Genomic DNA, 288,358 nt, shown 5'->3' on the forward strand with positions numbered 1-288,358 from the left:
AGTTCAGAAAGCACAGAATGTTGGTTTAAATAGCTTAGTAGGGATTTCTGTTGGTCCACGATTGTGTACAGATGACTGAAGGTGCCAAGGCTGAGAGAAAGGGAGGATAGCTGAAACTGCACTAGTAGGCCGTTCCAGTGGGTTCTTTCAGATAAGCAACAACAGAGTTAGTTTTCTGCTAGCAGACCGAAACATATGAAGTTTAATTGCCAGGTGCACGCAGTAACATTGCCAATAACACACTAGCAGAGTATATCGACAGCTCCCTAAGCGGTGGAAGCAATTCAATGCACGCACGAAGAACACATTAATAGGTTGGACGCATTAAAGCTAAACAGTCTCCTACACTAGCCTCACACTACAATAAATAGATTATACATGTCATGACCCAATTAGATCAAACACCTGTAGGTAGCAGAATGTATCAGAGGGAGTATGGACAAGCTGTCCATGGTTGAGCACATTTTCTGGAATGTTGGGTCCCGCCATGGGGCGATGAGATGGGAGCAAGCTTGATAGTTCTGTGGCCAGGGAAATGTTTTGATCTCTCCTTTCCCACCAGAAGTTCTTTAGACTGTTGTGGATGAATATAAAACCCAAGGCCACATCAGTAACAGTCACCAGTATTTTAACATTGTCAGAAAGTTACGAAGGCAACCAATCAGAGCATGGTCCGATGATTTCTGGAACATGGCGTCTTGCATTATGGTCACTGGGCGGACTCAACGATAATGATGATCCAATTGAACGAAGAAATTTACATAACAATGTATATGATTCTATTGCTCAAACACCTCAGAGAGACTAGAGGTAATCTTTAAATGGATCACTTTAGAACAGCCCTCTCAAAATAGTAATACTAACAATATAGTTTGTTCAAAGGTTTACTTGGTTCCCCACCCCCATTCGTGTCTGGTACATTTGTATGTATCTATTTCCATTATATTACAACATACACTTACACTTTAATATCAAAAAATATCAATTTATTTCTTATTTCACATATCTTATAGTTCAGCATAATTCTTAAAAGCACTTTATAATTTCTACAAAGTCGTGCAGCACATCAAAATTGTTTGTCTGGTACTCCAATTCATCGGTTAATATTTAGTGCATAGAATAAACTTTCATTAAAGATATATTGTGTAACTCCATTTATAATCATGGTATATTACACAAGTCTCTACACCTTTCTCACACTTCGTGCATTCGTCACTCATTCACTCATCGCATTCAACATTCACAATACACCCAACATGTTTATTTCCTTATATTTTTGTACAGTTACATAGGTAATTCATCAGGGGTGAGTACCACACCAATTTATAATGTGCACACTATTCTTGTCTTTTCAACTTCATAAGGGGATGGTCAACTATACCACAACCCTTTCTTCTTTCCTCTAGGCAAAAACACTGAGTGGGTATCTGTGGGAAGTAAGTGTTAGAGAAGATGGTTTTATTATTAGACCACTCCCTGTTGTAATCTTATTAGTACAACATGCTATGTATCACGTCACAGTGGAAGGGAACTATTAACTTAACAACTCCTTCCTGTCAATATACATTAGACTCATTTCTCATGGGAAGAACATTCTAGTTATGAATTTAACACCATATCAAGCACATATCTCTGAATCTTAGCCACAATATTGGGGCTACTATGCATTAGTCTACGTTAACATGTCTTTGTCGTCCCACTACTTCTCTGGGACAAAGGGATATGCAACCTATTGTTAGGAGGTACATATACTGATGGATTACCTTAGTTTAAGCATACAAGCTCGTAAGCCGTTCATAGGTACTCATTTTCTTATGTCTGTGTATGAGTCCACCAGTGTTGGATAGCGATGTCCCTTCATCTAATCAACCAGGTCTCACAGTCTAAACAGCTGCTGGATATGTATAATTAGTATGGCTATTTAATTATCAATTGTAACATATCATAACAGCAACAAAGCTCCTTACCCCATTGTTTATAGCTGATACTCAGGCCAGCCAGAGCCTATGAGTTCTAAATATCTCAGTTTCTCTGTTGATTAGATGACCACAGCAGGTGTTCGGTCTGTCTCATGGCCTTGAGAACCACTTGATGAGGTTTCTTAGATGTGCTACAACTGCGAATAATATAAAGACAAAATTAATAGTCTAGCTCTAGTGGCAACTGCCCTCAATAAAAAAACATGGATCCGCTTCAACGCTTCTACAACTGAGAATAGTATCAGGGCACATTAATGGTCTGGCTCGAGTGGCAACTGCCATCTAAAAAACATGGAATAACTTTTCTTGCTCTACAACTGATAGTAATTTAAGAACTCATTCACGGTCTAGCTCAACTGGCAGCTGCCAACAAAAGCATGGAATTGCTTTTGGCATTTGTTGCACTGTTCTGACCTAACAACTAGTGCTGCTCCATTCACTTACCTGAGCGCTCCGTTGTTGAAGAATCCTTCTAACTCTTTGCTGCCATAATCTCTGCCTTCAAACAGATTCCTGTGGTGGCGAATGCCGTCCACTCTATCCGTGTGTCGACTAGCTTCTGCAGTCTGTTTGGATGGCCCTCCTTTAAAGGCGACTTTTCATTGCATTCCATGTGACTTGATCGCGTATTCCCTTACTCTAAGGTGATTCGGATCCGATTCATCATTAGCTACAACAAGAATGTTGCAAAGTGGGCATACACGATCACTGCTATGGACTACACTTACTAAAGGTACACTACACTATGACCCGTGAGTAACTCAATTTTTGCGTATTGCATGTTATTTTCTTTTTTTGCTTTTTTCATCCGTGGCGTGCCATGCCATGTGTTGAGTGTTGGAGTGGTACTTCAATCTTTCACCTATGGTGGACTGAGTGATGCAAATTACGCATAAAACAACGTTATGCTACCCAACACCATCTAGCAAATTTCAAATGTGGTATCCCAGTTTTCCCTCACTTGAATTCCATTATATTAATATACCAATTAAATTCTTGGCACAATACATTACTGCACATCTCAAAGTTATACTGGGAGCATTGTTTGAACTTGTCTGGGTTATTGTACCTTTTCTGTCATTATCACGGATGGCCTTTTCATGATCCCAACTATCCAAAGTTATACAAAGGATAGTTAGTATAGAAATCATGATTTTGTACAATCACATATCTGGTAAACCATTGAGTTAATTGGCATCAGTTACGTTCTAGGTCTTATTCCTCCCTAGGGTTTGTTATGTGAAGTCATTATCCCGCCATCCATTGAGTTAGATCTCTTCCTGTCTGCAAGATGATATGAGTGGTATTCATTTTGTCCAATTAGGTCTCTGGTATCGCAGACAATCTGGCAGGCATATAGCTAATTCTGTTTAGTCAAGAATATCAGTTCTTTTTCTTTTAGCATCAGTCTTTTCCTGTCCAAATTGGTATCATTACTGGTTTCGACCTGATAGACAATGGACCACCTAAGGCCCTCTGCTTTGTGTATTCGTTCTATAAAGTGTCCTTTTAAGGGAGCTGAATGCACTCTATTCTTTATGCAACTTTTGTGTTCCGTGATCGGAATGACTCTATTGCACCAGCCAATGGCAGTTTGTAAATTAATATGATGATGTAATATATTGAGTTTATAACCCCTGTGGTACCAAGTAATTGAGAACATCCTTGGACCTTCTACCAGCTGAATGTATCTATAAAACAGGTTTCTTGATGCACCTTGGTTTGCTCCCTTATTACTTAAGGACCATTATTCTTTTTCAGGATTGTTTTTATTCCTGTTGATCTAAAACAGCTCTGTTTGCTTCATGTGAATATTTGTACTCATGAGTCAGATTATCAGAGTGAAGGGTAAGTTATGGACCTTCATTTTCCTTTAGAGTGTTACAAAATGTGGCTTAAATTTCAAATGTTAATAACAGAGGCATTTGTATAATCTGGTTTCAGGCCAAAATAATAATGGGCTTGTTAAGGACATAAGCCTTTCTTGAAAATTCAGGTTAATAGGGTAACCAAGTGGATTGTGATTTCTGAGAGCATTCTTGCACACTTCTGTGCCATCGATGTGGGGAATGTTAGTGTAGAGTGATTCCACATCGTCCATGGTTGCTAGCAATGTACCATTGTGGAGGTGGCCAAAAGCATCCAGTATGTTTGGAATGCATTTTAACCCACATTTCTTTACATTTAGTATTGATATTTATCTGCATTTGATGGGGATGGCCGTCAGCACTCAGATGGTGCCACAGTACACCAATCTATTCATGGCACAACTAGAACATTATTTCCATGCTACCTGGGACCCTAGGTGTTCGACCAATGCCATTCCAGCCTGCAGCTGTCCAAGTTCTACTCTGAGGCCAACCAAATCGCTATCTCCTGCATTCTGTTCCCCTTAGGCCTCCGAATTTAACAAGAAGCAATTCAATGTGCTAAGATGGCAGCTCTGCAACAATGCATTTATCTCTTAGCACTGTACCACCTTCTCCATGCTGCTGTTTGGGCCACACCTTCTGTGGGCTGCTTGCAGATTCACTGCTGCATCTGTGGGTTGGGAAAACACTCCATCATGGCATCTATCCTTTCTACCTTCAAGCTTGTTGGGTCATAGCTCTCCCTATTGGGTTTTCTACTGTGATGCATCAACCATTGCCTTTCCAGTCAGTTGGCGCCTCATCTATTGTCTTCATCCTGCTCCCTTGACTCTCCAGCTCCAGCAACAGGCTGCTAGGCCTGCTATGATGGTGTCTCAGCTCCACTGGCCCTAGCCTTTGCAGCTATACAACCTGATCCAGTGACACCAACGGAGGGCAGGGTAGCACCTACGTAGGAATGACTGCAGATTGGCATTATGTCTATGGAGCAAAACCTTGTGATCCCAAGTAGACTGGAATTAGTGGAGACTTGCGTGGGAGGCTTGGAAAAGGGGTGTTGTCAAAAGAAAGTGCTTGTTTCACTTTGCAGAGCTCACCCTCCACTACACTCTTCCTGGTAACCCTATGTCTCTTAGGCAGCTACTGTGAGTGCCAAACTTACAACCCTGTCATTAAGATGTGTTATTGTCTTTACATTACTTTCTCACTTTCCCACCCCCTTATATTTCTTCATTTCCCTCGTCATACTTTCTTGGTATTCTTTCTCTCCAGCCACCTGATCTTTACACCCCGTAAGCCCTTCTCAGGTACTTTCCCCTCTGTTCTGCTTCTTCCCATCACACTTTATTCCATTTGCACCTCCCTGCAAGCTCCACCTCTTGACTACTCTGGCACAGCACTTTCTGGCTTCTATTTACCCTCTCCTCATGCCCTTACTTCTTCTCATATCCTGGTGGGTCTAGGTGTTGTCTTTCCTGCCTTGGCCATCCCATATTCTACTCTGTCCTTCCAGTTTTAACAGAATTGCCAATTTCACTGTTCTCTCTCTCCCTATGCAGCAGTGCCCTCTTCTCTTATTTTAAAGCTCAGGCTCCACCTACAGGAAGGACGCAGGCTACATCTTTCTTGATAGGCCAGCAGACCATACTGACAATGGCCTCCTTCCTCTTCACTATTCTCTGTAGATATCTATTAGAGACATTTTTCTTTCAATTCCTCCTTTGTTTGTGCTTCTATTACATGTTTTAATTCCTAGTCCTTTGTCCTTGTGCCCTCACTCCTCTCCACTGACACCTCCTGCTGTCAGTCCTTTTGACACTCTCTTGGGGCCTACTCCACATTCAGGCCCCTCTGCTTTGTTTTTGCTCTTTCCTCGCCTCCTGTGTAATAACCCCTCCTTGTGCCGCTAGGGCAGTGGTCTTCAAACTTTTTTGGTCTGGGCCCCCCCTGAGTAAAGTTTGGGCAGGCCGGGCCCCCCAAAACTGCCAGATGGACAGTATGTAGAAATCAATATGAACTTTTGTGTGCCGTCACCGCACCCTATTCCCAGTACAGACCCAGGGCTCTCCCCACCCCACTCCCACCACTATCCCAGTGCTGCCGCCCATCCTGCTCCCACCACAGTCCCAGAACACAAGCATACACACATCCATACACATTTAAATAAAAAATAAATCGCCATAAATGTACCTTCTGCAGGGGCCTGCGTGTGGTTGGTAAAATACCCCGCTCCAGGTTGCTCTGCCCGTATGTGTGAGAAGGCGCAGGAGCACCCCCTCGCACATACATACATGCAGTGCCCCAGTCAGCATTTCCAGCAAAACTCCCCTAGCGTTGCATGGCTCAGTGATCATGTGCGGCTGGGGAACTGAACTGTCAAAGCCAAACAGTGGGCCTCATTACCAGGTGGGCGGTAAGGGATTACGGGCACCGGTAAGGGCCCAGGTGCCGGTAATCCCTTACCACCCTACTACAAGTTCCCTTTGCGGGTCCTTCCTTAACGCCTGGTTTTTGCAGGCATTAAGGACGGGACCCGCAAAGGGATACCGGGGTCAATACGATACCGCAATTTGCGGTACCATTATTGCCGCCTTCCTCCTTCCCATTGAGCCCTATGGGGGCTCAAATGGGAATGGGGAATGGCCCCGGTGAATGGGGAATTACCGGTCCCTCCGACCTCGGAATGGACCGGTAATTGCTCCATTCACCAGGCCGGAGTTGGAATGAGTTTGGAGGCAGCCATGCCGCAAATAGCGGCAAGGTTACCTCCAAACTCGTAATGAGGCCCAGTGTTTCCCTTTGACAGTTCAGCCAGCCTAGGAGCACTCCCTCAGCTGGAAAAAGCAGCTGAGGGAGTGCTCAGTGTTTCACTGGGCTGGCTCCTCCATAATGGGTGAGGCGGTCAGTGGGTGGACGCCACCTCACCCATTATGGATGAGCCGGCAGGCTTGGACTGGCCTGTAGGGCAATAGGGCGATGACCGTACCAAAAATGCAAAATGCTAGTGTAGGCCAGTCAAAATGGGCCACTTTTTGGACAATGTGGGCCAGTTTGAGGAGTTACTTCACTATGCAGCTAGTAATTTTGACCATTGTTGCTAAATAAATATTCTTTAAATATCACAATTTGTTTACATTTCAACAAAAAACAACCCCTTGGGTACTATTCAAACAGTCTGTGACTGACTAAAGGACTGAATATCCATTTGCAACTGCTGGCCATTTTTTCATTGGTGCCCAAGACCGTTTTATGGTCCAGTCTGACCATGTGAGCTGACCCCTCCCATTTCCTCCAATCTAAAAAAAACAACAAAAAAAATATTTTATTTAATTTTTTTTACATTTCTTACTGGGCTCTGGCGCCCCTCCTAGAAGGCGCCGCGTCCCGGTGGGGGGGGTTGGGGGGGGGTGGGCCCCGGGGGGGTGGGCCCCGGGGGGGTGGGCCCCACAGTTTGAAGACCTCTGCCCTAGGGTCTCTCTCACCTGAGGTTCATGTCACTTTATCTGGTCCATCTCTTGGTTGCTGCACCATCTGTTTGCATTTCCCCAACTGGTAATAAATCTACTGAGCTCACACCTTTATGTGTTCTGCTACTCTGCCTTTAAACTGTGTGAGAAACACCACCTACTCCACCGGAATCCTCTAGTCAGGTGGCCAGCGGAGGGCCATCGCTTTTGGATCCCAACCCTTGGGATGTACAAACAAGGGAGGATCAATTGAGTGGAGGGTCAAGGGGGATTGGGAGGAGAACATTCGAGGGTGAGACATGGTATTCCCCCTCTTTCCATTCCACCTCAAAACTTTTTCCCTTAGCTTTCATGGGGTATTTCCAACCCCATTCCATCACCCCTCTCAATTTCCAACAAATACTGGGACGAGGAAGAGGCAACATGGAGTACTGAAGATTTCCCATAGGAATAACATGGAGAGTGAAGGGAAACCGGCTGTGGTAAGAAGTTGTCCAATTAATAGAGACAGGCAGAGTCAGGCATTTTCTAATTATCACTCACACCAGACTCCACTTGACTGTTTTTCCAACTATAAAAGATGTGGCTCTACAAAGGTGAGAGAGCAATCTGGGGAGTTTGTTTGGACCAGAGAAGCCAAGGAGCAGAGAGTAGCAGGATTGATGGCCCAGAGTAAAACGGCATGCCGAGACGCTGGCTCTGTGTTTGTGAGGGGCTGCAGCATGGCTAGAGTGCTGTGTCTCAGAGAGCCTGAGCAACGCACCCTGCCGGCTGCTATTGGTGGTCGGAATATTGCTTGTTCCCTTGGGACCTGTGCCGGCCCGAAGGGTATCTGAGGGGCAGGTGGTGAGACCCTGACCCCAGGCCTGCACAACCAGACGGGAACGCTTGTCACCGCGCTGCTGCCCCGGTGAGTTTTGTGAAAGTAAGAACAAGAAAGAGAGAGACTCGGGAGCATGTGGCTGACTGAAGCAGAAAGGCCGAAAGGAATGCATAAAGCGTCACAGAATGGAAAAGAGGAATGAAATTAAAAGAAACTTGTAAAGTAATACAGAATGAAAGAAGAGTGACAAGATTAAGAGAGAGTAAAAGAAAGCAAGAAAAGCAGAGTGTGCAAGCGTTGCGAAGTGAAAGAATTGTAATAAAGAGGGAGTGGGCGAACCAAAACGAGAGAGGTATAAGCAACCTGGCAAAATAAAAAGTGTGCAAGTGTGCGTGGGAAGGCTGGTGAAGGTGCCAATGGGTACCAAAAGTTAAAGAGAGTGCAAGTGTGCACGAGAAACCTGGAAGAGGTGCCAGTGGGCACAAGGAGGAGAGGAAGGTGCAAGATAAGAAAAGGAAGGTGCCAGTGGGAATGAGAAAGAAGTCGAGAAAACAGAGGAGAACAAGAAGGGGCGCAGAAAGCCCCTGAAGGCAGAGTTAAGAGCAGGAAATAAAAGAGAGGGGTTAAAACTTAGAGTGGTCACGCTTAGAAGGAGCAAAGATCCTGGTGTTTTTTTTTCTTCGAAAGTCTCTGATGCTACCCCTTGAAAGAACTGTAGATTAAAGAAAGGTACATCCTGAAAAACAAAACAAATGTTTTGGAATGCAAGACGGGCCTGAGCTTCGGGAATGGAACCCTGAGAGGCCTAAGAGCTGAACTTGTATTTGAACTTCGAAGAGGCCTAAACTAGGGGAAAGGAACCCTAAGAGGCCTATTAAAGTGGGATCTTGATTATTTGGTGTTACTGAAGGAATTAAAGTTTGTGGAAGGGAACCCCGAAAGCTATAAGAACATTAACATTGTTTGAACTATGACGGTCCTATAAACAGTCCCTTTTTGATTGAGCTTACTCTTTTGAAGTTGACCAACCTACAGCTAGTGAGAAAACCACCTGAAACCAATCCTAGTTTCCTATTTTTGTTTAACCACCACCTTTTGCTTTAATAAAACTTCATAACACATTTTGTCAAAGAGTGAGCGAAGCATAGGTTTAGACAAACACAGATTTTTATTTTGGACTTCCAAACTTCAACAGCCTTTAGAAACATCAGTTGCGGGAACCATCACTTTAGTGTTAGGTCCAGTTAAGCATTACAACAACACAGGAACTTTGAAGCAATTATCTTTGAGTCTGTGTCTCTCTTGACACCATGCCTGTCTCACAACGGACTATGTAAATGTTTTCTTCCTCTGAAACCATCACACTTACATATAGGAGCTGGGCCTAGGGCTCATCAAATGCAACCGGTCTGTTTTATATCAGATGTGCATGAGGTCTTGGAAACAACTTGTTTTTATTGTTTGCACTTTGAACTGCAATCTGTACTGTGCTACACAACACTTCCACCTCAGGGCAGATTTAATTGATGAGTCTCCTATTGTCCTGCATTACACCTTTGTCTTTATGTCTGATATTATTCTGTACACATCAGTGTCCAACTAGTTGACTCTGCTACCATATTCACCCTATCCCTGAATTACCTTATGATCATGCAATTTGGTTGTGTATACTGAGCTACACCAGCTATGCCACAATTGTAAACGCAAAGTGTTGGAAAGTCTACAGTTAAAATACTTTCTTTGTGACTTCCTGACACCTTTTGAGTTTCCCGGTACACTGAATTAGTCTTTATTCTCCATTACCTACAAAGTTTAACCGTAGGCACTTGCTCTTGTAATGTTGTTGCTTACCTTGATTACCCCCTTGTTTCTTCCTCCCTGTCTGTGTTTCTTTTTATGTTGCTTACCAGGGACATCACAGCCTGCCCCATATGTAAGCTTTCTTTCTGTAACCTCTCCCCAGTGATATTGTCACGAAAAGATCATGAAAGAAGATTATAAAAAAAGACTCAGACGAAATCTTCAAACTCCCATCCCTGAAAATATGAATGTGTTCTCCACAGAGCATCTCTGATGTCCTACTACGCAATCATAACATTATGGTGTGGCAGTATGTCATTTGCACAATATTCGTCATTCTTATCTCGACTTCTATGACTTCTATGAATGGAGGAATAAAATGGAACACAGACTATCGTCCTCACCACAGCATTACATTTGTCTTCTATGACAATGGTACTATTATGGTACAAGTTAACCAAAGATGACTCCACACATTAGCCCACATCCCACATCCTTGTACCAGTACTTAATTGGGAAGGACCTGCCCTTCCCAGCATCCATCTCAACCTCCCTTTAAGCAATCAATTAATGCTCCCTCCTTCCCTACCTGATGAAGGGTGTGTCTTCCTTCCAAAATCCTGTTATTTTTTGCTACTTCTTAGTAGCAATTCCAGGGTCCTGGTTGGCTAGTGAAGGCATGCCCCTGCACACTCATACCAGAGAAAACACAGCCCAGTAGGGAAAAAGGCCCAGGACACTCTTGCAAGCATAATACACATTTATTTCTACAAAAATAGGTATGCATCAGCAAAGAACTCTGCTGCTGCGGAACGTTCTCAGGTCCATATTAGGGTCTACCCCCATCGTCTCCAGGACCAACCACATATAATGCCAGGAGACCATACCGAAACCCTTTTGGGCATCCAACGTAACCTCCACAGCATCTGAGTTCTGGTCAATTCTAGATATAACATTAAAATGTCATCTTATATTACGGAAGTCTATCTCCTGGGTACGAAGCCACCCTGATCATCATGCACCAGATGTGTCATAGTTGGAAGAAATCAGTTTGCTATTATCTTTGTGAATATCTGGGTGTCAATATTCATGAGTGAGAGGGGCCTGTACGAGCCCCATTCTTTGTCAGGTTTATCAGGCTTGAGTAATACCGTTATGACTGCTTCGCGCAAGGAGGAGGGTAGGATGGACTTTTGAAGTGATTCAGTCCAAACCTCTAACAATTTGGGGGCAGGTATTGCTACATGCTCTTGGTAGAATTCGGGGGTGAGTCCATCTGGCCCGGGGGCCTTATCCTTCGGGAGGTCTCTGATGGCCTTAACGATTTCATCCAATGTGATCGGGGAGTCCAGCTGGTCCTTGGTTGCTTGGGAAATGCATGTCATAGGGATCTCATCAAGAAGGTCTTGTATGTGTTGTACACTATGTTCTTGGGGTGACGCATAAAGGTTAGCATAAAACTCAGTAAAGACCTCCAGAATCTGCTGGTCCGACCAATGTGGGACACCCTGCGTATCCTTGATGCACTCGATCTGGGCTTGATCCTATTCTCCCCTAACCAGTCTAGCTAGTGTTCTCCCCGGCCTCCCACCTTCCCCATATTTCCTAGCAGCCTGTGGGCGACTGAAATAGAAAATCTCCCACAATGCGTCTGGTTCAAAGACCTCAAGTTCTTCCCTTATCTGTGCAAGTTTGGCAGGGTTGGCTGCTGTCACGCATTCTAGTTCCAACACCCGCAGCTTGGACTCAGAGCGGTGTAGGTCATTTCATATTACTTTTAGTATACCACCTCCCTTGAGATGGACATTCCCCTAATATATACTTTGAAGGCTTCCCAACGGACCGCGGCTGATGTGGCAAGATGTGTGTTACATTCAAAGAAGGTCTCGATATCTGCCAGAATATTGGCTTTGAACACTATATCCAGAAGGGCAGCTGATTTAAAGTGCCATGAGCTACATGCAGGTGGAGATAATCCTAACTCCATGGACACAGTAACTGGTGCGTGGTCAGACAGTGTGCGGGCATCTTCAACCTTGCCTTCCAAGCCTCGTTCTGGGTCCGCCGGCGCTCGGAGACGAAACGGCTTGTGTTCCAGGCCTCGCAAGTGCCGGCAGCCCATAAGAGGAACCGCGAGCAGTAGCAAATCGCGTCTCAACGTGGTTGCTACGGTCGTGTTGCTCGCTCCTGCTTCTTATGGTTCCTGTTCCCTGTGCCTGGTCTTGCTTCAGCTCCAGCCTTCTCTTTGGTCTCCCTGCCTTGCTGGTCCCCAGCCTGCCTGGTTCCCAGTCTCCTGTTACCTGCTTGGGTTCTCCTTGGCTCCTGTCTGTTCCACGAGCCTCCCTGGGGTCCAGTTCCCAGTCCCCTTCTTTTCCCTGGGGACCCCTGCTCCTTGTCCTGTGTTCTCCCTGGGTCTTTCTGGGCTTAGCCTCTCCTCCAGCTTTCCTGGGCCCCTCGTTCACTGTCCTTGGATTTACCTTAGGGATCCCAACCCGTGGTGGTCTCCCCACCCAATCTGGTTCCCTCTTCCTGTCTGGACCTGCCTGGTGCCTCATCCTTTGGACCTACTGTACCTCGAGCAGATCAGTCATTCCAGACCAGTTACGTGAAGCTGCTTAAACTTGTCTCCCTGTGGACTGGGGGCCTTACCTTGTATTCATCTGAGAGGTTCCTGGACTATCTTGCTTCATCACCGGATCACGTACCTTTGGAATAAACTCTTTTGGACTTCACCCGTATCCAGTAACTTTCCATCAGACTGTGGCCTCTCCTGTCTGAGCTTGCACAGTCCCTTCGTCACGTTAATCAGGAGAGTGCTTTCCGTGACGCTGGGTGTTGGTCCATTCACCACCCTGTGTCATTAGGGTGGTGGAGAGGCTGGTTCCCCGAGTCACATGCTCGTCATTTCACTGGATGCAGCCTGGCGGTCCCAACTAGATCCACTGTCAAGAAAACAGGTACACAGTTCTCACGCACTTCTCTGCTTGACAGCCAGAAACCAAAAATAGGTTGATCCTGGAAGAGCTGTCATGTACCGATGAGTAATACATGTATTCCCGTTGCTGGGGGTTAAGGATCCTCCAAACATCTCTGATACCAAGTGCTGTACTTTGCATGTGTAATGTTGGGTGTCCTGACCCACGTTTGGACTATTAGGCTGCAACATTTGGTGCTGTGGGCTTAGGAAATCCAAGATGTCGGAAAAGCCCACATTTGCCATGAGTGGAATGCGTGCCAAAGGAAAAACAGCAGTGCCTGTTAGCTCAAAAAGTGCTTTGAAATCACCTTTGTTTCTCTGAAATGCAAGCTAAAAATGCCTATTTTAAACATCGCAAGATATTCAAAAATCTCAATGAACACCAGCAGACATTTGGCAGAAGGTGGACTTGTGTGCATACAAAATCTGGGAAAAGAAAGAGCCTAAAATAATGTTCATAATGAAACTGGCTGAGCTGTGGATGTCAGTAGCCTAAGTTAAATTGGACTGGAAAGACACTAAAATCTAAATGTTTAAAATAAATGAGTGACCTACTGTTGAGTGTCACATAGTTTGCAACTGTTAAATGTCCTAGTTTTGAACTTAGAATCAGCACTCTAGCTGCATGTGTACAAATTGTAAGTTTGATTTGGATGAAGAAAAACTGGGAACAAAAGTCACATTTGGCTGAAGCCTAGCTTGAAGAGAGTGAATTCTGCCCGGCACTACCCCCGACAGGAGTTGAAACTTGCTCAGCCACTCTTCCCAGGCCTGGCTGCATTCTGCTGCCCCCACCAAAAGGAGATGACACCTCGCGGATTGAATCAGGGGAGGAGCAGCTGGGGACTGCAGGAAACTGAACAATGAGCCTTCCTTGGCTCAGGCAAATGTTAAATTAGGGGGGGTCGTAAATGGCTTCATCTTGAGAGAAACGGGAAGGGGCAGTGCCTCTGTGAGCAACTTGAGTTGGAGGAAGTGGACAAACAGAAATTCCACCATGTGCTTTGCGAAACCACACCCCTCTTGGCCAGAGCATAATTTTAAAAAGATGGATAATTCATAGTACGGACTAATTATATAATTAATATCATTATTCTTGTGATTTTTCTGTGCACATTTTAAGGGGTGTTAGGACTCTGTGGTATGTTCTTGGGGATAGTAGTGGAAAATAAGGTATTACTCCAAATGTCTGTATGTTAAAAATCTGACACTTTATCATCTGATGCCCATATTCCTTGTGCATGTTTGTGTAAATTCTGGAAAAGTGTAGAGGTTGAGTTCTTGATGAAAAGGGCAGAATTCTGTCATAAGTGGACACGACATCTTACAAAGACAGGGATCGGATGGTTTGGTGCTACAGAAAATATGTTAACTGGACATATAATATTAGAAAAATTGTACGTAGATGAATATGTATTTGGATCAAGAATAGATTTGTGTGCAAATTGACCAGGGGTGGATCCTCTGACCCATAAACTACCTCATCACGATGACACTCCATTTCCTTCCCCCAATCAAGGCAGACAGGAAAACTTCGCCAATGATAAGTTGCGAGGGGCAGGCTTAGCTATGCCAACACACACCCATTTTCTAAAGACATAAAAAGAGCCACTGGAAGCCAGACAGGGACATTCATTTTCCAACCTTCAACTGAATTCCTGCACAGCACGCTGACGGAGAACTCCAGAATCCAGAACTCCAGAGATCCAGACTAACTCCAGAACAAAAACTCCAAAGAGCTGAACACTTCAGCAGGCCTCACAATCTTTTGCAAACTATTCAACCGCCGGGCTGTGCGGTTTGCTGCTTGCTAAGAGTCCTGTGTATCGAGAACCGCAGACCAGACCCAGACCGCTGTGATCAAAACCGGTGCCTGATTGACCCGCCGAGCAGAGAGAACCGCAGCTAAACTTGTTGACCAGATCCGTGACAAGGCCATTCCTTTCAAATTTATAGTGTGAGTACCCAGCTAGAACTGTGCAGAACCCATCTCTTAGCTTAAAATAATCTGATTCAAAACATCCTTATAGTTCCTCCGTAATTGCGCTCGACACACGCGACTAAATTGCTGCGATTTGACATTTTGCTTCATTTCGCCACGTGTAAAAATATTTGTCTTTTGCTTCCATTACGGAATTCCGTTTTCAACTTGATAACCATCCCTGAATCATTGATAGGGCTGGCCTGAACTGATTTAAAGTATCTCTCGCTCACCCTGAACCTCTAGAGGGAATTAAAAGCATTTTTAACATATTTTTCACTTCATTGCCACCACATTAAAGTATTTTGGGCCTGTGTTTAAAAATCATGCCTGGTGCTATCAGCTTGCTGGGGGGACTTGGAACTTTGTATTGCATTTGTGTTGGTATTCTTGAAGACTGTGTGCTCTCCTTCCATTTCCTTATATTGCATAAAGGGGGGGAGTGAATTGTCAAAAGAAAAAGTGATCACATTATCTCTTGTTGAAATCATATCAAATTATTTCTGTGTTGCATTCTGTTACACCTTGCATTTCCTCGAACCATATAAAGCATTCTCTGCTACCTTAGTCCTCTGTTCTTATTCATAAGTAACCAAGAACTGCGCTACTGTAGGATTACCTATTTCTGATTACTGCTCATACTCACAAGTGTGCTATCAATTATCAGTTTATTTATAAAAGTGTGATATAGATCTATTGTTTAATTTTTCATTTTAATTTGCAAAACAAACCTACTTCTTGGCTCAGTGGGGTCAGGGGGATTCCAAGAGAGGGGCGTTATGCAAGGGTTCATCATCCAGATTATAACTTGTCATAAAAATATATAAATAAGGGTTTCCATCAGCATCCCAGACTAGGCATTGACTTAGCTGTAGTGTTGAATTGAAGCCGTTAACAGTAATCTATGTGTTGCTCGTGATAGGGTCCTGGGTGCAGCCCCTGTTCTATCCATCCCAGTATCTAGTATTAAGTTCATGTCTCCCCCCCAGATGATCTGGACCCCATCATAGCCCATGAGAATGGAGGTAACCATGTCAAAGAAGTCTGGGGTGTCCACATTGGGTCCATACGTATTTACTATGAGGTACTCCATGTTTGCAACTGCGCAATATAGGATGACATATCTGCCCTCTAGGTCAACGTAGCTTCTTTTTAGTATGAATTTAATCAATTAATGAATTAGTGTCAGGACCCCAATGGCCTGTGTGGAGTAGGTTGTGTAGAATCTGTTTGGCCCGCAGGACGGTGCGATACCCATTTCTTATCAACCTCAGGCATGTGTTTCTTGTAACATGAGTATCTTAACCCCATGCCTTTGGGCGTAGGCTGTGACTCTGCAGGCTTTTGTGAAATTACTAAACCCTTGAACATTCCAAGACATTATCTTTATGGCCATCTCTTTACCTCAGGGGACATCCCAGCAAGTATGACCTCGTATGAGTAAATCTTTATCAGAGTTAACACTGTGTCGCTCATCCGTCATGTGTAGTGCCTTCCCGCCTCTGCCATTTTTTGTGCAACTTTCCCCAACAAGGGGGTGTGGCTAACCGCCATGTGAAGAGGACGCGTCTTGGGTGAGCTCCGTGCGATGTGTCCACAATAAGCTGCATTTTATGTACCACAGAAGCCCTAGAAGCCTGTGAGCTACCATACTCGTCGCAGACAACATCAGGAAGCTGCGTGCAGAGTTTTGTGACTGAGATTGCCCTGCAGGGATCAGGACACCTTGCGAAGCGGCATCACGGAACCGTGCCCAAAATGGCGGCTCCCATGCACTAGCCCGCGTAACATTGCGAGTGCCGAAACAGTGCTGTGGCTCCAGCCCATTACCTGCTGAGCGGACAGAGACCGAGGAGAGGGTGTGCACGGCCCTGATCTGGGAGCGGGAGCGGTACACCCATAGATCCGGACCGGCAGAGGATCCTGGCGGAAGAGGCAATATCCCAGGAGCGTGGTGAGGTGTAGGAGCGAAGGCGGCGCGGTGCCCCATCTGCTGTGAGTTGGGCCTGCAGAGCCGCCGCTGGGGACCCGCTCCCAAAAAGGGACGGATAAGGTGCCAGAGAGCCAAGGCTAGCGAGAAACAGAAGAGGTGAGCGGTGGGGGAGAGAGCCTTGTGCACTAACCTCGCACCGGAGGCCTGCTAGGTGCCACCTGACCACCCCAACGCTGAGCGCACACACTGAGCCCGGCAACGTGGAACAACTTTGAGGAGGGGCGCAGCACTAATGTATGCTGACAGCCGAACGGCCTGCCCGGGACGCCGGTATGCCGTATGCCATTTGAACAGGCCCCCTGGCTCCTGGGACTCAGCGTAGGCCCCAGTGAAGATAGGAGCTACTCTGCGTGCACTGGACCCCCGAAATGGCATTAGCAAGGCAGGCAACATTAAAAGAGCACAGAAGGTCCGCAGGGCCCACACAACAGGACCTTGCCACCACCTCCAGAAGGAGCACACTTATAAGACACACCACATAGCGCTGCCATAGCGGGAGCAACAGCAGTGTGTAGAGCCCGCATTACCCCGCAACAACACTAACCTTACTGTCAACGCAAGCCTACACCTGGGACAACTAGAATCTCTGTAGTCTAGCTGTGATGTCCTTGAAAGGGGCAAGGGATAAACAGCGCCAACCCACCATGGACACCTATGCTGCCGGAGGGGCTACAGGACCTGAAACCACAAATAAGACAACCGCAGAGGTGCTGCCTGATCCCTCTGAAGGGACAGCCGAACCAAGCAACACTCAGATCTTGGAGGGCATCAAAATGTTCCAAACAACAATGGAAAATAAAATCGACGCAGTGGCCATAGATCTGGGCCTACTGCGACAGGACGTTCGCTCCTTGGCCTGCAGGACCGAAACACTGGATGTCCAGGTCAGAGAAAACACTGAGGCTAAAATGCAGCTCCTAAAAGATGTGGACGTGCTGCAGCAAAGCGTGAAGAACCTGGAGGATAGGGCTGAGGAGGCTGAAGGGCGGCACGCCAGAATAACATCTGACTTTTGTGTTTGCCGGAGGGCATCGAAGGATCCGACCCCACGAATTACGTGGAGAACCTCTTGCTACAGGAGATAGGTGCTGAGAAACTCTTGCAAGGCTTTACAATCGAAAGAGCCCACCGATCTCTCACCAAAAAACCACCCCTTGGTACCCCGCCTAGACCGATGTTAGCAAAAGTGCTTAACTACAGGGACCGAGAGACTATTCTGGCCTACTCCAGATCGGGTGGCCAAATACAGAGAGACTCTGCGAAAATAGCTATCTACCCGGACTACACCTTCCAGGTCCAAATGAAGAAGGCACAATTCATTTACACCAAAGCCAGACTGAAAAAGGCCGGACTGCAGTTTAAGCTCTTATACCCAGCAAGACTAAAGGTGATACATAACAACAGGGCACTTTTGTCTGACACCCCGGCAGAGACCTGAGAATGGATGGATGGGGAGCAGATCTCAGACGCTGAGGAGAAAAGGCGAAAGCCGCGGTGAGTCGCAGTACAAAAGGCCGCACGCAGGACCTTTAACCCATTATAGCACACAAACAAAATGGCCGAAGTTAAGCGCAGCTGGAATGATTCCTTATCGAGCGACACCGAAGACGAACATCCCTCTACCCCCAGAAGTTATTGGGGTATACATACCCACCCATAGGGCACCAGGAGACCATGTGCGGTCAAACGGAGCAGAAACGGGATAGTCATAACGAGCAAAACCTCGCTGGACCTGTTCTTAGTTTGGGGTGTTTAAAGTTATTGGGGGGAGGGAAAGTGGGAGTTGGCACTACAGTTGGGGACCTGAATGGGGAAACACCAAGACCACACAGAGCTTTCATAAACAGTATCTCGAAAGAACAGCCTCAGGAGATGCCTCGCTCAAATGTCCAATCATCCGGCACCCATGGCTGACAAAATTAAAATTATGACATGGAACGTCAGAGGCATGAATAGCTTTGTTAAGCAACGCCGCATTCACGCATATCTAAAAAGGTGCAAGGTTGGGATCGCCATGCTCCAAGAGACCCACCTAAATGCTCAAAAACTTGAAGCAATAGCCAAGACCTGGCAGGGAAGCTCAATAGGATCCTCTTTCTCCTCCTACGCTAGAGCGGTCCTGATCTGGATCAATCCGACCATCCCCCTCAAGTTTATAGGCACTAAAACAGACGACGAGGGCAGGATGGCATTAGCACACGGCACCATAGAGGGAAAAGAGGTATGTCTAATAAGCACCTATGCACCTAACCATGACGCAACAGTCTTCTTTCACTCACTATACTCACGGCTTAGCTCTTATAGAGAGAGCACCATGATATGGGGGGAGACCACAACTGCCCTCTTGACCCCCGAAAGGACAGATCAGATGACAAGCACACCCGCCCATCCCCTCCTGCCAAAATATTAGCTACACTAGCGCATCAGCTCCTACTCCAAGACCTGTGGAGGGAACAGCACCCGGAACAATGGGAATACTCCTTCTACTCCCCGCCGCAAGCAGTCCACACCAGGTTAGATTACATATTTGTGAGCCAAGAGCAATAAGCCACGTTTGGGGACTCACACTATCTGCCCAGGGTGCTATCTGACCATTCTCAGTTGGCAATTACCTGGGAAGTGTTCCCACCCAGGCCTCTGATACCCACTTGGAGGCTCAGAAGGGAGGCTCTCCTCGACACAGCCTTCCGTGAGCATATAAGAGAAAGCACAGAGGAATATTGGCAGTCAAACCACAACAGTGTGAGGCACATAGGTCCGGTATAGGAGGCATACAAGGTGGTCATGAGGGGAGAAATGATTGCAACTGTGGGCGGTGCCCAGAGATCCATCATAGCCTCATTAGAACGTAAAGAAAGAGAGCTCGGAGATTTGGAGGGGAGGGCCGACTCAACCCCAGATCATTTGCAGAGGGAGATTGAACTTAGACAAACCTGCCTAACACAGTGGGAGACCCTGGGGAAATTAAGTCACGCCAAACACATCGAGAGAACCCATGCCCTAGGGGATAAACCTGGGAAACTATTAGCATGGCTTTATAAGAGGGAAACCCCCCGGACACCTATCTGTCACATTCACAAACCAGACGGCATTACTGCACACGCAGAGATAGAAATAAGCTCAGTCTTCTCTGAGTTTTACCAAGACCTCTACACCAGCTCCACATCCCCTACGGACATCGAAATAGACTATGTCTTGGACATTATTAAGCTACCCAAACTAGACAGGCAGATGGCAGAAGCCCTGGATGAGCCCATCACCCCTGATGAGGTGCTGGCAACCATTAGATCCCTGCCGTCTGGGAAATCCCCAGGCACGGATGGCCTCCGGGGAGAGTTCTACAAGGCATATGAGGAGACCCAGGCCACATTACTGGCTCAAGTGTTCAATGAGGCTTACGAAAATGGCGTCCTTCCAGAAACCATGAGGGAAGCTGTTATCATTCCCCTACTAAAACCCGGGAAGGACGGTGCGGAGTGCGGCTCGTACTGGCCCCGCTCCATGTTAAACGTAGATGACAAGATCCTAACGGCCTTGCTGGCGAAGAGATTGCGTAGAGTAGTCCTCCTACTGATCCACCAGGACCAAACGGGCTATGTGCCTGGGCGCTCCATCACAGAGAACCTGCGCAGGTTGCACCACGTCATATACAGCACCGAAAACAGGCCTCAGAAATACGCAGTGGCATCCCTAGATGCTACCAAAGCCTTCGATTCTGTACGGTGGAAATGGCTGTATGCCACCATGATAAAAATGGGGATAGAGCCTGCCTTCTTGAAATTGACCCATCTAGTATACACTAACCCCACTGCCAGGTTACGCACGAATAAAAAATACTCCAACAGATGAGCCCTCCACAAGGGCACGCAACAAGGATGCCTGTTATCCCCCATGTTATATATCATGGCCATTGAACTCGTAGCAGCTTACGGGGATGGGGGCATAGAGATAGACGGGCAGGAATACGGGGATGGGGGCATAGAGATAAACGGCGTGACCCACCTCATCTCAATGTACGCCGACGGCACGCTTCTATATCTACACAACCCTGAACACCTACTACCATATATCCTAGAGACTTTAGACAGATTCGACAGATATACGGGGATCCAGATTAACAAGGACAAGTCTTGCCTCTACCCCCTCTCTCCACTATGCGGCAACAAATACTGATCCCACGCCCCCCATAGCCCTTCACTGGAAGACAACCTCCTTCAGATACTTGGGAATCACTATACACCGAACCCCCAAAACTGAACACATCCTCAACACGGCTAGAGACAAGGACGCCCTGGAGAAATCAATGGACTTCTGGGGGAAACTGCCGCTCTCTGTGGCAGGGAGGGCTGGCCTCCTCAAAATGGTGGCGCTACCCCAGCTACTACATAATTTCACCAATGTCCCATTCAATATACCCCCCTCTATTCTTCAGAGAAATAAACTTTGCAGACTGTTCCTATGGCAGGGAGGCAGACACAGAGTGGCGCTGGAGACACTACAGAGACCCTACGAAAGGGCAGGCATGAAAATCCCCAACTTTGAACTATACTACTTGGCAAGTCAACTGAAGCATGTAGTGAAGTGGATGGCGGATGAAACCACAACAGACACCCGACTCTTACAACCGGAGCTATCTCAGCTGCTACTTAGGGACATACTCTGGGTCCCGACTGGCGCACTGCAAAACAGCCCATACCTGGTTAAACTGGGGACCCAGCTTTGGAGACGTGCCTGTAGGACAGTGAGGGTAGAAGACCCGTACTCTCCACAAATCCCCATAGCAGCAATCATGGCAAACAGACCCTGGGGGCAAATGGAAATGCGTAGCCAATGGGAACCCCACGGTGTGGTGACACTGGGGGACCTGATACATGAACAAGAGATCCTAACGTTCGCTGAACTCAACAAAGCCACGGGACTGCCGACAGTGCAGTTTTTGCTCCATAGAGCTGTGGTGCGGAGAATGGTGGACAGATGGCCAGAAGTTACAAACCTGGTAACAGAGCACGAGGTCATTGAAACCATGCTAAACACGGCTCAATGGGGTCATGAAACCTCACGACTTTATGAGGCACTAATGGAGGGCACGACCAGAAACAAACTCAAATGCAGGGCGAAGTGGGAGAAGAAACTGGGCCTAGAATTTGATGACAAGGAATGGGAGAAAATAACCCACTATCACAAAAAGATCTGCAGAAATGCCCGCTTGCAACTCATACAGTTCTACATAACCAATAGAGCATATCTCATGCAAGAAGCCATCTCGAGGTTCGGAGGGGCAAGAATCCAAGTATGCCCCAAATGTAACGAATTTAGGGTGGGAATGTCTCAGGTGTTCTGGGGATGTCCAGTGATACAAGACTTTTGGACGCAAGCTGTGGCAAAAGTGGCAGGAGCAGGCATCGACGTGGAGGTGCAAACACCGGCGGCTTGCATCTTGGCCAGATACAAACGAAGCAGGAAAAATAAGCCTTTAAATAAGCTCAAGGACTTAATATACATAACAGCGAAAAGACGCAAAGCCATGGGATGGACGAGCCCGAAAAACCCAAACGTGGCAAAGTGGTGGGAGGATCTCGTGAGGTGGGTGACAGCCAAAACCAGAGCATGGGAGACTACGCTACAAGAACAGAGACTGGACACCAGCAGAGACCTGCACCGGTGGGTAGCGCTGACGGTGCTTCATCCCAGCGCGGTGGACACTACCTCAGACGACGCAGGCAGCCCAGGCTCGAAAGCTGGCACAGCGAGGACTGGTGAACAAACTGTGGTCTTGGGGGGGAGGCGCAGGAGGGAGGGGAGAGGATTCAAAGATGAGCGAATTATGAATGTTGCATTGATAATGTTGTAAGTTTGGTTATATTGTTAAAACTAATAAAGAAATTTAAAAAAAAAAAACTTTCCCCAACAAGTCCTCCCCCCTCCCTCACCACCCTATCCCCATTGGCAGTGTACCATCCCTCCCCTTTCATATAAATACCAGCGGGCCTTCCCTAACTTGACCCAATCGTACGGCAGGCCCAAAAGGTGCATGCAAGTTCCACAATCTCCAGAACAACCATTAAAGCTGCAGTGAAGTGCGCTGCTGCCGTGTAGCCAACTGTATAGTAGCAGTGGCTTGCACCATTCTGCAAAGCAGATATCGTACGGTGTAAAGTACCACTTCGTGTTAACAACCCTAGAGGATAAGAATAACAGGGAATCACAGTAGAATCTTCGAATAATCCCCCCTACGATATTGACCATCTCACCCTGCCACAAAGCATAGTAATCAGGTGACGTAAACATGTGGCCAGACCTCAGTTCCTGTGTGTACGCAGGACAATCTATCATTACATTGGATTGGCAGCATTATTATTAGTGCAAACACAGAGTGTCTCATATGGTGGAGAGATGTTGATGCTGTATTCCGCTATCAACCCATGAGCTGCAGGTTGACGATGCCCAGAGGTACAGCGGATATGGATGTCAGCAGCTTTCATGTCAGTCATTTTCCATAAGGTCATCCGCAGGATTATTCGATGGAATGTGCACTTCGATGAATTTCCACGCCTCGTCGGGAACCGTGGAAAAGTAAAGCTTCTCCCTGAAGGTGAACTGAGGAGTGCAGGAAACAGTATCAGATAGGAGATGTTTAGTTCCTTGAACATTTTCTTGACCCCAGTAAATTGGCATCTCTCCTGCTGCACCCCCATAGAGAAGTCAGTTAAGATTCTGATGACCTGAGAGCCAGGCCGGAGCTCCCCTTTCTCCCGTGCAAGGCGGGGGACCTGATCTCTGTCTCTGCCACTTAAGATTTTAGCAATGAACGGCTGGGGTAAGTCACCAGGTCTAGGTCGTGGAGCTAGAGCTCGGTGGGCTCATTCGACAGTGAAGAAGGGAGACAGATCAGGGTTGCCCAGTAGTTCCTTGAGTAGGTTTTAAATCGCTATCTCCATTCGACCTTTGAGGGCATTATCAGGCACCCCTATGATTCGGATGTAGTTCCTGCGCGACCTGGACCCCAAGTCATCTCACTTCGCCTTCACAAGCTTCATCTCACTGGAAAGGGAGTCCACTGTGTCCTGAAGGGTATGTATTCCATCTTCATTTACCCCAATTCTGGATTCAGCTTCTGTAGTTCTCGTGCCTACGTGATCCAGTTGGGACCTGAGTGATGCCACATTTTCCAGCTTTTCGTGGGAAGGACGCAAAGTTTTTGCCCATCATAGCTGTGAGGTCGGGGGTGGTCACGTCCACCGGTGCAGCCATATCCTACTGACTGGTCGAGGACTGGCCCGGTTCCAACGTGGATGCTGCTTTGTTAAATTTACCCAATGGCGCCAATCTTGTTGGTGTTCCGGGATCTGTTTGACATCGTCCGCTTGGACACACTGTTCCCCTGAGCTCTAAGTGCTGCAGTCCAATGGAGAGGCCCAAGGTTTGAACCGCGGGTGAGAGGCCCAGGGCAATGGTATATTATTGGTGGTGGAAAGGATCTCCCCAGACTGCTGAAGGACAGAAGAGGACCTCTATGTGGTAGCTAGCTGTGCCCCTGCGTATCTGCACCAGTATGACACCAGCAGTTGTGTCCCCGAGCCGGCAGCCAGGGGGCAATGTGTGTACAGGGCAGTGCAGCCCAGTGATGTGGGGAGATGATGCCGCCGTCGGGCACAGAGGTTTACGTGGGTGCAGTGCCGGGAGCGGGCCCAAGATGGGGCTGAGCTCTTACTTGCGACTGTTGACGTTGGCGGTTCCAGTCTCAAGGAGTCAGATGAAGGTCGGCTGCCCGGCCACGCGCATCAGAAGGGCCAAGTCACAGGCTGCGTCCCGCTTGGTACCCAGAAGCAGACCGGTGCCTGCAGGGATCAGGGTCCACAATGCCGGTACACCGCAACCAGCCCACGGCAGCTTTAATGTTGCGGCGAGTGGTCGGAGCAGGAGAGATGCAGCTTGCGCCATCCATGGCACATGGGCAGCGCAGCGACCAGGCCGTCCCCCAGGCAAGTTTTGCCATCCGGTATGTCCCCACACGCAGGGGGGCCGGCTAGACACCACCCGCAGTAGCAGCCGCACTCCACAGTCCCTCTCGTGTTGGACTGACGTCACCAGTACAGTCCCAGGGGTGGGCCTCTCTCGCCCGCAAATGCCTTCCAATGGTCCAGGCCAGCCCTGCACCCCGGCCGTACCGGGGCAGTGGACCAGATCTTGGCCCCCGTACATCAGATTGTCTCAGGAACTGGGCCAGATGTGCACCCCGTCCCCACCAGCATTCAGTGGCATACACAGGTGTAGAGGAGTCAGAAAACCGCTGTTGTACACGGATTGCAGTTGGTGACACACGGAGCTCCTCAGCTAGGCAGCCATTTTCAGGCTGCTCAACAGCGCCGCCCAACATGATGAGCTGACTTAACCATTAATTGGCTACTCTGACACACAGTGTTATTCTTCTGATTGTAATAATGCACCTGGCAAATACCGGGTTGGGCTCGGGGGAGAGCCGAGGTAATCCTAACTCATACACACTTCACTCGCTCTCAGACAGATCAGCAACTCCAAAGGTCCTCCACCTTAGTTTTAGGCTATAATTCTGATGTCACCCTGAACCTTGCTGCACAAATCACATGACCCAATTCGGAAGGCGCAATAGCCTTGCCTTCTGATCTTAGTGATCGATTGAGGTGTGCATATGTTTTATGGTCAGTGGTCTGGGTTTGGATGGTGCTGTGGCATGAGGGTCATGAGATGAAAGTATGACAAAGCTGTATTTGTCATGTAGGGATCGTTGGGGGCAGGAGGGTCTTGCTATCTTCTCTGGCGGATGGTACTGCCAAGCGGCGCTCAGCTCCCTTCATATGACCATGCAGGGTGCATTCTTCCCAGGGCACAAGGACCTGTAACTTTCTGAACAATGGAGGAAGTTGTGGATCTCTCAGACTTTGCCAGGGTGGGGGTGGTGTTCTTGTTCATGCAAGGGGCCTAATACTAACACACAAAATACTGTTTGCCGCGTTTGGGCCTAACTTCTAAAATGGATGCAGCTTGCCAAGATGGTCTTCACACCCTCATCTACCTTATAGCTTATATTGCATGCACTAAGGTGATCGCGCACCCCCCCTATATGTGCACCCACTTGCTCCCTGGATGTGCTCTATTAGCATCTAGTTCTTGTTCAGTATCGCCTAGGGGGGTGGGAAGACCCTCTCTCCTTCCCAAAATACCCCCCTTTCATTAATTGTAAATTAACAAACTCACCCGCAGTGTCACTGGCAACTACATTCCAATATATGTTTTCCTCCCCTCTTCACACCCTCTCTAACATTTCAGCTTCCAGAAATGGGGACAACATGTCCTTTGGAACCCATGCTCTACAAACATCTCATAAACTTTCTCCAGGCTGGGCATATTCTTCTGGGGTACACGTTATAAAAACAACCCCTATCTCCTGCTAAATCCACCTCCACCCAGGGCTCTGCATGATTCTTGGGGTAGGGTGTGGGTGTCATTATGGTGCCATGGGACGGGGTTGCAAATTTCTACCATGCAGGTTTGTTGGGGTTATCTGTCTGGGTACTGTTCTCTGTGGTACTGCGAGGTGTTTTGGGCCCCCCCCCAATCGAGACCATCATCATTGCGCTACTGGGAAATGCTTTGGCACAACATCAAAGTCCCATTTGGCATGTGCAAAAAATTACCAGAATAAAGACGACGACTTGTACCAGCAACTTCACAATTGCACTAAGCCAGGATGGAGCCAGGATGGAGCCCAAGAAAAAGACAGCTCAAACCAATCCTTATTTTGTATTCCAGCTTCTTTCTTCATGCGCAAGTTGTGCACAGCTTTGATTATGTGTGACAGGAAGCCATTCTCAGCATCTTCGGGAGGCACGACTGTGCACTATGAGTCACATTTTTTTTGCACATGCCCACATATCGAGGACATAACTGTTCTGCATCATCATTATCATCCTCAAGGCACAGAGTCAGTGGAGTAACTTTCCTGAAAATGTTGGGGGGACATGACATCTGAAGAAAAGATGCCCCAGTCAAATGAATGGGGACAAAATTGTGTGCCATGAAAGTTGGGGGGACAAACACCCCTGTACCCCCCTAAAATTACGCCCATGCACAGAGCTCCACCTTTATGATGTTGAACCCTTGCTTGGTGACGTTAACCAGCTGTATAAATTCCCAGATGACAATCTGCAGCCATTTAGCGTTGGCCGCAGCTTGCACACCAGGCAGTAACAATGAGGCAAACATAGTCTCTGCTTTGGTGAAGAGACAGTATTCATCTGGTATTTCCTCAAGCAAGTTTGATGAGTCCTTGGACAGATAGCTCATTCTTTTACTTCTTCGCAAGGTTATAACTTTTTCTTTCCCAGTGAGGGTGTGGGACTCTGGTGCTGGCAATGGGTTTCTTGTTTCTTTTTCAGGGGTTGTAAGTAGGTAAAAGCAAAAGTTTCCGTTGGACCCCCTTGCAAATGTACTTCTGGGATTACAAGTAGAGGAGAGTGCAGTGTGGCCAGCGAACAATAGCCCCTCCATGATGGTGGGAGGTGCAAGTACGCTTGTTGGCCACACAGCCAGCCGTAATCCTTCACTGCTGCCTTGCCTTTCTTGAGATTAGGAATGAGCAGAGTCTTATTGCAATGTTCATTGGATCCTGCAGGTATTGTTCCAGCACTGTTAAAGCAAAGTTCATATGTTTCTTCTCTGTGCACTTTTCCTGTTTTCTCCATTGCTTCAATTCAGGTTAGTTTTGTTATATCTTCAGTCAAGAATGGTGCACATGCAGCCTCCACCCTTGCCAGAACCCCTTCTTTGTACCCTATGAAGCACTCTGCCATGCAGCTCACTGTTGTTTCTTGCCATTTGTTTTCATATATTGTAGTCCTTGTATCAGCAGATAGGGCCTCTTTAGGCATTGGTTGCTTTTTGGATTGTTGTTGCATTTCAGATTGATCTGGGTCTACAACTTTGAGTCTTACATTGTGTACCCGGAAAGTGCTTCTCAGCCTACATAGCACAAGATGTACTAAGCACTGTTCCTCTAGAATTGGTACTTCATGTGGCACTAGGACCTTGGGTGTCCCTGATGCATAAGGTATCTACAAAGACACATAGCAGCTGCCATTCACTTTATTTCTCCCCACTGAGCTCATGTCCGTATACCAACTGTTGGACATTTCTGAGTGGCGCACATCTTCTATGGCGTCAAGACCAAGCCCATGATAAGCATCATATTTTGCCCTCCATGAGAGTTGTGCTGTAAAAGGAAGTGTGAAGTTTGGGAAACAATAGGGCCCCAGCAATACATTTTAACAATCTAGTGTGAGGGGGGTGAATTCTTTTTGCGTTCAGAATTGAGCTATTGATATATAAAGTTTGGCCTTGTGAACAATACATATTCTGTTCCATTTAGGTGGTGTTCAGTTTTGCTTAAGTGAACATGTGACCCATTATTTACAGTAAAATTAAAATGTCCTCCTCTACCCCCAAACTCCCTCTTTTATCTGACCCTTTAATATGAAAGACACCTCTAAATAAATCGCTAAACCAATGATCGAAATAGTAAATATACCCATACACATATAAGTATACGAAAATCTAGACACAATACTATACCTATACTCTTTTCTAACGTATAATGAGTGATGTGATGGCGCTGGTTCCATCTTCAAAACCACCTGAAAGCTAAAATGTATGCACACAAAAAGGGAGAGAAAAAGAATAAAGAAGGGAGAGAGAAGAAGAGAGAAAGAGAGAGAGAGATGTGAAAAGCACCTGATTAGTAACTGTACGCTTTTCTTGTTTAGCAGCAGTGCAAGTGTAAGGGTTTGGGGTGGATGAGACAATAGGGTATTTTGAAGGGAAGTGAGGTAGATGTACACTACCAGTCTTTTAAAGCGCTAGTGCAATGGTCAGAGGCGTCTTCCAAATATCTGACAGGTGGATCCAGTAACGTAGCGCCCTAACTTTGACCGCCACAGGAGTGTGATGAACTACCTCAAACAGTCCATTGAATCTGGGACTGTTTCACCTATAGACAAAAAATCATATTTAGACAGAATCTCCTAGCCATAGCGGTTGAGTGATCAGGGAATAAGTCGTAGAGTCAGGTCTGGAGCCTGGGACGTCTTCTGATCGTCGTGGTGCAATCTGTATGGAAATACATACGAGAGCTTGTGTTAGTGTTGGCAAATAGTCTTTAAACCTGTCTCCTAAAACAGCTGCTGCTCTATGTGTGTCTGATGCTCTTCTAATGGGGATAGTGGTGTGTGAATGTGACAACCAGTTAACATCTTATGGGATGATAAACGGTGATCCTTACTGGGCTGTGTTCACAAACTAAACAGGGCTGGCCAAGGGTAAGCAATGCACCCATTTTTTCTTCAACGTGGTGCAAAGCTTGGATAGTTTACTTTTGAGGACCCCATTGATCCTCTCCAGAACCCTGTTGGCCTGGGGGTTATTACTCATGCACATCCAGTGTGTAATGCCAAGCAGTGCTGCAATCTCCGAAAACAACTAATTGAAAAAGTGTGTGCCATTATTTGACCTTAACACATCACACACATCCCATCAGGGGAACACTTCACGGACCAGAAATCTGTCCGCACATTTGGCATTCAGATGTGCACAAGGACCAGCCTCCACCCAGCGTGAGAAGGGGCAGACTACGATCAGATACTGTGACCCACTGTGCCTCTCGCCCATATCCGCGTAGTCGATGTGCAACTCACGGAATGGCCCAATGGGGCAGGGCAGAGTGCCTCTCAGTGTGCGCAATGTCATGCCTGTGCTGAAGCTCTGACACATGGTGCATCTAATCACTAAACTTGTCAAGTGTTCCTGGATGTTTGGAATTAATCAATCCTCTTGAATATCAGCACCAATGTGGTGCTTGGAGCTGTGGGATGGGTGATGGAGCTGATCAAATGCTATTACCAACAGTTTGTGTGGTATTACCGCATTTACTGTACATTCCTGACTCCATAACAAGTCAGTGGCGGATTGTGTGCTTCCCATTTTGATCCACAATTGTTTTTTCTCCTCTAGGGCCCTTCCTTGTAACTCAATAATCTGTGCTATGGGCAGGGCAGGGCATTATATGAGATAGGTGGCTGTTCAGGTGTGGGGATCGTGATGACATACTCTGCCACATTTGGTACTGGAAGATATGCTGCTTTTCTGGCTGCAGGGTTCTGGCAGTGTTCCCAAGTGAAAATAAGCTTGTCTAATAATGCTGCATGTTGCACTGCAGACCGATCTGCCCTCCTGAAGCCCCTCCTTTTCCATCGGGACAGGCCAGCATGCACTGTGGTAGTGACATATGGCAAGTCCGAATAAATGGTCACATGGCACCTTTGTGATGCTTGCAGCGCCTCAATGAGTACGTTGGGTTTTGCCGCTTGTGCGGGTAATGAATAGGTAACCTTTTCAAAGTTAGTATCTCATATTCACCGTCCACTAAGCTCATCAGTATGCCTGAGACCTGTGCCCTGGTCAATTATCACTGACCTATCAACGAAGAGGACCTCCCCCTTTCAAGTGGTCTGTCTTTTGCTTTGGTAATGTCATCCTTCTCCCCCTTTTTATGTCACACAATCATGTCTGGCCAAGTAGTGCAAATTTCTGTTATGTCTATGACAGGTTTTACTCTTTTACATCGTACAATGTGAATATTTAGGCTGGAGAGAATGATCTTGTATGCAGATGCTCTTTGAGTAGTTAGGATAGATTTATACCTTTCTACGATGGCAAAGACAGCATGTTACACGTAAAGCGTAATTGAACAGCCCATGACAATTGTGGAGGTCTTCTCAATCGCATTGGCTGCAGCTCCAAGTACCTGTTCACAAGCGAAGTGCCCTTGTTTCACAGAGTATAACCTGCCACTGTAGTAGGCCAAAGGCTTGTGGCCCATTGTGCATTTTTGTGTCCACATGGCAGTCATATCCAGGCCGTTGGAGTGTAAAAACAAGTACAATTCTTGTTTATAGTCCAGGGTGGCTAACACAGGTGCAGTTGAAATCACCTCTATGATTTTGACAAAATTCTGTAACATCTCTTCAGTCCATGCAATTTTATTGTCAGTTTTCTCTGCCTCTTTGAGGCCCTGTAATGCTGCCTAATCAAGGATCCATGCCCTGCAGTATATGCACAACCCTAGAAACGTCTGCATTTTTTCATTGTCGTGGGCTGAAGGTGGCACGCACAGAGGCAGATCAGTCATGTAGTATTCTTTTGTCATGTGCTGATCTTAACTGCCCTAAGTATAAAACCTCTTGGAGACAGTATTGCAATTTTGCTTAGTCAACCTTGTACCACTTGTGGGCCAGAAGCTGTAGGAGTGTGATTGAGTAATTTCTGCACTGTTGTTCAGAGTCGTCTATGTATCAGGTGATCATGCTGCACACTTGAATGTTCCCTAAACCTGCACGGAGTATTCTGTTAAAGATACTGGGGCTCTCACAGTACCTCTGAGGTAATCTTGCATTTTCGAATCTCATCCCTCCATGAGTAAAGGCAGTGAGGTGCTGTGAGTCTCGGTGCAATGTTATGGAAAAGAAGGCATTCTTGAGGTCAACTACTGAAAAATGTGTTGTCTCATTGGGGATGCTACACAAATGTGTAGCAGGGTTAGGAACCATGGGAAATTTTTGCTGCACAACATCATTTAGGGGGCACAAATCCTGAATCATCCTCCAATTGCCTCATTGCCTTTTTATGGGGTATATGGCGGTGTTGCATGGGGAGGTAGACAGTACAATTAACCCTTGGCAGTTATGTTAATGTTAATGTAAATGTTAAAGTTAAAGGATGTTCCTGGAAATTGGGTACTGTTTTACTCTTGGTAACACTGCTCCTGGTTTCAATTTTATGTGTACAGCGGTCACTCCGTGTAGTAACCCTACATCATGGGGGTCAGTCATCCACAGTCTCTCGGGCACCTGCTCTAAATTTGCATCAGCAAACTGGTGTGGGGCTGCAAGGACCATTATGGGATCCTGAGCTTTTCTTTGATATACAATTATTTCACATGGCATACATATTGCTAGTACAATCTCTCTATCATCTGGCCTGTCTTCGAACAATTCTGTGTCAGTTACTTCCTTCAAAGGTATCGTAGGGTCAATGCAAAGTACTATGCACCACTCGCACCCACCCTTGTCAATCCCTATCACTACAATCCTCTTTACTGAAACCACCAGTCCTTGCAAATCAAGCGACAGTATTGTGACTGCGGCCATTTCAGGGGAAACAACAGGGCAAAAAATAAAGTCTATGGGAACATGCCAATACCTTTTTCCAATCTGAGGCACCATCTCCATAAGCACTGAGATTCCATACACAAACATGTCCGGAGTATGGGAATACCAAGAACCACCACCTCACCCCCTTGCATGATTAATCAACCTTGCTCTGATGGGGTACATTCCTGGTGTTGCATAAACTATGCCACTGTCTGTTAATGTTATTGTCATATTGGGCTTGCTGAGCAGATCCTTGCCCAACAAGTTCACAGGAAAACTTTCTGAATATAGTAGGGGGTCGCTCGCCCCCTTTCCCTCTATTTTGGATGTCAACCTCGTTAGTGTATGCAGCCCCAGAGAAGCCCTGCATGTCAAGAGTGTGGCCTGATAGTGGGAATGCTCCCTCACTGATGCATGATTTTGTGGCACCCGTGATGACCATAATAATGAAGTGTGTTTTACCTATCTCTGCACCGACCAAGGGTTCCTCATCGGGGTGAACTGTCATAGATAGTACTGGGCATGCAAGCACTCTGTGTGGGCTGTCCTAGTCTGGGTACGTGTTTGAACTGGGGAATGTGAAAGGGTTTTTGCCTACTACGCTCACCCTTAAGTAAGGCACTATGGTGACACTGGCCACTTCGCTGTGTGTGTGCATGTTTCCATTTCCTTGCTGGGGCATCACTTGTTGTGGGTACTGCTTTGGTGGGGGCTGCTGCTGTGGTTACTGTTGTTGTGGTTGCTGATGTTGATGGTATGCTTCTGGGGGCTGGGGTGGGAGCTGGGTATACGCTTGGTGTATTTCATAGGGTATGTAGGTCATTCTCAGCAGTGGTAGTTGTGCATTCTGCAGTGGGGGGTGGTAATTGTTCTATGGATTGTACCCAAGAACTGGTCTACTTCTGCATTCTCTTGAAAAGTGTCCCCACTTTCTGCAGTTCCAACACTGCGAAGAACCCATACCTGTCCCTCTCTGACCTGTTCCTCCAAAGCCCCCTCTGAACCCTCTTAACCCTCCCATCCCGTGCTGCTGACTTCCTTGCTGCCACTGCTGGGGGGCGGGCACTACTGTCCTCCTCCCCACGGCCCTTGTCCTCCTTCTGGCCAAAATGCTGCTATTCATACATCCGCAGTCCCTAGCGCACTCCCTGTTGCCTCTGTCTGTGGAGGTGGGGACACCGCCCCGTCTACAACTATTTTAGCCAACTTCCTCTGTACCAGTTTTGTCTCATTTACCAGTAATTGCTGTGCTGTCTCCTTCTCATGTTCCCTTATTTGCTTGCAGTGGTGTACTATTGTACTCTGAATTTCTGGCCACCCCTTTGCTTCAATGCCTACAATTTTGTCTAGCGCCTTCTGCACTTCATGTGGTAAGCCCCTTTTGATAACAAATAGAAAAGAGGAACTGATCGGTCCCAATGGTCCCCCGTCTCTGCTCTCCACAGCTCCTGAACCTTAATAATGTACTGTGCAGGGTCTTCTTCATTGCCCAAAACATATTGCATTATCGACTGTATTTCTGACATGTCTGGGTAGGTGTGCCGAAGCCACACCTGTGCTCTAATGTTGTTGAACGGTGCGCTATTGTGCGCATCGTCGTCTAACCTCACTCCTGGGTACCCTGTTTTAATCCACAAATCTCCTGCTTGGACCCCCACTATCGCCACTAGTAAACGTTTCATATCACCCACAGCAAGGAGCACACCCGCAGTATGATTTTCAAATGCATATATCCATTTTCCCTGCCTCGCTGTTAACTGCGGGAGTGCCTTGATCAAATTGTTCTTATACATACTGTGCTCTACCCACACCCTTGTGCATCAGTGGCATTTGTAACCCTACTTTCTTCTCTTCCCTTCTCTTTGCACTTCCCTTTTTTCTTGCTACTGCCATCAAACCAAACCTCCTTAACCTGTCATCCCATAAACTATCCACCCGGGGTGCCCACTCCGGTGCCTGCTGTGCTTTCTCCTCACCGTCATCCTCAAATTGATCCACTGTACGCCATCCCTCTTCACCTGGGTCTCCAACTAAGTCTCTGTCTGGTCTGACCTTATTATTTCATATCCTGTACTGGCTACTTGTCTGTTCTCCTCTTTCTCTACATGAATATCTTTTATTGATGTTCTAGCTAGTCTGAACAAAATGTCCCTAGCTCTCCATTCATCTAGGCAGCTCCCTTTTGATTATCTCTGTGCTGTTCACAGTCGCTCTAGCTCTGCTCGTGCTGACTCTAGCACCTCTTTCAATTCCCTTTGACCTGTACACGCTTGCGGTGGAGCGGTTGCCGGAGTGGGTACACATGGGGGCAGCGGGACTGTTGCAATTGTGGACACATAGGTCAGTTACTGTACCCCATCACTGGGAGCGCTGCCAATGGATATAATCCTTTTCGCTCTGTCTTTGTCCCACCCACCTCTGCTTGCTTTCCCCCTTCATGGGTGTTCCGTGCCCCTCCCTCATCAGAGTCTTCCACATCCTCAATTATCTTCCATAAGTCTAGAATGCCCTTCCTGTTCTGCAACTGTGTACTCCTATATTTCGCTGCTAGGAATGTGGTCATGTGTTCCAGTACTCCTTTATTATGGGTCCCTTGCTCTGGCCAGGAGTGTGACAGCCCACCTTGTGTTTCTGTCACACACTGCTTGTGATACTTCTCGATCTTCCCCCGGTACTAGTGCAATGTCTTGTACATGTACTCTAAAGGGGACTCCCCACCTTTTGCAGCGATATATGAACTGTAAGGTGTCCCTACACTTCTACTTGTGCGCTGCACACGCTGCAAAAATCACAACCAAAAATCTATTTGTTTTTCCCTCCTCCCCTCAGCCCTCGTTACTTCCCCTCACACGCATCCCCTCCCCATCACATACACCCACTCTCGCACTCCACCCACCCAAAATACACTCCTGTAAACACAATGCCCCTCCTTGGGCCTCCACCCTGCATGATAAAAAGACAAAACAATAAGCTAAAATAACAAACTAAAATAACAACCACTACTGTTCCCAAGCCCACTAATTATGCGGGGCTCCTATTTATTTATTTTTTCTTCCGTTACACAATAAAGTGGTACCACCATCTCACCTCACTTGGGGAGGCTCCAAGTTTCTCCTGTTTCCTGTTCTGTAATATACTTAAAAATCCAATAATAATAAAAAACACACTCACGCTATAAAACCAACCTCAATCTCCACTTGCTCGCAACTCACACTCTTCCCCAAATACCCTTCCCCTACTTGTTATCCTTTGCAAGGGTATACTGATATGAGCATGTTCACCCAAACTGCTCTGTCACAGGGTTCCAACACCGGCCTGCACTCTCTCCGAAGCCACGTCCTGCTGCAAAGAGGAGACAGGAATTCTGCAATGATGGCTCCTGCAAACCTCTGGGATTAACGCATTTTGGGACTGGTAGCTGCAGGTGGGTGTCCCTCCCTCAGAGAAGCATCTTGGACACCTCCATCAGTGTGGGTTCACTGGGATCACATCAGGGTCATCAAATGAATGCACGCCACTGCACGCTCGCACCAGACAAAATACAGCCCGCCAGGGAAAAAGGCCCAGAACACTCTTGCATGGATAACAAGTATTTATTTCTACAAAAAATAGGAATGCATCAGCAAAGAACGCTGCTTCTGCCGAACGTTCTGTGGTCCGTTGGCATGTGCAACACATTATAAGCATGAACAGTGTCACTAGTGACGTCATCGCATATAGTACAATTCTACTATATGGATTGGCAGAGGCCTATAGAAGTAAGACCTGCTCCATATGGGACGCCAGGCCATTGGTCCATCTTCATCTGTCCATCTTTGTTCACGTGGGTGCTGCTGGGCTCGTCATCTGCAGTGAGCTGACTTAAAAATGAATTTGCTACTCTGACACACAGTATTATTATTCTTAATGTAAGAATGCACCTGGAAGATCCGGGATGGACCTGGGGGAGAGCTGAGATCACACTAACTCATCGCTCCTATACAGATAAGCAACCCCCAAGGTCCTGCACCTTGGTTTTAGGCTATAATTCTGATGCCACCATGCACCTCACTGCACAAATCACGTACCCATTCCTGAAGGCGCGATAGCCTTACCTTCTGATCTTACTGATCGATCGAGGGCTGCACAAGTTTTCTGGTCGGTGGTCTGGGTTTGGATGGTGCTGTGGCATGTGGTGGTCATGGGATCAAATTATGGCAAAGCTGTATTTCTCATGTGGGGATCGTTGGGGCAGGAGGCACTTGCTATCTTCTCAGTGGGACGGTACTGCCAAGCGGCACTCGGCTCCCTCCTCAAGACCATGCAGGGCACATTATTCCCAGGGAACAATGACCTTTAACTTTCTGAGCAATGGAGAAGTTTGTGGATCTCTCAGACCTGGCCAGGGTGGGAGTGGTGTTCGCGCTCATGCAAGGGGCATAATACTAACGCACAAAATACTGTTCGCCCCATTTGAGCCTAACCTCTAAGATGGCTTCCACTTGCCAACACCTCAACCCTAGTGTATGTGCACCCCCCTTCTCCCTAGTCCCTGGATGTGCTCTATTAGAGTCTACTTCTTGTTCGGTATTGCCTAGGGGGGTGGGAAGTCCCTCTCTCCTTCCCAACCCTAGTCCTGGACTTCTAGTTTCAGGGTGGGCCACCACGTCGGAAAGCAGATATGTTATGTTAGGGCCCAAAATGCTCTCCTGGTTACGCCCCCACGGAGGAAGCTGAGTATGAGCCGGACGGTGCCTTATGTATTTCATTGAGCTGCAGGCTTGCTTCTGCAATTTCAATCCCCAGGCACAGGTAATCTGTAAACACAAGGGTAAGTGGCATGTGGAGGAATCCTCCTCATCCTCTGGGACTCTACCCCAAGGAAGAAATTAAGGGGGACCTATCTAAGGAGGAGGCAAGACTGCTGAAATGAATCAAAGAGCCCTATGAGAGAAGCAGGCCAAAACTAAGAAAACTAATGCCAAAATGGTGGTAGTATCACCTTCATCCTCTGCCTGCTCATCTTCTTTGACCCTGTTCTCACAAGATGTTGTGTGCAACAGCTTGAGAAAGAAGCAGAGCGAGTTTTCCCATAATAACAGCTATCATGAAAATGGTGTCCCAAGACGGGAAGGGCACTGGAAGGCTATTGGTGGCCAGATTTATGAATAAATGAAATCCCCTATCTGAGGGGCAAAGCTCCCTGTAACAGGGGAGAGTGACTATCTTCTACCTAATTTGACTCTGAGACCATCTATGTTGGCAGAATAAGTGGCATTCAGGGACGCAGATGACTACAAAATAGATTCATCCATCAACAAAACTTTTGCATGGACACATTTATCACTAAGAATGTACACATATGCCTCTTGCACAGCTATGTCCCTGCTGGAATACTTTCAAAGATGTTATTATGCCATAGAAGCAGCACCATTGATTGTTCCATTTTGATTGAAAACATCAGCTACAGTCCTATTTGCTGTCCCATCTGGTGTATGACTCAGTCAGGGTAGCAGCACTGATGATGAGAACTATAGTGGCAGCACATAGGCATATACACATGACACATGAAGAACTGGAAGATGGATAATGTCCAGAAGATGATAGCTCTTCATCTTACTTTTCAGGGGGGGAATCTATTTGGAGATGAATTGGGAAAGAAGGTACACCATGTACATATGCAGGTCAAACACGCAGGGAACCCAGGAAACACCATGGATGCATCCACACAGAACTTCTCAATAATATACATCTATGCTCCAACAGAGCAATGTGAGGGGGTGGCAAGCCGATGTCAAAGGAAAAATGTAGCGGACCTCCAGTTACTAGATGTTGGGCCTCTCCCATAAAACTGTTGTATTGCTCATGACCATGCCTTTGTACCTCAGGTGGGTGCCAGGATTGAGCAGTTCTCTCAGTTGTGGAAGTCAAAGACATTCAATCTGTGGATCTTGAGCATTGCCCAACAGGGATTCCAGTTGCAATTCAAAATGATCTGGTAATGGGGAAGCCCTATGCCCAGAGAACCAGGTGTTGATATGCAAGGGTGCAATCTCGGAAGTCCATGAAGAGCAGCAGGGGAGCAGATGCTATTTGATTGTCTTCCAAGGGTTACTGACTGAAAAAGTACATATTTCGATTCAGAAGATCAAGTTCATGATAGACACTCTTCAGAGGATCACACCTGGTTGATCCAGCAGGTTGGCTATCATCCCTTGTCCTTTTGGATGCATATATTCATGTCCCCATTCACCCCTCTGATTTCAGGTATCTGAGGTGTACTGTGAGCCGAGAATACTCCCAGTTCTAAATACTGTCCCTCTGTGTACCCTCCACCATACTACAAGAGTATTTACAAAGGTCCTGGCCCCTCTGGTGGGTTTGTTGCAACAGGAAGAGATTTGACTACATTCTTATCTCACCAACTTGCTCATCCAGTGGTTATCCTGTCTAGACGTCGAGGCAGGGGTGAAGAGGACATTCAAGGTACTGACAGATTTTTGCTTCTTAGTCAAGCTAAAGAAGCCAAAATCATTGCAGACTCAGAAACTCCAGTTCATCTGAACTTTTTTCCTCACAGACATAGAATTGTTTGCTCATGGAGGATCAAGCTGCCTGCCTTCAGGACTCCCTGAGGCTTCTCTACCAGAATCTACAGGAATCTGCTCAGAGGCTACTGAGGGTGCAGGGTTTGATGGGATCAACTGTCTTTGTGACTGCCTGGGCACGTCTGTACCTCCCACCTCTCTTGTCTCAACTGCATCATTGTGGTTATTAGAAAAGCTGCAATGGTGGTTTGAACACACAAACCTGCAAGTGTTCCTGTTGGACTCTCCTCTTCCCCTCACAACAGATTGCACCAAGAAAGGGCAGGGATTGTTGTTAGGCCTGAATACTGCTCTGGTACTCTGGTCCAGTAAAGTGCAGGTGATGTCCGCAAATTACACAGAGCTGAGGGTGATCCAGTAGGCATTATTCTGGTTCGGTGATCTCCGGGTCTTGTGTATGTCAGTCATCAGGGGGGAACCGGGTAGGAAGAGTTGCTTGTGATATAGGTCTGTGGGCAGAAACCAACATCCTGGAATTAAGGGTGGTCCACATTCAGGGGACTGAGAATTCCCAAGTGCACTTGTAGGATGGTGCCTGTCCGGTACAGCGTTAAGGTAGCTCAAGTGGGGACTAAGTACTCCCCAGGTACAAATATTTGCCTCTCCCCTGAAATACTGGCTTCCCTATTTTTGCTCTCAGGTATCCACTCCAAGGGAGTGGAGGTGGGTGCCTTGTCAATCCCATGGCCACCTACTTTATTCTATGTCGTTCCACCAATCACACTTCTCGTCAGTGATTCACAAAATATAGAAGGAAAAGGTGTTGGTTATTTTGGTGACCCCTGTGTTGGCCCACATGAGCCTGGTTTCCCCATTTGGTCCAGTTGTCTTTGGATCCCTAGGTGGTCCTTCCCCAGTTTCCTCCACCAGTAAAGTAAAGGGGGTTGTCCAATGCACATCAGTTGGGATTTGAGGGCATGACTCTTGAAAGGGAGGGGTTGAGACTTTAGAGTCTGACTGCACAAGATGGCAGCCTCATCACTGCAGGCCTCTAGAAAGGCATCTATATTGAAATTGTAAATCCACCACTGTGAGTCCTTCTGTAGGTGGTGCAGGAAATGCAATCTCCTGCTGTTAGAATATGGTTTGTAACCAGGGGGTCGTTTCCACAAGAGTGTAGGTCCCATTGAGACTGGAAACTTGTTCCTGAGCTCAGGTGGCCGCTAGGGTAGTGCAGTGAGGCCTCCTGATTGGAGTTGCATGGGCTGATTGGCATAAGGAGTGCTGCCGGTGCCTGGATGTCTACAGATAGACAAGGCAGGTATGTCAAGAGGGCAAACGAAAATAACAGGGTGCAAGGGGGGAAAGGATTTGGGAGGATGGTAACCGCACGGGTTAGAGAGAGATTATTGCAAATTCGAGGCGAAGGTTGGGTTGCTCTCATTAGGCTCTCATCAGTTCTACGTGCTGTGAAACAGAAGGAAGTGTTATACAAGCCTGGGGCATGGCAGGGAATCATGGATAAAGCATGGCTTGCCTTACCTTAATTTGCGACTGATGTAGCTTCCCATTTAGCCGCAGGCATGCTGAGCATCTGCAGGGTGCTTGGTGAGGAGCTGGCACAGGTCGGGGTGAGTGGAAAGGATACAGCATGCTTGGGATGAGCCGGTATACCTTTCCCCTCCCATGTAGGTTTCCCTAAAGAAGCCTCACCGACCAGGGAACCACGTTCATGAGTCGGCCTATGGCAGAAGTAAAAGAAGTTCTACAGATGAAAACTCTCAGAACTTCTGTCTACCATCCCCAAACTGATGGGTTAGTAGAAATATTCAATACAACTTTAAAGAGTATTCTGAGGCAATTGGCAGAAGTGGATGGGAAGAATTGGGAAATGATATTGTCATGGGCCCTGATTACTGTTCGTACAACTCCGCGGGCTTTCCTAGGTCTCTCCCCTTTTGAATTGCCTTAGGGTGAGAATCCCTGAGATATTCTTGATATGCTAAAATAAACTTGGGAAGAGAGAGAAGAAGCCATATTACTTCTAACTCAGACCGCACAATGTCTAAAAGAACATTTGGCCATAGTTCATATCATTGTAAACTATTTGGCCATAGTTCATATCATTGTAAACTCTCACCTTAGCAAATCTCAAGATCTTGCACGATCCGAAATGTCACAACGCCTAGTAGAGTAGGACTGTTATTGTTGTTTTCCTCTGTCCCCCTCCACTTTGTCTTGTGGTGCCTGGAAACATTTTATGCTGTACAGGAACCATAAAAATGATCAATAAATAAATAAAATAACTAAACACCAGAAAGCCAATTATGATCGGAAAGCTGTTGTTCGCTCCTACCCGATCAGTCAGAAAGTGTTGGTGCTCCTTCCCACCTCAGAAAATATGATGTTGTCCCACTGGCATGGTCCCTATGAAGTTGTTGATCAGATTGGACCATATAATTATCGGGTCTCACAACCAGATAGACAGCTGAAGACTCAAATTTGGCATATCAACCTTTTGAAGGAGTGGAGAGAAGATCCTGTTGAATCCAGTTCAGTAATAATGGCCAGTCTCCTAGTTGAAGACAAAGAAAGACGATCTCAACATATTTCTGAATGATCTCCCACCCCCTCCCCCTGAGAAAACAGGATATTCAGGATTTGTTAGAGAAATTTCCTGATGTCTTCAACAGCCAGCCGGCAAGAGTGAAGAGGTCATATCATTACAATCCCACCCCTCCAGATAAGGTTGTTCATTTAAGACCCTATTGAATCCTTGAAGCCCACAATGAGATAGTCCATCAGGAGGTGGGTAAGATGTCAGCCTCAGATATTATTCAACCTTCACAGAGCCCCTGGCCCTACCCAATAGTCCTGGTGGCTAAACCTGATCAATCGTGGAGGCTTTGTATTGATTTCCAAAAGGTCAACAAACTATCCCAGTTGGATAATTATCCCATGCCTAGGATAGATGACCTGATAGATCAACTGGGATCAGCAGTATTTCTCTTCATGATTCATTTAACCATAGGCTATTGGCAGGTACCAGTGAACCCAGAGGATAAAGAAAGAAATGCCTTCTCCACCCCGGTTGGACTATTTCAGTTCAAGGTATTGCCATTCTGCCTACACAGAGCCCCAGCCATCTTTCAGAGATTAATGAACCTGGTCCTAGGCCCATTTTCCACAGGGTTCATAGATGACATTGTTATCTATTGTAAAACTTGTGAGGAAAACTTGTTTCATCTCTATCAGGTCACAAAAGCACTGAGAAAAGCCAGGCTTGTTGCCAGCCCAAAAAAGTCCAATCTCGCCCAATCCACTGTTAAATATGTAGTCTTTTTTGATAGGAAATGGGTTAGTTCAACCACAGGTAGAGAAGGTCTGAGCGGTACAATAAAACCCAATACCAAGTCTAAATGAGAGCTACAAGCTTTGCTTGGTCTAGTCAGATATTATTGACGGTTTATACCAAAGTGTTCATCTATTACCTCCTACCTTACAGATAAATAAGAAATACAGAACCCCAAACAACCAATTGCCACAAAGAAGATCAGGCCAGTTTTGACACTCTGAAACATATCCTTTGCAGTGAGCCAGTATTGAAAGTACCAGATGTTGCGAAATAATTCATTCTCCAAACAGACACCTCAAATGTCAGCCTAGGGGCTGTTTCATCACAAGACTATAATGGGCTAGAACATCCTAAATTGTACATCAGTAGGAAGCTATTTTGCCAAGAGAAAAACAATGCTACAGTAGAACTGGAGCCTTTTGCCATAAACGGGTCTGTGGGATATCTAAAATACTGTTTAACTGTCCAGAAACTTCGACTAATTACTGATCACACACTCCTTACATGGATGATCCTCCACAAAGATACCAACCCCAGAATTATGCACTGGTTTGTCGATCTTCAACCTTGTAGTGGGGAGACCACCGGCTGGCCCATAGAGCCACGGTTTGCTCCGGAGTACTTTAAGACGAGATAGCTGCACCTTTGAGATGGATGGGGTGCAGGTTTATTACTCCAACACCAATCAATAAGGACAACTCAGTGGTTTGGCAAAGGGAGTATGTTTAATGACAAGTACAAAAAACGGGGAGTCATGGAAATCAACAGTGATGCAATAGTCCTTCTTGCTTCAACTCCAATGAACTTCATACAAACAGTAATATTTATACTCAAAACTCATCATAATTGACGTGTAACACTCAAAGGTTAATATGCATTTCTATTGGTTAGGAAAAGGTAACTTTAATATAGGTACTATATCTGTATATGGTAACGGAGTGAGGGGATTGGATAAACACTATCAGGTGGGCGTCTAAGCCCTTCCTTCAAACATTACTATTTTAGACGTCACCAAGAGTACAACGTCCCATTGGCTCTGCTATCTATAGGACCCTAGATTATTTGGTCCATTGTGATTGTGTTGGCTTCAACCCCATGCATACATTTCCACTTTACTTAGCAGCACGCAGAATGGTCAGCCAGGTGCAGGGTGCCCCACGATTCATCCGGCCTTCCTTCAATCCATTATTACTTTTGTGGCTATGTGTCAATTAGTTAGCTGTGGTTGGCCTCGAAACTGAATCTTCTTGTCAGGAAAAGTTATGATATCTCTGTCTGGGCGGCTACCAAGCGTAGGTGTGAACCCGTGCTCCTTCTCGCTCGGGTGGTCACGTGCTGCTAACACCGTGAATTTGCCGAGTTTCCACGCAATTTTTTCGTTTAATTCTTATTCGGCTTGCCACCTGCCTACGCCTCCTTGTCCATGGTTTCCTGGGTATTGGTACTTCAACAGGTGTGGTTCTTCTCATAGGCACTGGGCAGAGCCCTACTGCAGCTCTCTGCTGGTTTATTTGTTCATCATATGTCATATATTTTGGTGTGAACGTTCCTGGTACTTCAAAATTGGCGATGGGAGTGCAGGCTTTATTTGGGACCTCCTCTACAACCTTACTGTTTTTCGGTAGAACATTCGAAAGGCAAAGAACAAGGTAAAGTGGATTTACTATCATACTTTCCCATGGAAGATGGAGAAACCAGCAGCATAAGGTGAAAGGTATATGACAAATCTTTGGATGTCATCCCTTCTTCCCTATGATGAGCCCGTTCTCATGGGGCCAGTGGGAGTGCATCCACAGTAAAATAGTACCCCTGGAGGTGGTGCACCTGGGTGGAACACATGGGAGAATGATTCCCTTATGGGATTAGGGACAAGTATCCCCAGAGAATGCGGTATACTGTATAGGTGTCCACCACTCCTGCTCCGACAGAAGCAGAGCCCTTAGATACACTGCCAGGCATGACACACATGTACTTTTGTGAAGTCAATCCAGCTAATACAATCTATACCAGAAAGCCAACGAGAAATCAGACTCTACAGGTTTATACCTTTAACTCAGTTACTGGGAAGAAGAAGAGGATAAGGAGTATGAAGATCATTCAGCGAAACTGGTGAGCGGTCTAGTCCTCTGCAGTATCTCATTGGTGCAACAAGATACAAAATAGCAGAGGGAAACCAAAGGTGTGCAAGAGGTCATCCAGGCCAAAGCTGTCGGGGAAGCCGACCTGGCAACCGTGTAGCAGAGAGCAGAGATGCTGTCTACCAAGCAGGAAGAACCGGGCACTAGGAGACTCACTTCCTGGGTAGACACCAGGGCATCCCATGGTGTCCTCAGCAACGCCAATCTGAGAGGAGACCGTAAAAAGAACACAGAACGCAGCTGACAGGTGACCGACTCGAAGACGAACCTGAACGCTACTGGAGCCTTGAGAATTAATCCTGTGACCCAGAAGACACAAACCAAAAGCAAAAGTACACAGGCCAGTGGGAAGGGACAGGAAGTCTGGAGAAGCCATGAGAAGGGTGACGAGAGGTGAATGAGAGGGTTGGGAATCCTGGAAGTCAGAGAGTACCATGGTTGATACCCAGAGAGAAATATGGACAGAAAGAGGGTCAGATATATACCCTTGTTAACAGTGAAACAATGGCAAGAGAAAGATTAGCTTGGCAGGAGAGTGAACCAAGCTACCCAAGAGGAGAATTGTGAGTCTAAGACTCACACCCACACATAAAACAGAATAAGAGGGTTGCAGACTCAAAAAGGAAGGGACAGAAATACAGGAGAAACACATCATTGGCAGGAGAGTGAACCGGGCTGTCAAAGCACCATTTTGAAAGTATGGGACTCACATCCACATTTAAACCTGAGAACAAGAGGGTCGGAGACCCTAGTAGAGAAAGAAAGAAATGCAGGAGAAACATTGCATTGTCATGAGAGTAAACTCAGCTATCAAAATACTGTATTGCGAGTCTGGGAATCGCACACACATTTGAATGAGAGGGACCCTGAGAGACACAGAAGGAAATACAAAGAAGGGCCATACTTGGCAGCAGAGGAAACCAAGCTGGTTGCAACCAATACCCTGAGTCTGGGACTTGCACCAATATTAGAAACCAGAAGTAAAGTGAACTTTGTTGTTTCTCATTAGTCAACTTATGGGCTTGTGAAGTGGAACAAGCCAACAGCCAGGGGAAAGGAGTCATTTCCTGACATTGGAACACCTCTTCCTTGAAAGAGGACAATTCTAAATATCATCACTGACATTTAGAATGTTTCCTTTGATGGAGGAGTTTCATCAGCACCTTTTTGACAACAAAGTATCCTTGCACTTTAGATTTATGTTGGTAGTGTTAGGGTCAGAAGTAGGATTTTGGGACACGATGGTGACTGACGTTTTATGTTAACATCCTGACAGTTTCACAAGTTTCCTTTGAAGTAGGGAATCCCCTCTTAGTACTTAGGGCCAGGGAGGCATTTTTCCAAATCCTGAATTTACTTTAATAAAAGTTTGTAACAACAACCATGTCACCACTGTGTCAGACCCTTCCTTCTGCACCCTTACAATACCTAACATTTGAGGCTATGATAGGCTACTTTCACAGTAACTGGCCATCATGCACTGACTGGATGTGAGACCACTGCCCTCGGCCTACCTTAGCTACGCTAGTTGTGATGCAGGCCTATCATGACTGCTCTCTTTGCATATCAAAGCAGCATCCTACTTCAAGATATTTCTAGTTAATGAAGTAGCATTGTGTCTTCTTTTGGATATATTTTACGCCTATTGAATGTGTTAAATGTTTGCATGTATTCAATTGTACCACCCAAAGGGCAGACCTACCCACAAATAGTTATGAGAGACCACAGACACAATTACTAATACACAACTAAATGCAGTGAGACACTGTGGGCTCGTATAGAGACCAGCCAACTAGAGACAGAAAGCAAATCTTGTTGTCCCTATTCACAGCTTCCACTTTTCTTAGGGGCTGGTGGTTTGCTGCCTATCTATGAGTGGGCAGAACAAGAGGAGAGGCACCACACTGTACTGGCAGGGGTCCACACAAACTAACCAATTAAATCTATATTTTCTGGGGCATTTATGACAATCTTACACACAAGCGGGCCAACATCATTCAATCCTATTTAAATGGTGTTGTTATGGCAGGCATCCTCCATTTTATTCCTCCTGGAAAACTGCTCACTGAAATCAAGGAGTCTGGGATTCGCTGCTCTCCAGAGTGTTTCTCCGACTATCTGTCGACCGGTTGCAATGGCCTCAACCTATGATGGCCATCTTCATCAGGATATCCGTTGTGTTCTTTATCACAGACTGAGCCGTGTGCATAGCTTTGGCAACAATACAGCTATATCCCACGTCTACAATCAGTGGAACAGCTGTTTTGGACTACAGTGAATCTTAGCTGGCCGCCAAGTACTCATCCACTCATCCCCACCAGTTGCACACCTGCACTGCCTCCCTGGCAACCCCTGCACCTGGGGACTGTTTTCTGTATCCCTACAGTCCCCCTACCAGCACTTATGTCTGCACTTACCTTGCACTTGCCACCAGCTGGCTGCTTTTTATTTATCTTATTTATTCTACTATCCCATGTACTGTACTTCCCCTCTCCCTTCCCCCACACACTTTTCCCTTTCCCCTTCTCTTGCACTGCTGGCCTAGTAAGATAGTTGTCTGTCTTCCCTTTGTTCCCCCCACCCTTGCCTCGTCGCGCCTTGAAAAACTTGTGTATGGGCGCTTTATAAATATCATATCATATCATACCATATCATTCCGCTGGCAGCCTTTGCATAAGCGATGCATGGTAGTGATGTATCTTACGTAAGCTATATCACTGCTGTGCAGCGCTTACGCGCAGGCTGCCGGCGGACTGGGCGAGTACTTGGCGACCATCTGTGTCAAAGGCCATGTGAGGTCACTTCTGGTGATGTCAGCTGGTGTGTGATGTTTTTTCTGCTACCGCTGGCATTTTGAAGAATCAATTGTCCTTGGCTGGAGAAGGAACACTTTCTGTCAGAAGCAATGGCACATTTTTTAAAACTCCAAACAGACATTCTAAGGTAATCCCTGTTCCATCTTTCTCGGGGTCTTTGTGAGAACGTAGACCCCGGTTTTGAACAAATAGAATTCGCGTTTTAGTTTTGGTTTCTAGCTATGATACCTTTCATAATGAGCGGTGTGTATTGTGGTGCTGCTCTGCCTTTGCAGGGGGGGGGTGTCAGGGCGTTTAACAAAGTGTGCCTACCTATCAAACACGGTTTGCTGACATCACAGTACTTTGTAGTCAAGTGCCGACCGTTCCTTTTGCCGTTGCCCCTGTGGGTTATGTTTGTGTTTTATTGTTGTGGTGGTCTTTTTTCATTGTGCATCTTCCTTCTTGCTATCTGCGTCGATTTTAAAACTAAGTGTTCGGTTTACTGTGTTGTGTTGAATTGTGTGTCTTTCTGAGTGTACCCATGAATGATAATTGAGATGTGTTTACTATTAGATGACATGGTTGTTGGCTACACCAAATGTAGAATGAATTGCTATTGTTATGTTTTTGTCTGTTTTCTGGAGTGAAGCTGTTAGTTCCCCATGGTGTGTATTCTTTGTTGCCTTTTGAATCTTTCATTGTTTCCGTCCTCTTCATTTCTGTGTTTACAGTACTTATATAGGAATTAATGTGGGTTGTTATGTTATAACATTTATATGGCGCCAAAGCCCTAGGGCGTCCAGGTTCTATTACAAGACTCAAGTCATTATGGTGCATTTGCAATGCGCCATATATAAGTGGTTTGAGTTCATGCCTTATGTTAGTGTGCTAATGGCATTTATAGTAAGCATGCCTCTGAAGTTTGAGCAGATTTGTTGCCATAATGCCCCCCATTGTGTGACGTTTCATTTGGAAATAATGATCTTGCAATTGTGATTGTGAAAATGGCCGTATATTTAATTTTTTGCGTGCTCTGACCGCCTAGTGTTATTATGGTTCTAATGCAGCGAGCTACTGTAATTGCAAAACTGGCGAGGGATTGTATGTTGTTAGTCAATGCACACTTTTCTAATGAGCTACTGTTGTGAAAATGCAACACTAGCGCACAGCGTCTGGCATGTTCTGCCTCGCAGCTCAGTCACTGTTAGTCTAAGTTCAGTCCATTTTAAAAGCAGTCGATGAACATTGATAGCCACGCCCAGCCCTGTCTGCAGTTCACACATTCAGCTGCTGAGCTTTTCATCTCCGAAGTGTTGGTGACGTAATTGTGCTTCATTAAGGGGCAGATGGATTTCAGGAAGCGCGTGCATGAATTATCTCCTCTGCAGGCCACCCCAGGAATATGACTAAAGCTTCTTAAACCAGTGACTGACATTTATCTGCAGCTCCATGAAATGGCTGCGGGGCCTTCCAAGTCTGGCGACTGTAGATTTTACTAATCCCCCTACGGTCCCCGAGATTAAGTGGGTGCATATTGTGTTGTGTTCTCGTGTTCACAACTCAGCCCCCTGCCTTTCCATCGCCTCAATTGGACGTCAAGCCACATGCAAATCATCACTGCAGATTCCAGCTTTTATCGTTTGATGCCCACTGTGCAGAGTTAAAAGCGAACTGCACATGTACTAATGAAGGCTCCATTGTGATATGAAGTGAGCTTTTGATTATTCATGTTTTATTAATGTTCTCATTGGACTGAAGCCACGGAGTGCAGGAGGGGAGGAGTAGGGAATCCACTGTAGGAGGGGGACAGAAAAACTGCTTTTGTGGAAGCCATCGACACCCCCCCCCCCAAGGGTACACTGTGCGCGTGAGAAGCCTAGAAGATCAAGAAGTAAGGGTCTCAGTATGAGGATGGTGGTAAAGGTAAAACGTGTGTTGTTTTATATTTCTCCATTTTAGCCTAGCGCCACCTATAATCCCAAACTATTTCATAGAGTACAGATTGGGAGAAATGTCATATGAGGATGGGCACAAAGCTTGTAGGTGTTGTTTCTGTTGCATTTAGATGAATTGCTGGGGGTAGCCAATGTGTTGCATTTAGATGAATGCATGAGGGTAGCCAAGGTGTTGCATTTAGATGATTTTATGAGGGTATCGATGGCACTATTCTAAGACACATTGCACAGTATCCCTTCCTTTAGAATGCAGCTGTCCCCATTATAAAATTCTGTCTAGCTGTACACATAATGGATCTCATCCTGTGTCGGACTGCGGGGTACATTTAAAAGCACAAAACAGAAGTCCCCTTCACATGAATAGCAAGATGTTAAACACTGAAATAAAAACCGCATGGCATTTGTTTTTTGATTGTTTTTCAAGTAAAATTAAAGGGGCCATGTGGAAAGGGGCATACCTAGCATTACCACTGTGAAGAGGAAGTGCCAGGTGTCATCCGCACTCCAGCCACCCCCTTTGAAGTGCCAGGTATGTTCACGCCAAAATATGTGACGTATGGAGAACAGATAAACCAGCAGAGAGCCGCAGTTGTGCTCTGCCCAGTGCCTATCAGAATAACAGCACTTATTGAAGTACCAACACCTAAGAAAACCTGGACAGTAAGGTACCCATTGAGAAAACCATATCTTCAGGCAAGACATAATGATGGTTGTCAGAATGTAATACCTGAAGAAGCCAAGAAGATACTAAAGGAAGACGAATGGTGACGTCATGAGAAATTGGATGGATGCACATATAGAAGATTATGACCTGAGAATACTGACAAAGAGACGAGATACCATGGATAAGTGACATCTTGAGCATAACATGAAGAAATTGATATCAAGATGCAGAAACTTATGCAATATGCACGATGAAGATGTTAAGTTAGTTTAAACATGTACCGATGCAAGAAACTGCAAGAAGCAAAGAAATTGTGAAGCTTGCTTATGCTTAGTAGTAAAAGAGATTGCGGCAAGCGCCAACTATACATATATACCTCAAAAGCACTTTATAGATGAGTGTAAATCCACTACGCACATGAGCAGAATTGAACAAAGGTTACTAAAGCTCTCAAGAGAAGAGTGCTGAAGCAAACAAATCGAGAATTAAGACGGAGAGAAACCCTGCTGAAGGTAACCATGCTAAGAAGCCAAGGTCATATCGGGCTGGAATAGGCCAACAGTTGATACAATTAAAGATAAAAAGAACAGAGTATCCTGGTCAGAAAGGTCAAGATAAGCCACAGATGGTAGAAGACTAGCAGAATTAAATCAAATACACGAAAATGCATGAAGAAGAAGCCGATTTCACGGTGTCTGAATCACGTGAAAAGGCAGGCAGGAAGGGATGAGACTTTCACACCTACGCATGGACCCCTGCCATACCCATATTCCTCAATTTTCTCAGAGAAAGAGCGGACTTGAGGCCAAACTACAAAGAAATGATTGATAAATGACCACTGAGGTTATGAATGATTGTAACATAATTGGAGGGAAGCTGAGGTGCAGAATAACTCCCTGCACCTGGCTGGCTATTCTGCATGCTGCTGAGCGCAAGTGAAAAGTATGAGTGGGGTTGATGCCAACCCAATCATAGTGGACCGTGTAATCTAGGGTCTTATAGTGAGTAGAACCAATGAGATGTCGTGCTTTTAGAGACGTTTATAGTGGGCATTTTGAAGGAAGGGCTTAGTTGCCCCACCTGACATTGATTATCCAATCCCCTCTCCCCATTACCACATACAGTTATAGTACCTATCTTAACGTTACCTTCGTATAACCAATCACGTTGCATGATAGGTTTTTGAAATTGCGCATCAGTGATGATGAGTTTTTGATATAAATGTTGTGTTTTTTCTAAAATTAAGTGGAGTTTAAGCGAGAAGGAAGATTGAGTGGTTGCTGATGTTCATTGAACTCCATGTTTTTTACACTTGTCATTAAATGGACTCCCTTTGCCAAACTATTGAGTTGTCATTATTATTTGGTGCAAGAGTACGAATCGGCATCTCCATCTATCTCAAGGAGGCTGCTGCTCATCTTAAAGGGCTGTTTGGAGACCGCCAGTCTTATGGGCCAGATGCAGTCCATCCAGTTCACTTGGTAGCAGAGATTAGATAGTTAAGAATAGATAAGACCGTCGACATAAGTAACTTCGGGTCCTCAGCAATATCACAAGTCCTTTGCCATCCAGCTGAAAGAACGAGAAGCTCTCCGTAGATAGTGGTTAGTTTAATTGGAAAACCCAGCAGGTTAGGTGTCAAGGGACCTTTGCTTTCCCCCCAAGAACCCCTTCTCACGTCTAAAAACACCGGATCGGACGAGCAGCACGGAAAGGTGGTAACGAAGGCGGTGATCCAGAGAGTCCAGAGAGAGAAAAATATGCGAACGGTGAGTGAAAAAGACTGAATGCTTTGGCAAAAAAGTTGCATGCCTTAAAACAAGTAAAGGGAAGGTAATTGAGGGAGGTGGGACAAAAATAACTTCAGAGTAAGAGTATAATGTATTTATAAGGGGAAAATATTGACTCAAGGGTGGCCTAGTAATAGAGAGAGATACGGGGAGTGACCGAGATAAGATTATACGCCAAGTTCCTAGTCTTTAAAGAGCACTAGTAGAAGCCTTCATTTAAAATCCTGGATTGATGGGATGACGTAGACGACCAGATCGATTAAAGACGATCTGAAAGAAATGGGCTTGAATTCGCACAGAACGAATGGATGGGAGGTCAGATTTTATTGAAACTCGATGGTAAAGGCATTGAGGATATGAGACAAAAAGGAGAACGGGATAAATTAGAAGGGAAGGAAAATGAAAACTGATCAAGAGACGAAGGGGCTAAGAAAAAGGATAGACAGAAACGAGAGCAGTTATATCGTGATGAGCAAGTCCGAAAACAGGAAAAGGCAGAAGAACAAAGGAAACCCGATCATAAGCAGAGAACAGCTGATGATAAAGATAGAATAGAACAAAGGAGAATAGAAGAAGAAGATCAAAAGAAACTGGAGAAGAGAATAAAAAGACGAAGAGATGCGAGGAAACAAGAAGAAGATAGGGTCAGCGAGGAAGCGTAGAGAGTTTTATGACGACATAGAAGGTAAGCGAAGCCAGAGAGCACGGGATCTCGAATATCTAGAAAGAGAGGTGAAAAACCCAGATCCAGTAGTAGACTGGGAAGAAATAGAAGAATTCTTCCTTGAGTACGATTCAGGACCAGGCACGTCTAGGCAAATATCGAAGATGACTTTGACACCAGAAGCATCAGAGAGACGATCGATAGAATATATGGTGAGATGGGTCTAGAAAAGGTACCGCGAGGGAAATGAGAGGACGAGTGTCTTGAGAGCACTCAGTTGTACGATACTGAGGATGCCTACCAAAGTAGCAGCAATAGAGAGCTGTCATTAGATAGGCTGACTCTAAACAGAAATGAGGAGAATGAGAGAAGTTGCACGAGTTGGGCCCAGACAATATTGGATGCAGAAAGTGAAGAATGTCAAGAAAGAGAAGACGAAAGAAGACGCGAAGAACGCTCCTCTAGGGGAAATGGAATAAGATGGTCAGATTCTAGTGTATTTGTATTTGTTTTATTTGTATAGTGTATCCGGAGTCGCATCTGGGTACATAATGTAGATGAAATGGTTACATACATTGCAAGAATAAACAGTTCTTAGAGGAGCATATATACAGAGACAACGCAGTTTAAATATAGGTATATACAGTTATATAGTTACCCTTTACGGAAGTGCAAAATATACATACGATATATACGGAAGTACAGATACACATTTTACAACAAAGGCATAGCTATGTTAATGTAGTAGGACATGCAGCAAGGGAGTTATCCTTGTCAATGAGCCATTTCTTGACTTTATGCTTAAAGGAGTGTAAGGAGGGCACAACTCTCAGTGTAGTAGGGAGGGTGTTACATAATTTTGCTGCCAGGACTGGGAAACTGCCCTCCCTGCTTTTTGCCACTTAAATCTGGGTATGCACAGAGAATGGATTTGGGTTGATCTCAAAGGTTGTGTGGATGTGTGAGCCAAGAAGCGGTTTGATAAGTATTCAGGTGTGCAGTTTGCTTGGCACTTATGAATCAAGGTGAGTGTTTACAATGCTATTTTTTGGTCAATAGGGAGCCAGCGGAAGTTCTGTCTGGTATCAGATACATGAGATTTCCTAGGGATGTTGAGGGCAGCCCTGATGGCGTTGTTTTGGGTTGCCTGTAATTTATTGATGTTCCTGATGCTAGTGCCAAGTTAAAGAGCATTGCGATAGTCTATATTGGACATTATGAGGGTTCTGGCCAGGGTGATGCAATAAGATGCAGAGAGAAAAGGTCTGCAAGCTGTTATGAGTTTGCATGTATAAGCTGCTGCTGAGGCCACATCATTGGTTTGTCTGTTGAGGGATAAGGTGGAATCAAGATAGATACCAAGGGTTTTGGTATCATTGGACACACATAATAGTGTTCCCATCAATACTGAATGCTTTAAAGGCTGGGTTTAATTTCTTCAGTCTAAGGCAGGAGCCTAGAATAAGTAGCTCAGTTTTTTCGTCGATCAAACAAAGCCCATGGTGGGCCAATCAAGCCTGGATAATCGCATAAACCTTTTTGAGTGTTTTTGAGTCAGATACATGGTCACCCGTGATAGGGATGAGTATCTGGGTGTCATCCGCATAATTTGTGTAGGTGACACCCAGATAGTCAAGGATATCAAAGAGTGGCTTAGTAAATACGTTGTAGAGTGTGGGGGAGACTCAAGACCCTTGCAGAACCCCACATAATAGAGGTAATGGTTCTGCACACGCGGTGGGTGAGAAAACCCTCATGGTTCTGTTGGCCAAGAAGAATTTAATCTAGGAGGTGGCTTCCTTTGAAAAATGATCAACAGTTTTGAGGTGGTGGCACAGGATTTGATGGTCTACCAAATCAAAAGCTGCTGATAAGTCAAGCAGGAGTAGTAGGACCAGTTTGCCATTGTCTTTTAGATCCTCGATTTGTGTTTTTAAATCTAGTAGAGCAGTTGGATGGTTTGATCTTTCTGATGATGTTTTCCCAGGTTTAAAGTGGGGAGAAGTTAAAAGGTTTGTTTGAGGGTGTGTGAGTGGTGGGGTTGTTGAATAAGGGGTTGTAGAGTTGGTCTATGGAAAGGCTGCATTTTTTAGTGTTGATTTTAGTTTGGAAGGTAGAGATTTTCTCAAGGAGTGCTTTTGGGATTTTAGAGCACCATGTGGTGTCAGTAATGCAATTGTCTATCAGGGCTAATTGAGATTCAAGTTCTTTGAGGAATCTTGACGAGCTCTTTGGTGTTAGATTCAGCCTGAACAATGCACTTATTGTATTGTCTTTTTTAGCTAGGAATATAGCAAATTTGTAAGCAGTTGATGCCGTATTTAAGGTGTTTTTGTTGGTTTCTGTGGAGTGTCCTTTCCAGTGTTCCTCTGCATTTCTCTTAGCTTTGTGTAAATCTCTTAGTTGAGGTGTAAACAAGAGTTAAGATGGGCATGAGGTTTAGATTTCCTTAATTTGAGAGGGGTGATAGAATCTAATACCTTCACTATGGTTTGTAGGATTAGAATCAGTCACGGAAGCTTTGTTAAGAAGGGGAAGGATTAGGGTGAGGAGTTTCGCATTGGAGATGTCCTTATTTCTAGTGTGGACAGGAGGTGCAGGATTAGGTTTGTGACTGTGAGAGTTACATTTGATGGTGAAAGTTATTTTATAATGATCAGACCAAGTACATGGTGTGACAGAACCAAGATTGATGGAGCAATTCAGATCGAGGAGCCAATCTAGTGTTCTTCCTTTGCTGTGTACATGGATATGTTTGGTGAATCCTGAGTGTGCTAATGAGTTGGCTAGGTCATGAGTTGCCGAATCATTAAGACCTTGAAAACCTAGATTATGGTTGCCAAGATAGATGATTTGGGAGTTAGGCTTGGTATTAGCTGTGAGGAGGGCTGATATGTCTTCTGCAAAGGTTGTGATTGGGCCTGGTGGCCTGCAGATAAGGTGCATTGTGGCTGTTTGATTAGGAGATAGCTGCAGTTTGACTGTTAATAGCTCAGCAGAGCTAATGTGTGTGTTTGCGATTTGTCTGAGATTAAGAGCTCTTTTGAAGATAAATGCTACTCCTCCACCTTTGGAAAGGGGGGAGTCTCTGTCACATCTAATGAAGGCATAATTATGTGGCACTGCAAGAGGTAGGGTGGGGCCAGATGCTGCATGTAGCCATGTTTCCTTTACGGCTTGGAAATCCAAGGCTTCAGTTTCAATTAAGTCTGCAATGTCTAACGCATGAGCTGGGATAGATCTAGCATTAACAAGGGCACATTTGATCAAGGTGTCTTTTGCATGGTGCAGAGTATTGTTGAGAGTCACAGGTTTTTTAAATGAGACAGGGGGAGTAGATGCACTTGAGTAATGGCAAGGTTTTGAGGTGGATGACAAAGGTCTATGGATGAGTCTAGAGCTTAGTCTTAGGTTCCTTTAGTTAGTGGAGCAGGGTTGATTAGGTGTTGGTTTGGTTGTGAAGTGTTTGTTCCATAAAGCTGGGTTATTCAGGTATTGATGAGATCCTGTCATATTCATATCAGAATCCATAGTGGGAGGGTGTGTTGCACAGGGCCAGTTAAGTTTAGTGCCTAATGTGTAGCATGTGAGTATAGTGATAAGGCACAGTAATAGGAGTAGTCCAAAGGTCTGATGTGCACGGTACATAGTGTACTGTGGGTAGGCAGGTGGCCAATATTATCAAGTTGGGTACTGGGTCTAGTGAATTTGGGTACTAGTTGGTGCTGTGTAGCAAGGATAGGTCCTCGCTAGTATATTGTAATATAGTATAGTAGGTAAGATGTGGAGACAAGTCCCAAAATGCAACAATAAATCTACAAGTAATGAACAAGATACAGGTACTAGCTGAATCATTTGTGGGGTGTGCAGATCTATTAGTATGGCCTGTTACATTCGGTGAGATAACAGTAATGCAGTGTCAAACCCGCATAGCAGTATACTAGGTAAGAATTAGAGTTCTAGTGATAGGAGGCAATGCGAATGCTAGCAACCATATAGTGTTATGGCTAAGCTGACATACAATACAGTCATACAATGGTAGTTAGGTACCTCAGCTAATCCTCAAATAGTGACGCCAATGCCTAGCCACAAAGTATACTACCTATTGTACTAGAATCAGCTATAATGGGCCTAAAGTTAAGGTCAAGCAGTCAAGATAAATCAATCAAACAGAAATCATAGGGCATGTTTAGCAGGGATTAGCGAGACAGTTATGGAATAAAAAAAAGAGGCACTTTAGTACAAATGTCTATTGCTAAGCAGGGTTTAGTACAATGCGTAATATCAGTAAGCTGATTTAGACTAGACAATACAGTAAATACGGTGGCTAGTGCTACACAGATGGTGAAGCGAGCTCAGTCTTATTCTGGTGTTGCATTACTACAGTACACAATGGATGTAACATAACGTGTTGGATCAATATAGCGGGGCAACAACAATACATTCAGTCTGATGTCATCAAAGACACAATGTTTAGTTCATCACAGCAGGTTGAGATGCTAGTACAGTAGAAAAGGCATGTGGCCGGGCGACGCAAATATGTTATGCACGTCTGCTCCAGACTTGACTGGAACAGGCACATGCATTTCACATATATATCTATACTGCATCTTTAGCAGACTGAGGCTAAGCCATGGTCTGAAATACAATTGACCATTGTGCACTATTGCAGATTCCTGCAAGAGCAGAACCTCAAAAAGGATGCTACACGAAAAGGTGAAGAGGCTAAATTAGTGCAGAAAAAATTATCTAAGTATGTTATTGAGGGGGCAATGATAACTAACACAGAAAGCTCTAATACACAGCAGATCAATAATCAAAGGCAGTTTGATCAAAGCAATAACGGGATTTACCCAAGGGGAAGAGGTTTTCGAGGAAGAGGATGGCAGAGTAATCAGGGAGGTTATCAAAACAATCAAGGATGTTTTCAAAGTATCCTAAGTGGAAATCCGGATATGCAAAATGGGCAAATAATCATACCACCGCCAACATGTTGGACGTCTGGGATGACAGGGCATCTACCAAGCACGTGCAGAAGTCAAGGAATGGTGCAAAATGACCAATTCACAAGAGGAGGGATGGTGAATCCATCTGCGTTCTCACAGCAGGGTGTAAAAGGAGATGCACAAAATCACACAGTGCAGCAGGAAGCGCCGGGAGTACAGCAAAGTTTGAAAACACAAAATGTTACACATTTTCCACAGGGACAGTCTCAAAAGGCGCCAATGCAACTGTCACAAACAACAGGTACAGGGCAGATACTGAATTCTAGAATAAGAGATTTCCTCAAGTGACGGGGAAATCTGTTCACTCAGAATGGGACAAGATTATATGTAGAATAGGGCAGCTCACTGGGAGACCTGATATGTTCTATCCTATCAGTGACACCGAACCCTCATGAGGAACCAAGGATAGATGTCTCTATAGGGGATAAAGAATATTCTTTCTTAGTTGACACGGGTGCAACACGCTTGTGTATACGTGAAGACAAGTTTCCTTTGTCCGGTGATGCCATAAATACTCAGGGCTTTACAGGAACAACATGTTGTGTTCCTTTTATGAAAGAACTTCCAGTTTCCATAGGAGGATGTGACATGAACATGCCACTGCTATATTCAAGGCAGACACCAATGAATATATTGGGACGAGACCTAATGACAAAGTTAAACATCACAATCTCATTCACAGGAAAGGGCATAGTATGTTCAACTTTAGGAATGCATTATTTGAACGTGTGCAAAATGATTAGAGCATAAGCAGGACAAATGGTTATGAGAGCTATTCCATTGGAACCAGAAATAGTCGCATATGGAGTGCATATATTAATGTCATGGCTACCAGGGATTGCAAATAAATCAATGAGAACCCCAGTTGAGTTTCTGTTCAGGCCAAAAATACCTATGCATGAGGAAAAGGGGCAAGTGTTTCCCTTGACAATACAAGCAGCTATAGTGTGAGGAGAAATGGCTTTGCTTGATGGGTGTGATGATTAAGGCAGACAATGGTGTGCAGTAATCACCATTGGGGAAGGGTACAGATTTACTTAAGTCACTGATCACATAGGTGAAGATGAGATGACAGTTGAGGTTAATCTCATTTAATGGGTGAAAATGATCAAAAGAGAGGTACCTCAGTGAATGATGCTGGCACAAAAACATCCTGCATATTTTAATGATGACATGGCAAAGGTGCCTGTCTCAGTACGTAGGATTACTGAAAGGAGTCAGAGAAGTGAAGATTAAATTGAAACCAGGAGCAATTTTACCAAAAGCACGACAGTATCCCATGTCTAGGGAAGCAGATGTTTTTTTTTAAGACAATTTCTGCTATAATGGAGCAGGGCATATTAGTGAAGTCAGAGTTGTCATCCAATACTTCGGTTTATCCGATTAAAAAATGAAAGGGAGGGTTTTGGCGTTTAATCCAAGAATTACAACCAATAAACCAGATAATCGAGGTCGAGTTCCCTCTAGTCCAGAACCCGTCCACGATCCTATGTAATATACCCGTTGAGGCAAGGTATTTCACAGTGATTGACTTGAAAAATGTTTTTTTCTCAATCCTATTGCACAAAGACTCACAAGATTTGACATTGTTTATGTTCAGGCAAGTTCTTCTGAAAAACACAAGGCTGCCTCAAGGGTACTGTGAGTCTCCTTCGATTTTCAACAGAGTCCTACAGATGGACTAAAGCAATATTGCAGTAGAGAGTGTTGTCTTGCAATACGTGGATGACATTTTAATTTGCAGCACAGCAGAGGAAAAGTGCAGACACAATTCTGTTCAGTTGTTAACTACACTGGCTGAGAATGGATATAAGGTTGACAAGGAGAAGTTTCAGTATTGTCAACAAGAAGTGCTGTAGATAGGCCAGCTGATCTCACATGAGGGGAAAACAGTTACCCCTGAAAGAGCTGAAGCCATTTCAAAAGCAGTCAAGCCACACACGATAAAACAATTGCAGAGTTTTCTAGGATTATGTAATTATGTCAGGGCTTGGGTCTTTGACTACAGCTCCTATACCAGGCCCTTGTTATAAGCCTTAAAGAAAGCACAGGCAACGAAGGAAAGCATTGTGTGCACCGAGACCATGGAAGAAGGGTTTGTTGAACTAAAAAAGGCCATTTGCACAGCACCAATTTTAAGGATTCCCAATTATGCAGAGGAATTCTACCTGTTTTCACACACGAATGGCAGTGTTATAACAGCAGTACTCACACAGAAAACCATGTTGGGGTACAAGCCTCTTGCATACTACAGTGGGAATTTAGACCCAGTGATGAGGGGTCACTTCCCTTGCGAACACAGTTTAGCTGCTGCAGCGTTCACCATAGAAAAGGCTACAACCATTGTGATGTAATGCCCAATGACATTGTTCGTTGAGCATGCATTATTTGCCATTTTAGAGAAACAAAAAGGCACATTGACATCTCAGAGAGCTTCTGCTTATGAAGTGGTCATATCAAATCTGTAAGAGGATTCAATTCAACACTACAGCTAAGTCAACGCCTAGTCTATAATACTGAATGAAAACCCTTATTGATAAATCTTTATGTCCAGTTCATGCGTTCTGGATGACTACCCCTATATAACACCCCTCTCTCAGAATCCCCCCTACCCTACTGAGCCAAGAAGTAGTTCTGTTTTGCAAGTTAAAAGGTTTATTTGAGAAGTAAAGCAATATATATCTATCACACTTTTTAATAATTAATAATTGAATATCACACTTAATCTGATATGCTAAAGATTAACAACGGAGAATCTGGCACTAGCACACTTCTTTATAATCACTAAGGAGTTGACATGAAATGGATAAGGTAGCAACAATACTTTTATGGTTTCAAATGGATGCAATGTGGAATGAAATGCAGTAAAGAAAATAACTTGATAGGATTTCAGCAAAGACAATGTAATCACTTTCTTGTACAATTCACCCCCCCTTTATGCAGTGCAAGGAAATGGAAGGAAGGCACGCAGTTCTCAGAAATGCAATCAAATGTAATTCAGTTCACCCCAGCAACTTAGACTACAGAAGTTGAAAACACAGGCCCAAATGCTTTTAAATGTGCTGGCAATGAAGAAAAAAAATATACTAAAATGCTTTTAATTCCCTCTAGGAGGTTCAGGGTGAGTGAAATCAAGTTAATATTAGTCCAGGCTCACTTTAGCAAGGATCTAGGAGTAATTGGTAGGTTAAACAAATTTTTGGCAAATGAAAGCAAGAAGCTTCTGTTTTCACACGTGGAGAAATTTGCAAATCGTGGCAAAATTCGCGAGTGCGTTTTTCACGATTGCGGCAAAATTATAGGGAATCGGAATGCGGTTCTAGGTTCGTTGAAAAGCTGAGATTCTAAGCTTTCAAAGGAAAGTTACTGCAAGTCTCTAGCACAAACGGTCACGGAGATATGAGCGATTAAATAAAGGTCGTTTTTCAGATTTGAAATTTTAAAGTTCAAAAAGACAAGTGCAGCTTGCAACTAGAAAATGACAGGTGACCGCTTTACTCAAGTTAAAATAGCTTGCATTAGATTATTTTAACTAAGAGATTGGGTTCTGCACAGTTTTGCTATGTACTCACAATATATTTAGAAATATGCCTTCCCACGGATCTGGTCAGGTTTTGGACTGGACTCCGGTTCAGCTCTCTCTGGTTTTGCTAACAGGTCAGCTCTACTCTGCTGGTCTGGTCTGGGTCTCTGAAGGTTGATGGAGGTAAAGTATGGATTTTCCAGCAGAGCGTCCCGCAGCAAATGGATTTGAAGGTCCCTATCTGTCCTGTCTCTCTGCTTTTATGTGTTTTGAAATGGGTGTGTGTGCAGCATCACTAGGCTCTACCCCTCTCCACTTATCATTGGCCAAGCTTTCATTTCTCCCCTGATTGGGGGAGCTAAGTTGTGTCAGAGTGATGTCATTTTACAGCCTGCAGAAAGTCCACTCCTCCTGTCAACTTACACACAAATCTAGATTTGAACCAAATACATATTTGCAGAGGTACATATTGTTTTAAAATCATATGCACCCCTCACATATCACAGGAGGTATCCCCTGTTCAAACTCTGCTCTTCCTGGGAGCTTGCATTCAGAAATGGCAATATTTTGCACTTTTTAACTGGTTTGCAATACCGGACATTACCCCAAATTTACACACATGTGCGCAAGGAGTATGGACATTAGTTGATGAAGTGTCAGATTTTTCACATGCACACATTTTGAGTAATATCCTCTTTTCCGCTAAAACCCCCCTGAACATGCCACCGGTTCTAAAAACCTCTTAAAATGTGGGCAGAAAAATCACAAGAATTATGGTGTCATTTAAATAATTTTCACAAGTCCGTACTATGAGTTATTCATCTTTTTAGAGTTATGTTCTGGCCCCAAAGGGGTGTGGTTTCCCCCCAGCACAAGGTTGAATTTCTGTTTTTTCTAGTTCTGCCAAGCCAGCTTGCTCTCACAGGCAGTGCTCCTCCCCTTTACTTCCAGGAGGAAGCTACATTTACGACATCTGCAATAAACCATCTGCCTGGGTCAGGACAGGGCTTTGTTCAGAGCTCCTGTATTCTGTGGGGGCTCCCCTTAATTGAATTATCAGAGAGATGGCATATCCTTAGTGTGGCCAGCAAAAGGCAGATAGGCCTGGGAACACAGCTGTGACTCAAGTTTCACTCCTGATGGGGGGTGGTTGCCAGGCAAAATTGGAATCTCTTTAAGCCAGTTTTTAGCTACATGTCATTTCTGTTCCCCAGTTTAAGTCAAGACATTTTTTTACATATGCAGCTAGGATGCTGATTCTAAGTTTAAAACTATGACATTTAAACAATTGAAACCTATGTGACACACAAAAGTAGGCCACTCATTTCTTTTAAACATTTAGATTTTTTTAGTGTCTTTCAGTCCAAATTTACTTAAACTGCTGAAATCCACAGCTCAGCCAGTCTTGTTATAAACCTTCAAGTCACTTCAGAATATAACTTTACATTGGATCCACCTCTTAAAATGTCTTTCTTTGGCATGTTTTGGGTTCATTTATTCAGTTTTACACAAAAAAAGTAAAATCTGGTGTTGTTTTAAAACGCCGGCTTTTGGATAGTGGTGAGTACTGGTACTGCACCCCTTTTTGGGATTTAAGAAAATGAATTCCCAACAGTTATGGGTTTGCTTTTGGCAATCAGCATTGCCATTCCCAATGGTTTCAGACTACTGTGTGGGTAGTCCAATGGTGGTTTTAGGCAGTGTCCTTCTGTGCCCATAACATCGGCAAAAATGAGTGGCAGCCTATTCTTCATGCATTTCCCTGTGCATTTTCTGGGAAGCTCTGGCCATCATGATGTTTTCCATGTCAGTACTGCACAGTTTTGAGGTAGGGCTTGGATGCGTGGATAAAAACATCCCACAAGCCCCCCCTCTTGCGATGGCCATTCTATTTCACTGATGGGACTCGCAAGACCTGGGATGTTTCCTTATCTTCTTCCAATAGATGGCACAGTTCAGCATCTTTTCCTCCATCCGGTATTGATCGATCGGTTCTCCTCGCCGGTCCTGATGGGAAGATTGGGCGGGACCCCGGGCCCATTGGATCTTCGTTCCCGGTCTCCGGATCGTCCTCCTTGGTCATTCTCCATGGTTTCATCTCTCCTAGGATGATAAAGCAAAAGCGGCAATACCTACTCATAGACGTTTTTCCACCACTGTTGAGATAGTGGGGCAGCATATGCATTTCATCATAACGAAACATTACATTGTTATTTTGAAAAAAAAAAACAGTATAACTAAGAGACAGTTTCATGCGAATCACAATATTTTAGAGACTAGATGTGGTATGTTTTTATGGTTGGAACTGAATTAGTCTGAGACAGTACCCGCTAGGATTCCAGAGGATTCCTCCAGTTGTTGCAGAGTGTGCCTGGGATGGCAACATTTCAACTGGTTTATGTGGACCCACTTGTCTTCCCCCGCTGCCAAAGGACCTTTGGGGATGTGGATTTTGTAGGCCACAGGGGAGATCTTGTCGATGATCTCAAAGGGTCCCTTCCACGTAGGCAAAAATTTCCGCTGTTTTGCCTGGTTTCTTTGGAAGTTGTATAGATAGACCCGGTCCCCCACCTGATATTCCTTCCTGGAAGTTTTCAGGTCATAATGGGTCTTCATGCTATCAGTCGATCTTTCAAGATTCCGCTGAGCATAAGCAAAAGCATGTTGAAGGTGTTTCCTTAAATTCTCCACATACTCATGAGTTGTGGAGGCATTTATCAGTGTCTGCTCTTGGGTCCTGTAGAGCAAATGCTGAGGAAGCACCATCTTGCGCCCAGTCATCAACTCAAATGGTGATATTTTGGTTGCAGATGAAGGGGTAGATCTGATGGCCATTAGGACCAGAGGTAATCGGATATCCCAACTTGGCCCAGAATCTGCCACAAACTTTTTTAAGATGCTCACAATCGTCCGGTTATATCTCTCTACTGCCCCAGAAGAAGCTGGCCTGTAAGCAATATGCAACTTCCTTTTGACCCCCAGTATCTCCCACATCTTTGTCATTACTTCACTGGTGAAGTGGCTACCTCTGTCTGACTCAATCCTTTGAGGTAGACCAAAACGGGAAAAGATATGGTTAATCATCAGGGCAGCTGTGGTTTCTGCCTTGCAATTTGGGGCTGGGAGAAATTCCACCCACTTGGTAAACAAGCATGTCACAGTCAACATGTACTTATTCCCCCTAGCAGAACGAATCACAGGGCCTACAAAGTCGATTTGTAAATCTGACCATGGCAGTGTCATCCCCCGCTTTTGGAGAGGCGCGCGGTGCGTGAGGGATGATGGCTGAAATTGTGCACACACAAGACACCCCTTCAAGTATTGGTCGAGGTCCTGCCCCATGTGTGGCCAGTATGCAACCTCTCTTAAGATTTCCAGTGTTGTGTGAAACCCCCTATGACCGGCGGTGGCCGCATCATGGGCGTGACTTAACATCAGGCTTCGGAATGAGTTAGGAACCACCCACTGATCGTGGCCAGCTTTGGATTTCCTTACCAGCAAACCGTCTTGGATCCGGAACATTTTTGGACATTTCATCAACACTCTTAGGTCCTCTTTCCCAATGTAATCGGTATCCGTCAGGGGAAAGTTCTCAGGGTCCTCAAGGTGCTGGTAAAATTTACCAATTATTGGATCCCCCTTCTGAGCAGTAATCAAATCAGCATCAGGGGTTTCCTTACTCCATTGTGCAATTGAAAGGTCGTTGTGAGCATTTGTCTGGGACTAATTGATAGCAGTGACCTGGATTTCCCCCAATAGGGACTCAATCTCAATTAGATCCCCTTGGATGGCCCCGGTTTTGGCCAGCTGATCAGCTAAGTCATTTCCAGTTTTGTCTGGTCCCTCTACTTTGGAATGACCCTTGATCTTTTTCCAATAGATGGTCATCTCATTCGAGGTGACCAGATCATCAATGTTTTGGATCAACTTCCCATGTTTCAAGGGTTTGTTGTTAGCACATAACATGCCTCTGGTTTTCCAATTAACCAGGTGCTCCACGAACCCATTCCGTACATAATCCGAATCTGTGATTATGACCAGTTCGTGGAGTTGATGCTGGACAGCAGTGAGGATGGCTTGATGCACAGCCATCAATTCTGCCACCTGACTACTTCGGGGACCAATTTTGTATCCAGCAGAGGGTTCTGGGGACTCATTCACCCATGCATTCCCTACGCCGGCCACCAGTTCTTTCTCCCCATCGTTGTCAACATGGTAAGAGCATCCATCCACATAGACAGTGGGCATTCCCTCACACTTGTCTTCTTCAAAGACTTTGTGTGGGGAATTAAGGTATGCCTCCATGTTGTCCTTTATGTTTAGACTTTCGTCCTCGAGACAGTTTTCTCTGGCACAATCATGCAAGTCAGCCAGACCTTGTGCGAGGGGACTCTTCTTGTTTTGGCCATATCGGACCTCCACAGGAAAGCCTTGCATTGACAGAATCCAGGAAGTAATTCGGGAATTACTCACATTTCCGGTCCGGATTCTATCACTTTGGAGATATTGCAGAGGCTGGTGTGGAGTCTCCACTATGATGTGTTCCCCCTGGATAAACGGGCGGTAATTCTTCAATGCCCACACCGTTGCCAGGAGTGCCTTCTCACAATCGTTGAATTTTTCCTCCACAGAGGATAAAGTTTTGCTCGCATAGGAGATTACTTTATTGACCTTGTCATGCTTTTGGTATAATACTGCCGTTAAGCACGTATTAGAGAACCCTGTCTCCAGGAAGAACTCCTTGTTTCTGACAGGGTAAGCTAGGCAAGGCACTTGTGAGAGGCTTCTCTTGAGTTGTCTTACTGCCTCGGCTTGTTCTGGACCCCATTCCCACTTGACCCCCCCCTTCAGGAGATGAATCAGGGGTCTGGTGATCTCTGCGTAGCCCTCAATGAACTTTCGGCTGTAATTGGTCAGTCCAAGGAGGCTCCTTAGTTCCCGCAGAGTTGTGGGGTCTTTCAGTTTATAAAGTGCTTCCACTTTCTTTTCCTGGGGACAGAGGCCCTGAGGAGTAATCTCATGCCCCAAGAAATTAACACAGGTTCTACACCACTGTGCTTTCTGAAAGGAAAGTTTGGCTCCGGCGGCCCTCAACTGCGTCAGAACATAACGGATCTCCGCTATGTGTTCCTCCACAGATGAACTTTTGATGAGGACATCATCTACATAAGCCAGGTTACCCCTCGCATCCAGGTCGGGCATGGCCTTATGTAGAAAAATGTTGAATTCATTGCCGGAGTTGAGGTATCCGAAGGGAGTCCGGGTCCATGTATACTGCTGGCCCCAAAGGTAAAAGCCAGCTTGTATTGGTCCTCCCTACTGACAGGCACGGTCCAGTATCCATTGGTCAGGCCTATTGCTGTGAATACCTGTGACCCCTGGATCTGGGCCAGCCCTTGGTCAATGTATGGCAGAGGCCATCGGGAAGTATGGACCCGTTTGTTGAGCTCCCTAAGGTCAGCACAGAGTCTCCACTGGCCGTTTGGCTTTAATATTCCCAGCACCGGATTATTGAAGGTGCTGTGGACTGGACGGATTATTCCCCTGGACTCAAGGTTCTTAATTATTTCAGTAAGGGACTCCATTGATGCGAGAGGCAAGCGATATTGCTTCACAAACACAGGAGTCATGCCAGGGTCCGTGGGGATTGTTGTGGTGTGGATGTCGGTGCGACCACAGTCATATGAGTCTACCGCAAAGAGATCTTGGAAATCCAAGAAAACTTGTTTCAACTTTTGCTTTTGTTCCAGAGTCACACAGGCATCAGCTAGGTTGACTCTCTCTTCCACCATCTGCCTGAAGCCTGGAAAGACTTCTGGTTTGGCTATCTCCGCGGCCTCCTCCAGCTGGGTGGAGAAGTCCCTGGTCAGAGTGCTGATTTGGACTGGAGGCTTCAGGTGGGAAAGGCAGCCCTCATGGACCTGGAAAATCACCTCATCCCTCCTGAAGTCACAAGTCACATCTTCCTTACCATAATGGCAAGAAGTGTACACCAGGAAGTTCCCCCCATGCCGGGTAAAAATCCTGTCTGGTGTTGTATTGTCCTCACTGTCACTGTCAAAACAGTCCTTGGGGATTGGTCCTAACAGTTCATTTCCAAGATCAATGGAGAAATGTCGGTCATCAACCGCCATTCCAATAATGGTGCCTGCGGCTAGAGTAATACTCTTTAAGTCGCTGTTATCCACCTCTATTAGAATGGTGTCATGTTCTATGTTGACTAATGGAGTTGGGTTTACCCCCAACCCTTGCTGTTGGAGAGAAGCGTTTAGATGTATGTAAGCATCAGGGTTTTGCAAATATTGTCCTCTTTTAACTTTCACTTCCAGGGAGAATTGTCGGGTCCTTTCTAGGATGGTGACTTTCTCTTTAACCTGAATTTCAACTGCATAAGGTAGCAATTGAGCTGACCTAAATGCTTTTTCTGGATCATCAAAGCCCATGGGATTATCCGCTAATCGGGACCAAGCTTTGAAGTTTATTAGGTCCAAACTAATGTCAAAGCGATTGAGAATGTCACTGCCTAAGTAAAAGGCGGCAGGGACGTCTCGCACGACCCAACAATTGTGGACTATGCTCTTGTTGCCAATGGAGATTTTGAGCATACACCTGCTTGGCAGGAGATGTTTGGAATTAGGTGCTTCCAGGTCCATTTCCCATTTGTCTATCAGTTTGAATGTGGGAATGGCTGGATCTTTTGGGAGTTGGCGGAACATGGCTTCGCTGATGAAGCTCTTACCATTGTTCACGCACACTCGAGCGAGAACAGAGTCCTTCCCATCATTTAACTGAACAGGGATGAACAACTGCTCTCCAATTTGCTGAATATCAGCCAGGCTTTGAGCTGATTTCACATCTTTCTGGACTATAGGAGTGGGGGTTTCTGATTGTGGATTAGTATAGAATTTCAGAGTGTTTCCTTCCAGTGTGGAATACCACCTTAAACTGGAAGGAAGGTTGATTTTCAGAAATAGAGAGGACCCCCCATCACCAGTCTGTTGTCCTACTGCTATTACTGTCACGTCTGGAATCTGGTTGTTCTGGAAGTGAAATTCTACTTGGTCAGATTTTTGTTCAACCATGTGGCAGGTGCCGTTTAAACTAACATGGTTGACACTCTGTTTTAATTTTATTGTTAGGCTAGTCTGGGTCCAGAGGACCTTGTTTACGCAATCTATTAGGGGTGACAACCTCCTCAGGAGGTCATTGCCCGGTAAACAAGGGGTGCCCTCTGGAGTCACTACTATGACCGGGTGTTTCACCTTGTGTCGCCCGATCTTAATGTCCAAGTCTGCAGTCCCCTCAACGGGAATTTCCTTCCCGTCAAAGTTCTGCAGTTGTCCAGGAAGAGAGGTGAGAGGAATTTGGTAATTCTCTCCCCTTCCTGCATTCAGTTCATCAAATGCCCTTCTGGACAGAAGGGTGGCTTGAGATCCAGTGTCCACCAGTGCCAAAATTGTACCCTGCCCCTGTACTTGTACCGGGGCATAGTATCTTCCCTCCTTCTCCTCAAGGGGGCACAGATAATGCACATTTTTGGACAACTGGTGGGCTAACTTTCTGGTTTTGGACATCGCTAGCGAAGAGATTTGGGCGGAATTCTGCGGAGAGCCTTGGGAATCTGAAAGAAAAAGTTGGCAACTGGAGATCAGAGCCATTGTGGGTTCCCCTGGCTCCGGTTCTGGGCCGCCCCCCCCTTTTTGGAGGCAGTCACCAGGATGGGTTTGAACCAGGGGATTTTCTTGCTGTTGGTTCTGGGATGAGATGGTGGGCGGCGGTAGCTCAGTCTCCACATCTCCCCAGTCTGGATTTGCATCCCTAGGGACCCATTTTTCTTTGGGAGGAGTTCCCCCCTCTCTGAAGGAGAAGATCCTTTTCCCAGGATCCTCTGAGGATCCCTCTCCCTCAAATTGGAAGATCTGTACCTCCTCCTCAAACTGTGTCTGTTTGGGTCTTTTGTTTCTCCTACCACCCCTCTGCTCCTTAGGAGGCAGACTTTCAGGGGCAGGAGATGTTGTTTCCGGTTCCTGGGTTTCCAGGGGCTGTTTACAAGTGAGGAAGGAAGCTTCCTCCAAGGCTTTACACCCCCCTTCCCTTTGTGCCTCCTCCCTGGGAACCGGTGAGTTATCGGGGTGCTGCCCCCGTCATTGTTCTGGAGCACCAGGTCCAGAGTTGGGTGCGTTCTGCGCCGGCATGCCGATCTGAGGGTTCTGCTGAGCCCTCAGTTTGTGACCCAGATCCCGCGCCATGTTTTGAACCTGGCGCTCTAACTGGGAAACCCGCTCAGGCTGATACGGGGCCCTGTTTTCTCCCCTGGGCTGATCCCGGGAAGGGTAGCTGTCCCTCCTCTGGTAATACCCCGGGTTGGGAAGATTTGGGTACCCCTCCACCCTTGGCCTCCCCTCTCCCGGATTAGGTTGTCTGGGCTCAGGGAATTGGGGAAAGAAGGGTGGAGGATTTTGGGGCTGGAAATTGGGTGGATACCTGGGGAAAAAGTTCTGCCCAGGATTCAGAGAATTTCTGCCCTCCGGTGGGAAGTTAGGAGGAAAGTTCCCTGGGTTAGGTTCTTGGCTGGATCTCCCCCCTTGGGCTGGAGGAGTCCACACATAACCCAGGTTGGGTCTGTTTCCCTTGTAACGGGGGCTTACATAATCAGGAGAGCGAGGGACCCCATTTGTGGGGCTGCCTCCCTGGCTCCCTGTCTGTGACTGGCCCGAGGACCTTCTGGGCCTAGCATTATTAGGTGCAGGTAGGTTTTTAGGCCCCCCCCATCTCCAAATCCAAAACGGGGGTGACCTTTACCTCTGCCACCTTGGCAGCAGCAGGGGTGCTGTTGGCTTTGGGGTTTTTCTGGGCATTACTTTTGCTATCTACCGGTTTCTGCACCTCATAGATCCGGGTAGCCTGTTCAATGACCCAGTCTAAAGATCTTTTCTCGTGAAAATCCCTCACGAGCTGGGTCATTATGTATTTGGGCAAGGCATGAAAAAATGTATTGATGAATTCTCTACTGTCTGTGCGCACCCTTCTGGTGGTCTGCGCAAAAGCACGTTTTCAGTTCCTGCACAAATTCTTGTGGGGCCTGATCCTCCCCACATTGCAAATTGTAGGCTGCCTTGCGAGCCTCTTGAGGATTTCTATGAATGGAAAAATGTTTCAAGATGGCCGCCTTATAGGTGGACCATCTTAAATGATTTTGGTCCTCCAGCCCCGCAAAGAAAGTGGAGTATTCCGGGGAGAAGGTCCACTTTACATATTGAATACAGCTTTGGCTGTCCTTCAAATGGAAAGTCTCCATCATTTGCTCAAACAACTCTAAGTGCTCCCAAACAGAATACTTAGCGTTCTTATGGTAAGGCGTGATGACGCTCCTGATCGCCTTAATCTGCTTTAAGGGGTCCTTAAGCAAGGCCCTTTTTGCCTTATTGGCCTTTTTGGTTCGAGTAACCCTTGTCCATTCATCCTCTGACTCAGAGACACTGCTCCCAGAGGTTCCTGTCTGTTCTTCCAGGTTTTCCCGGATTCTGCGAGCCTGGGAATGGCTGGCAGAATGTGGGGACCTGGTCTCCTGTTTCCTGTGGTGCTCAGAGGAGTCCTCAGATCCCTCCTTGCTGCCAGGATTTGCTGGGTACCCCCCCCACTGACCTAACTGGGCAGAGGTTTTCAGGATGCCCTTAAGGGGCCTACTCTCCTGGGGTTCCCCACTGAACTGTACTGTACTTGGGTGCCCATACCCGGATGCCCACCCCTCCATTCCTGAGTGGTACTGGCCTATGAGCCCCATACTTTTAGCTGGATAGTAATCTGCCATCCCTGTGGCCCTGTGCTCATGTGCGCCAGGGGACATGGGGGTGGCAGAGTCCAGGGACTGAGAGAAATAAAGGCCTCTGGTACTAGGGCTCCTGGGGTTATGCTCAGGAGTTTCTCTTTCCCAGCGAACCTCATCTCTATCCGCCCCTGCTCCCTGTTGCAATGCAAGAGCCTGCGCCTTCAGTTCCTCAGTTAAGGCCTTACTAGACTCTATCAGTCTCTCCTGCATCGCTACCTGTTGTTGGAGCCTATCATTGTGCTGGCAGAGAGCCTCATTCTCTCTCTGCGTTTCCTGATTGGTCCTGGAGCACTGGGCCAGTCTTTGCTGCAGGAGGTTTACCTCCTGAGTCCCATCCCTACTGGCCTGCTCCTTTCTTGCCAGAGCATCTTCCACCCTTCTGGTGTGCTCTACCAAGTTCTGGTTTTCTTTTTGGAGGTCACCCAGCCCCTGGAGGGCCAGGTGATTTTCTTCAATTTCCTTTTTTAAGTGGCAGATTTCCTGGCCTAAAGTGTCTCTTTCCTGACTGAGATCCTGCATCTGTGCTGCCAGGTCGTCCCTCTGTCGTTGAAAGGCACCAGCTTTTTGGCGCTCCTCATCAAACTCTGCCTGGGTATCCAGGTCTTTCAGAATCAGTTTATTGCTCTCCTCTTTCTCTCTATCTAGCTGGCTTTGCAGGGTGACTACCTGCTCCGCGCATGCCCTGTTGAAATTGATCTGTTGCTCCAACTTTTTCTGGTTCTGCAGTAAGGAGTCCAAACTGTCTTGGTGCTCCTTCTGCAGGGCCAGAAATCTGGTATCCTGGTCTGTCTTTTCCTGTTGTAGGATGCCCATATCCTCTTTTATTTTAATGATATATTGCCTACTATCATTTTCTGACTCCTGGCTCCTGAGCAGCCTCTGCTCAGAAGAGTCCAGCTCAGATTGGGCCTTCTGTAATGCCAGCAGTTGCCTACTCGCCAGATCTTGGCCTTCAGCACATTTGTCCTGCATGGCTCCCATATGTAAATATAAATATGCCGCTACCCTGGCAATCTTATTGTGTTCATCTTTGGCTTTAGGAGCCATATATAGTTCACTCAGGGCCACATGTAATGGACCCTGATCTCTCCATAGGTCTGACCCTGTTTCAGTGACCTGTTGCGTGATGGCCTGCAACCAGGCATCCTGGCCCTGTTCAGTCCATTCACCTCTCACAAATAGTTTATGTAAGAGGTGCTCTCTGGCTATTTTCATGTCTACTAAGGTCGTCATTCTAGAGATTGGTCTCTGTCCTGACTTACAGAAATTAGTATTTTATTTTTGCAAAACAGACCTTTTCCTGAGAGCGTTCCTTTGAGGAGTGCTTTACAGCGTAACACAGCGTGGTGATCCAACCGGATATGTGTATCTGGTCAGCTGGCACGCTGTATTAATCTGCACAAATGGTAGATCTAACCAAAACGTCCGGCACGAGCCCCCAATTTGTAAGAGGATTCAATTCAACACTACAGCTAAGTCAACGCCTAGTCTATAATACTGAATGAAAACCCTTATTGATATATCTTTATGTCCAGTTCATGCGTTCTGGATGACTACCCCTATATAACACCCCTCTCTCAGAATCCCCCCGACCCTACTGAGCCAAGAAGTAGTTCTGTTTTGCAAGTTAAAAGGTTTATTTGAGAAGTAAAGCAATATATATCTATCACACTTTTTAATAATTAATAATTGAATATCACACTTAATCTGATATGCTAAAGATTAACAACGGAGAATCTGGCACTAGCACACTTCTTTATAATCACTAAGGAGTTGACATGAAATGGATAAGGTAGCAACAATACTTTTATGGTTTCAAATGGATGCAATGTGGAATGAAATGCAGTAAAGAAAATAACTTGATAGGATTTCAGCAAAGACAATGTAATCACTTTCTTGTACAATTCACCCCCCTTTATGCAATGCAAGGAAATGGAAGGAAGGCACGCAGTTCTCAGAAATGCAATCAAATGTAATTCAGTTCACCCCAGCAACTTAGACTACAGAAGTTGAAAACACAGGCCCAAATGCTTTTAAATGTGCTGGCAATGAAGAAAAAAAATATACTAAAATGCCTTTAATTCCCTCTAGGAGGTTCAGGGTGAGTGAAATCAAGTTAATATTAGTCCAGGCTCACTTTAGCAAGGATCTAGGAGTAATTGGTAGGTTAAACGAATTTTTGGCAAATGAAAGCAAGAAGCTTCTGTTTTCACACGTGGAGAAATTTGCAAATCGCGGCAAAATTCGCGAGTGCGTTTTTCACAATTGCGGCAAAACTATAGGGAATGCGGTTCGAGGTTCGTTGAAAAGCTGAGATTCTAAGCTTTCAAAGGAAAGTTACTGCAAGTCTCTAGCACAAACGGTCACGGAGATATGAGCGATTAAATAAAGGTCGTTTTTCAGATTTGAAATTTTAAAGTTCAAAAAGACAAGTGCAGCTTGCAACTAGAAAATGACACGTGACCGCTTTACTCAAGTTAAAATAGCTTGCATTAGATTATTTTAACTAAGAGATTGGGTTCTGCACAGTTTTGCTATGTACTCACAATATATTTAGAAATATGCCTTCCCACGGATCTGGTCAGGTTTTGGACTGGACTCCGGTTCAGCTCTCTCTGGTTTTGCTAACAGGTCAGCTCTACTCTGCTGGTCTGGTCTGGGTCTCTGAAGGTTGATGGAGGTAAAGTATGGATTTTCCAGCAGAGCGTCCCCCAGCAAATGGATTTGAAGTTCCCTATCTGTCCTGTCTCTCTGCTTTTATGTGTTTTGAAATGGGTGTGTGTGCAGCATCACTAGGCTCTACCCCTCTCCACTTATCATTGGCCAAGCTTTCATTTCTCCCCTGATTGGGGGAGCTAAGTTGTGTTAGAGTGATGTCATTTTACAGCCTGCAGAAAGTCCACTCCTCCTGTCAACTTACACACAAATCTAGATTTGAACCAAATACATATTTGCAGAGGTACATATTGTTTTAAAATCATATGCACCCCTCACATTTCACAGGAGGTATCCCCTGTTCAAACTCTGCTCTTCCTGGGAGCTTGCATTCAGAAATGGCAATATTTTGCACTTTTTAACTGGTTTGCAATACCGGACATTACCCCAAATTTACACACATGTGCGCAAGGAGTATGGACATTAGTTGATGAAGTGTCAGATTTTTCACATGCACACATTTTGAGTAATATCCTCTTTTCCGCTAAAACCCCCCTGAACATGCCACCGGTTCTAAAAACCTCTTAAAATGTGGGCAGAAAAATCACAAGAATTATGGTGTCATTTAGATAATTTTCACAAGTCCGTACTATGAGTTATTCATCTTTTTAGAGTTATGTTCTGGCCCCAAAGGGGTGTGGTTTCCCCCCAGCACAAGGTTGAATTTCTGGTTTTTCCAGTTCTGCCAAGCCAGCTTTCTCTCACAGGCAGTGCTCCTCCCCTTTACTTCCAGGAGGAAGCTACATTTACGACATCTGCAATAAACCATCTGCCTGGGTCAGGACAGGGCTTTGTTCAGAGCTCCTGTATTCTGTGGGGGCTCCCCTTAATTGAATTATCAGAGAGATGGCATATCCTTAGTGTGGCCAGCAAAAGGCAGATAGGCCTGGGAACCCAGCTGTGACTCAAGTTTCACTCCTGATGGGGGGTAGTTGCCAGGCAAAATTGGAATCTCTTTAAGCCAGTTTTTAGCTACATGTCATTTCTGTTCCCCAGTTTAAGTCAAGACATTTTTTTACATATGCAACTAGGATGCTGATTCTAAGTTTAAAACTATGACATTTAAACAATTGAAACCTATGTGACACACAAAAGTAGGTCACTCATTTCTTTTAAACATTTAGATTTTTTTAGTGTCTTTCAGTCCAAATTTACTTAAACTGCTGAAATCCACAGCTCAGCCAGTCTTGTTATAAACCTTCAAGTCACTTCAGAATATAACTTTACATTGGATCCACCTCTTAAAATGTCTTTCTTTGGCATGTTTTGGGTTCATTTATTCAGTTTTACACAAAAAAAAGTAAAATCTGGTGTTGTTTTAAAACGCCGGCTTTTGGATAGTGGTGAGTACTGGTACTGCACCCCTTTTTGGGATTTAAGAAAATGAATTCCCAACAGTTATGGGTTTTCTTTTGGCAATCAGCATTGCCATTCCCAATGGTTTCAGACTACTGTGTGGGTAGTCCAATGGTGGTTTTAGGCAGTGTCCTTCTGTGCCCATAACATCGGCAAAAATGAGTGGCAGCCTATTCTTCATGCATTTCCCTGTGCATTTTCTGGGAAGCTCTGGCCATCATGATGTTTTCCATGTCAGTACTGCACAGTTTTGAGGTAGGGCTTGGATGCGTGGATAAAAACATCCCACAAATCCAACGATTAAAATAGTTTGATGCAAAATAGTGAACACACCTATGTTTATAGCAGAGCCAGTCACTGAAGGAAAGCCAATACATGATTGTACGAACTATGAATAATTCTATTATGAGATTCCCAGAGTGAAAGAAAATGCATTAGCTGAAGGTGAAATCGTCTTCGTTGATGGTTCTTCAAGAATCGATCAAAATGATGGATAGAGTTATACAGGGGCGGTTGTGATGAAACACATGGCAAATTGAGAATTTCGAGTACTCATCAGTGCAAGATTACCCTCACATTATTCAGCACAAGCTGCAGAATTATTGACGTTGAATCTTGCAATCGAGAATCACGCAGACCAGGAAGTAACTGTGTACAGTGACTCTGCCTATGTGACGCTGACAGTGCACACAGGCCTAGCGTGCTGGAAAAGGAGGGGATACCTCTGAGCGGATGGCATGGAAGTGCATCACGCCACCTTATTGGACAGGCTCATTAAGGCACTACAACTCCCAGTGGCATAGCGGTCGTGAAATGCGCCGCCCACACAGAAGGGCCAGATTTGATCTCATGTGGAAATCAAGCAGCAGACACTGAAGCCAAGCGTGTGGCAACCAAAGACGAAATGATATAGAGTGTGGAAATAATTGATGTACATGAGAGAATGATTGTTTTACGAAGCGAGCCGGAAGGCTATAGCAATATGGCAAAAACTCAGTTAATGGAGCTCCAAGGAGAAACACCACAGGAAGAGAAGAACCTATGGAAGCATTGAGGATGTTCTTTAAACCCCTCCGAGAGCTTGTGGCGACAAGACAGCACTGGTAAACTGGTGATGCCTATAGCCTTATTAAAAATAGCACTGGAACAGTTACACTATCCCGCGTACATGACAAAGGAGAATCTACCAGCAACTATTGCTGAAGACTGGTTCATACCGAACTTGGCAGAACACGTTGCATTTTTTATGGTAAACTGCATAATCTGTCAGAAGTTCACAGCTGGGCATACACTACGGGGGATTAGAGGAGTTATCCCAAGGCCTAATGGGCCTTTTCAGCACTTGCATATCGATTGTGTCGATATGATTCAAGTATGTAACGGGTACAGGTATCTAATTGTTGTGGTGTGTCCATTCTCTCGATGGATAGAAACAGGTCCATGTACACACCAAGAGTCTACCTGTGCGGCAAATTCTTGGTGAGGGAGGTTTTTCCCAGATGGGGAGTGTTTGAAGTCATGAGGTCAGACAGTGGTCCTCACTTTGTTAATGCAGTATTTGAACAGATCAGCTTGTTGCTTGGTATAAAGCACAAGTTTTCTTCGGCGTATCATCCTCAAGGGAATGGCGTATGCGAGAAGCTCAACGGTTTGTTAAAGTAAAGGATAGCCAAGTTGAAGCTTACTGTGAAGAAGGGATGGCTGCACTGTCTTCCACTGGCACTGTATGCAATCAGAAACCAGCCTGGTTCTTACCATCATCTCACGCTGCACGAAATTGTGACGGGCAGAAGGATGCACACGCCATTAACGCCTCTAAATAGAGCTAGATGTGATGCTCAGCCAACAGGAGAACTGTTAGGATCGGAAATGCAAAATTACTTGAATTGCATGACATCTTGTCTTACTGTAATTTCAGGATAGCTGCAGCGACGACAAGAAGGGTGTAGGGCAGTACAAAACACAGACGGAGATGCTGCAACAGTCCAAGTTCCAGAATTACGTGTTCCTCGAATATTCCCTGTCGACACAGTCCTGGTGAGAAACCACACAAGGAAAGTGTGGGACGAGCCAAGGTTCAACAGCCCCTTTAGAGTGGACGACGTTACACCCTCTGAAGTTAAGCTACAGGGAAGAAGAGCTAGGATCTTTCTGCGTGACATCAAGCCATACATCGGAGAAGACCCTCTGCCTGCACCCCAATGCGAAGAGACTACAGACAAGGGGGAAGAACCACAGCACAGGCAGACGAGATACATGACGAGGAAGAAGGACCATGACAAGTAAAACAGAGACAAAGAATATTTTGTGAAAGTTGTGGCTTAGTTTTGGACACTTCCTTTGAGCAAAATAAAGGAAAAAAGGACATAAAAACATGGACACTCTGTGCATTCTAGTTGCAGGGTGAAGAAAGCAGAATTGTGCGTGTAAGCCACAAAATAGCTTGTTGACTTTGAACTTTAGACTGAGGTACACTGAAGCCTTGATAAGAAAACAGATGCCAAATTTTGATCGAGGATACATCAATTAGAAGAGAATACAGTATCCTAATTCCTTCGATACAGAATCCCTGTTTGGACTTACTTATGGTGTCACGCAATAGTGACCTCACCAATGACATTCTGATCTATTTCGAGCTAGTATTGAGGTCATACCCATCATTGGTGGGAAGAATCACAAGCATAACAGGGTTTCTTCAAGATCCTGAAAACGAAAGGACAATAAAGAGGCTGCTCATAGTGATTGCCGAGCAGTTTCTTTTGCTCCTGGAGTACAGCAAGGACAAGACAAATGTCCCTGTCACCAGAGAATAGCAGACTAGCAAGTAACATATTTTTTCGCTTAATTGAAGACTGTCCAGAACTTGTGGGGAGACATGCCAATGTTGACGTCCTCACTTTCATCAGAGACCCAGCGAACACTACACATCTGAGTATACTCCTGCATGGAATCGCGATGCAGGTCAAACTTTCTAGTCAGAATCAGAATCACAGGAAAAGAGTGTAAACTTTTCTTCGAGGGACAGATCGTGAAGGTGTTGCCAAGGACTTCACTTTTGTTTATGCTGACAAAAAGCCAACATGTCGTCTGGAGTGAAACAGATTAGAGGCAATGATTGGGAATTGGTTTACATGGAACATGCAAATTAGCATTTGCTGAACTTATTACCTCATTTGGAACTTTCGTTTACAGAAAAATAGCTGTTTCCAGAGACAAGAGACAGTCTAGTATGTAGACAAAGAGGATAATTAGGCCAGAATTTGTGACCTGCAAGCAGAGACAGCAGAATCCAGACAAAGTGGCAATATTTAGCATGTACTAAAGAGTTAGTTTGACTTCTGTAGATGATTGAAATGGGAAACCAGAACAGTAACGTTGTCCTCACTCATGAGGAGAGACATTCATATTGGCCAAGGAACAAATGCTGTAAACTAACCTATAAATGTATTATTTACAATGCATAGTATTCATTATCATACTACTGTCATTAACGATTAGAACTGCATTTTTCATTGGTGCACAAAGCGTTCAGGTTCCCGTGCACCCACCTAATGATGTACGCATAAAACCTACAAAGGTACCCAGACCTCACATATTCATTCCAGTTCCTTGAAAGGATGATAGAGTGACTGAACTTGAGATGGATGTGATAAATAATGATATACGCATGAAACATGGGGTAACAAATGAATTGCAATGCCAGAGGCAGGGTCGGCAAAGTAAACCCGAGAAGGGGTTGATGAAAGGTACACGTACATAAATAATGAGTACATACACCCCTGGTCTAGTGTCAATAAGTTCAGAATCACATTCCAGAGAATGGGGGAAGTTTGGACAACAAACAATGAGAAGTTCCACACCAAGAGAAGTTGAGAAACAAATGGAGAGACAAATGGAGAAAGCTGAACATTTAAAGAGCCAAAAGGCTTTAGAGAATATGCAAACGGAGACAACACCTACAAGCACACCTGATCCTGCGTGACAGGAGATCAGGGCAGTGCCTGGAGGGAAGACACAAGCAGAAATTATAAGAGACATTTTCATGCCTGGTTGGTATATTGAAAGGATGAAGCAAATTGCGCAAACTCCTCCAAAAATAAGCCAACATAAGGACATGCCTGGATCATTGATGGAGATACCTGAGAATCCTCCACCAAGAAGAAGACAATAATGAATTGAACGATTATCTGGAGGCACAGCACACTTGGGAAACAACATACGGTACCAACATATGAAGGAAGTTGGAACTTCAGAAGAAGAATACTTTGTGTGTGCAATCCTACCGTACAGCACGGGAAGTCAAAAATCTTTGTAGCTGTTGAAATAGATTTGCAGACAGAACACTGTCTGTCACATATAGCAATGTGCACAACCAGAGGCCAGTTCATGGGAATTGATGCTTCACTAAAGTGGGCAACTGAAGCAACTGACCCAGATGAAGATGATTATGTCCAAGACATAAGGACGAGACACAATGGTGAAACAAAGAACATTGTGATCCTATATGAGAAGCCTGGAGTTAAAGGAGTGGAGATCAGAAGAGAAACAATCAAAAAGTTGAACGTCAAAGGGAAATCTCCAGAAGAAGCTCGAAGATGGAAGAACAGAGGTCATATGCGAATCTGGGGATCGGTGCTTTCACCAGACAGATGGGAGAAAGGAGTAGTAATCTACAGAGCATGGATGATCATTGGTTACTATAAGGAAATGATTGAAAATGCACAGATGATATGCAAACCATTATGGCTAAGACTTGCAAGACTGCTGACATGGGTCGAAGATAGAGGAGGACCCCTATAGATTCTGCCATTGGAGAATTCCAAACTGTGCTTCAGAAACGATGCCACAGGAATGGTACATGGTACTGCAGTGATCATGGATCATTGTTGGGCATGTGGATCAAAAGCATATATCAGATTGCCAAAGAATTGGGGAGGTATATGTACCCGTGGGACGCCAAGCAGACCAGACGGCAGAGTGTCAGATTGTGGGAGAGGCAGTGCCCGAGGGCTTCAGCGGATCAGCAGAGTGTATTTGGTGCTTCTACATCTGATTCCTTTGGCGGAAGGTGCACCCCAGAAGAGCCGTGGACGAGCCCTCTTAGTGAATCCCCTGCACACATTGAAGGAGCCAGCAGACATTGAGTTGGTATAATCAAGACTGTTGTCTCTGATTAATGAAGCGAACTGCATTCCATCCAGACTATATAGCCCCTGAATTGAGGGGATCCTTTCTTTCCTGTGGCCTAGCCTAGGAGGAGCTGATACTTTTCTATTTTGAAGTGATGAATCGGATAAAGAAGGAACGCAAGGATTACACACAAACACAGAAGAGGAATCAGGCTATGGAAGGACTTATGGATTAATTTCGAGTCACTTATCCACTAACCAGTTGTATCCATTGTTGTTCCTATACTGTATAACCATTTCTGTCCTGTCCTGAGGAAGTCGACAGTCAAGTCTTCTCTCTCCCCTTCCCAAGGAGACAGATGACTTAGACACCTGCTTTTTTCTGTAGTCATCGAAACTACCTACTCTTGGGATACCAATGTGGCACACGAGAACGGTGATAGTCACACTAGGTACCGGTGGTTGACTTTTGTCGTCGAAATGGTGACAAGTGTCGTAGGCTGTTTTTTTCAACAGTTTTCGCATTACAACCTTGTCTGTTTAACAAAGAACAAAGCAGCGTCAGTGAAATTCACACAGCAGTTAAATTGGGCAAACAGATACAAGACTGGTCTGTGTTGAAGCCAAGGTTGCAAGTCGCAACATTGTATGGCGAGCGAGGAACAAACATTGTTAAAACCTGTGTGATTAGAGACACAAGTAAGGTTGAACTGCTGATGAGTGACTGAAGTTTAAAAGCAAGATACAATACCTTTGACAGAGTGGTCCGGCACTGCGTGGGTGCTCAGTCGAAAGGTCTCTGTAAGGTATCAGGCTGAGAAGTGACACAAGTGAAAGTGAGAAAAAGCTGTATGTCGAGAGGAGAATGAGTAATTGTGAATCAAATTGGCACTGCGACGGGTCAACTAAAATCCTGCGCACAGTCAAAACTCTTCAATTTTGAATAGAGAAATTTGGTCCAACCCCGGCAGAGGGAGACCAATTGAAGGTTTTGTGTTAAAGTGGGTCTGAGTCCGGTGGAGGGGGACCCAGGGAGAACAGTAAATCACCTGAGAAGTTGTATATGTGAAATCCTAAGAAGAAATGAACTTGTTTGTCGTGTTGCATCAGGCCCTTCAAGATAAGAGACTTTTATTGGCAAAGAGACTTTGGAACAGAAGGCCCTGATGCTGAAGTTTTGAACTGAATCTTCCTGCTAGAGAAGCCAGAGAGTGTGCTAAGCTCCAGAGTGACGCTTTGTCCCATGCTGAAAACGTGTGGAAGGGAAGCCAACAGCTTGAATATCCTGACATATCATTTCTTGAACACTTTCTTTTGCATAAGATCGTTTACCACACTATTTGCATTTAGAACTAAGGATTGGCAATATGTTTATTAGTATAAGCCCTTTTATTTTGACAGACTCATCTAGGACTGCGTTATTATTATTTGGTCATAGCTTGCTCCCATCTTTAGTTTTAGGATTAGATAGGTGTTTTTCAAACCCAATTGAAGTTCAATAAACCCCCTTGCCCTTTGTCTGTCTTACTGTGTTATACCATACCTTCCTTACACTTGCTGCAGACACATTTTTTAAAGTTGTGACTCATCTCAGTAGAACAGTTATTTCCTAAATTGTTAGTATTTTGTAGTTGGTATACTTTACAGGTTGCCATCCTTGCAGATTAATAGAATGTAAATGAGTAAAATACAACTCACCGAACAGCAAACAGTCAAACTGCTGAAACTGCTAGTGCACTCAAAGCAGTCTGTATGCTCCGCATAGGTAGGAGATTTTAGCAGATGACACACCTCCAATTGTTAAAAAACACTGTCAAAAGACTGGAAACTGGATCTCAGTGTGGCAAAGGAGCGTCTCCTGCTGAAACTGCTAGTCCACTCAGAGCACTCCCTATCCTTGCTTATTCTCTTGCCTTTCCTCAGTGGTAGGTTTTGTGCAGCGTTCTTCTATTTAGTTATTTTGCAGATGGTGTGTTTTATTAAAGTATATCTATTTTTATAGAACCTTGATTGGACATTCCCTTTATTTTGGACTGTAATGCTTTGCTGTTTGGTTCAATACTGAATCACATTCACACCCTTCTTGTGAGCATAGCCTTACCTCTGCCCACTTTACGACAAAAGGTGAAGAAATGAGGTATATCTCTTAACTCTGTGTGGTTTACCTTTGTTATTGTATTGGCTCTTGGTTTGTAGCAGTGTGAGGGTTGAGTAGGCATGTTAGCCTCTACTCATCCTTGTACTCATACAGGGCAGATTCCAATTAGTCATGATCACATATCAGGTAAGTAAGACATTGGGCCTCTAAGGTATCGATTGGGTATATTATATAAGAAAGTCCTTGAAGTTGCTTGACAAGGAAACAAGTATGATGTGCCTGGTGTTGTGTGATATATGCACTTGTCCTATTCTCAAGAGAAAATGTATTTTTTATCTTATCCACACTCTGCAGCCTTGGCAGTCAAGTTGAATTGCTTGCTATAGACCCCACACTAACCTGGAAGATACAAAATGAGCCAAGAAAGGGAACATCGTCTGGACAAGATAGAGTTGGTTAAAGTAGGCATTGATCTCAGTTAAAACTTGAGACAACAATAAAACATCATTGTTCGCTAACAAAAAGCATGTGCTTATTTGATGTGACAGAATTGTATGCATGTCCCATTTCAATAGGTCAAAGGGCAAAGACCTTCGGAATAAAAATGGGAACTCTTTTTATAATGCTTTCGTTGAATAAAGTTTAAACTGATTGGTGAAAATCTAATAGTTGACATCTGGGAAGCATAAGTATGCATGGTAACTCAGACACAGGCACATGCACAATATTGTTTGTTCTCTATTGAGTTAGACATAGTGCCTCATTCTGAGTTTGGCATAAACTCTGCAGTTATTCTGCTAAATTACTGACAGAATCAGTTATACTTACTGCAACTCCATCTGGAAGAAATGGCACCGGATAACGAGTTGTGGCAAGGCAGTGCAACACTCCATGGGATTTCATTTTTCATTGCAACCAATAGGATGTCTAACACTGAAAAGAAATTGCCTCCTAGGAGTCGGCAGGCGATCCTGGCCCCCTTCAAATGGCTGACGTTTAAGGCCTCTTCCAAAGACCCCTGTCTGGCTCTGTGTTGATGTCATTCTTGCACAGGAGTGGCATCCAGGTCACATTTATGTGGGATATATACCCCAGGTAAGCCCTGCTGGGCTTCATTTCATACAAGGTGAACCCTTTTTAAAATGGCTGATGTGATTCCATCGACAAGCTCTGCCCGTGCCTTCTCTACCGAATGCCTGCCTTCCCATGCAGCTGAATGCAGCTGATAGGCTGCCTGAGACTGAAAAGAATTTGCATCCTAGGAGCCGGCAGGCGACACCTGCCCGCTTTAAATGACGACTTTTAAGGCCTCGTCCAAAGACCCCTGTCTAGCCCTGGACAGCCATGGAAGCCCATAGGAAGGCACCCCATACAAGTTACATTTTAAAATGTTATTCCGGCCCATTTGTGAATCTTCCTGTTCTGCTGATATTGCCGCTGCGTAATATGATCCCTCCCTCCACATTTCTACTGCCCTGTCAGTTCAAACTAATCCCTATTTTCATGCACTACTGCCCTCCTTCTCCATCTTCGCCCATGCAGATACCTGCACCATACCTGCTTACCGGCATGCAATGCGCTATGTCTACGTCGCTCTTTGCCATCCGGGTTCCTTACTTGGAGTAGCACAGCACTAGCCCCCCCTGCCACTAATGATCCCATCTGGAAATGATGTCCAGTGCGACTGAAAGGCTCCCTGCTAGCAGTTCTGCACCTAGCTACATACCTGTAACCATACAGCCAATCAATACTGATATACTCTCTAGCTGTCTACCTCGTTGCACACCACGAATCCTCAGAGGACTCCACCACTACTGCGGTGAGTAGCCACACTATCCTCCTTCCTCGTCACTTTAAATCTAAATCATGTAAGCCGAACAGCAAACCTACCACACTTCCTCTAAAGGCCACTTGAATCAATGCTAGGTCTATCTCCACCCAAACACTTAACAATGAAGACCTCATTATGACCAATTACCTTGACCGTTTCACCATATCAGAAACATGGCTTTATGCTGTCTCTGGCCCATATTTATCCCTTGCCATTCCACCTCAATGTTCCATTCATTGCAAAGACAGATTGGATTCCAGAGGCAGTGGGTTGCACTCATAGCTAGAGAATCATTACCACTTAGATAAATATGCAGTACTCTCTTCTCTGCAGGAGAACTCTTGACTACAAAACTGAGTCTCTCTCAGACCTCCAAAGTAGCAAAACATGCAGTCTATCATGCTTCTGGCACTCTCCTCCCCTTTGAAGAGGCTATTTTGCCCCCCTCTCCAATGCCAAACCCACATCCAAGACCATACACCTACGTGACCTCAACCGGGGCCTCAACGATGAGACAGATTTAAATGTATTATCGCTAGCTAACTCTCTTAATGTGCTGGGCTTTGCCCAGCGTGTTCTCAGTGCCATGCACTCCAAAGGGCAAATCCTAGATTGGCTTGCCAACCTTAACTGCAACATTGCCATTCCAACCAATCAGCATTGCCCCTGGACTGATCGCAAAATTATCCTATTCACTGTACCAGTGTCCAGTCCCCACCCTCCCTTCTGTGGCTCCTCTCCTCCCCAGCACTGCCACTCGGAGCAACAGTAATATTACCAAATCCCACATTTTGCTGCTGCTGGATGAGTTACATCACCCGCAGACTCCAGTCAACGACCCTGCTGCACTGGTAGACCTGTTCAAACTAACACTCACGCAGGCCATCAACTCTGTGTCTCCTCTCACCTTGTGGAAAGCCAAAGCTGTTGCACACTGCAACACCTGGTTTTCTCCTGAAGTCAAAGTCCTCCACCTACTCAAACGCGAGGCAGAAACGCAGTGGAATAAAAACACCACTAAGCCCAACAAAGTTTGCTTTCTCCATGCAGCAAAGGAATACAAAAAGTCCATTATCCTAGAAAAGAGCTCCAACTACAATACTCAAACTGGGCAGTTGAACTCCAGTGCTAGAGAGCTCTTCGCTATACTGTGTGAGCTTAAAGCCCTGGAGGCCCCTCCCGAATAAACTGCACACAGTATAGTCCCTGATGCGCTAAAGTACAAAATAACTTACTACTTAAAATGACACACTCCAAAAAAGATAATCGCTAAAAAAATACAACCCCCTTTGACTTTAAACCTGTTACCAAATATGAGGTCATTCAGATCATCACAGCACTGAAACCCTCTTGCTGTCAAGGAGACATCTGGTCAGCAGTAGTCATCAAGGACTGTGCCGAATCACTCGCACCCTTCATGGCCACCCTCATCAACACTTCCTTTTCCTCATGCTCTGTGCCTAATAGACTCAAGGATGCATGGTTCCTTCCACTTCTAAAAAAAACCTACTCATCACCCTGACCTCACCACAAACTATCCCATAACCACTTCCCTTTCTTTTTAAAGTCCTGGATTGTGCTTCATACCTACAGATCCAGCATCACTTTGAATCCAACAACCTCCTGTGCCTGCACCATTCATGATTCTGACTTTGTTTTGGCATGGAATTCGCATTGTTAGATCTAAAGAATCAATTGGACGAGATCAAAGACAGCGGCAAAACGGCTTTACTCGTGTTACTAGACCTGTCGCTGCCTTTGACTTGGTGGACCACCAAACCTTGTGTCGTCACCTGGCGTCAGCAGCACACTTCTCACCTGGGGCCATCTCTTGGATTGCCTCCTTCCTCTCTGACGGGTCCATGAGAGTGTTCTCAACTAACGTGGCAGACCTGCCAGCCCCTGTCATGTGCAGTGTCCCGCAAGGCTCTTTTTCTCCCCAACACTTTACAATATTTTCACAAAACCCCTAGTTCACCTGCTTGACGACAAAGGAATCTCCTACACCAACTAACGGGTGGCATGCAGATCCTGCTTCCCCTAACCGGTGACTGCGCTAAAGATGCCAACAAATTACACACAATCTACCACACCATTAAGGCATGCCTGGCTTCCCACCTTCTGTGCCTTAATGACAATAATATGGAACCCCTGTTGGTTGGCTCCCAAACTACACTCAGTATGCTCGACCAATCCTAGAAATCATTCATTATAGAGGGTAACATCATCTTGGTGTCCAGCAATGTCTTGATGCTGGGTGTTTACCTTAATGCCACCTCATCCTTAAGTAGGCAGGTCAATATGATTGCCTCATCAGCGGCACACACATCTAAACTAATCAATGCATGCAGACATTTTCTTACCCCTGACAACTGCATCACCATTGCTAAAGCGCTTATTGAATCTAGATTGGATTATTGAAATGCCCTATTTGCAGGTACTTTCTCATACAACAAATAACAAACTCCAAAACATTCAAAATAATGCCCTCAGAGCCACACCCAACATCCCAAAGTGGGGAACACATCTCAGTAGCAAGAAGTTTGCACTGGTTACCAATCTGTGAGTGATTATTTTCAACACTTTTTGACACTGAAAACGGTAGAATCCTACTGGGTTTTCTGGAAACAACTAAAGACTCTTCTCTTCTCGAGGAGCGTGCCTCTTGTCTGATTTCAACTACACGTCCTGTACCTGTTCTTAATCATATGTATTCTACTGTATGTAAGCAGTTCCTTGATGCCTCTGGGTTTAGAGCGCTTAACAAATGCAAACATAAATAAATAAATAAATACATATTCCAACGATGTAAATCTACTGATTGTTGGCCTTAAATTGGAGGATTTGCCTCCAGCACCAATGCTGTAAATGTGGCAGCACTTTTGATACCACACAAAAAGGGGCAGTAACCGAATTACTGCCACTTTATTTTTACTGCGCTGCTGAACTTCCTGCAATGAGCTCCATTGTCTAATTAGTGCGTCCAAATGTGCGACCGCTTACTTGCAGTGCCTAGAAACTCAAGCTAACTCGCACTGGGAATGCCAGTAACACCAAAACGTATTTGTAGTTCATGTTATCAAATGCATAAGGGATGTGACCCAGAGATTTTATTTTTGACTTTGCTTCTCAAATAACGGAGTCTTTCTGGTAACAGGCCCCGCCTGGCTTCCAACAACTCTAGTATTATTACAGACCCAATGACAGGTAGCTGTGGGAAAAGCGAAATGGACATATTTTTGATTCAAAATTCACCATGCTGTCTAATTCTAATTGTCAAACATATGCGCAGTTTCAAAAAGTCAAAAACAAAGGAATTTGTGTAGAAAAAAAAATCTATTTTGTTTCTAAAAACTATTCAAAAACAAATCAAAGGTTTAATAAAAAATGAAAATCAATTTAAAAAGCAATGTTCATGTCACAATCACTAACTGATTTGCTAAAAAACAAGAGATGTATTTATCTCATTCGCCATAAAACGTTTTTCTCCCGGATTAACAATTCCTAAGGAAAATAGCTTTTGGCAACACCTAATAACAGCCCTATTTTTTCTGTGTGGTTTATTACCAACAACTACATAATAACTAGGATGTTTCCTAATAGTAATTATAGAAATAAACTTGTGTTGTGTATGTTGGAATGCCTCCAAAATAAAAATAATGATAACATGATTCTTTTACACTAACCAACCTTACGTTGCTAGGATCTGTAATAATAGCTATTGCTGTTGCTTAGCTACACCAATTTAATCAACTTCAGAAGCATGGCAGGCTGAGTCAACACTGCAGGATTCAAAATGTAGATCCTCAAGTTACACAGGTCTCTGCAGTTGTCACATTAACTCTATGACCTGCAGAGAGCAGTGGGAGTTAGCTCTCACAGGCCAGGAATTTTTTTGCATCTATTACACATATTTCAGGCCACTGTGCTGCCTAGTGAGATAGAACACTTCACTCAGGAATTCAATGGTTTCGCCAGCTGTTTTACCCATGGAGTTTCATATCAACACAACTGCTACAGAGATACGTTCCTATGCATTTTCATTGATACAAGGTAGTTAAACTAATTTCTCACCTGTACTATTGCTGGTTGGCTATTGCAGTGAATATGTTATATCTTCTATCAACGGTTCCATGTCATTTCATCGTGGGATGTTTTTTCGCTGGGTTTTTCCCCTCGACTTTTTTTGTTGAAAAACCCATCGCATTTTTTTTTGTGGGGGGGGTTCCACCCAATCCCCTCATTTTCTAAAAAATTGGATGCGTTTTTTAAAAAAATAAATTGCGGTAAAAAACCCCACAAAAAAAATCCCATGACGAAAGGACGTCGTACCCTATTAACACGTCCGGTAGAGCTGCCGGCCCCGTTAACCCCCAACCGCCTCATTACGATGTCTCCTCACGGTACCCGCTAAGGACGCCTGGTTTTACCAGGCGTCCATAGCGGGTCCTGTGTGCAGACCAGCATGCTAACAACGGGCCAGTCATTAACGGACCTGCTGCTAGCCTGCTCCCTATTCCCATTGAGCCCTATGGGGGCTCGAATGGGAATGAGGATGGGTTCCTGGAATGGGTAAATACCGGGCCCTCCAAGGTCGGAATGGCCCGGTATTTCCCCATTCCAGGAACCCGGACCCCATACCCAGAATGGGGGTAGCCATGCCGCAAATAGCAGCATGGCTACCTCCAGGGTCGTAATGACCCCCATTGTGTTATTTTGTTCATTCATTTTTGTGTAGGAAATAGGGATATATATTATTTACACAATATGCATTGATTTGAGGGGTTTTTAACACAGTCCATTGCCCATTACCATCCGATAAAAGCTCCACACTAAGGCAAATGTTCCTACTACCACTCCAGGCATTCGAGCTGGAGTTGTATGGTACAGAGTAAAAATATCTTTTTAATTGGAGTGAAATAAAAAAAAAGATTGAAATAGAAATATCGCTCGGAAACCGCTCCAAGCGGTCATTCCAAATCGAAATGTTACTCGCCTGGAAGTACACAATTGCATGCAGAAGCTGACAGGCATGGCCGGGGCGGAAGAGGGAAGTCATGGGCATTGTAGGTAAGTTTTTGTGTATGTGTGTGTCTTTATGTGTGTATGTCTATGTCGGTTGGGGAATGTTTATGGTGGGCAAAGGCAGGGTGGTGGAGGAGTGGGCAAATGTGAATGTATTTGTGTGCTTGTGTGTCTGTGGTGGGGGTTGTGGGGCATGCTTTGGACAAGGAAGGGAAGTGGCAAGAAAGGAAAGAGGGGCTTGGGTCTGTAATACCCTCCAATTTCTATGAAACCCCAAAAGCGCATGGGAGGGTGGGATTGAGGGCATGGGAGTGGGGGGGTAGGATGCCTGGGCGTTTGGGCGGGTGCAACTGAGATGTGATATTTCCACATGTGAAGGCAGCACAAATCGGCCAAAGAAAATCTATCTTTTTTGTATGCTGCCTTCAAAATGCAGAAATGTCACATAGAACCAACCTTTTGGCTTGTCATGAGGCAAACCCTATGTCACTGCAAATAATTGCTTGTGATTCTCTGGATTTTTTGCAGAGGGGTTCCCGTTGGTGTAAGCCAGCCTGACAAAGCTTATGGGATTGTGCATACAACCAGGAATAATATGGATATGTGTCCAGGATGGGCAAAAGAAAAAACGGTGTGTAATTGTAGGTGTGCACACTGACACATGAGCATTCCACATCCATTGCTAAGCCTTTCAAGCATGGGGGTTTGAAGTTGCTTCCCAAGTCCCAGGTAAATACCACTTGCAAATCTGACTGGACTGCATTCTCATGAGAAAGCAGCACACCCCAATTTCCCCCAGGTTGGGATTGGTTTGTGGTTGTCCTAAGAGATCAATAGTGGTTCCTGAGGCACGCAGTCCGTGACAGATCATGACTATGGGGGAATTTTGATTTCGGTGCAATCACAATCCAGTGCAACAGGTAAAACACCCTTCCAAAAAAGAAAGAGGAACCACACCTTTCTTGATTAATAAAAGGACTAGATATCTGCAAACACAGTGAATACATCTGTGTTGCAGATGGTGCTTAGGGATTGACCCGCCCTACCGGCATCCATACAAGGCTACCTTTGATGAAATACTTTTGCAATGAGATACAGGAACTGCATATTGGTTCAATTTGAAAAGGGAAATAGACAGCACTGTTTGATGGCTCTACTGTTTTTCAATTCTTACACAATAGATGTGCGAAGGTTATCTTTATGGAACTGGATGATACTCCAAAGATGTATGGACAAGTGATTCCAGATGTCTTGGTTGCAATTGATGTGTAGATGCTGGCTGGTTCAGTCCTTCTCTTTGGATGAGGGAGAAATGCTCAATAGAGATACAACCTTTCATTATCTTGCCATCAGATTCTCTCCCACAGAGCATAAGTCCAACATCTATGAAGGCAGCAACCTCCCATCATCCATCAAGGAGATCACATGTGGAAAGGCACCCAGCTAGCTTTTCTACAACATCAATACCTCGCTTGCTCAAGGTATTTACAATGATACACTAAATATCGGCCAAGTCCTTCCAAAACCATAGAACCCTTCACTGACTCAGATAACTTGGCAAACTACCAGCCCATCATTCTCCTTAACACCAACAGAAAGATTGTAGAGGAAGCAGTCACCCTTCAGCTGCACAAGAAGATCAAAGAACACAACCTGTACAGAAATGTATTAGGACCCATCGTTCCTGCACCTCTAGATGTTCTTCAAGGCATACCTTCTTGCCCACTGACCCTAAATAGATCCTCTCCTCTGTTCTCTCCACTTTGTCTCCTTTGCTCGCCCTGTTCATCTCAATATCTCACTCTGTATTCACTCCCTTTTTTTGTGAAACCTAGCTAGTTTCCTCTTCATAAATCCCATAAATAGACATAAATTGGTGCACCCAAGAATATAATACAACAATATAACTTGTAAGCAGTTCCCTGAGTCCATGGTATTCTACCATAATCGAATATTGGTTGTCATGTTCTACAGGGTTAAAACCTGGAAAATCTGTACATCCACCTAGTTAATTAGAGCAGATAATTAATTTGTGTGCCTACCTCAGTGGTTTCCCAAATAAATATCTGCTACCGTCAAGAAGGCTGAGATTGGCAAAAGGGAGCAGACTTGAGGAGGGACACATGAAACTCTGCACTCTGTAATCTTCCTGCTTCCACCAGTTTACTTATGGCCTCTCTGTGGCCAGGGTCTATGACTCCTTGTATCAGATTCAGTGGTTCCTTGTATTACATTCTGTGGTTGTAGGCTCCCCATCAGTCACTGCTCTCCAAATGGTAGGGAGCTTTGCCTCATGCTCCTGGCATCCCTCAGCTCTCTCCATGTCCTTAAATTTCATAGTTTCACTAATGTAGGTCTCTTCCGGACCTTGGGTTTCCAGACATAGCTTCTGAAATGGCCTTTTCTCAGATCTTGGGTTTCACAGTGTCGTGCAAAAGTGACCACTGACAATGCTGGTAGATTGGTGAACAATTTATTAGTAAAAGGCAATCAACAGGGAAAAAAACAACGACAGTATGAAATTTCAGTGGAAGTGAGAACCTCCCTCTGAGCACTGTTCACTTATACCAAAAGTAACACATGCATTTTAATGGGAGGGTGGTCGAGACAGAGCATGGAATCATACTGAAACAATTTTGCAAGCAGAGAACAAAGCCCCATTATACTAGTATTTTGCACCAGCTGTGTTCTTACATGTTATACAGTGTTATCAGGGAGGACAGCATACAATGATACATTTAGTGAAATTGAATATACTCCTTAAAGATTCACACATGCACGGTGAGAATGCTTACAGTATGGCGACTTTGTGTACTACTGCTGATTTCCTAAGAAAGCAGGAGCCTAAAACATACTTACATATGCCAAAAGGGAAACACGTCAGAAGCCAGAGATGTAAAGACGAGCATAGTTACATTTTAGGTGAAGAGCCTTCATCGCAGACACATGGGCAGTACATTGTAAAGACTTGCCTCACACAAGCACAAAACAGTGTTTAAACATGGCAGTTTGCAGTATCTGCTCATTATTGTAATGCAGTAATGAGCAAGGGGAGTACATAAAATGTTCAAATCCAAACTTTACCCCACAACAGCTTTACTTCTATTTGGTCTCTCCCAGGCCTTGGCTGAAATGGGTAATGTCTTCCCCCATAATTCCGGGTATTGCTAAGGCAAGATATCTCAGAACCTCTCCTACTGTGGGTCACCAAGGCCTTGCGTTTTCTCAGAGGTACTGGTACGGGAGCTTCCTCGATCCAAATGCTCAGTGGAAGCCAATGGGACTGGAAGAGAGGTGAAGAGTAATGAATATACCGACTTTTCCAGGTCCTCCCCATTGTCTAGGTGCTCAGGCTCTCTTACCGACTAAGCATGTCACCAAGGTCAATGGTCTGGCGGGGTAGCCAACACTGTTTGATTAACTCTGATGACAAGGAGCAGGACATGACAGATGCCATTGAAGTACTCAGCAGGAACGAGGCACAAAGACTGGAATGGAAGATTTGTTTTTTTCATAGAGATCATGGCAGCCGACGAGACACCATTGACAAATGAAATTGTGAGGTCAAGGGTGTGGGCATGGAGTCAGCTTTTGTGTACAGCGATTTACACCGGTGGGCTGCATCTTCTGATGAGAGTGGGACATGTGTAGAGAATTTTCAAAAAAGGTTAACATTGTAGTGCTCCTGTAGAGTTTGTGGTCTGCTGGAAAATGACGATTCCTGACAGTGGCCCTAAGCACTCTCTAATAGAGTTACTTTCAGAAGAAACATTGTTTGGGCCTCTTCCACTACTGGGTTATGATAATGATTGGAAGTATTAGACTTCTGCATGCATGTTTCTGCCTTAGCCAACTTCCCATATGAGATTTTAAGGTGAGCTTATTGAGACCCATTTTGATATTTGCTGCCTTTTCAACTGTGACAGAGGCCTTGGCATTCCTCATGTGCAGGACCGACCAGGAGGCTGGGATTTCAGTATCAGAATGTGTATATAGAGTTTGTGCATAATTTACATGTGCCCTTTTTTCAGCTGGTTAGTCTAGGTTTTGAAATTATTACAATGGTAGAATGTAGCTTCAAATTGATGTAATTATGTTATGTAAATATATTTATTGTAATCGTTTTATATTTTTATCAGCTCGATGGGCTCACAATAAAGGATGTTGTTTGATTCAAAATCTTCTGAGTGCATTTGGAACCACTTCTGTGCACTCTCCACACAACACATCCCTGGACGATTGGCGAATCATAAAGGGGAGCTCAGGCATTTGGTTTCGGTGCACAAAAAGGAAGCACGTGTCAAAGGAGATGGAACCATCCTTCTAAGGATCATATAGCTATGGGAGGGAAGAAGAAGGCAGTCTGTGCTCTAGATCTTGGTGACATAGAGCATCTTGGAAGACAGGAGGTGAGAGCTGGAACATCATCCACGGGAAGTGCATAACAAAATGGAAAACATAATTGTAACTTAAAAAAACATGTTTTGAACTGTGCACATGATCACATGATATGTAAAGAGCTATGTACCTGTCAAAAATATATAAATAAAAATAAACCAAAAGCAGCCCCATTCATGTCAAATGTTCATGTGCCATACATGTACAGTGTTTGAGCTCCATCATTAGACCATCATTGTTTTTTAATGATCTAACAAGCAATATCCATGACTCACCTACTCTCAAGTTTCCCCATACAAGGGGCATCTTCTGTCTTGTACTTTAACCCCCCTTTTAACCCCACTTTAACCTTAAACCTCCTGTTCACGTACCTCTTCCCCTTCTAATTCATATTTATTCCTTCCAAAAAATCTCCCTTATTCCTTCCCCATTCTGCCTTCTCCCGGTCTCTACACCTTCCTCTCATCCGGCCCTTTGCTCACCCACTAATCGTGCTCTACCTTACCTGCCTTCTCATCGCGCCATGAAGGTGTGCCACTTAAGAGTAGGCCTGGATAAACTCCCCAAAGACAGACCCATGATAATGGATGAGTGTTTTTGTTGAGACAGGTGTTTGGTATTGACGAATCAGAGATGAACTCTGGGTGGGTTTTCAGTTCTCATTCAAAGGTTCTTCATCCAAGCAAGAGTTGCGAATCTCATTACAAATAACAGGATTATTTCTCTGGTTTGTCTAGTCAATCACAGCATTCTCGGGTGATTCATTTAGTTCGTTCACCCAATCAGGCCCAGATCACCTCCTGTTCCATTGAGGGTTTTTATATGCTGTGAGGGTGGTGTTCACAGGGCAGGCTCACACTTGGAGTATCTTTAGAGGGATTTTGGAGCAATGTGTTAAGGTGTTTGTAGAAGCGTTACTTATTTGGTGCTACTGTTTTTGTGTAGTTTCTTGGTGTCTCGTGCCTTTTAAAAGCCAATTTGCAGTAATGTTTGCTCTTGCTCAGTGTGTGAAAGTTTGTTTTTTTAGTTTTCACATATGAAAAAGAAAAAATACCTTTTCCTCTTTGCATTTCCCATTTTGTGTCATTGTATTTAAAGTTGAAAAATCCCCCAAAGTGTCTTACACCAAATTCTTTCCCTCTGAAACACAACAAATAAAAAGTACTTGTTACTCTCCAAATTCCCCCGGTAAATGTATTGTGCACTGTTTTTTTATAGTAGTGTATTAGTATACTATTGTATAGAGTAGTGTTTTAGTTTTCGTACTAGGATTGCTTGTACACTTTATTGTTCACTTGTTTGTTCACTTGAGGTTATGCTATGTTTTTCTCTGCTTCTCTCAGGGATCCTTTAGATAAGCACTTTTGGGATCTTAGGATATGGACAAATCTTTCTGTGTTGCCATTTGCAGAATTGTCATGGTGTACTGGGTTGCTGGGAGGCAAGGGGGAATAGGGCTGGGGACTAGGAGGAGAAGGAGCTGTATTTCTTCTCACAGAAGGAGGAGGTTTTCACCATGATGGATGAGCGGGGGTACTGTGTGTTCTTTTTGGGCTCCAGTTTGTGGGACTATGATACACAGCATTGTCAATCCTCCTAGTAGTTGCGGGAGACTAAGGTGCTGGGGGCAGCCTCAGCAGAGGACGTGGAGGTAGGGCCATAAAGGAAACCAGGTGGTAACAACCTTCACAGAGATCGAGAATGCAAGGCCTTGTTTGGATGCCCCCTCAATGGCATTGGAAGGAGGGCCTCTTACAGATGCCCAGAGAGATTCAGTGCCAGTGGAGGAGAAATATGGCATGGTATTCATGTGAAAGAAGGGAGCATCTATACCAGGCACCCTGGGAGGGGGCTGATGATGTTCTTGTCTGGGTGGGGCAAAGAGGAGGAAGTAGCCTCAACCCAGCAGGATGACCATCAGAAGGAGGCTCAGGGAGTGGACAAGCCTGTGGAGGTGCTGCAGCAGGTGGTGGGTCTATATAAGGGTGAGGAGAAGGAGCACGCAGTGGTGGAGGTGTTGGAGATGGGGAGGACCCTCTACCTTCCCTGTCATGATAGAGAGTGCAGGCAAAGGAGCCTAATGAAGTGGGGCCCTCACCCTACACTCACACAAAGACCACATGGTCTTCATGGGTGTTGGACTATTTTCTTCTTGCACTGCGGAAGACCATTAGGGGAGGAGACTGAGGTCTTCTGAATGGTGGACAGCAGATTGAGGAGTCTGAGGTGGGACAGAAGGGAAGAGGAAAGAACTGTGCCTTAGAACTGACAGCTGTTAGAATCTACATGCATGGGTGGCATGGGTGGCACAAGAAGTTATACCAGTTGTGCGAGGCCTCTGCTTCCATGAAAGCTTCTAATGGCATTGCAGCCACCCCCACTCCCTCCGGTGTAGAGAGGAGGAAAGGGAGGGTAGCTAGCATATCCGAGGGACAGGTTGAATCATGGCAAAGACATCAATCACAACCTGTCCAAAGATCTTGCACTCGTGGAGCTTGTTGAATCTGTGACAATGGCACCAGCTACCATAGCGAGAGTAGCAGAAGTCTGTGGGAGAGATGGAGAACTTTAGAAAAACAATCTGTGAGAAAGATTGAAAAGTTTAGTGGGTGGTTGTAACCTGTGAAGACCCCAATAATATTGTGCACCCAGTTGTAATACCCAAGAACCTTATTGGGGGCAAAGTCCTATGAAACAATCTGAGGATCTTGGTTGGTGGCTGTGCCCCGGGAAAGACCCACAGACCAATTGGTGGTGGCTGATAGCCTGGGAAAGAGGCTGATAACCCTTGTGGGTGGCTACATTCTTTGGGAAAACTCAATAATCATTTTGGTGTATGTGTTCTTTGAAAGAGCATGAGAACCTTTGAAAAGTGTGTGAGCATGAGGCAATGCAAGCATTTGAAAACATTACTTTCACAGTAGTCAATGGTATGTGTAAAGCAGGTGAGGGCCTCTCATTCAAAGTGACTACTGCAGCTGTGTGTACAAGCACATGCACACCACAAAACAATCCTGATTTGCTTTTTCCATGTCTTGCGTGCACTAGGTAAAAGATGTCATTGTCATCACCAGAGTTGATGTGTTGAGTATTGTTGGATGATGTTGCATAGTCTTCTGCAATGAAGTGACTGTTCTTTCACTTGTTCAGCATGTGACACTGTGACACTGTGACAATGTGAGGGTTCTCCTGTAGGAGTAAACAATAGCTCATATGAGGGGTCAGAAATGAGAGGCAGACACAAAGTTGTAATGTTTTCATTATCAGACATCTTTATTAAAATAAAAGGGTTGGATAAAGGCCTCCCTGTCTGTATCCTAAAGAGAGTTTCCCTACCTAAAGATCAGTCTGTGTCTCGTTGCCAAATTTATATAAACTGTCCTTATGTCCAAAACATACTAATCTGACCCTTACACTGAAAACGAACAACTAAAAGTATGAGGAAGAAGTCTCTGACTTATGTTAGGCAAAAAGTGTTCACACTTAAAGCAAGTAGATACATTCAACAGAAATAGGGGCTCATTACGAGTCCGGAGTTAACCGTGTCGGTACTACTGGCAGGTTGCCTCTGGACCCATAAATATTTACCGGTGCTGGACTTTTACAACCCTGCCGTTCCAGAAAGTCAGGCACCAGTAAAATGTAAGTCCCCGTTTCCGTGGAGTCCCATAGGACTCCATGGGAATGGGGACCATGGAATCACTGGCAGGCAGACTCATAATATGCCGGTCCGGAAACAACGGTGCCGGTAAGCTTAACGGCACTGTTGTTTCAGGACCAGCATACTTAAAATGAACCCCATATTCTTACCCAATGAGAGATCGTTGGATTCAGAGGGTACTTTCCTTCCCCTGGATATCTTAGTAAAATGGCAAAAGTGTCTTTTTCAAACAATAGTTCCTTAACAATGGCAAACGTGTCTCTTTCAAACAACAGTTTATTTGGTTCATTATACCTGGTTCTGGAGGTTTCTGTGCAAACAATATATTCCACACCATTTAGCTCTTTCTAGGGTTCTTTGCACTCAGTTCACAAACCAAAGGGGTTTTATTCACAATGAGAAGGTCCACCTAGTGTTGTCTACACATTCTTTGATATTTTAGCCTGCCTCCTGACGTACACTAAAATCAGAAAGCCTCCTGGGAGCTCTTTAGGTCTTCGATTATACCCTTCTTCCAGGTATTTGGATTTGAACAGGAAAAGGATAGGGCACCACACATCATGGCCTTGTCCTCCCAGTCGAACTACTGAACAAACCATTTTGAACTACTGAACATTAAGTGTCTGCTCTGAAACTGGTACTGTAACTAGCACCTTGATGCCTGTGGGTCTAGCATGCTTAATACATGTAAACAATGAAATAAATAAATAAAAGGTATTTGTTCAATTTCATAACTTCCACTTGCCTGTTTACTTAGAGTCTCTGGTACAATTGTTTTACTATGTGTTTTGCAAAGGAATATATTTCTTTCCATGACTTTAGTGGACTTCCTGGTATACTCCCCTGTCAGGAATCCTTTAGTAGGTTCATCAGATTCCCTGGTATGCTCTCATGCCAGGTATCTTCCCACAATTTTAACATGCTTATTCAACTTCATCTTGCCTGGTGTTTTGAATGCCAGGGCTTCCTTTCATCTGATTCCTAGATCCCCTGGCATTCTTCCCTACCAGGTATATTGCAACAATGTTTTATTCTTCTGCATATTTCAAATATATTGCCTGGTGTACTCCCCTGCCAGGAATGCCCTTGGGGTGTCCTTCAGCTCCCCTGGTATGTACCTCTGCCAGGTATCTTCTCCCCAAATGTTCACTGCCTGGTGTGCTTCTTTCACCAGAACTTCTTCTTTGAGTTCCCTGTCTTTTATTATAGCACAGTTGTATTACTTCACTGTGTCTATACTTCATTGGCTTGCAGTAATACGTTTCCCAATGTTCCCCACATTGATATCTCATATATGGAGACTTGTTTAAGTTCTGTCTTTTAACTTCTTCATTAGTATTCATTTGCTTGTGGTTATATTTGCTCCAACTTCCCCCGCATTGACATCTCATGTATGAGGTTTTGTGCAAGTTCTGCCTTTGTATTTTACTTGGTCAATATTCAAAACAGAGTTTTAATTGGGCATATGCCTGTTGGTTTACCCCAGGGTCCCCAATGGCTCACCAATGTCTGGCAGCATCCCTGACATGTGTCACGTTGCTGCAGTGAAGTTTCTCGCTCTGCAGACCCTCTCCCAGCTCTCTTGCAGCTCTGTGTTCATCCGCCAGTAAGACTGCTGCTTCTCTGTACTCCTGCATTTTAGGTAGCTCTGCTGCTGCTGCTGGCTTTCCGACGGCTCTCCAAAGGTGACTGTTGTGTCTCTTTTGGCCTTGCGCAATGCCGGTAGGTAATGCTTGCGATCTGCAGTTTGGAAGTGCCTGCCTTCTCCAGCATGGTTTGTTCCCGTGCTGCTTTCACCTTCGGTTCTGCTTCATTCTACAATTCTCAAATGTCCTGTGTACCTGGGCTTCATTACAGCAACTAGTCCATATGTTTAGATTGGTATGTCCTTCAATCCACATGAACTCCTTCTACCCCATCTTCGTCTCAGTACTTAAGGCTTTGTGGGAGTCACATTCCATAGGATTTCTGGGACTTCTAAAGTGATATTGTTTAGGATTTTTGTTTAGAACAAAAACATCAGAGACAAGAGATGTTAGGTGTGTGTTATGTGTATACGAGGCATGAATGGTATACTGCTGAGAGATTTTCACAGGAAGGGTTTTGGTGTGTTTTACAAAAGGAAGGATTTGTATAGTGATACTAAGCCATCAGTAATTCAGGAATTATGAAGTCTTCTTCTCTGGGAAGGGAAGAATACAGCATCTCTTCTGATGAGTACACCACCTTCCCCCGACAGTCATCTCCTCCCACATGATCCTCCCTCATAATACCACCCCGAGGGTCAGGATCAGGTAGCAGCTACTGCCCTTTGGTCACATTTGGGGAGATCCTGGTCGGGGAATCAGTGAATCCAGAGGAGTTATCACACCCCAATCACACTAAAACTCTCTCGGACTACACAATAGTGGTGGGTACTGGGGAGAAGGGGTCCGGATTACTGATTTGACAGCAATTCATACTAGTGCCTATGGCCAGATGAGCCACTTGCTGTACCACTGTTGTAATAGATCATCATCCCTTGCCACAGGTTTTTTTTCCACTATATGTGGATAGGCATCAAGCATCTGTGTGACTGATGGTCCACTGTATGCTCCTGTTGATGACCCATCTGAATTCAAGATGCCTGAGTAACAGTGGCGGGTGCCCCACAGATTCTACTCTTGATGTGCTGCACTCACAGGCTCACAAGCGTGAATGATACACTGTCCATTCTGGATGTGAATCATGAGCTTTACTCGTGCAATGTAGTTGGCATAATGTGTACAGATTGGTGTTGTTCCTGCTGTTCTTTCTCCAATGTATGTTACTTGCTCTGCTGCAAAGAATCCCTTTGCATTTCACAGTGTCTCCTCCTTGTGATGCTTGCTGCAAGTCCTCATCCCCTGGGATATGCAGATGAAAAGTGACTACTTTTACTTTGAAACATGGTTCCACAAAGGAAGTCAGCATGTTCTTAATGTTATGCACAAATTCAACTACCCATTGATCACCATGCAATGTTAGAAACTGACCCTTCACATTTTGTGATGTTTCAGCATCACCCCTTCCAAGGCATGGGTCCCTGCCATGTTGATTACGTTTAGCTCATACAGGTACACTAGAGAACTAAACTGAAGCTTAGTGGCTTCCTCAAAAGGTGAAAGCATGGAGAAGACATTGCACAGCATCTACCACTAACACAATGTTAATGAAGGTCCAATCTAGAGCTCTGTTGGGAGTGTTACAGTAATCTGTGAGATTACACTACTCACACAGCCTGTCAAACACGTTCAAGGTAGAGTTGCAACTCTGGTTGAACTCTGGCATCTTCAGGCTGTGCAGTGGCAATTTCTCTTGCACATGTAGTTGGTGCAGTGTGTCTTTGGTAAGCCTGGATAAAATGAGAGCTGATCTTCTGGGCCGACCACCCATTTCTTTCTCAAGCTCACAACATAACTGTTGCTAACGTATATTACCCTGAAGTGAAGGACATGCGCAAAGCAGGGGACGGGCATTGTCTTGCGAAATTGTAAGGATGTGAGGACATGTGACCCATTGTCTGCAGCAACTAATCCCAAATGCAAATTATGATTCCTTAAACCTTAGTCACCATGACTCAACCTCTTCACCTTTCTCCCAGATGTCAACACCCCTGTGTCTTCAGCGTTAAAACACTACCATGTACAACATTGCCTGGTGCCAAAATGCATACACCTGCTTCCCTATTGAAGTGTGCCAGGACCCCTCATGGCTTTTAGAGGAATGAAAGTTTACCAAATGTGCTGTGATGGCCATCTAGTGAATGCTCTGAGCACTGGTCAACTTGTTCACGGTAAAGTGGGCATTGGGCTCGACAGAATGCTGTTGTATACTTCCTATTGTAGCAGTAACTTTGGTGTGCAATTGTGTTACAATTTGGTGGGAGTGAAATATGTCACCTGGGAGCTTCCAGGCAGTGATGTACTTTTCCTATAAGGTGCCAGAATTGAGGTCTTTCCAGAAAAGAGTATGGCGAGAAATATATTGGCAACATTATGCCAAGTTAAGAGAAGATGCACTATTCCCAGTTCCAGTCCCAGTCTTCATTCCAGTGATCATTTTGTAAATTCTCAAACGCTTTCAAAACTCTGCCTTGCAACAGTCAGGGATCACAGCACTAATGAGGTGTTGGTATTTGGGCTTTACATACCATGAACATAGCTAAGAAGCAATTGAGCACATTAAATAGCAGGGATAGAGGTTGGTGTCCCCTTCGCAAGCACTCACACAGCTGTAGTATTTTCAGGGGTAATTACAGGAACTGGTGGATGTTAGCTGTTTCTCTGATGGCATAGATAGAGATGCTTTTTTAGATTGTATGACCTCTTCTGTCTGTATCAGGTGCTGCCACATTTGGACGACATAGAGGCAAGAACCAAGTTGGTCCCTGCCTTCCTTCGGCAAACCATTTTCCGGCAGAGTGTACAAGTGGCTCGATTTGCTTGCTGTTCATTCTTTGTGAAGTACTGACACATGTTTGACTTTTGTAGGGTGCTAGTGTTGTTCTGCTAATACTGACATCTCTGTACTCAGGGTATCAACCATTTCCCCCTCCTCAGTATTGCTGCTTCCAAGCAGCAGTGCTCGATCCCGTCTGGATCATAATTAAGGCTCATCACTTTCGTATTTAAAGATTTTTACACATACATACAGATACAAATCAATCTATTTTCTTTACGTATTAATTTATGAAAATGGAAAACAAAACATAAAACCAAGTCTTTCTTCATGGATCTGCATATTGGCAATCATGAACTGCATGCCAAAGCATTGCAGACAAGCCTCACACGTGTGTCAAAGTGGTGTGAAAAATAGGATCAAAGTTATGTCTAGTTCTCACAGCATATGTCTTAGGTCAGTAATAATCACAGGAGCAGCCATTTGTTGTCAGGCAATAATGGAGCCATATTTAAAGAACTCAGCTAAAATTCAGACCAATACTATATGACATTTTGTATTTTCAGGACAGTATGTATAGATATTGCTAAAACAAACAATGTATATATGGATAGATACAGAGGTGATCTTTATGTAACGATTTAAAGTCAATTAACAAGGCACCTACTTTGGATCACAGGCACTTTGAGTCATCACAAGTGGAAAGGAAGGGTGGGAAAAACTGATCATGCAAGGCTATGGAGCATTTAGAGGAGGTAAGTGCAAGAGCAGGGGAGGGGACAAGTGCAGGGGAACATGCAGGAACCCACTGAATAACAATATACCAAGTGAAAATCGAACATGCAGTTTAAGTAAGTGCAATGTAAGGGAAGGGAGGTAAGCACAGCAAACTTGCTAACTTAAAACTTAAAAGAAGCCAAAGCATGGCGAGAGACAGGTGAGCTTTGACCAAGCATCGGTTCACACAGGGAGGAAAGTGCAGTGGGCAAGGTGCCTAGAAGCAAGTGGTGCCCAGTGAAAGTACAACTATTGCAAGTGATCCAGGAGATCAGGCATCCCTCTAAAGGTCAAAGAGTTATTTGGGATGAAAGAAATTCCATACAATTAAGAACCTTCATCATAATCTTGGTGTTGATCATCATCCATCTCTTCATCATCATTACAGTCTGCCCTATAAGTGGATGGGGATGACAGCGAGAGAGACCTGGTATTTTCAATCTCCTCTTACTGTTCAAGTACTTTGTACACTGTTCTTTGTTGATCTCCTGTAGATATGATTTTCACAACTCCCTCCTCTGCCATTGAAATAGAGGATGGAACTGAAAGTGCAATTTCCTTTGTTGTTGTGGTCCAATACCATAAAATGTTCAGTTGCATGTCATTTCATCGTGGGATGTTTTTCGTGGGTTTTTTTTTTACCACAAATGTTTTAACGAAAAAACCCATTGATTTTTTTTTTACATTCTTTTTGGGGGTCTCCCCAACCCTCCATTCCCTTTCAGTTTTATCTATTCCCAAACACCCACATCCCATATATATAATTTTCTAACCCCCTAAAAAATAATTAGATGGTTTTTTTTTGTTAAAAAATTCACTGTAAAAAACCCTGCGAAAAAACATCCGACGATGAAAGTACACTGTACCAAAATGTTCATGCATGGGGATGTTGAAAGTGAGTTAGCTAATACCTTTAATTGACCATGTGAAATTCTGGCATTCCAAGTTCACGCAGCAGTTGCACATACAATGAGCAGCACATCTCCTACATCTGGTTCATTTGTGTGCTGACATTGTTCCAAGTGTTTTTGATATGTGTTAGTCTCCTATTTGAATCTCTGTTGTTCCTCCTATCAGAAACAGGTGAGCATAACTCTCCCACACGCTACCCTCATGGTTTCCCAGCTCATCCTGCTCTTCCTCCAATATCACCCAGTACTACCTGCCTCATCCACTCCCTTCACAAGATGGGCACTGACTGCTCTGTCACCCACTTCCCAAGATCTCTGCTTCTCCTATGCAGTAAAATCAGGGAAGCACTACTCTCCCAGAAGCTGCCTTCCATGAATCTCCTGTGCCTCTTCACCAGCAAAATCAGATGAGGATGAATCTGCCCAATCTGCCTTCATGGATACCCAGCTCCTCACACTCCTCCCCCCAGGTGTCAACCATTGGCACATGTCTCATCCAGTCCCTTCAAATGACGGGCACTAAATGGTGTGCGAACACTTGCAAGAGTCTCTGCTGCTCCCTCCTTGTAAAATCAGGTGAGCATTTCTCTCTCATAAGTTGCCCTCAGGGATTCCTGCGTCTGTCACCTCATCCTACCCGGTGTCACTCAATGTCACTTGTGTCGTCCACTCCCTCAAAGTGACAGAAACTTACTGGTGTGTCACCTATCTCACAGAATTGTTGCTGCTCTCTCCCAGCAAAATCAGGCACGATTGAGTCTTTCAAAACTGCCATCAGTGATTTCCAGACAGTCCCACTCATTGTCCCTCTCCTCTGAGATCCTCTAAAATGGAAACACATTAAATAGGATGGATTGTCTCGTCCTGCATCTCCTCAACAATAGTCACTTCCTTGGAGAGAACTGAAGGATTCCAGCTGTACTGGTTTTTATTTATTTATTTGTTGGTCATTTGTAAAGCACCCATACACTAAGAACAAGTATTTCAAAGCTCTTCAAAGCAGGAGAACAACAAGGGAAAAATGCAGAATTAAACATTCTTATGGGCTTTGAGTCGTTCATAATAGGCAAGTGCAATGCGCTATAGTGGTACAAACATCTGACATTGTAGAATGCTTAGAGGCAGTTTAACAGAACATACGACAAAACTGTTGTAGAGAACGAGCCAAGTACTTCCACCTCAAACGACCTGCCCCTTTTACCTGTATGCTGGAAACCAGAGTATGAGACATATACAGAACAGCTGAATCGGCAAAGAGCAGAGTATAGACTCAGTCCAGTACCAGTGAAAGGGCCAGTACCTAAGAGAATCTGGGAGCCAAGGTACCCATTGAGAAAACCTTATCTGCATACAAAGTAATATGATGGCCATTTCAATAAAATCCCTAAATAAGCAGAGCCAATAAATGGCAAGGATGAATGGTAGTATCACTAACCATTGTCAAGTATGTGTTCTATGGAGCTGAAGATGAAGTACAGAAAAGGATGCAGTGACCAGAGAATGCAGATATTCTATAAGGCATCAAGAAAGCAAAAAGGATAAGGGACATCTTGGGCTCAAGGTGAAGAAACATATGCCACATAAGCTGATGAAGATATTAAATCATTTTACACGTGTACAGATGCAGAAGAAACGCAAGCAGCAAAGTATTGTGAAGCTAGCTCTAAGCTTATAGGAAAATAGATTGCGGCAAGCGCCAACGTATACATACATGGGAATGAGAGAATTATGGATGTTTTCACCAAACATATTAAAACAGGTTGAACATTAGCAAAATGGCCTCAGTTCAGTGTGTCGCAGTTGAAAAAGCAGACATTGAATTACAGAAGCAGAGCTCCGAAAGGCGAGGTTGGATGAGCCACAAGAAGCCAAGGTCTTATCAAACTGGAGTAGATTGACTTTGGTACAAAATCGTGTGAAATAATAAGCCTCCTGTCCGAAAGGAGTGAACCTAACAAGGAAGACGTTAGAGGTCTAGTGGAATAAAATATTAAATACACGAAAAGGCTTGATTTTATGGTCTCTAGTCACATGAAAGCATGAAGTGGATGAACGAGATGATCACACCTACGCATGAGGCAGGCTTTGCTTCTCACTCCCTAATTTTCTCAGAGCTAAGAACACTCTCAAGGCCTAATTGACAGGAGACCACTGAGGTGATGATGGATTGATATGCTAATTGGTGGGAAGCTAAAGTTAAGGCGACCTTACGAACATCTGAACGGCCAGCCCGCAGGCTGCTCACGTAGGTGGAAAAGTACTGAATATGGAGAGAGTGCCAACCATTTGTAAAGGATCTGCATATTTAGGGGTCCTAAAGTGTGTAAACCAATGGGACGTTGTGTATTTAGTGACGTTCATAGTGGCCATTTTTAGAAGAGGGCTTAGTTGCCCACCGGATGTTAAGTAACCACCCACATAGTTACCCTTTTTTAGACTAGTATGGGTCATATACTTAGATATTCACTTAGAACCAATCATTCCCTCTGTTAGGTTTTTGTAGTCTGCCATGTAGGATGACCTTGGTAACACGTAGGTTAGACGTCAGTGATGACACAATATGATTATAAAAGTAAAGATTTTTCTTAAATGCTTTGAGTTTGAAGATCAAGTGTTTGCGTTGATGTTCGTTATGCTCCATGTTTTAGATAATTGACATTAAAACAATCTTTCTTTTGTCAACTTCCTGAGTCGGCTCTATTATTTGGTGTATGAGTAAAATCTGCATCCCCATCCATCTCATGGGTTATTACTGCTCATCAAAGGCACTGGGAATATCCAGTTCACTGTTGTACATGCCTGGCAGTGGTTCAGATAGTGTAAGAGCATTTGACATAAATGTGGGGAAGAAAGGGAGGGGAAGGGACAGATGAAGAAGATAGAGAAGGAAGACAGAAGATGGCAGAAGGGAAGAGGGTGACTAGGGACCAAGGATCAAATTAGCCAGAGGCAAAGCTGTGCAGAAGATGCAGTATAGCAAACAGCACCATGCCAGGAATGCACGGATGGAAACACATCTGGATTCAAAATTTGCAAGAGCACTAGAAATCAGTACACATGGGGGAAAAAGTCATAGGTAGTAGGGAACGCCTGGGTAAAGAGTCATTGATGATATGTCCGAATGCCTTGCAGGGTGAGGCAAAGTGAAAGAGAAGTTACATTGCAGACGGAGCAGAGCAACCTATGGCCATTGGCCGGATGTGCTTACCAGAAAGTAGATGAAGTGTAGAAATCAACTCAGGAGTGCAAGTTACAGAATGTAGAACGGGGTAGCGTGTGGGGCACCTACCTGCCTGCCTGGGTTGTTGTTCTGGAGCAAGCTCTCGCTGAAGTCAAAATAGGGAAAATCCCAGGTTGAAGTCATTGATGGCAGTCAGTGCAGGTATTGTTGGCAGTGGCCTCTCCTTCTGCTCCTGCTCCCCTGGTGGTGTGCAGCTGTCACTGCTTTCTGTCCATCAGGGTATCCACTGCTCCTTGTAACCTAGATATAGGGGAAGACAACACGAAATGAAAACGAAGGGCAGAGAGAGAAAAATGAAAGGCTTGTACGAAGTGGATGAAATTGAGAGGGACAATAAAAGGGGGAGGGAAAAGTAAAAATGGGGGAAAGAAAGTCTTGTCAGATAAGAAAGAAAGTACAAATAATAGAAATACATTTGTTGGGGATGTCTCTGCTGGCTGAGTGTGCTTTTGGAATGAGGACCGGGACTGGAACTGGGAATACTGCTTCTTCTCTTAATCGAAATGTGCTGGTGGCTCCTCCTGTCTCATCTCCCCTCCTTAATATATCTACAAAGTGTTTAGGGGGCACTTATTTTAAATGATTTATTATTCTTTTTCGCACATATGTATTACTTCAATTTCCTGCATACGTAAACCTGTGGTGAAGGAAATGAAACAAATCATGATGATTAACACATGTTTTATGTAATTCACAATTGGGACTGTGAGTGAGTGCAGCCAGGGAATAGGGAATGGGGATGCACATACCCCACTAGAGACTTCCACAAAGGAGCAGAGAGTGGGATAACACGTACCCCTCTGGAGGTTTGGGTATAGGGGAAGGCATTGGGGAGCCTTCAGTAAAAGTTCAGGGAATGGGGTTACGTATACCCTGCTACCCCCTCTTCAGGGGCTTCAGTCAAAGTTAAGGGGCTGGGAATATAAATACCCCTCTGGATGCTTCAAAATGTGTGAAGGGAACTGGCATACATAGTGCCCCCTGTAGGCTTCAGTAAACGATCAGAGACGAGGGATAGCTATAATCTCTTGGAGGCTTCAGTGAAAGTAAGAGAATGTGGTTACACATAACCCACTAATGGCTTCAGTAAACATGCAGGGAATGGGGATACATTTGCTCCTGGAGGCTTTGGTCAAAGCTCAGGGAATGGGTATGCATATACCCCCCTGGAGGGTTAAGAAAATGGGAAGGGAATGGGCATAAATATAGCCCCCTGTAGGCTTCAGTAAACGATCAGAGACGAGGGATAGCTATAAACTCTTGGAGGCTTCAGTGAAAGTAAGAGAATGTGGTTACACATAACCCACTAATGGCTTCAGTAAACATGCAGGGAATGGGGATACATTTGCTCCTGGAGGCTTTGGTCAAAGCTCAGGGAATGGGTATGCATATACCCCCCTGGAGGGTTAAGAAAATGGGAAGGGAATGGGCATAAATATAGCCCCCTGTAGGCTTCAGTAAACGGGCAGAGACTAGGGATAGTTATAACCCCCTGGAGGCTTCAGTAAAAATGAGAGAATGTGGTTACACATAACCCACTAAAGGCTTCAGTAAACATGCAGGGAATGGAGATACATATACTCTATTGAGGCTCCAGTCACAGTTCAGCGAATGGGTATGCATATACCCCCCTGGAGGATTAAGAAAAAGTGAAGGGAATGAGGGTAAATATGCCACCTGGGGGATTCAGTAACATGTTATTTTGTGCAATAATCCCAGATAATTTATTTGAAGGGACTTCTTGACCTGGGATGGCACTCATGGTTAGGTTATCTTCCCATTACACAGTTGTTCGAAAGGTTCACACAGTATCTGTTGAAAAAGATCTCCCATGATTTCCATTTCCACAAGTAACGTTGCAATCAACATTGACTTTGTTGCTGGCTCCAACCACCCTCACTTGCACTCCCTCCGTCACCCGCCCCCCACTCCTGCACTAATAGCATCATTAAGCCATTCAGCTTTGGAATTTGGGATGGCATCACATTTCTTGTTTTACCCAAGAAGAAGAAGGGGGGTGTACTGAATAGGGGGAAGTGACAATGTCACCCATCCATAGGAAGGTCCTCCTTAATATCTCAGACTTGAGTTTAGTTAACATTTAGTAGCAGTTAACAGAAGTGGGGCTAAACTACATGAACTGATGCTTAAGAATATAGCATACAAGGCATTGTTATCACGCTCGCCTGTGGCATATTCTCGATCCCCTGGTATTTACAGCACAGGACGGCAACTGACATTGTTTGCATAGTCAGTTTTGAATGACAGGGAAGCTCATTTTCTAAATGAGTGTATTTGCCCAAACAGTGACCACTTCCATTTGCACTTACGTGCAAACAGGTCCCCTGTGGTCAATTTTTGCCATTTCTGACTGCAAATGACTGCAAATGGGAAGTTTAACGAGGTATCAGAAAGCTCTTTACACTTCTCTAATCACAATCGATAGTGCAAATAGGGTCATGGCAGGCGGCTTTTATAATTATTTGCTACAGAAACTGAACGCTTTTTTCTGGAAATTCTTGGTTTCACTCCAGTATGAAAATCACCTGCTGGCATGAAACCAAGTTGTTTTTTAAGTCGTTAAATTCAAAAGTTGCCACAAGCACTTCCCACAATTCAACTGGAAATTGGATAAACAATCAATCCCGATAGTGAATGAGACTACATACTTGGGCTTTAGATTAAAGAGATTTCCGAATGTGGTGTCTTTCAAGCTCCTCCTAAATTCTAAAGTGGATCAGCTTATTTATCAAATGAAAAAACGATTGGCAACTTTTTGTAGATTTTCAATTCGTCCACTGACCAAATTCTACAAATTGAAGGTTGTTCCCACTCTGCTTTATGGCATTGAAAACAATTATATGACCAATGGGATTAACTAGGTGAAAATGGAAGGGAAAATCTGGAAAACAACCCTGGGACTTCCAATGAGCGTTCAGATGTTTTGCTTAAGATATGAATTGGGCTTGCCCTCCTTGGAAACCAATGTGGACTGGAAAATCTTATCACTGTTTAGAACAGTGTGGCTGGCTCCCGAGGAATCCATAATAGAACACATCAATAAGGCACTAAATACCAAAGACAGCACATTTCTAAATAAAATTGCGAAAATTCTCGTGAGATTCTAAAGAACAATGAAACCACTGAAGAGGACCTGAAAACGAACCCAACAAGAATCAAAACAATAATGTTGAGAAACTACTGGAAAAATACCAAATTAATGGCTAACAATTCTAAAGTGACACATCCTTTATCCATCTTTGATAAACGTAGGGGTTACCTTGCCAAATACCTGACAAAATCCCCAAGCACAGCGACCATAGTGAATTTTTTAGGATTCCTCCTTAACCTGTTACCTACTGCAGAAGTAAAATCGATCCGAAAATTAAAAGACTCAAATATCATCAAATGTGACCTATGCCAAATGTCCGGGATACAAAACTTGAAACACATTATGAACAACTGCAGTGCCACCGAGGAGATAGGATCAGAACTATTTCGACGATTCTGCCATAGGGAAGAAGATATTCATGGTGACGAGTTCTGGGAAAGACTAATTACAGGACATGAAGCTCTACTCACCAACAAAGTGATAAAACTGCTATATAAATTAGATTTAATAACTTTTAAAAGGAAAACAGTATGAGATGCTGTTCTTCGATGTTGATTTACCATTGATCTGTACCAGTATAATTAAGGAAATGTAACAACTACATTAAGGCAGTAAACCTTCAATGATTGATTCAGCTAAATCATAATAATGAAAATAATAAAAATATAAGATGGAGGGCAAATGAGAGGTGGAACCATAATGCATGTTCCGCCCCCAAGTTCCAGCTTCAATAACAATGAAAATTACCCAGAACGTGAATGGAGGAGTTACGCCTGTCTTTAGCACCTCCATTTACGGTCTGGGGGCTCGAAAATTAGCCCCTCAGTATTTTCTTATTTTGTTTATTCGATGATTGTATCAATAGATTTAAGAGGAATTCTCTTAGGTTGACAACTTTACAGAAACTAAAATATATATTTTTTAATGTTTTTAAGTAGCATATGAGGACAAACATACTAGAGTAAGCGTTGATGTGGCATAAGTCAAATTATACCTTATTTGTACATTTTCAAACAAAAGACCTCCATGACCATCTCTTCCAGGCTGGCCTGCGGGAAGACCAGATATAACTCAGCGAATTCATGGACAGGGGCAGTAGGTGGCAAAGACTCCGCACATGGAGGGCGTACACTGGGGAGAGAGATTGAGCGAAACCTCAGATTCACAAACAGTCAAAGAAGAGTCCACCGGGGACTTTAAGTACTCAGGGGGGATGCTTGCTGTGTGTTCTTGTGCCGAGCACACCACATCCCCCTGGGGCATACACAAGATGTGACTTCCTCCAATGAAGAGATAGTTAATTCGGCAAGCCAACTTGGATGGTCGAATCTGTGGTTCCGCATGAAGCTGTAGCTGGGGAAGGTGTTGCATTGAATTCAGACAGAATAGCTCGAGCATGCGGTTCACAGGTAAGGGCTATAGCGACTTTTTCAACAGTCATTGAACACAAAAACTGAAGGGGGTCTGAAAGTTCTGCTATTAAGTCCTCGGTAAGTGCCCTGGTTGTGAGTGCATTTTCAATCTTAGCCTTATTACACAAGTAGGTAGTAATTTTAGATGCCTCCGAAATATTTTTGGGGAGTTTCAACGTGCGTTGGGGGCAAACCCGCTTTATACAGCAGGTGTTTTTTGCTGGGTAGTCGGAGCATTTCGGGTCCGTTGAGCCCACCGCTTTGCTAGCATCAGGAGAATCCTCTAGATGGTAAGGCGGGATGAAGAGCGCTTCCAAAATGTAGAATAGAAAGTTCAAATCATGGGAAAAACCAGTCCAAAAAAAGGGGGGCGGAATAACCGGATTGAGACACACTCTCTGAAACTTGCCAAACTGCAAAGCTGTAGTCACACTTTCATCCTCACTTCCCCACTCACACAGACATTAACGCTGCCAGCAAGGTTTTAACAGGAAGCAGGAGGGACGGAGCCAAAGCCAGCCAAGCGCCGAGCTCCCATACAGGCCAGAGCAAATGAGTGCAGAACAAAGCAGCAGACCAGCAGGGCACCAGAGTCCCACAGCAAACAGTAGAGCATAGGAGAATTGTCTTCAAAACTCTAGTCACACTTTCACTCTCACGTCCCTACTCGCGCGCACAACAACAGCAGCAAGTAATGCATGACGTCCACTGGAAGCATTGTTTGTAAGGCCATTGTGATGGGCCAGAATGTGAGGCAGACAACTTTCAGATGATTCAAACAATTTTATTAAATCCAAAGTGTCAACCAAACGCCTCACTTGCCTTACTATAGCAGGGATTCCCTGCCGAAATAAACTAAGGGAAACACTATCATAACAGTTCTGGCCCTCACACCTATGCATAAACATAAACAAGAAAATATATAGCAATTCACAATGTCACTATTTGTATTTGCAGGTAATCTAATCGATTTACCCTTCCCCAGGTTTTAAGTCAAAGTCAATTCTGTTGACTAACACAAAACAACAACGTAATCCAGAGTTGAAATGGAGTTCCAACACAGTTCTTGACAAAGTCAGGTTGTTAAAGAAAACTTCTAACACTCCACAGTTCAACACATAAAAGATTCTTCTTCTCAAGGAAATATATAGTACAAAGTTCCTCAAACAGTATAAAAGGATTTTTTTGTCAGGATGATCTCTGTTGTAATTTATATTATTCACAAAACACAAATAGGTTGAAATTGGCTTCTCTTCATGGAGCTTCTCTCTCAGCACCACCAAACACAACAGCTTCTTCTGTTTGTGAAATGCCACAGCATTTATCTCTTAGCACCGTAAACACCAATGGCTCTCTTCACACTGTTCCCTCTTAGCACCATGAAACACAACTTCTTCTCTTTGTTAAATACCACAGTGGTTCTCGCTTAGCACCGTAAACACCACTAGCTCTCTTCACAGTGCTTCCCTCTTAACACCATGAAACACAACAACTTCTGTTTGGGAAATGCCACAGTGTTTCTCTCTTAGCACCATAAACACCAGTAGCTCTCTTTACAGTGCTTCCCTCTTGGCACCATAAAACACAGCAACTTCTTTTGTTTGAGAACAGCTTCACAGTACCGTCAACTTCTAATGGAGTAATTCACACCTGGTTCTCTACTTCCACTCTGTCTGGTCCACTCTACCTCCAGATCTAACTCCTTCAAATACTGCAAAACTCATAACGAGGCCAAAGTCTGTATAAACTGCCACCAGACAACTCTGGTACACAGTTTTGATATTTAAACCAAAGGTGCATTCAGTTAAAAAGCCACCTCTGTCTAATTAAGCTTTTGAACCTGCCCTGTTGCAACTGCCGGAAAGCTGCTGAGGATGTCAGTAAACTCTCTCAGCAAGTTAAATGGTTGCATTATGCTTTTTGGCAGGATGCATTATGGAAGAGAGGTCTGATTAGCAGATATCGCTTTCAGAAACTGAATTACCTGCATCGTTTCCTAATTGAAAATCAAAGGAATCTCCGGCTATCCCATCCCAGCCAAATAGAATTCCAGCACAAGCACAGAGCCAGAAATGGTCGAGCACCACCCTTCTAAGGGTCATGCTCATCAACGAACTCATAACTACTGAGGCCATCTGCACTGAAGTGCTGCAATACACTTGTAAGCTGGGTGCCCATCAGGGGTGTTGCTAGGTCTGGAAAAGACCCGGGGCTACGCTAATGTCGGAACGGTTGGGACTGGGGGCTAGCTAGCTTTTTGGTTGTAGCTCCTGAGATTCTATCCGGGGCTACAGCCAAAAGACCAGGGGCTATAGCCCCCTTAGTCCCCCCATAGCAACGCCTCTGGTGCCCATATTCAGTCCTCGTAAGGATTTGGCCCAGTACAGATGACCATCAATCTGAGGGATATGTGGTCATTTTGGATGGTAAATTAAGACCCAAATGTGTAGGCTTCCAGCATGCATACCACCCACACTACCAGAAAAGCCATTTTGTCACTGATGGCTCGGTTGTGTTCTCTTTTAGTGAGTTGCCTAGTAAGATTTAACCCCTTCTGAGTTTCGTTTTTCTATAACTGCTTCCATTCCAAATTTGCAGGCATAATAAATTCCTGTCTAACAGTGTATGGCATTAAGGTGACTAAGTGGCTTTCATTGCCATCTTTTAAAATGTCAAGTCATTAAAGTGAAGGATGATGACCCCCATACACCATACTGAAAGATCTTTAATACCCAGTGAGGCAGAGGAAGGGTCTCACCTTAGTCAGGGTGATAGGGATCTTGGAAGCCTTCATAGCCAGGCCAGCATTCTGCATGACTTGATGCACTTACTTCAAATGGGAAATATGGTCTTGCCGGGTGTGGCGTATGACTTCAACCACATCCATGTAGGCAATGTTTGAGCTGTCTAGGCTACTGAGGACCTTGTTAACCATCCACTTAAATGTGGCAGGGGAGTTTTAACTCAAAAGGCAAAACAGTGAACTGATAGTGGCATTCTGGTGTAGAAAATGCTGATCTCTCGTTGGCTCTGATAGTCAGACCAACCTGCCAGTACTCTCTGGTGAGGTCAAAGGTATTTGGCAGCACCTTAACTTGTGAATAGGTTCATCTGCAGAAGGTATGGTGTGAGAGTCTTGTTTATCATTGAATTGAGCATCCTCAAGTACACACAAAAACATCCTTCAGTTTTCCCATTGCTCTACATTTTAGGAACAAGCACCACAGCGCAAGGTCATGGTTTATGGGAAGGCTCAATATCCCTGCAGTCCAACAATTTGGAAACATCCTCCTTGATGATGTCCCTGATCTTGTCAAACATCCATTTAACTTTGCTCTTCACTGGATTACTGTCTCCAGTAACTCTCCCAGAAGCCACTGACAGTCTTGCAGTGGTTGTTCTGGCAGATCATAGGAGATGTGCATGTCCACTAAGGACGCATGTGTGTCTTGTTTGTGTAAAATGTCTGGGAGGAGATCTGGTGGGGTAGTTATATTTAACGGTAGCATTGATTACATGCTTTTCCCTTTATTGACTTGCGCTTCAAAGTAAAAGTGACCATTTCTATTCTGCATGTCTCAGGAGAGAAGTACTTGTAGCTAGGGTGCACATGTAAAATGATGCTTTGCTGCAGCATTTGCAACAGCAAGTGCAGAAAGAAGACAGGCAGCCCATATTTGCCAAGTACACCAGTAACATCAAGCCCACGACTGACAGCATCAGTGGGAAGTGCATCACTGACACTGGCTGAACGATTGTTGGTGAGTGCAGGCAGAGCCCAGGGGAGAAGGATCTGTGGTGTGCCCTCATCAATGACTCAGGCATCTTGAATGTGGTGGATCATCAACAGGTACCAAGAGGAGGGCATCTGCTGCACAGATGCTGGATGCCTATGGCCTGGACACGCCATCCATGGTAAGGGATGACACACGTTTACAGTAATGGAGTAATGAGTCTGCCAGCAGCAAGCAGTTCTTTGTATGAGTTACTGTTTAATCGCTAAGCTGCCTTCTTTCTCTCACTATTGTGCTTTCCGGGAGAATTTTGACTGCGGTCAAGGCTTTCCTAAAACATGTGGCTAAAGAACTTTAACATATGTTTCCCAAATTGACATTTGCCACAATTTAGGGTCAGCTGAGCTTCTTCTAGTGCCATGAAGTGTGGCGACATTTCTAGCTGGCAATTTCCCTAACACAAGGATGTCATCACTCTAATGAATGCAGTTAGGATTCTGTCGCATAATTTTGTGCATGTCTTAGAATATTTCAGTGGCAGAGCATGCGGCAAAACTGAGCCGCTTATAGCAATAGAGATTATGTTTTACAGCTGATTATTTGTACAAATTAACAGTTACCTCAATGTGAAAGGCTATGAAATTACATCTACTCACAGTCAACATACCAGCTTGAATGGTGGCGATGACATGTGACCTCATACATGTTAGACACAGAAAAATGGATAGCGTTACTTTAATGGTTTATGTGGTTGGGAATCGGATAGCTGTAGTAGTGATCATGAGAGGCAGTAAAGGGTTCTGTCTTACACACAGTGGTCGAAGTGTTCAAGTGTGTCAATGTTCCTATACTTAAAAAAAAAAAAAGAAATAGTTCCAGAACGCATTCTTTTAAAAATAAGGCTATAGGAAGAAGTCGGGTCTTACTTACTGCTCTACAGTACGCTGTGACGAGCGGTGGGCAGGATCTGTGTGTCTAGCACAGGACTTGGCTTTTTCCCACACGTGCGACGTGCCCTGAGTGGGCGCACGCAACGCCATCTGGTCCCAAAGCACAGCACCTTCTACGAGCTTTGCCCGTGTGGCTGAGGAGTAGTGGGGAACAAGATGCAAATTTCTCACAGAAATAACAGGCAAGTGTATCCGCTCAGTCGCAGCTTGTGATAATATTAAGTAAGCCTGCGTTAGGCTTTTCACGCCACGCCACATGGAGACTCACTGAGGCGGGAGCCTCCTCTTCTCATTCCTAGGTCCTTTCTCACAACTGCTTTTCAGTGGGGTGCACGTCCATTGCTTTAAACTCGTGAACATAATCATATGGAGGTACATCATGCAAATTAGAAATTTTTGGCACACTGTAAACGTTCTTTTCAGCAAAAGTAGAGCTGAGTTGCAAGGAATGTGTGCGTGTGTGCTTGCACGCAGCATAATGCAGCAACTGGCAATTTCCCCTTCCGCTTTTTTCGTGCACTGCTCTTTTATAGGTGCGAGGTACGTCACGGTGTATGCACGGTTGCTGATGCAGATTTTCTACAAGAAAGATGTTCAGAGTTTGTGAGTGTAAAAAAAGAACCGCATTTTGAACTGGTTTGTTTCGTCATTCAGGCAGTTTGCACTGTAACCATGTTACGCAGTTGCTTGCATGGGGCCGATTTCCTGGGATCATGTCAAGCTTCTACTGCTTATAGTTGATTTCATTATTCGGTAAATGCAGGGCGTTCCCCAACACCGGCCTTGGCGTAGAACACCTTCTTTGAACCCCATACCCAGTGTTCTGCATGGATTCCTCACGAGTCCACATCTACAGCATAGCCTATAGTTTACCTGATGTTTCAGACAACAAGCTGTTTTTTATAAAAAATAATAAAAAAAATACATATGTTGCAACTACATCCTTCCGTTCGCTTAGGGCTGGATTAGCACGTCATGATACGACCAAACTATTTTTTATAAGAAGACTGCCATGAATTGTTATTGCTCTTGCTTCTCAGCAGTAAAATATGTTTTATGTTAGGGTGACATGCCCAGATATTACTATCAAGAGATACAAACATGAGTTAAGAAACAAGTAATGCTTTAATATTTGCTGCTGTGCTTATAGATGCAGTCATGCCTGTCCAAAATCATTTCCCAAGGGCTTTTCTCCTTGCATGAGATAATTAGACATTTCCCTTTTATACATTCATGCTTAAAGCTAAATGTGAGTGTGTTATGAACAGACTGGCAGTAACAGGGTAGCAATTTCATTCTGGGAACATAAATCAGAACGATATCTATCTCTATGTCTTTTCTTTCTTTCTATAGTGCACACGCAAATGCACAGGTGTTGGTTAAATTATGTATGGTATAGGGCTTTCACATCACCAATACCTAGAGATGTCATGGGTCATCTGTTGTCTGTGCTGGGCAAAGCGACTCACAGTCTGAATGTGTTGCTGCCACTAGCGCGTGATCTTGTGTGAAAAGGTACTCCGTTGATGATCTTATGCCGAGCAAGGCACAGGTCCATCCACTTCTGGGGTTTCTGCACATATGCTTTCCTGGCAGGTTGTTAAATGGGACCCATGCAATCAGAGCTCTGTTATTTACACAGTAGTAGAGGATGTTAAAATTGTACATTCTGCAACCACTTCTGCTTTCAGTAATGAGTACCCTTTCCAGTTCCCTGTCATGGTGTGCCTTCGGCTACATATCCTTCACCACAAACACACAACTGGCTCCATCATATCAAATATCACCACGTCTCGACACCTGAATAATCCCCTAACAGAGTCTGCAATGATAACCAAATACTTGTTTTACTATTCAATAAACACCCCCCCCCCATTCAAACAATTACCCGGATTTTGTTTAACAGTGAGGTAATTTCTTGTCTGATTGGAGGTTTAATGCCTTAATCTCTAGCTCTCTCCGCAAATGCAGCTTTCACACACACACACATACATACACCTGCTCATGAGTGAGAGAAAGACACATACAGATTGACAGTGGCAGAAAGAAAGTGAGAAATGTCAGCTGTCTACCTAGACCAGTGTAAGGAGTGTGGGGAGGAGACCAGGCTGGTTTTTCCTGGTTAGGCATTTTCATGCTTTGCTCTGACTTCGACTGGTTTATTATTCCTCTATGAATCCATCCATTGCCTTGCTATATGTGGCTTGATAATTTGCACCTCTTGCCACCAGTCTACTTTCTACCTTGTACTGCCGGCTGGGATTTGTTTGCCAGTGCCATTGCAATTTTGCTTATGTATGTCCTGTGTCCAAAGCACGTAGTGCCCTACGTGGCTGGTTCCTATGTGGAAAATGCAGTTTCTATGTCCCTTTTCATTTGAAATGTCGAACATGACTTTTAATTTCCCCACTGTATTCAATGTATTGCACAACTTAATTTTCCAAAGTATTGGGTGACTTTTATTTTTCCTCTGTGCCCCCTGCACTGTTTGAGGGGTGGGGGGCTTGTGGACCCAAGCCATGATCCCTCCAAGAACCAGTTCTTCCAGTTGCTCAGCTGCATCCTGGAATCCCTTTCAACTGTTCCTCTCACTCGCCCCACCCTATAATTTCTATCTCCTCTTTGTCTTGGCATGAAGCCTCTCTGAACCCTGCAAAATGAGTTCCACTTGTTGTGTCCACCATGGGGGGGGGCGGGGGGAGGGGAGCACTGGAAAGCCACTTGTCCCGCATCATGTAATTATCCCAAGCCAATGAGCTAGCCCCTGACCTCTTGCACCCTTTCTGGGAACCTCCTCCGTTGCCCATTCCGGCAATTAATCCCAACTGCCCTGCAGTCCATAATTTTAATGACACAGAATTTAGTTTCCCCATTCTGGAAATGGGTGGGGTGGGCTCTAGAAGTATACTTGTCCTCCAACTTGTAATTACCTGAAAATGTGTGCCCATCTCCCCTCCCGTGAAAACCACACACATGTCCCTGGTAACAACCAAACAAATCAGTTGCCTGGTCTCCCCTTCCCTGGAGACCACACACAAATGTATACCTGGGAACCACATGTGTTCCTGGGTGGGAACAACAGCCTTATATAAGGCCTGTGGAGAGAGAACAGGGCTCTCTTTTTTGGTTGCTGGCAGTCGTGTGCTGACAGGGGTGGCAGAGCTCAGGAGGCCCCTTCTACAGGTACCATTGTCTTAGTCTCCTTCCTTCCGCTCCTTTCCTCCTCAACCAGCTATATTTTTCCGCAAGTGGAGCCCCTGGCCTATCCGCCTCCCCCTGTCTCTCCTTCTAACTGTAGAAAGATTTATTTATCTTGTAATTTTGTATAGCGCACATTGTAGTGTTTTCAAAGTGCTATTGTGTTTTGTCCATCATGAATCTGGCTCATGCTGAGCGCGGAGAGGGAAATGTGTCTGCAGCCGAACACAGTGGAAGCGATGTTTCGATAACAAAGTGTCTATTGGCAGACTGTCAGATATAGCCAGCACAGAGAAACAACTTTTGCTGGCTGCGGAGAAAGAGATAGCATGAGACTGTCTTGATGTGAAGAGACAGGAATGTTGCACAATATGCCTGCTGTTCTTAGAATAGAATGTAAAAGAACATGTCACCGTGTCCTATTACAGTACATGATAACACATTTATGTAGCTATAGTATGCTGGTTGCTATAGAATGCTTTCTACTCATGCAATTGCAAACTGTACATCAAACGCTATTATGTGTAACTATAACCGTGATTTCCAGTTCAGTCTCGCAATCTCACAGTCTCAGAGAGGGGGCTGACTGAGAGCTAGAGATCTGGCTGGGGGGGTAGAGTAGAGCTGGGGTCTGGGGTGCTGTGAGGGTTGGGTTTGCTAAACACACTCATTGCTAGAGAGTGCTGATAGCTTGTTAGTGTACTGCCATGCATAAATAAATATGCATTCTGTTTGAAACATCTAATTTCTGTGTCTTTGTGATCTTCTATTTTGTTTCCATAGCATAGTATATATTTAGTTTCACACTCTTTCTTGGTTGCTGGCAGTCGTGTGCTGATGGGGGCAGCAGAGCTCAGGAAGCCCCTTCTACAGGTACCCTTGTCTTAGTCTCCATCCTTCCCCTCCTTTCCTCCTCAACCAGCTGTATTTTTCCACCAGTAGAGCCCCTGTCCTATCCGCCTCCCCCCTGTCTCTCCTAACTGTGTCTCTGTGCCTGCCTCCCTCTTCCTGTGCCCCTGTCCCTCCCTCTCCCTGTGTCTCTGTGCCTGTCCCCCTCTTCCTGGGTCCATGTGTCTGTATCCCCGTGCCCATGTCTCCCCCCTCCCTGTGTCCCTGTCTCTCTCACTCCATGTGTGTCTCTCTATGTACCTCTCTGCACCTGCCCCTCTCTCTCATTTCCCCCTCACCATCTCTACTAGCCCACATCAACTCCCTCTCCAACCCTTCCCTTTCTCCCTTGGTGTCCCTTCACTCTCTCTGCATACAAGGGCACTCCAAAGTCTCCGGGTTCCATGCCAGTGGGTGTGCCTCGCTAATCCAATGTGTCTAATTTATCCTTATGGCAATGTGTTTACTCCTCTTGCTGTAATAAATCTGTTCCTGGTTTCTACAAAGACTTTGGTGCCTTCATTGTGTTCCCACTTTTCATTGCAGCCTGCCTGTCATTGCCAGAGCGTGGACCCAGTCCATCTGCATACACATTACACCTTCACCGGGTCTGTTGACTCCCTGGTCCAAAAACGGTGCCCCTGACTGGAATCTCCCACACAACCTGCCCCATTTTGGCCTCCTTGCCACTTCCACACCGAGATATCACAACTTTACCTTCTAACATGGTGAGTTGTTTCTATGGACACCAAATAAGACTGAACAATACATTTACCATGATGTTTAAAGCACACATTTCAACATTGTGTTATTGTTCAGCTATTATAGCTTCAGCTTCAAAAGACATTACGTATCGATCTCGCTCTCTGGGCAGCACCAATAATTGGTTTGTTGCCCTACATGCTATTTCTAGAGCAGAACAGTCTTTACCTTCCAAAACCATTCCCTAAAATGCTTAAAAGTTCAATTTTAATTTTTAAAAAATATTCCTTTAATGATAACTTACAGATCCATTACACTAGCAGTATGCAACTGAAAAGTCAACAACAAATCCAGAAAGGCATTTCTGCCTGATCCAGCCACACCCCTTAACACGCCTCCTCCAACACCCTTTTTTCAACAAAATCTGCATTACCACTACTTTCTTTTCCCCCACTTCGCCCACTGCTTACACATGCCATTTCCTAATGTGCAAGTAAGGTTTTTGAATCTTTGTGTTATCTCATGATAATCACACCACTTGTCAAAAATGTCTATGCTCTCTCAGAGGGCCCAGCGACCCAGAGGGCCCAGCCACCCACTAAGGTTTTCAGGTTGTCCTATATGTTGAAGCCACCAGCTAACATTCTTGGATTATCCCATAGATTGCAGCCAACTACTAAGATTCAGTCCTATGACATGGTGCATAATACTATCAAAGTTCTGAGGTTCCACAATAGGGCTCAGCCACTGCTTGAGGATATTGGCTTCTGCCACAGGATGCAGTCACCCCTTAAGGGTCTCCGGTTCTCTCACAGAGCACAGCCACCCACTAAGGTTCTCTGCTTCTCCCACAAGGTGCAGTAACATATTCAGGTTTTCAGGTAGGTTCTAACACAGGATGCAGTCACCCTCTAAGATTCTCTGATTCTTTCACAATGTGCAGCCACCCATTAAAGTGCACACACCGTTTCAAAGGGTGCAACTGTCTACTAAAGCTCTAAGGTTTTTTTACAGGGTGCAGCCACATACTAACATTTTTCACAGGATGCAACTACTCACTATATTTCTGAATTTCCCCCACAGAGCTTTTGCTTAACTTCTCTTGCTCCTACAGACAGTTGAACATCTCACAGTGGCACCTCTGTGTGATGTCATTCTCTCCACAAAGACGACCTCATATCTCCACCCCAGAAACATGCTCTACGAAAGGGAAGGATGGTAGAGCTGTACACAAATACAGATCCCTGGCTACCAATCTGACACAATAAAGGTATAGGTGCCTCTGGGCCTTATTATGTAGTCCTGGAGGTGTTACCCAAAGATAGGCACTACTGGTGATGCATCAACCTGAACAGCTTGTTAGGGCAGTGGTGGCAACAGTGACCTGCTTCTGGCCACACTTGCCAGTGGTACTGCTACCAATTGGATAGGCTGGAATGGTGTGGGGGCTTTAATACTGCCTCCCCAGTGTTGCAGCTATGCTGCTCCCTGGTCTTGGCAAGTACTAGGACCCTCTCCCTCCTCAGGAGGGAGTGGTAATGAAAGCCGGGCTGCTAAAATGATCTGCGTAGTCAGATAACTTTTTTATCTGGAATAATAAGCTGTACCTCCAGCAAACGCTGTTCCTTATTGCTGTCATCCACATTTTATTTATTAATTTATTTCATTTATTGAACATTTGTATGACACCTATACCTCAAGAAGTGTTTCCCGCCACTGCAAGACAAGGGTCGGAGGGGACTGGGAGAAAATAACAGTATCGGTCGTACTAGGTCGTTTGACATTCAGATCGTGCAAGTGCAGTAACAGGAAGTGTAAGTGCAGGGATCAGGGGGGCCCAAGGGCTGGGAAAGTGGTAAGGGAGGCCCAGGAGGCAAGAACTCAGGGACCAAGGATGGGGTAAACTAGTGCGAAGGAAGGATGTGGACCAGACTCAGTAGGCTAACCGGGAAGGGTGCACAAGGGCAAGTGCTGGTCAAATGGGTGAGGGGGAAGACGGTTGAAGAAGGGCCTGGCCCCCTGTAAGGCTCATGAGGGAACAGGTGTGATGCTGGAAATTCATCGAAGGGACAGGGCATCTGTATCCTTGTCCTTTACTGCTTTTTATCGTGTGTTCTGTCGTGTTTTCCACGCAGGAGTTCATGTGGGACTCCTGGCGGTGCAGCTCTCTCTTTTGGTTTTGGTGAACAGACCCATGGGATACCCTTATGGCACCCATGGGTGGGGGTACAACCCTGTGCACCTGTTTGTGGCCCACAGAGCAGGGTATGGGCTGGTGGCAGCTCCGTGCTGAATTGACTGGTTCCCTGAGCATTCTTCAATTTGGGATCCCCAGGCCCTGTCATTGGAATCGGCAGATTCCTGATGGAGACAAGATTGCCCCTGTGGCCTCTTGCCTTCCATCGCCTGTTACCTGATCTTCCCGAAGTCCCGGGAAGCCCTGACTCTGTCCCTTTCCCCTGACTGGCTGTTGGGTGGAAGTTCCATATATGGTAGTGTGGCGAAGTGCCGACCAAACTGGCTGGAGCCTTCCCAACGACTGTATGTTGTGGGTACGCTTGTGGGTGGGACCTGGGTGAATGGAGTGTGTGATGAATATGCGCTTCTTGTTGTGGAAGTCTGGTTTCTGGTGTTTGACACAATGACTGAGACAGCACTGCCCAAAACTGGTATGAATGCAGTGTGGGGTGTTGAATGGCTGGGTACTTATCCCAAAACACATAACCTGTTGTGAGTGTCTGGAGAGAAGTGAATGGCCTGAATGCACTATGGACCTGATTGGCTGCCTACCTGCATGAATGTACTTCTGACCGATTGGTTGCCCGAGTGTGACCCAGCAGAATGAATGGGAGTTCAACTAGTATATCTGGGGGCCTCTTACTGCTAGAATTCGTGTTCAGAAGCTGAAGTCCAAACTACAAAGAGTAATTGGAGTGACACTGAAGCTTGACCTTGAAGCCCTGCTGGAAGAGAAGAATTGCTGTTGCCCGTCTTTATCAGTCTGAAAGCTGCTGTGTCTTCAAGGACTGACCCAGAGAGGACCTGGTAAGGCGCCCTCTCCCCGAGCTACGAGGGACCATCGTGCACCAGCTGATCTTTGTCAAAGCTCCCTGGTAGACAGACCTACGACAGGCTTCACACCGGAGACGGGGACTGCTGCGGAATCCCAAAGAGAAGCGCCCGGACTGTAGTCCACCACTGTTGACGACCGCTTTCGCTGACAGGGGCCGTCATGCTCCCGTTGCCTAAGAACTTTGGATCCAAGGACGCGCTCATCCACACCGCGCCGAGGAGCATCAGCCGGTGGGTTTCCTGCCACCCAAAGACCACAAAGACGTCGACAACTCGACGCCCCTGCTGGGCCACAGTTCTTCAAACTCTTTACGGTCCAGAACTATCGACATCGAGGTGCCCCGCACGCCTCTTCCTTGCAGGACGTTTACCCTTCCCCATCAGTGAGCACCGCTAAGAAAGAAGCTGCCACTTCACTGTCGTAGCTCACCCTGTTCTCCGTTGGAGATTTGATGACCCGTGACTCCTGCCTTATAGGGAGGGCACTCAAGAAGGGCCGTCGATTCCCTGATGAGGAACGCTACAACGCCAGGTACTTTGGGGTTGCAGAACTATTAGAAAGGCTCTTGTGACCAATATATGGACTGGGCTTGTGATATATCTTTATTCTACAGGTTGACCAGGTAGGGGGATCTCCACACCGAACTGTGCTTAGGTAGCGGGCCAGTATTCTGCCTATTGTTCTAACCAACTGCTTTCCTCTTATATCTATTTTTGGTTTCCTTTATGAACTTATTTGTGTGACATTTAACCGTACAGTTGATGCACTTTAATGAGATCTAATAGTAAGAGTTTTACGACGTAGAACTGTATATTTGCCATTGTAGATAACTGAGTACAAAGTGAGTTATCATGATATTGTACATAACCTTGAACATTAATTATTTAAAGAATGTGTTTTAACTAATACAGTGTGTGGACATTCCTTTGTGTGGGCTTTAGGACTACACTGTACTTAAGAACCAGCCTGCATCACCTACTGAGAAGTTAGGCCTTGATTGCTCGACCACGTACCAATAATAGAGAATCTTGGCTGGGGTCCTCTGTGCCTCTCCTCTACCATATAGGGAGCAGAAGTATAGACACACCCCTCCAGTCTTTAAACTGGTGGCAGCGGTGGAATGCTTATGGTTTTAAGAATCAGTGTATAACCGTGCCACTTACAAAATATCTTAACTTTGTTCAATTGAGGTTTAGTTGTGTACAAGATAACTGCATTAAAAGCAATGGAGTCTATTGCAAATGGTAAATTGAGTAGGATGAGTTCAGAGGCTCTCCAGAGTGCTTGTGAAGCCAGGGAGTTAGACTTTGTGGATAAGTCTGGGGCTCAGCTGATAGCTGCCCTGGTGGACTACCAGACTGATGGTGAAACTCTTGAAGGGGGTGTAAAAGCAAAAGGAAATATCAAGGCTGAGTACCCCAAAAGGAAATACACCAAACACGGGCTTATAAAGATTCACTGATCTTTATTCTAAAACTGTACAGTTACAAAGAAACAAAGTATCAGATACAGATAGCTATCTGGACCTCAGTACATCACAGCGAATACCAGCCCTTTCGGTGTGAGAAGTGAGAGGTACTGGACGTCTAAACAGTTGCACATTTTATACATTTCCAATCATAATGTCCAGCCCCTCTACAGGTTAATGATACTCGGTCTAGTGTTTGTGATGAGTTCACTTCCAGTTTGTGCAACTATATACATATGGATCATCATAAATTCACATACAAACAAGTCACAATGGCAACAGTGTATTCACTGGATTAACAATAAGCCTTAACACATGTCCTATACAATGCAGTTCAGCTTGTGTCCACGTTCAGTATTGGTACTACATTGTAGTAGATGTATGTCCGCGGATCGGACTTGTTGGTGCAGACAATCCTCTGTCTACAAGTCAGACATGGGACAAGGTCTCTTTACTCAACCCAAACATTCGGCCAATGGACAGTTTAGACATTAACCCACGTACAAAGTTCAGGACGGCTCAGTTACAAACTAGAAACACTGTCCACCATTTTAGAACACAGAATTACTTTAGAATAGAAATCAAAATGGCGGACGGATCTAAAATGGCAGCTAAGTCGATCTAAAATCGGAACTTTGCAACACGGTTTTCTTCACCGATCGACTGGGCTTAGGCCAATATATACAATAAAGGAGGCATGATATGATATCCCGTTTAACAAACCCTCCTTTTGGCTTAAGCCAAGTGCTAAACTACTTCTAGTCACTTTATGAGTAACTCCACATCTCAATGTCCATACATCCTGAATCACTATCAAAGATATCAATTGCCATAAGGTCAGATACTGAGATTTCCTTCAGCATGAATTCATTAGATATTTTCTCTGCGGCGTACACTTTGTGGCCTAATGTACCTATCGCTTGTGCACAACATCCTCCTAACATCGAACACATACCAGGAAGACATTGTATACAACAACAAAGAAACAACAGAATTCATAAAATAATCAGTAAGACCCAAAGTAGCTTCCATCCTCAGGATCACAAAAAGTCCCAGAAGCAAGCGCTAAGATCCCAGTTTCCCTCAGGAACATGCACTTCCGAACTAAGGACGTGCAGATTTTGTATTGCTTTGAAAATCGTTGTGGAGGAATCTGGCACGAAAACACAGCAAGCGGACCACACTAATTTACATACCCCATCACGCTCAGCCAGGATGACATCTAATGCCATCCGGTTCTGAAGTGCCAGTAACCTTATTGCTTTTTGTTCTAAAGTCATGTTATAGAGTATGTCAGTGGTCCGGTTGATGGTCCTCTCCAGTACTCTCGCTAGTCTTCTAATATCTTCAGAGTTCAGTATTTGCCCCCAAAGTGGCACAACGGATTTAGCTACATCGCCCAGAATTTGTGCTGAAGTACCGCCATTCTCATCCCGCCGTGGACGACCCTTTGACATTTCTACAGTACTAGCAATGAATACCCCGGGTAACAGAATCCCTAAATAACAGGTTCCCTGCCAATCCCTGGGCAACCATGGAAATGCTACATTACCGCAAACAAAGTAGACAGGTTTGCCTACATACAAAGGTATGTCCCCACTAGTCAAATTCGCAACGTTGGCGCAACCCTTGAAATCACCCATTGACTGAGTACCATTCCTCTGTATGCAGAAAGAAACTGAATCAGGGCTTTGGTTAACATGTAAGAAGGTGGTGTGGCATCCCTATTGCCTATAGGAGCCATCTTGAAAGAGATCAAAGATTGAAAAGGACGGGACAGTCTATCAGAAGGCCTAATGGAAGCAACATTAAGCTTGCTCCTATTCACGAAGAGTGAGCATCCCAAGGGCGTTAGGCCTCGTTTCTCAAAATCATTCAAGTTAGTTCCATCAAAGTTCCCCGAGATGCTATCGTTCCATCGGCCAAAGAATAGTGCCCTTAGAGAAGCATAGCATGCAGTTGTCAAAGGTAAAGGATGAATATACCAACTCAGCCCCTTATCCCCGTGTTGCGGTAAATGCGAGCAGACCCAACAATTGGACTTATTGAAAATGTCATGTGTAGCATTCATAATGAGTGATAGAGTATTGTTATGGTAACTCTGTCTGTGCTGAGAGTCTCTAGGAGGTAGAGTGTGCAGATGTACAAAAGGCGTAGAAACAGTGGGTACATTTTCAGTAGGCAACACATTTTCAAGCAGATGTACTTCTTCCAGATAACAGAAACCTAAGGCAGTGACTATTGTAAAACCAGTTAACATCATCACAAGACAACAATACGTTTTCGGGGCCCACACATTTGATTGTTCATTTTCACGGCCGGTCACGCAATCTCTTATCTGTTCCGTACGAGTGGGAGCGGTTGCAGGCATTGTTTCTTCAAACAATTGTACCAAAGTTAATTTGCTGGCCATCTCCAGATCGAGCATCTTCTTAGTCCTTTCACAAACCATAGCCAACAGAATCCCCTTATGTACACAAGATCGGGCCAAAGAGACAAGCCCTTCGATGGTTTTCCTTGATGGCACAGCAGAACCGTGCAGTAAGTCTACTTCCTCGGACGCAGATCGTACCTTGTGATCCCTGGTACTGAATGATCTGTGAACAACGTGTCGTTACTTCCTGATGGAAGCAGTGAGCTCAAAGCAGGATCTGACACAAGATTCGAAACAACTTTTGAAAACGGAACTGTTGGAGAGTGTGGAGATGAATGGGTGTTTCCCCAGACTCCGCGGGCTCAGGGAGGTTCTCCGGCGCACTCTCGATGCTCCTTGATGACAAAAGATCGTTGGTTACAGTATTAGTGAGGGGTTCTGTATCTCTCTTGATGTGGGACGCGTGGATCCAATGCTTCCTGCCCTCCACTCACACTGCCGTCTGTGTGACCAGAAGAACTTGGTGGGGGCCCCGCCAATGAGGTGTGAGGCAAGAAGATCGTTCAAACGACTTGGTCAGGACCCAGTCTCCCGGCCGTATGCTGTGACCTGGGCCCTCGTATTTAACAGGTAAAGCCTCTCGCACCTGGTGATAAATCAAATACAGATTTTTAGTTAACTGTCCACAGTAGTCAGAAAGAAGTACATTTTCAACTTCGCATAGAGAACCCGGCTTCGGTAAATTCCAAATGTTAGCTGGCCTACCCATGACCACCTCAAATGGAGAGAGCCCAGTCTTAGTTTGAGGGGTCGTTCTCATAGATAATAACATGATTGGTAAGGCGTCCGGCCATTTTAGTTTGTTTCCGGCACACATCTTAGCGAGCTTGTGCTTGATGATGTTGTGTTTTTCTACTAAACCAGCGCTCTGAGCGTGCCTAGCCGAATGGAACCGTTTATCAATCTGTAATTCCGCACATATCTGTAGAATTACAGCAGTGATAAAATGTGGACCATTGTCCGACCAGATGACTCTTGGCAAACCAAACCTAGGAAAATATTCCTTCAGCATGGTCTTCGCCGTTGTCATAGCTCTGGCATCTTTGACAGGAAAGGCTTCAACCCATTTACTAAAAGCACAGATAACCACTAGTACGTATTTGTCGTTATTACAATGCTCCATTTCAATGAAATTGAAGTGGATTACCTCGAAGGGGACAGAAGGTGGACCAAAACTACCCCTAGGAGTCGATGTGCCCTTCCCCACATTATGCTGCAGACAAATCATACATCCTTGGACAAAGCATTCGGCCACTTTAGAGATCTTATCATTTACCCACACACTTTGCAACATGTTGGTGACCTTTCATGCACAAATATGGGTGGGATCATGAGCTATAACAACCATCATTGTAACGTATGCATCAGGCAGTAACCATTTCCCTTCTACTATGTCCACATACATTTCTGAAGAGAGATCAGTGGCAGTCTGTTTGGCTATCTGGTCAGCCAAAGCGTTCCCTTTACCTAGATTATCTATGATTTTCTGATGTGCTGCGCATTTCATAATTGCTAGCTGAGTAGGGAGTGCAAGCACTGAGAGTAACCGTACTATGAAGGAGCCATGCTGGATTTTAGTGCCATGTGAGGTGAAGAAACCTCGTTCTGCCGAAAGTCTGCCGAAGTTGCGAACCACCCCAAAGGCATACTGACTGTCAGTATATATATTTATGGTAAGCCCTTCGGAAAGTTCACAAGCTCGGGTCAATGCTATAATCTCAGCGGCATGCGCGGAGTTATGCGTGATTATTTTGGTCTCCACGACCGTGCTCAATGTGGTGATTGCATAAGCAGCTGTGGATGTATCATCCGAGAGTTTGAAACAGGAGCCATCGCAAAACAGCTCCTCTTGTGGATTGTTCAAAGGAGTATCTTTTAGATCGATTCTGCCTTTTGTCTCTTGTTCTGTAGTGTAAAGGCAGTCATGTGACTCTTCGTCACTGCAAGCAGTACCTTGCGGGAAAGGTAAAAGTTCAGCCGGATTCAATACACAACACCTCTTTATTTGAATATGCGGTGCAAACAAGATCAATTCATATCTTGTTAATCGTGCGGAAGTGAGGTGTTGGGTTTGTGTTCTGTTTTAATAGAATATATACAGAGTGAGGTACCATCAGGGTTAAAGCATGCCCTAGGACCATTCCCTCGCTCTGTTTTACAGACGCAGCAGCAGCAGCGACAGCTCTCAAACATCTTAGCAAAGCGCATGCGACAGGATCAAGGGCGGAAGAAAAGTAGCCGCACGGCCTATTCTTCCCTCCATGTTCCTGCGTTAATACAGCCAAAGCACATCCATCACATTCATGCACATACAACACAAAGGCCTTTTCATAGCTTGGTGTGCCCAAAAGTGGTGCTGAGCACAATGCAGTCTTGAGCAGATCAAATGCTTGCTGGTGTTCCAAGTTCCATGGCAGTGGTGAAGAAATGCCCTTCTTCGTCAAAGCCAACATTGGTTTAATCACTAAGGAGAAGTTCGGGATCCACTGCCTACAGTATGAAGCCATTCCTATCAAGGCTCTGACTTCCTTCTGTGTATTTGGGACAGACATGCTAGAAATTATTTTTATCCCTTCAGGCGTCAACGTTCTTCCCTCCTTTGACAGGAGATAGCCTAAATAGGCGACCTCCTGTCGACAATATTGAAACTTTTTAAGTGAAGCTTTGTGTCCATGTCGTGCTAAGTGGATAAGCAACAACACAGTGCCCTCCCTACAGGTGCTCTCTGAGTCAGCAGCTAAGAGTAGATTGTCGACATACTGAAGCAGTGTACAAGTGGTGGGCAACTCGAGTGTGTCGAGATGCTCTTTCAAAGCCCTACTGTAAATGCTAGGACTCTCCGTGTAACCTTGCGGTGCACGGGTAAAGGTAAACGAGCGTCCCCCTAAGGTGAACGCGAACAAGTATCTACTGTCTTTATGTATAGGAATACTAAAGAAGGCGTTCTTTAGATCCACAACACTAAAGTGAGTAGCTGAAGCTGGAATCATAGTTAGTATTGTCGTCACATCGGGCACAATGGGAAATTGTGTAGCAACAATCTTATTAATGGCATGTAAATTAATAATGAAACGGAAAGGAATTGCATTATCACCTTTTTGTACACGGGCAAAATCGGACTATTGCACAAACTACCTGCAATTTCTTCAATCACCCCACGATGCACAAAATCAGAGACTATGCATTTCGAAGCTTGCTCACCATCAACTGAAATCTTATACTGGGGAATACGTGGCAACTTTACTCCATGTTTCAAAATAATCTTAACAGGCTCAATTTGCAAGACACCAACATCATTATCATCAATTGCCCATAAACACTCCGGAACATCACTGAATTCCGGCAGCAAAGGTGTGGTCAAGAACTGAGAGACAGAAAGTTGCTGTGGTGAAATCGTCAAAAGCACTCCATCAGAAGAACAATTAATTACTGCATTTAATTCCTTCAACAGATTCAACCCCAACAAATTCTCTCCGCAATTCGTAGTCAAGAGGAATGGACAGTGGTCCGTAAATGGACCCAAAGTAATCGGTACAGGTGAAGATTCCGGACAGACTACGGGTGTGCCAGAAAACCCTACAGAAACATTTATTTGCCCTGACAGTGGAATGTTTGGAACCTGTGAATGGTCAATGGAACACTTCTGTGCCCCTGTATCTATCAAGAACAGATGTTTCCTATTTCCCACAAACATCTCAATGTAGGGACCTTTCTGATTAATGGGAATAGGCGTTGGTTCCAAACCCTGCTTCGGGCAATCCTAACAAAACAAAATGTGGTCAAAAGGAAGTTCTTCATAGAGGTAAGCAGCAGAAGGATGATCACAAATGTTTCTATTATCCACACTTGGTGCCTGATTATCCTGTGAAAAAGGTTGCTATGAATCCTGCGAAAACTGACTTCTACCAGGACCCCCCGCCCCAGGGCGGCCTCTGGATCATCTACCCATATTACCAAATGCGTTATTTGACCTCGGCTGGAGGATCGGGCATTGTGCACGCCAATGACCCTCTTGTCTGCAATAAGCACACTGGCTTATGTTTACAGGACCCAATGGCACATTTCCCTGTGGAACATACTGTCCTCTAAATTGCGAATTACCCCCTCTAGGGCCTCTAACAATTTGCTGCAATAGAACTTTTGTTTTTAAGTCTCCTTTTCACTTTTCAATTCATTATTTTTCGTTATTGACATGATTCTCATAGTATTGAGCCATATGCAATACTTCTGACTGAGACTTAGCTTGCCAAGCGCTCTCTGAAGACATAATATGCGACTGGATGTCAGGCAGTAATCCACACGCAAATTTGTCCACAAATAGTCGTTTCCCAGACTCTGTAATCAAATCTTGTCCACTGAAATCTGAAAATACTTGTTTGAACCGATTTAAGAACTCAGTAGCACCATCAGGCTTTCCTTGGACACAGGCAGTAAGCTTGTCCCAAATAATCCTTCTTTCAGGAATTATAGTTTTTAATTTCATAACTATTCTATCGGGCAAAGTCAATACTACCTGTGGTGGTTTCTCGCCAGCTGGCCTTTCTCTATCTAGCCTAACCATGTTGTCCCATGTATCTCCTAACCCTGGTACATCGTCTACAGTCCTAATCTGTTTCCACAAATCAATAGGCAGGAGTACGGGAAACAAGAAATCAATATCGCTTAAGGTCAATACTGATGATTGCAAAACAGACTCTATCTCTTTGTAGAATCCTTTCGGATTCTTCCTAATATCGGGAGTAGATTGTTTAAAGGTGTTCACTTCCTGTGTCGAGAACGGGACGTGAACGAACTGCAACACATAATGTGCAGGGATGTCTTGAGCAGCTGCATCCGTTGCAACATTAGCGGGAATCTCAACTTTTGGGACAAATGTCGGAGGAACCTCTCTCATAGGCAACTGAGAAGTAGGCAATTCTGAACGCTTACTAAGCAACAAAGCTAGATCGAGCGCTAAAGCAGCTGAATATGTGTCAAATGAAAAAGCTCTCTTATAAATATTCAATAATTCTGCGGGACAACAAATCTTTCTTCTTATACATTCATCCTGCAGGTACTCTACCATTACCTGTATCACTTTCCTCTGCATTTCTGGCATATACTGACTATACGTGTCATATACTTCAACAGGAGTTATCGACATGTCTGAAATCCACCTATTCGCATCTTTCGTACAAATTTGTGTTTCCTCATTTATCGATTTATGACAAGGAAAGAACTGTTTCTGTCCTAACATAGCGTCCAAACTATCACCATCTACATCTTCATTCCGTAACCTTTCCAACTCCCTTCTATACTCAAAAAACCCTCTCAACGTGCTCATGTACTTTCTCCGCAGTATCTCTAGAAAATGCTAAAATATTCAGATCCCTTAACCCTTGTGGGAGATCTATATCATTTAACCTGTTCCACATTATTCGTAAATGTACTCCCAATCCTTCAATAAAACGTTTTTCTCAGGAAAATTGTCTAATTTCGAGAGTGTGGCAAGCTTGTTCAGTCCTCTCCATGCAATGTCTAGCCCATGCAGTCAATTCATGCTTTCTCTCTGGAGACACAGTATTATGAGTTACAACCCTCGATCCCGCTCCCCGATCAACTACAAGCGGCACAGAACCACCCGGAAGAGAGAGAGTAGGCAGATCTTGTATATTAGGCAAAAAGAGTGCTGTTACTGGTGCAGCAGGCAAACCCACCGGACACTTGACAGCAGGCAAATTTGGAGGAGCAGGTGGAGGAGCAACGACAAGAGGAGGAACAACAGCCGGAGGAAGAGGAACGTTAAGAGGAGCAATAGGAAGAGCAGGAGGAGCTACGGGAGGAGGAATAACAGCAGGAAGAGAAACATACGGAGGTGGCGCAATGGCACCAGGCCTACGTTCATTTAAAAGTTTGTCGATCAGCTCATCAGATACATGAAAGTCTTTTAGACGGATACATTTTCTGGATACCAAGTGAAAAAGCCCTATACATATTCCTAACTGACTCAGACTGTTTATTTTGATCATATAACAACGCTTTTTCGCCGTTCGTCATATGACGGTACGCATGTTTTTCCCTACTCTTAAGTTGCTGCATAGCTTCTTTCTTCCAATTCTGTAAAACATCAAAAGCTGCAGGTCTAGCCTTTTTCTTTAATAATATGGATTCTAAGTATTCAATACGAAGAATTTCAAAACTACCATTGATTGGCCACTGCAGTTCAGAAGCATGTCTAGTTTGTCTGTGCCAAATATCATTAAACACTATGCTACCAATGCCGTGCTTACAGTACATAGTACATGCCGGCGACCCCTCCATTGGCGCCGGTCGGTCAAATTCCAAAGATTGTCTGTCACTATGGAATAACGCCCTGAAGCAGGTAGACAATTTCCCAGGCATATCAGAATACTGGTGTTACGTGGTCAATAATTGTACTCGCGAGTGCAATACACCAAAACTAATTATCAGGATACTTAAGAATCGGGTCACGACTCACCTGATCAAATCCTGAGGAGGTCTGATCGGATTTCAAAGAACTAACAAAGGTCCCACGTGGTTGGTGATTTTTGACAAATCTGCCACCTCGATATATGGATCCTCGTCAAGATGTCGTCTCAGACTGCATGCTCACTGTCCAGGGAACGGGTCGTGCAGCCCTGCTGAGGTATCGCTTCTCATCCAAGAAAGGGGCCCTCTTTTACACCGTCCGATCCCAGTCCGATAGCCGCGTCAACCTTCAACGAGATGGCATCAATCTTGAGGGTCCCTATTCGGGCGCCATCTGTAAAAGCAAAAGGAAATATCGAGGCTGAGTACCCCAAAATGAAATACACCAAACACGGGCTTATACAGATTCACAGATCAAAACATTGTATCAGATACAGATAGCTATCTGGTCCTCAGTACATCACAGCGAATACCAGCCCTTTCAGTGTGAGAAGTGGATGTCTAAACAGTTGCACATCTTATACATTTCCAATCATAATGTCCAGCCCCTCTACAGGTTAATGATATTCGGTCTAAGGTTTGTGCCGAGTTCACTTCTAGTTTGTCCAACTATATGCACATGGATCATCCTAAATTCACACACAAACAAGTCACAATGGCAACAGTGTATTTCAGGATTAACAATAAGCCTTAACACATGTCCTATACACTGCAGTTCAGCTAGTGTCCACGTTCAGTATTGGTACTACTATTGGTACTACATTGTAGTCGATGTATGTCCACGATTCGGACTTGTTGGCACAGACAATCCTCTGTCTACAAGTCAGACATGGGACAAGGTCTCTTTACTCAACCCAAACATTCGGCCAAAGGACAGTTTAGACATTAACTCACGTACAAAGTTCAGGACGGCTCAGTTACAAGCGTTAAACACTGGCCACCATTTTAGAACACAGAATTACTCTAGAATACAAATCAAAATGGCAGACGGACCTAAAATGGTGGCTAAGTCGATCTAAGATCAAAACTTTGCAACGCGGTTTTCTTCGCAGAGCGACTAGGTTTAGGTAATACAATAAATGAGGCACGGTATGATATCCCGTTTAACAGGGGGATGCAACCAATGAGCACTCTACCCCTGGGGTTGTTGCTGAATCTGTTTCTGGGAATGCCCCCATTCCTGCTGCCTCTGTTCCTAACCCCAACAGTGCTCTTCAGGGGGAAGCCCTGAAGCTTGAACTTTTAAAATTGGAGCTACAATGGGAACAGTTAGCCTTTCAATACAAAAAGTTGGCAACAGAAGCTGAGTTGAAGAAAGAGGAGTTGGCACAGCAACTGATACTCAAAGATAGGGATACTGAGCACCAAAGAATCCAGCTAGTGAAAGATAGAGTGGAGACTTCAGCTAAACCAGTTGAGAGTGGCAGGTCTCCAGCCACCAAGTTTGTGAAAGATGTGGTTGGTTTGTGTTATAAAGCTCAGTCCAGGCAGATTTATGGTTACTTCTTAAGTTTACTTCAGTTCTTATGTTACAGTTACAGTTCCAAGATTAAGACATCAGCAATAAGGATAGGGAGACAGAGACACAAAGACACCGGCACCCATCACCCAGGGAGGGAGGGCTCAACTGACACAATATAGAACTCTCATCACAGCATTCTCCCACTCATGCCTCAGCATTCCACAGGCACTCTGGTGACATCATAAACCACATGACAAACCACATCAGACTAACCAAGCACATCACAACAGTTTGTTTGTGGAGGGTTCTGATATCCTCCAGTGTATTGAAGCATTTGAAATGGCTTGTGCAATTCATGATGTTGATAAGAGAGATTGGACTAAGTGTTTGATAAGCAGAAGGCCTCAGATCAGATATGACTGTATTCTGAAACTGAGTGTGGAAGAAAGAGGTCAGTATGAGAGCATGAAGTCTGCTTTAATTGCCAAGTTTGGCAAGACACCTACCCAATACCTTAAAAAGTTCAGGGATTTTAAGAAACGAGAGAATGTGTCTTGGATTGACTGGGTGAATGCTGCACACATGAACTGGATGGGGTGGATTGATGGTTACAAATTAAAAACGTTTGTTGAATTGTCCCACCTGCTGTTTTTTTAACATTTTTCTGAAGCCTGTTCACCAGAGCTGCGTCAGTATGTTGCTGACCAGAACATTTTGGATCCCTTTAAGCTGACTAGGTTGGCTGACGAGTGGGTCTCCCACCGGGTGTCCCCTAAGTACTCCGGTGGGAAGGACAAGGACAAAGAAAAGGGGACCTCTCAGAAAGCTGAGGAGTCCCAGAAGCAATCACCGTCAGGTAAACCAAAACCTTCCTCTCCTAAGACCCCAAAACCTAGTGGGGATAAGTCTGTTGTGGGTGGGAGTAAGAGTAGTGGTCCACCTGATGCAAAGCATGGGTCCCAGTGGTTCCAGTACCGTACCCCGAACTACTGGCACTTGTTGGGATTGTGGGGCTCTGGATCACCAAAGGGGTGACCCCAAGTGTAAGGGTAAGGCACTTGGAGTCCAGGCTGTCAGCCTGACCTACCCCTACTCCGTACTTGAGGTGGAGGCCACTGTCCTCCCCTCCTCTACAGGGATCACCTTTGGTGCTCCTGTAGAGATGTCCTTAGTGTCCCTTGGGGCCTGGGACCAGTACACAGAAGTACTGTTGACTATCCCACAGAACATTCGTAGGTTCTACAGAAGTGTCCTCTTGAATGGCAAGCCTTCTACTGGTTTGATAGACACTGGGGCAAGCATGACTGTGGTGGACAGGACCTTACTAAAGCCAGAGGACTATGTAGGTGCTCCTCTGAGAACTACCAGGTTAGATGGTGGTCCTCCCAAATTATCACTTGTAGCCTTAGTCAACATTACGATTGAAGACAAGACAGCCAAGCTTCGGTCCTGGTTCAGGACAATGTGCCTGCAAACTTATTGTTAGGAAATGATTTGGTTGAGTTGGGGATGATCACGGATGGTCTACCCATGGCTGCTGTGGTGTCACCCGATCGCAGGTCACACAGGGTCCGGCTGCAAGTCCGGTATCCTCGCAGACGGGGAAACCCAAGGCACAAAAGAAACGGAAGAGTAAGAAGGCCACCTTTGTGGAGGGGGCTCCTGCTCTTCCTGCTGTTCCGACATCATCCATTGGGATCCATGCTCCAGACGGGCTGGGTCCAGTGGTGAACCCTGTCTCAACTCCTGTGGGAGAAGAGCCAGAAACTTTCCTGTGGGGGAGGTACTCAACCCGGAGGACCACTCCGACCTTCAATGCATGTTAGCTGAAGGGGGACCCTCCCAGGCGGACTTCTGCAAGGAACAGAGAGAGTGCCACTCTCTCGAGGGTCTGAGGAAGCTGGCCGTACCCCAGGCACAAGGAGAAGTGCCTAGGACATTCCGAATCTATTGGGAGGGTGAGCTCCTTGTAGTGAGCCCACTAAGCCTGAACCTGGTGCCCTCAAGAGGTTGGTGGTACCTCAGGTTTGCAGACCCTTCCTGCTGCAGTTGGCGCATGAGGTGCCCTTAGTTGGTCATCTTGATACCAAGAAGACTAAGCAGAGGCTCTCTGCCCATTTCTACTGGCCCTGGATGGGAGTGGAAGTGGAGTCCCACTGCAGGAACTGCCCAACTTGTCAGTTATCTGGCAAGACTGGTGGCAGTGTTATCGCCCCACTGCAGCCATTGCCAGTGATTGGCACACCGTTTGAGAGGGTGGGCATACACACATTGTCAGTTCCCTTGACCCTCAACTTCAGGTGGACATCGGCTTATCCTAGTCTTGGTTGATCATGCCACCAGGTACCCTGAGGCTATACCCCTTCGGACTGTTACTGCCAACGTGGTTGCCAGGGCTCTCCTGGGCATTTTCACCCATGTTGGATTCCCTAAGGAGGTTGTCTCTAACAGAGGATCCAACTTCATGTCTAGTTACATGAAAACCATGTGGAAAGAGTGTGGGGTAACCTACAAGTTCTTCACCTCTTACCATCTCCAGACCAAAGGTCTGGTTGAGAGATTTAATAAAACTCTCAAGGGCATGCTAGGTGTTTTGGAAGAGTCCCCAAGGAGATAATGGGATCTCCTCCTGCCATGCCTGCTGTTTGCTTACAGAGAGGTACCTCAAGAGGGTGTTGGTTTCAGCCCCTTTGAGTTACTCTATAGACATCCGATGAGGGGGTCCCTTGCCTTGATCAGAGAAGGTTGGGAGGCCAACCCTCCAGGTCCAACCAAGCAAGTGGGGGGCTATGTGTTAGGCCTCAGACGGAGGATGACCCAGATGATGGGTCAGGCAACAGCGAATCTCAAGGCCAGCCAGGAAATGAATAAGTACTGGCATGACCTTAAAGCCTCGCAAGTGGATTGGACTCCGGGACAGGAAATCCTTGTGATAGAACCTACCAAGCCTAGAGCTTTGGCAGACAAGTGGACTGGACCCTTCAGGATAATCTTCAAGATGGGCAAAGTCAAATTTCTGGTTGACATGGGAGTCCCTGGGGTAGCCCCTCAGGTATTCCATGTTAACAGGCTCAAGCCTTTCCACAGGTGAGCAGAAGTCTCGTGTCTCTTGCTAGCTTCAGAGCAAGAAGAGGATGAGAGTGAGTCCCTTCCACTTGCTGCATAGCAACCCTCAGCATGGCTCAGTGGCGGGAGTGCATCTCTCTCCAGATCTGACGACAGAGCAGCAAAGGGCATTCAGGGCTTTGCTCTGGCAGTATGCCTCTCTGTTTGCACTAGCAAAACTAAAGAGGTGATGGCTGGAAGGTTTAGAATGAATCTTAACCTCTGGCATTGCTCTGGGCAACCCTCCAGACCATTGTTCTTCACCTGCCAAGCCATTACAGAAGGGGAAAGACCATATGCAAATCAGGCTTGGCCCCACCCCCAAAGGGGTGGTCCAGCCCAAACTGCTAGGTCACATCCCTTCTGCACGAGACCACAAGCATCCCCAGAAATGTTTCAGCCTTGTTGAGCGTCATCAGTGAGGAGTAGCTTGGGTCTCTAGGCCCAGCAGGCACGGGACCCACGTCTGGGCATACCCGTCCCACTTGGGGTGACAATAACAAAACAAAAGAGGTGATGGCTGGAAGGTTTAGAATGAATCTTAACCTCTGGCATTGCTCTGGGCACCCCTCCAGACCATCGTTCTTCACCTGCCAAGCCATTACAGAAGGGGAAAGACCATATGCAAATCAGGCTTGGCCCCACCACCAAAGGGGTGGACCAGCCCGAACTGCTAGGTCACATCCCTTCTGCACGAGACCACAAGCATCCCCAGACATGTTTCAGCCTTGTTGGGCATCATCAGTGAGGAGTAGCTTGGGTCACTAGGCCCAGCAGGCACGGGACCCACGTCTGGGCATACCCGTCCCACTCGGGGTGACAATACCAAAACAAAAGAGGTGATGGCTGGAAGGTTTAGAATGAATCTTAACCTCTGGCATTGCTCTGGGCAACCCTCCAGACCATCGTTCTTCACCTGCCAAGCCATTACAGAAGGGGAAAGACCATATGCAAATCAGGCTTGGCCCCACCCCCAAAGGGGTGGTCCAGGCCGAACTGCTAGGTCACATCCCTTCTGCACAAGACCACAAGCATCCCCAGACATGTTTCAGCCTTGTTGGGCATCATCAGTGAGGAGTAGCTTGGGTCTCTAGGCCCAGCAGGCACGGGACCCACGTCTGGGCATACCCGTCCCACTCGGGGTGACAATAACAAAACAAAAGAGGTGATGGCTGGAAGGTTTAGAATGAATCTTAACCTCTGGCATTGCTCTGGGCAACCCTCCAGACCATCGTTCTTCACCTGCCAAGCCATTACAGAAGGAGAAAGACCATATGCAAATCAGGCTTGGCCCCACCACCAAAGGGGTCGTCCAGCCCGAACTGCTAGGTCACATCCCTTCTGCACGAGACCACAAGCATCCCCAGACATGTTTCAGCCTTGTTGGGTGTCATCAGTGAGGAGTAGCTTGGGTCTCTAGGCCCAGCAGGCACGGGATCCACGTCTGGGCATACCTGTCCCACTCGGGGTGACAATAGCAAAACAAAAGAGGTGATGGCTGGGAGGTTTAGAATGAATCTTAACCTCTGGCATTGCTCGATGCAACCCTCCAGACCATCGTTCTTCACCTGCCAAGCCATTACAGAAGGGGAAAGACCATATGCAAATAAGGCTTGGCCCCACCCCCAAAGGGGTGGTCCAGCCCGAACTGCTAGGTCACATCCCTTCTGCACGAGACCACAAGCATCCCCAGACATGTTTCAGCCTTGTCGGGCATCATCAGTGAGGAGTAGCTTGGGTCTCTAGGCCCAGCAGGCACAGGACCTACGTCTGGGCATACCCGTCCCACTCGGGGTGACAATAGCAAAACAAAAGAGGTGATGGCTGGAAGGTCTAGAATGAATCTTAACCTCTGGCATTGCTCTCGGCAACCCTCCAGACCATCGTTCTTCACCTGCCAAGCCATTACAGAAGGGGAAAGACCATATGCAAATCAGGCTTGGCCCCACCCCCAAAGGGGTGGTCCAGCCCGAACTACTACATCGCATCCATTCTGCACGAGACTACAAGCATCCCCAGACATGTTTCAGCCTTGTTGGGCGTCATCAGTGAGGAGTAGCTTGGGTCTCTAGACCCAGCAGGCACGGGACCCATGTCTGGACATACCCGTCCCACTCGGGGTGACAATAGCAAAACAAAAGAGGTGATGGCTGGAAGGTTTAGAATGAATCTTAACCTCTGGCATTGCTCTGGGCAACCCTCCAGACCATTGTTCTTCACCTGCCAAGCCATTACAGAAGGGGAAAGGCCATATGCAAATCAGGCTTGGCCCCACCCCCAAAGGGGTGGTCCAGCCCGAACTGCTAGGTCACATCCCTTCTGCACGAGTCCACAAGCATCCCCAGACATGTTTCAGCCTTGTTGGGCGTCATTAGTTAGGAGTAGCTTTGTTTTCACTGACACCAGGCCTTACATCGTGGTGTAGGCACGAAATTGACACTGGTGACAGTGTGCCTGTCAAAAGCAGGTGCTACCATATGTCAGATACCGTTAAGAACCACATCCAGGCTGAGGTCGCCAAGATGTTGGATCTGGGTGTTATTGAACCCTCAACCAGTCTCTGTTCCAGTCCAGTGGTCCTTGTCCCCAAGGCAAGTTCCCAGGCAAGTTCCCAGGCAGGTAGCAAGGATTGGAGGTTCTCTGTGGACTATAGAGGAGTCAATGCCGTCACCAAAACTGACGCGCACCCATTGCCCAGGGCTGATGAGCTTGTGGACACCATAGGTGCTGCCAAATTGGTGAGCACCATCCACCTTACCTCAGGCCATTGGCAAATAGCTGTGACGGACCATGCCAAGGAAAAGATGGTGTTCTCAACACCTGAGGGACCCTACCAGTTTAGGGTCATGCCTTTTGGGTTGAAGAATGCCCCTGCCACCTTCCAGAGATTGGTCAATCATGCGCTCAGTGGGCTGGAGGCCTTTCGTGTTTCTTACTTAGACGCCATTGCCATCTACAGTCCCACCTGGGAAGAGCATTTGACACATCTGGATAAGATGTTGCAGACCTTGAAAAGGGCTAACCTCACTATCAAGGCCACCAAGTGCCAGATAGCTCAGGGGAAATTCACGTATCTTGGTCATGAGGTAGGAGGGGGTCAAATCCAACCCCTCCCCAGTAAAGTACAGGATGTACATGACTGGGAGACTCCCACTACTCAAACCCAGGTGAGGGCCTTTTTGGGCCTCACAGGGTATTATCGCAATTTCATGGTGGACTATGGAACCATAGCTACACCTCTGACAGCTCTGACTTCACCCAAACAGACTAGGAAGGTTAATTGGACTGGGGACTGTCAGAGGGCCTGTGATGGCTTGAAAGAAAGCCTGTGTAGGGCACCTGTGTTATGTGCACCTGATTACAGTAAGCCCTTTATCGTTCAAACTGACGATGCCATACTGGAATTGGAGCTGTCTTGTCCCAGTTAGATGAGAAAGGGAGAGAACATCCTATCATATTCATGAGTAGACAACTCAAGGGTAGAGAACTAAGGTGGGCTACTGTTGAAAAGGAATGTTTTAGCATAGTTTGGAGCCTTAGGCATTTTAGGCCCTACCTTACGGGGTCTACCTTCAAGGTGCAAACTGATCATAAGCCCCTAAAGTGGCTTATGCAGATGAAGTGTGAGAACCTGAAACTGCTCAGGTGGTCCATTAGCCTGCAAGGGCTAGACTTCACCATAGAGCATAGACCAGGGAAGAGTCACGATTCTGCAGATGGCCTTTCCAGAAGGTATGTTGACTGTCTGGATGAGGGTGTCCATCTCGTGGGATGAGGCACCCTAACCTCAGTCTTTGGGGGGCGACTGTGATGCTCGAAATGCATCTGTATCCTTGTCCTTTACTGCTTTTTATTGTGTGTTCTGTTATGTTTTCCATGCAGGAATTCATGTGGGACTCCTGGCGGTGCAGCTCTCTCTTTTGGTTTTGGTGAACAGACCCATGGATACCCTTATGGCACCCAGGGGTGGGGGTACAACCCTGTGCCCCTAGTGTATGTTTTTGGGCACCTGTGTGTGGCCCACAGAGCATGGTATGGGCAGGTGGCAGCTCCATGCTGAATTGACTGGTGCCCTGAGCGTCCTCCATTTTGGGATGCCCAAGCCCTGTCATTGGAATCGGTAGATTCCTGATGGAGACAAGATGGCCCTTGCGGCCCCTTGCCTTCCATCGCTTGTTACCTTGATCTTCCCAAAGTCCCGGGAAGCCCTGACTCTGTCCCTTTCCCCTGACTGGCTGTTGGGTGAAAGTTCCATATATGGTAGTGTGGGGAAGTGCCGACCAGACTGGCTGGAGCCTTCCCAAAGACCGTATGTTGTGGGTACGCCTGTGGGTGGGACCTGGGTGAATGGAGTGTGTAACGAATATGCACTTCTTGTTGTGGATGTCTGGTTTCTGGTGTTTGACAAAATGGGCCTCATTACGAGGTGGGCAGTAAGGGATTACCGACACCGGTAAGGGCACCGGTGCCGGTAATCCCTTATCACCCTACTACGAGTTCCCTTTGCGGGTCCTTCCTTAAAGCCTGTTTTTTTCAGGCATTAAGCACGGGACCCGCAAAGGGACTCTAGAGCTAATAACGGTACCGCAACCGCAATTTGCGGTACCGTTATTAGCACCTTACCCATTCCCATTGAGCCCTATGTGGGCTCAAATGGGAATGGGGAATGGCCCTGGTGAATGGGGTATTACCGGTCCTGCCAACCTTGGAATGGACCGGTAATTGCTCCATTTACCAAGGCGGAGTCGGAACGAGTTTGGAGGAAGCCATGGCGCTCATAGCGCCATGGCTACCTCCAACCTCGTAATGAGGCCTAATGACTGAGACAGCCCTGCCCGAAACTGGTATGAATGCAGTGTGGAGTGTTGAATGGCTGGGTACTTGTCCCAATACACATAACTTGTTGTGAGTGTCTGGAGAGAAGTGAATAACCTGAATACACTATGCACCTGATTGGCTGCCTGCCTGCATCAATGCTCTTCTGATCGATTGGTTGCCTGAGTGTGACCCAGCAGAATGAATGGGAGATCAACTATATCTGGGGTCCTCTCACTGCTAGTTTTCTTGTTCAGAAGCTGAAGTCCAAACTACAAAGAGTAACTGGAGTGAAACTGAAGCTTGACCATGATGCCCTGCTGGAAGAGAAGAATTGCTGTTGCCCTTCTTCATCAGTCTGAAAGCTGCTGTGTCTCCGAGGACTGACCCAGAGAGGACCTGGTAAGGTGCCCTCTTCCTGAGCTACGAGGGACCATCGTGCACCAGCTGGTCTTTGTCAAAGCTCCCTGGTAGACAGACCTATGATAGGCTGCCGACTGCAGACGGGGACTGCCGGGGAAACCCAAAGAGAAGAGCCCGTACTGTTGTCTGCCACTGTCGACGACTGCCGTCGCAGACTGCAGACGCCGTGCTCCCGTTGCTCAAAATCTTTTGATTCACGGACACGCTCGTCTGCACTGCCGCCTGCCTTATCCCGCCAGAGGAGCATCAGCCGGTGGGTTTCCCACTGCCCAAAGACCACAGAGATGCCGAAGACTCGACGCCCTTTCTGGGCCACAGTTCTTCAAACTCTTTGTGGTCCAGAACCTTCGACACCGTGGTGCCCCACACGCCTTTTCCTTGCAGGACATCATAGCTCGCCCTGTTCTCCGTCGGACGTTCGACAACCCGTGACTCCTGCCTTAAAGGGAGGGCACTCAAGAAGGGCCGGCGATTCCCTGACGAGGAACGCTACAATGCCAGGTACTTTGGGGTTGCAGAACTATTGGAAAGGCTCTTGTGACCAATATATGGACTGGGCTTGTGATATATCTTTATTCTACGGGTTAGAACTGTGTCTAGGTAGCGGGCCAGTATTCTGCCTATTGTTCTAACCAACTGCTTTCCTCTTCTATCTATTGTTGATTTCTTTTACGAACTGATTTGTGTGACATTTAACCATACAGTTGATGCACTTTAATGAGATCTAATAGTAAGAGTGGTACCACGTAGAACTGTATATTTGCCATTGTAGATAACCGAGTACAAAGTGAGTTATCATGATATTGTACATAACCTTGAACATTAATTATATAAAGACTGTGTTTTAACTAATACAGTGTGTGGACATTCCTTGGTGGGGGCTTGGGGACTACACTGTACTTAAGAACCAGCCTGCATCACTGCGTGAGAAGCTAGGCCTTGATTTCTCGACCACGTACCAATAATAGAGAATCTTGGCTGGGGTCCTCTGTGCCTCTCCTCTGCCATATTGAACGCAGAAGTACAGACACCCCCCTCCACTCTTTACAAAAGGCAACCAGACATAGAGGCAGGTGAAGCTAGGAGGGGAGGGGAAGAGGGAAGGAAGAGAGAAGAGGAAGGCCTTGAGAAGCTTCTGGAACTTAAGGAGATCTGGCTTGAGACAGAGATGGGCGGGAAGGTTGTTCCGGTGGGAGATTCCTGCCAAAGAAGGAGCTAGGCCCCCCACTCTCTGCTTGGAGAAAAATCTGACCTGCAGAGAGTTAGAACTAGAAGACGGAAGGGCTCTAAATGAAGGTAATTAGGGAGAGAAAGTTGGATGTAGTGTGATCCCAGGCTCCATAAAGCCTTGTGGATGATGAAGAGGGTCTTAAATCTGATTCTTGCAATCACAGGGAACCAGTGGAGAGATTGGAGGGCTGGGGACATGTGGTCCCTGGGCTTGAGGCCAAGGATAAGCCTGGCAATCCTTTTCTGGATTAGTTGAAGAGGGCGAAGGGAGGAAAGAGGCAGATCAAGGAAGAGAATGTTACAGTAGTCCACCCTGGAGAGAACCACAGCTCTGGAAACATTGAGTTTCTGGGGGAAGGTAAAGAAAGGAGAATGCCTCTGAGGAGATGAAGCTTAAAATTAGTTTTCTTGACAAGGTTGGTGATATGAGGTAAGAAGGAGAGAGAGGATTCGAAGATGGCCTTTCCCCTTCTCTTTTGCCATCGCATTATCCCCTTCTCAGAGCCCTCCAATTTGCAGAAGAACTCAGGTTCCTCCCTCCTTATAGTCTTCTATTGTGAAAAACCAATACAGTCCCAAACCCATGGCTATGTAGGCTGTGTAGTGGTGGAGGAGTATCTTCCCTCTTGGGCTCTTCCTGTACCTATGTTGCCCCCTTTAGCAAGGAAGGAGTACAAATAGTCTCCTTCACCACCTCTTTGACTCCCTCATCTACCTGCTTCTGCTTACAGTCAAGTAGGTCCACAACCTTCTTCAACACCTACACTTGCTGTTCCTCCCCCTTAGTTTTCTCCTGAAGGGCCTCCCCCATCATTCTCAGCAGCTTGTTCATCCTGCAGGGTGGGGGACACTTCCTCCCAAATGCCGGAAACTAAACAGGATACAGACCATACGCCCGCCAGGGTGCTTGCTGTGGCTGACCTCTTATACCGCATTAGTAACATGCCCTTAACGCTCTGCATTGGCTCTGTCCCAGTGGGGACATATCCTAAAGCCACTGTTTCCATTGCCTATATAGAGGTTCCCTCAAGAGTCCCTGTGTTAGCACAGAGCTCAATATTCTTTGCCAAAGGGCTTAGTCACGTCTGGGCAGTTGAACCTGTTGTGTAGTGGACGAGTTCTTTCTGCCAATATACCTGTCAGAGGAGTCAAGAAATACCCCCTGACAGATCTGTTAACCAAAAGATGGATGGACGCCACAGGAACCGCCAGCCTGCAAAGGAAGTCACAATTAATACCAGCAAAATTCAATAACAACCACATTTCTGGAGCCAAGAGTAGAAAGCAATACATGAATGACTAGCAGGAAGTTGTTATAAGAATACAAGTACTTGAGATGTCTAACCTAGAAGAGCACCAGAGCAGGTAGACTCTAATAAATGATCTAACTATTTTCCTTAATGAAGACTCAAGATAGAATGCTCTTACCAAATGCAGTATAACTTGTAGGTCCATGAAGAAGATGATTCCAGGATACCACAGGTAAGTCCAGGAGACCGCCTAACAACCACGGCACGAGGACACCTAATAGTCCCAATTCACGGTTCCCATTGATGACAAAGAGTCCAGGGATCCACCTACCAACCGCCGGCACGAGGACGCCGAAGTAACAACACGAAGCGTCTCTAGTTCATACGCCGGGTGGGATGGGCGTACTTGAGTCCACGAAAGGAAGGAACTCGGCTCCGTCTGTCATAAATCACGGATCCAAGGCGTGTTGAGGAAGCGGTCCAGGCCAGCACAATGGAGGTAAGACAGAGATGAAGGGTTTAAGCAGAAGCAGGTAGGGGACGATTCCAAGGGTCAAAAAACAGCGTGAGCAAACAGTATCCAAGTCGCAAAGCAGAGAGAGGTCACTTAACTTTCAGAGGTCGTAAAAATCCAGGACAACAAAAAGACAAGAAGACAAAATGGGCAAACCAAGAGTTCCAAGAAACAGGCCGGGGTCAAGAATTCCAAGGGCCAAGAAAGTTGCAATAAGCACTGGGCTGTAGAATACAAATTCAGAAGCGAAGCGCCAAGTTCAAATGGGGCATAAATACAAGGAATTCCGGTCACGTGATCTGAACAAACGGAGCTCAACGTGAGAAGACACGTGACCTTAGGAACGCAGAGCGTCCATGTTTCCAGGGCAACCCCCAGTGCTGTCAGAAGGAATAGCCACGTACCGAATGATTACGGGTATGATCGCTGTGGGAATGTGTCCAGATTACATGGGGTGAATGAAGGCTTTGTGTTGGAACAGAGGGTGCAAGAAGCACCATTTCTGGACACCAAGCTCTGGATCTAACAGAGTACCTGAGCCCCCTTCGCTTTCTGACACCCTGCATCCCGCCTCTGTTGGGACATAGGCTAAAGTACCTGCTTCTCCTGTCTCTGTGGTGGTATTCAAAAGAGGTCCTGAAATACCCTCTTCAGCTCTACTATCTAGGGACTGCGCTGATGACCATCCTACTCCTGAATACTTCTCCTGAGGGCCCCCCAATGACTCAGCCTTCCCTGCCTGACTCAGAGGATCAGCAATGTTGAATGGTCGGACCTGTGAGCTAACACCAACAAACAACAAAAGCTTCTCCCCTCCTCCTCTATAATGGGGAGAGACACAGCTCCTCCTCTGCGTCCCCTGCAACCTTTCTCTCATCCCTGCATTCATATCATGAGAAAAACACTGGCACTTGGCAAAGTTGAGGATGATGGGAGAGCACACCATGAGAACCCCAACTTTGAAACACCAATCCACCCCCAGAAGCAAAGCACAGCCCCAAACATGATATCATAACAGGCATATTTAAGTCAGCAAGCCAGACTAAGTCAATATGCCTGATTTACCAACTAGAGCTAGGTGGGATGGATTTCTGGCAGGTCATTTAACAGCAGGATTCTGGATGCATAGTTGGGTGAGCAAGGAGGGCTCTCAGAGCTCAATAAAGAAGAGTGGGGAAGTGTAACAGAAAGTGCAGGGACAGGGTAAGGGGGAGAAGTGCAGGGGTGAGGGGGGGCGAGGGGCTTGACAAGTGCTAAGGGAGGCCCAGGAAGGCAAGTAATCAAAGAACAGGGATGGGGTAAACTAGTGCAAAGGAGGGATGTGGACCAGACTCAGTAGGCTAGCCGGTAAGGATGCACAAGGGCAAGTGCTGATAAAATGGGTGAGGGGGAAGACTGGTCGAAGGAGGGCCTGGCCCCAGTAAGGCTCATGAGGAAACAGGAAACCAGACATAAAGGCAGGTGAAGCTAGCAGGGGAAGTAGAGGGGGAAGGAGGAGGATAAAAGGAAGGTCTTGAGAAGCTTCTGGAACTTAAGGATATCTGGCTCGAGACGGAGATGGGCAGGGAGGTCGTTCCAGAAGGAAGCTCATGCCAAAGAAAGAGATCCGCCCCCATTCTCTGCGTGGAGGAACATCGGACCTGCAGAGAGTTAGACCTAGAAGAAGGAAGGGCGCTAAAGGGGGGACTAATGGGGACTAGGAAACATAATGCTGATCTAAATATGTATGGTATTTCCAGTGAATAAGAACATCTCTATCCTTGCACAAAATATAGTGACTTGATAGATTTCAGGATTTCGAAGCAAGAATGTGTTAATTAATAAATGGGATTTCGACAGGCATGTTTCATTACTTGCAGGTGCTGTCAAAGGATATTCCCCATGCATTGTTCAAAGCACTTGAAAATAATAACATATGCACTCGATCCAACATTGCATATGCACATTACACTTGATCCAACAGCACTTTAAGAAACATGATTCAACAAAATAAATGTCTTCACTGTAATCAAAATGAACGAGAAGGATACGCTTATATGAATTCATAAGAAGGATACTGAGCCTACATTTCCAAATACAGAGACAGTTTAGAGATGATGCAAAATTGTGTCGCTTATATGAACTTAGAGGATGGTGGGTTTCAAAATGCATTGTTCTCTTTTTGTCTGGGGGCATATCACTGACTGCATTTGGCAGCATCTGTGGGAGCAGGTGTTAACCCGTGAACCAGATGTGCCTTCTCTTGGAGGGCTTGTGCATGCATTTGATAGTGACAAACGCTTGTATTATAATATTTTGTTTTCTGGGAAGGTACACCCTTTATTTCAATTAAAATAGATGTAGCTACTGCACTATATGTAAGAAATGCAGTGTGAAGTGTTAATTAGACTTAGGTTAGTTTTTCATTGAACAAGCACATCTTCTTTGGCATTGGTGATTTTGAAGAATTGCATCCCCCATATCAGTGGAAGTAAACTTATATAAAACAGGCAGTGTTAAGGGCCTTGAGACTCTTCTTCCTAATGCTGAGGGGGGGGGGGGCAAGGCACTTCTTCCCAACTCTGGGAAGTATACACAGTCCTTCTTCCTAATGTTAAGGGAGCGGCAGTTATAATCTCTCTAAGGCGGAAATAGAGCATCAATACAAGTTTGGAGGAGCAGTAAAAAAGTGGTGGTAATTCCTTCACTGCCACTTTTTTTGGTGGTAATGGAATTACTTCTGTTTTTACTGCTCTGCCAAATCCCGAGTTTGGGGCTGAAGTGGAGGAGCACCCCCAGCACGATGCTGGAGGTTAATCCTCCACTTTAAAACCAAATATCAGCAGAATTACCATAGCAGAGCCACCAAAAACCCCATGGAGTCCTATGGACCCCACAAATGGAAACTAATGCCGCCCTACCACCACTTGTAATGCCTTGATAAAGCCACGGGATCCCGCTATTGAGGCAATTTTACAAGAAATCAGAGCACTAAAGCCCTTTATTAAGACCACCAATCAAAAACCTCAACAACTGGACGACAGATGGAAAGGCTTCGAAGACAGAATGGAGAAGGTGGAGAGAAGGGTAGGTCTTACGGAAGATATGTCCCCTAGTGTTGCATACCTTGAAAAATCTGTCAAATATCTAAACAAACATAATAAGGACTTGGAAAATAGAAGCATGTGCAACAATCTACATATTACAGGCCTGCCTGAAGGTTGTGAAGGCTCAGACCCATTCATTCTTACAGACATTGCTATCTGCCAATCTTCCAATGGAAACTTCATTCAATATTCAGCATGCTCATCGTATAGGTCCACTCAGAAACACTACATCCCCTTGCCATCCTCCCTGAACCCTCATATTCTACTTGCTTGAATACACCCAACTCCATCTGATTATCTCAACAGGTAAGGAAAATAAATCCCTCACTTGGCATGGAAGTAATTTGCATATTTCTCAAGATGTGGCAAGAAGCACAGCTCTTCGTAGGAAATAATGTATATCCTTCTGCCCTGCATTGAAGCAGCTCAGCATTAGATATGGGTTATATCACCCATGTTCCTTCAAAGTCACCCATGAGGGACGTACGGCCATGTTTGACGATCCTGCTGACCTGAAAGCTTGAAGGCTTGAAGACTGCAGGCATGGACACATCATCAACAGGAAATCAGTCTACCTCTTCAGCAACATGAGGTTTTGGTTATCCTGTCCACTTTGGACTTCATCTAATGTTGTTATTAATTTCATTCTATAACATTGGTGAGATGGACACAAGTGATGGCATCCCTCTCCTGCTGTGAGTTGTCTTTTTCCTTTTGACGGCTCTGTAGGTGTCACCTACCCCCCTTAGATATGTGCTCGCCTTTTTCTTCAATTTTTTCTCCCACGTCCTGGTCTGATATCCTTTTTGTTGTAATACCATATATGTTGTTCCTCTTATTTTTCCTGAATCTGAGCTTTTTTCCTCAATTTTTGACTCTGAATTGGCAGACTTTGATCAAACTTCCCCTTCCTATGTTTTTAACCTTATGTGTTGTCAGTTCCTGTGTTATCCCCGTCATGGGAGGTCCCAACCATATCAATACACCACTGATTCACATGGTTCAGGCTTTGCTCATCACACTCAGGCTTGATTGTAATTTAAACTTATTATCGGCTTATATCCAGACTCTACAATTACTTAATTGTTTCAATGGTATAACTTGGAACGTTAAAGGTTGCAACAATCCAATAAAGAGGAGCAAGATTATTTCCTATCTCAATAGACTTAAGCCATCGCTGGCATGCATACAAGAAACTCACCTATCAAATGCGGAAGCAATGACGCTCAAGTCCCTTTGGATGAAAGACTTTATTTCAAATTCGATGGTGGATAAGACAAATGGAGTTGCTATACTCCTCAGCAAGAATGGTAAGAAATGATTATTCAAAATTCAGGACCAAGGTGCCGACACCAATGGGCGATTGGTCTGGGTCAAGCTTTTGATTGGTTCAGTTCATGTTTCTATCCTTAACGTCTATGTACCTACTCTACCTGACCCCGGCTTTTGGGTATCCCTGAAACAAATGATTCTCAAAAATAACTTTACCAATCTTATCATTTGTGGTGATGTTAATCAGGGTCTTGACCTGTTCCTAGATTGAAAATCTAAATGTATGTTTAAAACTTCTAAAACCCACAGAGCCTTTATGAAGTGTCTTGCTGAGACTGGTCTGATCGACTCATGGAGACTTTCCCACCCTACACACTTAGAAAACACATTTCACTCGCCTCAACATGACACACTCTCTCGTCTAGAATACATCTTCTCTTCCAAATCTCTTATGGGCACAATTACTGAGTCCACGATCTCTAATATTATTATCTCTGATCATGCCCTTCTGTGCCCTTCCTTCAATTTTGAAGACATAATAAAGCCAGCATCCAGACGGAAATTTGACAATTATCTATTACAGGATCAGGAGTTTATTCAATCTGTACAACTATTCTGTCTTTGCTGAAAATCTCGATTGTGACACCTCTGTTGTCAACAATTGGGACACGTTCAAGGCCATGCTTAGAGGTCATAATATGGCATACTCTGGGAAAAAAATAAGTTACGTAGAAAACACCTTGATGAGCTATCTAACCAGCTTTCAATTGCAGAGAAACATTACTACCGAGATTCCAGTCCTATGAATCTCCATCTGGTTATGGCCTTACGTTTCCAAATTAATAATTGTCACGGAATTAGCAACTGGAACTTTAATTCAATACAAAATCAAGATTCATCAGACTTCAAATGAGGCTGGGAGGTCACCGGCCTCTATCTTAAAACTAGGAAGGAAAAAAAAATACATATCACACATGAAAGACAAACATGGCACATCCCTTACTCACCCTAACAATGTCCTACACTGTTTTAAACTATTTTATTCAGACTTATACACTCCCGAAACCATGGTTCCCCCTGAAAATATTAACTCCTTTCTTCATAAAATCATTCGACACTCCTATCCCCAAATTGACTTATCACACTTAGAGGGCAACATTTTACTTCCTGAAATCAAACGTGCCATTAGGGGATTGGGTAGAAGAAAGGCCCCCGGCCCAGGTGCTCTTTCTACGGAATTCTATGACAGATTGGCTCATTCCCTTACCCTTAAACTTAAACTGTTGTTTTCCTACTTCATTTTGCAGAAATCCTCTTCAGGATCTTTTTCTGAAGCTCTACTCATCTTACTCCCAAAAACTGATAACGATCCCACATTTCTCTGCAACTATAGACCAATCTCTCTCGTTAATGTTGAATGGAACATTTTTGCTAAAATTCTTGTCAATAGGATTGAATCGTCTCTTACAGCTATGATCAAATCTGACCAAGTCAGGTATGTGGAGGGACGAAACATTTCAGCGAATGCAAGATTATTATTTGATGTCTTTCTTGTAATCTCTAAAGACAAGAAAGATAAACAGGGCTATGCTGCTGTTGCGCTTGATGCAGAAAAAGCTTTCAATCCTGTCAATTGGGACTTTATGTTACAATCACTCCGCTGGCATGGGTGTGGAAAGCAGTTTATCTCCCTGGTACAGCTTCTCTACTCTTGTCCCAAATTATCCATTATCATTAAAGGTCAATCCTCTTCCTTCTTTCCTTTACGAAGAGGCACTCGACAAGGCTGTCCCCTCTGCCCCATCCTTTACATTTTCTCTCTTGAACCCGAACTAGAACTCATTAGATCGAACAGGCACATTCCTGGAATCCCCTGTGGAAATTTGATTACTAAAGTTGCTGCTTATGCAGATGACATTCTTATCCTTATTAAACAAACAAAAAAATCCACCTTCCTCACCTGCTTGATAGACTTCATAAATGTTCCCTTGTGTCAGGCTATAATCTTAATAAAGAAAAATGTGTGATCTTACCTCTCAATTCCTTTTGTGTTAAGCATCACTTAGATGTCTTCGGTTTCAAATGGTCTAAAGAATCAATTAAATATCTAGGTATTCGCGTTGCCTCCTCAACAAATGTTAGTATCAAACTGAACATGCATATATTGTTAGATCGACTTTGTGTATTAACCTCAAGGTGGTCTCCCCTCTACCTTTCCTGGTGGGGCTGTCTTGACACCATTAAAATGATACTATACCCCATTGTCATATATTATCTGCAACTCCTTCCGGTCCCATTACCTTCCTCATTTTTCAAATCCATCTGCTCTATTCTTCTCAACTTCTTATGGGACCCCGGCAAATGTAAAAGGATTGCCATCGCCAACTTTAAAGCCCCATATGAAATGGGTGCGGTCAGATTCCCGGACTTCAAAGCATATCATTCAGCATTTCTTCTCAAACAATCCTCAGCTGGTTCCTCCCCCGCCCCCATCTCCCATGATATTCCCTCCTGGTGTGCTATAGAAAAACACCTAGCACATCCTTATGATGTAGCTGATCTTAGATGTGTATTTACCCACTGTTCTAGAGCCAAGTCTGATCCCACAAATGCTACTATTTCAGCTCTCAGATTATTTATCTTTCCACATACCACGTCCCCTGCCAAGGATCTTTCCCCTATGCTCTGGCACAACAAACATATTACTGTTAATAACAAAATATTATAACGCAAATCCTGGTTAAAAGGTGGCATTAGATTCATTCAACAAATTGTCAATGGCTCCTCTGTTCTCTCCTTTCAACAACTAAGAAATCTATTTCCCATCCCTATTTCGGACTTTAGCTTTTATAATAATCTGGTAAATGCATGCCTAGATGCACTTCATCTTTTCTCAAACACCACCCTTACACCTGATGCCTCCAGACTTTTGCTATTGACCATGGCTTCTGATATAATGGCCTCAAAGGTTTATAAAGTTTTATCCTCTAACAATGTTGTTTGGCCTGCACGCTTGACATGGGAAAATGAAGTGGGCAATGCTTTGAATGACCAAACGTGGTCCCTACTGTACTCCAGGATCAGGGGTGTATCCGCTTCGGCCAACATTGCACAACATCTGTTCTTCTTCATCCACAGAGCATTTATCATTCCTCTGAAATTATCCAAATCCAAGAAAGACACGGACGATAAATGTTGGTTTTACGGTTGTGCTCCTGCATCCTATAAACATTTGTTTTTTGACTACTAATATGCATTTGGGTTCTGGCAGGAAGTATGGAAACTTCTTAAACTCATTTTTACTGTGGATGTCCCACTGTCCTTTTTAAATGTTGTTCTGGGAAGCATGGTGGTCACAAACATTCATCTGCATACCTTTGCCAAGCTATATGATTTGTTCAATGCCAATGCTCTGAAGCGTATCACCAGCAAATGGAAAGACTCCCATAACCTTTCTGTCAAGGGGTGGTGGAATAACATTTGTCACATGCATAGAATTGAGTTATGTATTGCCACGTGTATGGATACTATTCCCAAGTACAACACTGAATTGGCTTTTTCTATCCGCTATCTGGACTGTTTTGCAGCATCATCAAATGGAATTTGAGCACTGGTTCTTGATCCCTCTGTCTGGGTGGACATAGCTGACAACTCTTGCTTGTTCATAAGTTTTTGCCAATGTATTATTCCATAAGAATCTTATTATTTTATTGCTATTGATATCTACCCGCTTAGCCCCCCGCTCCCCCCTGCTCTCGTGTTTGTATTTCGTCTGTCTCCTCGTCTGTCCCCTCAGAGAGTCTCAGGTTTATGAACTTTAACTAAATTGCAGATTTCAATTTTGTTGATCCTCTCTCATTAATGAACCATTCCTGAGGTCTTACTCTTCTACCCACTATGTTTGTTTCTCTTGAGTTCAAATTGTGATTAATGTTTTTCTTCATGAATGACTGCAATGGTTTTAATATGTTCTGTTCTCATTTTTATAATCTCAATAAGAACTACTAAACTTGGAAACCTACGCCCATTCACATCAGACTTGACCCTAGCCTCATGCATGTCAGAAAAGAAATCAAGATCCCTTTTTTTTCAGGGAGCAATTTATTTACACCCCTTAAGATACACCCCCTAGCCCCCACTAGCACTGCTTCCACACCTGATGACCACTATCAAGAGCCCAATTCCCTGTTCATATCCCCTTTCATCACTGATACTTGTTCACCACTAAATGCACATTTTAACTATTTCATAATGCAGTAAATTGCACACCAGAGATAGATACTATGCTGTATGAAATGTTCACACCTGTAACCATCTAACGTATGCCTGTAGCCTCTATGTATGCACAGTGATTCATTGCTTACGGAGTCTAGTTTCAGGCACAATAACTACCCAAAATAACAAAATAATAAAATTCAACCCAACTTTTCTAATTCCATGCAAATCCCAAATATAGGCTGCTCATGAGAATTCAGAAACTTAGCATTGTCTCACTTGAAACATATTGAGGAAACACATTAAATGGGAAGGATCAATTGTGCAAGAACATCATTATTTAGGATATTGTGTTGTTCCTGTATATCAAAAATGTCAATTAATCTTGCATCTCTTGTAGCTCTTTATTTGAACTCACTGGTGCACTAGAAACCTTTTTTTATTGGTCATGAAGTTAAATACAATTATCTTTCGACCACAACAAATACATAATATCAAAAACACCGAAAAGCAAAGAGACAATATAACAAAACTGCACATTTAAATACAATTCTTCATCAAGACCAGAAATTAAAAAACAGCAATAAGAAAGAAGAACAAAGTTATCAATAAGAACAAGTAAATAACAGTATTATTAAAAATCATAAATGTTTCACAGAAAATTCTAGAAATTTCATCCAATTCATTCAGGATTTTGTACCATAAATCTCTAATTTCAAGCTGTCCAGAAATCATACAATGGATACAAACAGCAAAGTGGTGCGGCCTGCAAGACAAGCCTCCCAAAACTCCACATCATCACCACCATAGGGAAGCCTCCAGTCAATATGTTTCTTTAGGAAAACAGTCCTTTTGCCCTGAAGGGCTGAGCATTGTGTGACCAGATAGAAGAGGGATTCAGGAGAGGATCTGTCGCAGCAAAAGCGGCAGAACTGCTCTACACCAGACAGTAGCCCATATTTCCTAAGCACATCTTTTGTTAGAAAGAAGTTCAATTTGAATCTGAAAAATGACCTTCTAATATGTGTGTTTGGGTATCTCGGTAAATACGGGGCAATACTTCCCTGTTTTTTATACTCCATCTTGAGATGACTCGATGACTGGTATGAATGAAATTCCTCTAAAGTTTGTTGCCAATCATTTCTATACAGTGTTTATTTAACGTTTTCCAGATTTTCCAACAGATCTTTATTGGATAATTCCAACTTGCTCAAGATGGTAACACACAACTCAACCAAGACCCTCAGGTAGCCACTTTTTTTTTCAGACATTATCAGGTAGAGATGGCAGAATAGAGAAGCTTTCGCAGGATCAAGTATTTTACGATCAAATCCTAAGAGTATCCAGTGAGCTCTGCTTTCTAAAGTGTCTAGACCTAGTTCATAATGAATTACAGGGGAGTGGAAACTGTCGTGATGCCATATAAAAGACTTGGAATTCATTTCTCTTCATAGAATGTAATCATTGGCAACAATGGGAATTTTCCAAACCTTGAATACAGACATCTCATTTCATTTAACATGGTCAGTGTGCAGGCCTTCACACAGTCCATCGTTCTCACAGCTTGCAGCATAGATAAACCAGTAAAACCTAGAAACATAAGGATTTTGCCTCATTACGACCCTGGGGGTATGGGGTTAATGGTGCCGGTAGAGCTGCCGGTGCCGTTAACCCCTTACCGCCTCATTACGATGTCCGCTCATGGGACCCGCCCAGGACACCTGGTTTTACCAGACGTCCTAAGCGGGTCCCGCGAGCGGCCCAGCATGCTAACAACGGGCCCGTCATTAACGGGCCCGTTGTTAGCATGCTCCCCATTCCCTTTGAGCCCTGTGGGGGCTCAAAGAGAATGGGGATGTACCGGGTCTCGGACGCCTTGAATGGGGAAATACCGGGCCCTCCTAGGGTGGAATGGCCCGGTATTGGCTACTCCCAAACTCGTAATGAGGCCCATTGACTCTCTCTAAAGGCACACCTCTTATTTGCCATGCATATGATGATTATGTTCTCTTTTCAGTAGACTGCATGATCTTTGCCTTTTTCGATTTTATTGCCAAGTAGTTTAAGTGGGCATAACTGTCGAAGGCGTTTAGCAGGTATTGCAAACCTCTCTCTGTACAGTTGAACATCAGGAAATCATCAGCATAGCTGATCCACAGTACTTTTAATTGTGATTGTTTGGGAGAAACTAATGCAGAGATGACTCAATGACTCCCCGATGTCCGACATGTACAAATTCAAAAGGCAAGTAGCCAGGATGCAACCCTGTCTGACGGCTCTATCGACAGAAATCCTATGAGAAAGTAAGCCTCCCACTTTATTGTGGAGAATAAGCATCAGATCTTGATGATGGACTGCCTTGTGTTGGGTGCTAATCAGTATTTAGAGTCAATTGGCCTCATTACAGGTCGGGCTGTCTGGAAATAACAGTGGCGGTAAACCCGCCGCCACTGTTAATTCCGGACCGCCCGATCCTGGCTCCTGCAGGCGGGAGGTGATGTTCCCACCATGTCTGACCTGGCAAGTTTAACACCGCCCGCCTGCAGGCGGACGTGGAAACACCCTCACCATCACGAGATGGTGCCAGTGTTTCCACTTCCCCATTCCCATTGAGTCCTATGGGACTCAATGCAAATGGGGATTAACCGAATTCCGCCTCCGGAATTCCTGGCACACCAGGGTCGTAATGCCCTGGTATTTCCGAGAGTCACAGAGGCGGAACGATAATACTAGTCTGGCGGTAACCAGGTGGTTTTACCGCCTCGGTTACCGCCGGACTCGTAATGAGGCCCAATGTTTTTACTGCCACTTCTTTCTCTCCATTGATTTAGCATTTGCTTCTGTGGAGAATGTTGTATCTAAATAACCCTTTGCATGGCACCTCATTCAGTTCTGTGGCCATTATCAACTCGTATTGCATCCTAATTAGTTTTCTGATTCTCTCTTGAGTTGTAGTCTCCTCATCCACACAATGGAATCCATTGCATGGTTGGCCTCAAAATTGATTACTGCCCCTGATACTGGGGCGAGTGAAATTAACTTCTGGGTTTTGAGTGGTGGTATGGTAATATTAGTCCCCAATCACAGAACTGATAGGACTCCATGGTAAAATTCCCAGAATTTTCATGGGTGCTAATTACACCTACGGTATTGCTTACAGTTTTTGGTGTTAACATGGAGGAATTCCTTTCAGCTTTACATGGCTGAAGGTTATAACACCACTTTAACACCAAAATGATAGTTTGGCGATGCAGTAAAACTGGCGTTAATTCTGTAACTGCCAACGGTGATAATGGACTCACTGGCAGATATATACTGCGTTGCTGAACTTGGAATGGGACCCATTATGTTTTTATCTTGTAAAAGTTATATATAGAAATGTCTGGATTCAAATGTAATTAGCTTCTTCTCATAAAACGAAGAAAATGTACACGGTCAAATTAGCAGAGTCGTTCTTTTGCCATTCCCTACATCAAGGATGTTTTGTCTGGTCTTTTTCTTTGCATACAATATCCTTCTTCTGTGCCTGATTCTTCATGAACTTAATTATTTATAAGCAAAGGTACATAAACATACATGGGAACACTCTCATTAATGTTTCTAATTTGCATTTCACATGTCTGAGGTTAGGCTTTTATTTGTGGCACTACCCAGAACCTCAGACTTCGCAATATAGCACAACACATGAGAAATGGTTCAACCAATCCCAGCAAAATGACAGCAAATCTGGTTCCACGAGAGCATTTTGTGGGTGACAATGTTTGGTAAAAAATACCACATTCCTAATCCTATGCTCCAGCAATATACATTATAAAACTATTCTATTTCGTGAGTTTTATTTGGTCACAGTCTGTAATGTTCATACTTTATATTTCAGATTCCCATCTATAAATATATGGAAAAAAACATGGAGCTGAATATGTACGGTTTAAGAAGTTGTTAATGAAACAATGCTTCCGGCGGTGTTCTCTTGAAGATATGCCCACGGTCTCCAGTGTCATGGTAAACTACAGTAACACGAGTCGACCAGTACTGCACGATCAGCTATGTATATGGCCATTGATGTGGCTCTTCAACCTAATTTGAGCCCCTCTGTTCAAATACATAACTCATTCATTACACATTGCTATTCATCTCTTCTTATAACTCACCACAAATGAACTCTATACAGAGTATAATGTTGTGAGGCCTGAACATATAACATGCCTGTTCATCTTAGTATAATATCAGTTTTTGTTCAGGGAATATGCATAGTGCATGTTTCATTACGGAGGGGTTGTCAAGAGACTTGGGGCAAGTGGCATGGGTCACAGAGGGTGGTCAGTAGACACAGGAGATGTGCCTGTGAGAGAATTACATTTATCAGGGTATCAATCCGCGGTTTTTTCCAGATTTCTGGAGCTCTATTTAATGGGTTCTGTCTGTAATTTAATCCTGCTAAACAGCCTCACTATCATGTGCTCTGTGCCTTAAAATGAGAATAGTTGTGTCTTCCCAGGCAGGACTGAAGGACCATATAATCACTGACATCATCTAAAACAAGACACATATGTATGCTTTCTAGACCACACTGTCGGTCTGATACACCAGCTATTGTTTGGCCAAATGAACACCTTTAAGTTACATATATCAGAGAAGGGTGCACATTGCTTGCTGAAAGCAGCATAAACCTACCTACCAAAGAAACCTACTGGCAATAGTAAAGCAAATTATTTGTATGCAGTTATCAGTTGGCACCCAATCTAATAGTAATACCAAAGATACTATCCAGAGATGGTTTATTTAAGCAATAGGTCCAGAGTAGGGGGGGCATCACCACTTCAGGTAATGCCCCAGGCCCATAGTTAGAGGCTTGGGCAAAGCGAGGGCCTTAACAAAGGTCCCGGGGCATTACCTGAAGTGGTAATGTCCCTCCTGCGAGGGGCCTATTGCTATTAGTACCCCGGCCCCTAAGACCGGGAAACTGAGAGCATTTTTTCTGTTACGAAATGCTCTGGTGTTTCAGAACAGAACAAAAAATGTTAAAATAATGGCTGCAAGGGAAGGGAAAACGAAGTCCATTTTCCCATTCCATGACGGCCATTGAAAATTAATGACAAAAAGTAAACAAACAAAATGGCCGCCCTGGAAAGGGAGAAGGGACTACAAGTAGTCCCTTCTCCCGTTCCAGGGTGGCCATTCAAAATATAGGGAAATATGCAAACAAAAAAATGGCCACCATGGAAAGGAGTGAAGGGACTATATGTAGTCCCTTCTTTCTTTCCATGATGGCCTGTCGCGGATCGGGAGAAGACACGCTGGGAACAAAAGTGTTCCCAGCGTGTCCGCTCAAGAAATGGACAGAAATTCTTTGGATTGGGGGAGGGAATTATTTGGATTGGGTGGAGGGGGAGGAGGGGGAGAATAACACTCACCTCAATCTCTGGCGGGGAAAGATGGCAGCCTCTAGCCATGTGGTGGCTCTGAGCAGGGATTACCCCCTTCCGAGCCTCCACATGGACTGAGTGGCTGCCACACCCCCCTGCTTGGGAAGGAAGGAACGTTGTGGGGAGAGGGACTCCAGATCGGGTAACACCCTGGCGAGGGCCAATGAGGTTGCATGTTAAAATCTCATTGTCCCTCGCCGGGTACTAATGCTCATTCAAATGACTGGTCAAATAAACATGCTTAGCAGAATTAGGTTTATTTAATGGTTTATTTAAAAAATAATTACAATTCCATAGTAAATGCACATTGGCTGATCTTTTTTTCTATCATTTCTAGTGGCAGTGCTTTAACAGCCAAAGTAAAGCAGCTAGTCCTCAATTTTTTTACCTTTTTATTGCAAAAATGATAAACATTCAAGCCTTTTTGCATTTTAACTCTATCTATAAGAGATCAAAGGCATAATGATATGGACTAATATAGTAGAGATGTGTCTTTGTATCTCCAACCCTATTCTTACAAAATTATACAATTGAGGAAAGTGTGAAATTGCTTAATAAAGTCTGCAAACAAATATATTTGCCTGCCAGTAATTTGGTTTCAATTTCAATTTCTGAAACTATATGTGAAATTCCATTGGCATAACTACTGCCTACTCAAACATGATGTTGATGTTGGATTAGCCTACAAATTGTATGTTAGACAAACCTCAATGTGAAGCCATACTTCCCTAAAAGATTATATGATGGTGTGCAGAAAAATAAAGTTAGGATCGATTTAGTTTTTACTGATTTGTAGTTACCAAATCTTCCCATCCCCTTATTGGCTTATCAGATTAAATCGGCATGGCTAGTAGCAACTGGTTCTTGTCCTACCACGGAAACACATTTGTGAGTTCCAAATGTGCCTCAACTGCAAATTTAGCATGTCATCCCAAAGAGGAAGGATTGATTTCCAACAACTGGGCTTTGTTATAACCACTTCAATGGGGACTGTTGGCAGGTGGTAGACTAACTAAGGGAAGATAATTACTGAGACTATTTGTTCTCCAGGAGGTAGAACCTGGGTGGAGATGAGCCATCCAGAGAGTTCTGATTAAGGAACGATTGCTCCTTCATCTTGGCTATACACACGTCATGCTTTGTTATGCTCAAAGTGAGTCCCTATGATTGAAGCCTCAAGGAAATGCAATAAAAGCGGCTTGGTACTTCCTTTAGAAGTCATACTGATTGTATTCTAGCTGAGTGCTGGAAAATGCAGCAATCCCTCTCTAGGATTTTGCTATATATAGGGCCTCATCACGACTTGGGCGGTAACGGTAACGCTATTAGCGCGGGCGGTATTAGCCCTACCGCCGAACTCCCCGGCGCTAATAGCGCCGGATCACGAGTTCGGTGGTAATGTAAGTCCCCATTCCCCACTGAGCCCATTTGGGAATGCCCCATTCCCCATTGGGCTCAATGGGGAATCTTCGCGCTAATACCGCCGGCGGATTTCCCGCCGACGGTAATAGCGCGAATTTTCGGCGAATTTCCCCCCAGCTCAGAGCTGGGGCAAAATCCGCCGAAGCCCTGATTCGGCGGACCCTTAAATCTGGCGGTAATAGCGCTACCGCCGGATTTAAGGGTTACCGCCGAAGTCGTGATGAGGCCCATAGTGTGATAAATCACTACACATTTAAGTCATGTTAGAATTGTTGACAGTCCAACCTTCACTTCTACAGTGGTGAATACATTGACCAGAGGAGGGAGAGAGACTATCTCCTTACTTGTTGATGGGGAACATAGGAACCTCAGCTGGAAGAATTTTAAACTTGCCTACATTCTGAACCATTTGACCTGCACACCTAGGTACCGTGAGTGGAGACACTGTTCCTGTAGGTGACTGTGTACTTCTCTGGCATAGGAAATGCTGTAGAGAGCTCTATCATGGAAGAGTTTTTGTACTGAACCCTAGCACTATTTAACCCCTTAAGTGCTAAGGACGAGTATGTTTGGTATACATTCGCATAAGGAATCATTGTAGGTTCCTCCCACTCCTGCAGTCTGGTGGTGTTACCTGTGGCAATGCTCTTTCATAGCATTCCAAACATGAATTTGAGGCACTTTTAAGACACTTTCAAACTGCTTTGTGATACTAACAATTCATGCACCTGGTGGCCTTCTGCCCTGAGCCCCCACTTCATCTCATTGATCCAGGCAGGACTGCAAAGCCATGGTTCAAAGCCATCTTCCATCAGCAGGGCCTCTTTGAGTTCTCTCCCTGCTGTCACAGTATGCTCTAGGCAGTGGCACAGCACACAGGCTCCCTCAGGGCGAATGTGTGTCTTTTGTAAGTTCACACAACAAACAAAATATCAAACAAGAGTTCTGGTTGGAGGGCCAAGTCGGGCAGAATACTTGACAAGGGAATCCCTATAAAACCTTGCCCAAACACTTAGACCACAACCACAAGGAAATAAAACAAACACAAATGAACTAGTGGAGGTCCCAGGACCCGGAGGACCAGAACAGAGTCCAGGACATGGATGACCATAAAGGAGCTAACCAAAGGACACCATAGAAAAACCTGTAGCAGGCATAGAAGCAAGAATTAGAAAGGTGAAGCATAAATCACAGAAGCAACACAGCTCTTTTATTAAAAGAATGAAGATTTTTGTTTTTTTCTTTCTTTAATTAACATTAAACATAAATAGCTCAGCAGCAAAATGTTAGCAAAGCATCAGTTCCCAGAAAAACAAAACTTTATTAGGTGTGGAAACCCTTGATGAAAATGTTCCAATTCAACGGAAAATGTATCTTGGAGCTTTCCTGAATTCCATTTCCCAGAAGTGCTTGGTAATCTGAATTATGGCAACTAAACTTGTGACCCAAACCAACAAATCCTTGTAAATGGTCCCTTAAACGTCTACAGCCCTTGTTAAAGAAGTTATTTCTTAGCCATAACACCTTGCAGTCAGCCATCCTTGGAAACACAGACACACACCGTGCAAGAAAGATAAATAAAGATGGCTGGCCAGCAGTATTTGTTTAATCAACTGTATTACAAGTGAAAAAATAAACTCTCACTCTTTCTCTATTTACACCATGCCTTGGTAGAATGCCAAGCATTACACATCAGTTCTGAAAATTAACCTTATAATACAATTGATCACATTTCTACAAGCAAAGTGGTTGACATTTTTCATTGGACATTAACCCATCCTGAAACACATGATTCCTTCTTTCTTGCAATTACCTCCTTTATGCTAATAACTCCTTCTAATAAATCACTCATCATAGGTACTACTAATCCACAGCATGCTCATTGCTTGTGCCAAATCCTCCTTGTTTCTGTTTGCAATCTTTAACTGCTAAATACATTCACATTAAACAAGCCTTTGTTTCCTCACCAAACCAATCATTGTCCTTGAATTAATTGCCTCACTTTTTGCAGCTCGTCACTTGCTTACACTCATTGGTCCTTCTTTCTCATTCATGTGTACCTTTTATCTGAGTAAAAACGCTCTGGGTAATCTAAATAATCTGCCCTTTTTCCTTGAAAACCATGCTAATCAGGGTGTGTGCTCCACACTATGTTTTTCTCCAAACTTGCTTAAAATCAAGTTAGTTCCTGCTGTACCAATGTAGAGGTTTGCCGTACTTGATCTGATACCACTTGCTGTTGCTTTAACCTTCTCTGTTGTGTAATTTGAGTCTATAGTTGTAGTTGTATTCTTAGCACATGTCTGGCACCATGTGGGATCTTGGGCATAATATGTCAATGGTTGTGTGTTATGCAGAGGGGCATATGCTGTCTCCCTTTTTTCTATCCTCAGTTACATTTCTGACCAGTGTCCTCACTGTCTGGTTACTTTTAGCATGCTCATGTTCCTTCATTGTAATCTCTATCTGACACTTTCTCTCACATACCTGTTTATTTCTCACCACCATTTCTCTCCCTTGCCTTCCTAAATCTCTTTCTCATTTCTCTCTTCTGACTTACTTCCTTTCCTTCTTATTGTTAGAAATTCTATAAAAATTAACTGTGTACACCTGCTCTCTTTTCATTTTATAATGTACTGGAATTTCCAACAGCCCTTCCAGTTGTTGTGGTCACTTCTGTGCAGTTTAACACAAGGGTGTGAGGCACCTCCATATGCTCATTCATTTTGTGTTTGGGAACCCATTGAGCAGGGCACCTTCCCTTTTTCAAATTACTTTTCAGCAATATACCTAAATTTTTATAAAATTGTTTCCTTTTATTAATCAATGTGTCTTTCTCCCTTTTCTGTGTGTTTTCCCTGTGCATATTTTTATTGTGCCTTTAAACATGCCCCTCTTTACTAATAGGAGTACCTACATTGTTTAAATGGGATTAAATCAAGCTAATCTAATGTCGATGAACAGTTTCGAAAAATAGTATCTGGCATATCCCAGAAAAATCCAAAATAGCTAATGAAACCTTAAAATGGGAAGTGTCTTGTGTAAAAATGACCTAATGGGGCCAATCTGATACATATCTGGGTAATGAAGGGGGCAATATTTAGTGTAAAAAAAGTGTGCTCAAAATATGGTTAATCATGTATAAATGTTGGCCAAAATGAAAATATTCAAAAATATAGACCCCCACAAAATCAGAAAACATGGGTCTATATAATCCACAATCCCATACATATCAATCAAATGTGCCCTGGGGAGGACCATCTCAACATAACATAAAACAAAAATCAAATCCTTTTCTTATTTAAAAACCATCCAATCTCACATTATTTCAACTGGTGTTGCTCTCTCAACCTAAAGATGATATCTCCTAATAAAAAAAACACCATTATTACTGAGATATCTCATAAACAACCTTAAAAAGGATAGCCGGTTCAATGAGTCCTGGCTCTGAAGTACTATTTGAATGAGAGTACTACCGAGCTTCTGCTCACTTAAAACTCTGGATTCAAAATATTTGTTTTCAAAATATAGCATCACAACCATTCTGATTCTCTATCTATTGACAATGTCAGTCCAAAATCACTTTGCTATGATATACAACATATTGCTTCATCATAAAAAACAAATATAACCCTATCTTTATTCAACAATCTATACTAATCTTCTTCATGCACTCACATATATTATCTCTAGCCCTACTCATTCTTGTATATCCTAATCGAAATCTCATATTTTCCCAATCTATTTTTCAAATACACACTATTATGTGCCTCAGATCGCATCACTTAAAAGGAATATGTCTTTCTTAATTAACCTACTTTATAGCCCTTTTTCTTCATATGTTCTAAAGAAATCCTATATACAGATACATGTATGCCAATTACTCCATTTCTCATTTAAAAGGTCCACCAATACTCCTTTTTCAAATTTGTTACCTTATTTTCATATTTAAATTAACACCCAATAACTGCCAGCTAAAGCAGAATATATTTCTCTCACATTAAATTTCAACATTACTCAATGTATATATACTCTGATATTTGCATAGCTCCTTACCTTCTGTGTCAACATGTGACTGTGGGCAATACCTATCAAATACTCCTGCTGATCGTTTAGGCACTAAAAAAACATGCTGCCACTCATATTATTTCAACTGTCTCTAACACTAGCTTTCCAACCAAATTCTTCTACCCTCCAAATACATATTACTGCAACAATGTGAGAAACTCGACAATCAGGGCTTTCACTGATGGAGCTATTCAGCTCAGCTTTTGTTTGTCTCCTACATTTCTTAAGGGATGCAGGTTTCTGTTTCTGCCGTGCACAAGCACAGCAAAGGAATTTTATATCTGCCTCTCTCGCAGACGGCTATACATTTCACAATACAACTGAATCTCAATACTGAGAAAACACTGTAGTTCTTTCAAAACTCTTTTATCTGCAATTTAAGTTTATACAAATACAAAACCCAGATATTTCCTAGATTGTTTATTTAAAACTGTCTTCATTGATCAAAAATATGACCCTGATATTCATTCTATGCCATTCATGAACAAAACTGCATTTCCTTGTTTAAAAATAAAACATGAACTCCCTCTCCTCGAGCTCACCAAAAATGACCCATCACCGAACACACACATTAATACACATAAGTCAGCCATTGCTGACACCATCATGATAACATATATGACAAAACACTTATCAAACACTTAAAGAAAATTTACAGATTTCAAAATAGCATAAATAAAGCCCCCCCAAAAGTGCATATAATTCTATGATTGTCTTCTCCCAGACTCTCTACTGAAGGTAACTCATGTCTCAAATACATGCCCTCTGTGGATTTGAAGTGTGCTCATCTCAGGCATTGCTTCAGGAAATCTATACATAAATAGTCGCATCTTCAAAGAGGATGGCACACCACTTTCCACATTACTTAATATAGGTATCAGAAGTTTAATTTCCTAAAACGAATCCTTTTTTTTACACAAAACCCATACATATTTATTTACACTTGCAATATGATCCCATTCTTTATTTCTGTCTCTTGCACAATGTATATGTCACCATAAATGTATGAGGCTGGCTTTCTTCTTCAAATCCGCCATCTGCGCCGCACTACCAGGCACCAAGACATAGGGCCTTATTCTGGGTCCAGCGGTAATGCTGCTGGGGCTAACAGCGGGTTTGCCGAGGGGCTAAGAATGAATTACTGGTGCCTGACTTCCCGGTGCCACCGGGCTATTCCAAGTCCGGTGGCCAGAAAGTCAGGCCCTGGCAATTTCGTTACTTCCCACCCAGCGGCTCCATCATGCAGACTTGAAGTTTGTAAATTATTTGTGCCTTGCAGCACCGCATATCAAATGATTGTGGGCACTTCATGCTCTAAAGTTTTAAAGCATCTGATTGCAGTCGCCATATGTTAAAAAGGTTAATTCTTAGCCATAATTCCTTGCAGTCAGCCATCCTTGGAAATACACACACACTCCATGCAAGAAAGAGAGAGGGCCTCATTACAAGTTCAGTGGTAGCCTTGTGGGTAAAACCAACAGGTTGCCGCTGAACTTGCGAATTTTACCAGCGCCCGTGAATGGGTAATTATTGGTTCATTACGCCCCTGCCGGACCTGGTAATTGCCCATTCCAGGATGCCGGTAAAAGATGCTCCCCATTTCCATTTGAGCCCCGTAGGGCTCAATGAGAATAGGCAGGCCAGATGCACTGGCACCATTCAGAATGGTGCTGGTGCATCCGACATGCTCTCTTCGCGTGTGCTCGTCCACCCACCAGGTCAGACCTGGCGGGTGGAAAGGCACCCACGATCAGAACTCGTAGTTTGCCAGTCCAGTAACCACGGTACTGGCAAGCTTACCGTTACCATAGTTACCGGACCGGCAAACTTGTAATGATGCCCAGAGAAAGAAAGCCAGCTGGAAACATTTGTTTAATCAACTGTTTTACAAGCTGAAAAAAGAAACTCTGACTCTTTCTATGCTTACTCCATGCCTTTATAGAATGGCAACCATTACCCATCAGTTCTGAAAAGGAAACATATAATACAATTGGTCACATTTCTACAAGCAAATTGTATTGACTTTTTTCATTGGACATAAACGCTTCCTGAAACACATGATTTCTTCTTCCTTGCAATGATCTCATGTATGCTACTCAGAATGGGTGTTTGTTTTCCAAACCTACTGCATTACAGACCGTGGGCCTCATTACGAGTCCGGCAGTAACCGAGGTAGTAAAACCGCCTGGTTACCGCTGGACTCGTATTACCATTCCGCCTCTGTGATTCCCGGAATTACCGGGGCATTACAACCCCGGTGACCCCGGAATTACGGAGGCGGAATGGTGTAAGTCCCCATTAATGGGGACTCAATGGGAACGGGGATCATGGAAACACTGGCACCATCTCGTGATGGTGCCAGTGTTTCCTCGTCCGCCTGCAGGCGGTCAGTGTTAAACCCGCCAGGTCAGACCTGGTGGGATTGACGCCTCCGCCTGCAGGAGTCGTGATCACCCGGTATGGAAACAATGGTGTCGGCTGCTTTACCGCCACAATTGTTTCCATACCGGGTGAGTTGTAATGAGGCCCCATATGTTGCAACTTTAAAAGTGGAAAAAAGCAGTTCTGGGATGAGGCACATTGAGCTGTGAAAAGTGTTGCCGCATAAATATTGGTTACCTCGCCTAGCTTATCTACTTTTGCCTACTGCCACATTTTGTTTATAAAAATCCTTTAGCACCACTCTGCACCATCCTGCACCTTGTCTTCTGTCCAGGCCCTCCCTTTTTTCAATAACCTTGGCTTAAGTTGGCTCTTGTCTGAACTCCAAACAGCCCTATATTTTCTGTGTTTTCAGCATTATTACATTTCCCTAAGGCTTAAGGCCAGTATTTATTTGTAATGCAGGCCTAGCATCCATTTTCAAAGGAATGGATCCCTTTGCTATTAGTATGGGCTTTATTCTGACATGTTTTTCTAATGTCTATTGAGTGTGGGTAATATTTCTTCACATCTAAACACAGTTTAGCCTAATGTCTGTGTAACTTTGCAATAAATACATTTTGTACCTAGTGTCTTATGCAGCTACCTATAACATAGGCAAAATTACATCACTTGCTTTTGTCATCCTTGACTCACACCGTGCGTATCCTCACTGTTGCTGTTTAGAGTATGGATAATACAGTGGTTTAAGTGCATAACTCTTGCAATATTGGTGTCCATGACAAAGCCTCGAAACTCCAGTCATCATGAGGGGACCAAGGCAGACTTCTCCCAGTTGATAAGAAATCCCAGGCTTTGGAGATGTTCTATAGTAGTCTGAGCCTGCTGCATGATTAGGGCCTCACTCTGCGACATGATGATGATGTTGTCCATATATACGATCACTGTTATGCCCTTTTCCCATAAGGAAGCGACCACTGCCCTCATGAGCTTGGTGAAAGCCCAAGGCGCCGGCAAGGGCAGGCTTGTAAACTCCCAGTGAATCTCAAAAACCTCACGTGTTGGAGGCAAATTGGCACTGCTAGATAAGCATCCTTGAGATGCAGACCAGCCAGTATCCGGTCCAGAGTATGTCCCTGAGGATATGAATTCCCTCCATCTTTAAGTGACGGTAGAGAACAAAGTCTTTCGGGGCTTTGAGATTTATTATGGGATGGACCTTCTCCTTCCTTTTGCCTAGGAAGATAAGGCTGAAAACTCTGCCCTGATCTCTGCACCATTGGATCACACCCTTTATCTGTAGGCTGTGCACTTCCACATCTAGCGCTGCTCTGTCCGCGTCCAACATCCCTATGGCGAGGGGTTGGTATGACAGAGTCGATTCTATGAAGAAGTTGATGTAGTTGCCCCTCGCAGTGTCTCAAGCAACTCCTGCTGAGGAGTCCCATAATTGCACAAATCACGCTGTCCTTCCTCCTATCGACACTTGCAGTGTTGGTGCTTTGCAGCTGAGACCCACCTGTGGTTTGCAGTGTTCATTGTCTGCCTTGACCAATTGCGCACCTGGCTCTCCCTCTGGAGGGGAAGACGGTGTCAGATCTGTCCTGTCAATAGGTGGGGGGGGGTCACGTGCTTGATGGGTCCTCTTGTCCAATGAATAATGACTAGAGGAGCAGCCCCTGCCTCTTCCGGCCCAGGATAAAACCTGTGTGGAGAAGACACTCTTGATAGAATATTGGCCCTTTTCTAAGGCAGTGAAGGTGCCAACAAACTTGGCCATTTACTTTACAAAACAGTCTCTAAATAGGATATGATATGATATGGCATTTGTAACGCGCCTATACACAAGTGTTTCAAGGCGCGATGAGGCAGGGAGGGGGGACAAAGGGAAGACAGACAACGATCTTACTAGGCCAGGATGCATTCAGATCACGCAAGTGCATTGGCAGAGGGGAAGGGACAGTGCAAGGGGAAATGGAGAGGGGAAAGTGCAGTACAGGGGTAGTAGAATAACAGGATAAATAATAAGGGCCAGCTGGTGGCAAGTGCAGGGTAAGTGCAGACACGTGCTGGGAAGGGGGGCTGTAGGGATACAGAGACAGTCCCGCAGTGCAGGGGTTGACAAGGGAGGTAGTGCAAGGGGAGAGTGGCTGGGCCAGGGACCGAGAACGGTGAGAGTGGCCCAGTTGCAGATTCAGTGCAGTTTCAGTCAGGAATTTAGCAGGGGAGAGGGGGAGAGAAAGCAGAAGCAAAGAGGAAGGTTTGAGGTGCTTCCGGAACTGGAGATGGTTCTCCTCAAGTTTCAGTGAGGCAGAAAGGCTGTTCCAGAGGGAGGCCCCTGCCGCAAAGGGAGATCTACCCCCAACTCGTTGCTTGGAGAAGCGGCTGACCCTGAAAGAGCTTGAGGCGGATGAGCAAAGAGCTTGAGAAGGAAGATATTTAGGAAGAGAGAGTTGAAGGTATTTTGGCCCCAGGCCCCAGAAGGCCTTGTGGACAATGCAGAGGGCTTTGAACTTAATCCTCGCAGCCACTGGGAGCCAGTGCAGAGATTTCAGTCCTGGAGAGATACGGTCCCTGGGCTTGAGGCCAAGGACTAGTCTCGCAGTCCTGTTCTGGATGAGTTGCAGAGGGCAGAGAGTAGAGGCAGGAAGATTTAGATAGAGGCTGTTACAGTAGTCCAGCTTAAAAAGAACCAGTGCTCTGGAGACAATGAGCTTCTGGGGGAAGAAGATGTCATGATCTCTGCTTCCAAAAGGTCAGGGTTTTCCCAACTCCCTTGGAAGCAGATCCATAACCCAGGTTCCGAGTGCCAACCAGTCCCAATTGGGACCTTTTGGACCCAGTCCTGGCGCCAGTGGCACCAGGCTCATAAATATGCCCAGTCCCAGCGCTGGAAGCGCCGGGCTCATAATGCTTGGGTGGACTTACCTTCAGCAGACCATGCTGCTTACTTGCCTGCCAGTTGAGCCTCTGATCCTCTTCTGTTTGGAACTACTTTTCCTGTTGGGTGGGGCTGGAGCCACTCCCTAGATTCAGAACACTGGAACTCTTCTGGAAGGCAGGAACTCTTTTCTTAGCAGGAACTCTTTTCTTACTTAGGCGTGGCTGTGGAAGGAGACACCTAAGCACTACAGGAGGCTATTTAAACCACACCCGGTGGATGAATCTTGCTTTGCGTTATTCTGCAACCTCTGCAGCAGAACGCTCATCGTGTCTTCTGCATCCGGTCCTGGGCCTAAGGAAAAAGGCTTACCATCCTGAATCCAGTCTTCAGCAACACCTATAAAGACAAGAAAGAACAGGTTAGCATTCCGGCATCTGAAAGGCAAAGGCTTACCATCCTGAATCCAGTCTTCAGCAACACCTATAAAGACAAGAAAGAACAGGTTAGCATTCCGGCATCTGAAAGGCAAAGGCTTACCTACTCTTCGTACGCTCCGGAGGCCTTCGGCGCTGCATCCCGCATCTGAAAGACAAAACAAGGTGCGTTTAAAGACATTGGGGAACTTTAATACTCACGTGCCATTACTCCTTTCCACATCTAATCCAGTGGGTATTCCGGCACCCTGCAGCCGCTCCGAACTCGTACCTGCAAAATAAAAAGACAGTTAGAGCGCATAGTGAAGCAGGCAACAAGCGCTTACTTACGTGCTTCCAGGCGCTTCTATTCATCACACGGGCTCCATCTTCAACTCACTTCAGCCCGTCATCCGCCATCGCCGGAACCCTGCAAAACAAGAGACATCATTACTAAAGACTTTAAAGACATTTGAATGACTCAAAACTTACCGTTCGTGCAGTAAACGACGGACAGCAGTCCTCTGAAGTCAAGAGGCCTGCGCTACCTATCCAGTGAAGAAACTGGTTACAGCACCCTGCCCCGAGGCAGATGGAGAGCTCGGCATTCACTTACCTAAGGTGAGAGCGTTAACCTTTGGGGGTCTACAGGAGAGGAGAAGAGGAAAGAGATAGGGACACCCCAATAACCCCAGTTCATTAACCCCATATTTTCTATCTGCAGACATCTTACTCTACACGTCAGGCATACAGTGCACAGAGGTCCAGCCCAAAGAGCCAACCGGGTGCTACACATCACCTTTGAAGATACAGTAGTCGCCCAGTCAAGACCGGCGCCTTTGCGAGAATCAGGTGAGAGTTACAGAACGCAAAGCCTACCGCAAAACTCTCGCCCAGGCGCTATGGAAACCTCGGATACTGACCCCCTAGCCCGGTTACTTGGGGAACTAAGGGCAGAAGTGCATGCAGCTCGTCAGGAAACGAATGCTCTAAGAAGGGAACTAATTATTTCCAGGGAGAGAACAGACAATCTTGCTAGACAAGTGCTACAGTCACAAGCCGGACAGACCCCGTTACCCGCATCAGGGGCAAATCTTCCTTCAACATCCTCTATGAATCCAGTGTAGATCAACCTACCTGGGAATGTACCTCTGGCTCCGCCCGAACGATTTTCTGGTGACCCAAAGAGGTTTGCAGTATTTATCAATCAGTGCCGGTTGCACTTCTTATGCCGGCCAGCAGCCTTTCCAACTGATCAAGCAAAAGTAGCTTTTGTACTTTCGTACCTTAGTGGCAATGCGGCAGACTGGTCGATCCCTCTAGTTAATCAAGATGATCCGGTTCTCCATGATTTTCAAGCCTTTCAGCTTAGTATGGAAAAACTGTTCGCAAGACATTCACAGGGGCAGGCCTTGGACAATGAGCTTCTTTCGTTGCGACAGGGTAATCAAGACCTTTTGGCTTATATTGCATCTTTCAATAGACTAATAGTGGAAACTCAATGGCCTGAGGACAAAAGGATTACGCTGTTTTATAGAGGTCTACGTGGAGAGCTCAAAGACGTTTTAGCCCAAGTAGTGAATCCCCCACAAGACTGTTCGGATTATATAGACTTGGTCGTTCAAATAGATCACAGGCTGCAGAACAGGAAGGCCGATCGTTCCAAGTTTGATGATCGAGTATTTTCCAAACCGCCAACTCCTTCCAAAGGAGTAGACTCCGGGGAACCCATGCAAATAGGGGGTCTGAAAGGTCCTCTAACACAAAGGGAGCGGGAAAGGAGGAAACAGTTGCAATTATGCCTATATTGCGGAAACTCAGGGCACTTTCTTCGAGACTGTCCGGTGAAACCTGCCAAGAAGGCAGTAGGAGCTGCAATTACCAAAGTTACAAACTCTGAGCAGGGAAACGACCTCGCCCGACAAGAATAGAGGTCCTCTTGCCGAGCGTGAAAACCAGTTCCGTGACCTCGCATTTCGTGATACCTATGGTCCTCATTAGCCCTGATAATCCGGATCGATTACATGCAATTGAAGCTTAAGTCGACAGCGGTGCCATCGGCAATTATGTGGATCATGAAATGGTTTTGAGGATGAATCTAACTCTTTGTCCCAAGGCTGTAAAGGACGTCATTACTACGGTGGATGGTACGGAGATAGCCTCCGGGCCAGTAACGCATACCACTCAAGAGGTGATGCTAGTAAGTCAAGATGGACACCATGAGAAGATCGTGTTCGATGTGATCAAGGCCCCTCAGTTTCAGATTATTCTAGGAATACCTTGGTTAGAGAAACACAATCCTCTGATCGATTGGCGAGCAAGAACGGTCCAGTTTCCAGAATGTGTCTCTACTTGTCACCCTCCACCTGGTGTTGCACTGGCCGCAATTTCTTCAGAGACTCCCCAGTTACCTCCCGAATACCTAGAATACCAAGATGTTTTCCGGAAGGATCAGGCTAACTCTCTACCTCCTCATAGGTCTTATGACTGCCAGATAGACCTGATACCTGGATCTACTCCTCCTTGTAGTAGAATTTATGCCCTCACCGAGCCTGAGAACCTTCACCTTCGACAATACCTGGATCAATACCTGGCAAATGGGTTTATTCGTCCTTCCAAGTCCCCTGCTTCTTCAGCTTTGTTCTTCGTTCCAAAAAAGGAAGGAGACCTTAGAACTTGTATCGATTATCGCTCCCTGAACCAGATCACCGTTAAGAATAGATATCCGTTACCTTTGATCCCTGAACTCCTGGACCAAGTCAGAAAAGCATGCATATATACAAAGCTGGATCTTAGAGGAGCTTACCACTTGGTACGAGTAAAAGAGGGCGATGAATGGAAGACGGCCTTCCGCACCAAGTATGGGCTATTTGAATATCAGGTCATGCCCTTCGGACTTTGCAATGCCCCGGCCGCCTTTCAATATTTTATGAACGATGTCCTCAGAGAGCTCATAGATGTATGTGTTGTTGTTTACATTGACGACATCCTCGTTTATTCTTCATCGGAATCTGAACATCGGAAACACGTGAAAATGGTCCTCGAAAGATTGCGTCAACACAAACTTTTCGCTAAGTTGGAAAAATGTGTTTTCAACGTGACTGAAGTTGAATTCTTGGGATTCATATTATCACCTGGCGGAGTGCGTATGGATTCAAAGAAGGTCGATGCAGTTCTCAAATGGCCATCACCATCCTCCGTAAAAGGTGTGCAAAGCATGTTAGGCTTCGCTAACTTTTACCGCAGGTTTATCCCCGAATTCTCTCGAATAGTCCAGCCCATCACTGCCTTGTTAAAGAAAAACAAACGTTTTGAATGGTCTACCGAGGCGGAACAAGCTTTCCAGGATTTGAAGACTAAATTTATCTCTGCACCAATCTTAAAACACCCTCGCCCCGAACTCCCCTACATCGTGGAAACTGATGCTTCAAGCCTTGCCATGGGGGCAGTTCTATCACAAAAGGACCCGGTAACCAATCAGTTGCATCCCGTGGCATTTTGGTCCCGCAAATTCTCGCCTCCTGAAATCAATTACACGATTACTGACAAGGAACTTCTGGCTATCAAGTCTGCCTTTAAGGCTTGGCGGCATTATCTGCTGGGGGCCCGACACACCGTTACTGTGATTACGGATCACCGAAACCTGCAATATTTGAAGACCGCAAAAGCCCAATCCTCTAGACAACTCCGTTGGGCATTATTCTTTGCCGAGTTTGACTTCATAATTACCTATCGACCTGGTACAAAGAACGGTAAAGCCGATGCCCTTTCTCGGATGGGAGTGGAAGAACACTTGGTCAACCCTAAACCTGTACCAATCATTCCCGAACAAAGAATTCTGGGTGTAATCGCCACAGAATCCATAGAGGAAGTTAAGGATAAAGCCAGGCAACTTGTAACTCCAGCAGACATACAGAATTGGCATCTGCAGGGAAAGGACTTTGCAGCAAAGGACAACTTATTGTATTTCCAAGAACGATTATACCTACCCAGCACAGATTTACAGAAAAAAGTAATCTCTTGTTATCACGACTCTTTAATGGAAGGTCATCCCGGTATAGCCAAGACCTCAGAAAAGATCAAGCGCTACTTCTGGTGGCCATCTTGGAAAAAAGATATCAGAGACTTTATAATGTCCTGTGGAGTATGCGCCCAAAACAAGAGTCAAAAGGAAAGACCAGCAGGCCTCTTACGCCCTATTGACATCCCACCTCGCCCTTGGCATACGCTTTCTATGGACTTCATCACCGATCTACCTCCATGCTCCGGATACAATACGATTTTAGTAATCGTGGACTTATTCTCCAAGATGGCGCATTTCATTCCGCTCAAAGGCTTGCCAACAGCAGCAACTCTGGCCCGAGAATTTCTCGAAAACATCGTCCGACTGCACGGTTTTCCTTCGGTTCTAATTTCGGATCGAGGTAGTCAATTTATTTCTCATTTTTGGCGAAGTTGCTGTCGGTCGGCTCAAATTGATGTGAGACTATCGACCAGTCACCACCCTCAGACCGACGGACAAACCGAGAGGACCAATCAAACTCTGGAACAGTATTTACGCTGCATGCTGCAACAAACTGAAAAAACTTGGAAAGATGTCCTTTGGATAGCCGAGTATGCCTACAATAACTCTGTCCATTCGGGAACTGGGAAAACCCCGTTTTTTCTTTTGTACGGCAGTCACCCTCGAACCTCGGAGTTGGATCCCCTCCAAGATCTTGAAACACCAGCAGTAGACTACCTGCATTCTACAATCACCCAAGCCTTTAAGGAAGCTGTTTCTCACCTTCAAAGGGCTAAAGAACAATACAAGAAAGGAGCAGATCAACATCGGAAGGAAGCCCCTCACTATCAAGTAGGGGATCAAGTCTGGTTATCCACCAAATATCTATCTCTAAAAGGGCCACGCACATTCAACCCAAGATACCTTGGTCCCTATTCCATCACTACCATAGTAAACCCAGTAGCGGTCAAGTTGGACTTGCCCCCACACATGAAGATACATCCGGTCTTCCACGTCTCTCTATTAAAACCCGTGCAACCTCAAACCCGACTAACCAAATCTCCAAAACCTATCCTAGTGGATGGAGAACTCGAGTTTGAAGTCAAAAGCATTCTGGACTCCAAGATCTCCAAATCTAAACTATTCTACCTAATTGACTGGAAAGGCTACGGCCCCCAAGAGAGATCCTGGGAACCTGCTGAATATGTCCACGCTCCTCGCCTAATCAAAATATTTCACCGAACATTTCCTGACAAGCCAAAACCCCCGGAGAAGCCCGGTTTGGGAGGGGCCTTGAGGGGGGGTACTGTCATGATCTCTGCTTCCAAAAGGTCAGGGTTTTCCCAACTCCCTTGGAAGCAGATCCATAACCCAGGTTCCGAGTGCCAACCAGTCCCAATTGGGACCTTTTGGACCCAGTCCTGGCGCCAGTGGCACCAGGCTCATAAATATGCCCAGTCCCAGCGCTGGAAGCGCCGGGCTCATAATGCTTGGGTGGACTTACCTTCAGCAGACCATGCTGCTTACTTGCCTGCCAGTTGAGCCTCTGATCCTCTTCTGTTTGGAACTACTTTTCCTGTTGGGTGGGGCTGGAGCCACTCCCTAGATTCAGAACACTGGAACTCTTCTGGAAGGCAGGAACTCTTTTCTTACCAGGAACTCTTTTCTTACTTAGGCGTGGCTGTGGAAGGAGACATCTAAGCACTACAGGAGGCTATTTAAACCACACCCGGTGGATGAATCTTGCTTTGCGTTATTCTGCAACCTCTGCAGCAGAACGCTCATCGTGTCTTCTGCATCCGGTCCTGGGCCTAAGGAAAAAGGCTTACCATCCTGAATCCAGTCTTCAGCAACACCTATAAAGACAAGAAAGAACAGGTTAGCATTCCGGCATCTGAAAGGCAAAGGCTTACCATCCTGAATCCAGTCTTCAGCAACACCTATAAAGACAAGAAAGAACAGGTTAGCATTCCGGCATCTGAAAGGCAAAGGCTTACCTACTCTTCGTACGCTCCGTAGGCCTTCGGCGCTGCATCCCGCATCTGAAAGACAAAACAAGGTGCGTTTAAAGACATTGGGGAACTTTAATACTCACGTGCCATTACTCCTTTCCACATCTAATCCAGTGGGTATTCCGGCACCCTGCAGCCGCTCCGAACTCGTACCTGCAAAATAAAAAGACAGTTAGAGCGCATAGTGAAGCAGGCAACAAGCGCTTTCTTACGTGCTTCCAGGCGCTTCTATTCATCACACGGGCTCCATCTTCAACTCACTTCAGCCCGTCATCCGCCATCGCCGGAACCCTGCAAAACAAGAGACATCATTACTAAAGACTTTAAAGACATTTGAATGACTCGAAACTTACCGTTCGTGCAGTAAACGACGGACAGCAGTCCTCTGAAGTCAAGAGGCCTGCGCTACCTATCCAGTGAAGAAACTGGTTACAGCACCCTGCCCCGAGGCAGATGGAGAGCTTGGCATTCACTTACCTAAGGTGAGAGCGTTAACCTTTGGGGGTCTACAGGAGAGGAGAAGAGGAAAGAGATAGGGACACCCCAATAACCCCAGTTCATTAACCCCATATTTTCTATCTGCAGACATCTTACTCTACACGTCAGGCATACAGTGCACAGAGGTCCAGCCCAAAGAGCCAACCGGGTGCTACACATCACCTTTGAAGATACGGTAGTCGCCCAGTCAAGACCGGCGCCTCTGCGAGAATCAGGTGAGCGTTACAGAAGAGGAAAGGAAGAATACCTCTGAGGAGGTGCAGCTGGTAGTGTGACTTCTTAGAGATGTCAGATATGTGAGGAGAGAAGGAGAGTGTGGAGTCGAAGATGACCCCGAGGTTTTTTGCCTTGCAGGTAGGAGCAGGAAGAGGGCCAAGAGAGGCCAGCCAGAGAGCTGCAGGGAAGGAGGGAGTGGGTGTGCCGATGAGTAGAATCTCAGTCTTACTGGCATTAAGGCAGAGGTCATTGGCGGCACACCATTCCTGGATAGCAGACAGTCCGAGATGAGGGAAGGAGAGGGGGAGGCCGAGGGTAGCCTGAAAATGACCTAGGTATCATCCGCATAGCACTGAAAGTTGGGGCAGAGAGCAGCGATGCAGTGGGCAAGGAGTGCCACATATTGGTGGAACAGCCAGGGAGAGAGGTTAGATCCCTGGGTGACACCTTAGGTAGAGAAAAAGATGTCAGAGAGGAAGGACCCCAGTTGGACCTGGGAGGGTCGATTGGAGAGGAAAGAGGTCAGCCACGCCAGAGCCTGAACAGAGATACCCAGGTTATCACAGAGATGGTTGAGCAGGATGGCATGGTTGACAGTATCAAAGGCAGAAGAGAGATCGAGCAAAATGAGAACACACAGAGTGTTAGAGTCAAGGTTGGAGAGCAGATCTTCACGGATGTTCAGGAGAGCAGTTTCCTTGCTTCTGGCAGCTCTGAAGCCAGACTGATGGTCATGAAGACAACCAACAGATTCAGCATGGAGATTAAGCTGTGAGATGGCCAGTTTCTCCAGGAGCTTGCCCAGGAAGGGAGTGATGGAGATTGGGTGATAGTTAGCTGGGCAGGAGGGGTCGGAAGAGGGTTTCTTAAGAAGAGAGTGCACAAGGGCGTGCTTAAGGGGGGATGGGAAGACTCCAGAGGTGAAGGAGTGATTGCAGAAGTCAGCCAGGGGAGGAGCCAGGGAGTCGATGTGGTCCTTGATAGTTTTGGAGGAACAGGGGTGAACCTGTTTTGACAAGATTTTCATAGATCGGACTTGTCTGGAAACCTCGTCAGCAGAGAAAAAGGGAAAGGCAGAGAAGAAGGGAGGAGGGGTGGCTGCAGAAGGGCCAGAGGAAGAGCAGGGAATAAAGGGAGGGAGGTGATAGGAGGAGAGTGAGGATCAGTGCCGTGCAGAGGGCCTGGGAGGGGACAGGAGAGGTAGAGACTGCAGCAGGGTTGGCCAGTTCCTTGGAAATTTTAAAGAGTTCAGCCGAGTTGTTAGATGCCGCAGAGATGCAGGCTTGGATAAGGGCTCTCTTTTTGGTGAGAACGGAGAGCCGGTATTGCCTTTGGAGCAGGCGGCAGGCCAGTTTGTCAGTGGATGAACATGAAGCACGCAATTTCCTCTCTGCCACCCTGCACTTGCGTTTTAGGGTGACAAGATCCGAGTCATACCAGGAGTTACATTTGGCTTGCCCCTGGATGGCAGACCCCGATTCCAAAGAAGACAGCTCCCCCAGGTTTGGGTCTATCATCATAAGGATGCCCTTCCCTGTTTCTGCTGTTATAGCACAATTTGCATTAGCGAGAAGGCAAGAACTCTCTGGGCCCATCCCGACAAGGTGAGCAGGTCTATTGGCCTACACATCTCCATGGCCTCCTGTTAAAGGTCTAGAATGTTGGTGAGGGGAACAGTGATGTCCAGATCCTTGTCCTGACAGGATCTCCATTCTCTATACCCCTTTCTTATAGTTCTTGCAGAGAAAGTTAATCATCTTGGTATCCAGCTCTGGGGTGTGCGCCAGTTTCCCATTCGATGTCCGGCCATCATGCGGGTGCTGTGCTTGCTGCATGCCACACTTTCTCCACTGTACCTGTGTGAGTATTTGGCTGCTGAATGCTGGCTTTGTTTCTAAGATGGCAGCACACTGCACGTGTGTCTGCACTCAGAATCGTCCTAGTCTGATCCTGTATCTCAGCCTATGCTCCGGTACACTATGCCGACTCCTCTGCATCACCATCACTAGGGCCGAGAAAGCTAATAGCACTCCTGGAAAGGCGCATCAACATACCCTCATAGTCACGACACCCGACACCCACATTGTTACATTTGGATTCAATCGTCTGCTTCTACTACATAATGAAGCACAAAGAAAACTTGTTTGATGATGTCAAATATTTTTAGTGTCTACGGTAGTTAATGCGTGGGCCTGATGTCCTTCATCAGGCATTCCTAGCTACTCTGAGCCCAGGCCTGCATCATGGACCAAAGAGACGAGGTGGGAACAATATCCTTACCTTCCCAATGTCATTTTAAAGGTTATTCATTTTTGCCTACAATTTACATTTCCCCACTGCAGTATAATTGCCATAATAGAGAAACAGAGAAAGAGAGAGAGACAGAAACACGGAGACAGAGAGTGTCTGCATTTTCTGTTTGTTTTCCCCATAGGGGCGGGTTGTAGAGTGCCTGATATCTTTCTTTCTTTTAGTTAAGTGAATATTTTAAAGAACCTCGCTTGGACATTCCTTTTACTTTTGCATTTGCAGTAACAATGTTGTTTGGAGTCTTCCGTTATTGACTCACACGTCTGCAGTGTTTAGCCTGCCCTTGGGCCATGTGACATTTTCTAACTGTTATACCTTGATGACTGAAACACAGCTGCTCGGATTTATCATATGGGTTCAAGCATAGCGTATAGAATCTCTTGCTCTGTTGTGTACTTTTTCTGACCAGGGTTTGATTCAGTCACAGTGCCATAAGACATAGGCCACTTGGTGGATGTCCAGCGCTTGGCCACAGGGCCGTTTCAGGGGAACTGGGGTAGAGGTGGACGGAGATATGGTGTCCTCTGCCCTGCTTCTCTTCTGTGCTCCTATTTCTGCCTTGCTGGCGGATGGAGGATATATTTTGCCCTTCATCTCCTCAGTACCTCTTTTTGGTTGAACATAGACTCTGATACTCGGTCATGGTTATGAGACTCACTGGACTCAGGCCTAAGGCTTCCATGCCTGCTCCTTTGCTGAGCTATTTTGTTCTCCTTGCTGAGGAGGCAAGGGGACTCTTATGTTCCTGGCCTCCCACTGGTCTATGGGGATGAGCTGGATGCTGCAGTGTGAGTCTTTGTAAAAACCCTTTGATGAGCTTCTGTTTGTGCTATATTGTCAGTGTTGCTTCTATTCTCCAAGCAGTGGTGAACTGGCTTACAGGGGAGTCTGGTGATGTCAAGGTGGGCCTCTTCACCATGGGCATATCTTCTGAGAAAACTCAGAAACCTTTACCTCGGAAAAACGACGTTACACCCGAGAAGAAATACCACACATTTTTGTTTGCATTTTCTATTCAGACTTTAACTGGGAGTAACAAGGTGACACTTCCCAATCATAGCAGCAGAAAATTGTATTGAACTTATTGATTTGCTCTTAGTATGTTGTTAGGACAGGCACGATTCTGTCCCACTTTCGCTGCTATCACCATTTTATGCTTTCCTTCACTTTTGCTTATCATTCTTCTTCCTTTTCTGCATGCCTTCCTTTCTACCCCACACCACCACTTGGATTCAAACCTACATCTCTTGTGACCAATGAACAGGAGTGTATAAGGTGTGTGCTGTTTTTATATTTATTTCTATTTCTATTTGATGTTTTCAATGACTACAATATAACTTTTTGTTTTTACTGCTTTGATTCATAGTATGGATGTTTGTTGCAAAATGTACATGCCTGGGGTGGAAACCACCAGTTAAACAGCGACTTTCAAAATCTGTTTGTGCAACCCAATACGGAATTGGTTTACCTCAATTGAGACTTTTGTTTGCTGTTTGTTTTTTCGTTTTTGGTGTCCCATTTGTTCTGCAAAGAGGATTTGATGTGATATACATTAAGGCATGTATTGCAATAACATTGGGTTGGCAAGGGGAGGTTACGGAATAATACTAACCCCTTTCTGCTTTAAAAACCCATGGCACAGCAATACCCCCCATCCTATGATTTACCACGTTGCATTTTAGAAAAACTAGGACCTCAGTTGAAAAAAGGCTGAAATTGCGGCCTAGTAGAGAAAGACAGCTGACGATGAAGGGAGAATTGAGAAGGTTTTCTGGCCCAGTGTCAAGGGTTGGGGCAGCCAATAAACTTGTTATCTATTCGGGAAGATACAATGAACTTGAGAAGCGAGGCGAGCTCCTGTTAAGGTGCAATGGAAAAAGACTATTGGCCTCATTACAAGTGTGCTGGTGCGGTAACAATGGTGCCGGTAAGCCTACCAGCACTGTTGTTACCTGACGGCACACAACGAGTCTGCAGGCATGTGCCAATCTGCCCGCCATGGTTGTTAACAGTGCCAGTGTTTCTGTGGTCCCCATTCCATATGGGACTCAAATTGGAACGGGCATTAACATTTACCAGCGCCTATTTTCCCGGAAAGCTGGGGTCGTAACCCCCCGGTGTTTCCGGCAAGCCAGGCGCCAGTAAATATTGCAAGTCTGGTGGCAACCTGCCAGTTTTACTGGCACGGTTACCGCCAGTATTGTAATGAGGCCCAATGAGTGCCAAGTTATTCATTTAATAGTATTAAAGGTGAAGAAGGAGCTAAAAACGCAGTCACCTGTCACATGGTCTAGATGAAAAAGCACTTTTGGCTTGCTATATCGAGACTGAAGATAAGGCTCTGCTAACAGTCCCTTGTATTCTCAGGCACAGTGATACTTTGCAAGGCCGAGTTCAAAGACAATTCAAATGGCAGACATCAGGACTGATGATGGATAATGGGCTAATTTGGTGGGGGGCTTGGTCAAGTCCACACACAAACACCTGGGGTACCAGCTTGCATGCTGCTAGCGAGTAGAATATTCCAGAAGGGTACAAGTGTGCCAACCAATTATAGAGAGCCATGTAGTAAAGAGCCCTATAGTTTGCAAGCCAATGCAATGTTGTGCATTTTATGACAATGAAGATGACTTGCACTAGGGGTGGGCATAGTTGTCCACCTGACTAGAAAGACCCAATCACAATCCTATCCCCCATAGAAAGTATACCTAGAAGTTCCCCATAGACCAACTACAATCCAATTTAGGTTTTCTTACTTTGTCATGTAGTGTGACGTCAATGATTACGAGTTTTTACTATAAATGTGTGTTTTTTCATGTAACACATTGAGAGAAATACTGTGAGGCGTCCGCTGATATCCATTGTACTCCCTGCTTTAGACAATTGCAAATAAAACAGCTAAGTTTTGCCAACTTACTGAGTCAGTCTTATTATTAGTGTAAGAGCAACTTCTCCATCCCCATCCATCCCATTTAGTGTTACTTCACTTAAAGTGCCTATGGGTTCACGTGGTAGCAGAGGGAGGATGGTTTGAGAAGACCCATCAACCAGTAGGTTCCCAGCATTTTGGAAGATCGGACACCCTCCACCATCTATCCGGAAGATAGTGAGGTTTCCTGTGGAGAGTGGCCAATATAGTAAATACTTGCAAGAAGATCGATATAGGTGGGATGGGTCCCTCTTTGACCAAATCTCTCCTAGTTTCCACAGGCGCTGAGCGGGCAGAAGGTGATGGTGGTCGACTAGAGGAGGGGAGACAATACCAAAGGCCTTGAGCTAAAGAAGAAATGGTGAGTAGAATAAGGGGAATGGCAAAATAAGGGGATGGGATTGTGGTAACATAAAAAAGTAACAGTGTTTTGTAAAGCCTAGTTTCCTACCTCAAGGCAGGTCTAGAAGGAGTCATTTGAAAACCCCAAGGGGTATAAAAATTGGTGGCACGTAAACAGGTTTATGGTAGGAAATGACTCAAACTCCAATCAGAGTATTTTAGGGGCTAGGTAAAAAGGAGTACCATGGTATACTGTGTAGTATATTATATCAATGAAAAGAGGTGTCGAAGAGCAACAGGAATAAGCTGTGTAAAGTTGAAGTAGAGATAAAAAGTTACTGCTATTTTAGTTCATTGTTGGTGCAGACTGAAAAAGTAGGTTCAGATAATTGAGAAATAGAGGCTTTGAGCAGCGTAGGTTGGAGCACACTCATATTTGTTGTTTTTCTGAAACGTATCTGTGTAGGCAACGGTAAGTATTGACTGTCAATTGAGACTTGTCACAATGGGATATTACTCCACTGATGCACCTGTGTAAAACACTGCCACAGCATATGCCTAAGCCAAAGCTGTATAGTGTGGAGTATGTAAAGGGGACAGAAAACAAAATGTTCATGCCATGGCCACAAGGGGGATCACTGTCAAAGCGATATTGCAACATATGACCATATAATTGCACTCTGCATACACAGGGAAGACATTGTAGAAAAGGTTAGCCATTTTAGGGCTCTGGAAAATGTATCAGGAGGAGCAGGAGGACCCACCGCCTGAGGAGTGGATGCCTACTCAGTGTACGGAGGAAGGTGTTCTGCTCCCCTTTCCTCGCCCGAAGTGAATGATGGTAGTATAGAAGATGTAGGGTTGGACCCTTTAACGGAGCTAAATGCGGCGACAGGATATAGTAATCCAATATATGAACCGCCTGCTTATAGCAGTGACGATAGTCTAGAAGAGACTAGAAGAAAGGAAGAGATCTTTAAGATCTTACAGAACAAGGAGGAGAAAAGCGAATGATCGAATATAACCACAGACATAGAACGAGAGATTAAGAGATGGAAAGGAGAAAAGGAGAAAGCTGACGAGGTAATGCTCGTACAGAACAAATAGATAGGAGGACAGATATTGCTCAAGCTTGATGGTAAAAGTATCGAGGAAGATAGACAAAGGGAAGATCAAGATAAGCAGGACAGAAAAGACAAAGAACGAGAAAAGCGACTGAAAGAGGATGAGCATAAGAGAAAGGGTAGGCAGTGACAAGAACAGAGGTATTAGGAAGAACAGCAAATGAAAGAGGAAAGGGCAGAGGAGCAAAGGAAGCATGACAACATGCAGAGAGAAATCGAAGAACAATATAGGCAAGAAAGGAAGAGAGAAGAGAAGGAAACACAGAAATTGAGGGATAAAAGAATACAAAGACGAAGGGAAGAAGAGAAGTGTATAGCAAACGAAAGAAGAGAAGAGAAAAGACATGAAGAGGAAAGAGTTAGATGGGAAGCGAGAAAGCAAAGAGAATTAGATGAAGACATTGAGTGAAAAAAGAAAGAAACAGAGGAAGCGCAATATTATTTGCATTCAGAAAGAATGTCATGGGGCAATATAGAGGAGTTCATCCCATCACAGGGAGCAATGTCAGGGCCATCTAGGGTAACCCTTGAAGAGAATTTTGACCTAGGGAGTATCGGGGATAGGATTGATAAGGCCTATCAAGACTTAGGGGAAAGCAGTAAATCGGGAGGCAAAGGGAATGGAGATCAATCTACGGTCTTCCACTCACAGACTGGATAGGGAGACCTTTTTAAACTTGAACATAGAGCACTATCTTTAGACAGGCTAACTTTAATATAAGGTGAAGGGGATGAGAGCCTCACTAGCTGGGGCCTAGATATGTCAGAGAAAGAGAGATAAACCTTCCATGGGGAAGAGGGTGGAAGTGCATGCGGTCCTGGGGGATTTCTGCAGGCAGACAAGGAAGTAAGATGGTCTGATCTAGAGCATCCTAAAGGGCGATTGCATAGCGAGAAGGGAAAGTCACCACCATATGTGAGCAGGCTGAGGTCATCGCCAGGTAGAAGGTGATCAGGAACTATTGTCCCCACTATGGATAGGCAGGCAATGGGAGCCAATTGTGGATTTGGGTTCATGCAGTTCCCTTTATTGGAGAAAGGAGGGACCAGACCACAGTATATTCCATGGCCACAATGGATAAGCATAATTTAAGGTGTAAACTTCCCAGTTCAACAGCGGGTGTGGGAAAATGGATCTATGAGCTTGAGAAAAAAAATGACAGGGGGAAATACTTTAGCAATAGGGGACATTAAGGGTCTCCTAGCATCCATTCTTGATGGCTTTTGAACGAGAGCAGGACACTCAAGTGTCATGGCACAGTTCACAGTGCATGATGGAGTGCAATTTAACAATTGTAGAGCAGATGTGTGGAGAGCACTTAGGGTGCAGTATCCTGATACATCAGACATGGGTGCAATTATGGTGCATAAGATGAGAGAAGATAAAGATCCGCTTGCTTATATTCAAGTATTCAGGAATGGTGGACTCTTGAAATGCAGGAACTGTGGGGGAAGGAAGTGGCAGTATTCTACAACATTCTATGTCAAGGATTGTCAGAACAGGTACAGAGACAGCTCAATAAACTAGTGGGAATGGAAGCAAAGCCATGGGCAGAAATAAAGTTGACCATAGTGCATCACTGTCGGTTGTTTCAAGAAAAAAAGAAGAAGGAAGATGCTAGAAAAATTGTGGAAGCCAAGTTAGTACGGAAGAAATTGTCAAAATATGCCATAGAAGGGGCGGTGTTGATGAGCGGAGAAGGATTGGGAATGCAGAAAGCAGTGGGCGCATCACAGGCAAATAGTGAGCACCAAATGTATCAAGGAGGGAATGGGTTTATGCTGCGAAGCAGATGAATGAGCTATAGAGGAAGGGGTGGTTTTCAGAGAAACCAAGGCAGTTTTCAGAATATGCAGAATGGTAATCAGATGTACAAAGAGGATTTAATCAACTGGGACAAATCTGAAGAGCTCCTCCTGTATGTTGGACCTGTGCAATGACAGGACAGCTTATCCTTCAGCATATAGCTCACAGGCTAGGGACGGGTTCGCCCAAGGTCAGACAGTGTATCAAGCACAAGCACCACAAACACAACAGGCATTGCAGCCACAACAAGCACCATTGAATCCACTGCAAGGACAGTCACAATAAGCACCCATGCAAATGCAGCAGAATGCAAACATAGGACAGTTTTTGACACCTATCGTAGGGGTTGTCACTGTGGTGGGAGGAAGTCTTTTTACAGGTACAGGGATATGGATGCGCCCACAATATGACAGCTCACGGGGCAATTTGATGGGTTCAGTGCTATCAGAGACACCAGACCCCCAAGAGGAACCAAGGGTTGATGTGACGATAGGAGGCAAATCATTTTATTTTTTAGTAGACACAGAGGCTACTCATTCATGTATATGAGAGGAAATATACCCAATGTCGGGAAATGCAATGACTGCTCAAGGTTACTCTGGAGCTACGAGTCGAGTTCCTTTTACTGATGAATTACCAGTCTCCATAGGAGAATGTGACATGTCTGTTCCATTATTGTATTCAAGGTAAACACCAGTTAACTTTGTAGAATGAGATTTAATGACAAAGCTTAATATGGTGATTTCTTTTACTGATGAAGACATAGTGTGTTCTACTCCAAAGATACATTATATGAATGTGGGAAAATTTATATTGGCATTTACAGGGCAAATAGCTCTACGAGGAATGCCGCTAGAGACAGAAGTTTTTCTTTATGTGGTACGCATTCTGCTCATATGGCTGCCTGGCTTAGTGGGAAAGATTATGAGAATACCTGATGATTTTTTGTTCAGGCCACAGCTACCTATGGATGAAGAGGTGGGACAGCATATTCCCCTTGAGTTAAATGCAGCCATAGTGCGAGGGGAGATGGCCATGCTCAAAAGAACCGATGACAAGGGCAGGCCATGGAGGACAGTGATTGTCGTTGGGGAAGGGTATAGATTGACTGACATCACTGACGAGGATATATTTAGAGATGATTCATCAGATGATTAAGTAATATTCGAGATGAGAAGTACATATTGGATCAGAATAGATAAAAGAGAGATCCCACAGCGAATGGTGATAGTGCGGCAGCATCCAGCATTTTTCAATGACGACTTGGAAAAGGTACCAACTGCTTTAGGGATACAGGCCCCTATGACGTAGGCCTATTGAAGGGGGTAGGAGAGATTAAGATTAAGCTGAACCCAGGAGCAATTTTACCTCGAGCAAGACAGTACCCCATGCCTCAAGAGGCAGATGAGGGTATTTTTAAGACTATTTCAGCCCTTATGGAACAAGGTATATTAGTGATGTCAGAGTAACCGTGTAATACCGTGGTGTATCCAATAAAAAAATCTAAGGGAGGGTCGTGGACATTTATTCAAGATATGAGACCAATTAACCAGATTGTAGAGGCAGAGTTTCCTTTAGTTCCAAATCCAGTAACAATATTGTGTAGTATCTCAGCAGAAGCATGATATTTTACTATAATGACAATATTGTGTAGCATCTCAGCAGAAGGAAATTGACTTGAAAAATGCATTTTAGACTTAAAAGCACTTGTTTGCCCAAAGGATACTGTAAGTCTTCATCGATCTTTAATAGGGTCCTCTAGATGGACTTAGGCAATATTGATTTGAAAAGCATTGTGATACAGTACGTAGATGATATTTTGGTTTGTAGCACAACAGAAGATGAGTGTAGACAAGACTCGATTGAGTAAATGACTATCCTAGCAGATAAGGGATACAAGATAGAAAAAGAGAAGTTGCAATATTGTCAAGAAGAAGTGTTCCATATAGGCCAGTTGATTTCACATGAGGGGAAGAGGGTCACACCTGAAAGAGCTGAGGCGATTATGAAAACAGCAAAATCGCACACGGTAAAAAACATGCAACAGTTTTTGGGATTATGCAACTATGTTAGAGAATGGGTGTTTGCTTATAGTTCATACACCAGACCCCTTTTGAAGGCTATGAAGAATGCACGAGTGGATAAGGAAAACATAGAATCGACTGAGGAAAGGAGGGAGGGTTTGAAGAATGGAAGAAAGCAATTTGTACAGCTCCAGTTTAAGGAATACCCAATTATGAAAAAGGAGTTCTTTTTTTCATATACGAAGGGAACAGTCAAGACAGCAGTGCTTCCACAGAGGACTATGTTAGAGTATAAACCTCTGGCATATTATAGTGGGATTCTGAATCCAGTTATGAAAGAGCACTTTCCTTGCGAACAGTTGCTGACAGCAGCCGCGTTTGAAATTGAGAAGTCTACCAGTATTGTGATAAACATTGTTTGTTGAGCATGCTTTATTTGCCATTTTGGAAAACCCTAAGGGTACATTGACATCTCAGAGAGCTTCTGCATATCAGGTGGCTATATATCGAATCCAGCAATCAAAATAGTATGGTGTAAAACAGTGAAACCTGCCACATTTGCAGCCAAACCTATGGTAGAGGGTGAGCATGTACATGATTGCGTGAACTATGAGTAATTCTATGATGACATCCTGCGCGTAAAGGAAAATGCGTTAGCATGGGGGAGACTCTCGTTGTTGATGGTTCTTCGAAAAATTGTTCAAACTAGTGGGGAAAGGCATTCTGGTTCAGCTTTGGTGAGACACAGAGCAAAAGGTGAATTTGAGGTGGTAGCAAGTGCAAGACTGCCATCTCACTTTTCAGCGCAAGCAGCAGAATTAGTGATACTTATTGTTGCGCTTGAAAATCATGCTGGGCAGGAAGTGACGATGTACAGTGGCTCTGCCTATGTAACCTCAACCGTGCACGCAAGGCTAGCATGTTGGAAAAGTAAGGGCTACCTCCGAGAGGATGACACTCCAGTGCAGCACGCAGCATTATTGGACATGCTTATTAGGGCAATACAACTTCCAGTAGCCATTGCAATAGTTAAATGCGCAGCACATACTAAACAAACTGACTTTATCATGCACGGGAATGAAGCCGCAGACGAAGAGGACAAAAGGTTTGCATATTCACCAGATATTTCAAGTTTTGATACGCCAGATGTAAAGGAAATCGTAGTCACAATTATGATAATAAATTAAGGGTTTAAACATTTATCAAGAACACAATTGATGGAGGTTCAAGGCAGTGCACCGCAGGAAGAGCAGGAATCGAATGGGGTGTTCAGTATCCCCCTCTGAAGCATTATGGCGACAGGACAGCACTGGAAAACCAGTTATGCTGGTAGCATTGTTTAAAGTTAGCGCTTGAACAGCTGCAGTACCTTGTGGATGTAACTAGGGAAAGCTTTGCAGTAGCTATTGCGGAGGACTGATTTGTACCAAACCTATTAGAACACGTTGCATTTTATGTAGTAAATTGCATCGTATGTCAAAGGTTTACCCCTGGGCATACACTGAAAATGAGCAGAGGAATGATTCCTTGACTGAACGGTCCTTTTCAGCATTTACATGTTGATTATGTTGACATGCTGTAAGTATGTAGTGGGTAGACGTATATGATAGTGGTGGTCTGTCCCTTTCCTAGGCAGATTGAAGCAGGTCCTTGTACACAACTTGATGCCACTTGCGCAGCAACGTCTTTAGTCTGAGAACTCTTTGCCAGATAGGGAGTGTGTGAGGTGTTGAGATCTGACAATGGGTCCCATTTTGTTAATGAGGTATTTGAACAGATTAGCTATTATTAAGTATAAAACACAAGTCTTCTTCTGCTTATCACCCGCAAAGAGAATTGCAAAACTCAAATTGACCCTAAAGAAGGGATGGCTGTACGGCCTGCCCATTGAATTATATGCATCAAGGAATCTTCCTGGGTCAGACAACCACCTCTCACCCCATGAGCTAGTAACAGGGAGGCAAATGTGAATGCCATTGTCTCTTCCATCGAGGAGCAGAAGTGATGCCCAGAACACTGCAGAAATGTTAGGAAATGTGTTACATGCTTATTTGACATGTATGACCGCTGGTATTTCTGTCATTTCAGATCGACTCAAACGCAAGGTGGGCCGGTCTCAGGACACAGATGAATACTATTCAGCAACCAGAGCTGTGGAATTATTACCTGTACCTAGACTTTTTATTGAAGATCCAGTCCTAGTTTGTAATTTCACCAGGAGGCGGCACAAGCCACTCTTTAGTGGCCCATATATTGTGGAAAACATTACTCCCTCAGCAGTAAAAGTCCAAGAGACATGCGCCTGGATCCATTTGAATGACTTAAAGGCATACGCTGGTGAGATCGACGCATCCCTGTCTATCGATTCAGAAGAAAGACAAGGAGAACAATTTCAGCATGTGCAGACCCGATCGATGATGAGGAAGAAGGATGCTAAGGTTAATGACTAAATAAATGCAAGTGGTCACCCCAGGCACTCTTTATAGATACTATAGCAGGAGTGCAAATTCAGTTCTTGAGTCACAGGAATCTTTTGAATTGGACTTTAGAAAGTACTGACGTACTAATAACATTCCATACCTGGAGTTTGAATTTGATGACCGGAAACATGAGCAATTTCCAGACTCGTTCTTCACCAAGTTTCTGTTTTGATAAATCAATGGTCCTGACAGATGGTGATGCCCATAGGCTCCTTTTTGCTGTTTTTGTTTTTATACTTAGAGGTTATCCCGCTCTTGTTGGGTGCAGTACTGACACATGCACTTTACTGCATGATCTGAAAAATGGCCCTGTAATCAGAAGGCTGCTTGTAGCAATAGTTGAACAGATCCTGCAATTACCTGGCCATTTAACAGAGTTGCCTGATTAAAAAGGTGTTATCCTTCCTTAAAGCAGTATACAGGCACAATGAGAACTGTCAAGAATGGTACAGTTCTGGAAAGTGAGCAAACGGAACGATGTGCGGAAAATCGTTGATAGTGGGGATTAATGTATTGGTACATAATATATGCATGCTCAGCATTTATCATTGTTTTCCTGATTTTGATAATCCATACTGTCTACTTTATTCGCCCAAGCAAAGCAGAAGCCCCCTTTAGTCTCCCCACTCCAGTGACTCATGCAGAATTATCTGTTACAGAAAAACCAAGAGGCCTCATTATAACCCTTGCGCTCCCATAATGTAGGGTGCCGGTACGGGACCGCCCCCCTTCATTACGGGAGCGCCGATTACGAGGTTCCCTTTGCGAGACTTGGATCAGATGTCTGGTAAAACCAGACATCTTTTCTGGGTCCCGCGAGGGGAAGAGGGAGGTAATCACGGGCCACTTGAAATGTGCCAGTTATTACCTCCCTCCCCATTCCCATTGAGCCCTATGGGGGCTCAAATGGGAATGGGGAATGGTTCCTGCAAGGAGGAATTACCGGGTCCTCCTATGTCAGAATGACCCGGTAAATCCCCATTGCAGGAACCCAGTAATGGAGCCCGGTTTGGAGGCAGCCATGTTGCTAATAGCACCATGGCTGCCTTCAAACTCGTAATGAGGCCCCAAGACATATTTGTGATTATGCCTACACCAGTGGTGCCTGTGAAGCCACCCATTTCTATGACAAGTGTTCCTATGATCTCCCCGTAGGAAGGACCATTACTGATATACTTCTGTAGTATTATGCTAGCACTCACCTTGCAAGAGGGAGACACAGGAGAAGCACAAGGGAAGATGATTATGAATTAAACAATTATCTAGACAGCACAGCACACTTGGGTAATAACATGTGGTATCAGCACATGAAAAAGTTGGGAGAAAGAGGTCCAAAGAGAGTTGCTATGTTTGTGCTCTCATATCTTATGCCATGGGGAATTCCAAGATGTTCACAGCTATAAAAGTAGCAGTACAGAAAGCTCACTGCCTGACGCACCTTGCACTCTGCCATATGAGAGGTCAGTTCCAGGGTCGAAAAGCACCCTTGGTATGAGTAACAGAGAAGACAGCCTCGGAAGAAGATGACTATTTGCAAGATTTAAAGACAAGAGAGAGACCTGTAACCAGAGATCAAGTGATACGATATGAACAGCCTGGAATAAATGGAGCAGGAATCAAACGGGAAGTCAACAAAAAGCTCAATTGTCAAGGAAAGAATTACGAAGACATACAAAGATGAAAGGAGAGAGGTCAGCTGCAAATCAAGGGAACAGTGCTGACTCCAGAGGGATGGGCGGAAGGCCTGATTATGTGCAAGGCGACAGCACTAACCAGACGACCTGAAGCAATTGTGTGGCATGTAGTGAATGAATGTAAACATCATTGGCAATAGATTGCAAAGTTGCTGACACAGTTTAATGATAAAAGAGGCCCATTACAGATAGTGCTTCTAGCTAGTGCAGAGCTATGCTTCAGAAACAATGGCACAAGAAAGGTTGGAATGAATCAGCAGTGCGGCTGAATTTTCGATGTACCAGGCATGAAGTATGAAACAGTAGTGATAATAGACCACTACTTCGCCTGTGGATCCAGAGAGTATATGAAGTTGTCCAAAGACTGGGGAGGGTTGTGTTCCATAGTACTCATTCATGTTCCAGCATTGATGATTCCGAAGAGTGACTTGAATATTGGAGAGGTTCCGAAAGCTGATGCCCACATGAGGAAGAGGAGATCAGTTGAACTTCTTAATTGAACAAAAAGAGAGAATTACTTTTCAGGCAAGTCCATAGAAGCCTTTGATTCTATTCCATATGAACACAGGTTGTTCATTCAAACTGCTGCAGTATTCATGATGATGTTCATGCCAGCGATCCAGACGATGGTGAATGCAAAGTGGTTACAAATCACTCACTGGGATCTCCTGCAGACGATCAACACTACCATGAAGGGATTCAACGCTATCATGGAAGAATTGAGGGCGATAAGACTGATGGCTCGCCAGAACAGATTTGTCTTGGACATGATCAGAGCAATGGATGGAGATGTTTGTGCCAACATTGGAGAATCATGTTGCACACTCATACCTTCTCACGATGAAGAAAATGGGACCTTGACAGAGGCCATAATGTTGCAAATGAACTTGCACATCAAGTTGGAAGATGAAACTGAAGATATTGCAGATGACAGCTGGTTTGCATCAATCTTCTCATGTGTTCCACAATAGATGGCAAATATTTTCAAGTTTCTCAGAGCACTATTGGTGATGATCATGTTCGGCTTCTGTGTGATCAGAATAATAATCACACAGTGCAAGAAGACAGCAAAGAAAGCAGTAGGAATAAATATTATGATCGATGTTGAGTCTGGGTTTGGACCCAAAGAGTTGACAGATGACGAAATTAGAAAATATATAGAAGCAAGTATTCTAGCACCTGAGGGAACAAAGTTCCTGCATCCAAGAAACCGCAAAAAGTATGTGGGAAGATGGATCTACTTTAGCCCGAATGGACAATGTAGTCACATGACCTGGAGCATTGATGACCGTGTAAAATCAGCAGGATCTCTGAAAGGAGTAGTAAAGATATGGACTCAAAAGAAGCAATTTTTCAGACGAGGATGTCTAGATGTAAAGACTGATGGGAGAGTGGTCGATGAATCAACCAGCGGGGGGAGTGTAGAGGAGGAGCCAAATGCTTCTACCGGAAATCCCACCCCTATTTTGCCTATATGTTGGAAGCCGGAAGTTGCGACATGCACAATACTAATAATGGTACCTATCCCATGAAGAGTTCTCAAAACACTTTATCCATTGAGAAAGCCCTATATAATGTACCCACAGAGAAATTACAGTCTCTTATAGGAGGTTCCTGAAGAAGTGTGAAGCGGTGAAGGCAAGAGACTGGTGACATTGCATGAAGAAGAGGTGACCTGCCAAGCAGAGATGCCAAGGAAGAAAGTATATAAACCTTACAGAATCTGATGAGGAAGTATAGAATCAAGCAACATTTCATATGTGGAATGAAGATTGCAAGTGCAAAGAAGCACTGCAGAAAATGCAAGCCATTTTATAATTGTACAGATGCTGAAACGCAAGTAGACTATGAAGGCTGGATATACGTAGTAAATAGACTGCAGGTGTTGCCACCATTATATATATGTTTATAAAATCTGGAAAGTTCCAAGTCCCATTTTAGCAAAGCTAGGACCTCAGTTTAAAAAAAGCTGAAAGTGTGGCGCAGTAGAAAAAGACAGCTGATGATGAAGTAAGAATCGAGAAGGTTGTCAGGTCCACTGTCAAGGTTTGGGGCAGCCAAAAAACTGGTTATCTATTCGAGAAGATACAATGAGCATGAGAAGTGAGGCAAGCTCCTGTTAAGGTGCAATGGAAAAACACTATGAGTGCCAAGTTATTCATTTAATAGTATTAAATGCGAATAAGGATCAAAAAATACAGTCTCCTGTCACATGATCTAGATGGAAATAGACTTTGTACAAGCGACATTGAGACTGTGCTAACAATACCTTCTATTCTCAGGTGCAGTGATACTTTGCAAGGCCGAGTTCAAAGACAATTTGAATGGCAGACAGCAGGAGTGATGATGGATGATGGGATAATTGGGTAGGGAGGCATGGTCAAGTCCACCCACACATACCTGGGGTCCCAGCTTGCGTGCTGCTATCAAGTGGAATACTCCAGAAGGGTAGAAGCGTGGCAATCAATTATAGAGGGCCACATAGTAAAGAGCCCTATAGTTTGAAAGCCAATGAAATGTGTATTTTATTACAGTGAAGATGACTTGCACTAAGGGTGGGCATAGTTATCCACCTGACTAGAAAGACCCAATCACAATCCTATCCCCCATAAAAGGTATACTTAGATGTTCCCTGTAGACCAACCACAATCCAACTTAGGTTTTCTTGCTTTGCCACGTAGTGTGATGTCAATGATGACAAGTTTTTACTATAAATGTGTGTTTATTCATGTAACACATTGAGAGAAATAATGTGAGACGTAAGTTGATATCCATTGTACTCTCTGCCTTAGACAATTGCAAATAAAACAGCTAGGTTTTGCCACCTTTCTGAGTCGGTCTTATTATTTGTGTAAGAGTAATTTCTGCATCCCCATCCATCCCATTTAGTGTTACCTCTTTTAAAGGACCTATGGGTTCAAAACCTTATAAAAAACGCATTATGACAACTGAAGGCACAAATTGAGGGTACAGACACCCTCCACCCCCACCTCTGTGGTTGTATTTGAGGGCAGGAATCCAAAAACAAAACTGTAGTGTACTCCCTTTATTTTAAATTAATGTTTCAGTGCGTGTTTGGCTGCTACACGCAGTGCCGAAGACGGATTGGAGATGATTGTGAAACATTTCAAATTGGGATTTTGCCCAGCATGTATATTTCTATACAGATTCTGGTGTTTAAAAGGTCCATGGCCCTCATTCCGAGGTTGGTGCTAGTCATGCCGCTATTAGCGCCATGACTAGCACCATTACCGGTACCGCGTCCGCCCTCGTTCAATGGGGACTTACCGGTCTAGTCCGACATCTGCGTGACTGGTAAGTCCCCATTACCATTTGAGCCCCCATAGGGCTCAATGGGAATGGGGAGGGTGCTAATAACGATACCGTAAATTACGGTACCGTTATTAGCTCTGAAGTCCCTTTGCGGATCCTGTCCATAACGCCTGGTAAAAGCAGACATTAAGGACGGGGCCGCAAAGGGACCTCGTAGTAGGGTGCAAAGGGTTTACAGGCACCGATGTCCTTAACGCTGCCCGGTATCCCTTTGCACCCTACTCGGAATGACCCCCCATGTCTTGTCCATGCAATGTATTTAATTAGGAATTATATGATATGATATGATATGATAGGTTGTTTATAACATGCTTAATACCCAGAGGTTTCTAAGTGTGGCCCCGGGATCAAACATGTGTTGCTCTGTGTCTACTTGCTTCCAAGGCGAGCACGTAGCTGCTGAGCTATCCTCCTGTGACAATGGGCAATTAAATTAACTTTAAATATTTCATATTAAGATATGTTGACTTCCAGTGATGTCACTTCCAGTGCATATGTTAATGAGTCTGCCAACTTCATTTTTAGGACGTGTGCCATGGAAATAAAAACCATATGTCATTTTAAGTATATATTATGACATTGAAACCTTGGACGGGTGATTATGAAATATGTACCTAGGAGGGCAAAGAGGAGCAATTGCCCCCTCTTTGCTGCTTTGTCTCCATACAGGTGGCTTGCCCCTGCCCCCTTCCACTGGCAAAGATGCTCCTTTGCACAGTCGTCATTCGCGCCTTTGCTGGCTGTATTTGCTCAGCCTGTGTTCTTTCTTCTGTTCTTCTGGCCTGAAAGCGACACCACGGAATTAATGGGCCATGAATATCAATTTGGTTGGGCTTCCACTGTTAAAAGCAGGCTTCCAACATGCCAGGCACACTATTGTTTTCCAAATGTGCATCTTACACTTGTATAGAAAAAACGAAAACAAAAAAATCCAAACTCAAAATGTTTTCTTAAACTTGCATTCACTCATTTTCTTTCAAATGTGTTTCTTTCTTTTGTCGGAATACCACCCAAATAACCTGTGATTTGTGTGCCCCTTCCTTTGTGTTTTATCACAGGATTACACAGCCACGGTAGTGGCCGTGTAGTTATGGTTAAGTTGCTGTTTCCATAGGAAGAGCACTTTTTAGGCGGCTTATAACTCCGCTCCCCCTGGACGAATCCTCACCAAACTTTGCAAAAAAAGTATATGGCTCACTCTGAATTGTTTTGGTGAGGTTTGGTCCAGGGGGGCAAAGTTATAGGGGGGGTCCCAAACTTCTTTTTTCCCCATAGACTGTACACGGCTACAGAGGAAACAGCTGGACGGATCTTCACCAAATTTGCAGCAGGAGCAGCGGTTTGGTCCCGAAAGCGTGCTTTTGTAAATTTGGTGAAAATGCGTCCAGTAGTTTTCTTAAAAACAATCAAAAAGTAGGTCTCAAATAATTTGTGATATCTAAGTCCGCTCCGCGGAGACACTTCCCTGTTCGCCCCGTGGGCAGGACATCGATTGGCTAAAGGGCTCGCGTCATGTCCGCGGACACGTGACTTGTCCGTCGATTGGCTGGAGTGAGGCGTGATGTGCCTCAGATTGTTCCGATGCATCCGCCATCTTGGATCCGCTGACAGCGCGGCGGCAAACAGAGGTGAAATGCAGTTTTGGGGAGTGTTTTGGTGTGCAAGAGTGATTGGGGAGGTTTACGGAGGAAGAGATGGGTGAAATACTGTATTTGTTTAGGTGGCTGGTGTACTGATGTATTAGCAATGCCCGGGCTGTCCGGGATGTTCGTAATGACTGAAAATGAGGGGAGTTCTAAGGATAGTATTCCCGTCCGTGCTGTGCGCAGGCACGTTGAAACTCTTCTAAGGACACGCGTGGTGTCAGCGGACTTTACAATTGAGTATATGCCGCAGTTAAAGTTTTTCAATCTATGGGTGTCATACTGAGTCATAAGTCACCATGGTTGTGATATGCTGTGGTGGTTGTGGCCAGGGCTAGAGTCTTGGGTGCATGGCCGCAGGCCGTAGGCTGTAGGCCATACACCCAAGACTCCAGGCCCTGGCTACAACCATCTCAGCATATCACACCTATAGATCACACCCATAGAATCAAATATCTATTAGGTGGCTATGGGCAGGGCCTAGAGTCTTGGGTGTAAATTGAGTATATGCCACAGTTAAAATATTTCATTCTATGGGTGTGATAATGAGTTAAAAGCCACCTTGCGTTTGATATGCTGCGGTGGTTGTGGCCAGGGTCTAGAGTCTTGGGTGCATTACGTTTTTCAATCTATGGGTGTCATACTGAGTTATAAGTCACGTAGGCCATATACCCAAGACTCTAGGCCCTGGCCACAACCACCGCAGCATATCACACTCATAGATACACCCATAGAATCGAATATCTATCAGGTATCACAAAGGCCATGCACCCAAGACCAAAGTTATAAGTACTGAAGTTATAAGCCACAATGATTGTGATATGCTGCGTTGGTTGTGGCCAGGACCTAGAGTCTTGGGTGCATGGCCAAAGGCCATAGATCACACCTATGGATTTGAATATCCATCAAATGTTTGAAATTATACTTACTGTTTCATTTGTTGAGATTCAATATATTTTTTACATGAGTTTGGTACCTGGAGGAAATATTCTTTTTCAATTTCTGTGATAAAAGAAAAGAGCATGTTAGTGTATGTTTTCTATTAAGATTTATTACATTGTATAATAGACATTTCAGCATTTTTTTGGACCCTCATATTTGGTTTACAAACCAGTGTACTGTGTATTTTGCTCAGTTTCTGTGTTTGTTTTTCAAATCATTTGGTCGGTGGAAAAAAAAAATCCTTGTTGGATTAAAAAAAAAAACTTTATGTTATGCTACAGTCTATTTGTTTGTTTCCTTTCAGTGTTCACTTGTTGTTTCTGGTTAATGTTCTATCTATTGGATTGTTGCAGATTTCTGAAGCAGTTAGATACCTGTTGGCGTATTCTAATGGTCTATTTTTTGTTACAATTTAGAGACATTCATTTATCTGTTTGGTTGTTGTAGAATCTTGGGCCAGTTAGATACCTGTTGGCGTATTCTAACTGTTTATAGGTTTTTATTTGAATTTTTGTTAATGTTGAAGTGCAGATTAGTTATTAAATTTTGGTTTTAAGAAGATTAAATAAGTGTTTGTAAGATTTGCTGCTAATCTCTGCTTTAGAGTAATGGTACTATCATTACATTCAAACTATCCACATTTCTTTTTAATATATGCAGTGTAGTGACCTGCATTGGTTGTGGCTCCTGTGTGGTAGATTATGCCTATTGTTGTGAAGGTTTTCTTACCAAGTAATACTTGACCATGTGTGAATCCAGTCAGCTTACAGTTGTTTTTTGGTACCATCTGCATTGTAACCTACAAGCATTAGCATTACGTAGTTACTATGTGTTTGTATTAGTAAGGTGGAGCGATTATCTGAATTTCAGGTAGTACATAATCTGCCATGGTTTGTATTTTGTACAAGTTGCTGAAATGGAATGGATTTACAATTAGGTATGGATACATACACAAAGCGCTAATTAGGGATTTGTTCTTGTGTCACATTGTTGCAGAGAGTGCATGTATGTTTCCACATGTATGAAATCTGGAAGATTGCATTTATAGGTATGTTTTTGTTTTCCAGTACTTGTAGTAAGTACATTCGAAATTATTGTGGATCTTCTTGTGAGTTTATAGTGAATTTCACCATTCCAGCACAGTAGTCCAATTCTTGTCTTATTCCGTGAACACTATACGTGTTGTCAAGATTGTTTGTTGCGTTTCTATGAAGGACTTACATTTGCAAACACAATTGATCTGTACTGTGTAAGTAAATGTTGTCAACAATTGGTGGCATTTGAAATAGAATATTCATTGCTACATTTGCGTAACAATTTACACCAGTTACATTTGAAAATTTGAATGGATCAGATAGTTCTCTGTCCAAGTTATTTTTTCGGAGTGTGTGTTCTTCTTTGAAGAAGTACCTGAGTTACTTTGACTAATAGGTTTTTCTTTGGTTATGGTAATTGATGAAGTATTAGCTTCTTTTACTCTCTTTGGAGGATTTGCAGTCAGATTCTGTTGCATTTCAGTTTGAATTAGTTTTCTTTTACAACGTGTTCCTTTTTGTGGAACAGGATATGCTTTTAGGTGGGGGGTGTATAGTGAACATAGTCTATTGTATTCTAGAATGCAAGGAATATCAGCGTTGACTTTACTTGCATCAAAGTTGATTAGAAAAAGACCGTCAAGTGTACGTAAGCGTGATAGTGCTACGTAGGTCATGCCTTCTTTAAAGACTGTGTTACCAATATCTATCAATACTTTGTCTAGGGTAAGACCTTGGGATTTATAAATGGTGACTGAATATGCAAGAGTTATAGAAAATTGTTCTCTGCGTACATACATGTCTTTGAAGAGAAGGAATAAAGCTGTTGAGCGCCCTATGCTTTTTACTTCTGAAAGTTTGTCGAAGAGAATATTGACAAACTGAATGTTGTTGTCACGTGGGTATGTTTGAAAGCCAACAACTGTACCCAGTGCTCCATTAACTATTTCTCGCTCCACGTCAAGGTTACGTTTAAGCATTACTCTACAGTTTAAGGATAATTTTTATATTTTCTCCAACCCAGCTGTGTTGGAGATAGAATTTTCTAAGGTATTTAGTCTTGTTGTGGCTTGTTGACACATTGGTAGTGTCATACCATGTACGTCCAGTTTGTCTGTGGAGCAAATTTCAATTATTGGTTGCATTTCTTTCTTTAACATTGTTTCATTGAATTTGGAACAGCTTGCAAGAGTTGGCATTAAGGATATGCAATTGACATTTTTGTGCGCTAATTGTTTCATAACATCAGTAGCACATGAGTTATCACCATAAAGTGAATGGATGTGCCAGGTTTTTAATATTGTTTGTGCTTCTTGAGATGTACACCAACTCTAATACTTTTTAAAATGTTGTCTGCAGATTGGCACATGTTTTCTGTTGATTCTTTGTTTTGGATATGTTGCCAAACGTTGACATTTCCTATGCTGCCAACAGTTTTACAGCAGAGTTTGTGTCCTAAGGTTTTAAAAATAGGTTCACCTTTCACTGGTGTCAATTGAAGAAGATCTCAGAAAACAAGAATGTGCTTTCCTCCAAAGAGTTCTTCGTAGCTTGTTTTAAGTACTTCTTGCAATCTGAGGTGAATCAAAGCCAACATTAGGTTGGAGACCATGCTCATTTCATCTATTAGTAGCATTTTCATTTGTTTTAATACTCTGTGTAGTTCCATTGCAGCTTCTGTAGAAAGTTTGTAATAGTCTAATTTGTTTTGGTGTTCTACTGGAAGGAGTGGTAATCGGTGTAAAGTGACACCGCCTATGTTGTAGGCAGCTAAACCTGTGGGGGCAGTTACAACAGCTGAAAGTTTGTTGTTTGTCAATTGTTGAAGGAACTTCCTGATGATTTTGATTAAAAATGTTTTGCCTGAACCAGCTTCACCACTGACGTATAGCATTATAGGTTTGTCATTTTGGCAGGTACATTCTTTATTTTCATGTTGTACTTCTTCAAAAATGGTGTGCTGGTCTTTGTTAAGTTTTGATTGTAGTACAGTTAAGTGTTCTGTATCTTCTTCATAGTGACACATGGTGTTTTCTGTCATAGCTAATTCTGCATAATTTGCTATTAGTGGCTGTCCCAGTGGTTGTTGGCTTCCTGTTACAGAAGGTTGACTACTGGCAGAAGTGTCCTTATCTAGTTGGGCCTGGAGTTCTTTTTCGTGTTGCTGTTCATTTTGCAACATTGTTTTGTACTGCATAAAGTTCACATTGGTGATAGTGCTTTCATTTGCTTTGAAAGCATCTTCATAGCAGACATAGTTATCTAGTATCTCTTCTTCTTTTCTGCATGGTTTAAAATGTTGTAGCAAGGACATGTGATATAGTTCTTTCTGTTGAGGAGTTTTTAATGACAATTTGATATGAATAATTAAGCTTCGTTTGGTAAGTTTCACTAAGCTGCCTTCACAATCTGTCACTCTATATCTACCTTTGTTTTCATCGGGTTTTATATTATTTTTGCATGTAAAGTTTTGGGCTATGTGGTATAGACACATGTTTTCCAAAGTGGTACTCCTGTTCAGGTAGTATGTGTCTAGTAAATTGTTTTTCAAAATGTCTTGGTTGTTGGGATCATTTTTGGCTATTGTTTCTATGTCGTCACATGATGTGAGGACTCTTTTTCTAGATTTAGCAGGACCAAGACTTACCCATACTATATTTTCAGATTTCCATAAAAAGCAGTACCGGTTAAACGATCTGCAGCTTCGTAGGCGCCACATTCTCTATGAGAGAGCATTTTTATGCCTAAGCTGTACAATTTCTGAGATAGTGCTTTATCTGATGAACGATCATTCCAGAGGTCTTGAAGCTCTGTTTTTTTCTGCTTTTGTTAAGTAGGCTGTAACATATCGTGCAACTGCAGTGGAATTGTCTACAATGTAGTGCACATCTATGTTTGCATTACATAGGAGGGCAATGATTGCATTGTATTCATTGATATATTTTGATTCTTCTGTTCTTGTTATGTAATACGTGTTCTTAGGTGATTTACCTTTAACACTGTGGGCCTCATTACGACCCAGGCGGTAAGTTACCGCCTGGGCCGTGACTTTACCACCATGGCGTAAACTACGTTTACGCCATGGTGGTTGGCGGACTTACCGCCCCATTCCGAGGTCGGCGGGGCGGTAAGTCCCCAATCCCCATTTACCCTTCCCCATTCCCATTTTTGCCCCATAGGGCATAATGGGAGTGGGGAAGGCGTTAATTACGCCACCGTAAATTACGGTGGCGTAATTAACTCCATGGTCCCTTAGCGCCATGGATTTTAACACCTGCTAAAAGCAGGTGTTAAAAGCGCCATGGCGCTAAGGGACCTCGTAGTTGGCGGTAAGGGGTCGGCGCAGCTAACGCTGGCGTTAACCCCTTACCGCCAGGGTCGTAATGAGGCCCTATGTCTAACTGAAGACATGAAGTTGTTCACTTCACCTGTTTCTGTAACTGGTCTAGGGAAACCAAAGCGGCATTTGGTGTAGTATTTCCCTTTGTTTTTGTATTTGCGGCGACAATATTTGCCACATTTGTGTCTTTGAAATTGTACAATTTGTGCATGAACGTCACTATGTCTCGTTTGTGAAGGGATTTCACAAGTGACATATTTTTGGATGAACTGCAAAACAGTGGCATCACTGTCCTGACCAGATTTAGGAGCATCTTTAATCCATAAAAGCATGTGGATATGTGGTGCTCCTGTGGCTTGGTATTCTTTTCTCCAAAAGAAGTGTTGCACTTCTCTGAGGGGAGGAACAGTTTTATTACAAATAAAGTGTCACATTGCAATGAAACGATGGTGGAAATATCTTGAAACATTAACAGGATCTAGAGAGCAAAGTTCTCCAGGTGTTAGTATATCTATGTTTGTTTTGTTTTTGTTTGATATGCATAGGAAATTATGTAAATCTTCCCATGGATATTCTGCACAACTTAATGTAACAAATCAAGTGGGTGGTCCAAGGTTTCTGATCATGCAACGTACATCTATGTGACGTCGCAACCAGTATTCTTTTGTACCAAGCATGTTTGCAAACAGATTTGTAATGCTTGATTGTAAAACCTCATCTTTTTCTTGCACTTTTTGTATTAATTGCGTAGCTGACATATTTTGAAAGTGGGTTCCCGATTTCAATATGTGTGCAACTCCGTAACATAGAGTTGCTAGTTCACTTTCAAAGAGTGGGTGGAATATTTTTCAACATTTTGTCTAAATCTGGGATCTTCAGAATACATTCGTAATGAGCGGTATTCTGATGCTGTTATCTGAGTGGGTCTATCATCGTACCTTCCTCCTTTGCCAGTAGGAAATAGCAGAGGAAAAGCACGTGCTTCTATACTTTTTTTCCCATATGCTCATTGGTGATCCTTTGGTTTGTCGCATTTGGTACGTTTCTAGGGCATCATCTATGCTGTCTTTAGAGTGCAATGGATGAATTGTATAATGGTCTAAAATATTGGATACTGCAGCAGGATCCAGAAGTTCAAATTGACCAGTTTCTGGTGACTCTTGAATTATTTCAGTTGTTCCCCTTAACTTTTCTTCAATATTTATTTCTTTGTAGTACTCATTATTGTCTTTTAGATATTGCAAGGCTTGTCTAAGTTTATGTAAGTCCACGAGTTGTTGCCAAACTCTTTTGCCTTTTGTTGGTACACCATTTACTACGACAATTAACGATTTCTCTATTGGACGTTGCACTCCTAGAGTGTGTACATTTTCTGTCAGATCTAATGGTGAATAAACAGCTTTGCCATGAATGCCTTTTACCAATTCAGAGGGAGGTCATTTTGCTGTTTTTGGTTGAAGGCGTATTATTGCTTGAAATGGGTGTACTGTTTGAATTATGATGCTCTCATATACATTGAGTTGTTGCAGGTGTTTTGTTAGTGGGAATAATTTGAAGTTATTTGTGATAGCACATGAAGGAGTTTGGTTGTTGTGAAGTTTTGTAATGCAGTAACTGCAAAGTATTAAGGGGTCATTTATTTCATATTTATTTTCTGCTAAAACGTAGAGAGCTAATTCAAACCAATTGTAATCTTCATTGTCTTCTATTTTGTATGTTACGTCTATAGTTTTTGTTTTACTTTTGTAAAAAGTTCTTCGGCAACACACACACACATGGTTTGGTACTTCAGCGGATGTACTTTTAAATTTTAGTATTTCTTTTTTGTATGTGTGTAGTAGAAGGTTGTCATGTGCAGAATCGTTGCTAGTCTGTTCTAAAGCTATTGCATTTGTAAGTGGCTTTCACTTCCAAAATATTTTCTCGGTATACGGTTGATTTCTTCTTGTGGGTCTTTGGGTGTACCATGTAGAAGAGTGTTATTTAAATTAGCTAGTTCTAAAGCAGGACTTTTAACATAGTACAGTTTATAGACTAGATTTCTTACAGCTGAATGATGTGTTGATATCATTTTGATATAATGGAAGGTGCTTTTGCAAATAGGTCCTGAAATGCAGGCTAATGAATGTCCTTGTAGTCCAGTGTATTTGCGCACTGGACAGGTATCCATATTTTGCAGCACTTTCATTTTGATTTTGTCTTTACCTTTCACATACTGATTGAGGAACTGGCATAAAGATTTTAAAGATTGTATACTGGACTTTCTGGTTCAGTCGAATGGAGAGGTAATTCTGAGTTTTCTGGGGATATTTTTGTAAGCAGTGTTTCTTGTTCCATGATGGTATTATACATTTTTTCATAACATCGTCCACTGCTATGGATGGCAATTGTGTTTGTTTGGTTTTGTTTGTATGCTTGTTCAATAAAATATGGTTCTGTGCTTGTGGTTTTACTCCATTCACCTCCACAGATATTTAAGAAGTTATTTTTGTTGACATTGCGTTTATTGAGAATTTTTTTTTAGTTTAGTACTTAGTGTTGTTGGTGGTTTTATCCTGTTTAAAACTAAAATAAATAACTTCCTTTTGAGAAGGATTGCACTATCTACGAGAGCTTCTAGAATTCGTTTTCTACAGTAGGTTTTAAGGGTTGTGCATGATTTTGCTCCTGATTGTATCAGATTCTGAAGGGCTCTGTGGTAGAACATTTTTGCGAAAATACTTTTTTTGGTATGTATGGTTACTTGCCACTTCATCAAGATTTATAGGAGCAGTGTTTGCAGTTGTGGTAGCTGAATTCTTGTTAATCACTTTCTGTTTTGTTTTACATTTTGATAGAGGAGGCAAAGTTTCTGTACTAGAAGCTTCTTTTGTTTCGTTAAATGACTGCATTAGCTGTTTTGTTTGAACGTTTTGTACAAACTCTGGTAGAGATGGATGCTTATTTTGGACACTTTTATTTTCATTTGCTCTATTTCTGCGTTGCTTTCTATGTGTGTGAAAGGGGCCCCTAGGGGTCCCTCGTGCTATGGAAACAAGGCAATAACCATACACGAAAAGATGCGCCAGACACGAGGTTCAAATTCCCAATGCTAGGGTTTATTGCAAGCAAAAATAGTATCAATTGGCCAATTCTGATCTCACGCCCCGCGACGTGAGTTTCCTAGACCTCGAGGGACGCAAGAGAGCGAATTACGTACATCAGTTACATATATACAAAATGCATATCATACAATCAGCAGTGTCATGTTTAAAACCCCTCTTTGTTAAGTTCCTTTGAACTCGGGATGACAATGGACATATCCGACGAGTATGACGATTATGACACTTTCGATGTCTATTCTAGTAACAATGTGCAATTAGAAAGTGCACAGGCATCTTTTAGTTTTTGAACAGAACACAGTGGTTCTGTTCGTGGAAGCAAGCTGCACACGGGGGAAGAGCCACATTCCAAGCTTTGCTATCTATGAGGTACTATTCGTGCCCTGGGAGCCGACACGTTCTAAAGGGCTTTGCGAGGGGGGGCCGTAGGAAGAGCATAATTCAAGCCTTTAGCTGTTTTTATTCTAACATATTCTACCATCGTACGAGACTGGGTGGCAGCTGTGAAGTGATTAAATGCCCTGCAGCTCTCTCCCAAGGCTACAGAGAGGGAGCATGGGCATTCCTCTCTGGGCTACTCATGAGGAGTTTCAGCGAACTCTTCAGTCCCGCGACCTTGTCCTTTCATATTCAGACAACAATGTTAACCGTTGAGCAGACTAAGCAGAATTCACGTGAATTGCAAGCTGCAAAGCAGTTTTAGACAGAAAGCAATGAGCAATGGTTAACAAGCAAAATGGCGATTCTTGCTACGTTTAAAATGGCCGCTCATTGGTCAAGCATAGCAGTCTATATTTCTATAATTTGTTGCATAAGACGGTTGGCCTACGGCCATCAAGTTACGTCTGTCATTCAAATGAAGGGTATTCATTTTTCCAGATTGACAAACCCTCCTTTTGGCCATATGCCAAACATCTTATTCATTCATTGTATCCTCCTCCAATGAGGATAAGTCTGGGGTATCTATGTCTGAACCATCTTCATCATTAATGTCTATCACCATGAATTGTTTTACTGTTTTTGCTTCCTCAGTGTCTCTGTGATTTCGGCCATGCGTTTGTTTTCCTCTCGACACCATGTGCATACATCCCTTAGTACATCCATCAGTTATTTCAGTGCAAACTATTGGTAAGCATTGTATGCAACAGCAACATGCTATGAATATCCCAAGTACCATCATTAGTATCGAAATTAACTTCCATCCCCAAGACCGCAATAATCCCCAAAACCAGGATCCTATCCCCCAACCCCCTTCTTCAGTAGAGAGTGTGGAACTTATGACATGTAATTTCCGGATCGCTTTAAATATCATAGGGGAGTAATCATCTATATACACACAGCATGCAGTTTTTACGAGTTTGCAAACTCCCCCACGATCAACTAATATTATATCGAGAGCCATCCTGTTTTGAAGTGCCGTTAGTCTTATTCCTTTTTCTTCTAACGTCATATTCAATAAAATATCCGTTGTTGAATATATTGTTTTTTGTAATATTCCAGAGAGTTTTCTTATATTGTAAGAATTCTCTATTTGGGACAAGAATGGTATACATGATTTGGCTATATCCATTGCTATCATTCCATCCTCGCTACTCTTTTGAGTTCTACCTTTTGTTCGTCTGGCTACTTCTGCTTTCTCCAAGAGGAACACTCCTGGGAACAGTAGACCTAGGTAGCATGTACCTCCCCAGTTCCTAGGTAACCAAGGATATGCTTTTTCTCCACATATAAAGTAAAAAGGGTCCCCTACGTACACGGGTTCTATTTCGTGTTTTAAAACCACTGTGTTTAGGCAGTTGCTAAACGTTCCTACTTTATAGGAACCCTTTTTCTGTAGACATGGGGGAGCAGTTTTAGGGCTGTGATCCACTGTATAGGCAGGGGGCACAGCATCTTTGTTCCATTCATCCCTCATTCGGAATGTCATTACTGATGTTTTTTCTGCTGGTGGTGTTGGTCTATTTTTCCTATGCAATCTATCTAGTCTTGTTATCTTTTGTGAATTCTTTCTCATGGGTTCTAGTGCAAACACGCAAGCTTTTTGGAATATGGAACAACCCACAGGTCTCATGATCACTTCCTCAAATTCATTCATATTGGTCTCATCTAGCTGACCCGTGGTGGTCAGTGATAATGTCAAATGCAATAATGTCGACAGTCAAAATGTCGAAAAAAAAATGTCGAAAAAAATAATGTCGAAAACCAATAATGTCAAATTGTTTCTACATTTTTTCGAATTTTTAGAAAAAAAAAATATATATAATTAAAATGTGTTGAGTATGAGGGGTGAGAGGGTGGTGGGAGGGGTTGCAGGGGGGTGTTTGGTGAGGGGGGTTGGGGGGACCCCCCTAGTAAATGATACTCTTCTTGTTTATTTATTTATTGAATAAATAAATAAATATATATATAATTAAAATGTGTTGAGTATGAGGGGTGAGAGGGTGGTGGCGGGGTGGAGGGGTGGCAGGGGGGTGTTGGGTGAGGGGGGTTGGGGGGGACTCTTCTTGTTTATGTATGTATTGATAGTGCTAAATGACATTTTTTTCGACATTTTTTTTTTTCTAAAATTGACTCTTTTCATTATATGTATAGGTTTTCGACATTATTGTTTTTGACATTTTTTTTTCGACATTCTTGTAAGTCGACATTTTTTTTTCGACATTATCACTATGAACCCTGACCTGTATTACTCTTGTTCCATTTCCCAAAGAACATTGCACTTAATGTTACCTCACATGAATAAATCAATGGCAACGGTTGTACATACCAACCTATCCCTTTCCCACCGTGCTGTGGTAAATGGGCGCAAACCCAGCAATCTTTTTTCTTTAAAACCGCATGGCTCATGTTCATGATGAGCAACAATGTATTGTTGCCGTATCCTTCTCTATGTCTCTCTTCCATTGGGGGCAAAGTACCAGTGATTACATGAACATGGCTTTCAATAGCTGCTTTTGGCAAAAGTGTTTCTAATGGGTGTACGTACTCCAGGAACCATAGTGTAATAGCTGTTATTGTTGGTACTATCATACTTAAGAAACACAGGACCAATGTCCAAATCAGTACCTTATTCCTTTTACCATGCTTTTTCCCTAAATTTACAGTCTCTAAATCTATTATCTTTTCAGCAGGGGTGCAGGAGGAGGCTGAAACCGGTCTTGACTTGTTCTTCATCGTCCTTCTTCTTGCTGGCAAAGTTCGTCGCAAATATCTCTCGTTGTTGATACCAGAAAAGTTCAACGAAAAATGTCACAGTTCAATTCTGCCAGCCTTTTCACAGCCTAGATCATTTATCCACTCCGAGCAAGATTAGTTGTTCTTTCTCCCCCTGCTCAGATGATTTCTGAGCAGTTCTTTATTGATAGAGTACTATGTGCATCCAGCTTGTCCCGCTCTGGCTTAGGACACATGTACTCTACCAGCCTTAGTACTTATGTGCGTCCAGCTTGTCCTGCTCTGGCTCCTGACACATGTACTTTTATAAGCGCACCGAGGAGCCGTGAGTCTTGAATTGTCCGACTTGCACAATTCTCACACTTTTCTCCTCTACGCACCAAAGATCTGTGGATCACTTTGCCTGTCGAGGCCGCAAATTATACCAATTCACTCCTGGTATTGTATGATCCGTGAATGCCGTTGCATTTCCAGTATCAGGCTCAGTGTCAGCCTGTGGCACAATGATGGGTAGCGATGAGCACCGTGGCAATGATGTAGTTTCTTTCTCTGGCTTTGATGCATTTGCAGAATCTGGTGGGCGCCAAAGGGGTACACGCGTTGTTTCTGCTCGTGTTTACCATGCAGGGTTTGTGTCGCTCGCCAGTGATGGTGTTTCTGTTGAGCACCGTTGGGGCACTTTTCGCCCTCTCCCCTTATTGACAGCCTCCTCAGGCTTTGTTTCGAGTTTCACTTCTCGTTTGCGCTTTGTTTCAACTTTTACTTCTCGCTCAGGCTGATGCTGTGGCATTGGACTGGCACCAGTTTCTTTCGTTTCCGAGACCGTTTCCTTTCTCTGGTCGTCGGAAGTTGTCAGCAGTCCTGGGAATCTTTTTGCATGTGTTGCATGGATCCATGCCTTCCGTCCGTCTACTCGGATGGCCGTTTGCGTCGCCAAAAGTACTTGGTAGGGGCCGCGCCACCTGGGTGCTAATGCTGTCTTCCGTTCAAAGTTTTTAATTAGGACCCAGCTTCCAGGCTCCAGCGAGTGCCCCGGTCCGGTATATCGCACTGGTAACGCCTCCTGCACCTGCTGATGAATCAAACGCAACTTCTGTATTAAAAGCCCACAATACGTGCTTAACATAGGATGCTCGACCTCACATAATCTTTTGGGCTGCGGTGCGCACCATACATTTGCTGGTCTCCCCATTATAATCTCATAGGGGGAGAGCCCAGTCTCGCGCATACACAACAGAGCTAGGGGGAGAGCACAGACGTGCGCATACACAACAGAGCTAGGGGTAATGCATCCACCCAACTCAACTTGCTCCCAGCGCAGATTTTTGCTATCTTTGACTTCAAGATTCCGTTATGTCTCTCCACAAGCCCGGCAGAACTGGGATGCCTGGAACTGTGGAATCTCTTCTCTATCTGCAGACCTGCACAGATCTGTAGCACTACTGCGCCCACAACGTGGGGGCCGTTGTCTGACCACAGGACACGGGGCAACCCAAACCGGGAGAAATACTCTTTTAACATTACTTTTGCTGTGGACATGGCAGTACAGTCTTTTAAAGGATATGCCTCCACCCACTTGCTGAATGCAAAAATTACCACTAACACATATTTGTAGTTCTGGCACCTTTCCATTTCTATGAAATCAAAATGGACCACCTCAAATGGCATAGAGGGTGGCCCGAAGCTACCTGCTGGAGTCACGGTTCCCTTCCCTAAATTGTGTAGCAGGCACGTAATACAATTCTGCACTAGTCTTTCTGCATTCTTTTTTATGTGCTCGTTTTCCCATACTGTGGATAAATGCTGTATCATCTTCTTCGCACAAATGTGTGTAGGGCTATGCGCCATTATAACCATTGCAGTCACGTAACAATTTGGCAACATCCAGTTTTTTGTTTCCTTGTCCACCCAACATCCTTCCAAATCTAACTCAGCAGAGCCCTCAGCTTACCCCTGAATCTCTTCGGTCGTGGCCTCAGCCTGCATTTCTTTGACTGTGGCAACTCCATTCTCTATCATACAAGGTACTTCCTTAGTCTGTACTGTCATCATTTTATTCCCCAAATCTGTGGCTGTTTGCTTCGCAATCCTGTCTGCAAATGCGTTTCCCTCTCCCACTCTACATGTTACTTTCTTATGCGCCTCGCACTTCACTATAGCTAGGCGCTTTGGAAACGTGAGTACAGACAACAATCGCACAATCAAAGGGCCATGCTGAATCCTGGTCCCATGTGATGTCAAGAAACCCCTCTCAGCCCAAAGTCGGCTAAAGTTGTGAACCACGCCAAAGGCGTACTGGCTGTCAGTATAAATATTCACGTTCAAATTCTCAGAGAGTTCACAGGCTCGGGTCAGTGCTATTATTTCTGCGGCTTGCGCTGAATTGTAGGGGATTCTTCTGCTTTCTACAACACTCTTTAGGGTAGTAATTGCATATGTGGCCGTTGATGTGCCATCAGGTAATTTAAAACAAGAGCCATCACAAAATAACTCCCCATCTGGCTCTTTCTGTCGGATATCGCTCAAATCAATCCTTCCCTTTGTTTCTTCTTCAGTGATCATTAAACAATCATGGGGTGGTTGTCACCAATTTCTGCTATGGGCAGTGGCATTAATTCTGCAGGATTCAATGCGCTACACCTCATAATTTGGATGTGGGGTGCAAACAAGATGAGCTCATATCTTGTCAGTCTAGCTGAGGTGAGGTGTTGCGTCTGTGTCCTATTTAATAGAACGTCTATAGCATGTTGTACCATCAGAATTAAAGTGTGCCCCAATACCATTCCTTTCGTTTGCTGCGACAGATCGCAAACATCGTGGTAGTGCGCGCGCTACAGGGTCCAACGCGCAAGAAAAATAGCCGCACGGCCTATTTCTTCCACCTTGTTCCTGTGTCAAAACCGCCAATGCACATCCTTCACTCTCACTCACAAATAGTCTAAAGATCTTTTGATAGTTCGGAGTGCCTAAAACTGGCGCAGCACACAATGCAGCTTTCAATTGTTCAAACGCTTTCTGACATTCCTCATCCCACTGTAAAGGCATACCTGCATCCTTTTTAGTCAACTTTATCATCGGCTTCACAATCAACGCAAAATTACTGATCCACTGCCGACAATAAGAGGCCATGCCTATTACAGCTCTCACTCCTTTTTGAGTTTTTGGAATAGGCATACTAGAAATACTTTCTATGCCTTCTGGTGTTAATCTTCTCCCTTCTTTCGAAAGTAGGTAACCCAAATAAGACACTTCCTTCTGATTATACTGGAATTTCTTCAAACTTGCCTTGTGACCATGGGTCGCTAAGTGTGTCAATAGTAATATAGTACTTTCTTTAAAGATCTCTTTTGTGTCAGCAGCTAGTAACAAGTCATCTATGTACTGCAAGAGTATGCAACCTTTGGGTAATTCTAGCATGTCTAGCTGCTCTTTTAGCGCTCTGCTGTAAATGCTCGGGCTTTCTGTGTATCCTTTTGGAATGCGTGTAAATGTGAATGATCGACCTCCTAGAGTGAACGCGAACAGATATCTACTGCTTTTATCCACTGGAATGCTAAAGAACGCGTTCTTCAGATCAACTACACTAAAGTATTCTGCAGTGGCCGGTATCATTGTCAGTATTGTTGTGACATCTGGGACCAAAGGGAATTGTGGGTCTACCACTTTGTTTAATGCGCGCAGATCAATTATGAAATGACAGGGTACCTCATTGCCTCCTTTCTTGTAAACTGGAAGAATCGGACTGTTGCACGTGCTACCTGCAATTTCCTCAACCACCCCCAATCTCACCAGGTCAGTAACAATGCTTTTCAATCCCTTCTCACCTTCAACAGAAATTTTATACTGGGGAATTCGTGGTAGAGTGACACCTTCTTTCAAAGTTATTTTTGCTGGCTCTATTTTCAAGCATCATACATCGTTATCATGCATTGCCCACAGACAGGTTGGTACTCTACTTAGCTCTTCTGGCAAGTCTTTTGACATAAATTCCGTCACCGGTGCATCGTGAGGCCACATCGTGAGGAACACCCCGTCTGCCGTACAATGTATGACTGCCCCCAATTTTCTCAACAAATTTAATCTGAGCAAGTTCTCTCCACAATTTTCTGTCAAAAGAAATGGACACTGTTCCGTAAATGGTCCTATTGTAATTGGGACAGCTTCGGACATGGGGTTAATTACTGGTGTACCTGCGTACCATACAGAAACATTCTTCTGCCCCGACAGTGGTATCTCCAGAACCAAGTGGTGGTCTATCGAGCACTTCTGTGCCCCTGTATCTACAAGGAAACGGTGCTCTTTATTCCCGACTCTCATTTCTACATAGGGTCCATTCTGATTCACGGGAATAGACACTGGTTCCGACCCCTGCCGTGGGCTGTCCTATCGCGAAAATAACACATCGTCCGATGTGTAGTCACCGCTACTGCTATAATACATGTTTGGTTGTGTATCAAAAATATTCCCATTTTCCCCTTGATGTCCTCCACTCTGATCATTTCTCTGTTGGCCCTGCCCGCCCTGATTTTGGTTCGAAACACTTTGGTTCAATGCCTGGTTCTGTTGCGCTTGGTTTTGACCATGGGATTGGGTTTGAGTACCTCCATTGGTATATCCCTGCTGCTGCTGCATGTTATTTCTGCTTGGGCCGTTTGACCCCTGATGTCCTCTATGAGGCCTTCTCTGACCAAACCCACCTCTATTCTGTAGGTGCGGGCATTGCACTCACCAGTGTCCTTCCTCCTTACAATACGCACATTGATTTAATCCCAATGACACCCCATGCATATTATTCAAATTTCCTCTGCCTTGTGCATTTCCTCTACCTCTATTATATCCAATGACCTGCTCCAGTAACACCCCTACTATCGTTCGCATCGCTTCTTTTCTCATCTCCAATGGGTACCCATTACATATCTCACTTACTTCCTTTACTGACGTTCTTTTGTTCGACATCCATCGCATTGTTTCCCCTACCCATACCTGCAATCTTTGTTTATCACCTATTTGTCCCGGTACCGGCAAACGCTTTGTACCACCTGGAAAAACTCTCGGCCATGATTTTTTCATATTCAACCTTGACGCCTCCTTCCTGCCTTTCTTAATATACTCTTTAGTATACTCAGGTGTAGCAAACATCTCAGCATATCTGTCTTCCATTTCATTTTTTACTTCAATGATTTTGTGACCATGTTTTCTTACATCCTCATTTCTTTGCTCACTGCGTGCTAACTTATTCAAATCTAACAATCGCTGTGGCGGTAAATTCCTGAGTATCTTTTTCCATTCTCCCACCAAAATTTCCCCCATGCATTCCAACACTACCTGTCTCTCGTCGCTTCTTCGGTACCCATACAATGAGGCCAATGCTGCCGTCTCATCATTTCCTTCTATGTATATTTCTGCCTCTTGCCGTAATTCAATCTTTCTTTCTTTGCTGATCGCGCTTCGAGTTACCCGTCCAAATCCTGTTCCTTCAGCCCCACCTCTCACCTCCCCGGTCTCAATTTCGACTTCGGGAGGGGCGGATGGTGCTGAATCTGTCTCTAGAGCGGGAGGTGCGGATGGGACAAGTGACACAGGCGGCATCTGTGAAGGGCCTTCCTGGATGCTGGGAAATTGTGTGTCCACGGTCTGCACTTGTGGGAGTGCTCGCGCTGTGGGTGGGGCTTGGGTTAACGCTTGCGTGAGGGGAAGTGCTTGGGCTACGGGAGGGGGTATGAGAGCTACTGGTTGGGCCTGCGCAGTCACTGCTGGCGTGTTTGGTTTTGATTCTGGTTTTGGGCCTCGACCCGTGTTAGTTATTAAACTTTGTTTTATTACCATTTTCATAATATAACAAACGGGCTGAAAGCTTTACCATAGAGTATACATGTCACAGGCCCAAAAAAGGAAAGAAATAGAACCCCTCCCCCCCTCATCCTCCCAAGAAGACAAACCCTCCCCCCCAATAACTTAGGCCCAGTAGAACCCCCTTTACAGGGAGACGCGTTGCAAGCTTCGTGTGACCGGAGCTCGGGAAAGAGCGAGAATTTCAACTGCATGTTTGGCTGTATATCATCCGCTGTCCCCCGGGCCGTGGGCGCCCCTTTTCCATCCATGTTCCCTCCCAGAGAGTCAGTGGACCTCCCATCCCCAGATCTGCTGCACCCCGTACCAGTTGGTCTGGAAAGAATTCATGTCATTGTTCATCATCGCCGTTAATTTGTCCATCAAAAACATGTTTTAACCTTTAGTAGCCACTCCTCCTTTGCGGGGGTCTCCTTGCTCTTCCATTTCTGGGACAAGGCCACCCTCCCAGCCCTCAGCATTGTTTCCCACATTCTCGGGTATCTGTATACATCCGTGTCCTCTGGGGGAAGGCCCAGCAGCACTGTCAGGGGATTATGGGGAAGCAGTTCCTCCGTGACTTCAGCGATCCAACCCCTTACCCTCTCCCAGTATGCTTGCACTTTCGGGCAGTGCCACCACATGTGGCCCCTCGTGCCTACCTGGTCACATCCCCTCGGGCAGGCGGGGGATATTCCTGTGAACATTTTTGACAGTTTGACGGGGTCTCTGTGCCACCCCTGTAGGATCTTAAAGTTGTGCTCTATGTCCGCTGTGAACAGGTTCCCGTGGAATGCTATTTTAAATATCCTCGACCAGGAATACTCCGAGATTTCTTCCCCAGCCAGTTCGTTCCAAAAAGTGCGGAACCCCCTCCTTCTCCCAAGGTCAACTGTGTTCAAAATTTTATACATTGCAGATACCGCCCCCTTCCTGGAGGTCGCAGTATCGAGTAGTTTCTCAAAGGGGGTCATCTGTCTCTTTAGACTCTGGCCCCATGATTGATCCCTTCAGGCGGAGGTACTCAAATATGGAGATTGACTCCCGTCCGAGGGCTGCCCTCAAATCTTCGTATGGCAGGAATTCTCCCTCTTTAAACATTTGTCCAGCCCATTACATCCCTGAATCTGACCAGGACTGTGCATTACGGAACCCCCTGCTTCCCAGTCTAAGGGGGTGACCCCAAAGGGATGACATTGGGTACAGCCATGATGTCAGATGTGCTGTCTGGGGGCCCTCCCTCCAGATTGCCCAGAGAACTCCCAGTGTTGGGTGGGATTTGAGTCTGTTCGGGATGAATTTGTGTGGGGCCCATAGGAGGTCGCGTATCTTGAGTGGGTGCGCATCCATGTCATCCAGGTACGACCAGTATGTGCCCATCCCTTCCCTCATGTGTTCCAGGAGGACGCGCAATTGGGCGGCGCGGGAGTAAAGGTGGAAGTCAGGCAGCCCGAACCCCCCCTCCTCTCTAGGTAAGGTAAGAATGGCTTTCGCGGTCCTCGGGGTCCTGCCCTGCCATACGAACTCGCGCACCGCGTTCTGAAGAACCCTGAAGGTCTGGTCGGGGACGCTGGTAGGGAGGGCAGTGAAGAGGTATAGTAGGCGCGGAAGTATATTCATCTTCACTGCCGTCATACGGCCGTACCAGGACAGGATCATGGAGCCCCATCTCCTTAAATCGGCGGTGACCTGTGACATAACGGGCTCATAGTTAGCGGGGGCGAGATTGGATAGGTCCCTGGTTAAAAGGATCCCCAGGTATCGAATAGAGGTCTTCCCCACCGCTATTCCCCCCAGACTGTCCCGGGACTCCAGGCCCAGGTCCCGTGTTCTCATGGGGAGGAGGACTGATTTAGATGTATTGATCTTTAGGCCTGAAAAGCGCCCAAATGCGGTCAGCAGGGACAGGAGGGGGGGGGGGTGAGGATCTTGGGTCCACCAGGTAGGCCAGGATACCGTCCGCAAACAGGGAAAGCTTAAATTGTACATCAGCTCTCCTGATCCCCCTGATGTCTGGGTGTGTTCTTATTGCTATTGCCAGGGGCTCCATAGTTAGGACATAGATCAGCGGGGAGAGTGGGCATCCCTGCCTTATTCCCCGTGATAGGGGGAATGGGTCTGACAATCTACCATTCACTTGGACTCTGGCCTTTGGGGCCCTGTATAACGCGGCCACCCAGTCCCTGATGTGTGTCCCGAAGCCCATCTTCTGATGGGTGAGTTCCATGAACCTCCATTCAACCCTGTCGAATGCCTTTTCTGAGTCCAGGGAAAGGACGCTCGCGTCTAGGTCCGACACCTGGGCGTAGTGAAACAGGTCTATAGTTTTACGAATATTATCTGAGCCCTGTCTCCCCCCAACAAACCCCACCTGGTCACCGTGGACCAGCTTTGGCAGGATCCCCTCCACCCGGCTCCCAAGAACCTTGGCCAGGATCTTGACATCAATATTCAGCAGGGAGATCGGGCGGTAGGAGGAGCACTCTGAGGGGTCTCTGCCGTCCTTGGGGAGCACTACAATGATTGCCTCCATCATGGAGTCCAGGAGAGGACCCCCCTCCAGTACCGCATTGAACACCCTGACCAGGTGGGGGGTGAGGGCCGACCGAAACCTTTTGTAAAAGTAGACTGAGTAACCATCTTCGCCCGGGGAAGTGCCCACCTTCATACCACCGATCGCATGTTCCACCTCCTCCTCGGTCACCGGACCCTCCAACCCCTCCGCCATCTCCCTAGTCAGGGCCGGGATCTGTATGGAGTTTAGGAATTCCTCGATCTCCCCCCGTCCCTCTTGTATTCGGACGAGTATAGCCTTTCATAGTATCGGCAGAAGGCCTCTCCAATGTGGGGAGTATCATAACCCAGCTCCCCCACCTCGTTCTTCACTGCCTTCACCATTCTGCTCCTCTGTACCTCCCTCAGTCTCCAAGCTAAGATCCTGTCCGCCCTGTCCCCTTTTTCATAATACTTTTGTTTAACCAGGTGGAGGCTTCTCTCTGTTTTGTGGAGGAGGAGGTCTTTTAGTTGGAGCCTGTAGTCGTCCAGGGCGGCCACCCGGTCACGATTTAGGGGCTCCGTAGGGGGGCCTCCCGGTTGGAGTTGGGCGATTTTTCCCCTCAGATGCCGTTCCTGGGCTTCCCTTTCCCTTTTCCTCTGGGCTCCCAATTTGATCAGGACTCCCCGCAGGGTTGCCTTAAAGGCGTCCCACAGAGTGTGTGTTCGCACCTCACCATTGTCATTGAGTTCAAAGAAATCTGCAATGGCGTCAAGAACCTCCTGGGCTAGGACCTCGTCCCTCAGGAGGGAATCGTTACACTTCCATCTTCCCCTATGTTCGTTTAGACCATCTCTTGCTATGTTGACTCAGACCAAGTCGTAGTCAGACCAGGGCACTGGGTCAACCCTATGGCTAGTGACAAATGGATACAAGGTCTCGTCCACCAGGACATAATCTATCTGGGAAAATGACGTGTGTACGGATGAGTAGTAAGTGAAGAGGGGGGTGTCCGTTCTAGGGGTCGGGACCGTGTCCACCAGGCCCAGCTCCGAGTTGACCCTTTGGAAGCCACGTGCCATGATCTCATCAGGTGCCCTGGGGGCCTGGGGACCGGCTTGTTTTCTGTCCCGGGTTGGGTCCAAGACCATGTTAAAGTCCCCCCCACCACCACTGTCCCGTGGACAAAGCCTTTGAGTTTGTCCCTCACCTCCTCCCAGAACTGAATTTGGCCTTCGTTTGGGCCGTAGACAACGCTAGGGTAAGTGGGGCCCCCTGCAGGGATCCCCGCACCATCAGGTAGCGACCCTCTGGGTCTTTCAGCACGGCCTCTTTCTCGAACCCCACATTCCTCGCCACCAAGATGGCCACCCCTCTCTTCTTGTTTTTGTGGGACGCACTGAAGACCTCCCCAATACCTCCTCCCCGGATTTTGGGCTCCTTCCCCCGTGGCCAGTGAGTTTCCTGCAAAAAAAGGAGGTCGAGGGTGGCCCTTCTAAACTCTCTGCAGACCAGGGATCTCTTTGTGGGGGTGTTTAAACCCCGTACATTAAGGGAGCCCACTCCCAGAGCAGGCAGACTATCATCCATAATCCCAGATTCCCTCCCTCTCGGTCAATGCCCTCATAACTCTTTTCTTCACGTGCCCCTTTGGTTCTACTTTGTGGTCCCCTTTGTTCCCTTCCCCTCCCCCCGGGTGGGCCTAGAACACCCCAAGTGCCCCCGTGCCCCAACCATATCTGAACAACCTCAACTCCCGTAAACACCCCCACCCCCCTCCCCGGCGTCCAGCCAATTAGTTCTGCCATTGCTGGCTTTTGGCCGAACCACCAGCCTGCCCACCTCGGCCAGGCATTTCACACATTAAGCTCATCCCCTCGAACCCCCAATGTTCCCCCCCCGCTGTAAGCCGACCATATGTCCCCTATACTTGCTGTTCGTGGGGACGATAGTGGTGGTAGAATCTCTGAGTCTGCGCATATCCGTCCCGGATTCGGCGGTTCTCAGTCCTCGGGGTCGTTTCGTTCTCCCACTTTTTCTGGGGATGGGGTGTTCATTTTTCGAAATTTCCTTGCACCGGTTCGCCGTCTCCTCTCTCCGGACGGGCCGGGGCTATTTGTTCTGAAGCTCTCTGGTCCCACCGGTCCCCTCCGGGGGTGCGGGTCCACCGTGTACTCTTGGATAGCTCCCCGGATGTCTTCTTCCGTGATCAGGGTTGAGCGTTGGCCCATGTATTCAAAGTTCAGGGAGAAGGGGTAGCCCCATCTATAGCGGACGCCCTTTTCTTTGAATAGTAGCGTAAGGGGTCGGCACATTCTGCGCTTAGCCAGCGTGTAGGAGGAAAGATCCTGATATATTGAGACCTGAGCATTATTGTAAGTGATTTCTCTGGTCTTTCGGGCCTCCTCCAGCACCTTTTTCTTTTCCGAGTAATAGTGGAACCGGACCAAAATTGACCAGGGGGCCCCCGCTCTGCCCCCTACCCTATGCACTCTGTCCAATGTGAGTTCGGTTGTCATCTCCTCTGCGAATAGGAGAGTGATAATGTCCCTCACTATTCGGGTGACGTCCCTCTCCGTTTCCCCCTCCGCTTCAGGTACCCCGAAGATTCTGAGGTTGTTCCGCCTCTCCCTGTTTTCAAAATCGTCCATCTGTCGGGCCCTTTCCTTGTCCCTCTTCTCCAGGGCCTCCAGCCTCATACATAGTTGTATGTCCTGGGCTGCAGTTGAAGATTGGTTGCCCTTCACTTGTAATAGTCTATCTTCGACTTTGTCCACCCTCTGGTCCATTTTTTCAAACTTCTGGGCTATATCAGAACGCATGCCCCTGATTTCCTGCAAGATCGAGGCAAAGCCTCTTTCCATTGCTGCGGATGAGGGAGCCGCATCCTCGGATTGGGCCATAGTTCCTTTGGGGTTCGTACCCTTGTCACCTCTGGGGTTCTCCTGGAAACGGTATCCCTGTAAGGCTTCTTGCCAGTTCATCTGGTGTTTACCTGCACCTCGCCGTGTCGACCCCCGCTCACTCCGGGCCAGTGCTCGATTTCCCTCCCGGGGTGCAGGTGCAAGGGGGGGGAGGCCAAGCGAGGCCGCCCCACTTGCGAAACAGATGATTTTTGGCTGTTTCTTGGGGGTTAATCTTTTCTTGGGGGGGCGGGCACACGCCCCACCTGTCCCTGGGTGGGGGCCTCACACCCCGCTCGAAGTCAGCCGCAGTGGTCCGGGGCGTCTCCTGCCCGCCCCGTGGAAGGGTGTCACGTGTGGCCTGGGCTGGTGGGGGCGGAGGGCACTACGATCCCGGTGCCCTGCCCGAAGGCTCTCGTGGTGTGGGGGGGCGGGCACACGCCCCACCAACAGTGGGTGGGGGCCTCACACCCCGACCACCCCAAGTTCTTGTGGCAGTGCTTACCTGCACCTCGCTGTGTCAACCCCCGCTCACTCCGGGCCAGTGCTCGATTTCCCTCCCGGGGCGCAGGTGCAAGGGGGGAGGCCAAGCAAGGCCGCCCCACTCGCGAAACAGATGATTCTTGGCTGTTTCATGGGGGTTAATCTTTTCTTGGTGGGGGCGGGCACACGCCCCACCTGTCCCTGGGTGGGGGCCTCACACCCCGCTCTAAGTCTGCTGCAGTGGTCCGGGGCTTCTCCTGCCCGCCCCGTGGAAGGGTGTCACGTGTGGCCTGGGCTGGTGGGGGCAGAGGGCACTACGACCCCGGCGCCCTGCCCGAAGGCTCTCGTGGTGTGGGGGGGGCGGGCACACGCCCCACCAACAGTGGGTGGGGGCCTCACACCCCGACCACCCCAAGTTCTTGTGGCGGTGCTTCTGGCCGTGGGGGGTGGCAGGGCGCCCAACACTGGATCCCCCTGGCCGAGGCCGACGTGGTCCGGGGGGCCTCCCCGCACTTAATCAGGGCGTGCGGGGAGGTCTCCCCACCCGCACCAGCGGGGGAGCAGGTCTGGGCCTCCCCGCGTCGCTGCCGCTCACTCTCCTCACCTCCTTCCTCCAGGCCTCCAAGGGCCGCGGCAGCCCCCTCGAGGGACTCCTGATGGGGGGGAGGGCGTCTGCATGCAGATCTGCTTCGCTCAAGCGGATCCAACCGTGAGCACCCCGGGACGGTCTCCCGGGCCGGGGGCGTTGTTCCGTCGCCTCTCTGGTCCGGGTGGCAGGGGGGAGGGGAGTGGGGAGCCCGTCTCCCGAGCCGCCGCCGGGCTCGCAGTGCCTCCGGCCTCTTGTCAAGGCGGGAAGGCTTCGTCCCTCCTCTGGTGTCGGGCCCGTTCAGGCCGCGCCTTCTCCCGCTGGTCCCGTTGGGGGGGCTCAATTCCCTCTAGACGCCTGGCTTCGGGGAGAGCAGTACGTTCAGGCAGCCATTGCCTGCGCGTCCCCTGGTGGCCTCCCGACCGGTGTTAGTTAACAAATGTTCCATTAATTCGTCTGCTATGTGTAGTTCCCGCTGCGGGTATATTCTTTCTATGTTCATCTAGTCACGTCTCCCTTCCCGTCTTAGACTTGCCGTCCACTCCTCCTCTTCCTTTTCTTCTGCTACCTCAAGCTTCGTTTTGTGCCTACGCGCATGCTTCTCTCTACTCCTAAGTCGGAGCATTGCTTTCCTCCTCCAATCTTTGACAGTCTCAAAAGCTGCAGGTTGCGCTTTCTTTCTAATTAGCACCCTTTCTAGGTTATCTATCCTCCCAATCTCAAAACTACCATTAATCGGCCACTGATGGTCGGGTTGCTTTCTAGTTTGCCTATGCCAAATTTCACAAATTATTATCGCACCCACATCATATTTTGCATACATATCATAAGCCGACGTTCCCCCAAGCGGTGCACTTTGGCCATATTCCAAGGACTGTCTACCGCAGCTGAAAAGCCCCGCTAAAGTGGACAGTACTCCAGGCATGATTGTTTAACCTTCCCCTTTGGTTAGCTAATTTTTACCTGGATGTTTGAATTTGCAAAATCAACACTCTACCAAAAATCAGGTTTCTCTTTGAATCGGGGAATGACTCACCTGATAAAACAAGTCACCATCTTTTAGTTGTTGGACAGAACACGGTGGTTCTGTTCTTGGAAGCAAGCTGCACACGGGGGAAGAGCCACATTCCAAGCTTTGCTATCTATGAGGTACTATTCGTGTCCTGGGAGCCGACACGTTCTAAAGGGCTTTGCGAGGGGGGCCGTAGGAGGAGCATAATTCAAGCCTTTAGCTGTTTTTATTCTAACATATTCTACCATCGTACGAGACTGGCTGGCAGCTGTGAAGTGATTAAATGCCCTGCAGCTCTCTCCCAAGGCTACAGAGAGGGAGCGTGGGCATTCCTCTCTGGGCTACTCGTGAGGAGTTTCAGCGAACTCTTCAGTCCCGCGACCTTGTCCTTTCATATTCAGACAACAATGTTAACAGTTGAGAAGACTAAGCAGAATTCACATGAATTGCAAACTGCAAAGCAGTTTTGGACAGAAAGCAATGAGCAATGGTTAACAAGCAAAATGGCGATTCTTGCTACGTTTAAAATGGCCGCTCGTTGGTCAAGCATAGCAGTCTATATTTCTATAATTTGGTGCATAAGACGGTTGGCCTACGGCCATCAAGTTACGTCTGTCATTCAAATGAAGGGTATTCATTTTTCCAGATTGACATATGGACTTGCTTTTTGGTAGGCATTCTTTGGGGTCTGTTGAAAAAAAAGAAGGTATGGGTTGGTTTGTTTTGCAATGTATGTGTGCTGGGTGCATGCGTGTATGCGTTTGATGTGAAAGATGTATGTGGTGGTGTGTGAATTTGCATTGGGCAGTAACAATGAGTTGGGAAGGCTATTGTTCTGTTTGTATGTTACTACACTGCAGTTCAGATGAGAGTAGAAAGTGAGCTAGTGGTGAGCAGAAGCATTAATAGTAACGTAATGGTATACAATTAAAACAGTTCTTTGTTTTATAGTACTCATTTTGTAAGGGTTGAGTATGTTATTTGTGTTACAAAAAAAACGGGGATTTGTGTGCCATTCTGCCTGCTAATCTCTGTTTAATAAATGCAGATTTGTGGGCAGAATGGTTCAGAAATCGATGTTTTTTTTGGTGCGCAAATTACATGAATGAACCACACAGTCTCTTTGAGGAACAGTAAAAATATAAAGGTAGTATTGTACATACTTTTTTTTGTGGAATGAGCAGGTTTCTTCGGATATGTTGCTTGTAGTTTAGATACTGCTGATTTTCAGGAGAGTGGTCTTCACTGCAAAAAGGAAGAAGTTAGTAATTTTGTGTGTTTATAGCACTGATGTTAATATACATGTTGATTTTTATGTTTTTGTTGTAGTATTCTTGTTTGATATTTGAACATAGTGTATGCATGCATTTCATTTGACTATGTTCCATCTTTTTATGTTATTTACAGTATGTTAGTTGAACATGCTTCGCAAATGAGAAGAATTTTAAGTTCATGAAATTCACTTGATTTTTTTACAGCTGTGTTCTAGATAGCAGAGAGGTTTGGAAGTGGTAGGTCATTATAGTAGATGGGAAACATTTCAATAATTTCATATTATAGCTAGACATGCAAACAATCGGGAGCAGCTGAGAGGGAGATTTCACCACAGCAATTGGGAACATTTATTTTTCTCATACGATTGCATTGGGATTAGCATTAATTTAGGTGGGAGACAGTAAATAATTGTGACATTTTTCAATCAAAAATCGAGTCTCGCACGTAAATAGGCAGGGTTGGCATGTATGTATAGGTTTAGCGGGAGACAGTAAAAAATAGTGCAATTTTTCAATGAAAAATCGGGAGTCTCGCGCTTAAATCGGGAGCGTTGGCATGTATGTATTGGCTATGCAGATTTAGTGGCATTACTTTGTTTATATGGAATCATAAGAGTTGTACATTTACTCTGAATAAAATATGCATACCTGTACTTTGTTATCATGCATGTGGATATGTATGGAGCTGTAAGTAGAAACCTTCGAGACTTGTACAGTAGTTTTTGTAGTAGGTGCTTTCCAATGATATGAGACTTGTATTCAGAGTGATCAACAGTACATTTGAAGTGCGGAACTCTGATGATGGAGTTAGATGTAGAGATCTTGGATGTTATTGGTGGATGGTTGTGTGACTGCTTAGCTGTATCCAATGAGGGAATGGAACTGAGAGTGATGTGGAAAGGGTAGAAGGGCTGGCTAAGAGTTAGGTGCCGCGTGGACATCGCGGCTGTCCGTGGGTAGGGCATGCCACATACGGGGTTTTGCAGCAAATCCAGAATGAAAAGGGGACTGTAGGGATCAGCCAATCAGATGTTGACGTTGTTGATTTGTCTAGAAAGAGAGTGTGTGGTGAAGATGGCAGAGGTGGAGAAAGTCAGGGTGTTGGTGCTCAGAGATATGTTTGTCCATGGTTTACAGGAGTATTGTCAATGCAAGCATGCGGCAAACAATTTTGATGTTAGAGGAGTGGAGGTGGCGTGTAGCACTGTGACTGACTGCAATGTAGAGGCAATTCTCCAAGTTTGTAGAGATATGCGTAGGATGAACAGTCCCCAGGTGGCAGTTTTGCACTATGGTGCTTTCCATTTGGGCTACGTGAGTTCCCCTACTTTGTGGGCAGATTTGGAACAGTTGGTTCAAGCAGTAATCAACATCATTCCAAATCCGAAAGTATTTTTTCTGGATTACTTCCTAGAGCAAAATAGGATAACAGGTCTGTTTTTTGTCCTGATCAAAGCATTGCTAGGTTTGCAATCAATCGAGGCAAGCATGCTTTCATGCTAAGAGCTGGTATGTTTTTCTGTAACAACGAGAATATTGTTTCGAGTAATTCTGCGTATTTTGAAGCAGATGGTGTTTCTCTATCTTTTTTGGGAAATGCCATGTTCTTTTGGAATGTAAGGGTTGCTTTGGAACAGGTTATGTGAAGATGTTAGGAGTAAAGTAAGAAGAAACGCCCTCCCCCAAAAAAATACAAAATAACAGGTGTCTGTCGGGCATCTGCAAAAAAAACAAAAAAATGGCTCTTTTCAGAGCCCCCCTTAAAGGGGAAATGGGGAACACTATTTAGATGTACATTCACCACGCTCAGATCTTCTACATCTCCGCGGACATGGTGGTTGTCTGTGGACAGCGCATATTACATACGGGCATTCTGGGGTGGAGAGGCATGCAAATGAGAATGAGCGGAGCTAGGGATTGGTCAGTAAAGTTTAGTGGGTGTGTTGTGTAAGGAGAGATTTAGTGAGGACGTCTTTTTCCTGAGAGAAGAAGAGATAGTTATGGCTGTGTGTTTTAGAAAACAGATTATTTGGATTTTAGAAGACTCATGGATATATTGGTTGGAGGTGCATGCAGAACGTTGTGGTGTATCTGCAGATCTTGGATTCCCTCATGTGGAAGTTCACTGGCATGGAGTGCGTGGAATGAAGTGGCTGGACTTGGTACCTCTCTGTGCTACTTTACAGACAGAGCGTCATCCTGACATAATTATAATTCATTGTGGAGGGAACAGTTTAGGACATGTGTCTGGAATTTCTTTTCAATTTGCAATGAAAGAAGGACTTCATGGAGATGTTTCTAAATTCCCAAATCATTTTTTCTCATATTGCGCAAAGACAAATGTGGCTGCGTCCTTCCTCATTTGGTCCACAAATGGAGGAAGTGAGGCGCAATGTCAATAAGGCTGTTTGTGCCTTTCTAAGAGATGTTGGCATGTCCTCTTTTCACAATGACAATATTATGTTTCGTAGCACATTCATTTTTCGCAGAGATGGAGTCCATCTTACATATGCTGGCAATCAGATTTTTCTGACAAATGTACAAAATGCATTGCGACCTTTTTTGGAATTATAGTCATCTATTTTGCAGTAGATGTTGACGATTCCAAGTTTTTCAAACACACAAAAACACCACCAAAAGGCTCTTTTCAGAGCCACCACTTACTCCCAGAGAAAAGTGCATTGGTTTTGCTAGGGCAGCACCCCAAAACATTTTCTATACTAAGACTGTCCGTGGACTTTTTAAAAATGTGCAGAGACCTGCACTGTTTATTTGAAAGTTCTATTTTTAAACTCAGAAAGGCGGCTCTGAAAAGAGCCTTTTTTGGGGGATTTTTGTTGTTTTATTTTTTTTGGCTTTTTTACACACGACATACTAGGAGAGGAGGGCAAAGGAGGGTAAGGAAAGGGAAACCAACCACGGGGAGTAGAAAGGGCAGGTGGAGAGAGGAAGATGTAGGGTGGGCCTTATTTAGGTAGGTAGCAGGTCTTCTGGTGGTCTGTGACCGTAGTCTCGAAAGCACGTCGAAGACTCTCCCCCCTGCAGAGTACTTTGTCACAGTACATACATAATATTGTGACCCTCGAAAGGTAAGTGTCAACAGCATCGCAAATGGCCTGTGAAGCAGCTGGAGGGATGTGCTCTCCCACAGGAGTGTCTCTTGTGGTGAGAGGAGCGGAAACGGAGGATGCTGTGGAGGAACTCAACCTACTACCTTCATCACAAGATACAACCTTGCGAATGTCCGCACCGTAGAACGACGTTAGGTGTCGCTTCATGGATGTAGTACCAAAGCTGTATGAACCACGTCTCCCACGACTCAGCACTAATTTGCACTGGTTACAGGTGACCGTGTCCGCACATGCTTTTGGTACGTTAGCATAAATGGTAAACAACCGCGTTCCTCCACCTTATTCTCTTCATCCTCTTCATCCTCGTTCTCTACATCCTCACACGTGTTCCCCTCTGCAGGCCCTTGGGGAAGTGGTGGAGGGTTTGGGGGTGGTGCTGAGGCTGATGTAGCAACAGCAGCCATGGGTGCCATTAGGGTTGATGAGGTAATCTCAGCTAAAGCACTAAAGGCAGCAAAAGTCAATCTGCAATAGCCAGAAGCACAATGAAGATCAGCTCTGGGGTGTGGCTTTTTATAGGGGTGGAGTGGGGCGCCTCAAGAAAATACTCAACACTCAAAAGCGTTCAAAAAGTTACAAAAAATATGTGGGAAGCCAGGGCCATTGTCTAGGACATGTTAAATGGTGATTCTTTTACTGTAAAATAATTTGGATTGTCTAAATAAGTTATTTTAAAATGTTGGGCATCCAGACAGAGTTTGCAAATTAGGACACACGCTCAGAGTGGGTGCGGTCACATGATGACGTCGGGAACATGTCCGCAAAGGGAACGTGTGTCCGCAGGACAGCAAATGCTCAGGAGCGGTCGTGCGCATGGGTGTTCAACGGACAGTGTTCAGGTCCTGAAACTAATTAAAAGTGCGACACAAGTGAGACGGACATTTACGGACAGGTGCAATGTTTGCAGGACGTATGGGTATGGTGCGCATGTGCGTAGATGTTCTGCAGACTGTACAGCGAGGTATAGGGCCTCATTACATGGACGGCGGTGGACCAAGGTGCTATTAGCACCTTGGTCCATACCGGTAAAATACCGGCACCGCCTTGGAGGAAAGGGGAATTACTGCCCTATTCCAAGGTTGGTGGGGCGGTAATTCCCCCTTCCCCCATTGCCCTTCCCCATTTTTGCCCCATAGGGCATAATGGGAATGGGGATGGTGCTAATTACCGTAATTAGCTCCCTGGTCCCTTTGGGGGTTGGTTTTTAACGCCTGCAAAAAGCAGGCGTTAAAGTCTCCAACCCGCAAAGGGACCTCATAGTAAGGCGGTAAGGGTTAACGGTCACCGGTACCATTAACGGTGACCGTTAACCCTTACCGCCGTCCGTGTAATGAGGCCCAGGGTGTCCTTAGGACACCTCCATTTTGTTTGTATACGGACATCCCGGACACCACGCCTGTTCTACGGACAGTTCCATCTTAGTTGCGAATGGTACAGACAGGTATAGTGTCCTTAGGACACTTCCATTTTGTTGATTTACGAACATCCCGGACACCACGCCTGTTCTATGAACAGTTCATCTTGGTTGCAAATGGTACGGAGAGGTGCAGTGTCCTTAGGACATCCACATTTTATTAATTACGGACAGGCCAGACAGGCGAGCTGTCTGCCGACATTTTAACTGCTTTTAAAAAAAAAAAAATAAGATACGAAGATTTTCATTACAAGAAATATAACATTTTTTATTTATATACATATACACAAATTATGAAAGAGAGGTGGAAGCAGAAACTGATACAAAAATAGGGTAATTAGGGGTTTGGAGAGGATGGATGGGAGGGGATGAAGGGATGGAAATCTCATCAAAACGTTTATTTTGTTCACGGTTTGGGGATAGTTCACTGGGACATGGAGAGGGGGCACAGGTACAGGTGGGACAATGGTACTTAATTTTTTCTTTGATGTGGTCCTCCACTAACTGTTTCAAACTATTGCAATTTTCTTTAAGAATGTCTACCTTCTGTTCAATGTGTTTGAGAGTCTTTTCCATTGTGTCTTTTGGAGTCACATTTTCAATCTGTGTATGGTCTGTAAACAATAAACATATATGTTAAGTACACATTAGGTAATGATTATTAATATCCTTGTATTGACAAGTGTCTAGCATTATTATCACTCTCTTCAGACATTTCCTCATGTGGAGAATTTTGTTCCAGCCACTCCAAAGTACTGCACATTTCTGTGTGAAACACAAACATATATTAATTATACTGTACCTCACACACAAAGTAGAGCAATATATACAAAAAATGAAGTTTACTTACTAGTTTCTGGAAAGTTGTATTCATTGTGTTGTGTAGGTCTACTGTTGCTTCTAGCTCTTCAGTTTCTGTGAGGTAATTATGTTTGAGGTATATCTTTTTTGTTATGGTATACTCCATTTTATTACATATCATATTTCAATGGCTGGTTGATGTGTTAAATATGTAGGTTTCACTGCTTACTTATTAATATATATAATGTGTATATGTGCTGCTTTTTCAACTTGCATAGTGTTTATATAGTATGATAGAACAATTTCAAATACCTCCTGCTTGTTTGGGTAGTGTTGATGTTGTCTGTGACCGTCTGCGGACATCAAAATCATTAGCGGGGTGTTCGGTATGCTCTAAATTAATTGTATATAAAGTAAGGGAACCCTAGTACACATCTATCAAATTTACACTATGAAAATGTATTATAAAGAGATGTTATGGTTAATTTGCGCTACTAAAAACCTATGAAATTCAGTAAAAAAACTTTGTTAAAGGGACGTTATGGTTAAGTTGCACTACTAAAAACCTATGAAATTCAGTAAAAAAACTTTGTTTAAGGGACGTTATGGTTCCAAGTAAAACCGAAAAACCCCTGAAATTCGCCAGTTATGGGAAGCTAAGCAGCCATAACTCGCGCCACCACTGTGCACTGCTAGACTAACACCCAGGATATCAAAGATGATGTCACAAATGGTTGATGTAGAACCATAAATTTCATAGGTTTTTAGTAGCGCAACATAACCATAACGTCCCTTTAACAACGTTTTTTTACTGAATATATATATATATATATACATAAGTTATATGCTTGTCAAACAGTTTAAACACAAATAAATGCATCTATTGTGCTGACAGCAGTTATCAGGAAATTAAACTGTGGGTTTATGGGTGCCAACTTTTTATTTTTACTGCAGGGGCAGAAATTACCTCACCCTGCCTGGAATATAAGCAAGCAACCAGCCCAACCTATCCACTGGCCAAACACATTTTATAGCACTAGTTTTTTATATAAGGAGTTTAAAAAAGTCATAAGATTATCAGCCAGATTTAAATATTTAACATCTCAGCAAATGTCACTCAACCTGCTGAGCTACCCTGGTAGCCTTCCACTGTAGAGTGTGTCTATGGATCTGTTAATGTACTCAAAATCACTGCATTACCAACAGTTTAGTTCATGTATATGCCTTCAAAGTCAACAGTATTTCATCTCCAGCCCACTGACCCTGTGCATAGATTCGTTGAGGGTCTACCGGTGGCGACTGGTCCTTAATGAGCAAGGGGAGGCAACACACAATCTCCCTCCTGCATTATGGAGGACCTTAGGAGCCAGCTGAGGGAGCGCTCCTGTGCTGGATGGGCTATCAAAGGGAAACACAGTTTCCATTTGACAGCTCTGTTCCCTATCTCTGCATGTCCAATGGGTCATGCAAAGGTAGGGGCGTTTTGCTTCCCCAACCTTGCAAGGCTCTTTGAGGATGTTGGCTGTGGAACTGCATGTTTGTATGTGTGAGGGGGTGCTCCTGTGCCTCCTTGCATATACAAACAGAACAGGCCACTTTGTTGTCAGCATGCCAGCTCTTGCTCCTGGTTCCTGTTTTGTGTTACACGGCAGCTGGAACGCTGGGAGGCATCTTCAGGACCAGTGCAGAAGGTAAGCTGATTTAAATATGGGTGTATGTAATGAGTGAGTGTATGATGATGGGTGTACATGTGAATGAGAGAGTGCATGCTATCTGTGAATGTGTGTGCACATGTTTCTTGTGCTGGGCTGTGTTGCTGATATTGGTGGGAGGGCGTTTATTTCACAACTTCCCTCTTCACCCTGCCAAGATCAGCTACACAGGCAAAGTGCTGGGGGGCCCAGAGGTAGTCATGATATTTCGTTATTGGGCATCTGTGAGAGATGTCTAGTAAAACATACCATGCCTGCCCCTTGTGCCCCCAGCTCCTCACAAACATACGTCATCACAATGTGTGCTTGTAAGCTGCTGGGGGGCTCAGACGGCAGGCATGACATTTTATTTACTGGGCTATGATAAAGGAAGCATTGTAAGTGTTAGTATGTAGCTGTAGCTAGACTGGCATTTTAATGCAGCCAGTCCAGCCATTTCCTATTGTGGCATGACATTTTGTACTGTGCATCTTTGATAATGTAAGCATGGTAAGTGTTATTACATGGCTAGACTAGCATTTTGTTGCAGGCTGTCTAGCCATTTTTTCTGTAGCATGACATTTTGCATTGGGCATATTTGATAAAGCAAGTATGATAAGTGTTAATATGTAACTAGACTGGCATTTTAATGCAGCCAGTCTAGTCATTTCTTACTGTGGCATGACATTTTGTATTGGGCATCTCTGATAAAGGAAGCATGATTAGTGTTATTACATGGCTAGACTGACATTTTGGTGCAGCTATCTAGCTTCTTATTGTGGTATGACATTTTGTGTTGGGCATCTTTGATAAAACAGGCATGGTAAGTGCTATTAGGTGGCTAGACTGGCATTTTGATGCAGCAGTTTGGACATGTTTTCATACTGTGGCATGGCATTTTAATGGTAATGCCAACTAGTGTATGTTCTTATGTGCAGATACTACCACATATTGGCAGAACAAGCATAGACATGCTTTCTTATAGTATCATTATTGGCATTAGGCGCAAAGCAAATTTGGCATGTTCTTATATGGGAATACTGGCTGATATTGGTGCAGCCAGCATGGAAATGTAGCGGCTCTGCCAGCATGTAAATGTTTTTATACTGGCATATATTTTGGGCAAAGGTATCCTGAATATGTGTTCAGGAAATGCTCCTGTGCACTGTGGGTAAATCTCATCTATCAGATTCTTACAAAATCAATTGCAAACTGTTTGGCTTTTTTCCCAATTTGTTTTTTTTTAAGTGCGCTTTAAAATGCGCTATTTTAAGCCATTATTTTAAAAAAAACATTCTGAAGGGTGAACCCCCCAGCGCCTCAATTGGCTGTGGCATATTTGGTGGGGACATATTTGTGCCCCTCCAATTAAAACATTCCCCAAGTCGCCACCTGGGTATACAGACAGAAACTGAAAACTGTAAACAATTCTATGGAGGCAAAGTGAGATTCCTGCAACCATTGCTAACAAATCAAGAGAGCAGTTGCTTCCTTCCACATGCGCCTGTAGGTGATATTTCATCTGTAAAACAGACTATCCTTGACTATCATTTGAAGTGAGATATGAGTTATATATTTTCCGTTAAACTGACTCTTTTTGACTGGATGTGATTTAAAGCTGAACTGTCTCTTCTGATATGAATCACCTGTAACCAGAGGCATTGCTGGGGGGGGGGGGTGGTTGTGGGGGCTATAGACCTGGGTTTTTTGGTTGTAGCCCTGTATAGGACCTCAGGGGCTACAACCAAAAGGCTGGCTAGCTCCAAGTCCCAACAGACCTGACATTAGCTTAGCCCTGGATCTTTTCCAGACATAGGACCGCCCCTGTCTCTAACTGCCCATTACTTCAAGCTCTGCTGGGAGTGATATCTGCTTGAGATAAAACAATGCAGGCTCTTGCTGAGCGCACGCGGCATTTTTGCAACTGTTGAACATGAGCTAACTTTTGAGGATGTATTTTAACTTGATGCAAAACTGTGTCTTTAACCTACTCTGAACATGCTTAATGCCACTTCATTTTTAATCAGATTGGTAACATATAGGTATAGGTAAACCAGTTTGGCCTGTTGACCCATATTTGATATGCACTCACCTCTCCTCTTTTGCCCCGGCCCAATTCTGATTTCTAGGGACGCCGCTGTCCCCAATGAAATAAACATGTTTTACTTGCAGACAAAAAAGCTGACACCAGCCGTGTCACAGACTTTATCAAGCTTTGTAAATATATTTTCCCTTGTCCCTGTCTCTCACACATTATCATTCTCGAACATAGTGTCGTGTACACACAGTCCACAAATATTAACCTGCTGCAAATCTGTCCAAACTAACTGCAGTGTAATGACCATGCATCCTCTGCCTTGTTAGAAACTCTTAGATATGTTAGCATTGTGATTTGTGCCATGTCCACCCCTTAAGAGCACAGTTCTGCCAGGTTTCGAATGTGCATTCAAATACGAAGTTCAAATGCTTTCGAGTAGCTGCATTTACGATGGCTGATACTGGTGTTTAAAAAGTAAAGGTTCTTTCCCAAATTAAATTGAGTCAAAGTCAGGGAGAATGAATAAAAGATGCCTCAGAATATTAGCTTCATAATGAAATGTTGAGCTTCACTGGTGGTTCTTCATGTCGTGTTTGTCCACACGGTTCTTATGCCAGGTACTGTTTTTACTATTACTTAGATGCTGTTTTTAGTTCCCCTTTGGTATTCTAAAAATCGAACTATTTGTACGTAGGTACAGGGAAGTCATTTGGTGGTTACCAGGGGTCGCAGTTGTGACCCCTGAGATCTCCCTTGCTACTCATGTGGTCTCCCTTGCTACCCCTAAAGAAAAACACTTTAAAAAAAAAGTTTCAAGTGTAAGCTCCTGGGCTGTGGCCAGTGCCACGTGGCTCTATGTTTCTCTGGGGTGGCTGGCTTTCTTGTTCAGTCCTCTTAAGAAAGCAGAGGGTTCCATAAGTGTAACACTTTGAGCACTGACCCTAAATAAGAAAGAATTGGATTAACAAATAACTGGTCTTTCTGGAATTCCATACAATAATTGCTAGACTCATTAACGGTTTATTTCTGGCACACTTCAGGGGGTGAGTCACTGATTCAGTCTGTTCTTAAACACCTCAACTCAGGCGTTCATCCTTCTGAGATTGATAAATGAATACCAACACAGCTTGGGTGATATTGTATGTATATGTGTTCTATATAAGCACTATATAATAACTCATCATTATTGTTTGGTCATGGACGTCTGCTTGCATTCACAGTAATTTGGTAATATGGGCCTATTCACACTGATATTAACGATACATATGGTGATCCATTCTTGTATGAAATGTATATCACATTAAAGTGATATCATAACCATATTTTTGGTTGTGTACTTAGGAACAATCATATTATGTCACATTGGGGTGGGGTAAAATGACATCACTTCCTGTGATGTCATCAGAGGTCAAGGGTCGTTTGCTGTCACTTCCACTACCCCTGGCATTTTGATGAAACGATGTCCCTGCATAGCTATAAACATGCCTTTGCTAAAACAGACTAACTTAAATGCTCTTGTAGGGGTGAAGCTTGGTCTGTGCCTTTGGAAGAGAGGTGGGCTGTGGGGGGGCGGGGGGGGGTGTTGGGCAGTGAGTCTGGGATTTTCCAGTGATCAACCTGCTCTATCCAGCTAAATAGTGCATTCTACGGTGCCTTGTTAGCGTTATCAGGGCAAATGAGTGTGAGTTGCTCCGATGGTGCTAACGATTCCCTCTGTAACACGAGGTTGTTCAAAGTGCAACTTATTTTTAAAGCAGGTAAGGTCTCTGGGCAGAGGTCGAAGTGGGCGGGAGCGGTGTTCCCATACTTTTTATTTTTAAGTTTCACTGTTCCTATACTTTTATTTTAAAACGAAACCGTTCTGAATAGTTTTGTTTTAAAATAAAAGTGTAGGAAGAAGTTGAAGCTTGCACTGCACATTCCCATGAATAGCAGGTGTTTGGTTGGGGTTTGGATTATGTGTGGGGGGGAATGCAGGGATGGGGTTTGTGGGGGGCAGGCGCAGGGCAGCAGGGAACATAGTTCCACTACTTATTTTCGTACGCTTCGACCACTGTCTCTGGACCACCATCAGGTGGGTGGGGTCTCACAGAGCCCCCTTCTGCCTGGTGATGCCGAGGACATAACAGCATTTCTGATCAACGTGCGACGGGTCACTTCAGTCATGCAGTACGTTGCATTGAAATAGAGCTACATGCTGCATGACTGACCGAAGAGCGGATCCAAACAGGGAGGCCCAGCTGATCAAAGAAAAACCGACTGGAGTGCAATCCTGGGCGGGATGCCCAACTCCCCAGGCCGCCCTTAAAGCTGAGCTCGTGCATCTAGAGAACACTGAGTTGAGAAACCCACACATGTACAGTTCATAGAGACAATCTTGATTTTGGACCCAATCCAAATAAATCCTCGCTGAATAACAAGTGGGCGAGGCAGAATTATTGCCAGGGTAACTACTAAGAGTATTTGGTTAGTATCGACCAGAAGGAGAACCTCAATTATAATTGGCCTCCAAATGCAGAGAATGGGAATGTTGGGTTTACTGGAAAAAAGAGGCTTTCATGAAAGAAGGCGTTCATCAGCTAGATCTAGTCTGCTCATTTGTGTTTTCACTTCCTAAAGAGTTAGGGCCTCATCACACCATTGGCCTGCTAATTTTAGCACCCACAAGATTACAATCCTGGGTAGATTATAGGCCTTGGGTAGAATATATCAAGGATAATACGGAATTCGAATGTATAAAGCACTCACTGCAGGAAGAGGGTTATACTGAGTAAATGGAAATCTGAGAAGCTATTAGCCAGCATAGATATATGTATTCTGTTTAACAAATTAACTTGTAAGTGGCTTGGCACAAAGGCAAATGAAGAGCTTTACATCAGTAGATACAAATATAACGCATGCAAATAATTAATAAACGCAAGGGATGCAAAGCAGTGAACTATACGAATGATGACTGCACTCTCTTCTTTGGCTGATGGAGGAGCAAAAACAATCTGAGTGGAAATAAAATAATGGTATGTAGATGAATAGAACAAGCAGCACCACAGCCTCAATCACCCTGAAAAAAAGGAAATGTACACCTCCACCTCTCACTACACAAAATATGCTTTTATTGGTTCTATGTGATAAAATCCTGCGGCTGAAAAAGTGCTTTTTATGTGCACTTTTCAATGTATATATATGCAAGGGGAGACCCCCCCAATGCTCCCCATACTATACATTATTACCCTAACCCCCATATATATATATATATATATATTCAGTGAAAAAACTTTGTTAAAGGGACGTTATGGTTAAGTTGCGCTACTAAAAAGCTATGAAATTCAGTGAAAAAACTTAGTTAAAGGGACGTTATGGTTCAAAGTAAAACCGAAAAACCCCTGAAATTCGGCAGTTATGGTAAGATAAGCAACCATAACTCGCGCCACAGTGCACTGCTAACACTAACACCCAGGACATCAAAGATGACATCACAAATGTCATTGATGACATCACTGATGACATCACATGTGTATCTACTTTTCATGAAAACTCTGTACAAGGGATTCTTATAATGCTGACCAAAAACTGTCAAGGATCAATGGGATAAATATTGTGAGCTAATTAGTGCATTAAGCAATGCACTGATATAAATAGCATTCTATTATGAAGTTCTATCCAGTATAGTAAGCTACTCATGCAGAAACATAGGCAGTGTGTGCAGCATACATGATGAAGGTGCAATATTCATAATCTTGCCATGTTGAATAGTGAAAAGATAACTGCTTTCTTATTAGAGTTTTGCGTACTGTGAAGGTACCGTAATTAGCACCGAGGTCCCTTTGCGGGTCCAATCCTTTACGGCTGGTAAAACCAGCCGTTAAGGTGGGAACCCGCAAAGGGACCTTGTAATCAGGCGCTAAGGGATTACCGGTACCGGTACCCTTACCGGTACCGGTAATCCCTTAGCGCCAGGGTCATAATGAGGCCCCTTGACTGTTACTGAGCAAAACCATGTGGCCTAGATATGTCAGTAAAGGAAAAAAAGGGGGAGCCAGACATGTGATGTCATCAGTGATGTCATCAATTACATGTGTGATGTCATCTTTGATGTCCTGGGTGTTAGTGTTAGCAGTGCACGGTGGCGCGAGTTATGGTTGCTTATCTTACCATAACTGCCGAATTTCAGGGGTTTTTCGGTTTTACTTTGAACCATAACGTCCCTTTAACTAAGTTTTTTCACTGAATTTCATAGGATTTTAGTAGCGCAACTTAACCATAACGTCCCTTTAACAATGTTTTTTCACTGAATTTCATAGGTTTTTAGTAGCACAACTTAACCATAATATTCCTGACTTCATATACATGTAACATAGAACATACTAACCCCCTCGTAGTGATTTTCATGTCCGCGGACTACCGCCATGTCCGCGGACATATCGAAAATCTGAGTGTGGTGAATGTAAATTTAAATAGTGTGCCCCATTTCCCCTTTGAAGTTGGCTCTGAAAAGAGCCGTTCTTTTTGTTTTTTTACAGATGCTTGACAGACACCTGTTATTCTGTATTTTTTTTCTTGTTATTTTTTCTTACTTTACTCCTAAAATCTTCACATAACCTTCTCCAAAGCAACCCTTACATTCCAAAATAGAAAGGCATTTCCCGTAAAAGATAAAGAGATGCCATCTTCTTTAAAATTAACAGCATTACTGGCATCAATATTCTCATTATTACAGAAGAACATACCAGCTCTAAGCATGAAGGCACACATGCCTCGGTTGATGACACTAGCAATGTTTTGCTGAGGACAAAAAACTGAACTATTGTCCCATATTGCCCTAGGTAGTAATCCAGAAAAAATTACTTTCGCATTTGGAAGGATCTTCATTACGGCTTGAACCAAGCGTTCCAAATCAGCCAACAAAGTAGGGGCACTGACGTTGCCCAAATGGAAAGCACCATAGTGCAAAACTACCACATACGTACTGTTCATCGTGGCCATATCCTCACAAACTTGTACAATTCCCTGTACATTGCAATCAGGCACAGTGCTCCACACCACCTCCACTCCTTTCACATCAAAGTTCTTTGCAACATGCCTGCATTGAGCGTTCTGTTGTAAACCATGCACAAACATATCTCCAAGCACCAACACCCTGACTTTCTCTACTTCTGCCATCTTCACCACACACAGTCTCTTTCAACACAAACCCACAACCTCGACATCTGATTGGCTGATCCGTACAGTCTTCTTTCCATGTTGGATTTCCTGGAAAAACCCGGATGTAGCACGCCCTGTCCACGAACAGCCGCGGTGTCCGTGGACGGCGTCCACTTTACTCTCTGTGCCATTCCCTCATTGCATACAGCTAAGCAATCACACAATACGAATAATGTCCTCAGAACACCCCCATTTTGTGGATTTTCGAACATTTCAGGACAATTATCATTTCATTATTCAACATATTAACATTACAAATATTATACTTTCATCTTGTACTCTGCACACAATGCTATGTTTCTCCATTAGTAGCTCAGTATACTAGATAGAATCCCATAATACAATGCTATTTATATCAATGCATCGTTCAAAGCACTAATAACGGTATGATATTTATTGCAATATCCTTGACACTTTTTTCGCAACATTATAATAAAAATCCCTAGTACACAAATTCCATGAAAAGTACATACACATGTGATGTCATCAGTGATTTCATCAATGACATTTGCGATGTCATCTTTGATGTCCTGGGTGTCAGTCTTAGCAGTACACGGTGGTGGCGCGAGTTATTTTTCATAGCTTACCATAACTTGCGATTTTCAGGGTTCTTTCGACTGTACTTAGAACCATAACGTCCCTTAAACAAACTTTTTTTAATATCACGCAAACAATATACAAACATTGCGTGCAAAAACCAACTTCTCACAGATGGCTTTACACAGAATGTTGCAAAGTAAGAATTTATGCTCGTTCACAGTGAAGGTCAGCTGCTTCCATTTTTTTCTCGGGCCCTGGAAAGGCTCACGAAGCAGACTATAAGGTTGTATTGTGTTTTCACCTTGACAGACACAGATTGTGATGAAAGACTTCTCTTGAAGGAGTGTTGCTAAAACGTAAGAGAAGATAAGGATGACATTTCTGAAACGAAACCACTTTTATATATTATATCACTATGCGAAAGATCGTTCGCACACGCAGAGTCGTATTTTGGGACTGCACTACTCGTAGACAATGGAAATTGCAATTGTACTGTAAGTAACCCTTTAGATTATTTTATACCAAATATAATTACAATAGCGTAGCATTAAAGACCGCTCAAGTTGAACTTGTTCGTTGAAAGTGGCATAATGTTTTCTACCGTGCACTATCACCGCCGAATTGATCCCCGTCGTTTAGAGGGCTCTGAAAAAGGCAGACGACACAGGGTGGATTAATAGAAATGATTTAACCGGTCTGTAGGCGGTCAAGCACTCTACTCGCTGTGCCACTTCACTGTAGCCTGTCAAGTGGCACAGCAAGTAAAACGCTCGCTTTGACATCCCTGCACAGCTTGCTAACGCAAGTTCGAATCCCGGCAAGGCCAAACTCAGCCTTTCATCCTTCCGTGGTCGATAAATGAGCACCACACACCGTGGGTAATAATAAGCACCGCTTAGATACCTCACGGTTCTTAGCGCTATATGAATGGGAAAATATTATTATTTTATTATTAACATACTCCGTTGCACTATCTTCGATAGCAAATCGTTTCACGCCCTAATAAATAAAATGATGATTTTTAATGAAGATCAGCTGGTGAGACTAATTTATGTTTTTTTGCCTATGTCACGATTTACAGACTCCAGCGGATGGGGTCTTCAACTGCCAGGTGCAGGTCCAAATATGCAACTTCATGACCCTCACCATTTTATGGGACAATCGCCAAGGAGCAATATGCCCTTACGCAGTACTAGCGGCTACAAACAACATACCAACCAATAGGGTGGTTTAATGGCTCGTTGTTGGAGCAACCTTCCGATTATCAGAGCGACCATTTACTGCTTTTATCATAAACCAACAGCCTATCTACCGCAAAGGAACAACGCGTGGCTCAAAATAAACTTTTGCTGATCGACAGCAGAGACAATAGCAAATCGCTGAATATTCACTAAACATTTCATGTGAAATAAATGTACTTTACTGAATGTACAATCCTGCTGTTTACTTTTAAACCACAGTTTCATATTCCGAATTGTGGGGCACTGAGTTGTAAGCTGATCTAACACCCTCTGTACCGCAAGGGAACATCGCGTGCCTCAAAATGAACTTTTGCGGATTGACAGCAAAGACAAATGCAAATTGCTGAATATTCTCTAAACATTTGATGTCAAATAAATGTACTTTTCAAAATTTACAATCTTGCTGTTTGCTTTTAAATCACTGTTTCATATTCCGAATTGTGGCGCGCTGTGTTGTGACATAATATGTGTTGTCTTCCGGGTTCTGTGTAAAGTCACTTAGGACTGGAGAGGACTGGGCGCGTTTGATGACGCACCCTGTAACGTCACGGAGAGAGGCGGGGAATATTTATGCTTTGATAATATCAGGCTAAGGGGCGGGAGATATGATTTAGTGTCGCAAAAGCAATTCAGCCAGGTCAATAGCGCCTGTCATAGGATTATCACATAATGTCGGCCCACACCAGCCGGATTTATCGTTTCTTTAGTGGACAAAAAGTCGGTTGACGCCCATAGGAAATTGTACTATTAGCGGACAAAAGGAGTGGTCTTAAAACACTTTCACCCTGACAACGAACAATACAAACAACGTTCTCAGAACACCCCCATTTTGTGTAATTGCAACCATTTCGGGACACCGCGAGTGTTCTTAGAACACATTCAACTAGACAGATTAAAATACGGACAGCGTCCTGAGGACACCCCCAGTTTGTGTATTTACGAACAATTAAGTACACCGCGAGTGTTGATAGCTCATTTTTACCTTGCTTGCGAACAAAATGACACATACTCCGTCCTCTAAACACTCCACCATTTAGTTTATTTACAAAATTTCAGAACAGCCGTGTTCTCCGCGGACAAATCGAACACAACAAAAACGTCTAGCACATAAAAAAACAAAACATTGAACCTATCCCCACCCTCCCCAAACACTCTTACACACCAACACACGGCACTAAATCCAATTTTTTATCCACGTTTCACCGTGCTGTACGCGGTCGACGGCGAATACAAGATGGCGGGCGCCACAGAAAATCTGATGCGCTCCACGCCCCTCGCCGTCCAATCAGCGAACACATCGCATGTCCGCGGACATGATGCAAGGCCATGGGCCAATCGGGGTGCTGTCCGCGGAGCGAACAGGGAAGTCGGTCCGCGAAGCGAACACAGATATCACTAATTTTTTTGCCTTACGTTTTGGTCATTTTATAAAAAACTACTGGACGGATTTACACCAAATTTGCAAAAGCACGCTTTCGGGAGCAAGCCCCCGCTCCTGCCGCAAATTTGGTGTAAATCCGTCCAGCGGTTTGGCCTATGGCCGTGCGCAAAGTTTTTTCCCATTATGTCTACAGGAAAAAACACAAGTTTTGGGACCCCCCTATAACTTTTCCCCCCCTGGACGAATCCTCACCAAACTTTGCAGAAAAATTCAGAGTGGGCCATTTACTTTCATTGCAGAGTTTGGTGAGGATTCGTCCAGAGGGAGCGAAGTTATAAGCCACCCAAAAAATGCTCTTCCTATGGAAACACCAACTTAACCATAACTACATGGACGCAACATATATATATGTTGAGAAATGAGGGGGAAATGGTTTTTTAGTCTGCAGGATTTTGTAGGCGACTTTATCACTGGATACGCTTTTATTCCCGCCCACTCCCAACCTTCAATGTTTGTAATAGATTACAAGTGTTGCTGGTCAGGACAGGTGCAGGGATTGTTGGCACCCTAGGCAAAATGTAAATTTGCCGCACCCACTCCCAACCCCATGTGTCCTGACTATACAATCCCCCCATCTCAGATTTGTCCTCACCACTTCACATGCATGGCTTGCCCAACATGTTCATAAACTTCAGTTTCTCAGTCACGTTTTAGCCTTTTTCACAACAAGGTAAAATTAAATCACACACAATATATAATATAGAGGCTGGATTAGAAACTATTTCCAGGATTAGCAATACAATTTGCAGAAGCAAAAGAAATCTATGATACCGGTAGAATGGAAAATAATGAACCTTAGGCATCCCCTCCCCCACACACACACGTGTGCCTCTCTGAGGGAGTTGTCTGAGCTATTATGAGCCACTTCACTTTACATACAGTAGATGTCTATTTGAAGGTTGTCAGAAGGAGGCTATTGTTTCTGTCCACCAATCTCGCAGGCTCTCTGTGGGCAACCCCGATTCAGAGGTGGAACTAGCACTGGCTTTGCTTGCCATATTCCTGCCTCTGCCCTTGCTCCACCTGCAACAATTAAATCTCCACTAAAGAGAGTGGCAGAAACCACCTCTCGAGTCACTGCTAGCACTGTTTGGTGGTAGCCCCCTCACATATCAGGGATGGTATACAAATACTCTTAGCTCGACTGCATTCACAGGCAAGTGGAGGGAATTCCTTATGCATCTGAGAGATAGGAGGAGAGGAGTGGGCCATCCCCCAACATACACAAGCAGATGGCAAGCACCATCTGATGTTTTAAGATATCCACCTGGTGAAAATTATTTTGCCAGACTTGTGTCAGGGACCTCTCAGACAGGTAATGACTGGAACATCAACAAGTAATCCAAAAAGGAGCGTATACCAAGCAAGAAGTAACACTGTTTATTACAGCTGGGCAAGGACACATCAAAATAGCACAGTGGCATAGAACTAGTTGGTAGGAGCTGAAAAAACTGCCCTCTGCAGCCAAATCTTGTATACCCTTACACATTATTTGATAGTCAGAAACAGTTGTGAGCATTGTTGCAAAATATTAGACATTCTACAAAGCTGATTGGTGGGGCTGCGTCAGTGCCTTACAGCTGGACATAGGTTAATCAAACAGGTTTGGAGCAAACAATCCTGACCCCTCTGTTTATTTCCACCCATGTGACATCACATACCTTCCTGCTCCTCCCCCAAATGTTACTTTTTATCAGCAATGCCTAACCGTGCTGACCTTCGGAACTTTATTAACCTACTGGTGGTCAGCACACATGAGAAACACGAGACACCCTGAGCTTGTGGGAAGGGAGAAATTCACAAGGCATCTGAGCAATAAGGTGCCTCGCGAACGTCAGTGAGGAGACAAAATGCTGTTGCATCTCCAGGACACCAAATAGTTGCAGCATGGGAAGGAGCAGGTCCAAATTCCTTCAGACGCACACATAAATCACAGTCTAGGTAGCAGTGCTGCAAAGGTTCCAAAAGTACAAGATTTCCTCACAAATACAACACATAGAGTTACTGTATGTAAGCATAGGACCAGTACAGACTACCCTCACAAACAGAACAGGTCCAGGCACAGAATAAGCAGGACTAGCACAGCCTTTCCTCAAACAGGTACAGCATAGACATGTCTACTGCAAGCTTTCCTCAAAATCCATCAGGAACTGCATGGGTAGGGTCAGTGGACGCTTTCCACAAATGGGTGCAGCATGTGATGGGTCACCACAACTTCCTTAATAACCACATATACATATAGCATGGACGTGGATAGGGCAACATTCCAACTTAGTCAAATACAGCATGTTTGCAAGCGTGAACTTCTCTTACAAATGTTCCAGGGAGGTCAAGTGGAGGTTGGCTCACAAAATTCCTAATACAAGCATCTCTAACAAAAATGTACAGGTCTAGAGTGAACAGGCCAGTGCATGTTTCCCTCAAAAGTGGGTACAGGTACAGCATGGACAAGTCGATTGCATGTTTCTCTACCAAATGGGAACATGGACAGGATAGGTAGGGCCAGAGAGGTTTCCCTCACAAACAGACACAGTATGTGCAGAGTTAAAGCAAGCTTCCCTAACAAACAGGTGCAACATATGCTGGATCAGTGTAATGACCATGCATCCTCTGCCTTGTTAGAAACTCTTAGATATGTTAGCATTGTGATTTGCAGTAGGGCACCACCTGATTGCTGGAAGGCATTATGAAACTACTTTAATTCAGAGTGGTCTACATATCTTTTATAATTCATGAAAGCAGAGGGGAAAACCTGCACTTTGGGCCCCCTGCTGAACAGCACCACAGGCAGCTGCCTGGTTTGCCTAGTGCTTGCACCAGCCCTGGTTAAGGTGCTTCTTTACTGTGCATTGGGCGGTTTGTCAATTTCAAAATTAAGTACAAATATGTATTTCAAAAGTATCAGTGATCTTCCTGATAGTCCACAAAGCGTAATTCCCTTGCTTCCACCGTAGACCGAGACCTTTCCCCACTATGCAGGAATGTCGTATCTGGGGATAGCCTTCATCCTTGCACGCTGTATGGTGAGTTGTAGTTTATTGTGAAGACCAGACCTCTTCACGAATTGGCGGGGCACTCGAATCCTAGGTCTGATACACACACATCTATTGTGTGCTGAAACAAAGCCTACAGTGGGACCAGGGCCTCTCCATGAAGGACCCATGAAATCAAGGCTCTTAAGTGTACTGTGAAGATTAACCCCAAATCATATAACCCACTAACCAAAAAAGCTCAAACTCTCTGCATACCTAACTCACCCAAAAAACTCACACAACCACCTCTCGCACCGCAAGCAGCATGTACTTCACCACACCGCAAAAACACATAATCCGCACCAACAGCACACGAGGACTGACACAGATCCGACTCTCGCACCAATGCTCAGCACACGGTGTACACCGAGCCGAAGCTGCCAACAGTACACCACCTCTCTCACTATCCTACTCCCTCTTCGCCTTACTAACCCGTCATACCTTCTCGTTTGCAGGTCTGCCAGAGCGCCTGGGGACCAACTCCGTTAGTGACGGTGCGCGGTACAAATATCTTTAACATTTAACATCAACAAATGTCCCTGTATTTACCGGCTGCTTGCACACGGAATCACAGATATGTTGTCGCTAGGCCTGCTCTTCAACCACAGTTGCACAAGTTGATGAATCACATTATTCATGGAAATGTCAATTCTACTATTACGGGGGGCCTGAGCACCTTGTGAGCCTATCATGCAGCCAAACATTGTATCATATTATCTACCTATCGCTCTTCGAACCTGCCTCGCATAGTCTGCTTTACTCCAAACATGTTTAGAATATGGCTCCTTTCTGCATCCCTGATTCATGGTCCACCTTAACAGATCCAGTCACACCCAAACTATCACAAACATACATTTTGTTATAATTTATTTTTATTTAAGTTTTTTAAAATCTTAAACACTGTCATTTAATAATTTACACATAATAATGTATAAAACATTACACTAAAAATACCTATTACACATTAACAATTAAAAATGTTTACGTTAGTAATTAAAAATACATTGTGATTGGAAATTCATATTGCACAGTTCAGGCAAGTCACTAAAATCAAATTCATGTTCTTAGTTCATTATATCAATTTTTTAAGTAAAATAAGTAGAAATGTATACATAGTGCGAGTATGTCTTAATGACTAATGTTCAGCAAAACAAAAAGGTGATGGCTGGAAGGTTTTGAACTAATCATAACCATGGGCACAGCTCTGGGAAACCCTCCAGACCAACCTTTTTCAGCCTGCCAAGGCTGAAGGGGAAGAACCATTTGCAAATCAGGCTTGGTCCTATCCTAAAAGGGGCGGTCCAGCCCGAACTGCTAGGTTACATCCCTTCTGCAGGAGACCACAAGCATCCCCAGACAAGTTTCAGCCTTGTTGGGCGTCATCAGTGAGGAGTAGCTTGGGTCTCTAGGCCCAGCAGATTAGGGACCCACGTCTCGGCATAAACCATCCCACTCGGGGTAACTTTAGCAAAACAAAAAGGTAATGACTAATGCTCAACAGATTCTCTAATTCAAACCATATATATTAAACAATATAATTCAAGGTCAAACTAGTACCAGAGAATATAAAAGCCCAAGTCTGGTTGCTGTGCAGATTGTTGAGAGGAAAGAGTAAACGGTGATACTCTTTATCTAGGTATGGCCTATCTTTGAGCATTGCGTTAGCAGATGTCTATCAGTTTCCAACTCTAGTTTGCACAACCTACAGATACGGTCATCCCAAGCTTGGTTCTTTCAGGCTCCCACTCCGGATAGAGCAGGGAGTAAACTTAGGCATAAGTTTAGTATAAAGTGCCTTGTTTTTCCATCCCTGATAGTTTGAAGATAACGGAATGGGGCATTAATCGGGAAAGATTGAAATATATTTCTCTTGCAAAGTGTTCTAGTTGAGAGATGTCTAAAATTCTTAACCCATATGATATCACTGCTTTTTCTTTTATTTCTTTAATCACAACTCCAATATTATCGAAAGTCTTTAGATCGCAGCCAATCAAGTCCAGAAACTGAAGTACTTCTTTCACCCAGTTCTTTAGAGCAGTTTTTGGGAAAGGTTCATGCAGTAAGAGGTTAAAATTACTATACATTGTGTTCAGATTGTTTCCTTCTCTAATTTTCATAAATAACACTGCACTGTTGATTTTCTTGAGAGTGCGAAGAGCCATAGTTCCCAATTTGCAGCGGATTGCTTCTAATGGTGTACAATTCAGTACGCTTAGTGATCTTCGACATAGTTTCCCCTCTAGCGGGTCCAGCCACACGGTCTCTTTGTCTGTAAATAGCATCAAGTCCATATCGGATGCTTGCAATAATACTATTCTTATAGACTTTCCGGAGGCCCTCTATAGAGTGGCCTCCTGTAATTCTTATGTTTTGCCTTATCCATTGAATCTTTTGAGAGTTTTGGTGATGACATAGTTGCCTAATTTATCCCTGTTATCTTTTTCAAAGAAGGGGATGCCAAGGTAGATATATGTGTCTACTCTTTCGATCTGTTATTTTTCAATCATCCAATTAAGTATTTTTATGTTTTTATTTCTTTTATGGAAGATAATAATTTTAGTTTTATTATGGGGTTTTTCCGAGACTGTTGGCTTGGTAAAAATTCTGCAAAGCTGATGATGTTCTTTGGAGGCCGATCAGATCTTGATCTAAAATAAAGTGTCATTGGCGTATGAAAGCCAAGAGACCGATTGCTGGGCAACTCGAGGGGGGAAATTATGGCATTTCGCTAGGTTATCTTGAAGGTCTGCGACATGGAGGTTATAGAGAAGGGAGGCCAATGCACAGCCCTCTTTAAGTCCGTGGTTAGTAGGTTTAGACTCACTAAGGAATCCTTCCTGATTAATTCAAACTCTCATAGAAGTATTAGAATACATTTCTCTCACGAGATTCAACAAGGCTGGGTTAAGGTCCCAGTTCTCCAATTTTACCAATTGGCGGGTTCTATCGACCATTTCAAAGGTGGCCTTGTAGTCTGTAAAGCAGGCATACAAGGTCTGCTCTTTGTTTAATTTTTGCCTCATTTATCAAGTAGGTCAAAGTCCATGGATAAGAAAGTGTGCTGAAGCCTCTTCTAAAGCCTGCCTGCTGATTTTTGAGGATTTTCTAATTTTTTTATCCACAGATTTATGTGCTCCATAATGATTTGTGCAAAGAGTTTAAAGCTGGCAGCAACCATGGCTAATAGCCGATAATTGTAAGGGTCTAACCTGTCTCCCTTCTTGGAGGTAGGAATGACAGTGGATTTTTTCCAGCTCTGTGGAACTTTTCCAGTTGTGAATATATTTCTAAAATGTATTTGGAGCACAGTCGCCCATCTTCAGGATCTACTTTAAGTATAATATAATGGATTCCATCTGGTCAAGAGTTCTAGATGGCTTTAGCTTCACAATCAAACCCTTGATGTCCTCATAGGTACACATAAGATCTCTATTTGTCAAATCTGGTACTCAAAGATGATTATGGTCTGTTTTCATTTAAAGAGTTATACAAGGTCTCTATGTGCCCAACCCAGGCAGTTGCTTCAAAATAATTAAGTTATTTTTCACTATAAGTGATTTCCGGCCAAGAATTATAGAGAGACCAAAATCTCAGAGAATAAGAATCTTGTAGAGCTCTAAAAGGATGTTGCCATTGAATTGTATGTATAGAGACTTTATGATCTCTCACCCCATTTGTGTATATAGTTTTGAGTATATTAAGCAGTTCTCTCTCTTTTGTCTCCTCCAATCCAGTGTGTTTAATTTGTTTCTGCTCTTTAAGAAGAGCAATTTTTTTCTCTCTAATGCTTATGTCAAAAGGGTTGCTCGAGCGCACATTCCTATATCTTTTTCCCATAGGATAGCGTAAATGAGTGTGCATCTTTTATCACAGCTTCTATACCTCTATTATAATGTCTGAGCCTATCCATCTTGGTCAATTCAGTGTTTAATTGCTGGTCAAATATCCCTATATTCATATCATAGCAACAGATTCCGCTGCCAGATTTGTTGACACTTAAGTCTCCCTGGATTATAAGGAGGCATTTTTGGGCATATTATATGGTGAACGTACAAATGACATGATCACTGAGTTTATTTTGTATCAGGTTAAATTCATTTGTTTTTGCAAAAACCGCCCAAGGCCTCAAAAGGTAACCTATCCAGCTATAAACATGTCTATTAGTCCAGGTATAAACTGAGATCCCTGATTCCATATGGCTCATGGTTAGCTCGTAGAGATCATGTGCTGCCATAAAATCCCCCCAAGGAGGGTCCGATGGAGAGGCAAGCTGGACATTTGGGGATATAGCTTTTACCTCAAATGTATTGGAGATAATATCATCTGTGTCAGCAAGATGAACTCTTTGGTAGTTTAGGTCACCCATTACTATATATCACCCATCTTTGTTCTGTGTGAGCCAATCATGGATTGTCTTTTCAATAATCTATATAATGTCGTTAAGGCTTGCAACATTTTGTGGAATGTAGATGTTGATAATCAGTATTAGAATAGGCTCAAGGAACGTTTCAATATTTACAATTCTGCGAAGTATAAAAGGGCAGCCATTAGTAATTAGTATTGTGTTCTTTTAATGTTAAGTTATTTCTAGCTCCAATTAAAAGGCCACAAAGGTCAGGGGGCGCTAGAGGGCCAACCAAGATGGCCGCTCTTACCTGAGCTCCCGCTCTGCCCGTAAGAAATCCTGCTGAATCCTGCGGTTCCTGGCTGCGTTTTTGTAACTTGAAGGCTTCCCCCTGCTTCTGTATACACCGCGCCCTCCCGGGCGAAATCTGGGGGAGATTCGGCCAATCCAAGGCCCCACACCACTACATCGGTGCAGAGGCCCGGGCCTCCCCGCACGCCGGGCGGACGCTGTGGGGCGGAGCGCGGCTTCGCAGAGGCCGCGGCGAGGACGTCTCATCCTCCAGAGATCCACCATCCACGACCGCTGGCGGCTCTCGAGGGGTGCGCGGGTCCCGACGCTATCCTGCATGACCCCCCCCTCCTGATCGCGGCACCAGCGCTCCAGACACGGAGCCGAGGCCGGCGCTGGTGGAGCCGCCTGAGGCCCGACGGGCAGTCGGGGGCCTCCCATCCTTCCCCCAATCATCTCGCCGGCGGATTCCGGGGAGTGGAGTGCCATAGCTTGATCCTGGGTGGCCCCCCCCCTCCTGATTGCAGCTCCCGCACACCGGCGACAGAGGCGCCTTCCCGCTCCCCATCGAACTGAGCCGCGCCGGACCGGGAGGCGGCGGAGCGAGCAGTGGAGCGCCAAGTCACCCGATGAAGACCTGAGGTACGTGCCAGGACTCACCGGGGGCCCCGGAGAGTGGATTACTGCGCCCCCCAAGCGTGGCCGTAGGCGCGGCCGGCCAAGCTCCCTCCAGCCTACTGAGAAGTCCATAAGTCACCATAGCCCCGGCTTCGACCCTTGGTGCCACTTCGCCCAAACTCCTGACACCCCATTGGTGGTCGCGCCTCCTCCGGAGCCGACCGTGCGGTCAAGCAGCCTCCGGTGCATCCCCTGAGCGGGAGACGGATCATATACCAACTAATTCCTGGTCTTCGCCCTCTCATCACAAAGGCAAGATGGTAAAATCCTAACTTCATCCCCGTAACTATCCTCCGCACAACTGCGCAGTTCTTTACCCTCCATCGACTCAACACCAATACTCCTTCAGTCACAGCGATAACAACGAGCCACCGCTGACCCTCTCCAATTAGACCACTGACACACATCTACCAAGATGGGTAAAGTAGACAGACTACAAAAGAAGCTGACATTCGACAGCAATACTGCACCCAAAACCCCAAACCCACACCAAGGGGACGACCCATCACCGGGCAGCTCGAGTCAACCAGCAGCCGAAACATATCCGATTGAAATAAAAGAACTCCTTCTAGATCTGAAAGCAGGCATAGGGAGTCTGAATAACAAGATGGATGGTCTATCCTCCAAAGTCGACCTAATGCAACATCGCCTACACACACATACAGAACGGCTAAATGACGTCGAGCAAAGAGTCTCGAGTCTCGACGACGGTGCTGCATCCCTCTCCGACAAAGTTGCGCGACTGGAAAGCCAAATGTCTGCAACAATGGCCAAGTGTGAGGACCTGGAGGGTCGCTCCAGGCGAAACAATATCCGTATCATTGGAGTCAGTGAAAACAACACCCCCAGGAAGATGGAGGACTTTGTGGAGTCCGTGTGTCTCTCCCTCTTCGGCAGAGACTCCTTCTCGCAAATATTTATGATAGAGAGGGCCCACAGGACCCCGACCTCCAGACCGGCCCCGGGCGCCCCTCCTAGGGTCATCATAGCGAGGCTGCTCAATTACAGAGATCGTGACACCATCCTTCGGCTGGCAAGAGAGAAGGGAGATTTACACCATGACGGAGATAAAATCCATATCTATCCCGATTTTTCAGCGGCCGTACAGGCTCAGAGAAGAGCATTCACCGGCGCCAAACAAAGACTTCGAGAGGGAAAACTCGCATACTCTATGATATTCCCTGCACGTCTCAGGGTACAACACAACGAAATGACTCACTTCTTTAATTCTCCTGAGGAAGTCCATTTATTTCTAGACCGTAACGGCTGCCCAGCTCACAATCCTCAACAGCCCCGCGCACGGAGAGAGAGAGTCCCCAGGAATCCTCCTTAAAACCCAGGCCAAGCTCCGAAGCGTACCCAAACAGCTGGAACACGCACATTTCTTCACTAAACAATAGGGCAGAGTTCTTGGAGAAGCCCCAAGCGCCCCGAGCACAGCATCTGCTCCCTCATTCGAGTTGGGGGGGATCCCGTCGGACATGTTGGGGGTTGTCCGCGTAATGGGAATAGTTCTATGGACTGTTGGGTTGTTGATTACGTTTTGTTCAGGGTCGGGATAATAACCACCCTTCTGGCACGGCCAGAATTTGTTAAGTGCAAATCTCCCACAAGGAAAAGCCAGCGCCACCCCGAGATACCCTCCACCGGATTCGCTCCCCACTCCCTGCTTCCAACCACCTTGCCCCATGCAACGTACCACGATATGCTCCAAGCCTACCGTTCCACAAACCAATGTATAACGACTGCAAGACCAGTGAACATCCAACACAATTACAAACACTTTTTCTCCTTTCAACGCTCAAGGTTGCAACCTGGAACATAAGGGGGGGTAACATCCCATCCAAAACCCGCAAGATCCTGCAATACCTAAGAAGACATGAAATTGATGTGGCAATGTTACAGGAAACCCACCTAACTCCCGAGAAAGAACGCACATGGGCCCAATCGTGGGGTTGCCATAGATATTATTCATCATACTCCTCCTACTCTAGAGGGGTAGCTATTCTAGTGCATAGAAGAACCAACTTCCGTCTCACGCACACTGCAAAAGACTCTATAGGAAGAACCGTACTAGTCAAAGGCATAATAGCAGGCAAGGCGATAACCTTCATTAACTCCTACGCCCCCAATGTGGACGGTCCAGATAACTTTGGCTGGGTGGTGTCGCAGCTCTCCGCACTCGAACAATCCACGGTGGTTTGGGGCGGCGACATGAACACTGTCATGGACCCGACCAGAGACAGGTCACACACCACGTCACAACAGACCTCAAAAGCCAGCGTGCAAATAACAGAAATCTGCCGTGCCTTTGACCTAAGGGACGCCTGGAGAACAATTAACGGAGACCAGCGAGACTACACCTTTCACTCAGCGGTCCATAATTCCAGCTCTCGCATCGACTACTTGTTCACATCCAGAATAGGCCCCATGCAGCCCGGTCCCTGTCACATCTTACCACGGACACTATCAGACCACTCTCCAATGGTCCTTTGTCTCCTCCCCTCCCAGCCAGTTCCCAGACTACGGAATTGGCGCTTCAAGTCAGGTTCCATGCTAGACACGGCTTTCGCAGCAGAACTAAAGGAGGAAATCGATATTTTTCTCGAAGCCAACGTGGGGTCGGTCTCTTCGGCCGGTGTGCTATGGGAGTCTCTGAAATGCTTCATAAGAGGTGTGTGCCAAGCCAAGGAGAACGGCATCATCAGACTAATTCGACGTGAACTCACAACCTGTGAGGTCCGCATCAAAGATCTCGAACACCAAATTAGAGACTCGGACGAGCCGAAAACGAAAGCTACTTTGAAAGAAGAACTACTGAAGTTTAGCACACTCGCCGAACGCGAACTAAAGTTTCTCCGCCGTGGCACTGTAGTCAGACAATACGGCGAGGGACAAAAACCTGGTGCACTCCTGGCGAGGTTACTAAGAGCTGACCGCACACCGACGCCCATTACAGAAATCCGCAGCCAGAAGGGAGAAACCTTGTACACAGATGTCGACATGGCGGAGGAATTTAGGCTCTTCTACCAGGAGCTTTACAGTTCCCAGCACTCCGAGAATTCTGATGCTCCACTGAGATACCTGAGGGAGACTGAATTGTACTGGGTGGAGGCACGGCAAAGGGAACCCCTCAATGAACTGATCTCCCCCGAAGAAATAGTTGAGGCAATTAAATCACTCCCGAATACCAAAGCTCCCGGCCCGGATGGCCTGACCGGGGAATTTTATAAAGCCTTTGCGCCTACCCTTGCTCCCCTTCTGACCGATGTATACAAGGAGGCCCTCGAGAAAGGTACCTTACCACATACCATGCGCGAAGCCAATGTGATTCTCCTGCACAAAGCAGACAAACCTCCGGATGAATGCGCTTCCTACCGCCCCATTTCCCTCCTAAATCTAGACAACAAGATTCTAGCAAAAATCCTAACAAATAGACTGTTGCCACTGATGCCTGCCCTAGTCCTTGCCGACCAGGCGGGGTTCATACCGGGCCGCAATACCACATTCGGCATTAGGAGACTATTTGGAGTGATGGGAGCACTGGACCCGACCCAACAGGCTATAGCTCTTCTTCTTGATGCTGAAAAAGCATTCGACTCGGTGGAGTGGCCATTCCTATTCTCGGTACTCACCAGGATGGGCCTGGGGGCTCGCTTCATTGAGCTAGTTTCCCTGTTGTACTCTAACCCTTCAGCCAACATAATAGTCGGCACAGCTAGATCGTCCATCATCAACTTACAACGTGGTACCAGGCAGGGCTGCCCTCTGTCAGCTCTGCTATTTGCCCTAGTAATGGAGCCCCTCGCCTCCAATCTACGCGAACATAGGCAACACCGTGGTCTGGTCATAGGTCCGCACAAACTCATCATCTCACTGTACGCTGATGAGGTGGTTCTTTATATAAGGGACCCAATCGACAACTTGAACCCTATCATGCGCGAAGTGATCAGATTCGGGACTGCATCAGGCCTCAAAATTAATCAAACAAAATCAATTATCTTCCCGCTCACCCCGGCGACTCGACCATTCCAGGACGACTTCCATCTTACCTGGAAGACATCCAAGGTGCGATACCTAGGCATCCAAATGTCACTAAATCACCAAGAAGTATTCCAGGACAACTACGAAGTGGTCTTCAAGTCCCTAACAGAAAAAGTGACCCGATGGAAAACCCTACCCCTAACACTATGGGGAAGGGCCTCCCTTGTCAAGATGGTGATTCTACCGAAACTTCTATATCTCTTCTCCAACATCCCCATCCTACTTCCACAACCCTTCCTGAAGAAACTAAAGAGTCTTGTCCTAGACCTACTGTGGGCCGGTAAACCCGCCAGAGTGGCTCATTCCACACTAACCCTCCCAGTAATAAAAGGGGGCTTGGCGCTCCCCGATCTGGAGAGGTACTACTGGGCGGCCCAGGCGCAATTTCTCAGCCACTGGTACGCCACAAACCCTGTCAGACCACACGTACAAATAGAGAGGGCCCTGGCCTCTCCGAACCTACTAAGAACAGTCATTTTCGGGAAAATCCCAGTCCCCAATGACACGATGAATGTAATCTTAGTGACGTACAAGATATGGAAACTCTTAGCGCAGAAATACAACATCAACACTCGATACTCTCCACTCCTCCCAGCAAAATTCATACCGGGGATCCCGTTGACATCCGAAAAAGTATATCTCCAATGGCTAGAGAAACTTCAAATCAAGAACCTTGGAGACCTATTCACAGATAACGGCTTCCTGACTCCCGACCAGGTGAGGGAAAAAGGCGACACTACCTCACTAGACATCTTCATCTATTTCAGAGTACACCATACTCTGCGAGCAATCCTTCCTACCTTTCCACAGCAACCCCAAACATGGCAGCTCTTACACTCAGTGATTCAGTCTCAGGGTGAAGGAAGACCACTCTCCCTGATCTACAGAACCATCATTACAGACACATCTCCCACAGTGTCCCAAGCCAAGATTAGATGGGAAAGGGCCCTAAACAGTACCATTTCCGACTCCGATTGGTCCTTTATCCTTAGACAGAACCAGAAGATTGCCCTCAATACCCGCCTCAAGTTAATCCACTTCAACTACCTGCATCAAACGTACTTCACACCAGCCAAAGCAAAAATACAGCATCCAGAATCGTCTTTCAGATGTGAGAGGTGTGGGTTGACCTCAGCAAACTTCTTACATCTGGCATGGGACTGTCCCAAACTGGCCTCATTCTGGCCCCAGGTGCTGGAAACCACGAGCAAAATAATTGGAGAACCGATTCTCCCAGCCAACACTGCGGCTCTGTTGGGCATGACCAGACTGTTGAAGGCCCCTACGAGAAAACTAGCAGGTATTCTACTGACACTGGCTCGCAGAAGAGTCGCCATGGCCTGGAGCCGCGGTCCTCCCCCAACTGTCACCGCATGGCGCAGGGACATTCTTTACTGCCAGGACGTTGAAACCGACTTCATTAAGCTGTTACCACAACATGCACGCCCACCAGACATCTGGGGACCAGTAGTAACTTTTTTGATAAACGAATCTGCGAGTGCTCCTACCTCGCCTACTAATGCGCAGTGAAGTCGTGCCTTCCCATCATTGACAGCTGGTGCAGTTCCTCCGTCCATACCAACGCTGATTTGGCTACATACTCAAAGACTTGGTGGTGGATACGCAATACAGGGGTCGTGGGGCGGGCGAAGGTGGAGGTAGGGGGGGAGGTCGGGGGGACATGGCTAGGCTAATTCCACCCTAATGTGGGTGAGAAGTTGTTTGTTGTTCCGAAAATAATAAAAAAAAATAAAAATAAAAAAAAAAAAGGCCACAAAGGTCTCCCATTAAAGTTTTGTCTTGCACATCTTTGGATAATATGATATCCATTAATAGCAATGGCTCTCATAAGCCATGTCTCTTGGAGTATAATTATGTTAGCTTTCAGGAGGAACTTAATGCCCTCCTCTTTAGACACAAACTAATTAAAGCCCCTAGTGTTCCAGGGTAGGATTAGAATGAAGAGCTGTGGGAGCAGTCAATCTATTTTTTCTAAATCCTCTTCCGATAGATTGTAATTTTGGGTAGCTTTTTATGTGCTATAACCTTTAGCTCCTGCCACATTCTTAGCTATTTGTCTATGTTCATGTCTGTTGAATTCAGCTTACCTTTCTTTCTGCTGCCCCTCATGGGCCTTTTATTAGGTATGGTTGGTTCTACATATTTTATGAATTCATAGCCCAGCTCAGCAAAGCGAGAGGCATGAAGCATAATTAATTCCAGGACTATAGGCAATGGGATGTGAAGCCATGCCCAGTTAGCTTCTGTAATGGTTTTGGGAATTTCCACCAGTGAAGAGTCACTGGTGGAAATTGCTCCCAATTGAGTGACTCAGTGAATGATTTCCAGAGCATTGGAGCGATTAAGGAATGGAAATGTAGCGTATGTCTCCACTATCTTTATCTTTCCAATGTTTTATTTGCTGGAAACTATCCGTTCCAGAAAGTCTGATATATTAGGCTTTTCTTTTTACAAAATTCTCTGTGTGAATCCTTTGTAAGGAGGGTTGAAAGTGAGAGGGTTTAATCCAGTGCCATCACTAGTACTAATAAAGTTATTTTCATTGCCATGGATATTTGGCTCCAGGTTTTTGGTGGCATCTACAATGGTGGGTATTTTGTTTTGATTCCTAATCCACTTATCTAGTGAGCCAGGGAGTGGGAGGGTTTCCTTGTCATTCCAAGAAACTTTTGACAGCTTAATTGTTATTATTTTGCATCCTTGTTAGGTCTCAGTACAAGTTATGTCATCACTCGAGGATAGGTCTAGAGACTGGGATATATTGTTGCAGTCTTGTGATTTTCCCAGCTTATTTTGGTGTTTTTGTCTTGTTTTTACTGCTAATGTTTTTTTCCTTAGACATGCTCTTTCTATTAGTGCCCACAGCCTTTATAGGCTGTGTCTGGATGGGGTCTTTACTAGGTTTGCCACTGGTCAGAGTCCTGCATATTTCTATCGTAGGAGTATCCTTAATGCTTATAATGGATGAGGATAGCCTTGTGTCTGCCAGTAAAGATTCTGCGTTCTCTTGGGGGTGCTACATGGGTTGGAGAGGATAGCGACCAATTGTACAAGGCCCTCTTGTATTATCTGTGGATCTTTTGTTAGTTTAGAGCAGATAGTGTTATGGGCTTTTAGAATGCTAAGTTGTTCTGGTTCGCTAGGTCCCTCCTCTTCAGAGCTATCTGAAGATGAGTATGAGTCATTATGTCATAGACTAGTACAGTGGTATAAGTCAGCTGCAATACGAGCTAGGTCCAGAGATTTCGATAATTTGGTAGAGGTGCTAGGTAGGGAGTCAATTTGCATTATTCCACCTGCTTTGGTTTGTGCAGTTAATTGTGTTTCAATATGAGTGTTTGTGGCGTTTTGCAAGTTTAAAACCAGGCTGAGCAATGAATTAAAGGCAATGGAAGGGAGGTCAGATGTGTTCACTTGTGGGAAGGTTTCATGAATTGACCATACAGTGGGGATGTTACCTTGTTCCCTTTTTTCCATATTACCATTCTTATGACGTTTTAGGCAGCCAATTCCACAACTCCTAATTTACTTTTCTGCATGGAAGCATTTTTTGTATTAGTTTGTTTAGCGATTTTGAGCTGTTCTTTATTTAATGAACCTGTCTTGCTCGTAAATGGTACCTTTTAGAGCACGCCAACATACTCAAAAGACCAACTGAGCTATATATAATATGTTATGATATGATATAATATGATATGGCATTTATAACACACTTATACACAAGTGTTTCAAGATGCGACGAAGCAAGGGAGGGGAATCAGCGGGAAGACAGAGACAGCGATCCTACTAGGCGAGGTGACATTGAGATTGTGCAAGTGCATGGTAGAGGGGAAAGGGAAAAGTGTGGGGGGAAGGGAAGGGACCGGGGGCAGTGCAATGCATAGGATAACAGTAAAATAAATAAAGACAATAAATACAGTAAATAAGACAATTGGGGTCATTACGAGTAAGGGGGTAACCATGCCGCTATTAGCGGCATGGCTACCCCCTTACCGGGTACCGGGTCTGGGTTCCTTAAATGAGGAATTACCGGGCCATTCCAACTTTGGAGGACCCAGTAATTCCTCATTTAAGGAACCCGGACCTGGTACCTCCCCATTCCCATTCAAGCCCCCATAGGGCTCAATGGGAATGTGGAGGGTGCTAACAACGGGCCCGTTAATAACGAGCCCGTTGTTAGCACCCTGATCTGCTCGTGGGACCCGCTAAGGGCGCCTGGTTAAACCAGGCACCCTTAGCGGGTTCCTGCAATCAGTCTCGTAATGAGGCATTAAGGGGTTGACGGCACCGGCACCTTTACCGGCGCCGTTAACCCCTTAACGCCTAACTCGTAATGACCCCCAACAAGTGCAAGGGTAAGTGCAAATATCAGGGGTCAAGTGCTAGTAGAGGCTGTAGGGATACAGAAAGAGTCCCTGAGTGCCAGGGTTTCCAGGGGGTCAGTGCAGGTGTGCATCTGGCGGGGAGGGAACCTGGGCCCGAGATCAAAGGGTAGCCAGGTAACCATTGCAGTTTAGATTCAGCCAGGAGATCAACAGGGAAGAGGAGGAGAGAAAGCAGACACAAAGAGGAAGGCCTTGAGGTGCTTCCGGAACCGGAGATGGTTCTCATCAAGTTTCTGAGAGGCAGGGAGGCTGTTCCAGAGGGAGACCCCAGCAGAAGAAAGGGATCTGCCACCAACTCGCTGCTCGGAGAAGCGACTGACCCTGAGGGAGTTGGAGGCGGATAAGCGAAGAGCTTGAGACAGAAGATATTGAGGAAGAGAAAGTTGAAGGTATTGAGTTCTCAGGCCCCAAAAGGCCTTGTGGACAATGCAGAGGGTTTTGAACTTAATCCTTGCTGCAATTGGGAGCCAGTGTAGAGATTTCAGTACTGAAGAGATACAATCCCTGGGCTTGAGGCCAAGGACAAGTCTCGCAGTCCTGTTTTGGATGAGCTGCAGAGGGTGGATAGTAGAGGCAGGCAGATTTAGAAAGAGGCTGTTGCAGTAGTCCAGCCTAGAGAGAACCAGAGCTCTGGAGACAGTGAGCTTCTGGGGGAAGGAGAAGAAAGAAAGAATACCTCTGAGGCGGTGCAGCTTGTAGTGTGACTTCTTAGAGACATCAGAGATGTGAATGAACAGAAGGAAAGCATGGAGTCGAAGATGACCCGGAGGTTTTTAGCCTTAGGAGGGAGCAGGTGAGTTTATGAGGAAAATATTGGTCTTAATGGCATTAAGGCAGGGATCATTGGCGGCACACCACTCCTGGATGGCAACAGACATTCAGAGATGAGAGTAGGAGAAGAGGTGGCGGAAGGGAGCCTGAAAATGAGTTGAGTGTCATCCGCATAGCACTGAAAGTTGTGGCAGAGAGCGGCAATGCGGTGGGTAAGACGTGCCAGGTATTGGTTGTACAGCCAGGGAGAGAGGTTAGACCCCTGGGGAACACCACAGGAAGATATAGAGATAGAGGAGAGGAAGGACCCAAGTTGGACCAGGGAGGGTCGATCGGAGAGGAAAGAAGTCAACCAAGCCAGGGCCTGATCAGTGATACCCAGGTTATCACGAAGACGGTTGAGCAGGATGGCATGGTTGACTGTGTCAAAGGCAGAGGAGAGATCAAGTAAGATGAGGACACAGGGGGTGTTGGAATAAAGGTTGGAGAGCAGGCCTTCACATATGTTCAGGAGAGCAGTTTCCGTGCTTCTGGCAGCTCTAAAGCCAGACTGATGGTCATGGGTAAAACCAACAGATTCAGTGTGAAGATTAAGCTCGGAGATGGCCAGCTTTTCCAGGCATTTGCCCAGCAAAGGAGCGATGGAGACTGGGCGATAGTTAGCCGGAGACGAAGGGTCAGCGGAGGGTTTCTTGAGAAGAGGGTGCACACAGGAGTGCTTCAGGGGGGAAGGGAAAACTCCAGTGGCGAAGGAGTGGTTGCAGAAGTCAGCCAGAGCAGGAACTACGGTGTCAATGTGGTCCTTGATGGTTTTGGAGGAACAGGGGTGAACCTGTTTTGATGAGATCCGACTTGTCAAGCAACCCAATCTGGGAAGAACAGGGGAAAAGTCAGAGGAGGAGGGAGGACTGGTGGCCAAAGAAGGCCCAGAGGAAGAGCAGGGAGTAAAGGGAGGAGAGGGAGAGGAAGAGATGGAGGAGAGGATGTCCTGAGATTTAGAGATGAAATGAGAAGCCAGGGCTTTGCAGTGGGCCTAGGAGGGGACAGGAGAGGTAGAGACTGCAGCAGGATTGGCCAGCTCCTTGCAGATTTTAAAGAGTTCAGCCAAATTGTTAGATGATGCAGCTACGTGGGCTTGGATGTGGGCTCTTTTCTTGGTGTGGACAGAGAGCCGGTATTGCCTTTGGAGCAGGCGGCAGGCCAGTTTTCAGAGGATGTACATGAAGCATGCCATTTCCTCTCAGCTACCCTACACTTGCGTTTAAGGGTGACAATGTCTGAGTTGTACCAAGAGTTGCACTTGGCTTTGGGCTTCTAGCGGATCTTCATGACAGGGGTAAGAACATCGAGGGTATCAGATATAGCAGAGTGGAGTATGGACAGGGCTGTATCAGGATGTGAGTCAGCCAAAGGGTGAGGGGGGTTGAGAAAGTGGCAGCGAAAGCCTCAACTGACACATGCTTCATGGGTCGGATAACCGAGAAGGTAGGTGGCAGTGCTGGAGTTGACTTGGCCTGAGGGGTAGAGAGGGTGAGATGGGAGGAAAGGAGAAAGTGATCACTCCAGAAGAGAGAAATGGTGAGAGGGAACAAAAGGGGGTGGTCTGAAGAGATCAGAACATCCAGAGTGTGCCCTTCAGTGTAAGTCGGGCCATAGGGGAGAATAGAATGTGAGAGAGAGTTGCAGAGGTCAAGAAATAGTCCAGTGGGAGGACAGGAGGCATCCAGATGGATGTTGAAGTCTCCAAGAAGGAGGAGTTGAGTGGTTGAGACCAGGAGGGAAGAGAAGAGGTCCACCCACTAAGAAAGGAAGACGGAGATCTGACCAGGTGGCCCATAGATGGTAGCCAGAGTAAGGGAATGGCCAGGAGAGAGAGAGAGCCTGCAGACAAGGCATCAGAAAAAGGAGTAGACCTGCGTAGGAGTGACAGAGGCAGTAATCAACTCAGGGAAGATCAGGGCTACACCACCTCTGGGATTGTTTGATCTGGGAGCTGAGAGGATCTTGTAGCCATCGGGGAGGAGAGTGTCAAAGCTTGTGACAGTGCTGGCCGTGAATCATATATATTGTTATAATATAAAGTAGGCAGTAAAACAATAAAAATAAAATATTTCTACCAACACTGTGGAAGCCAATAATAAAATAGTGATAGTATTGTTGTTAATTCATCATCTTCTTTGTCTAAAAACACATCAAATATATATGGTATGGATATTATTAGTTAAAAAAATATATATAGTCAGCCAATTAGCCTGAGTTCGGTGTGTATCCCAATTATAAAAGAGTCAATCTGTCTAACAAGACCTTTTTCTAAGCAGGGCATTAGTTTAAAAAGTTATTTCAACTTTGAGGGGATAGCATAAAGGGAGCTCAAATCCGTCTCCCGCAGTCACTTCACCATTGGATTACCAAGTGGCGTTATATAAGCTAGTCTGGTGGTGATGGAATTTCTTTCAAAAGGATCACGTAAGGGGGAGCTCAAAGGTAGAAACCCGCAGGTACTCCTCCCACGATGTGTCAAACAAAGGGAGATAAGTTGATGGCAATGAGATGTGAATGCAAAGTAATTTTTAAAGTTAGCCTCAAGACTGCTCAAAAGGATCACATGAGGGGGAGCATAAAGGAAAATCCCACAGTCACTCCTCTGTTGGATTCTCTCCTGCCGGTGCGCCGGCGGAGGAGAGAACACATGGGCCTCACGTGGAAGGCCGGGCAGGGGGAGCAATGAATGTACACACACATGTTGTACTGGTTGTGCCCAGAACTGTCCCACTCGTGCCGGGGCGGGCCCTTTATTTATCGGCACCTTAAGTCACCACGCTCGCGGGAAGTAAGGCGTACATAACATTCCTCCTTTTTCCCAACAAATTGTACTAATGCATGATCTACGTAACTGTGTTAACAAACTGGTTTAACTTTACTGTGCACTCTAGTCGAGCACAGTTTTCTTTGTCCTCCCTCACCCAGTATCACTTCACCACTCATAGGGGGGTCATTATGAGTTTGGAGGCAGCCATGGCGCTATTAGCGCCATGGCTGCCTCCAAACCCAGGTCCGGGTCCGGTGTCACTGAATGGAGACTTACCAGTTCATTCCGACCTATGCAGACCCGGTAAGTCCCCATTCAGTAAACCATTCCCCATTCCCATTTGAGCCCCCATAGGGCTCAATGGGAATGGGGAAGGTGCTAATAATGGGCCTGCAAATTGTAGGACCGTTATTAGCTCCAAGGTCCCTTAACGGGTCCTGCAAAGATTGGCTGGTCAGACCAGCCATTCCTGCTGGGACCCTCTAAGGGACCTCGGAATATGGCAGTAGGGGCTTAATGGCACTGCCATCCTTAATGGTGCCGTTAAGCCCCTACGGCCATACTCGTAATGACCCCCATAGTCTTTTAACTTTTCTGGGGCTGTCCTTAACACATAATGCCCTCGTCTAGGGGCTGTCCCCGGACCTGTGTCCTTTTGTGGCTCACCTTTCTCACTTGGTGACGCCTCATCTTGTTCATTCCGTGGTTCGTCTGCCTCATGCCTCGAAGCTGGCTCTCCCTCGGGTTGATGATTCACTTCCTCCGGCGATGGCTCTGCTGGTCTCCATCAGTCCACATCTGTAGTGGCACCCGCTTGAACCATGAGGCATTCCTGGTGATTAGGCGGTGCCTCGTGCTGCTGTCACCAATGTTCCCTGTCTTCGGGTTGCAGTCCAGGGGACCATGTCATATTGGGTGTCGAGATTAGTCTTCGTGGGGTTGCGCACCACCAACACCTGGTCACCGACTTGTGTGTGTCTCCTGATGCTCATGCGCTCATTTGCCGTTATTCTCTTACGTTGAGTGCGAGAGCTGTCATAGGTGTCAGTGCCCCTGCTTGGCTGGTGTGAAATGGATGAGTTAATTATTGTTCCATACACAGTGTCTGCCGGTGGTAGCCCTGTGGTGCTATGGGGCGTCACACGATAATTCTGTAGGATTGTGCCGTAGAGAGGTGTAGCACTTTGTTGATGGTTTGCATGAACCTCTCTAAATAGCAGTTGGCTTGCAGCCATCTCGGCATGATTTGGTGGTATTGGATGTTCAGGTACTTCTTGAGCTCCGTGCCCTGGAATGGCGGTCCATTATGGCTTTTAATGCATTGTGGCAGGCCATAGGTGAGGAACATCTTTTCGAGGGCTGGTATTACCATTTCCGCTGCTGTGGATGACACAATCTCCACCTCTGGGTACCTTGAATGGTCATCTATGGCTACTAACAGGTATATGTCTTCCTGGAATGTGCAAAAGTCGATGCTGATTGCGTCCCATCTTGAGGACCCCCGCTCTGCCGACACAATGGGTTCGGGTCTCGGCGGTGCACTTGTTATCTCGCAGGGGAGGCAGGCTGTTATGAGTTGTTCCACCTTTGTGTCGATGTGTGGGAACCACACTCGGTGCCAGATTCTGGCTTTGGTCCGGACCATCCCTTGGTGGCCTTTGTGGGCCAACGCTATGATTCAGTCTTGTAGACTGGTGGGGATTCCTTCACGGGTGACGGACAGGTCTTGTCGTATCGGGAACATGCCCATGAGGAAGTCTCTGGCCTCGGGTGTGCGCTTGTGCACATTTCGGAGAAAGGATATCCATTCGCCTGATATGATGGAGTCTTTGACTAGGTCACAGCAGGGGTCAGTTTGGGTGGCTTCTACGATGTCCTTGATGTTGACCGCTTTGGGTTTCATAGTGTGCACGACCTGGCATATGTGCTCCTCAGTTTCTTCTGCCACATTCACTTCCCCTGGGATGGCTGCCCTCAGGTGCCAGGATAGAAAGTCTGCAGGGTTGCTGGTTCCTGGTTGGTAGGTTAGCTCAAACTCGTATTGCTGCAGGTGTAGCAGCTATTTTCCTATCCTGGCCGGGGGGTGCGAGGAAGCATGGCTATGAGTGGATTGTGGTCCGTGTAGGCTCTGAACTTCCATCCATAGAGATATAGGTGGAAATGTTGGCATCCCCATAGCACTGCAATGGCTTCTTTCTCAGTGTGTGAGTAGCGTTGTTCGGTTGGGGTCAGGACGCGAGAGGCATAGGCGATTGGCTTCGTCTCTCCTGTCCGAGCAACCTGAAAGAGGATGGCTTCGAGGCTGACGGGGCTAGCTTTGACATATAGTTCTGTCGACAGCGTGGGATCATAGTAGGCCATTGTTGTCTCGGCCCAGAGGGATGTTTTAATGTGCTCGAATGCTTCCTGGCAGTCGGGGCTCCAGGCCCATTTCGCGTTGGATTTTGTGAGTTCTCTGAGAGGTTCCGACATTGTTGACAGGTTGGGGATGAACCTCCCGCAGTACGTCGCCATTCCCAAGAAGCTGCGTACCTCCATGGGTGTCGCTGGGGGAGAAGCTTCCTTGATGTCTGCAATTGTTTGTGGGTCAGCTGACACCTCTGCACTGTTAAACACGTACCTGAAAAAAGTGATCTCCTCCTTCAAGAATTTGCACTTTTCCCGGTGGATGTTCAGGCCTGCGGCCTCCAGCCTGCGGAGGACCATTTCGAGGAGACGCATGTGCTCGTGTCTGTCGCTGTCGTGGATGAGGATGTCATCGCTGACGTTCAGCTCTCCTGGGATGCCCTGTATCACCTCTCGGATGGCCTTCTGGAAAACCTCTGCCGCTCAGGAGATGCCGAAACTGAACCTTTTGTACCAGTGTAGGCCCAAGTGCATGGAAAAAGTTGTGATATATCTGGAGTCACGATGCAGTTTTAACTGATGGTATCCGGCGTTGAGGTCAATTTTAGAAAATACCTTCGACCCTGTGAGGTCCATGATAATTTCGTCGAGTGTGGGGCTGATGCGTCGTTCTCGCTTGATGGCTGCATTGGGAAGGCGCATGTCGATGCAGGTCCTCACCTTTCCTGGTTGCTTCGGCTTCCTTGTCACTACCATAGGTGATACCCACGGTGTCGGCCCAGTTACTTCCTCTATGATTCCTGCCTTTTCAAGTTCTCAAAGTTCTTTTTTGACTTGGTCCCTCATGTGGAATGGGGTTCTTCCGTGTCCAATCGCTCTGGGCTGTACTGAATTGTCGACGTGTAGCTTTATAAGTTTTCCTTTCAAGCAACCGATGCCTTTGAGAAGGACTTGGTACTTCCCGTGGAGGGTGGTGATGTCTGTGGGATCTGTAACATCACAGTTCAAATGGATTAGTCCCAGGTCTTCCACCACATCTCCACTTAGTAGGCATTTGATACCTGTGTTGACGACGTATACCTTTGACTGTATGACTTGGTCGCCTCTACTGAGCGTTGTTCTGAATCATCCTTCCACTGGTAGTGGGGTCTTGCAACCGTATGCAAATAACAGTGTGTCTGTTGGTTTTAGGCCAGGGCGGGGACGTCGTTTCTGGAACATTGTCCCTAGCATGATGTTTACTGATGCCCCAGTGTCAATAGTCATTTGTGTCTCCTGGCCGTGTAAGGCCATTAGGCATTTTCATCTTCTTTTCCTATTAGCCCACTCTGCGTCTCTGTTTTCAAGCGCTGAAACGAGGAAGACTTTTTCCCCCTTCTCATTTGTCTGCTTTCTGCCTCTTTCATTATGTCACCGTCATCATCACCTGCTTCGTCGGTTGATGCGTTGCCAGATTCGAGGCGGCGGGCGTAAGCTTGTTTCTTTTTCTTGGGGATTCCTTTTCCTGTTGTGGTTGGGGGGTGTTGTGGTTGCCCTGTCGATCTACAGACTCTCACGTAGAGGTCCTTCCGGGCACACGCTCTGCATGTGGTGCCTTGTGGTGGGCTATTTCTTTTTCCATGCCGCACGCCTCCACACCATCCGCATTCTGTAGGCCCTTGACTTGACTGCCACCGAGGTGAGCTGTTTGTCTCGTTGATGTCTTCTCTCGGCTGTTGGCGGTTGGTAATTTGGGTTATTGTCACTGTCATTAGTTGGTGCTTCTGCAGGGTGGTGCCCATGTGTGCCGCTCTCACGTGCAACAGTTCTCTTTGGCGCCCATATTCGAGGATCCTGGATAGGGAAATGCCCTTCTCGCTCAATACCATTCTGCGTAGTTTCTCAGAGTGCATGCCGTTGATGATTTGGCATCTTATCTCCTTCTCGACGTTGTCGAATTCACACAAGAGTGCAAGTTTTCTGAGTCTTGTGTGGTAGGCGTTGAGTGTTTGTTCCTCTAACTGAATGGTGTTGCAGAAGATGAAAGTCTCATAGTCTGGGATCAGTTGTGGCATAAAATGAGCTGTGAGAGCGTCTTTTGCCAGTTGCCAAATGTCTGACCCATCTCCAATTACCAGAGAGTTGAAGATGCGCAGGACGTCGTCACCCACGTTGAGTAGAAATTGAGAAGGTTTTTCCGGTTGAACGTTGAAGAGATATGTAAGTAAGTGGATCGCAAGTGGACCCTTTGGACCCGACAAGTTGGAAAGGAGAAGGTGTGCTGCTTCACCGCCGCTTGTAACGTGCAATGTTGGTGGAACTATTGCAAAGATATGTAAATGGATCTTAAGTGGACCCTTTGGAACCGACGAGTCAGCAAGGAGGTGTGCTGCTTCACCGCCGCTCATAACGCACAATGTCGGTGGAACTATTGCAAAGCGTCATCATTACGCTCCAAACCCTGTCACTACTATGTTGTTGACCTCGCCCAGTTGGCTCCTGCAGGGGTCTCCATACCACTGCGGCCACGCACCCGTGTTCTCCACGTTGGCGGAAGTGCTTTGTCTTTAGTGTATTGGCTGTCTCGCTGTCTGGGACCCGCTTTCTTATCCTGTTGATTTTGGAGCCACCTTTCCTGCCGCGATACGAACGTGGATGCTGGAGAACCTCCTGCAATTGGCTGCATTGGTAGGCTGCCTTTTGGGCTAAGGACTGGGACTGGACTTATTGGAAAGTCAATTGTATTCCAAGGACTGATATTAACTCCTATTCCTGGTATTTGTTTTTACCTAGATTCGAATCCCTCCCCCAAGACCACCTTCCGCATTACAAAATAATCATGCACGCGCATATGCGCATGCGCGTTTGCTGAGGTGCTTTGACTTAAGTGCATTGGCTGTCTCGCTGTCTAGCTGAGGAAAAAGAACAGTGAAGGTGGTGACCCTGTTTCTTAATGCCACCATCTGATGAGGGATGTACCTATTATCGGGAAGAGATCATGACAACTTAAAAAACCAGCAAGGGGGGAGAGAGAGGGGGGGAGAGAGAGGCTGAGTGTGTGGAAGTATCAGGCTACTTAGTGTTTGTTGTGAAACAAACGGATAAATTACAAAACCAACCAATATTACATGGAAACAACAGTTTTATATTAAATTCACAATAAAAATTGCATCAAAATACATAAAACTTCTTTGTTAAAAAAGAAGACAAAATCTTCACAGAAAAAGCCATACAGCAAAAGACAAATCAATGACAGCAGACCAAGGGTCTGAAACAACACATTGAAATTGTGATGGGGTTAGTACGTGAATGTGGTGCCATGTTTTGCAGTAACTGTTCAAAATCAAACACAGAAGTAGAGCACTTTTGAGTAGAAACCACTCTATCATAGATGGAACCTATTAGAAACCTTAGGTTGTTCTTGTGATGGTCGACATATGTTTCGGCTAATGACAACAAAATCAGGCACTACACAATATGTCTGTTTGTTGCAAGTATAGCCCTCTTCAGGACAGGAAAGAGATGGTTTTTGCACAAGGCTTGATTGTGTTGAGTACTTCTTATTGACCCTACTTTTTTGTAACCCACTACAAAAAAATATAAAAGCAAACAAAGAACGGGTTGGTTTTTGAAATTGCATGTTAAAAATCACTGTATTAATAAACACGATCTTCCATCATAGTGAACATCACTGGCATGTATTGTATCGGTTGTGGTAGAGAAACTGGCATGGGATTTATGAATACACATGCACTCTTATGACGGATATAATTATCTACGGTGTCTAACGTCATCAGACACTAAGTCTAAAGGGTCCAATCATCTATGATAAGGACTTTGGTGTTTTACTTAAGTACTGACATTTTTTTTGCGAAAAACACAACCAAAGAAGTGAAACCTCTTGTGTGAAGAAAAAGAATAATCTTCTCACTGTCACAGGTTTTCCCCCCTTCTCACCTGTCTATGTTGCCTGATGTCCTCTTTAGGTGGAGTCTTCTTTCGTATGGTTCGGGACTTAAATAAGCCCGCTCGGCCATCCTCGGCTTCCAGATTACGTTCAGCTTCGATGTCCAGGATCACGGGAAACTCCAGGGGTATTCAAGAAGGTGTTGGGGGCATGCGGAAGCGGCACAGGGATTCCGGGAAGTAGGAAAGAGGGAAGAAGTCGGGAGAAGGGAATCCAGGGGCCAGAGGATAGCAAGTAGCACTAGAGAAGGTTCAGAGCACACGTCCGATCACAGCTAGTAGCAGCGTTGAGACGCGCGGGGCCGCGGGGGTGTGGCTTCTTTATAGAGGATGCTGTTTAGAACGTGAAGACTGGCGAGCAGCGTTCTGAGCTTGTCGCCATGTTGGTAGTATTATGGAGTGTAAGGTCTGACGTGTCAGGGACCAGGAGGCCCAGAAGGGGCGAGTTCGATGGTTCATGACAGCATGCCTCCTCCGGAAACTCATTCCACCGGGTTTGCCCGGGTGTATGAGATGGAACCTTCTGAGTAGCCTGGGGGTATTTAGATTTGAGATAGGTTCCCAAGTGCGTTCACTGGGGGGATATCCTTTCCACTCCACCAGGTACTGGAGTTTGCCACGTCTATATCTAGAATCGCAAATCCTGGAGACCTCATACTGCAGTTGGTCATTGATGAGTACTGGTTTGGGCCGAAGGTTAGTTCGAGAGGTCTGAACATATGGCTTTATTAAGGACGTGTGAAAGACTGGGTGGATTTTCTTCCAGGAGTCTGGAAGCTTGAGTCGGTAGGCCACTGGGTTGTTGATTTCCTTTATAAGGAATGGCCCATAATATAGAGGAGCCAATTTATTTGGTCGCAAATGCCGTGGTAGCAGTTTCAAGGACAGCCAAACCTTATCCCCTATTGTGTAGGAGGAGTTTGGTCTTCGTTTGGAGTCTGCATACAGTTTGGTCTGGGTCCTGGCCTTTTCTAATTGTTCTTTGGCTTCTCTTTGAACATTAATGAGCATTTCAATCCAGGAATCGACTGTTGGAACTGGTGTAGGATGAGGAAGGATGGAGGGTAGAACCGAAAGGTGGAATCCTTGGCTACAGAAAAAAGGACTGGTCTTAATAGCCGAGTGGTCCGAATTATTATAGGCAAATTCTGCCACTGGTATTAAGAGGGACCAATCGTCCTGGACCTTAGTAGGAAGGAAGGGAGGTATTGTTCCAAGGTTTGGTTTACGCGCTCTGTGGTTCCGTTGGTTTGGGGATGATATCCTGAGGAAAGAGCGCGTTGGATTCCTAGTATTTGGCAAAGATGTTTCCAGAACTGAGAAATGTATTGGGGCCCTCTGTCTGATATGATCTTGGAAGGAAGTCCATGCAGTTGGAATATGTGTTCCAGGAAAATTCTAGCAAGTTCTGACGAGGATGGCAGTTTAAACAGAGGTGTAAAATGGGCCACATGGGTGAACAAATCAATGGTGGCCATGATGGTTGTGTATCCCCTGGAAGGTGGTAATTCCACAATGAAGTCTGTTGCTATGAATTCCCAGGGCCTTGTTGGAAGTGAAGGTTGCTGCAATAGACCCGCTGGTCTCTTGTTGTCATGTTTGTTTTGATTACAGACATAGCATGCCTGGATATACCTTTGTACATCAGCTTTCACTCCAGGCCACCAAAATTGGCTTTGTATTAATCGGAGGGTATTGGTAATACCACGATGCCCGGAGTAAAGAGTATCGTGACAGAGATTTATTATCCTTTGCTGTAGTTTTTGTGTTGGGATGACCAAGGCATTGTCTTTGAACAAGTATCCATCTTTGGTCTTCAGTTTCCACTGGTTCTTGTCCGAGATACCTTTCCAGAGTTCTGAGGATTGAGTCTGACTGCGGACTTCATCTAGGAGGCTGGTCGCCTGGGCTACAATTATTGTGTGGGAAGACATCTTGGGAAATGCTCGATCATCAGGAGGTTCATAGTCAGGGCGCCGAGACAAGGCGTCAGCAATTGCGTTTTGTGTTCCCGGAACATAGTGAATTTGGAACTGGTATTGAGCAAAGAAGAACGCCCGACGGGCCTGACGGCTGTTCCTGCATTCCAGGGCCTGTAACACTTGGAGATTTCGATGGTCCGTCCGAACCTGGACAGGATGTTTAGCTCCTAGAAGTAAATGACGCCACTCAGTGAAGGCTTGACGGATGGCTAGAAGTTCCTTTTCTAAGACTGAGTAATGAGTTTCACTGGAGGTCAATGTCCATGAAAGATAGGCAATAGGATGTTCCAGCCGTCATCTAGTTCCTGTTTCAGAACTACTCCGATGGCATAGTTAGAGGCATCTGTTTCCACTAGGAATGGTCGATTTATATCAGGTTGGACCAGGATTGGGGCTTGTGTAAATTCTGTTTTTAGGCGTTGGAAGGCCTTCTCCTGTGCTGGGGTCCAATGATAGGGAGTATCTTTCTTCAACAAGGAGATGATCCTTTGAACAATCTCTGAGAAGGATGGTATAAACTTCCGATAGAAATTGGCCAAGCCCAGGAAAGATTGGATATGTTTTACGGAGGTCGGAGTTGGCCAGGATAGTATGGCTTTAACCTTGGATTGATCCATGCCTGTGCCATCTGGGCTAAGGACAAATCCTAGATAGTGAACAGTGGAAACATGAAAAAGACATTTCTCGGGTTTTGCTAGAAGCTTGTGTTTACGTAGCCGTTGTAACACTGATTTAACATGTTCTTCATTCTCGAGAGGATCCTTAGAGAATATCAAAATATTGTCGAAATAGACCATGACGAAAAGAAATAGCATATCCGAAAACACCCAGTCCAGATTGGAAGATTGCCGGAGCCTTAGAGAGTCCAAAGGGCATGACCAAGTATTCGTAATGACCAAAGGGTGTTCTGAAGGCTGTCTTCCATTCGTCACCTTCTCTAATACGAATCAAGTGATAAGCACCCCTAAGATCCAATTTGGTGAATATTAAGGCTCCTCTTACGGCTTCCAGGATATCTGAGATCAAGCGTAATGGATAACGATCCTTAAGGGTGCACTGATTAAGACCTCGATAATCAAGACAAGGTCTCAGTTGCTTGGTGTCTTTTTTAGGAACAAAAAATAATGAAGCTCCAGCCGGAGACTTGGATGGGCGTATGGTGCCGTTTTTTAGGTTAGTATCTAGGTATTCACAAAGGGCCTTTTTCTCTGGTTTAGACAGGATGAACATCCTTCCAAAGGGCATCACGGCTGAAGGTTCCGTTTCAATAGCACAGTCCTCAGGCCTATGGGGTGGTAGGCTTGGACAATAGCAGAAGAGAACACATCGGTGTATTCCTGGTAGGTTTTAAGAACCTGGATAATGTTGGAGACCATAAGAGGATCTTGCTGAGTTGTTGAATGTTCTTCTGATGTTGTCGGTGAAGGATCCTGGAGCAGACAATGGGACATGCAAAATTCGGAAGCTAGGAACAGGGAACCAGCTGTCCAATTGATGTATGGGTTGTGTTTTTGTAGCCAGGGCATTCCCAAAACCATTGGGTAATGGACAGATTTTATGATATCAAACTTTATCCTTTCTCGGTGATGGTTTATAGCAAGCTCAATTTCCTTAGTCTGAAGGGTTATGGGTCCAGAAGAAAGAGGTCTTCCACCAATTGCTTCTACAGGTTGCTAGACGTTCCGGGATTTGTAAAGAATATGATGTTTAAGGACCCATTCCTGATCTATGAATATTCCCATGGCCCGACAGTCCACTAGTGCCAGAATGGGATAGGATTCCTTCGTAGATGACGATAGAAAAGCCTGTAAGACTACCAGGGAGTTTTGTCCAGGAGAGTTCAAGGATGGTATAGATGTGGAGCCTGCATCTCTCTCCTGAAACTGAGCTCCATCTAGGATCGGGAGCTGGTGTTTCCCGAACGCCGTGGAGGGGCTAAGGGACATTCTCTGACTAAATGCTTGTCCGAAGCACAGTACATGGATAAGCCATTATGGATCCTTCTCAGCCTTTCTTGGGGGGATATGGGTCCACGGAAGGTCCCTAGCTGCATGGGTTCGGGTTCATTTGTAGGAACAGGAGAATCTTCGGATTTTGAAGGGCTCACAAGAGGATTTTTTGGGATGGTTGACTTGGTCTTCCTTTTCTCTGCCTTTCTTTCCTGGATGCGGAAATCAATTTGTAGAGCAAGATCCATAAGTGCTTGGTAAGAACTAGGACGTGCTACCCTGGCTAATTCATCCTTAACATCTTCATTTAGCCCTCTTCGAAAGAGGGTGAAGCAAGCTTCAGAAGGCCAACCCGCTTCTTTAGCCAATTGCTTGAATCGAGTTACGTAGGTGAGCATGTCCTGAGAGCCTTGCTGGAAATCGAGTAAACGTTCTTGAGCACTAAAGACCTGTTCTGGGCGGTCAAACATAGTCTTTAGTGCTTGAATGAATCCATCATAATCATCCAAAAGGGAATCTCCCTTGTTAACTAATGGTGTGGCCCAGGCTAAGGCATTCCCAGAGAGGTGAGAAATAATAAAGCCCACTTTAGCCCTGGGGGTGGAAAAATAATAAGGTTTAAAGGTAAAGTGGACCAAACAAGAATCCAGGAATCCTCGGAGGGTTTTTGCACAGCCGTCATATTTGTCAACAATGCCGCCCAATAGCACGCTGTCCTTTGAGGCAGAGTCGCGTGAAAGTACCAATTGTTTCAGCGCGGCGTTCTCTGCTTTCAAGTTCTGTACTTCGGTCGATAGTTCTTGCATGCCACGCATAAGATCCTGGATGGCCGCCTCCATGTCTGTATCGACTTCGGTCAGGTGGCATCTCAATCTGTCACAGGTTTCCCCCCTTCTCACCTGTGTATGTTGCCTGATGTCCTCGTTAGGTGGAGTCTTCTTTCGTATGGTTCGGGACTTAAATAAGCCCGCTCGGCCGTCCTCGGCTTCCAGATTACGTTCAGCTTCGATGTCCAGGATCACGGGAAACTCCAGGAGTATTCAAGAAGGTGTTGGGGGCACGCGGAAGAGGCACAGGGATTCCGGGAAGTAGGAAAGAGGGAAGAAGTCAGGAGAAGGGAATCCAGGGGCCAAGGGATAGCAAGTAGCACACGTCCGATCACAGCTAGTAGCAGCGTTGAGAGGCGCGGGGCCGCGGGTGTGTGGCTTCTTTATAGAGGACGCTGCGTAGAACGTGAAGACTGGCGAGCAGCGTTCTGAGCTTGCCGCCATGTTGGTAGTATTATGGAGTGTAAGGTCCGACGTGTCAGGGACCAGGAGGCCCAGAAGGGTCGAGTTCGATGGTTCATGACAGTCATCTAGATATTTGATAATGCATGATTCCTCATTAATATTTGGTGCTGGCTGTTGTGGTTTCAGCAACGCACAAATGCTTTTCTGATGCGACGGATCACAGCAATCTAGAAATACCAGAGGCTAGTTGTGAATAATATCTCAGGAGGGAAGATATATATATATATATATATATATATATATATATATATATATATATATATATATATATATATATTAAATGGCCACGGTAGTGGCCATGTAGTTATGGTTAAGTTTCTCTTTCCATAGGAAGAGCACTTTTTGGGCAGCTTATAACTTCGCTCTCCCTGGACGGATCCTCACCAAACTTTGCAAAACAAGTATGTGGCCCACTCTGAATATTTTTATTTTTGCAAAGTTTGGTGAGGATTCGTCCAGGGGGGGAAAGGTTATGGGGGTGGTCCCAAAACTTTTTTTTTTCCCATAGACTGAATGGGAAAAAACTTTGCGCACGGCTACAGCCCGAACCGCTAGACGGATTTACACCAAATTTGCGGCAGGAGCGGCGGCCTGGTCCCGAAAGCGTGCTTTTGTAAATTTGGTGTAAATCCGTCCAGTAGTTTTTTAAAAAATGACCAAAATGTAAGGCAAAAAAATTAGTGATATCTGTGTTCGCTTCGCGGACGGACTTCCCTGTTCGCTCCGCGGACAGCACCCCGATTGGCCCATGGCCTTGTGTCATGTCCGCAGATATTTGACGTGTTCGCTGATTGGACGTGGAGGGGCGTGGGCGTGGAGCGCATCAGATTTTCTGTGGCACCCGCCATCTTGTATTCGCTGTCGACCGTGTACAGCGCAGTGAAACGTGGATAAAAAATTGTATTTAGTGCCGTGTGTTGGTGTGTAAGAGTGTTTGGGGAGGGTGGGGGAGTATGAGATAGGTTCAATGTTTTGTTTTTTTATGTGCTAGACGTTTTTGTTGCGTTCGATTTGTCCGTGGAGAACACGGCTGTTCTGACATTTTGTAAATAAACTAAATGGTGGGGTGTTTAGAGGACGGAGTATGTGTCATTTTTGTTCGCAAGGAAGGTAAAAATGAGCTATGAACACTCGCGGTGTACTTAATTGTTCGTAAATACACAAACTGGGGGTGTCCTCAGGACGCTGTCCGTATTGTAATCTGTCTAGTTGAATGTGTTCTAAGAACACTCGCGGTGTCCCGAAATGGTTGTAATTACACAAAATGGGGGTGTTCTGAGAACGTTGTTTGTATTGTTCGTTGTCAGGGTGAAAGTGTTTTAAGACCACTCCTTTTGTCCGCTAATAGTACAATTTCCTCTGGGCGTCAACCGACTTTTTGTCCACTAAAGAAACGATAAATCCGGCTGGTGTGCGCCGACATTATGTGATAATCCTATGACTGGCGCTATTGACCTGGCTGACTTGCTTTTGCGACACTAAATCATATCTCCCGCCCCTAAGCCTGATATTATCAAAGCATTCATATTCCCCGCCTCTCTCCGTGACGTTACAGGGTGCGTCATCAAACGCGTCCATTTCTCTGCAGTCCTAAGTGACTTTACACAGAACCCGGAAGACAACACATATTATGTCACAACACAGCGCGCCACAATTCGGAATATGAAACAGTGATTTAAAAGCAAACAGCAAGATTATAAATTTTGGAAAAGTACATTTATTTAGCATCAAATGTTTAGAGAAAATTCAGCAATTTGCATTTGTCTTTGTTGTCGATCCGCAAAAGTTCATGTTGAGGCACGCAATGTTCCTTTGCGGTACAGAGGGTGTTAGATCAGCTTACATCTCAGTGCGCCACAATTCGGAATATGAAACTGTGGTTTAAAAGTAAACAGCAGGATTGTGCATTTGGTAAAGTACAATTATTTCACATGAAATGTTTAGTGAATATTCCGCGATTTGCTATTGTCTCTGCTGTCGATCAGGAAAAGTTTATTTGGAGCCACGCGTTGTTCCTTTGCGGTAGATAGGCTGTTGGTTTATGATAAAAGCAGTAAATGGTTGCTCTGATAATCGGAAGGTTGCTCCAACAACGAGCCATTAGACCACCCTATTGGTTGGTATGTTGTTTGTAGCCGCTAGTACTGCGTAAGGGCATATTGGTCCTTGGCGATTGTCCTAAAAAATGGTGAGGGTCATGAAGTTGCATATTTGGACCTGCGCCTGGCAGTTGAAGAACACATCCGCTGGAGTCTGTAAATCGTGACATAGGCAAAATGGGGCCACATACCTGTTTTAAAAAACATAAATTATCATTTTATTTATTAGGGCGTGAAACTATTTGCTATCGAAGATAGTGCAGCGGAGTATGTTAATAATAAAATAATAATATTTTCCCATTCATATAGCGCTAAGAACCGTAAGGTATCTAAGCGGTGCTTATTATTAACCACGGTGTTTGGTGCTCATTTATCGACCACGGAAGGATGAAAGGCTGAGTTTGGCCTTGCCGGGATTCGAACTTGCATTAGCAAGCTGTGCACGGATGTCAACGCGAGCATTGTACTCGCTGTGCCACTTGCCAGGCTACAGTGAAGTGGCACAGCGGGTAGAGCACTTGACCGCCTATAGACTGGTTAAATAATTTCTATTAACCCACCCTGTGTCGTCTGCCTTTTTCAGAGCCCTCTAAACGACAGGGGATCAATTCGGCGGTGATAGTGCGCGGTAGAAAACATTATGCCACTTTCAACGAACAAGTTCAACTTGAGCGGTCTTTAATGCTACGCTATTGTAATTATATTTGGAATAAAATAATCTAAAGGGTTACTTACAGTACAATTGCAATTTCCATTGTCTACGAGTGGTGCAGTTCCAAAATACGACTCCGCGTGTGCGAACAATCTTTCGCATAGTGATATAATATATAAAAGTGGTTTCGTTTCAGAAATGTCATCTTTATCTTCTCTTACGTTTTAGCAACACTCCTTCAAGAGAAGTCTTTCATCACAATCTCTGTCTGTCAAGGTCAAAACACAATACAACCTTATAGTCCACTTCGTGAGCCTCTCCGGGGCCCGAGAAAAAAATGGAAGCAGCTGACCTTCACTGTGAACGAGCATAAATTCTTACTTTGCAACATTCTGTGTAAAGCCATTTGTAGAAGTTGATTTTTGCACGCCATGTTTGTATATTGTTTGCGTGATATTAAAAAAAGTTTGTTTAAGGGACGTTATGGTTCTAAGTACAGCCGAAAGACACCTGAAAATCGCAAGTTATGGTAAGCTATGAAAAATAACTCACGCCACCACCGTGCACTGCTAAGACTAACACCCAGGACATCAAAGATGACATCGCAAATGTCATTGATGACATCACTGATGACATCACATGTGCATTTACTTTTCAGAAAAACTCTGTACAAGGGATTCTTATAATGCTGACCAAAAACTGTCAAGGATCATTGGGATAAATATCATGAGCTAATTAGTGCATTAAGCAATGCATTGATATAAATTGTATTCTATTATGAAGTTCTATCCAGTATACTAAGCTACTCATGGCAGTATACATTTACATAGGCAGTGGCAGTGCAGCATACATGATGAAGGTGCCATATTCATAATCTTGCCATGTTGAATACTGAAATGATAACTGCTTTCTTATTAGAGTTTTGCGTACTGTGAAAGTAGATAGTAAAATAAAACCCACTTAATACATAATTATTACAGAGAAAACACAAAGAGACAACAACACATACAAATATGAGTATATACAGGGACAGTGAAGTAAACAGAAAAGCAGAAGTAGTAGCAGAAAGAGTTCAGAACCTAACTGATTGTCTTTATACAGAGAAACTATTGCTCTGTTTCAAAGCTGCTACTTACCATATGTATGTGTATCGCATGATGTGACTACACCCAAAGGAAAAGGAGAGTGAGTATAATGTATACAAATATGAGCATATACAGGGAAGGTAGAGTAATAAAAATAAAACTATGAGAAAGTGCTGATAACCCTAATGATTATCTTCATGCACAGAAAGGATTGCTCTCTTTGAAGCCTGTGTCTTCCGCTATGTATATGTTTCATATGATGTGACTTGACCCTAAGTCTACAAATATAGTACCTTTTCAATTTTTACTTCCTGACTGTTACGGAACAAAACTATGTGGCTTCGATATGTCAGTAAAGGATAAAAAGGGAGAGCCAGCCATGTGATGTCATCAGTGATGTCATCAATGACATTTGTGATGTCATCTTTGATGTGCTGGGTGTTAGTGTTAGCAGTGCACGGTGGCGCGAGTTATGGTTGCTTATGTTACCATAACTGCCGAATTTCAGGGGTTTTTCGGTTTTACTTTGAACCAAAACGTCCCTTTAACAAAGTTTTTTCACTGAATTTCATAGGTTTTTAGTAGCGCAACTTAACCATAACATCCCTTTAACAACGTTTTTTTACTGAATATATATATATATATATATATAACCACTGTGAAACTACAATATCAAGAAGGATTGTCTAACGGTTTTGAAGACATACTTGTTTGAAATTTTGTGAACGCACGTTTTGCTGGAAAAGAAAGTGTTAGGGTGCTGCGTCTAGCGAAGGTGCGGAATGTCTGGTAAGACACTGTCCACTTTTTTGGGGGACGGGTGAAGGCGTAGCTGTCCTAGAGAAAGGAGACGGGGGTAAACAGTAGCCGCAGGTATATTAGTACTATTTAGCATCAATCTAGTGATTGATCTGCATATAGCAGCAAAGTTAGTAATGGGTTTATGATGAAATGGAGAATTGTTTTACCTCCAAACTTCTTATCTGTTGCCGTCACTTTCTTTTAGGACAATAGCAGAGTGTTTTATGACCCAGGCCCTGAGATGCACATGGTTTCAGTCCCTGGTGGTACAGGCTGAAAAGAGAAAGCAGAGAGCCGTATGGGCCCGTTGCAGGAAGAGTCTATCGCTGTGATTGTGATGTTAAAAACATCATAGTTTATCTCGCTCACCTTGTTTACATCCGGAAAGCTGGATGAGATGAGCCGACACGGGGGCATGCAGTTTGCCGCGATTGAAGTCAATCCGTAACACCGTGACGATTCGCAGGCGTTTGAATTCCTGCGATGATGCCGATTACATATATTGCGAAACCTTTCCGGTCGGGCCCGGAAATGGCGTCTAAATAAATTAAACACTCGACCGCTGCGGGCTGTTTCCCTGACCGCCAGTATGGCGGCCCGTTTAAGAATGGCTATTGCTATTGCCTGAGTACTCGATTATTGTTCAAAAAGGTTCCAACCCTATGGGGTTTGGCAAAAACACTTTGTATGTGAGAACACAGAATTATTGCGCATTATTATACAGGTATATATAAACCAATTACATATGTACACAATCGAAGAAAAATCATTGAATTAACCATTTAGGGTTTTTTTCTCATAACAATGAGAATGCCTAATGGGAAATCAGCAAAGATGTTTCATGCGCAAGGATGCCAGAAATGTGTGTGCTGATGCATATAGTATTTGCAGATGTTAAGTACAGAGATCTCTTTTTCTTCTCATGGGCTCGTGCAAATCACAGGGTGTGTTAAATGTAGATTGAGAATCACAAAAGTAAGGACCACTCAACTGTGGAATTGAGGCCTTGTTTAGCAGTTTTTAAATTAAAAATCCATCATAATTTAGTAAGGAGCAGATCCCTGCTACCACCTCGTGGGGGTGCTGGAATGGTCTGAATGATGAACCAAAACAGGTTGTTAGAGGAGTTTTTCATTCGAGTATAGTGGGCCACCAAAGGTTTACTTTAAAATGTGTTCTTTATACATGAACGATGCTCACAGATTCTTTGTTTCACTGGACGTTTCGTCTTACCAATATAGAGCAAGTCACAGGGACATTATATGCCATGAATGGTCCACAGTGTATTACAATTAGAAAAGCACGGGAAGTTCCATTTAAGTTTGTATAGTTCGATTGTTTTTAAAATTTTTGTTAGAGCAAGATCCACAATAATGCGGTATCCACAATGTGGTCTGAAGATTGTGGGTCTTACGTGTATCAGGGTAAGTGTGTACCAGTTTGTCCATCAAGTTGGATTGTCTTTTGAAAGCAAATCAAGGAGTGGAAGGATCAAAGTCGGGAGTTATCACTATATGCCAATTCTGTAATATTGTTTTCCTCAGATTATGACTGATTAGCAAGAAAGTGGACACACATGTAATTTTATCTAAGTTGTGTCTGTTAGATGGACTGAGGCAGGTTTGCCTGTTGGTATGTTTGGCTCTTCTGTATGCTCTTTGAATGGTTTTTGTAGGGTACCCACGATCTTGTAACCGTGCTTTTAGAATTTTTCTGTGGTGCTTGAACTCAGAGATGTTAGTACTGTTCTGTCTTATTCTAAGGAATTGTCCTATTGAAAGATTCTCTTTAAGGTTTGATGGGTGGAAACTATTGAAGCGTAAGAGGGTGTTCTTATCTGTTTCTTTTCGATATAGTGTAGTTTCTAAATGTCCATTCGCAGATTTCTTGATCACTAGATCGAGAAAGGGAACAGAATTGATGTTTTTGGTACAAGTGAACTGGATGTGTGGATTTTGTTGAGTCAACCATACAGTGAAAGAACTGAGGTCTTCAGTTGAGCCTCTCCAGACCATAAAAACATCAGCAATGTACCTGTACCAACAAAAGATGTTGTGCTTATATGGGTTTTCTGGATGGTAGATCTAGTTTACTTCTAGATTGTCCATAAAAAGATTGGCGAGGTTGGGGGCAACAGTTGCCCCCATGCTTGTGCCGTGTTTCTGATTATAAAAGAGGCCGACATAGAGAAAAAAGTTTTCAATGAGTGCAATTCTGGCACTTTCTAGGAGAAACGGCGTGGGTACAGAATGTAAGGTGGAAGTTCTTTTATTCAGGTACAGTTCGATCTCTTGGATACAATCCAGTTGGGGGATGTATAACGAGGTGAGGTCCAGTGTAACCAAGAGATCTGTGCTTAAGGTCTGTAGATCTGCTGTTATTTGGATCATGGTGGTGGTGTCTTTTACGAATTATTGCATGTCTTTAATAAAAGGACGTAGAAACCAGTCTACATATATAGACAGCGGCTCAAGAATGGAGTTAAGTGCTGAAACTATTGGTCTGCCTGGTGGACCAGTAGCATGCTTATGTACTATGGGTAATAGATAAAAAGGCTGGAATGATGGAATGATGGGATGGGATTTTTCGCAATCAGGAATTGTTGTTCATCTATGCTGATCCATCCTTCTAGGTGGGCATGGTACATGAGGCTTGTGATTTCCTCCGTTAGTCTGGAGGTGGGATCAGTGTCAATTTGACTGTAAAAATCTAGCTGGACAGCGGGGGCACGGGCAGCGGTTCTTTGTGTGTGAGTGAAGTTTAACTTTTAATTAATATTTTGTTCAGATACTTTGTTGTTATTTTACAATAATATTTATAGTAGGTTATCATACTGCTGTTATTCCTTGATTTTTGCAATATAGATACGCCATGTCAAGACAAATATTCTCGCTGAAATCAGGTATGCCATAAAATGTATAGACGAAATGTATAATCTCTTGCCCCTGCAGTCCAAAAAGGCTTTTATTGCTAAAAAGCTCAATGATAACAAAGAAAAAAAGCAATTGACTTCTCTCAATGTTGACATTCATACTTTCTGCAGACAGACATTATGAAAGTGAAAAATGTGAATCCCGTTTCTTTGAACAAATATTTAAATAAACAACCGCCATGCACTACAACCATTCATGTAGTGTTAAAGATGGCTGTTACTAATGAATCAGCAGAAGCTGTCAATATTGTGCAACTAGAACAAACTGGGATGGAAATGGTGAATGCATCCATAGCTTTAGCTTGTAATTCGGGCAAATTATGTATTACCCAAGCTATCGATGCTATTGTTAAATTGCCTCTAGTTCAGACCAAATCTCCGACCATAATTCCACCGATGTGCACATTCCAGGCACAGCATTTATTGAGAGAAGAGTATGGAAAATTGACAATAGCTGGTGACATTGATGATGAAATGTTGGCCTTCATGAATGCATCAAGCCATCATGAAATGGATACACTGGAGGTGCTGTATGTAGGCTCTAATATGGGTGACTTGATGCAATTCGATGATAGGTCAGACAAGCAAATCTCACCTAATAGAGAGAGCAATCAGGTATTAGAGAATAAGTCATCGGTGGAGAAGGAAAAACAGGACTTATATAGATCACCTATAATGTTTGACAAATCACCATCTAGTACCTCAAACAGATCGCTCTCATTTGTAGTGCCTACTCCAAGGCGAACAAGATTTAATGAGCCCATCGACAAACATCCATATTTTATACGTGATTGCCAGGTGGGCTAAAAAGATAATAGGTTTTCATTTCCTGAAGCGCTGGCCTTAAATAATACCTTGAGTGCCATGAACACGGCACTCCTATCTCTGGCTAGGTTATATGAGATGCTGGATGATAAAATAACAAATCAGATTGACTTAATTCATTTGTTACAATTTAACATTAATATAGAGCGGACAATACAAGGGCTAGTGGATAGTAATTCCACACTCAACCTCCTGAGTCAAGGTACACAGATAAATTTAGTACATGACCCTCATTTATCCCAGGATGTGCCATAAGGGACTGTAATTAACATAACGTCTGCAAAAGTAGTTATTATAGAAGGTACACAAAAATCTATAAAGGGGAGTTCTGAGCCGGGTACCTCTTTACCGATAGATGTATCTTTGAAGTCTCAAGGTACCATATTTGCATCTATGTTTACTGATCCAAAAACACACTCCTTAGCTACATCGCAAGTTAATGAACAAGATAAACAAATTCAGTTAAGTAAAGTAACTAATATCGGGAGTACTATGAATAAAGCCAAAAAAGCAGCAAAGCTTGTTATTTCAGCCAAAACAAAAAAGACGACTGAACTCCAAGCTAGAAATTCAGCAAAAAATCAAGGGTTTCTCTTAAATACAAACCTCTTGATGACCTAGTTGCTATTGTGACACCCCCTACCCAAGCTGTAATACGAAATCAAATTGAAAACCCTGTGGATATAACGGCCATAAAATCAGCAAAGGACATGCCTTCGAAGGTACTTGCTAACCCACAATCCACAATGTCATTCAGTGATAATCCCTCAGTAACCCGAGGTAACTTGATCCCTGAAGTAAAAGCTATACATGAAAAGGATGCAAGAATTACAGTCTGTACAATACAGGATTCACATGACGAGATACGGGCTTCATTTGAAAAATATAGCAAGGAAAATGAAACTATAACACAGTCCATGATGAGATCTAATCAGAAGCTGTCAAAAGATAATAGTCATCTATCTCATTTTGCTAAACCCAATACTGATATACTTTTGAAAGGCCCAAGGCTGTTACAATCTACGTTAGAGCATGAGCCATCAATTAGTGGGGATGCAATGTTGGTTTCCTCTGAGCTTACAAGTGGGGGGCCAGATGTAACACGACAGAACGAGTCTAGACCTACATCATCTTGGTATATTGGTTATCCTTTTCCAACTTATGATTTAAACCGTGCCAGCTTATGGAACATCTGCGTGGAAATCACTGCGCTTGAAGATTTGACATTAGCTGATATTAGTCTAGTTGAGTTTGTGAACAAAGCTGATTTAACAGAGGCACGACTGTTTATTCAGTCAGGGGTTGTATTAAATGCCTTGTGGTTAGCTCGGACTGCCCTTTACAACCTAGGCTTCATATTGAGTCAAGATTTGTCTGCTCATGATAAAATGAAAATGAAACCGGATCTCCCTAAAGTAAGAATATAAGACAGTTTCTCATCCAAGTGTGGTAAGAGGTGTACAAAATGCATGGAGGAATCGAACTGATAATGTGAGATCATAACAACCCCAGGCGTCTGATTCAATTAGCCTGGTCTCCTGGAATATGAGAGGACACAAACATTTTATTAACAACAAAAGTGATGAGCTCCTCCAATATGATATTATAGTGTTCTAGGAGACATGGGTACGTATTACACCTGTTTGGGACCTGTATGTCATCTATGTAGTGCCAGCAATTGAACCGTTAAAGGGGTGGTCAATGGTAGGCTTATTGATGGCTTTTTGAAAAGATACACATTTGGAAGTTAAATGGCACAAATCACCATCTCCATGTTTTCAAATTGTGAAGATCCAGCGTGGAACAAGTCATAGTGCCATTGTGAATATTTACATGGGCAAGAAACATCTCTCATCTGAGGAGTTTTTTGATCAATTTAACACTATTCTTGATCAGCTCTTATTGGACGATTCTATCACCAATACATTTATCATGGGTGATTTAAACATGCATCTATTGCCTAAGGAAAAATATGGTTGTATGCTAGATGAATATCGCTGATCTACAATAATGGCCGTCAGAAACTATGTTATGGTGAATGGTTCTATACAAGGAGATGTGCCCCCAAATGCTAAATGGCATAACGACGGCAGTCATGCAATTTTGGATTATATCTATGTTAATAATCAATTTCTGAGTAAAATATCATCTTTTACTGTAAAGTCTACAATATTGAGCGACCATAGCCAATTATGCCTCATATGTGAATGGCCCATGGAACAGACGAAGGCCTCCAATTGTAACATGTCTAATTTACAGATCAATAATGCTGGTAATCGCATAAAATGGTCCACGTTGAAAGTACTTCGATATAAACAAACATTGAGTGACTTATATTGTGATGGTAGCGCTCATGTTAGTCCATGTTAAATTCATGCTATGCAATTATTTTCACCAGTGGGGGTGAATATGCAACGGTGTCCTCATAGTCATCTTCATGCCTTTGATGCAGAGGTCAAATTTAAAAAGTGTGTATTAAGGAAACATATAAAGATGCTGAACAATGCTTCTAAAACCTCCCTGTGGTTAATCTCGACCAGATAAAGCAACTAAAAAGTGCCCATAAAAGATGGCAGAGAGGCCGTCGTGCCTTGCAATATCAACATGATGGAGAAATTATGATGAAATAGATCATCATGACATCTTCTGGAGGTATATGGGCACTTCTAAATAATAGCTGCCATACAAATCAGACTGCAATGCAAATGAATCCCATTCACGAACAGCAATGGAGAATCTTTTTTGATAATGTGTATGCCACACCGATTTCGGATGCATCATTAGATTGGAACAAAATTGTTGCTGATCATATTGTGAAGTTTGACTTGGATGATATTCACTTTTATATATCTAAGCTGAGTACCTCCCAGGCCTCTGGCCCGATGGGCTTCACAATGTAATGTTAAAGCAAAATATAGATCTTTGGGCTGATATATTACACCTAATATTCAAGAACATCATGGTGTCAGGTAACATACCTTTAACATGTAAAACCTCTATAATTCTCCCAATCTTTAAGAAAGGAGATCATGCAAATCCAACCTCCTCTAGACCAATTGCACTTCTGTATTGTCTGTGAAAATGTTTTGCCCGCATGATATTGGGTGAATTTAATAAATTGTTAGATAGATTGAACCATAGAGATCCTTTTCAAACAGGGTTTTTACCCGGGTTAGGTACAGCCATCAATCTAATTACTTTGAATGCCATTATTCAACAAGGAAAACAATATAAGCAGCCCATTATTTAACATTTGGCGACTTTAGGTTGGCTTTTGACCTTGTTCCTAGAGAACTATTGTATAGGAAATTAATGGATCTAGGATGTCCTTGGAATATTTTAAAATGGACCATAGAATTACATTTGAATACCTCTGTACAGATACGTCTAAGTAATGATGGCCTACTGTCTGAACCTATAGAAACCACCCGGGGCCTGAAACAGGGATGTTTGTAAGCTGCTGCCCTGTTTCATTTTTTTATCTTAGACATTGGGTCTAGTTTAAGGGGTATGATCACTGATCCACCTAAATTACATGGGACAAAAATAAACTGGCTACTTTATGCTGATGATATGGTGCTTATATCCAAAACACCAGCTGGATTACGCACCATGTTGAATGCTTTAGATAATTACGCCAGTAAAAATTGCATCAATATTAACACTACGAAGACTCAAGTTATGAAATTTGGTGTATAAAAGGGGCAAAAAAACTGCTGTTGGCAGTTGCAGAATACTGATCTCCAGCTAGTAAAATCGTATGCTTATCTGGGTATCTGCATGAATAATCATGTGTCTGATAAACCCTATGAAGACCATCTTCAAATAAAGCATAATGCCGCCTTATCGCAAATGAGAATTATTCGAGATAAATACTGTAAATTCTCTATAGATCCTTTGAATATATACTATAAACAAAAGTTAATTCCTACCATTCTATATGGGTCTGAAACAAAAATATGTCAAACTTATGCATATTGGTCTAAGTATGTAAATGCATATTGGAAAAAAGCACTAATGCTACCATTGTCAGAATCTATGCCGGTCATCAGGCATGAATTGGGGTTAATTTCATTTTATGCGGTCTATAAATGGAAAATTTGCTAACTGTATAGAAAATGCTTAATGAGAGAAAATACTAATGGTCTACTTATGATTATATCTAAACATCTATTAGTATCAGAAGATAATTTTGCAAGAAGTTGCCGTGATTTTGCCAGGAAATTTATAATGGGAGCAGGTATAACACATACTTTACTAATTGAGAATCCGAATAAAGCTAAATCCAAATTATGGAGATCTGATTGGATTAAGACAAGAGATGCCTGTATGAAAATACGAAAATTCAAACAGAATCCATTTATCCTTAAGGCTCAAGACAAGTTGAAAAATATCTGTGGTGATCCCCTAATCCTAGTCATCGTGCAGATTTCATGAGGTTTAGATTAAACATTTGGCCTACAAGAGAAATAATGCATAAATGGAAGAAGATACCTGTACATGGCATGATATGTCGATTTTGTAAGCGGGAAATGGAAACAATGAAGCATTTAGAAGTGGAGTGTGTTGATTTGCTGCCACTTCAAATATTTTATTTATTTAATGAAGATTCTGTGCATATGTCTGATCAACTGTGGTTAACATTACACTGTGGGAATGCAAATCGTATGAGATATGTGGTTGCATATTTTTTAAATTGTTTGAATATTAGGCGGGATGATAAAGTTTGACTGATTGTAATCAATGATTAAAAGTTTAACTGTCTTTATAATTGAATGTATATGTGAATGTATAGATAAATTTGACTTCATATTGAAGTATTTTTATAATGTATAATTAGGTTGAAAGGTCAGGTTTTTTTTCGATCAAATCAACAATAAAAAAATAAAAAAATAAAAGACCTCATCTTCCTGGGCGTTGTGATGTCTTTGCAGTGCATCACCATTTCGAACTTCTGGATCCACAGTACCCAGCGGGGGCCCACTGACGATGGGTTGGTGTAGGGGTCGAATGGTCCCAACGCCATTGTTGCTCCCCCCTGCGGTCAAGGGGATGGTGTTGCCGGTGATAGTGATGCTGCAATTCTCGATGGCGTGCCGGGTCTTGGTGTGTACAGGCCAGTCGCCATGTTGATCTAGCGTTGGTGTTCCTACAGTTGACGTGTGTGAGTGGTGAATGCTCCTCACCTTCGTGATCTTTTTGTCAATGGGGTGTCGATGTACCCCGTGGCACTCCTCTGTTTTTCATGGGATGCAGTGTCACCTCCTGCTTTGCTAGGCCTGATGATGGCTCCCTGGGCAGGCCTTAGGCTCACAATATTCCAGACTGTGCTCTGCTTGGCAGCTTTTTTGGCTGTATGGGCATTTTGTGGGGAGATGGATTAGCGGATTGCAGGAGAAGAGAAGGAAAAGGGTAAAAGAACATTTTTTTTTCTTTTTTCGGGTGGGGGATGGGCTCCCCACCGTGCTTCCAAAAATGAACTTGTGTCGAAGGCTTGTGGGCCGAGTAGAATCTTACAGACGTGATGCTGTGTTGGTTCATCCCTCGTCGCCAGTGTTGCATTCTCTCATGCTGGTGCACCGGCGGAGGAGAGAACTGATGGGCCTCACGGGGAAGGCCGGCCGGGGAGAGCAATGAATGCACACACACATGTTGTACTGGTTGTACCCACAACTGCTCCACTTGTGCTGGGGCGGGCCCTTTATTTATCGACACCTTACATCACCGCGCTCATGGAACATAAGGCGTACATAACATCCTCCAACAACGTGCCAAGCAAGAGAGTTTAGGCTGTTGTCATCGAGGTGTAATTACAAGAAAACATTTGACTTAATAGAAAGGGAGCTCAAAGGTCAGGCCCGCAGTCGCTCTCATACCAGTAGCCATACCACAGAGGAATTCCCTGAAAATATTGAGTAGTGCCCCGTCAGTAGAAAATACAATCAGGTGGATCAAATCAATTTAAAAGGTATCGCACACAAGACGCGATTATTACTGCTGCGGTCACATTAAGATGAAGGAAAGTCACAGAGATTCTGAGTTTTAATAATCGGCTCGGTCGAACTTACATTACAGATCCACAGCAATTGAGCATTCTCCTTAAAAACGTCCGTTGGTAGCTGTTGGCCAGCTCGTATTATGGCAGTAGTTCAGCCTCAGTCATCAGCCATCAGACACAAGACACACTGTACCACACACCATGCCACGCTCCGAGCCAGCATGTGGGTTATGTAGGGTATCTCCTCCTTTTTCCAATGGGAAGTGAAAGCAGACTTCTGAGCAGCAGCACAGTAGAGGAACCAGCAAGTAAGACAAGACACACTGTGCCACACACTGTGCTGCACACCATGCTGTGCTCCGTGCTGGCCAGTGGGTTCTGTAGGGTGACTCCTCCTTTTTCCAATGGGATGTGAAAGCTGACTTCCGAGCATCAGCACTGCAGTAAAACCAGCAAGTAAGACAAGACACACTGTGCCACACACCATTCATTTATCCTTTTGTATCACCACGTATCATCGTCAGATGCAAATTCAATGCTAGTAGTAGATGCCATTTATTTCTGATGTGTTAAAGTGTTGCTTTGTTGTGCATTGTGCACTTGTCTGCTTCAAAATTAAATATTTTTAAATGTTCCATTCTTTTATCTTCTCCCTTTGCCTTTTCCACCACAGATTAAACTCTGGG

This window comes from Ambystoma mexicanum, chromosome 1q (genome assembly GCF_040938575.1).
Source record: "Ambystoma mexicanum isolate Mex_15411 chromosome 1q, UKY_AmexF1_1, whole genome shotgun sequence".
NCBI classification, from domain to species: Eukaryota; Metazoa; Chordata; class Amphibia; order Caudata; family Ambystomatidae; genus Ambystoma; species Ambystoma mexicanum.